General features: G+C 40.1%; 4 protein-coding genes, 1 long non-coding RNA gene and 1 pseudogene across 6 annotated transcripts in view; 1 reads left to right on the top strand and 5 right to left on the bottom strand.

The window, feature by feature from the left end:
- LOC120245230 overlaps positions 1–9575 on the bottom strand; it is a 17251-nt gene extending 7676 nt beyond the window's left edge. For both annotated transcript variants that reach the window (XR_005531735.1, XR_005531736.1), the window contains exons 1-3: positions 9498–9575; positions 8243–8447; positions 5417–5489 (exon numbers count right to left, since the gene is read on the bottom strand). This is a non-coding gene — a long non-coding RNA (uncharacterized LOC120245230). The remainder of the gene's footprint in view (positions 1–5416; positions 5490–8242; positions 8448–9497) is intronic.
- A 1840-nt stretch (positions 9576–11415) lies between these two features.
- Positions 11416–13592, top strand: ARL11 (ADP ribosylation factor like GTPase 11). The gene is made up of 2 exons (XM_039252195.1): positions 11416–11576; positions 12367–13592. The coding sequence occupies exon 2, from the start codon at positions 12385–12387 to the stop codon at positions 12931–12933; it is 549 nt and encodes a 182-aa protein (XP_039108126.1). The 5' UTR covers positions 11416–11576; positions 12367–12384; the 3' UTR covers positions 12934–13592.
- Positions 13593–38888: 25296 nt separating this feature from the next.
- EBPL (EBP like) lies at positions 38889–67937 on the bottom strand. The gene is made up of 4 exons (XM_039252185.1): positions 67723–67937; positions 46988–47057; positions 40980–41118; positions 38889–39419 (listed from the first exon to the last, which is right to left on the bottom strand). The coding sequence occupies exons 1-4, from the start codon at positions 67891–67893 to the stop codon at positions 39179–39181; spliced, it is 621 nt and encodes a 206-aa protein (XP_039108116.1). The 5' UTR covers positions 67894–67937; the 3' UTR covers positions 38889–39178.
- Positions 67938–77916: 9979 nt separating this feature from the next.
- On the bottom strand, positions 77917–174194 carry KPNA3 (karyopherin subunit alpha 3). Its single transcript, XM_039252194.1, has 17 exons — positions 174077–174194; positions 127711–127755; positions 110866–110955; positions 110652–110681; positions 110513–110565; positions 110291–110386; positions 107353–107438; positions 103748–103834; positions 103215–103384; positions 101567–101611; positions 88419–88550; positions 87105–87233; positions 84567–84671; positions 84401–84472; positions 84087–84249; positions 82171–82265; positions 77917–80489 (listed from the first exon to the last, which is right to left on the bottom strand). Exons 1-17 carry the CDS (start codon positions 174143–174145, stop codon positions 80391–80393), a joined length of 1566 nt encoding a protein of 521 aa, XP_039108125.1. The 5' UTR covers positions 174146–174194; the 3' UTR covers positions 77917–80390.
- A 76807-nt stretch (positions 174195–251001) lies between these two features.
- SPRYD7 (SPRY domain containing 7) lies at positions 251002–265136 on the bottom strand. The gene is made up of 5 exons (XM_039252178.1): positions 264820–265136; positions 264099–264215; positions 261645–261811; positions 255450–255552; positions 251002–251186 (listed from the first exon to the last, which is right to left on the bottom strand). Exons 1-5 carry the CDS (start codon positions 264923–264925, stop codon positions 251089–251091), a joined length of 591 nt encoding a protein of 196 aa, XP_039108109.1. The 5' UTR covers positions 264926–265136; the 3' UTR covers positions 251002–251088.
- LOC120245231 lies at positions 258121–258231 on the bottom strand (annotated as a pseudogene).
- Positions 265137–282422: the final 17286 nt, after the last annotated feature.

Here is a 282422-nt window from a genome sequence, read left to right as displayed (position 1 = left end):
CCCTCTTCCTGCATTTGGCAAAACAGGAATAACCTCAAAAGTGGTTTAAAAGGCAATAGATCCAGCAGGTGGCTAAATGGAAATCTTCTAACACTTGTTACAAATGATTGCGGACAGGTCATATGCTGATGCAGTTTTGAAATGCCACTCCTTGGGGCGCCTGGGTGGCTCAGTTGGCTAAGCGTCCGACTTCGGCTCAGGTCATGATCACACGGTTCGTGGGTTCGAGCCCCGCATCAGGCTCTGTGTTGACAACTAGCTCAGAGCCTGGAGCCTGCTTCTGATTCTGTGTCTCCCTCTCTCTCTACCCTCCCCTACTCATGCTGCCTCTCTCTCTCTCTCTCTCTCTCTCTCTCTCTCAGAAATAAATACAACATTTTAAAAAAATAAAATAAAATGCCGCTCCTTTTCTTTGGTCCTATTATTATTTCTCTTCCTACCGCAGCAAACTCTGAAATATTCATTTCACATATAAGTGGGTAGAGCAATTAAAAGGAAGAGAAGCTTTTTAACATTTGAGAATACATTAAAAAACCCTTAGCACCCTTTTCTCTCTCTTTTTGAGGGGGGGGGAATGGAAGGTTCATGAAGATAAGCTCACACATTGGTGTGTAAATGTATTATTCCCACCTAATGGGTTAACTGAGATGGGAACATTAACCCTGTGACTCTGCCAGTATCTCTTTTGGGAAAAAAAGGGGGTTCCAGTGGAAATCCAAGCTCCTTTACACTCCAGATTTCTCCTCACCTGTTCACTTCCCCCAACCTCCACATCTTTCCCAAGCATGGGTACATATATACCAAGCTCAGGAATACCATTTGGGCTATATATTTTTTTAGAGGACATAAGTATATAAATAATCCTATATTGTGTAAATATCCATTCCTTGAAGGAGTTCTCTGCCTTCCCTCTAGAGCAGCCATTAATCCCCTTCCTATCACTACCTGTGCAGCTAGGTAAAATTGGCCCAGGGAAGGCAGTTACCACTCCCTATTCCAGAAAGTTCTCCTTCAAATGGTCTAAATCAGCTTAGAGATTGGGGCATATATTCTGGTTCTTGTCCATTTTCCTCTTTGGTCTAAATGCTCCTAATCAGTACTTTCTTATAACTGAAGTGGTAAGTGGAGGAACAAGGCCACTTAATTTTGCTTAAAGAGCTCACCATGTGGTCTAATTTAATCTAGCTCAGCAGGATTCTATAGTGGGATTTGAAGCTTTAGAGAAATTAAATGTGTTACTTAGTTCACCATTGTCTACATTCCCTATTCATGCTCCTTTGTGTGAAAAATGAATGTATAGTTTCTATAAGAAAATTTTCACATTTTAGAAAATCATTCTTTTTCTGTGAATCTCTTTGAGGTATGTGCTGGATATTGCCAAATACTATCAGTCAAATTACAATTTAGGAAGAAAACTGTCCCACTTACATTGTAAAATATTCCAAAGATTTAATTCCCAAAGTTTAGAATCTAAATAATATTTGGTATTGTGTAGTAAATTTCATCTGTGTAAGCCAGATTTCACAAATCTGGCAATATAAATTTACCCTTAAAAACTATTCTCCATATTACTCAGTCAAAAGAAAATGAGACCTTGCCGTTTTAAGACAGCATGGATGGATCTAGAGAATATTTGGCTAAGTGAAATAAGTCAGACAGAGAAAAAGAAATACCATATGATTTCACTCATATGTAGAATCTAAATTAAACCGAAACAATGAACAATTAAAAAACAAACAGACTCTTAAATACAGTGAACAAACTGGTAGGTAGTTGCCAGAGTGGAGATGGGTGAAGGGACGGGTAAAATAAAGAGGACTCAGAGGTACAAACTTCCAGTTGTAAAATAAATAAGCCATGGAGATGAAAAGTACAACATATGATCAATAATATCATAATAATGTTGGGGTGCCTGGGTGGCTCAGTTGGTTAAGCATCCGACTTCAGCTCAGGTCATGATCTCACAGTTCGTGGGTTCGAGCCCCATGTCGGGCTCTGTGCTGACAGCTCAGCCTGGAGCCTGTTTTGGATTCTGTGTCTCCCTCTCTCTCTGGCCCTCCCCTGCTCACACTGTCTCTCTCTCTCTCTCTCAGAACAAAAACATTACAAATTTTTTAATAATGTTGTATGGTGACAGATAGTGACTATACTAATAATGGTGAACGATGAGTAATGTACAGTACTGTCAAATCACTAAGTTGTATACCTGAAACCAATATAACATTGTATATCAATTATACTTAAAAAAAAAACACCAAACCTATTTTCCATGAATTATACTACTTGTCTATGAGAAAAACAAATGATAACTGCTGTTTCTATCTCTACATAACCTAATCTGAAAGGTCCTCAAATTTAGAAAAGATATTTGTCCAAAATCTGGAGAAATATTACACTACAAAAACATTAGCAGCATTACCACTTAAGACAGCATGGATTTTTCTTTTTTAATAGCCACACATTCTTTGGTACTCCTCCAACTGAGAGACAGAGTCTATGTATCCTCCCCTGGATTCCAAGTGGGCTGATCATTTGCTTGTGACTAATCAAATGCAGCAGAAATAGCCCTTTGTGACTTCTGAGGCTGTTCAGAAAAGGTGATACAACTTCCCACTGGTTGACTGTGGCACTTTTAGAGCCAATACAGTAATAGAATGTGATATAGACAGTAAAAGCATCCAAACCCACACCTACATCTCAATATATAAATTAGTGTACAATAAAGGTATTTCAAGTTAGCCCAGAAAAAAGATGGCTTTTTCAATAATTAGTATGTATTCAGTTCATCTGTTATTGGTTCTTTTGGCATAAGACTCAGAGCCTGGAGCTTGTTTCTGATTCTGTGTCTCTCTCTGCCCCTTCCCTGCTTATGCTCTGTCTCTCTCTCAAGAATAAACAAACATTAAAAAAAAAAAAAAAGACTATCCATAATATTTTCCTTGTCAGTTTTATTTGTCTAAAATTGATAGTGAAGTACCTTTTTTATCCTTCATGATTTTCTTTTCTTCTTAATCAACCTTAACAGTTTATTGATCTTATTAATCTTTTCAAAGAACCAACTTTTTTTAATAAATTTTTTTTAATATTTTATTTATTTCTAGGAGAGAGAGAGAGAGAGACAGCGTGAGCAGGGGAGGGTCAGAGAGAGAGGGAGTGACAGACTCTGAAACAGGCTCCAGGCTCTGAGCTGGCAGTCAGCACAGAGCCTGACGCGGGGCTTGAACCCACGAACTGCGAGATCATGACCTAAGCAAAAAGTCAGACGCTTAACCGGCTAAGCCACCCAGGTGCCCCTCAAAGAACCAAATTTGACTGTGTTCATTTTCTCTTTTTTTCTATTTAGTGGATTTTCATTCTTGTTTTGATTATTTTTTATTTCTTCTGCTTATTTTGTATTTAGTTTGCTTTTTTTCTGTCACTTAATTGATTTTACATCTTTCTTCTTTTATAATATAAGCATTTAAGTGTATAAATTCTCCCAGGCTATAACTCACAAATTTTAACATGTTGTATTTTCCTTTTTATTCAGTTCAAAATATTTTCTTTTTTTAAAAATTTTTAATGGTTATTTATTTTTTAGGGAGATAGACAGAGTGTGAGCTGTGGAGGGACAGAGAGAAAGGGAGACACAGAATCACAGAATCTGAAGCAGGCTCAAGGCTCTGAGCTGTCAGCACAGAGCCTGATGCAGGGCTCGAACTCATGAGTGGTAAGATCATGACCTGAGCTGAAGTCGGACGCTCAACCAACTGAGCAATCCAGATACCCCTCAAAATATTTTCTTATTTCCATTGCAATTTCTTCTTTGACTTTTGGGCTATTTAGAAATAGGTTAATTTCCCCCAAATTGGGGCGTTTTACAGATATTTTTCCAGTATTTATTGCTACCTTAATTCCACTGTGGTGACACACAGGAATATATTCAGTGTGATTTCAATTCTTTTATAATTATTGAGACTTGTAGCCCACCATATGATCTATGTTGGTGAATGTTCTATGCTCCTTCATCTGTCCACAGTGTAATCATTGCACACATTAACGATCTAGCATTCTATCCCAAGGTGGCAAATAGGAGCCAGGAGAAGCAGGCTGGTGAGCTCCATGCTGGGAAACAGACTACGTAATACCCTGAAAAAGGCAGACTTCACTAACTCAGAAAATAGAACATGAACCCTCTGGCTGTTACAACACATCCTCCACTTGAGGGTCCCCTATCATTATTCTACTTGGTTCCATGGAACCTCAGAAACATGCTTTAAACTAAGCATCCTGTTTTTAAAAATTCAGAGAACAAAAAAGAATCCTTGGGGGGGGGTGGGAAGAGATATAATAGATGAAATGAAAATATAATGGAATGGTTGAAAGATAATGTTGAAGAAATGTCCCAGAAAATGGAAAGGTATAAGAAGGGAAAGACAAAATATTAAAGATTAAAAAAAAATTTTTTTTAATGTTTATTTATTTATTTCGAGAGAGAGAGAGTTGGGGAGGGAAGAGAGAGAGGGAGAGAGAGAATCCCAAGCAGGCTCTGTGCTGTCAGCACAGAGTCCAATGCAGAGCTCAAACTCACAAACTGTGAGATCCTGACCCGAGCCGACAGACATCAAGAGTCAGGCACTTAACCGACTGAGCCCTCCAGGTGCCCCAAAGATTTTAAGTAATCTCTACACCCAGTGTGGTGCTCAAACTTACAACCCCGAGATCAGGAGTCGCATGCTCCACTGACTGAGCCAGCCAGGCGCCCCAGAAAAAAGATATGTTTTAAATTAGAGAATAAGTAAAAATTCAGCAACCAAATAATAGGAATTCCAAAAAGAAGGAACATACAAAATGGAGGAGAAAATTCAAGATGTCCCAAACTTGAAAGTAATTTACTTCTGGCAGTAAGAGATAGAGGAAAGGGCCCACTAAGTTTCCAGCATCACGGACAAAAATAGATTCATTCTAAGATACATGATATGAAATTTCAGAATTCCTGGAATGAAGTGAAGATTTTATAAGCTTCCAAGGAGAAAGAAAGTTACAAATGATGGATCAAGAGTCAGTCTGGTTTTAGGTTCTCAACACCAGGAGTGGAAGCAACAGGACACTGAAGCAATGCCTTCAACGTTCTAAAAGGAAATGATTTCCATCCTAGAATCTCATATCAGACAAACTATTAATAAATTGTTAGAGTTTAAAAAAGGCATTTTCAGGGGCCCCTGGGTGGCTCAGTCAGTTAAGTGTGAGACTTTGGCTCAGGTCATGATCTCACAGTTCCTGTGTCGACAGCTCATCCTGAGCCTGCTTCAGATTCTTGTCTCCCTCTCTCTCAGCCCCACCCTGCTGGTGCTCAGTCTCTCTCTCTCTTCCAAAAATAAATAAACATTTTCTTTAAAAAAAGACATTTTCAGAGCTTCAAGGTGTAAAAACTTACCTCCCACGGATCCAAGAAGTTACTGAATATGTGCTTCACTAAGACAACCAAGTGAACCAAGAAAGGGGAAAATCTGCAACATAAAAGGAGGATCAGGGCTCCTGGTGACTCAGTTGTTTAAGCATCTGATTTCAGCTCATGTCGTGATCTCATTGTGAGTTGGAGTCCTACATCAGGCTGGGATACTCTCTCTTCCGATCTCTCTGCCCCTCCCTTTGCATGTGAGCACGTGCTCTCTCTCTCTCTCTCTCTCTCCCAGAATAAATAAATAAACTTAAAAAGAAAAAAAGGAGGGGTGCCTGGGCAGCTCAGTCGGTTAAGCGTCCGACTTCAGCTCAGGTCATGATCTCGTGGTTCATGAGTTCAAGCCCAGCATGGGGCTCTGTGCTGACAGATCAGAGCCTGGAGCCTGCTTCAGATTCTGTGTCTCCCTCTCTTTCTCCCCCTCCCCTGCTCACACTCTGTCTCTATCTCCCTCAAAATAAATAAACATTAAAAAAAATTTTTTTAAGAAAAAAAGCAGAGACTCCAACACAGGACAGAGGTCAAGTGAATATCAAAGAAGATGTACATATGATTTAGAGAACAACTAATTCTTAAGAGACAGACACAATAAAGACTTATCACCAAACTATCTGCTGTCATTATAGTCTCTTTCCCTGGAAAAAAAAAATTCCCAGGCAAACCTAGTTTGGATTCTTATCTGTATTTGACAGGCCTAGATCTTGCGTTAATGAGTAATCAAGAGTCCCCTCCTCTCCATGCCCTACAGCCCGGACCAGCTGATAGTCCCTTTGCCTCAGGAAGTGTTCTGATTTGCTCATTGCTGACAGCTGGAAGTGGGCTTTGCCGTCGAATATACAGCAGAGTCCATTCCTACTGACTGCATTCCCACTCTCCCACCAGGAAGGCCTGCCTGTGGCCTCAACTGTGGTTAAGTCCTATGCTTCCTAAGACTCTGTCATGACCTTGCACACGAACACACTAACTGCCGAGAGGGGGTTCTTACAGAACTCCCAAGGAAGCAAAATGCATACTATGACTCAGAGACTATCTTCACTTTATCTTCTGTCTAATAATGGCAATGTTCCTCTTCAGTAAGATTTGTGCTTGCTTCTCAGCGACTGTACTGATCCTTTTTTACATATATTTATATGAAAATAGTTCACAAAATGATATAAAATTAAATGAGAATAAAAAAGAAAAAACTAGGCAAGTTACTTAATCATTTTTACCTCAGTTTCCATATCCATAAAAGGCGACAAAAATAGTCTTACCTGTTAGCTGTTGGGGGGAGTAACTAAACAAACATAGACAATGTGTATGATACAGATTAGGGGCTCAATCGGTGATAACTATCTTTTAAACTCTCAACTTAATAAGATCATTCCTTTAATGTGGGAGTATGTGTGTGAGTGTGACTGTGTGGTGTGTGTTTGTATATATACAGAGTGTGATAAAGGTAAAGCAGGAGTGATCTACACTGCGGGAGGTAATAGCAGATTCTGGTGAAGGGAAAAAATATGAAACATGACAAGTGCCAGGAGCCTTGTAGGCCTGTGAGCTGAGGCAGAATCAAAGATGTGGCAAACTGGAATAGTTTATGCCTCTTATATATGCTTCTTAGATTTGACTATGGAAAATTTCAAAGGCATGCAAGATAAGGAGACTAATATAATATACCCCTGTCTACCTGGCTTCAACAAGTATCAATTCATGGCCAATCTCATTATATTATATCCCAAGCTACTTTTTCTCCATTACCAGATGATTTATAAACAAATCTCAGAATCATGTAATTTCATCTGTGAATATTTTAGTATTATGCTTCTTGTATTTTTTGTGGCCTTTTCATTATTTAATAAATCCTTTAAAAAAATAATAACAAAAAGATAAGTGAATGTGAGTTAGTATATATATGACCATGGAAAGATCTCATAAATGTATTATTGTTCAATAATAATAAGTTATATTAATTATATAGTAATAAAATTATAATAATTAATTAATAATAAAAATAATAAATAAGTTACATATATCACAATTATATTTAAAAAGACTTAAGCAAAAAAAAACAAAAAAAGGGGAAGGGAATAAGATAAAATAAGATAAAAACAGAGAGTGAAGCAAACCATAAGAGACTCTCAAATACAGAGAACAAACTGAGGGTTGCTGGTGGGGTGTTGGGTGGGGGGATGGGCTAGATGGGTGATGGGCATTCAGGAGGACACTTGTTGGGATGAGCACTGGGCGTTGTCTATAAGTGGTAAATTGCTGAATTCTACTCCTGAAATCATTATTTCACTATATGTTAACTAACTTGGCTTTAAATAAAATTTAAAAATTAAAAATAAATAAAAATAAAAAAATAAACAGTAAAATACATGCATGTGCTCCAAAATATGTACGTATATATATAGAAAGATAGTTGCAAAACCGTGCATCAAACTACTAATCCTGATTACCTCATAGGAGGGGAGTAGTGATTTAAAGAATGAACTTAAGAATTTTGTCCTGTAGGCATTTATATTGTTTGACACTCAAAGGAAAAACAATATATTCATCATTACTTATGTGATTTTTTTTTTTTTTTTCCAAAAGAAGTAAACACTTTGCTCCTAGTTGCCCAGAGAGACAGTAACTCATATGGGAAATGTTAAGAAGTCTCAAGTCCTGATTTGAGTTTCTAGCTACTAAGTGACCTTCCAACCTCCTTCCTAATCAAGTTTTGTTTTTTTGGTTTTTTTTTTTTCCTGCCAACTAAAAATACACTATCCAGTTCAGGAAATGTGGGTGATTAAATAGCAGCTGCTACTGAAAACCTACTTTGCATATTGAAACAACCTTGGAAGAGAAATAGCAACAGCTCACTGTCATCATCAGCTCCTGTTCTGAGGCACGGCTGGAGAGCATCACACTTTTGTCTTGGCCTCCACATTATCCTGCCTGCACATTTTCAGGAGACAGTCTCTGGCCACTGTTGTTATTGTTGTTTTCCTCCTCTTAGCGTCAGGAAACTTCCTGCAAATACCTAGATACAGAAGTCGAAACTGCTTCAGTGCAAGTCTAACATCCTTTAGACTTTTATTTTTTTTCAAGTTTATTTATTTTTAGAGAGAAACCATGGGGGGAGGGGGAGACAGAGAGAGAGGGAGAGAGAATCCCAAGCAGGCTCCACACTGTCAGTGCAGAGCCTGATGCAGGGCTCGAACCACAAACCACGAGATCATGACCTGAGCCAAAGTCAGATGCTTAACCGACTGAACCACCCAGACGCCCCACATCCTTTAGATCTTTCTTGCACTATTTCAGAAAGCAGATCACTCACTCCTATTTCCTTTTCCCACTTTTTGTTTTTGTTTTGGTTTTAGAGAGAAAGAGAAAGAGATTGACTGTCAAGATACTATTTCTGTTGGGAGGGAGACAGACAGGAGAGACAGGCACAGAAATTCGCTCCAACTTTGCCACGTTCCTCATTTGGTTATAAAGAGATAGCATCACCAGTAAAATGGAAACTAGGAATAGCAGAAAGGGGATATGAGTTGTTCTATAAATGTAAAACACTCACAAGCCCCTAAATGTGATAATAATTCTAAGTACAACTCAAAATGCAAAATAAATGCAGTTTAAGAGTCTGCAATATATCCTATATCTAATTGTAATATATGGTGTCATAGTCTTCATAGTCTTCATAGACAAGAATGACGCTGACTTCTCTCACTCATAAGGCATGCAGATGCGTTTTGAACAGTTTTGTTTTTTTTTTAAACTCATGTGATAGACTACACAGAGCTTTGCTTATAGCTGCTCAATAAAAATTCTATTGTACCTGGGTGCCTGGGTGGCTCAGTCAGTTAAGTGACTGGCTTCGGCTCAGGTCATGATCTCACAGTTAGTGAGTTCAAGCCCCATATCGGGCTCTCTACTGTCAGCATGGACCTGCTTCAGATGCTCTGTCCAACCCCCCCCCCCAACTCCCGCCCCTCCCCAGCTCGTTCTCTCTCTCAAAACAAATAAATAAACTTAAAAAAAATTCTATTGTGCCTATAAGATATATGAGTTGAGGGAAACTTAACAGTACCTAGTCTAATCTTTCTTCACAAGTCAATGGCTTCTTCAGCTTCTCTCTACCTCTCCTCGATCCTCAGGGCCACACAGAAGGAACTGGGGTCAGAGTGACGGCAGTGTTACTCCCTTGGCTCCCAGGCTCCAGGCACATCTTATTCTTAGCCCCTGTGTCCTTATTTTCTGCCCATCCCAGTCCTGCAAATCAAATCTTGGCAGGATTCATCAGCTGGACAGGACTAAGTTTCAGCTTGATCTGATCACCCTTTACCACAATAAGACAAACAAGCCTTCCTCCACAGAGGTCTTTAATGCTTTGACCCTGCTCTGGCATAATGACACAGATTCTTTGCTTGACCAAACTTTAGTCAGGCTCCTGAAACTTCTTCTCAGCCCATCGGTGCACTTCCTTGTAAAATCCAGTTTTATCAAGAACCCTACTAAGTGTTAACCAGAATGCCCCGCCCTTAATATCTAATTACCTCAATATCTGATCGGGTTCCTCATCTCCCACCATCCCCCAAGGTGAAGTCTGGTCACTTGACCTGACTTCAGCAAGAATCCTGTTAGGTCAGCTTAGCCAGAATCCCCCCAGAACCTCTTAGTAGTTTTCTATCTGCTGACCCCCGCCTTGATCCTTGGCTATAAATTCCCACTTGCCCAGGCTGGCTGCAAAGTAACAATAGCTTATAGCCACAGGCACCCGAAAGAACTAAACAACAGTAATGTCAATAACAACACAGTGGCATACATACCACACTCCGTGTTTCTGACTTTTCTCAACCACTTCCTCCTGTTAAAATACCCTATAATTACAACAGGATGTTTGCTCTTTGCAAAGCACTTTCTTAGTGTGTAGCAGACATGGTGAAAGAGGAAGAGATAAATAAATCCCAGCAAGATCTCAAGCAAATCATTTACCCTGAGCCTTTTTCTTTATTTGTAAAATGGGAGAGGCATAACCCTCAACTTGCTTCTTGACTTTTTAATGCAATGTATGGGAAAGTATTAAGCACCACACAAATGCTACTGGTTATGAGAGCCGAATCACTGCAACTGCAGATGCAAATTAGAGGGCTACGGAAAGAATTCATGGCTTCTGGTTGGCCAATTTTTTTTAATGTTTTATTTATTTGTGAGGGAGAGAGACAGCATGAGCAGGAGAGCGTCTCTGAGCTAGCTGTCAGCACAGAGCCCAACGCGGGGCTCGAATCCACGAACCGTGAGATCATGACCTGAGCCGAAGTCGGACGCTCAACCGACTGAGCCATCCAGGCGCCCCTGATTGGCTAATTTTTTAAAAATTATGTTTTCCAGGGGCGTCTAGGTGGTTCAGTCGGTTAAGCGTCCGACTTGGGCTCAGGTCATGACCTTGCAGTTCATGGATTCGAGCCCTATGTCCAGCTCTGTGCTAACAGCTCAGAGCCTGGAGCCTGCTTCAGATTCTATGTCTCCCTCTGTGGCTCGTGTTCTGTCTCTGTCTTTCAAAAGTAAATAAACATTTAAAAAATTAAAAATTATGTTTTCTGGAGGTATCATTGTTTGAGGGGGAAAACATGATGACTGTTGAAGAAAAAATTAAGCAGTAAGTATCACTGCCCACAGTTCCACCACATTGACGTAATTACTTAGTTTTTTTTTTTAATAGTTTACCTTCAACATATTGACCTATATTTTTACAGAGTGTTTTAGTCACACATAAGTCGTCTGGGCAGTTTTTAAAAGCATGCAGGATCCAAGCAAACAAAAGAATCTCCAGGCTCCAGAAAAAACATCAAGGCAGGTGTTCTGAGCTGCTAAGAAACAGGGCTGGTGTTAGGCTTCGCCCTTTCGAGAGCTAAGGAACCGGGGACATCTCTGTGGCACGTCCCCAGCAGAAGGACTGCCAGAGGAGTCAAGGGCTGAGGGAGGGGCTGATGAGCCTGCCCCGCCCCCAACCACCTGGGAAGGAAGTAGAAAAGGAGAACCAGCAACAGTCACAACATTTCCTTCACATCTCACTGTTGGGACACAAGGGACTGAGCTGAGAGCAGCTGCATGCAGGGAGACGGCCACCGAGGAGGAGCTTTTTCAGCCACAGTCTAATAACACAGAGGTAACTTTCATTTCCCTTGTACAGTCCCCGCATAAGGAAGAACAGAGCCTGCCTTATTTTCCTGCAGGAACAGCCGGAATATACAGATGTCCCTTCTCTCGTCCCAGCCAGGTTTCCCCTAAGTGGGGAACAGGTCTTGGTTTTAGAAACTGGGATTCTTGAGGAACGTGAGTTTTGCTCTAGAGGTAGTTTACCTTGATGAGGCAATAGAGGAAACCATTTTGCTCTGATAAATCTGTCCCCAGGCGACAGTATTTATAAATAGCCACTGTTTACTGGACACGGTGCTGGTTCTGAGGAAAGTTCCAGAGACAGCAGAAGCTTCTATGAGCCGAATGGTCTCTTCACTGGATGCACTGAACTCAAGCTAGCTTCCATTTCAGGCTTTAGGCTTCCAGAAGGGAAGTAGAGCCTGGAAGCCACAGACAAGCAATAACTGAAGCCATCCTTAAGTCATTTCTACTGAACTAGGTTATGTCTAACTAGACTCTCCTTTTTCCTCTTTGCTTTAACTCGCAAGGAAAGTGAGTCCACATCTGGAGTCTTCCAGGGCACCCTGCCCTCTTCTCTGACTCAGCTCCCTCCTCTCCTTCCCGAGATAGGTCAGCTCATGGTGACTCATACACCCTTACTTCCTGGCCCTTTCAGAGCCCAGGCCTGTGTTTGAAACCCAACCTTGTATAAACACTTCCTACGATGGGAGTCGAGCCTCTTCTTCCGTTTGCCTGCTTGCATTTGCGTTCCTTCAGGCAAGAATGGCTGACGTGCGCACTTGGCCTTTCTCCCCTAGGGGTTAGCAGTGGCCACCATGGGTTCTGTGAGTTCCCGAGATCACAAGGCAGAGGCCCAGGTGGTGATGATCGGCCTCGACTCAGCCGGCAAGACCACGCTCCTGTACAAACTGAAGGGCCACCAGACGGTGGAGACCCTGCCCACGGTTGGTTTCAACGTGGAGCCTCTCGAAGCGCCGGGGCAGGTGTCCCTGACTCTGTGGGATGTGGGGGGGCAGACCCAGCTCCGGCCCAGCTGGAAGGACCACCTGGAAGGCACAGATGTCCTCGTGTTTGTGCTGGATAGCACCGATGCAGCCCGCCTGCCCGAGGCAGTGGCCGAGCTCACGGAAGTCCTGGACGACCCACACATGGCCAGCGTCCCTTTCCTGGTACTGGCCAACAAGCAGGAGGCGCCGGCTGCCCTGCCGCTGCTTGAGATCCGAGAGAGGCTGGGCCTAGAGAGGTTCCGGGACCGCAGCTGGGAGCTCCGGGCCTGCAGCGCCCTCACCGGCGCGGGGCTGCCGGAGGCCCTGCAGAGCCTGAGGAGCCTCTTGAAATCCCGCGGCCGCTGTGTGTCCACGTGAGCGCAGGCGCGGGGCGGGGTTGGGGGCGGGGAAGGGGGGAGGAGCAAGAAGACTGGATCCCCGCAGAGCAGAGCAGGTGTCTGTGGTTCCTTGAGAATCTGAAGCTCAGTTTATCAAACGAGAAGTCCTTCTGTGCTTGGACAGGATATTTTCCTCTTGGGGCTTGTTGTCACTAGTGTTAATGTTGAAAATCAACTCTTCTTTGAATAATAATACTCGAAGGGGAAAAAAATGCCTCCACACACTTCATTTAGTAACTCATGACCAAGGGTGAACTGAGCAATTGTACTAATACAATAATGAATAATAGTTGCATGGCAATTAAGACCTAAATTCATACAGGGAAAGAGGTTTCAAAATCAGATTAGAATATCATCTGGACATGGTCACAATCTTATGAGTGATTTTTCCCAGGGAGCCCCTGGGTACATGCTGAGATCACTCCGAGTGCAAGCAGCCAGGGCCAGCAGAATTGAGTAGGTGACTCTGCCCCACAGAATCTTGGGTTTGGAAGTTCACAGCGGGCATTGAGCCCTGGGCACGAGGGTGGTGTTAAGACCTTCCAAAATTTATCCTTTTCTCTGATCCTGGTTAATTCCTCTCTACTTTTTTTTTTTTTAAGTTTATTTACTTTGAGAGAGAGAGACAGAGAGAGAGAATCCCAAGCAGGCTACACACTGACAGTGTGGAGCGTGACACAGGGTTCAAACCCATGAACCATGAGATCATGACCTGAGCCAAAATCAGGAGTCAGTCACTTAACTGACTGACTACGCAGGAGCCCCCTCTTCTCTACCTTTTATCATCTGATATTGGTCTTTTTCTAAACTGTTTCATTTTTATCTTTTTTTCTTCTCTTTTCTTATAGAACATATTTTTCCTTAAAGATCAGATTAATCAAAGATTTCATTCATTTATTCATTCATTTAATAAAAAAAAGTATTGAATTTGGGCAAAAGGCACCAAGTTTTTAGTTATGAGATATCAGGTGTGAATTTTGAAAATACATATAACAAATGCTTCCTTCTCATTATTAATAGTAAAAAAGAAAGTTGAACATAGCATCCTACCAGGGTTTTCAGGTGATCTTTACCTGGGAACCATGAAGCTCCTGAAATTATCTGCAAAATATTATGCTTTGAACCTTTTTTAGGGGTGGGATGGGGAAGAAGAGCCAGAACTTTTATCAGACTTCCAAAGCCTTTTGTGTCTCGTAAAAGCTAAGATCACTGATCCGGTCTTATCCATCATCCAACCCAGGATTACTTTTTATAATCTGAGGTTTTTAAAAAACATGTTTTATTATTTTTTTGAGAGAGAGAAAGAGAGAATGAGGAGGGGAGGGGCAGAGAATCCAAAACAGGCTCCAGACTCTAAGCTGTCAGCACAGAGCCCGATGCGGGGCTCAAACTCACAAACCATGAGATCACGACCTGAGCTGAAGTCAGATGCTTAACCACCTGAGCCACCCAGATGTCCCTATAATCTGAGTTTTTAATGGCCAGCCGCTTATATTTGACACCTGCTCTCATGTTAAACAGCTCTACATGTTGGATAGTCCTACCCTGGGCTACAACTGTGCTCCGTATAGCCCCTTATCTGGAGTGACACACTATAAATGGGCCCTCAATACCCCTCCAACATCTGAGATCCACCGAGTCCTCCTACCCAAATTCTTTCCTTCTAACATCAGGTTAGGCATGCTGAGTTCTTTCTGCTACTAGTCAGTGTATGGATTTTCCTGTGCCAGACACAGGAAAGTGCAAAGATGCAAAGACAGATTGGACAAGGCCCTGGGCCTCATGGAGCTCCGGTTGGGGAAGCCAAAATTCCCATAAAAATGCAGATGGAGGCTCAATTCAGCAATTGTTGATTGAGCACTCGCTGGGGCTAAGTTCTGTGCTCGGTGCTTTCCATAGATTATCTCTCATCCTCTCAACTCCACAAAGTAGGTATCATTCTCATTTTGCATAATTAGAAACTGAGGCTGGGAGAGGTTGTGACTTGCTTGAGGCACAGAGCTACTAAGTGACAGATCTGGAATTTGAAACTAGCTAAGTCTAGCCCACATGATACTTGTGTTCTTCCATAACATCATGTTTCTAGAAGGTTTAAGCCACGGTTGACCTCCTGCAGATGTTATGAGAGGAGCAGCCTAGTCAAAAGGAAGAGACTGCTTGGAAGCATGAGGGAGAGTGAAGGAAGAACAAATAAGCTGGAGTGGCCAAAGCAGGAGGCTGGGGTGAGGGGTGGGTGGAGGATGTATTATATTAGGAAACATAACTGGGAAGAACATCAAATCCAAGTTGGGGAAGGTCTGGACTTTCGTAATCTGGCTCAGGGAAGTGAAAGTGCTGGACTTCCCATTTAGGAAGATAACTTAGTGGCAGCACAGTGGTGGGAAAAAAAAGGAGGGAGACACTGGAGGCAGGCAGGCAGGAAGACCAGCGAGGTGGCCTTCACAGTAACAGAGAGGAGGGGAAGAGAGATGGGAAATTGAAAGCCAGTTGTTGTTGTTTAATTTTTAAAAATTTTTTTAAATTTATTTTTGAGAGAGAGATAGAGACAGCATGAGCAGGGGAGGGTCAGAGAGAGAGGGAGACACAGAATCGGAAGCAGGCTCTGGGCTCTGAGCTAGCTGTCAGCACAGAGCCCAGTGCAGGGCTCAAACTCACGAACCACGAGATCATGACCTGAGCTGAAGTCGGACGCCCAACCGACTGAGCCACCCAGGCGCCCCTGTTGTTGTTTAATTTTTAACGTTTACTCAGTTTTGAGAGACAGAGAGACAGAGTGTGAGCGGGGGAGGGGCAGGGACAGAGGGAGACACAACCTGAAGCAGGCTCCAGGCTCTGAGCTGTCAGCACAGAGCCTGACGTGGGGCTCAAACTCATGAACCATGAGATTATGACCAGAGCTGAAGTCGGATGCTTAACCAACTGAGCCACCCAGGTGCCCATGAAAGCCAGTTTTAAGGGTAAAAGCTGAGAGAAGAATTTGAAAGTGCCTCAAGATTTTGAGTGTATATGATAAGAGGGATTGGAATGATCTGAGAAGATGGACCCGAGAGTAACAAGTTGGGATGGGGCCAGTGCTTCTGCTCTTGAAGTGCTGGGTATAGATGTGTTTACAGCTTCTTCCAGATCCTTCTATGACCCGCAGTCCTTGAGATAGGAAATACCCTGCTGGATGCATATGCCGGTACCCACAAGCAGAAGCTCCTTCCTCACGTGATTTGTCACTTTTTATTGTGAGCTCGTCTTCGGGGAGGATTTGTTTTTTCCTGTGTGACTCCCATGTGCCCTGGCCTGTGACAGTGTTTCTACATAGAGTGGTTTCACATTAGTGTCTACTAGGCTTCTGGAGGTTTCACCTGTTTTAGTCAAACATTATGTTAGTTTCTCTGCTTGGGACTCATGGGCCTCACAGGTGGCATCAATCTGGATTCTCTGCCCATTCATGGCACAGGCCATAGGGATTCAATTTCTGACAGGTGACTTTTTTTTTCTGCACCCCTGTCCCAAGATACACCATTTGCTTCCTCATACTTCCCTTAGTAGGTGGACAGCATTTCTCAGTCTTCTTTTAAGGAAGGGGGTGTCTCTTTGATACTCTTGCTTTTCTACTGAGCTCAGATCAAAATGTTCTCTTTTCCAAGCAAGCCTAAGGCCATACCTCCTGTTCCCATGTAGGTGTCATAACCTTAGCCCAGTTCCTAGAGCCTAAACTTGGCTTCCCTGATATCTCCATGGACTCCAGGCTCCCAGCTTACTTAACTGCTTTGGCTGTGATTTCTGTCTGCCTTTCTGCCATTTGGGGATATGCCTTCTTTTGTCCAAGGACAGCATGTGTTAAGGCATAATGGTTTTGGTAATAGTTTACCCAACATTTCTGTATCTCTGTAATGGGCAAGGGTCCATCAGCCATGAACTGTCTCCTGAACTGTTTTGATATGTGGCAGGGAGATAGCTTGGGTAGCCGACTTTGGGTGGAGAGAGGATCATGAAGCAGGGAGGCAAGCTGTAGAGGGAGACCGGGGTTCTTTTGACTGACATGCATACGCTTGGGCCCGCTGGTGCAAACAGGCATCCTGTCACCACAGCAGCCATCATGCCATGGGCATTTGTTTCTCTTCTCTTGACGATCGTCATCAGTCCCCTTTCTGACACCGGGATGCACCATGCTCTTGTCCAGCTCCAAGTGTATGCTCCTTGCTGAGATCAAACAGAGCAGACAAAGGGGTCAGCAGGTAGTGCGTGCCGACAGCTCCAAATCCTTGAAGGCAGATGTGCTCTTAACAAGCCCCAGGAGATCTCCTCTCATCTCCCCCCCCCCCCGATAAGATTTGGGAAGAAGGATAACAAAGCAAAATATCACTAAGAACCAAGCCCAGTTAGCGTTGACCATAACTGCCTGCTGGTCCCTGCTTGGAGGGAATGAATGTCACCTAGAATTACCCAGCAGGTGAGTTCTGGGATATTTACTATACAATTCTCTGGCTGGAAGGTGAGGTGGGGAACCTCAGAGTCCAAGGGCAGTTCTGCCAGCCTTCTACCCCACCAGCTTCTGCGACACTCACCTCACGTGAGCATGGGAGTCCCACAGGACACCAGACCCTGCAGCACTCTCCTGGGCTTTCCAATGCCCCTCTGTGCATGTTCTCCAGCCCTTCAAGTTTCCATGCCAACGGGCAGTCCTTAGACGTACATGACGGATGCTAGCGTGGCAGGGTCCTCCAGGGTCACACAACCATAGGGAAACCTCCTGAGCCCCTGCTGTTTCATAGGCATAGTATGTTTTGCTGTTTGAACCCTGCCCATGATTTTGAGGACCCTCAGATCCCACCTCCTCAGGAAGCTCTGCCCGGAAACCTCATCCCATGTTCACCCCCCTTCCTGAACTCTCATGGTGGTGATTCCCTTCTCAGTGCCTGAACTGAGGCTGTTCCATGTGTGGGTATGTGACCTCTGCAAGTATGGTCTAAGTTCCTAGAGATCACGGGTTGCCTTACATCCTTGGATCCTCTTTGAAGCTTGTAACGATATAAGGTACTGAGGGCTGCTCGTTAAATATCTGGGTGAGAAATGAATAGCTGACTGAAGCTATTGACCTGGGTGACCTGGGAGGGAGTCCTCAGGTCCTATGAACTGTCCAGAATGAAATCCCCAAAATGAGAGCTCCAAAAGGTTCATTAGCTGTAGAGTCAAAATGGCAGGACAAACCTGCACATCAGGCATCCTCTGTAGTAAAGACAACAGCAAAAAGTCATACATGATGCTCTTTCTAGAACACAACATGCACAGAACCCCCTGGGTTTTAGTCCTAATAGGAGAGGGAATGCTAAGTGAGGATGCAGCAGGGTATGCTAGGGGGTCTTGGGAGAGGCCAAGCCCCTGAAGGGAGCCGGTGAGAGCAGCCACAGGCCCAGAGCCAGTGCCTGAAAGGAGTGTGCCGAGATGGGGGGAGATGGGGGTCCCATCCTTCCTTCCGCTACCACGTAACACTGGTGGTGCTAGAGGGAGGGTGGAACTCCATCTTTTCTCAGAGCCTTCCCTGAGGGAGATAGTCTTGACTTCCCAGAAGCAAAAGTGACACTAGGTCCAGAAGAGCCCTTACAGGTGGGAATCACATTCCCTTTGCGGCCAGCAACTGAAAAGTAGGGCAGTCAATAGTCAGGAGGGAAACCTGGGCCCTTGCTTCCCCGCCAGAGGCAGGCCAGCCCCCTCCAGGGCCACAGAAGCGGGAGGCAGGGGGCAGATGGAAGGGATTTCTTCCTGATCTTCTGCTCAGAGATAAAATACATATTCATTTTGTCTTCTCCTTCCTCCCTTGGTCAGAATCAATCCTTTGGTCAGAGTGACTGCTGGGTTGTGGTTTTCAGTGGTCTGTCCTCCCTGGTCTACGCACGCGCTGCCTACTGCTGAGCTGGGCTAGTTGTGTCCCCCAGTGTGGACCAGGCACCCGTGCCCCACATGTGAGTGAGCCAGGACCTTGCCTTTCCTTCTTGTCCTCAAGGATTTAAAACACACATCAACACTTCAAACGTCCCTGCCCCAACCTCAGGTGGGGAGGTGAGGTCCCCTCACACAAGACTTGCACTTTCCTCCGAACCAAAATGTCACAACTCACCAGAGTGAGTAAAGAATGGGGGTGGGGCACTCCCTTCCAGAAGCCCCAGGCCCAGCCTTCAGATAGATGGAAGTCAAATAGGAATGATGAGCTATTTAGCGTGTGCCTCTTTCTGCAGAGCCCGGCACAAGATGGGAGAGTCCCTGAATGAACAGGAGGTAGAAAGGCCAACCTTTGCTGCCTGTGAGGGCAGATACGAATTCAAAATAGGGGGCTCAACTGTCCCTGTTGAAAATAAGAGATGTGTCCCTGCATCCTTTTTCTTAGAGCATTTATTTTAGACAGTTTGTAAGTTCTTTCCTCCATCTCTTTGAAATATACGTAAATCCTTTTTTAAAAAATTTGTTAATGTTTACTTATTTTTGAGAATGAGAAAGAATGTGAGCAGGGCAGGAGCAGAGAGAGAGGGAGACAGAATCTGAAGCAGGCTCCAGGCTCTGAGCTGTCAGCAAAAAACCCAACGCAGGGCTCAAACCCATGAACCATGAGACCATGACCTAAGCCAAAGTCAGACACTTAACCAACTGAGCCACCCAGACGCCCCATGAAGTGTACGTAAATCCTTTAAAAAGCTAAGGCTGTTTACAGCTTTAGGACTCAGGAATGTCTTTCTCAGGTGCCTCACTCCCAGTTGCAAAACGATCTTTTGTCATTAAGATATGGGAAGTTTGTCTCTCTTTAGATTAAAGCCAATTAGCTAACAGATGGTGACCCCAATTACCAGGTAAATCTAGGATGAACCTTGAATGACAAACGGTGCTGTCAAGTCCTCTAACCGGTGGACTGGTTATTATGTAGGTAATGGGTTGTGCGTCTGCCTGTCTGTCTCCAAGAGTGAGATCCCTTTTTTGTCTTTGCAATCTCTAGCCGATCGCCTGTGACGCACATCACATTCTGGCTGAATGCTTATTCAATAGGGAAACTGTTTCTTTCTCTACTACCTTTGCGGAGAGGTTTTCTGGGCTGGCAGGAGATTTGGTTGTAACTATATTTCCCCAACAGCTCCCCTTGGTTTGGCTCTGTGAGCTTCTGGTTGCACCCATGATGAGTAAAATAACATCAGTAAGGGATAATCAAACGGAATGTATCCTAAAAGGTTTCTGGAGGACACTTAATTAGGAATGATCAACATGCATGGAGGAGGGCACTTGTGGGGATGAGCACTGGGTGTTATTTGGAACCCAACTTGACAATAAACTATATGTAAAAAAAAAAAAAAGGAATGATCAACATGAGTTCAGTCTGACCCATGGCATTCTCCTCTCACAAGATCAAGGAAACCTGTGATTGCCTCCAACTTACTGAGAGAAGTATTTCTTGGTGTGGTGAAGCATGACCCCTGCATCCCTTTCCCACACGGCCCGTAAAACAAAACATTTTTAGAAAGGAAAAGAAAAAGGAGTCTTTTATTTTTACCTCATCGTCTTGATTTCCACTCCTCTGACACATTCACCCCCAAGGAAATTTGGCTATGTAGCTACAGAGCGTAAGTATTTAAAATTTTTCCATGAAGAAATGGTATTGTTCTGCCTCAGATTTCAAGCTAAGACCTCATAATGAATTCTTCCCCCTCCCCTGGCCCCCACCTCCCCCCAACCCCCAACTACTTGGAACATGGAAATATCCATGTGGATATTTTCACAACCGACTTCAAGAATGAAATCACAAATCTAAAAAAATTAAATCTCATAAGAGCATTTCCAATTCTTCAAATAATAAATTATCTCAATGATGAACATGACACTATATCACTTTGCCATTTTTACCTACCTTTTTGAATTCCACAAACTTCATTACATGTTACCTTAGCCTGGAGGGAAAATATAAAGAATATAAAGAAATGTACATAAAGATTTTCAGGGTTATGAAGATTCTTCCATGAGAGAATCACTACCAAGATGGAGCCACAGCCCCACCCTTTGCTCAAATTGGTGCTGCCAAGTGCCCTGGCCTGGAATCTAGCCATAAAGTCAGTCAGAAGTGACTACTACACCAGCTCTGTGCCTCACCAACTGGGTAACCTGGGCAGATTATTTAACCCAACGAAGCTCTAGCTGCCTCAGCTACAGATTGGGAATGATCACAGGGGGTACCCCACAAAGTTCTTGTGAGAATTCAGTGAGGAAATGTGTCCATCTAGTCAACCCGTATCTTTTGAGCACCCACTACGTGCAAAACACTGAACTATGTACAAGAGCTACAAGAGACACATACTCCCTGCTCTCTAACATACAGTCTAGCCTTTGATGTGAGACAACTTCTTAGTCATGCTAAAATGCCTATGAAACATGGATTTCTGGGAGCCCAAACGTTTCTTGCAGATCCCTTCTGCCACCTTTAGAATTTTCCAGACCTAGACTTGTTCTGGAGTAAAGAGGGTGTCACTGCTGGTGAGACAGTAGCCGGTGGTGGGGGAGAGGGAAATCACAAGGCAGCTTTTCTGAAATTCTGAAACTCTGGACACTTAGCCTCCATCTGCCTTCTTACCACATCTACTAACATCTCTATTTCAGTGCTTCTCCTCTGCCCCTTCCTGGCCCAAAGTACTTTCACTATAAGTACTGTAAGCCTAGAATTAGCACTTCCTCCATGTACTTTATTTTTTTATTACTTGAGTATAGTTGACCCACAATGCTACATTAGTTTCAGGTGTACAACATAGTGATTGACAAGCTGTTATACGTTATGTTCTGTTCACCACATTAAATGCACCCTCCTCTTAGAAAAGCTAGTAGGTTGAATGCACAGGAATGATTTCAGAAGACTGGAAATTGAATACCACACTCAATTCCACTTCTCTTTGAAATTCTATGTTCAAAGATTCATCCCTTGGACTTAGTTTTTAAAAGAAAATCTCACAGAAGAAGGGCAGTCAGGATAGTTATTTGCACTTTAATGGGGATGAATTCACAAGATCTTTGTAGGAGGGGTTTGGTTAAGAAAGCAAAGCTAAAAGTTGAGAACAGCAGAAAAATGTAAAAAGTGCTACCAGAGAGGAAAAAGCTGGAACTTCACAGCTTTGCTCAAGATGGTGTAAATGTGGGGCCACATGCCTCTCATTGTTCACACAGCTGGGACCTACTGTGTGCAGAACGAAGGCCCAGGAGGGAAGGTCTTCCCCCCTTCCCTCCTTCTCTGTGGGACTGTCACCTTCTCAGGCACTTAGAAAAGACAGCCCCGAGGAGTGGAGAGCTGACTGGCTGGCCCGGGGACACCCTTCTGGAATGGGGAGTGAACAGAGGATTAGCAATCTGCGTTCTCCTTCCTCCCACCTTCCCACGCTCTGGATCAGCGGCTGGCCTCCTCCCAGGGCACAGAGCAGAGTAGACAAGGGTGGGGAGTAGCAAATGGAAAATAAGTAGCCCAACCTCTTTTATTTCTGTCAGTAGACTGTGCTAAAATAAAAGAGACAAGTAGCCAGAAGGTAGCGTCATTCTTTAATAGGGAAAGCCACTTTTTCCTCAGTTGTATCCTACACTTTGAGTGAGGCTTTGCCAAGCGCAGGCCAACACCATGACCCAGGCAGAAGTAGTGAAGATTACAGAATTCCATGGGCCTGACCCTACCTGGAGAAGGAGTTCATTCTTTTAACCCAGCATTCCAAACTCCTCAAGTGAGGCATTTGCAAAGGTGCTCCCTTCTACCACTCTGTGGATAAGAGTAAGTTCTCCAGGGATCAGATGATTCCTAGGAGTCAAGAGCTCTGGGCTGCGGGGGTGAGAAGCCTACTGGTTGTTTTGTTCTAACACGGCCGTGGGTCACAAGGTTCTTACACATTTTGACGTGGCCCGCCGTGCCACGAGCCCTTCCTTCCTTCCACCAGTAGTGATGACTCAGATTTCAGAACGAAGTTCAACCAGTAGAATCATCTTTGGGCATTCTCAGCCATCCTCTAGATTAACATTAAGAGCTAGTTCCAGTCTTGACTGAGAAGCCTGGACACTCATTCCCCAGGCTCTGCTTGAAATACTCCAGTGAGTTCAGCCTAGAATATGATGAATATACTACCTTAAGGGGATCATTAGGAAAGACAAAAAAAGAAAGCTGTGGAGACTTGTCATTTAAGGTTTTGAAATACAACATGCATGTGACTCTACTGTCTGCCCACACCTCACTAGTAGGAGGGCAAAGGGATTTAAAAAAAAAAAAAAAGTCAAACCCTACAAGGACAAAGAAAACAGAAGAGAGGGCAGCAGGCTTGAGATAGCAATACTAATATGGAAGATGGAAAGTGATCTCATAGGCCAGACAAAGTGGAAACCTAAATTGGCTGGGCTTTGTGGGGGTGGTTGTATGTGTAGCTCAAAGGACTTCCTCTGTGCTAAGCTCTAGTCTAAGTGTTGAAGGAACATTCAGTCATATAACCCCCCAACAATGCTAGAATTTGTACCCTGACTTTGGAGTTGAAGCACAGACAGGTTAAATAACTTGCTCCAGGTCACACAGCAGAAGCTGTAAAGGTGTGGCCCAGACACCATGCTCTATAGCCTCACAGTGATTAGCAAGCCCTTTTGCACCAAACCCCAGGAGATCTACAGTCTTGAACTATCAGGGAGCTTCAAAATGGGGGGGGGGGGGGGGGAAACAGAATTGCTGGGAAGCCTCTATGAAGAGACAGACCCTCAGACTCCTTCACTGTTTTACTCAGGCCAGGCAATGTGCCTGTGCACCCTGGTAGGATGCCGTTGGTTTATTCTCTGGAGGCATCACCCAGTTGAGGATGGTGTGAGACATCTATGAAAACAGGAGAATTCAGTGAAAGCTTGTGAATTGACTGGTGAGGCTGTGTGGATCCCTTCCCCATTCAGCTCCCATGTGCCGGCAGTGAGGTTTACACATCCCAGGCAGGGACTGGGGTCTCCTCTGTAAGAGTTCTGACCAGCTAGAGAGAAGGGATTTGACATTGACATTTGAAGGTCCTCTGATGAAACAGTTGGTTCACCAACTGATGCACCCTGACCATAGACCCAGGGCTCACAGAAGCTTCTAGCTGCTTTTTCGTATCTTCCTCTTTTTTTTCCACCTACATTTTTATTTTTATTTTTTTAAAATATTTTTTATTTATTTCTAGGAGAGACAGAGAGACCGCGTGAGCAGGGGAGGGTCAGAGAGAGAGGGAGTCACAGACTCTGAAACAGGCTCCAGGCTCTGAGCTGGCAGTCAGCACAGAGCCCGACGCGGGGCTCGAACCCACGAACTGCGAGATCATGACCTAAGTGAAAGTCGGACGCTTAACCGACTAAGCCACCCAGGCGCCCCTCCACCTACATTTTTATTATGGAAAAGGGTCAACATATAGAAAAATTCAAAATATAATGAATACCCATATACCTACCTCTTAAGTTCTACAATAGTTAGAAACTTAATATATTTGCTCTATCATTACTTATTTATTTTATAATTGTTTACTCATGTTTGAGAGAGAAAGCATGAGCAAGGGAGGGGCAGAGAGAGAGAGAGAGAGGGAGAGAAAGAACTCCAAGCAAGCTCTGTGATACCAGTGCAGAGCCTGATGCAGGGCTTTAACTCATCAACCATGAGATCATGACCTGAGCTGAAGTTATACACTTAACTGACTGAGCCGCCAAGGTGCCCCTTTGCTTTATCTTTACATATAAGTGTGTACACATATTGTTCCTCTGAACCGTTTGTAAATGAGCTGCAGACACTGTGATATTTCACCCCTGCATGTTTCAGTATAATGACATTATCATACATAATTCAAATCCATACATAATCCATGGTCACACTTAATAAAATTTAACATAATTCCCTAATATATTCTAATATTCAATCCATATTAAAATTTCCCCCACTGTCCCTAGAATGTCACTGCATTTGGTTACTATGTCTCTTTACTGTCCTTCCTAGAAGGGTCCTCTTCCTTTTGTTTGCCTCACAGTGTAACCTTTTTTGAAGGGACCAGGTCACTTACCTGAAGGAGGGTCCCACAACTGATTTGCCTGATTGTTTCCTTGTGGTATCATTTAATTTGTCCCTGTGTCTCCTGTAAATCCTGGCAATCAGAAGTTAGATCTAAAGGCATGAATACATTCAGATAAGGTGTTTTTGGCAAGTCATATAGGTGGACAATGCTGGCACAATGTGGATGTCCTGTGCAATGCATTACTCAAATGAAAACAGACAATAAAGGATGACAGAACATGTGAGAAAGAGCCTCCAACATGAAAGAGAGAGAGAAAAGCAAACAAAAAGTAACTCAGAAAAAAGAGATCTTTGCAGGAAACAAAAGAAAACTTCCCACAAACAATAAATATCCTTAGAAATAAGGGGCACCTGGATGACTCAGTTGGTTAAGTGACTCACTTGATTTCAGCTCAGGTCATGATCTCATGGTTCATGAGATCGAGCCCTGTGTCAGTCTCCTCGCTGACAGTGCGAAACCTGCTTGGGATTCTCTCCCTCTCCCCATCCCCCCTATCACACTCTCTCTTAAAAATAAGATAAACTTAATATATAGATATATATATATCTCCTTGGAAATAAGAGAAGATACCACATCCATGAAGCAAGATTGCTATAAAAAATATTAGAAAACAAGAAAGAGCTCTTGGAAATCTACACCGAAATATCTAATACAAAGTTGGGAGATGAAGTAGAAACAAAAATCCCCTAAAAACTAAACAAAAGATAAAGGGTATAGAATAGGAAATTAAAATGTAAAAACACTAGAGAATTAGTCCGAAAGTTTGACATCAGAATAACATGTATGCCAGAAATACAAGCAAGTGAAGGGAGATGAATTATCAGATAAGTAAAACATGAACATTTTTCAGAACATATGAATTTCTACCTTGAAAGGGTCTATGGAGGGCCCAATACAAATACATTTTATAAAGATAAATAAAAAACTTAATACTGGGACATTTCAAAACAACCTAAAAGAGAAAAACAGGTCACATACAAAAGATCAAATTCAGAATAGCATTAAACTTCTTTTTTTTTTTAATTTGTTTAATGCTTATGTATTTTTGAGAGAGACAGAGTGAGAGTGGGGGAAGGGGTAGAGAGAGAGGGAGACACAGAATCCGAATCAGGCTCTAGGCTCTGAGCTGTCAGCACATAGCCCGACGCAGGGCTTGAACCCATAAACCTCTATGAGATCATGGCCTGAGCCGAAGTCAGACGCTTAAACTGACTGAGCTGCCCAGAAGCTCCAGAATAGCATTAAACTTCTTAATAACTATACTGAAATCTAAAGGATAATGGAGCAAGACCTTCAAAGTTCTGAGAATAATTAAATTAATTAACTTAAATGTGCATTTATTTGTTTTGAGAGAGAGAGCATGAGCGGGGGGGGGGGGGGGGGGGGGGGGTGGCGGGAGAGAGGAGAGAGATGTTTAACCAACAAAGCCACTGAGGTGCCTCTGAGACAATTTTAGCAATGAAACTGGACTATAACCCCTAGAATACAATAAATATCTATGAATCCATGCTGATGTGAATAAATAAATGGATGACTAAATATATGGAAGAGAAGGGACAGCTCTCTTACAAAATAATCCCATTAACAAATGTAAAGGAAAGGAGGAAAACGGAAAATTATCATTAAGAACATTACAGCAATAACTGTTGTAGGCAAGATTCACCAATTGAGGCTAAAATTAGTGGGTGAAAGTTTAAGGATAAAGAGTATATTTGCATAGTCTTAAAGTATATCCACGAGAGGTTCCTCAAAAATTAAAAATAGAACCACCATATGATCCAGTAATCACATTACCAGGTATTTACTCAAAGAATATGAAAACACTAATTTGAAAGGATATATGCACCCCATGTTTATTGCATCATTGTTTACAATAGCCAAGTTAATGGAAGCAGTCCAAGTATCCATCAATAGATGAATGGATAAAGAAGAGGTGGTATCTACAATGGAATATCAGAGAAATGAATGAAATCTTGCCATCTGCAACAACATGGAAGGAGGTAGAGGGTATAATGCTAAGTGAAATAAGTCAGCCAGAGGAAGACAAATACCATATGATTTCACTCATATGTGGAATCTGAGAAACAAAACAAATGAACAAAATGAAAAAAAAAAGAAACAAACCAAAAAAACAGACTCTTAACTATAAAGAACAAACAGATGGTTACAAGGTTGGGGGGAGAGGGTCAGTGAAAGGGGTGATGCAGATTAAGAAGTGCACTTATTGTGATGAGCACCAAGTGATGTATGGAAATGCTGAATCACTATATTGTACACCTGAAACTAACACAGACTGTATGTTAACTATAATGCAATTAAAGTAAAATTTAAAAAACTATGTCCACCACTGTATTTATTAATTATGAAAAGAAAAATGATAACTTACAGTGGAGAAAACTGGCACAAACCACATAGCCAAGTGGTCAAGATTAACATCGTCAGTAAGAAGTTATACCACCTTCACACAACCCTGATCAGATGCACTAAGAAGGGCATTGCTGCAAAAAATTTTCTTGCCAAAATTCAGTAACCTCAGTCTAATTATGAGAAATCAGAAAAATACAAATTGTGGGATGGTCTACCAAATAACTGACCACGATTCTTCAAAACTGTTAAGATCATGAAAGACAAAGTAAAACTAAGGAACTGTTCCAGATTGGAAGACTAAATGTAATGTGGGATCCTGGAATGGACCCTGGAAAAATAAAATGACATTATTGGGAAAACTGATGAAATCCATAGTCTGTAATTCACTTAATACTAGCGTATCTAAATTAATGTCTTCGTTTTTATCATTGTGCTATGGATAATATTAGATGTTAGCATGAGGGGAAGCTCAGTAAAGGCATTACATAGAACGCTAATATTTTTGCAACATTTCTGAAGGTCTAACATTAAATTCAAAATGAAAAGTAAAAAGGAGAAACTCTGAGGGAATATTATTCCCAACCTAGAATTTTATACCTCATCAAACTATCAATCAATTGTGCAGACAGAATAATGACATTTTCAGACAAGTAAAGACTCATGAACCTTTTGTCAGGAGGCTATGGATAGTCATGCTCCCTCAAGAGGATAGACCAAAATGAAGACGCAGGATATAGGTAGCATGGAGTTCAACACGAGAGGGTAGCAAAGGAGTTTCCAGAACAATAGCTATGCTGATGCATCCATAGCAACCTATACAAGCCGAGAGGAGGAGAGTGAATGGTTCCCAGCAGGATGTCTCAAGCCAGCAGACAAAAGAAACTAACAGTTGACCTTATGCTTGATTGTATCAGTGAAGTTTTCAGTTTTGACAGTTTAGGTTGTCTTATTGATGAGTATGTGGAAACCCAAGCAAACAAATATGCAAAGAAGGGCAATTATCAAAAGGTTGCATTGAAAGGAGATGTAACCCTAGTATATTAAATGGCCCAGTTGTGAACAATTTTTTTTATATTCGTAACAGTGTACATACTAAATATTCGTTTAACCAAAATATCTATATTGGGAATACAGGGGAAGGGATATATGTGTGGGGGTGGAAATGGAGGAGAGTGCAAGAGTTAAATTCTTATCTTCCAAGGTAAGAAAAAAATAAGTTGTGTCTAAAGTTGAAAAATCAAGAAACAGCAACAGAAACATGGCGGGGAAGAAAGTAGGGAAAATATCAGAAGACACGGCTAAAATAGTTGTTGTCTTGGGTAAGGCAGATCCTCACCTGGCTGGCTGCAGGGGCTCTCACTCCCTCAGTGCTTTACTTGGCGCTCATTTGTCAGAACATAAAGGTTCACCACCCTTAGCCTTGGAAGACTTATTTGGTCGCCATGTTGCCCTTCCGCTGCCTGCTCCCTACACTCCTCGGGAACATTCTGGGCGGCATCCCAGTTCTCTGGCTCAGAGTGCCTGTGAGCATCTTGAAGAGCGTCCCAGGAGAGAACCACTCTGGAAAACAACCACTAGAGAACAAGTCACTTTTCTTTTCCTTCTTTTTTTTTTTTTTTGGTCTTTCCGACTTACCTTCAAGAGTTTCCCAGGACTTCTGGATTCCCTGGAGCATCCTATGTACCACAGGTAAGCATGGTGGTACTGTAGGCTCCAGTTCTTCACTCCTTTCTCCATCCACCCCTTACTATGGCCTCATCATGGATGGAATGTCCTTTCTGGATGACTTTGAGCTTGGTCATGTGACTTTCTTTGACTAATGGGATGGTAGTAGATGTGACACAAGTAGGGGATGAAAGTGCGTTGCACACTGGGACTTAGTTTCTTCTGCCAGCACCATCAGAAGAATAAGCTTTGCTTAGTCTGCTGTCTAAGGAGGACAGGGTGAGAGACACATAGAGCAAAGCCACCACGGTAGTCCAGAGACCTAATGTGAGAAGCAGAGACACTCAGCCACTGCAGCCAGAGCAGAGTTGAGCAGCTGATCCCAATTCAGATAAGCCAAATCCCAGACAACACACAGGGCTCTGAAGACAACTGCTCCTTGTTGTGTTGAACTGAGAAGACATTTGTGGGGTTTTTTAGCCCCTTGGCACTAGCTGACTAACAAGCACTGAACTGTTTTATATCAAGATTTCACAGGCTTATAAAATAGGCTCAGGGACGGTATTCCAAGTATGAGTCAGGAAAATAGCTTGAGTCTTTAATCATTTATGAGCCAAGGAAAGGAGTTATAACTTCAGAAAGGTGTGGCGGATGGCAAAAGATATCTTATCTTACTTAAGTGTGTGCTTTACCCTTTAAACCCAAGAGAGTCCAACACAAGTGCAGTCATGTCAAGGGGATATGCCCCCCTGGATGTTGAGGGGGAGAGTGCAGGGACATTGGCTACTTCTTAGTTTTAAGTTGTATGAAATTGCATGTTAAAATTCTTATATTCCTTGGTCTTCCAATTTCATGTGTTCTTGGGGTGTCCCTGGCCAGAAAACTCTCCTATCTTGGTGATGTTTTGTTGATCCAAAGTGAACACACTGATTGTTTGGTGTGCTGAGAGCAGGCTTTAGAAAGAAGCAAAGAGCAGGCAATGGGATTTAGAAGACAGAGATCCTGGGATGGACTCAAAGCAGACTCCTGTATGAGCACAAAGCAGAGAGGAAGAAACCATCATGAAGCAGGGGGGGAAATGTCCCTTGGTGGGACAGGACCCACTGGGACCTAATCACACATGGGCGTGTAACAAACATCCCCATCCCAGCAACAGTGTCAGCTCTTCTTGGACCAGGGCTGATAGATGGGAGAGACTGGGTGATGAGAGTCCTGTGTGGGACTGTGGACAGGAGGAAAGCCTGGTACAAGACGAGGGACAGGTACATTTGAGTGCTGTGGTTTATGACTGGTTTGGATTTAAGAAAAAAACAAAACAAAACAAAAATGGAGGAATACATTTTCAGAACTCCAGCCAGGACAGCCAGGGCTAAATTCTTCCAACTCAGGAATGAGGCTGTGTGGGACCTGTTCCCCTAATAAAAGGCTCCTCACAGGCCCAGCGCATCCCAAGCAGATGTCAAGAGAGCACAGGATGAGGGACCAGAAGGGAGGGAAGAAGGGAAAACAAGGAGATCACTGTCCAAAGGGATTCCAGCCTCAAGGTGAACTGCGCCCTCTGGGTGTCAATCTGCATGGACAATGAAGATGTAAAGACACAGGAGAATCCTCTCTCCTCTCCTGTTGCCCTAGGATGGCTCAGCTACTAGGCAAACAGGTATGTGGCAGAAAGCCAGGACTGAGTGAGATTAGAATGGGGGAGATGGGCCAACTGGGGCTGGCTCATGATGGGATGAGCTCAGGTCCACTTTGGGGAGGGATCGGTATCCTAGGAGATGCCATCTGGGGTGGAATGTGGCCATGAGTCAGGCAGCTGACAGCTCTCAGGAGGTGGCTGTGCTTCCTAAAGTGGGTCCTGTGAAGCTCTAATATGAAGGATAGGAAGTGCTGTTGACTTGAAAAGAGGGCTCCATGGGGCGCCTGGGTGGCTTAGTTGGTTAAGCGTCCGACTTTCGCTTAGGTCATGATCTCGCGGTTCGTGGGTTTGAGCCCCATGCCGGGCTCTGTGCTGACTGCCAGCTCAGAGCCTGGAGCCTGTTTCAGAGTCTGCGACTCCCTCTCTCTCTGACCCTCCCCTGCTCATGCTGTCTCTCTCTCTCTCTCTCTCTCCTAGAAATAAATAAAACATTAAAAAAAAAAAAAAAAAAAAGAAGAAAGAAAAGAGGGCTCCATGGTCCAACAAGCTTGGGAAATGCTGGGTTCGATGAAATTAAGCATGTTTTTCCACTAGAGGACATCTCAGAGCTCTTAATATGATGATCACAACCTTTCTACACAGAATATGACATTGAACTAGTGAGCTATGGACAACAGCCACTTTCCGGCATGGGGGCTGGGGAGCAACCGGGGTCTGGTACTCACAGGGAAAGGACCTGGTTCTTTGTATGTTGGCACCAACACGACCACCACCAAGGTCCTCTTCACCGGCTAGGTCTACTTAGGCTTCCAGGCTGAACAGGCAAATGTGCTGAGGCTTGAGACAGATTCTGCCCACCCCCTGGGGAAACTGCTCACTAAACAAAGAAAAGCAGGGAACGGTCCAGTGAAAAGGTATCTAGGCATCCAGCTGGGAGGCTGGAACCCAGTGGACCCACAGATCCATGGTGTGTTGACAGTCTCTTGAAAAACCAGGATCACACTGACAGCAGTCCCTCCCTATCAGCTGGAGACCTCGTGGCTCACGGTCGCATGCCTTGGCTCCGGAGATGCCGGGGCAGCCGTGGAGAGGACAGGCCCAGGGGGTCCATATCAGCTGCTCCAGGAAAAACGCAGGAGTGCACCGCCTGAGATCCTCAGCCACGCCCTCTCTGCAGAAAGCTTGGTCACTTCATTGTTCCCTTCCCTCCAGGTCTCTCCCAGTGCTGATACTGTTCTATCCAGATGCTGATGAAAAAACCCTCTTCTCTGAAGTGCAAGTAGAATGTTTCTTTCGAAAGGAAACAGACGGATGCCAAGAACAAGGCATCACAAAAGCATTTCCACCAACAAGTAATTATACCAGGGAACTCAACTCCAGGCTCAGAAGGTCCGACTGACAAAACATCTGGGCACACAGTCTTTTTCATTTTTACCTTATTTTCTCTCTCTGATGTGCCTGCTCAGAAGCCCCAGGTCTGAACACCCTAGTGTTATAACTGGTTTGGAAATTGTCTCTCATGTTAGGGCAGCAGCAATGTCACATATTGAAGGCCTGGCCTCTAGACATGTGCAAAGCCAAATAAATGTGAGGGTTGTTTTGTTTTTTTTTTTTGAGAGAGGGCACAACTGAGTGAGGGATTGGGAGGGGAGAGGGAGAGAGAAGGAGCGAGAGAGGGAGAGGGAGAGAGAGAGAGAGAGAGAGAGAGAGAAGCCAGGGCTCACCCAAAGCAAGGCTCGAGCTCACCTGAAGCGGGACTAGAACTCACGAACCATGAGATCATGACCTGAACTGAAGTCAGATGCTTAACGGACTGAGCCACCCAGGTGCCCCACTGTATGAGCTTTTATTTGGATGACAAGAGCTTATTGCATATTTTATTAGACATCCTCACAACTGTATGTGCCAAGTACCACGATTCTCAGTTTGGGAATAAGGAGAGAAGTTAAACATCTTTCCCCAAGATCCCAACACTGGTGAGCAGCAGAAGCGGGTTCTAACTCAGCACGGCTGGTGGCAAAGCTGGGACAACCCAGCTTCAGGTTCCGCCTTGTGCACGCCCTGTGGCACGGGGTGATTGCTCGTCTTTCTCTACCAGGTTCTTCTCTATGAGGAAGATAGATGATAATTGCTGTCCACAGAGTTCACGGGATCATTGTGAGGATCCAGTAACACAGTGCACGGAAAAGTGCTTTGAAATGGAATGAGTATGCACTCAGGGCGTTAATAACGTCCAGTCGTTTTCCTGGATACCAAACAACCCAGGCATCCCAAAGGTCTCATGGTCTCTAGCGTGCGCTTCCTGACTGGCTAGGAAAAGGAAAAAGCCAAAGAGATACAAGAAGACATACGTGGTTTCTAAAGCAAAGACCCCTGTACCAGGAGCCTGAAAGCCCACAGGGAGTTAGGGAAGAGATTCCACAAGTGGGAGGCTTTGAACTTAAACCTAGGAAGACCTCACCTTTGCTTCCTACCCCTACCCAAACCTGCTAAAGGCCCCAGACACTAAAAATACCCTGGCCACCTGCTGCCCAGTGAGGCGGTAAATCACTGGCCCTCGAGCACCAGAATCCAGGTCAGGCCCAGCCTAACACGGCCAATGGCAACTGACCAGGACCCACAGGTAAGTTCACATCTTCCCACCCAGGCAGATATCATTAGCTTGTCTACTGCTCAGGAGATGGGAGGAGAGTGCCCTGAGGAACGGGGGATGAGGTTGAAGGGTTCTTGGGCCAGAGATGCTAACTGGATGTGCAGTGATCACGGAGAAGTGTGTCATGGGGGAGGGGCTCCCAGGGAAAGGGTAGCAGCCCCTGTGGTGACTCGCAACTGCCTTATGACGTTGAATAAACTCATCTCCATATCCACAGATCAGGCTCTCCACTGCTGTCCTATTACTCTGGGGCCACCAGATGTCACTGTTACAGGGAGCATGAGTATTTGTGTCCCATCCTGGGACAGGCACTGAATTTACAGAGGCCGTTTAAATCATGGGCACTCGGGGCACACCAGTGAGATCTGTGTCTTGCTTCCAGCTCTTAAGTTCTTACTAAACGAAATCCTATCCCCAGGTACCAAAATCAGTCCAATCCCCAAAATGTAATAAAAAAATACCAAAAATTTGTTCACCTTTTACTGAAAATACGGTACCATGAATCAAAATTTCGAAGCCAAAACATATGTTTAATTTACTTTTTACTGAAATGCATCATCCACAAACACATTTGTAGGGAACAAGTAGTGTGTTATTCTGTAGTGTTGCTCAAATTTGGAAAAGTAGGGACTGCTGAGAGTGTGTCCTCTACTTTGTCAACCCTCCCCCTAAATAAAACACTGCATTATACAAGTTAACTGCTGTCACCTGACCACTTGGTCCAACCAGTGAGAAACACCAACAGGACAATAAAAAATACAAAGTCAAACAGTGAAACTGAGAGACAATTCGAGTTTAATGAATAGACTAGGATGATCGGAAAGGCATTTTAGGCTAAATATTTTTAGATCATAAAAAAAAAACTGAATAACTTCATGACTTGTAAGCTCCTGGGAATATGTCTAACACTGCTGGAATAGAAAGAACACGGGGTCCTACCTCAATTAAAAGTTGTGCGGCCTTGGGCAGTTATCTACGCCCTCTGAGCCTCCTTGGGCTGGGCAGACCTCTCCAAGGACCCCTTAAGCAATATAAGAGTCTAGGATTCTAAGTGTGGCCTAGAGGCCCCTGTGTAGTTGTGAAGGTGGATGTCAAAAATAATAATACAAGGCCACCCAGGGCCATTTAAGGGACACAGACAAGGGCTGCAAGAATTCAGAGTCTTTCCTTCTGACTCTCAAGGGACTGAGAAGACTTCTGGAAGGGAAGGGATTAAACACGTAGGACGTAATACTGCAGCAGGCTCAGCACACTTGATCCCTCCCTTGAAGAGCTGGGATGTGGCCAATCAAATATTTTAAGATGTCAACTTGATATGTGTCAACATAAGCATCTACGGAAACTAGTTTCCAAAAATAAATGATAACTGCTACCTATCAACCTCTGTAAGTGCATGGATTTCTCGAGAAGGGGGCCATGTTCTGTAATACTATCCACAGCTGGTTCTGTAGGACTGCTACTCTTGAGGGCAAAGGAGAGGGAGGAAGAAAGGGGCGTTAAAGTCCTACTTCAAATGTTAAAGTCTCCCCAAAATGTTAATACATGCACAGACAGGAGCTTGAGAAACAGAAACTAAATTTGTAATAGTGGTTCTTCCCGATGATACTAGGCATAATTATTTTTTTTTCTTTTTGCTTATCTGAATTTTCCATTTCTCAGCAATGAAAATTTATCAATTGTGTAATACATTTTTTATGCAAATACATTCAGGAAGGGTAATACATCACATCATGATCAGTTTTTGATACCTTAAGATTAATTAACGGATGTGATTTGTTTCCCACAATGAGGTGGTGATGGGAAATGGATTTTGTTACATCTGGGGTCTGTGAGTGTTAAGCAGTGGAAAGAGGGAAGGGAAGGTGTAAGATCTAAAATGGCAGGGCGCCAGGGTGGCTCAGTTAAGCGTCCGACTTCGGCTCAGGTCATGCTCTCACAGTTCGTAGGTTTGAGCCCTGAATTAGGCTCTGTGCTGACAGCTAGCTCAGAGTCTGGAGCCTGTTTCAGATTATGCGTCTCCCTCTCTCTCTGACCCTCCTCTGCTGGCGCTGTCTCTCTCTCTCTCTCAGAAATAAATAAAACATTAAAAAAAATTTTTTTTAAAGATCTAAAATGGCAGAGGATGGAGAAGCCACACACTTAGCTCACATTATGCTTAGGCCTGCCAGGCCCTCCCTATTATCCCATGGGCATTTAGCTAAAATGAAAGTAGCAACAGTTAACCTTGTTCATGCAAGGCCGTGACCAATTATTCTCTTTATAAACAATTTATCTGTAGATTCAAACTCTAGCTTTCATAACAAACAAGAAAAGGTTCACGGATTTTAATAATAATTTTAACATAAAGAAAAACAAAGGATTCTTCCCCAAATGTTTTGCACGTTGTCTTCCCTCTAACCTGTCTCTGACAAAGTAGTATTTTACGATTTCATACTACAATCTGTGGGCTTCTCCTAGAGGCCTGGTGCTAGTACTCTAGGACTTGTAGAGCTGACATAATTAAATGCAAGGAAACTATCATTTACACTGTGAATTTAGATTGGTTATGCTGATTATTTGCCTCAACATTGTCTGGAAAGGAAGAATCTGCAAAGGAAATTTACAGTGTAAACAACAGTGGGGAGGGGACAGACTGCAGGAATCTGCTCACCTACAATATATGCAATTAATAACCCACTGCAAATCATTTTATATAAGCATTCAAGCCTGTCTTGTATGGTTGGCTCCCAGGGAACAAATGAGAAAGGATGGAGGGAGGTGTGAAGGGGAGTATGAAAGTAAGTGATCCCTAAGGCCTCAAGCAAAATTTAGACATTTGTTGTTTGTTTGTTTGTTTGTTTAGGGTGGGAGAGGAGGAGAGAGAAAATCTTAAGTAGACCTAGGGCTCGATCCCATGACCCTGGGATCATGACCTGAGCTGAAACCAAGAGTTGGTCATTCAACCAACTGAGCCACCCAAGGGGCCTCCAAAATTTAGACTTTTAAAATAAATTTGAACTGTCACCTCCAAGTAGTTGGAGATACTGAGGCCTGAAGGAACAACATTGAAGATGGTGACTTATTTCATTGAATCTGAGATACTATTAATTATAAGATGTCTCATACTTTAAAGGAAAAAACCTACCGCCAACAAACTATGGTATAGCAGCTGTAAAATGCATTCTAATTTTTAAAATATTAAAATATGGAGGGAAATAATCTATCTTAGTATCAATGAAATATAGTATTGCCTTGGCACCTTGCCCCCACCTCTCTCTGATGGGGAGAAGGGCTTCTATTCATCAGGATATGTTAGACTTTCACACTGGGACACCATCTCTCGCCAACTCACTTAATTGTTAAAACATTTAGATCTGTCCTTCTTTGGCACCAGCGTGTATCTGTACTCCAAGTTCCTGTCAAAGTCTGTAATCCCCATTTCTCTCCCATTCAGCACTCAGCAAAAGCTGTTGAGAGACATCATGTTTTCAGGACTGCCTGCAGGATTGCAGCCCATCCATTTTTCTCTACTCTGTTCACCCTTGGATTGAGCCAGATCAGCAGAGAGCAAAGTTCCGGAAACAACTAGGTAATCCCTCATGGAAAGGCTTTTATAGACTCTCCCTCTGGCATCCTGCCTTCCGCCCACATCGGGGACATGGTTGGAAACAGCCTGTTACACTGAATCTGTTGTCAAGGACACAGTGTCCTCTTCATGAGGATCCACTGGAGACATTTTCCAGGTCTTCATACCAGAGATTTTTAAAAATAAGCTTTTAAGAGGTGCCTGGGTGGCTCAGTCAGTTGAGTGTCTGACTCCTGATTTTAGTTCAGGTCATGATCCCAAGGAGGTGGGATTGAGCCCCACATTGGGCTCTGCCCTGAGCATGGAGCCTGTTTAGGATTCTCTCTCTCCCCCTCTGTCCCTCTCCCCCACTCATGGTCTCTTTCTCTCTCTAAAATTAAAAAAAAAGTTTCTAAAAATAAACTTTTAAATCAAAGTAGAACATATATAGAGAGAAGGGTTCCATTCATAAGTGTATAGCTGAATAATCAGATTATAACCACCACATAAATGAAAAAAAAAAATAGATTACCAGCATCTCAGAAACTCGCCATTGCTACATCCAACTGTCTTCCCCAAAGTCAACCTTTATCCTGTTTTCTTTTCTTTTCTTTTCTTTTTTTTTTTTTTTGCATTTATTTACTAGAGGGACACAGAGAATACCAAGCAGGTTCCTCGCAATGTCCACGCAGAAGTGCAAGATAGTGACCTGAGCGGAAATCAAGAGTCTGATGCTTAACTGACTGAGCCATCCAGGCACCCCTAACCCGTTCCCTAACACCACAGTTTTACCTCATTTGGGACCTTATATAAACAAAATCATACAATACATATTCTTTTAGTCTGGCTTCTTTCACTTATCATTCTAAAATTTATCTGTGTTTTTGTCAGTAATGCTAGTTTAACTGTATACTAGTCCACTGTATGTCTCTATCACAATATATTCATTTAAGATGTTTCCAGTTTGGGGTTATTAAATAAATAATGCTGCCATTCTGGTGCATACAGTAAGCGCTTCTGGGAGGATATTACCTAACAGTCAGACTACTGGTTTCTAAGGCATGTACATGTTCACTTTTAATAGTTATTTCTCAAGTTCTCCACTTTCCATTCCCATTGGTGCTGTATGAGAGTTCTTGTTCCACCTCGTCACCAACACTTCTCACTGTCAGTCTTTTTACTTAGTATTTTGTTTATTCATTTTTGAGAGAGAGAGTGAGTGAGAGCGCAAGTGGGGGAAGGACAGAGAGAGAGATGGAGACACAGAAACTGAAACAGGCTCCAGGCTCTCAGCTGTCAGCACAGAGCCTGACGTGGGCACAAACCCTGGAACCATGAGATCATGACCTAAGCCAAAGTCAAACGCTCAATTGACTGAGCCGTCCAGGTGCCCCACTTTTAGCATTTTGATAGGTGTGTAGTAACACCTTATTGTGGTTTCCAAAATTCTCCCTCGTATATTCTCTCTTGTGAAGTAGTTATGCAAATATTTTACTAATTTTTGATTTGATTTTCTAATTGACTTACAGAAGTTCTTTAACTATTTAGGATGGGTCTTTTGTCAGTAATATGTACTGCAAATACCTTCTATCTTGTGGGTTCCTTTTTCACTCCCTTAGTGGCAGCTTTTGATGAACAGACTACTTTAGTGTAGTCAAACTTGTCATAGCTTTTTGCATCCTTTTCGTATTGCCTGTCTGTGTGAAACTTGGTGAGGAGTTAGCCTACTCACAGGGTTCTGCTACTATCATGTCTGTTGGCTTCACAAATTTGATAGAGTATAAATGTAAAACAGAAGCATTCATTTCATGTTTGGTCTCACTTTGGTAACCAAAAGATGAGTGAGATGATTAAAAGCTGAGGCAAGTGATGAGTCACTGAATTCTATTTCTGAAATTATTATTACACTATATGTTAACTAACTTGGATTTAAATTTTTTTAAAAAGCTGAGGCAACAATATGTTCTGGAATAAAAAATTAATATAATATGCTCTACAGCATTTTATGATAATTGGCTTTATTAATGTGGAACAATTAATGCAAGCCATAAACATATAATTAAACGTGTTATTATCACAAGTTAAAATTTACTCTGTTCCCATATTGTCATGTAATTGAAAAAAATAAAACATAACAAAGACTTGCCACCTTGTAAGCAATGTGAAATAGGCTATTGAGGAACAATACCATAAAAGGAAAGTATTACATTACATTGCTGGAATGCATTACATTTTGGCCAAACAGAAAGGTTTGATCCATTCTGACTTATAAAGCAAAATACCAGTGTTTGTGATTTTAAAAATTCACTGAAACTTCTTCCCCGAACTGGTTCCTTTGCAATACATTTTCTTGAGTTCTACCCATGACTGACACAGTAACAGTCCTGGGATCAGAACCCACACACTATTGAAAAATACCAGATAAACCCCAAAGTAGAGCCAACTGTCGGTGTTGAGGTTGGGGCTTCCCATAAGCCAGTCCGGGAAGAAGGTCATCCACCCGCCATACAACTCACACACGCACAGGGTGATCTGTATGAAATGCCTGTTAGAGAGAAAGAAACAAGGGATGAAGCTCAGCTCAGAGAAAGAAACAAGGGATAAGCTGGCTGAGGGCCAGCTCAGCCCAGCTTGTCACCCTGAATTCTGACATCTTTTCTTAAATGGCAGCATTAACGCCATCTTCCACAGCAGAAGAGCTCTCTGAAGGTGGACCTCAGGTTTCCCACAGTGCTCCTTCGATGGGGCAAGTCCATCTAATTAATGGGAGACCCATGCTTGCTCTGGAGAAGCAATACTGCCCTTCCTAGAAGATTATTCTCAGAGCGAAATAAAGTCTCTCAGGTATCCTGTTCTACTCTTAGCTCTTAGGAAGATTTACAGAGGTTACAGCTCACCCAGCAAAGAGAGACCTAGAAGCCACAATTTTACCTGCTATAAAAGGGGATACTAACAGCAGTCTCTTCCTCAAAGAATACAGTGGAGAGTAAATGAGATACATGGGTATGTTAAGTACTCAACAATGCAGATATTATACATGGTTGAAGTAACAAACAAATGGGTACATGTAGTAAATCTATAACCAAGATCATAGAATCAGATATATAGCAAGATACTAGGAAGAAATTTAATTTTTCCTCCCAACTATCTAAGTAAAAGTGGATTAAAGACTAGAGGTTTTGTTCAAACCTGAACTTTTCTAATGAAGCTTTAAAAAATACTTCTTCAGGGTGCCTGGGTGGCTCAGTCAGTTAAGCATCCAACTTCAGCTTAGGTCATGATCTCACAGTTTGTGGGTTCAAGCCCCGTGTCGGGCTCTGTGCTGACAACTAGCTCAGAGCCTGGAGCCTGCTTCAGATTCTGTATCTCCCTCTCTCTCTCACCCTCCCCTGCTCACACTCTCTCTCAGAAATAAATAAAACATTAAAAAAATTTTTTTAAATAAATAAATAAAAAATACTTCTTTGATTCCAGATGCTAGAAAATTTAATCATCCCTACTTGACATTGTTTTGGGAATCGTTCCCAGGATAGCATTCTATTTGCCCCAGGTCACTCTGTCTGAAAGAAGAAAAGGAAGGGAAGAGGTAGGAGAGAGGGAAGAGAGTTCAAAGTCTCAGAGTCTTACAGGTAGTTAATCTTCCACCTTTCTTCTTCCTCTCTTCTGCCTTCCTCACGAACCCTCCACAATCTGTTTCTGAAAAGATTTATCTTGCATGTCTAACTCCAAATTAAGAGGATTTACTTGGTGTAAAGTGGAACGGGAGTTTTCAAGAGTGATTGGGTGGGGAAAGGGAAAGGGATGGAAATATTACCCTTTTATTTTCCAAAATATTGGTGAAAAATCATCCAATGCTGTTCACACTTTCTTCCTCATAGAATGACTAGGTGGTCCCTACAATCCTATTTCCCATAGTTTTTATTTTGAACGATCTGAAATTACCCTGGTGGCACCAGGCTTCTTATCTAATATTGAACAATTTTCATTTCTAATCTACTTTTCCTCTAACAAATGAATGTGGTCATAGTCTACTCCAAATGCCATGTAGGCATCGAGACAGCTAATGTTTCTCCCCTCTTCAGCAGGCCAGGAGACGAGCACTTACCGATAGTATTTCTCTTTGACTATGGCATAAATGAGGACCAATGCCAGAGACCCATCCAAGACAACAGTCAGAATTTCCAAAGACACAATAGTTGGGTCAAAATAAAGCCATCTTGCATCAGCTTTGCCATATTCTTTCCCTAAAAGTGAAATACATTTTGTTACTCATCTGGCAACTATTTTTATGATGGTCAATGGAAATGACCTTTTTTCCCCTAAGGACGGGATAAAAAGAACAACTGTCACTCCCTCTGCTGCTCATAATGCCTTAGCAAAAGGTGAGAGAACTGAGGCTGAACCGCATTTGCCGCACAACACAGGTACTGATGACAATAGCTTGGTATAATTGTAAAAGGATTTCATTCCCAAAGTGCTTTCACACAGTTCCCCTCTTTGTCCCCCTCCCCGCTTGTCATTATAAGCAACAGATTTCTAAATTAATTCAACACAGCCAGATTTTGCAAAGACAATCTTTAATAATAATCTTGTTAACTATGTTACAGTTCCTTACTTCAAAATTCCTATATAAAGTCTGTAGGTATAATCTAGATTTGGGAAAATTATTATTAAGGAAACGTTTATTAAAAAAAAACATGTGCTTATTAATAATTGAAGAGAAACTGAGCCCTAAACAGGTGGTGGGCAGGTGGGGGGGAATGGTAATGACACAGGCTGGATTACAGAATGAATCCCACATGGACAAAGGGGATGTTTCAGTCCAGACAGGAGTCACTAACAACAGCCACCACAAAGGCCTCAGATGTGTTCACAAGGGAGTGGGACTAAGATCTTTCCAGACCCCATTATCAGGATTGTTTCTTCTAGAAAGAATGAGGTGAGAAAGTGTTTTTAGAGCAGAACTGAGAGCCATGCATTGGGAGAGCCAACCCACCCTTCTTTCCTTCATTTCTTCCTTCCTCCTTCCCTCCCTTCCTCCTTCTTTCTCTCCCTCTTCCCTTTTTTAACTTATCAAGGTAATACATGCCAGTCCTAAGATCTCAAATGATCAGAGTGAAAAAAAAAAAAAAAAAAAAAAGGAAAGAAAGTCTTTGGGCACGTGGGTGGCTCAGTCGGTTAAGTGTCCAACTTCATTCAGCTCAGGTCATGATCCCATGGTTGGTGGGTTCAAGTCCCACATCAGTCTCTGTGCAATCAGTTCAGAGCCTGGAACCTGCTTTGGATTCTGTGTCTCCCCCTCTCTCTGCCCCTTCCCCTGCTTGCACTCTCACTCTTTCTCTCTCTCAAAAATAAACATTAAAAAAATTTTTTTTAGATGAAAGTCTCACCTCTTCTCTCCTTTCAATATTGTTCTCACATGATTTAGACAAGGAATGAATGATCAAGCATTAGCTATGCTATCTGACTCATGGAGCAGCAGGACAAAGCTCTAGTCTCTAGTAAGGGCCCAAGGAAGGATCCCTCAGGGCCACGGACAAAGGGTTCTAATGAAAGAAAGGCTGTCTTGGCAGAAAGAAAGGCCAATAAACAGGATTAGTCATTTAATGAGATAACACAGAGACACATGCTGAGCAGAGACTCTGAAAGGCCAGACAGGACCGGCAGCCCAGGCAGAGCTGCCCTGCTGGTCCTTAGCTGACTGCCAGCCCAGGGACTAACTGGGAAACAATTTGCCAGTGAAAGGAATACCTGAAATGCTGCCTCTAGTGCACCCAAATCTAAGGAAGTGTCACTTAAATAAAATGTCAGTGCTTTAGGCATTAAGAGACCAGTAGGTGTTTAGACATTCAAAAATAACAACACTCCTTCATTCTTTTTAAAAAAAAATTTTTAACATTTATTTATTATTGAGAACAGAGAGAGAGAGCATGAGCATGAGAGGGGCAGAGAGAGAGGGAGACACAGAATCTGAAACAGGCTCCAGGCTCCGGGCTGTCAGCACAGAGCCCGACACGGGGCTTGAACCCACAAACTGCGAGATCATGACCTGAGCTGAGGTCAGACACTTAACCGACTGAGCCACCCACGTGCCCCCATTCACTCTTTAATTCAACAAATCTCCTGGAGCACATGGAAGGTTCTGTGCTGGACCTGGGGAATGCAGCATCAGCCTGGGCCTAGCGCACAGGCGGCCCGCAAGGAGCTCCCGTTCCATGAGGTCAAACCGGGTAATAAGTGATCGCAACTGAGCATGGGACACAGAGGAAGTGATGCTTTAAGCCAGATGAGAGAGGTGAGGTGTTTTATCACTTCCTCCTTCCCCTGTTGGTGAGGAAGGGAGTCCAGCCCTAGGATTATGGGGAAGGCCACACACAACAGGTGGCACTGGACAGATGAGGTTGATGGTAATTTACTAGTGACACACACTCACAGCCTGGGGAGAGAGGTCACTGCGCCACACAGGGCTCCACGGTAGCGGGGGTGCGGGGGTTACCCTTAGAGACAGTGAACTAGGAGGGGCGACAGGACCCAGGCCCTGCAGCAACAATGACGGGGTGGCCCCTGGTTCCTGAGGCAGGATGGGATTGGCTACTTCCAAGAATCTGGAGCGCTGGCAGGACACTGAAGCCCACTTGCTCCTCAGGGATCCACAGGCACCAGGCCTCATCCCTGTGACAAGGAGGGCCACGTGGCTAGGGCACCTCACATGAGGAAGCAGAGCGAGGTCTTATGGTTAGGCCACGTGAGGCCCTCTGGATTTTATCAGATGTCAAGGCACACATAATATTGGATTTTAATCTCGGGCCTTACACCGCAAGAGGTGACCCCTGAACTGGCTGAAGGAGAGAGTATTTCAGGGAGGAGCATGGGCAATGCAAACGCCTGTATCGAAGGGAACACGGTATGTCTGAAATCACATTTAGTTCAACAGAGCTGAAGGAGACTGTGTGTGTGTGTGTGTGTGTGTGTGTGTGTGTGTGTGTGTGTGTGTCTACACGCGCGCACACGCACGCGCAAGTGGATGGGGCCCCGAGGTGACTGCTGGAGAGGAAGGAGGTCCCAGTGCATCAAGCCTCTGGCATCTCCTCCTCTGCCACCTATCTCTGGTCATTTTTCTGCTGGTTAAACACCGAGATAGGAAAAGGGCAGACAAGTGGTAGTAAGCCCGATGGCGTGATCGGTATCATTTATTCTATGACTGACTGCCAGGCTCAGGCAGAGGTTTCGAGGGAAAGGCGCACTGGGGCTGGAGTAGGATCCCAGTGCCTGTGCCACAGCTGGGCCCTTCACCCCAGAGTGGTTAGGAGAGGGTGAGGGGTGACAAAGACTGTCTTCTTGACCAAGTCTGAGTCGGGCTCCTCTGAGCCCTCTCCTCAACAAGGCCCCCTATCTAGGGGTCTGTCTTTGGCTTGCGTAGTCCAGTTTTAGCCAAGAATCCTACTGGGTCGCTGTAACAAAAATCCCCCATTCTTGGTATCTGCTCACTCCCCCCACCCAGTTTTATTGAGATGTAACTGACACACAGCACTGTATAGGTGTAAGGGATATGCAGCACAGGGACTTGGTTTACATATATTGTGAAATGATTGCAAGGAGTTTAGTACACATCCATTATTTTATAGAGATACACAAAATAAGAAAAAGGTGCTTTCTTCTTGATAATGTAAACTCTTTGGATCCACTCTCTTGATAACATACAGCAGTGGTAACTACAGTCATCATGTGGTATATTACATCCTCTGTACTTCTCCATCTTGTAACTAGAGGTTTGCACTTCTTAATTGACTTTATCCAGTTCCTTCAATCTCCACTTCCCCCCACAAATCTGATCTCTTTTTCTGGTAATCACAAATTTGATCCCTTTTTCTATGAGTTTCAGTTTTGTTTTCTGTTTTTTTTTTAAATTAGGATTCTATGTATAAGTGAGATCATACAGTATTTGTCTTTCTCTGCTTGGCTTGTTTCACTTAGCATAATGCCCTCAAGGTACAACCATGTTGTCACAATGGCAGAATTTCTTAATTTTTTATGGCTAAACAGTATTCCATTGCATGCACATACATGTGTACAGACACACACACACACACACACACACACACAAACTTCTTTCTCCATTCATCCATCAATGGACACTTAGGTTGTTTCCATACCTTCGCTACTGTGAATAATGCTACTGTGAACATGAGGGTGCAGATACTTGATCACTCTTGATAAGTGATCATATTCCTCATCCATGCCCTCCATGTCATATCACCCTGGCCTGCCTGCAGCAAGAATCCTGTTGAGTTCGTCTCTTAAGAACCCCACAGACCTCGATGTTTCTTCTTAGTAATTTTCCATACACTGACCCTGCCTGCTTCTTGGCTATAAAGCTCCACCTGCCCTTGCTGTATTTGGAGTTGAATCCCATATCTCTCCCCTACTATAAGACCCCACTGTAGCGGTACCTCCTGAATGAATTCTTCTTTATCATCTTTAACTAGGGGCATGAATAATTCTTCTTTACCGGGGTCCACATAGTGTTTATAGGCCAGCTCTAGATCCTGGTGAATCTAAGGATAGTCCACTGATCAACATCTGGGAGGCCTTACCCTAGACCCTCGGAATCAGAATCTGTATTTTAACAAGAGCCCAACACAATCTGGTGCACTTTAAAGTCTGAGAAGTACTACTTTACTTCTATCTATCGGATTTTCCATTTCTCAAAATAAAGGGCACCATCATTAAATGAGTTTTTACTTTTTTAAAGGCAAAAAATATAAACTGAAGATGACAAACATCGTGTTAGACATTTGCACTTCATGGAACTAAGTCAAATCTGGCATGTTCACTTTCTCTGATGCCAGGCCAGGCAGCCAGGGTGGAGGACGATGACCCAGGCTGGGGTCCTGCAGCTCCTGGGCCTCCCCAGCAATTCTCAAGCACGGGTGAATCTGGCCCACTCGTCACATTGCACACGCAACGGTGCACGGCAGCATTTCGCTCCTGAGGCGGGAGCTCAGGCTCCCTGAGATACCGCTGGCTCGGACCTGGCAGGCATCAAAGATGACACATGTTTTGCTTTGAGAAGCACGAACTATAGCTCCCTCAATTCTCCAGAAGTTTCCTAACACTAATGATGAACACATTGAGTTCCAACACAGATCCTGGCTGGAGGATCTGATTTCAGAATCATGGAAGAAATGAGATAAACGAGGCAGAATTTCAGAAGCAAAATCTGAAACAAGTTCCCTTGCGCAAGGCAGTTCTATAATACTGGCAATGGACTCTGCTGTCACGCAGCTCATTTGTCAAAATTGACAACAGTACATGAGAGGAAGTCGATATTAACTGATGGAATGTTAACTGATTTATGGTAAGCAGACCAGGAGGAGTTTTGGAAATTATCTCCAAGACTACACATTTATATATAATAAATTGAAAGTTGATTTTTAAAGTATGGAAAACACCCAGTTTAAATACTGCAAACTCTTCAATCTGCACTCACTAAGAATATTTTTTAATATACAGCTTGAGATATAATTCCCGTGTCATACAAAACACCCATTTAAAGTGTCCACTTCGTGGGGCGCCTGGGTGGCTTAGTCGGTTAAGTGTCCGACTTCTGCTCAGGTCATGATCTCACAGTTCATGGGTTCGAGCCCCGCGTCGGGCTCTGTGCTGACTGCCAGCTCAGACCCTGGAGCCTGTTTCAGATTCTGTGTTTTCCTCTCTCCTGACCCTCCCCTGCTCACGCTGTCCCTCTCTCTCTCTCCATCTCTCAGAAATAAATAAAACATTAAAAAATTAAAAAATAAAGTGTCCACTTCAATGGGTTTTAGTATATTCACAGAGTTGAATCATCACAATGAAATTGTTAGGACACTTCATTAACCGCCCTTCCCAAAGAAATCCATTCCCATTATCATTCATTCTCCATCCCCCTCCCCCCTCCCCCCATGGTTCTAGGCAACCACCAATCTATAATCTGTGCCTATAGATTCACCTATTCTGAACATTTCACATAAATGAAATCATACAATTTGTGCTACAGATACTCATTTAATGGACAGCCACCCTTGCAATTAATCTCCTCAAACATTTCAAATGCAAACATTTTAAATTACTTACACAATGAAGCAATCAAGCCTTCCGAATCTGCAATGTTTCCTACAAAAGACAAGTAGACAAAAGGGCCTTCCTGGAGAGAAAATGAAAACATGCTCTAATTCAGCATCACAACCACAGGATGGCACCGCAGATACATGGCTTCACATAGCGCATCCCCAGAAGCCCACATCCTGGTCTGCTCCCTCCGAGCATCATACCTACAAGCACCTACACAAGCCTGGGGAGTGTGATCCTAGAGCCTGACTCCCAGGCCTTGTAAACAGATACATTGAGGGGGAATGTTTATATAATAAAAGCTGTTTTCAATGTCTGGCATTATAGAATCAGAGGTATGTTCTTATGGGGAAAAATAAATTGAAAATTTTGCACAAGAGCTTAAATGTTATATTAAATAGGCTAAACTCTCAATGATTCAAAAGATTTACACCTTTGGGAAGTACTTCACAGCAGTTCATTTTGACTCCTCTCAAAAAAAAAAAAAAAATCCAAGATCTCTCTTAACAAAAGTGGTATTCACATGTCTGATCAGAGCTGAACTAAATCTTTTTCCTGCACAAAAAGCAAATTTAGGAAAATTAAAACACAGGCTACATTTTAAATTTTAGGTAATAAAATATCTGTAATCACACTTAGTATTTTCCTATCATCAAAGTGTTTCTTTGCTTAAAATTTCAAAACTAATTAAAATTCACTGGGGAATCTGACTGGCATGCTGCTCCTTTAAACAAATTTAAAAAATTTTTTTAAGTTTATTTATTTTTAAGAGAGAGAGCAAGAGGAAGCGCATGAGCAGAGGAGGGGCAGAGCGAGGGAGGCAGAGGATCTGAAGCTGTCAGTGCAGATCCTGACATGGGGCTAGAACTCACAAACCATGATATCATGACCTAGGCTGAAGTCCAACACTTACCCAACTGAGCCATCCAGGTACCCTTCCTTTGAACAAATTTTATTGCTGGGCAATACAACTCTTTTTTCCCCATTTCCTTTTACCAATGCAATTGTTTATATGACATTAAAATTGTATCTCTCCCTAATCCCTGCTCACTTACAGTGCCACTTCCCAGAGTTTACCATTTAGAGCCACTTCTGTATTTAGTTCTGAGGATTATTGTCCTAATTCATAATATACTTGACATTGCTATTTCTTAGACATTCTCAACTAACTGCCAATCCTGAAAAACTATGATTTAATATATGTCTACCCTCCACTTCCCCACACTCTACAGTTTTTTTGGATAGCGTTGGGGAAGAAAACCTTCCTTCTGCACTCTGAGTCCCAGTAGCTGGCCTAAGAATTAACTGACATGATGGACTAACAGGAGGAAAGCAGACAAATTTATTTAATATTTTTATATGTACATGGAAGGCCTGAAAAGGAAAACAAAGACCCAAAGAAGCTATTAGGCCCAAAATTTATGTACCTTTTTACACAAAGCACAATAAATTATGGAGATGTGACAAGACAAAGGGGCTTGGACTAGGGACAGTAAATTGTGGGAAAGTGGCTAAGAAATATATGAGGGAAACTAATGGAAGATAAGAGTTATTTTAGTAGATTTGTTTGTATAGGCCCATTTCAGCACTGACTCCTAGTCTCTGGTGATAAGAACATTCTTCTCTTCCTGTTACACGGAGGGCACCTTCCTCATGGGAAATTTAATGATCTGATATCAGGTAGAAAGGAGGAGGTCAGAGGAGCCTTCCTGCATCTGCTGCTTTCCAACTGCCTTCAGCTCAAAACAATCAATATGCTAAAGTGGCATAGCTTAGAGTGGCAAGTTCTAAACCTTTCAAATAGCTGTATTATTCTCTTTAATTCTTCCATTAGTTATCCAAATTTGTAACTTAAGTATAAACTTAAAACTTCATCTTACTCACTCATCAGTGTCGCACAGCATTTGGACTTCCCAACATATAAGATAAGAATGCTAGCCTCTACCATGCTTTCTTCTCTTCCGCATTTCCAGTGCTCAACTCCTGTCTACTTTGTACACTGCTGAGATTGATTACATTTTCATTCTTGTTATGTAGACATATTTGTCTTCCTATTTTATCTATACGTAGATTCTAAAAGCTGAAAATCAACAGCATTTACAACATGGTGATTATATAAACATCATTCACTGCAAAGGGCTGCAACTACTTTCTCTGTACAGATTAAGTATTTTGACTCCTGTCATTTAAGAAGAATGTGGCAGCTAGAATATCCCTTATTACACTCACAAATTTCTCAAAATAATGTTATATTTTCGTCTGCTACATATTTGGGCCCTGAGTTTCTTATAAGATATTTTCTGTTTATGTTACAATTTGTAATTGCCTTTCTTTTCTCTGAGAGAGAAAACTTGACTTTCTCCCCATCTCATTAATATCTTCCAGCTTCTTACCCATGCTGACCTCCGCCAAACAGAAGCTTTAAAGTTGGTTTGTTTTGTTAAGTTACTTAATTGGTAAGTGGGGTTTACCTCAGAGTATATGTAAAAATTATATTCTTTAAATGATATTTTAAAAAATTACATAGGAGATAAACAGCAATATTTAAAAACAAGAAGTACTCCCCATCCACTTTGAAACATTTTATCTTCACCAATCAGTTTTTTTATTTTTAGCAGAAACATAGCAGAAAATCCACATCACTTCCCTGGGTTGGCCTGGCAACTTTCTAGATAAAATACAGCCACTGGCCTGGCCAGTAGGAGCAATAAGGCTGGGCTGAATCTGATCCTTTGTAGGGCTCAGTCCATCTATCTGTAAGATGAAGGCCCTCCTAAAATTAGATTATGGATCTCATCCTAAAGCTAGACATGACTTCCAGTAGCAATTTCTTTAACTGGAGCATTAGTAAAACACAGACTCTGGCATTAGGTCCAGGACCTTTCCTCAGAAGCAACTCTGTGGATAAGAACAAGATGGGGATCTGGCAATCTAGAACAAGAGGGATTTATGAGTGTATAACAAACTTTCTCCTTTTTATATCTACCTGTTGAAGTTCTATTGCTTTTTCAAATGCCAGCTCAAACCCTCCCTCCAAGAAATCTTCCCAAGCCTCCTAGTGACAAATTTCTCAATCTCCTGTGTTACTAAGTTTGTGCTTCTGTAATCAACTGTCTGCTGGTTATGGGTCTCCAGTCCTCATTAGATCATACATCTTTAGGGTCTGGGAAGTTGTCTTATCTTAGAATCTTTAAGAACCCAGGATGATATTTTGTGTTCAATGTTTGCTAACCTTGAATTAATTACAAGTTCATATAATGAATTACTTAGAAAGATACCCTGAGGGGCTTTTAGAAGGCACTCTATACTTCTTACTACATTCATGTCTCAAATGTAATGGCAGTATGCAGTTGATGCTTGAACAACACAGGTTAGGGGCACCAATCCCTGTGCAGTCAAAAATCCACATACAATTTTTACCTCTCCAAAAACTTAACTACCAACAGCCTACTGATGACTGGAAGCCCTACTGATAACATAAATAATCCATTAACACACATTTTGCACATCATATGTATTACATACTATATTCTTACAATAAAGTGAGCTAGAGAACATTAATTATTGAGACAACCATAGGGAAAAAAACACAGTACTGGACCATATTTATCAAGACAATCCACATGTAAGTGGACTTGTGCAGTACAACTCATGATTTCAAGGGTCAGCTATAACATATGTAAAGTATAATAATATATTCATGCCTCTACATGCTGATTGGATGCTGAGTATCCAATGCTGCCTCTTCTAAGATGCTAACAAAATCAACAAAAGCTAAAATGTATCATGGCAAATAAAAGTAACAACAGCCAGTGTCAATTTTCATTTAAGGTGTTTCAGATGTGTGATTTTAACACAGTATTTTGTACGCTTTAAGACAACTGCAAGTCAAAGCTCAGGTAAAAACAAAAAAAAGTTTGGGCTCTGCAAGCTATTGCTCTCTGTAATTCAATGACCGCTTTAGAGAAAATGTTCAATTTACTTATTTCAGTCTTTAAAGGAAAATTTAGTGGGGAAAAATATTTTAGAAATATTATAGAAATAAATAAAAAATTCAGAATATTTAGAATATTATAGAAATAAATAAAAAACAGAGGGGTACCAGGTGGCTGAGTTAGTTGCACCACTGACTTGGACTCAGGTCACGATCTCACAGTTCGTGAGTTTGAGTCTCACATCAGGCTCACTGTTGTCAACACAGAGCCTGCTTCATGTCCTCTGTCCCCCCCCCACCCCTCTCCCACTAACGCCCCCCCAAAATAAACATTAAAAAAAAGAAAGAAAAAAAGAAAAACTAAAAAAATTTTTAGTAATTTGTATTGGTATTTGTAAAGGCCAAATTAATATTCAAATGTATTTGCAAGCTTTTTGTTTTTAGCTTGTTTGAATGAAGAACCAGAGAAAACAGAACAACATTCATTATTAAGAGCGGGAGACTAAAGTGGAATAGAATAGAATCACTATGTAAATCCTGTCAAAATTTATTAGCATTTCCTATTCAGATTCACAAAATCTGAGTCTAATCAGACTTGATTTTTCCATGTCATGGCAACAGCACCCATCATTGTTTCTGGAAGGATCAGCTGCTTCAGCCTCCTACGGCACCTGGATGACAAGGCTTCGGTGACTTCATAAATCTATGCTGCCCAGCTGCCGTCCCCCTAACGACATGATGACTTCTGTTTGAAGGAACCTGCCAGTGCAGATGGACCGTCGCCTGGTATTAACCGAGGACAGTGCCGGCCTTTTCAGAATCTGCACAAGTTCTATTGTTTCCACATCGTGACAGCTTAGTGTTTTGTTTAGAACTTGAAAACATCTTTTAAGAATATGCCCTTCCCTGCCAACACAGCTATTTCTCAGATTAAGGATTTGAAAGGAAACTTTCCAAGGCTCATCTCAATTGGACAAGTGCATTGTCACTTTATTATGCAGGCACAGGATGAAAATTAAAAGTTAATCCTAGTACAGAGCATGGGGAAAGGGGTCACGAAAGGGACAGAGGAAGACGGAATCAACATTTGCTGAACTCTGCTAAGTGTCAGGCACCATGCCAAGTGTCCTACATCCTTGCAATTCAAATGTGGCCACGAACCCCAACTTGAGCATCTCCCAGGAGCTTGTTAGAAATGCAGAAGTTCAGACCTAGATTTATGGAATCAGAACCTGCATTGTGAAAAGATCCCTGAGGAGATTCCTGTGCACATTCAAATTTGAGAAACACTGTCCTAAATTACAAAACTCTACTTAATCCTCATGACAATGCTTTGAAGAAAACATTATTTCCATACTTTATAGGGAAGTGTGTCCCACCCAAATGCATGTGTGTAAATTCTAATTCCCAAAGATGATGATATTAGAAGGTGGGGCCTTTGGGACACATTCAGGTCATGAGGGTGGAGCCTTCATGAATGGGATTAATGACCCTATACGAGAGGCTCCAGTGAGATCCCTAGCCTCTTCACCAAGAGGACACACCATCCCACAGTTCCGGAGGCCGGATGTCGGGATCGACATGTCAGCAGGCTGGTCCCTTCCGAGGGCTGTGAGGGAGAACCTATTCCAGAGCTTCCCTAAGCTGCTGGGAGCTTGCCTGCAATCCTTGGTGCTCCGTGGCCTGTAGAAGCATCTCCCTGATCCCTTCCTTCATCTTTACATGAAACGTGTGTGTGTTTCTGGGTTCTGATTTTCCCTTTATTTTCTTTTTAAAGCTTATTTATTTTGAGAGAGAGAGAGTGCAAGTGCATGCATGCAAGGGAGGGGGAAGGGGCAGAGAGAATCCCAAGCAGGCCCCAAGCTGTCAGAGCAGAACTCAATGTGGGGCTTGAACCTACAAATTGTGAGATCATGACCTGAGCCAAAACTCAAGAGGCTGACACTCAACTGACTGAGTCACCCAGGTGCCCTCAATTTTCCCTTTTTATTTTCTTAAAAAAAATTTTAATGTTTATTTTTGAGAGAGAGACAGAGAGACAGAGTGCAAGCAGGGCAGGGGCAGAGAGAAAGGGAGACACAATCCGAAGCAGGCTCCAGGCTCTGAGCTGTCAGCACAGAGCCCAACAAGGGGCTCAAACCCACAAACCACGAGATCACAACCTGAGCCGAAATCAAGAGTCTGACACTCAACTGACTGAGTTACCCAGGTGCCCCTCAATTTCCCCTTTTTAAAAGGACACCAGTCATATTGAATGAAGGCCCACCCTTAACGGCCTTATTTAACTACCTGTATAAAGACCTTATCTCTAAGTAGGGCTACATTCTGATGTACAGAGGGTTAGGACTCCCAACATGTTCTGTTGAGGGGACGACACAATTCAAATACACAGAGAGAATACACAAAAAGGGGATACACAAAAAGAATAAAGGGTGAGAAGCCAGCAAGTAACAGAAAGAGAAGCAAACCTAGAGAGAAACTATGAGGTGGGTGACGGTTACCTTAACACAGAGCTGCCTGTGAATCAGAACCACAGTTGGCCCAGTTACATCTCAGCTTCTGCTGTTTCCATGAGTTGCTTTGTGCGCCCATCCATCACTTTAACTAGCTTGAGTAAATAAATGCAGAGGTTCTTGCCTCCAAAGAGCTTCACTAACGGGTATACCATGCACGTAAAATCTCAAAAAATATGAAAGCTTCTTTGAATCTCTTCCACAAAGTGGTTGTGATTTGGGGCGACCATTTTGGATGAACAGAAACAAATTCTCCAGTGGGAAGCACCGTTCTAGCCAACTTGCTTTTCATTCGGCTAATGGAGCTGAAGGTCATATAACATCTTGAGGTCTTTGGGATGAAATCAGTTTTGCAAATGAACTATGCAGCCAGGCAGGTGCAAAGATGGGAAAGTAATAGTCTCCATCCTCAAGGGACTCACAGCTTCTGCAAGAGAAGCAGTAACTTCCCGATGCCTCAAAACGGCCTGTGGTCCATTGTGATAGAGAGCTCACAAAGAGCTGGGCGAATACCGAATGTAATGATAACCAGAAAGTAAGCGATAAAAACTGCCTCAGGCCACCAGACAGGGTTTCTGTGTGTCTCTGTGTGTTTGCTCACACATACCCAGAATAAGTAAAAAGCCCTTTTCCCACAAGGAACTAATCATTCTAAGACTTGGGATAAACCAGCTTTCTTCTTGGGGTGCCTGGATGGCTCAGTCGGTTAAATGACCGACTTGGCTCAGGTCATGATCTCGCAGCCTGTGAGTTCAAGCCCTGTGTTGTGTTCTGTGCTGACAGCTCAGAGCCTGGAGCCTGCTTCAGATTCTGTGTCTCCCTCTCTCTTTGTCTCTCCCCGGCTCATACTCTGTGTGTCTCTCTCACAAAAATTAAATAAACATTAAAACTTTTTTTAAAAACCCAGATTCCTTCGTTTGCCTAATTCCCTTCTTTTTGTATTATTAAAAAAAAAACAAAAACAAAAACAAAAACCCTGGCTGTTCTGCCTGAGTTTAAATACAAACATGATGCTGTTAGATGTCTTCAAATTGCTATTCTTTATCCTTGGCAGTTTTGGGTAGATGAGAGAAGACTTCCTGGGGCCAGATTTTCTGGAAGGAGAAGGCAGGACAGAGAAGAGTGAGAACAGGAAGACAAGGAGACACAGGAAAGGTTAGGAAGCAGAAGGTGAAAGGGGCAGGTCAGGTGACCCCCCCCCCCCGCCCCCGCCTGAATCTCAGGAATGCCTTCAGTCCCTGAGAAACAGGGACTGGTGGTCACCCCAGCATGGGGACCAAAAGGTGGCAGGGTGAGGGGGTGGCCCAGTGAGAAGATGGAGAGGTGCCCCCGCCCACTCAGCGATGCTGCACAAAGCATTTAAATGACCACAGCTCTTCCAGCATGCGAGTGTGGGGGGCTATCCAACCTTCAATGCCACTGCCTTGTTGGGGCCCTTGGCTGGCATCACTAAACTTCCTCAAGATGGACTGTGAGGGGCAAGGCAATTCTCCAGGGTCTTGGCCATTGCCAGCAGGTTGGGGTTGGGGCATGGAGTTTCCTCAGCCCGTCGGATCAGGGCTGCAGTGATGGCAGCAGCCTCTCCAACACAGGCTACGAGTGAAGGGAGCCACTGGTTGCTGCCCAGTCAGAGCAGAACCTGCAGGGCTGAGCCTGCGGGTTGTTGACATATTTTTTTTTTTAATTTTTTTTTAATGTTTTTTTAAATTTATTTCTAGGAGAGAGAGAGAGACAGCGTGAGCAGGGGAGGGTCAGAGAGAGAGGGAGTCAGAGACTGAAACAGGCTCCAGGCTCTGAGCTTGCAGTCAGCACAGAGCCCGACGCGGGGCTCAAACCCACGAACCGCGAGATCATGACCTAAGGGAAAGTCGGACGCTTAACCGACTAAGCCACACAGGCGCCCCGACATATTTTTAATTTCATAAATGTTTGAGCCTATGCTCCTTGTTCTACCTTCTGATTGCGTCCGTGTCAATATCCTCATTGTGATACTGTAATTCTGTAAGGTGTTATCACTAGAGAAACTGGGTAAAGTGCACATGGGATCTCTCTGGATTATTAACAATACCAAGTGTTATGTACCAAATGTACTGAATGTATATTCAACAAATATATCTGTTGAAGCCCTAGCCCCCAACGTGATGGTATTTAGGGGTGGGGCCTGTAGAGGTGATTAAGTTTAAATGAGGTCATGAGGGTAGAGCCCCCATGCTGGGATTAGCGTCCTTGTAAGAAGGGGAAGAGTGACCAAGGCTCTCTCTGAGCCATGTGAGGACTCAGCAAGCAGGCAGCCATGCCATCTACAAGCCAAGAAGAAGTGTCTCACCAGAACCATGGTGGCAGCCTGATCTCGAACTTTCAAGCCTCTAAAACATGAGAAATAGGGGCGCCTGGGTGGCTTAGTCGGTTAAGCGTCCGACTTTCACTTAGGTCATGATCTCGCGGTTCGTGGGTTCGAGCCCCGCGTCGGGCTCTGTGCTGACTGCCAGTTCAGAGCCTGGAGCCTGTTTCAATCTGTGACTCCCTCTCTCTCTGACCCTCCCCTGCTCACGCTGTCTCTCTCTCTCTCTCCTAGAAATAAATAAAACATTAAAAAATTTAAAAAATATATAAAATAAAATAAAACATGAGAAATAAATGTCTGTTCTGTAAGCCACCTGTCTATGATATTTTTGTTGTAATGGCTGCAGCAGACTAAGACACCAAGTGCAGGTGAGGATGTGGAGCAGTTAGAACAGTCAAGCATTGCTGGTGGGAATGGACATGGTGGAGCCCTTTGGAAAATGTCTGGCAGGTGCTACTCTAGTTACAGAATCCCACTCCTAGGCATTTACCCAGGAGAAATGAAAACACATGCCCACACAAAGACTTGTACACAGATACAGTAGCATCATTTATAAAAGTCTAAAACAGGAAACAGTGCCTAGGGGCGCCTGAGTGGCTCAGTCGGTTAAGTGTCTGACTCTTGGTTTCAGCTCAGGTCATGATCTCATGGTTCGTGGGTTTGAGCTCCACGTTGGGCTCTGCGTTAATGGTGCAGAGCCTACTTGAGATTCTCGCTCTCCTCCTCTGTCTCTGCCCTTCCCCTGTTCACGCACGCTCTCTCTCTCTCAAAATAAATAAATAAACTTAAAAAAATTTAAAACTAGAAACAGCCCCATTGTTCATTAACTGGTAAATGGATAAACAAATTGGGATATATCCATGTAATGGGACACTATTCAGTAACTTAAGCTAAATAAAAGACTATTATGTGATTTCATTTATAGGAAATTCTAAAAGAATAAAACGTTAATGACAAGAAAGCGGATCAGTGTTCCTTGGTGCCAGAGGTCAGGGCAGGAAACATCTGCAAAGAAATTTGTACATCTGTACATCTGTAAAAAAGTGATGGAAATGTTCTGTATGGTGACTGTAATGGTGCTCACACAACTCTGCACACTCACCAAACTCACTGAACTGTACTCTTCATGGGTGGGTTTTATTGGGTGTAAATTATAACCCAATAAAGCTGGAAAGGGGAGAAAGAGAATTTAGAAAAGTGGCTGGTTACTATATAGATATATCCCAACAGTTTTCACTTATAACAATGATCAGTTAAAATACAAAGGAAAAATATATCATGGTAGCAATAAAAATATAAAAATATTTACAAGTAATTTTTTTGGGTTTATTTGAGAGAGAGAGAGAGAGAGAGAGAGAGCGTGCAAATGGGGAAGGGACAGAGAGTGAGGGAGAGGAAGAGAATCCCAAGCAGGCCCTGCACTGTTAGTGGAGAGCCCAGTGCGGGACTCAATCTTAGGAACCTGGGATCATGACCTGAGCTAAAGTCAGATGCTTAACTAACTGAGGCACCTAGGGATCCTAGAAGTAAATTTTAAGATGGGGTGTCTCAGTTAGTTGACCGTATGACTCTTTTTTTTTTTTAATTTTTTTAATGTTTTATTTATTTCTAGGAGAGAGAGAGAGAGAGACAGTGTGAGCAGGGGAGGGTCAGAGAGAGAGGGAGTCACAGACTCTGAAACAGGCTCTAGGCTCTGAGCTGGCAGTCAGCACAGAGCCCGACGCGGGGCTCGAACCCACGAACCGAGAGATCATGACCTAAAAGTCGGACGCTTAACCGACTAAGCCACCCAGGCGCCCCATTGACCGTATGACTCTTGATGTCGGCTCAGGTCATAATCCCAGGGTCATGAGATCAAGACCCATGTGGGGCTCATCACAGAGCATGGAGGCTGTTTGGGATTCTCTCTCCTTTTCTCTCTCTGCCCCCTCCCCTAATCATGTTCTCTCTAAAATAAAATAAAAAAAAAAAAGAATTTTAAGAGACTGTAACAAAAGATTGAAATCAATTGAGATTCACTTAGTTCTTAGACTCAGTATTGTAAAGATATCACTTATTTTCAAATTAATGTATGGGTTTAAGAAAATCCCAAACCAAAATACTAAGTTTCAGAACCTTGTGACAAAGTTAATCTGAAGTTCATGTGGAAGGATTCATTTTAAAGTGTTTGAAAATGAGTGGTAAGAAGTTTACTTTTTCAAATAGACATTGAAGTTCACTGTTAGGATGGTACCTGGCTGGCTCACTCGGTAGAGTGTGTGCCTCTTGATCTTGGGGCCATGAGTTTGAGCCCCACATTGGGCATGGAGCCTACTTAAAAAAATAAGAAGTGATGCCTGGGTGGCTCAGTCAGTTAAGTGTCTGACTTTGACTCAGGTCATGCTGATGGCTCGGAATCTGGAGCCTGTTTCAGATTCTGTGTCTCCCTCTCTCTCTCTGTCCCTCCCCTGCTCATGTTCTGTCTCTCTTTCTCAAAAATAAATAAAAACATTTAAAAATTTTTTGTAATAAGAAACAAGGAGAAAAAAAATTATCCCTTGGAGTGCCTGACTGGCACAGTCAGTAGAGCATGTGACTCTTGATTTCAGGATTGTGAAGTCAAGCCTCACATTGGGTGCAGAGATTATAAATAAATAAACTTAAAAAAAAAATAAAATGCAGTATAAAGCAAAAGTAATAGAAAACTGTATGGACAGAACTGAAACCAAAAGATTCATAAACCAACCAAATTTTTTTTTTTTATTTTTCATATTATTTTTTTATCTGACCGGGGCGGGGGGGGGGGGGTCGGAGAGAGAATCTTAAGCAGGCTGCAGCAGACTAAGATCAAGGAGGGTCTTGATCACATGACTCTAAGGATCATGATCTAAGCAGAAATCAAGAGTCAGATGTTTAACCAACTGGGCCCAGTTGCCTCTGTAACCAAATTTTTTAAATCTCCCAATTTACGCATAATATGTGGGAAAATGATGGATTAGTCAACAAATGCAGCTGATACACTTCCATGGCCAAAAAGAAGAGGATGCTTAACGAAATGCGAGTGAAATCACTTGTACTATCATAGGACACCCCTTTCAGATCAATAAGGGAAGATGAAGAGCCTTACACAAAAACAGATTACTAGAAAGTGAACCCTAGAGGGGCGCCTGGGTAGCTCAGTTGGTTAAGCTCTTAGAAAGTGAATCCTAGGTTCTAAGCCTCAAATTCTTGTTGTAAGCCTGGCACAGAACAGCAGTCTTGCTGGCCTTTTAGAAAGTATGAGGCTCTGTTGGTGAGGGCATCAGCTGTGATCAGGATGGAGTAAAGGTTAGACACTCTTTTTTTTCCTTGGGAATCATCTAAGTCTCCTGGGATCTCCTGGGATGAAACCCTACAGAAGAAGGAAAACCCCTAATAACTGAGGCTGAATTTCCAACTCCTGGAAAAGATCCCATCTTGTCCATCAGTTCACTATAAGGAACTGCACCCAATGTGGGGCTCAAACTCATGACCTTGAGATCAAGAGTCACATGCTCTACCGACTGAGGCAGCCAGGCATCCCAAAAGATAATTTCTTTTTTCTTAATGAACTGATTCCCATCAGCTTGCCAATTCAATTTATTTTTATTGTTTTCAGTTCTATTAAACTTATCCTGCAGAAGTAAAGATACTTGCTCTAGGACATTTATTATAGATTTTTGGCTGGTTTTAGTGGCAAAGAAATTAGACACAACCTGAGGCTGCACAGGTGGTTCAATTATACATGCTAAGGAATAAATAGTATATAACTATTAAGAAAAAGGAGATCAGAGCACCTGGCTGGCTTAGTTGGTAGAGTTGGTAGACTCTTGATCATGGGGTCGTGAGTTCACGCCCCACATAGGGTGAAGAGATTACTTAAAAAAGAGAAGGGATATCTTGGCTTTGGTTCCCTAGAAAGCATTATACTGTGTTCTAATACTTTTATGGGGGTTGTTCTCCCAGGAAGACTGGAAGGTGGAAGCAGGTGGGGGTTGGGGAATGAGACAGAGAAGGACGAACCAGGTCTGAGGCTGCATTACTGAGCTTAGTAACTTAGTAACAGCACTCAGTAACAGGCTGGCTGTCTCAGTCTTGAATTTTTCCAGAGCCTGTATGAACTACTGCTTCTCTGGGGAGTCCATCTCCAGGGAAAGGAGGAAGAAGAATTGATCCTGGTGCTCCCAAATATCACTGCCAAAGGTTCATCCTGTGGCAGGTGTGTGGAAGCTGAGTGGGTCCCAAGAAACTCACACCTCAGCTGCGTCCAAGAGACCAGGGGCCAGAGGCGAGAGCAGGTGTGTCTGCTCGGGGAAGAGAATGAAGTCAAAGTCAGAGTTGGCGGCTGTGGTGGTGGCTGGACAGAACATTTTGTCAAGGGTCAGATGAGACCAAGAAGACCTGAACCAGTGCCAAAGAGATAATCTGATTCAATAATGACACCTAGCACCGGCACAGGTGTGAGAAAGTAGCTGATGGGAATATAAATGGTTACCATCTTTCTAGAGTCTTTAAAAACTCCTTTCCTTAAGACCCAGCAATCCTGCTTTCAGGATTTATCCTGAGTAAATAACACAAGTTCAGAAAAATGTACGGAGAACCTTGCATATAACTGCCAGCAACTGAAAAGAGCCTTAAGTCCCACCATTATGGATTGGTTAAATAAATTATAATAAAGTATAATGGAGTCCTCTGCAGTTATTTAAAATTATGAAGCAATTCAAGAGATACTAATATTAGATGGTCACTGAAAACAGTTAAGTGAAAAAAGCAACAAAGAATGGTTAGTATGACCCCATTTTTGTAAATAGAACTCTGAAAAGCATTTATCTGTATATATATTTTCATATAAGCTCTGGAAGACTATTCTTAAGAGTACTAACCATAATTATCTCTAGCTAGTTTTATCTTCTTCCTTTTAGTTATGTAAATGCAATGATCATGGGCATATACAATTTAAACCAATTTTCACTCTCACACACTCTCTCTCTAAAAATAAAATACAATAATAAATTTTGAAAAAATGAGCGCCTGGGTGGTTTAGTCAGTTAAGTATCTGATTCTTGACTTCGGCTCAGGTCATGATTTCACAGTTTGTGGGACTGAACTCCGAGTCAGGCTCCCTACTGGACATGGAGCCTGCTTGGGATTCTCTCTCTCTCTCTCTCTCTCTCTCACTCTTGTGTGCGCTCTTTCTACAGAAATAAAATAATTAAAAAAACAATTTAAACCAATTTTGTCTTAAAAAGACTGACGCAGAAAAAGCATTCTGACCTTTTAGATATTTGAGCTGTTTGTGGCTTAACATGTGACTGATAACTACTATAAAGTAAAATCACAGAATCATTCTGCCATTCATTGAATATTAACAAATTCTCCAGAATGGCTGGTACAAACCAGGCACCATGCCAGATACTGGGCATAGAGGAAGACAAAATAGTTACAAACTGTGTTTAGTGTTACAAAGGGGAAAAAATCAACATGATACTTCCCTAGAGTATCTCTTCCATTTCAAAGGAAATAACTTTAGCTGCATTAAAATTTTTTGATTTATATACTTCATCTTATATTTTAGGTTACTTACAACAAAGACATTCAATTAAATGGTAAAATGTACTTAAAATTTTTTAAATATTCATTATAAAAAATATTTAAAAAATTAAGAATCCAGATCAGGAGGGCAGTGGGAACATATATATATATGCAGACCTTCTTTTGTTACTATAGTTTAATGTGGTTTTGAGCTTCCAGGCAGCCAAGTGAAAAAGGAGAAACATTTACATTGCTCTTGCTGTGAGAAAGCAATAAGACAGACTAATTTTTTAAGGAGAAACTAAGCTTCTCCCAGCACTAAACTGTAAAAGAAATTTCTCACATGAGTCACGCACAGAGTGACATTAATAACTGTTATTCTCCATAGGAAACACCTAGGGGAAAACTCTCCACTGCTCTCGAAGTTCTGAGAGGACACGGGCCATCTGTTCTGTCTGTATCCAGCACAGCACCGGGCACCCAGGTAGACTCAAGTTTGGCGGACATGAGGAGCACCAGAATAGGATTTCATTCTTTAAAAAAAATTTTTTTAATGTTTTATTTATTTCTGAGAGAGAGAGAGAGAGAGAGAGAGAGATGGGCAACGTGAGCAGGGGAGGGTCAGAGAGAGAGGGAGACAGGGAATCCGAAGCAGGATCCAGGCTCTGAGCTGTCAGCACACAGCCCGACGCAGGGCTCAAACCCACGAACCATAAGATCATGACCTGAGCCGAAGTCAGACGCTCAACCGACTGAGCCACCCAGGCGCCCCTAGAATAGGATTTCATTCTAAGGGATGGCTACACAGACATCCATCCCCACTGCTAGGTGGCATGTCTTGTTCATGATGTTAGAAGAGAAACTGAGTCCTGGTCTGCAGAGCTGCAAGGGCCATGCACCCACACCCTGAGAGAGGCCAAGGGTCACTATGGGTGCCGTTCCTTGGACCTGCAATTTGGCATCGTTTCAGAGCTTGCGCTAGAGTTCTCCCCAGGCTCAGAACCGGCGGGATGGGGACACACACAGACACACACATGCAGAGAGACTCAGCCTAAGGAAGTGGTTTATAGGATTATGAAGGCTGACAAGGGCCGTGACCCACACGGTGAGTGCAAGCCGGAGACCCAGGAAAGCTGATGATGTAGTTTTAGTCTGAGGCTTGAGGCCTGGGACCCAGCAGAACTGATGGGGTAGTTTTAGTCCAAAGGCTGCAGGATGAGAGCCAGGAAAAGCCACTGTTTCACTTTGACTGAAGGAGGAAAAGGCCAATGTGCCAGTGTGAAGGCAGTGGGCCAGGAGGCATTCCAGCTCACTCTACAGAAGGTCGCCTTTTGTTCTATTCAGACCTTCAACTGAGTGGATGGGGTCTCCTCACATTTAGGGAGGACCATCTGCCTTGCTCAGTCTACCAACTTAAATGCCATTTAATTTCATTATTAGTGTATTTATTTTAAAGTAGGCTCCACACCCAACATGGGGCTTCAACTCGCAACCCTGAAATCAAAAGTTGCATGCTTTACCGACTGAGCCAGTCAGGCGCCCCCTAAATGTTAATCGTAGCCAAAACACCCTCACGGAACACTCAGAATAACTGGACATGCCACAGCTCGGCCAAGTTGACACAGAAAATTAACCACCACAAAGCTTTAACCACCAATATATAGCAAAACCAACTGTGATTCACCAGGTCTGCCAAATGGTACGAAGGCTATAAATGCATTCACCAGAGAGGATATCTATCTTAGAGCAAAACCAAGGAAGAGGATAATGCCAAAAGAGGAAAGGGAAAACAGAGACAGTAACAGACTGTGAGCTAAAAGGCAACTTGAGACCTAATGATAAAGCACGTAGGAGGAGGAAGAAATTTTTAGAATCCTAAGAGTCGGAGGCTGAAGTGATTGTGGTGGAAGGTGGGAACAGATGGTGATGCTAAATGGAAAAGGGTAATGTCCCAAATACACAAATTAATAGGGAGTTGAGCAGCCACTGGGACTCAGGACTTTGTAAAGAAAGACCCATGGGGGTTAAGGTGAGAATAAATGGAAACAACTGAAGCCCATGTTTTCCATGACAATGACCCTTCACCCTGATGGACAAGCCTAAGTCATGCCCTCAGCGAGAGAAGTGTGGGAGAAATTAGTCAGATGGGCTTGATGTGAGAACAAGCTGTGGTAGATTCAGGCAGGTTCTGCTCTGCTGTAGGTTAATTCACGCAGCCAGGCACTGCACCAGACAGTGTGTGCTGCACAGCCCACCTCCCTGCCCCTTCACTCTTCCTTGGACCATGCCCTTGCTCACAGATGCCCCCAGACCTTCCAGTCTCAGACAGAACCCAAAATCCTTGCCTGGTCCCTTGATGTCTCTTCAGCTCCCTTCCTACAACCCCCTTTCTCCTACCACCAAATCTTCTGGAGGTCTTCACAGGCCGCCTCCATTTCTTTTCTATCCCATCTGCTTAGCCCTTGTCTTTAGCTTCTCAAACAATACCACTTTAGCAATGACTTCCTTTTTTTTTTTTTCTTTTTAAGTAAACTTTACACCCAATGCAGGGTTTGAACTCATGACCCCGAAGACAAAAGTCACAGGCTCCCCCAACTGAGCCAGCTAGGAGCCCCTACGAATGGCTTCTTCTTCTTCTCTTAAGTTTATTTATTTTGAGAGACAGAGACAGAGAGAGTGAGAGCGAGCTGGGAAAGGGCAGAGAGAGAGAAAGGGAAAGAGAGAATCCCAAGTGGAGCACAGAGCCCAACGCGGGGCCTAAACTCAAGAACCATGAGATCATGACAAAACCAAGAGTCAGTCCCTTAATTGACTGAGCCATCCAGGCACCCCCTACCAATGGCTTCTTAATTGCTGGACCCAGAGGCTCTGGCTCAGCCCTCACCACTTTTTTTTTCTTTTCTTTTTTTTTAAATGGTGCCCAACAATTAACAATGATCTTGAAATTCCTTCCCTTGGGTCCCAGGGCCCAGCACTATCCTGGTTCTTGGTCTGGTCCACTGTCTCCCCTTCCTGGCTCCTCTCCTTCCTGCTTGTTCAATATATACACATTTTTACACATGTTAAAGATTCTGGTCTCAGTCCTCAGCATTTGTACCTTTCTATTCTCTCCTGTTCAGAAATCACTCACTCCCAGAGGTTCCTGCTGTCTCCTCCTACGCAGCAAAAATGTCCAACTCTTTCCATCCTGCCCTGGATCTGTTTCACCAGCTTGTCTTGCATTTTCAGCTGCCTTGTGACCATCCTTCCTCTACTATACACCAGAACCCCAGATTCATAGTTCTAATATCTGATCTTCCTGTCTTCGTTAACATTGTCAACACTGTCCGTGTCTGCCAGATTCTAAACTCCAACAGCATCTCCACCTCCGATGTATAAGTGGTCACCGTGACCTATAACATTCTCCCCTGGAAGGTCTCTCGTATTTAACTTTCCTCCCCATTTTAACTTCCAGTGACACCTTAGCTCAGTCCTCTTTCATCTCCTAAAATACTGCAAATTCTTTCAGCTGATCTTCTTGCCCCTTCTAGCCCCTTCTTGCCCTCTATCCTTTCCAATCCGGCATGCACTACACTGGGAGAGAATTCTCCAGGTAGATCTGATATTCCTGCACTGTCTGAAGTCCCTGAGCACAGGCATTTACACCAATTTAAGAATATTTATACAAGGAGACACTGCAAGGTAGTAAAGCTTGCAGAGACCTCTCCCTCCCAAGATGTTCCAGAGTGGCAAAGATAAAGACCTTGCCTTTCCTTCCCCAGAGATTTGTTTACATCCTGAGTAAAGATAAAGACTATCCCCAGAGAAGTCTGAGCAGGTAACCAGCAACTCCATATAAGACAGGAGCCTAATTCTGCAGCTCCTTGCCTATTGCACCCATTGCATGTGCAGGTACCATCGGACCCTCACTGTGCTGCCCTGTGGCACGTGGGGGAATCAACCAGGATATTTACTTCTTTCCTAGGTAGACCCTGTGCTCTAGTCAATCAGGATATGTTTCCCAAAAACACAGGATTACATATCTTCCCTCCATGCTCTGTCCATGCCTAGAATGCTTAGTTAGATGGCAGATGAGGGGGAAAACCAGGAAGCGCCAGTGCACAGCATGCCCAAGGCCAACTCTAAGAAACGATGAGCCACACCACTGATTTCTCTATGCACGTTGCCATGGCTCCTTCAAGGCACACTGGTGGGAAATCAGCCTGGCCGTTACCAACTAAACCGAAGACGGGCACGGCAGCCCCGTGCAACCACAGTCTGGTTGGATAGCAGGGAGCTGATATGGCCTCTGGAATGTTTGGTTTGAAACACTGTTGAACCAGGAGCTCTGCATTTGATGGTGGCCAATAAATCCAAACATCTCCTCCCCTCTGAGAAGTTTCAAGGGGTAAGAAGAGGCACCTCAGGTTCTAGTTGTCATTTCAGTTCGCCGTGAAGCTCTGTTTTCCAATCCCAGCCTATGCCACACTTCTGGGTATTCATGCAGTAAACTCCCAACCAAAGAGAATATGGGCATGCGTTTTTCTTGCAGGCCCTGACCTTGATCCAAGCACCCCCCTCACCGATCTCTAAGGTAAGGATAAACAGATGCTAGTCGAAGCACTGTGTGCAAACAGCAAAATACAAACATCCATTAATATGAGCTGATTAAATTATCGTATTTCATCATTAATGATAAGATACATCCCAATTTCACAGACATAAAATATCAATAAAATAGCCCACAGTGGTTTCATGTCATTGATTGTTCTAGTATGTGGGGAAAAATATGCACTTTTTAAAAAGCTCAGGTACGGCGCATTCATTCAGTGGACTCTTCTGCAGCTGGGACAGGTAAAATAAGAGTTGTGGGAGGGACATTTCCTTCAGGACAGAGAAGGGCAGGAGCCAGAGCAGTGACTCCAGGCATCAGGTTATATACCCCAAGGTGCCACAAATGGAGATGTAGGTGGTGTTACTTATAAACGGCTGTGCTTGAAAAGCAGACTTGGGGCGCCTGGGAGGCTCAGTCGGTTAAGCGTCTGACTTCTGCTCAGGTCATGATCTCACGGTTCGTGGGTTTGAGCCCCGTGTTGGGCTCTGTGCTGACTGCCAGCTCAGAGCCTGGAGCCTGTTTCAGATTCTGTGTCTCCTCTCTCTCTGACCCTCCCCTGCTCGTGCTGCCTCTCTCTCTCTCTCTCTCTCAGAAATAAATAAAACATTAAAAAAAAACAACAACAGAAAAGCAGGCTTGATTTTATTAAATGAGGTGATGGACATATGGGTTTATGTTTTAGTATTATTATACATTTTTGTACAACTAAAGTATGTCATAATACATTTTCTTTAAGCAGGCCTAGCCACCTGTTTTACTGCTCCTGCTCTTTGGGAGACCTTGTGTCCAACGATAGCTGAAAAAGTCAATTCCATAAATAAAGGAGTTGAAGGAACTATTCACTGTCTCTTATTTCCACGTGTAAACTATTAGGAAAGAAAGTATTTCCATTCTAGCAACACCTGGTATGTGCACACATCCAACTAAACATGAATGATTATGAAAGACTTTGCTTTCTCCTTTCTCAATACCATAGACTTTGGTGACACATCAACCACAGGGGAGCCTAGATTAAGCAAGGTCAAATTTGTAAAAAAGCTATTTTGGCATGGCTTTTTAAAAAAAAGTGTGTGCATAGTGGAAGGGGGCATTTCAATAGAATTGCCTTACATATTAACCTCCTGGCTATTTATAAAGTGGGACACGATTCTCAAAGCCTGATTCGATACAAGGAGTGCAAGCTTTGGAGCCAGACTAAACTCAGACCCATGCCAGCTGGGTGGCACTGTAAAGTCACATAAGTTCGCAGCGCCTGCTTTCTCCTCTGTAAAACAGGGTCAATAAATACGTTACAGGGTATTGTAAAGATCGGAAATGTTAAACAGAGCGCTGGCATACATTCAGTCATTATCCAAAACAGGGTCATTACTCTTAAGGCACTACGGGTTTTTTTCGTTTGTTTTGGTACAGGCTCTTTGACTTTGCGCAGTGCTCTCCTCATCTCTCTTGCTCTCTCTGGAGCATTCAAAACTCTCCCGCTCTCCATTAGCTTCAGTTCAACATTTATGTGCAGGTTACAAAGTCAAGCAAGCCAAGGCCTTTGGGCTGCTTACAATCAAACATAACACAGTGCAGAAATAATTTTCAGAGATTTTTTTTTTGTTCGCTTGTTTTTAATTTGGTAGAGGAACTGGCACCCCTGGGAAGACGCGCTTTCTACAGACCAGGGAACCGAGAGGCGCAGCACCGCGGCCTCCGGGCACCTCCGGGGTCTCCTCAGACTTCCCGCTCCAGGGCTGGGGGCGGCCAGCGGGTCCCGGTCCTCCGCAGGAAACTCCCCGCCACTGGGGAGGGAAGGGTCCCGAGAGCGGCGGCGGCCGCACTTACCAGGGCGAAGTGCACCAGGGCGTCGTAGCAGAGCCAGGCGAGCACGCCGCGGTCGGCCGCCGCCCGCCCGCGGCCCAGGCGCAGGCCCAGGGCGCAGCCCGCCACCAGCAGCGCGGCGCACAGCAGCAGCGAGCGGCCCGCCGCGGCCCCCAGCGCGGGGACCGCGTCCATGCTTCCGGCGGCGGTGGGGCGCGCGGGGAGACCCGGAGCCGGGAAGGGGCGGGGCCGGGCCGCCGGGGAGGGGCGGGGCCGCTGGGTCTGGGCGGGCGGCTGAGCGGCCTCGCTTCCCGCCTCGCCTCCGGCCACCCAGCCGCGCCTAGAGCTTTTCAGAGTCGGGATCTTGCTGAAGTCGCCTAACTGCCTGGACCAAATCTGTTCCCAGCCCAAACCCAAAGGACTGGTAGTAGAGCCACACCTTCTGATGCGGTTTGATCTTTGACAAGGTTCAATACCTTGTCAATACCTTAAGCAACAAAGTGAAGTCCAAAATGTTAGAAATTTTGCCAATAGACTGGGGAAAATTTTAGGGACGAAAGATTCGAATTAGGCCCATGCAAATCCTTCAGGAGAGAGGAGGGCCAAGGCATTTTCAGCCACCAGCAGACTTTTTAAAGCTGTTTTGGCTTACTCTGACCCTACTTCTTTTTTTTGCCTCTTCCAAGGGAATTTTAAATTTTTTCCTATAATTTATTTTTTTATAATTTACATCCAAGTTAGTTAGCACATGGTGCAATAATGATTTCAGGAGTAGGTTCCTTAAGCCCCTTACCTGTTTAACCCATCCCCCCACCCACAACCCCTCCAGCAACCCTCTGTTCTCTGTATTTAAGAGACTCTTATGTTTTGTCCCCCTCCCTGTTTTTATATTATTTTTGCTTCCCTTCCCTTATGTTCATCTGCTTTGTATCTTAAAGTCCTCATTTGAGTGAAGTCATGTGATATTTATCTTTCTCTGAGTGGCTAATTTCGCTTAGCATAATACTCTAGTTCCATCCACGAAGTTGCAAATGGCAAGATTTCGTTCTTTTTTATTGCTGAGTCGTATTCCTGTGTGTGTGTGTGTGTGTGTGTGTGTGTGTACCACATCTTTTTTATTCATTCATCCATGGATGGACATTTGGGCTCTTTCCATACTTCAGCTATTGTTGATAGCACTGCTATAAACATTGGGGTGCATATGGCCCTTTGAAACATCATCCCTGTATCCCTTGGATAAATACCTAGTAATGCAATTGCTGGGTCGTAGAGTAGTTGTATTTTTAATTTCTTGAGGAACCTCCATACTGTTTTCCAGAGTGGCTGCACCAGTTTGCATTCCCACCAGCAGTGCAAAAGAAACCCTGCATCCTCACCAACATCTGTTGTTGCCTGAATTAATGTTAGCCATTCTGACAGGTGTGAGGTGGTATCTCAGTGTGGTTTTGTTTTGTATCTGCCTAATGATGAGTGATGTAGAACATTTTTTCATGTGTCGGTTGGCCATCTGGATGTCTTCTTTGGCGAAGTGTCTGTTCATGTCTTTTGCCCATTTCTTCACTGGATTATTTGTGTTTTGGGTGTTGAGTTTGATAAGTTCTCTATAGATTTTGGATATTAACCCTTTATCTGATACGTCATTTGCAAATATCTTCTCCCATTCTGTTGGTTGCCTTTTAGTTTTGCTGATTGTTTCCTTCGCTGTACAGAAGCTTTAGCAGCAAAAGTATGGGGCAGAAGAGCAATAGGTCATATTGGCTTGACACTAGATTCTTTTAACGTTATCTAACGTCACATCCACCCTAGGAGGTCAATGTTTTCTTAGTTAACAAATAGGAAAACAGCCTCAGACAAAGTAATTTGCCACTGATGGCTGAAGCCTGAACCCTCTTTGTTTTCTGACCCTGCACGCTGACTTCTTAGATGGTAATTATAGCCCTCTTCTAATGAAGTGCCACTTTGTCCTGATCACATTAACCTTTCCTCTCTGCTTTTGCTAACATCTTGCTTGCTTTTAACCTTCTCCCCTCTCCCTTCCTTAAGCCTCTGTTACTTAGAGACTTAGCACTGGAGAAAGGAGTCAGAGTTTAAAAAGATTGTAACTTCTGTTGACCAAGCCTGTCTTTTAACTTTTGGATAGCCAGATAAAATACAGGATGACCAGGTAAACTTGAGTTTCAGGTTTAAAAAAAAAAAAAAGTTTAAATACTTAAAGTATCACTATGGTACTTATGCTAAAAAATTATTCTTGTTTTATTTTTTATTTTTTTTAAATGTTTTATTTATTTCTAGGAGAGAGAGAGAGACAGCGTGAGCAGGGGAGGGTCAGAGAGAGAGAGGGAGTCACAGACTCTGAAACAGGCTCCAGCCTCTCAGCTGACAGTCAGCACAGAGCCCGATGTGGGGCTCGAACCCATGAACCGCGAGATCATGACCTAAGCGAAAGTCGGACGCTTAACCGACTAAGCCACCCAGGGGCCCCTATTCTTGTTTTAAAAGTGGTACATACATACAATGGAATATTATTCATCCATAGAAAGGAAAGAGATCCTGTCACATTCTACAACATGGATGAAACTTGAGGACATTATGCTCAGTGAGATAAGCCAGCCACAAAAAGAGGAATAGTGTTATGATTTCATTTATATGTGGTATCTAAAGTAGTCATATTCCTAGAGACAGAAAATAGAAGTTGCCAGAGGCTTGGGGGAGGATGTAAAGGGGAGTTGTTTAATGGCTAGAGTTCAATTTTGCAAGATGAAAAAGTTATGGAGTACGGTTGCACAATGATGTGAATATACTACCGAACTGTACACTTAAAAATGGTTAATGGTAGGGGTGCCCTGAGAGCTCAACCAGCTAAGCGTCCTACATGGGGTCAGGTCATGATCCAGTGGTTTGTGGGTTTGAGCCCTGCATGGGGCTCTGCACTGACAGCTCAGAGCCTGGAGGCTGCTTCAGATTCTGTCTCCCTCTCTCTCTGCCCCTTCCCTACTCAGTCTCTCTCTCTCAAAAGTAGACATTAAAAAAAATGGTTAAGATGGTAAATTTTATGTTAGGTGTATTTTACCACAGTTTAAAAATATGATTTCTGGCACTGAGCACAAGTTCAAAACTTCCTCCCTTAGTTATTCCTTATATATTTTATATGGCAGCTAACACCAGATAAATTATTTATTTACACACTTATTGCTAGTCTCTTGCCACCAAAGTATAAGCTCCATATGGCCAGGAATTGTGTCGGGCTTGTTTAATGAGAGTATCCCTGGCACCTGTTAGAGTCTGGCATATACTAGTTGCTCAATTACGTAAGTGCTGACTGAAGAAGTGAGCATCCTGCCACCTATGCTTTGGATTGTCTCCTGTAACTTAGAAAATTGATGATCATAGGGGCGCCTGGGTGGCTTAGTCGGTTAAGCGTCCGACTTTCGCTTAGGTCATGATCTCCCAGTTCGTGGGTTCGGGCCCCGCGTCGGGCTCTGTGCTGACTGCCAGCTCGGAGCCTGGAGCCTGTTTCAGTCTGTGACTCCCTCTCTCTCTGACCCTCCCCTGCTCACGCTGTCTCTCCCTATCTCTCCTAGAAATAAATAAAAAAAAAACATTAAAAAAAAAAAAAAGAAAATTGATGATCATTCTTCTCATGTATATTCAGCATCTTTCTCAATTGGATTTCCCCTACCAATTTCCCCACATCACCCTACAGTGACCCTGCCCTCCCCTTCAGAGCAAACTAAAAACTTGATCAGATTCAATGTCTCCATACTGTGTCCCCACTCCTCAGTCCTTCCTACCCTAGTTTCCACCCTCATTGTCTCAAGTGATCAAGCTCTCACTAAGGTGACTGGTGACCTCCACTATCACTACCCCAAAGGACACTTCCTGTCCTTACTTTACCTGACTTCTCAACAGCATCACTGGGCACCAGAATCTCTTTTCCCTCCATTTTGAGGAAACACATAGCGTTTTCTTTTTACCCCTCTATCCATACCCTCTGTTCCTTTCGCAAGCTCATCCTCCACTACATGCCTAGTGGATGTTGGAACTCCACAGCACTGCCCTGAGCCCTGCTCTCCCTTCAAATGCTGGACCCAGGCAGTCTCATCCTCACCCCCTGCACTACTAACCACCAAAACAGGCAGAGGGTTCCAATCTCTAGCTTAGCAGCTCTCTCCTCTAAGCTCTAGACCAGTTTTTTTTTTTTTTTTTTTTACAAATAGTTTATTGTCAAATTAGTTTCCACATAACACTCAGTGCTCATCCCCAAAGTGCCCTCCTCCATGCCCATCCCCCCCTCCCCCCCACATCCATCAGTCCTCAGTTTTTGTCAGCATTCAAGAGTCTCTCATGGTTTGCCTCTCTCCCTTTCCCCCACCATTTCCGCCCTTCTTCTCCCCCTTGTTCCTCCGTCAAGTTCCTCCTAATCCTCCTATATGTGCAAACATATGATATTTGTCCTTCTCTGCCTGACTTATTTCGCTCAGCATAACACCCTCAAGGTCCATCCATGTTGCTACACATGGCCAGATTTCATGGTTTCTCATTGCCATGGAGTATTCCATGGTATAGATACACCACATCTTCTTGATCCATTCATCTGTTGATGGACACTTAGGCTCTTTCCATGTTTTAGCTATTGTGGAGAGTGCTGCTATGAACATTGGGGTACATGTGCTCCTGTGCCTCAGCATTTCTGTATCCCTTGGGTAAATTCCTAGCAGTGCTATTGCTGGGTCATAGGGGAGTTCTAGTGTTAGTTTCCTGAGGAACCTCCACACTGTTTTCCAAAGGGGCTGTACCAGTTTACATTCCCACCAACAGTGTAGGAGGGTGCCCGTTTCTCCACATCCTCGCCAGCATCTAGAGTTCTCTGATTTGCTCATTTTAGCCACTCTGACTGGCATGAGGTGGTATCTCAGTGTGGTTTTGATTTGTATTTCCCTGATGAGGAGAGATGCTGAGCATCGTTTCATGTGTCTATTGGCCATCTGGATGTCCTCTTTGGAGAAGTGTCTGTTCATGTCTTCTGCCCATTTCTTCACTGGGTTGTTTGTTTTTCGGGTGTGTAGTTTGGTGAGTTCCTTATAGATTCTGGATATTAACCCTTTATCTGATATGTCATTTGCAACTATCTTTTCCCATTCCGTTGGTTGCCTATTAATTTTCTGGGTTGTTTCCTTGGCTGTGCAGAAGCTTTTAATCTTGATGAGGTCCCAACAGTTTATTTTTGCTCTTGATTCCCTTGCTTTTGGGGATGTGTCAAGTAAGAAGTTGCTGCGGTGGAGGTCAAGGAGGCTGTTTCCTGCTTTCTCCTCTAGGGTGTTGATAGTTTCCTGTCTCACGTTCAGGTCCTTTATCCATTTTGAATTGATTTTTGTGCATGGTGTGAGAAAATGATCTAGTTTCATTAGACCAGTATTTCTAACTGCCCTACTTGACAGTCATTTAGATGTCTCAACACAACCCAAACTGAACTCATCACCCTCTATTTGCTATGTCTGGGTCTCTTCCAGTGTTCCTGTCTTATGTTACTTCCACTCATCAGTTATTGCAACCTAGAAATCATCCTTGATACTTGCTTCTCCCCAAACTCCAGATCTAAGGCATCACCAACTCCTATTTTAGCTGCTGAGTATCTCTTGCTCCCATCCACTTCATGGACCAAGTTGTTGAGCCTCTCTTGCCTTAGTGCTTCACACTCACGAATATGACCTCTAGACATCACTAACCCCAAGAACATTTCCTGTCCTTACCTTACTGGCCAATGATTGTTATTTCACAAGATTCTTCTATCATCACTCTTAAGTAATGATAAAGTGTAATAATAATGATGAGTAGTGATTTCCCATTGCTCTTAGAATGACTTAACAGCTGTGGGGACTGGCCCCTACCAATCTCTTTAGCCCCTCCTCCCATGCCCCTAGTAATCCTGCTCCCCATCATTATTTTTGTTCTAGTTCTACTTGCTTTCTTGCATTCCCTTTAACTCACTATGGTGCTTCCTACATGCCTGAAGACATGGAAAGGACACATATAAATACAATCTGATCTTATGAGGAAAAAGTGGGCTGAAATCAGAAATATGGCACTTATAATTTCTTTTTTAAAAGTTTAATTTAAGGGAGGGGGAGAGAACAAGCAGGTGGGGGTAGGGAGAGAGAGATTCCTAAGCAGGCTGCACGCTGTCAGTGCAGAGCCTGATGTGGGGCTCGATCTCATGATCTCAGGTCATCGTGAGATGATGACCTGAGTTGAAATCAAGAGTTGGACACTTAACCAAATGAGCCATCCAGGTGCCCCAGCACTTATAAATTCCTGTATTTAGGTTTGAAAGTATAAATGCCAACCTGAGTCAAAGAGAGCTGATGACAAGAGGAGCTGAGGCTGTTACTTGATCACAAGCCTAATTATGACGAAGGGTAAAATGATTGAAAAAATCTTCTCCACTTTGAAGTGTACAGGGTCGCCTGGGTGATTCAGTCAGTTGAGTGTTGCACTCTTGAGTTCAGCTCAGGTCATGATCTTGTGATTTGTGAGTTCGAGCCCCGCCTCGGGCTCTGTGCTAATGTACAGAGCCTTCTTGGGATTCTGTCTCTCCTCTCTGCCCCTCCCCTGCTTGTGCTCTCTCTCAAAATAAATAAACTCAAAAAAATTTAGAAAAAATAGAATTAAGTGTCCAGATAATAGGATGTTCCTATGCCATCGTACCCAGAACCTAGTCACATCACACTCTATTCTCGGGGTCTTGGGATGCACCATGTGACAGGAACCAGTTCCAGGAACGACTTTGTAAGCTGGTGGCTGAAATGCATGGGGTGTTCAGGGTGAGGCAGGCAACTGATGAAAGCAGATCAGCTTCTTCTGCTAACTAGGAATAACAAAAAGTTTATTTATAAAGATGGTCATTTAAGAGTGGTGCCTTTGGGGCGCCTGGGTGGCTTAGTCAGTTAAGCGTCCGACTTTCTCTTAGGTCATGATCTCACGGCTCGTGGGTTCGAGCGCCGCGTCGGGCTCTGTGCTGACTGCCAGCTCAGAGCCTGGAGCCTGTTTCAGTCTGTGACTCCCTCTCTCTCTGACCCTCCCCTGCTCACGCTGTCTCTCTCTCTCCTAGAAATAAATAAAAATATTAAAAAAAAAAAAAAAAGTGGTGCCTTTGGTTCAGTATTAAGAGTTGGTAACAACTAATGCTACTCAACAAAGTAGAACAGAATCATTTAGTGTTTCATCATTGCTTCTCCAAATCTCCATTTCCTACTCCTGACGGAATGTTTCCATAAAATGGCCTGCCTCAAAAATCTGATTTTATCTTTAAAATGTTATGCAAAATGTGGCCTTTATTCTGTTCATGCTTAGGCTTGTATTACCATAAAACTGCTTTACTTATGATCGAGTAGAACTGCTGTCCTGTAAAGATATGCCGTGTTTATCCTGTGGAGTTACACATGGTATACCTGGCAGAAGGCTGCATTTATTTGGGTACCACAGTTTGAAAAAATAGACTTAAGAAGGTGGAGGGCAGTTTTGTTAGGGTATGGAAGAGGAATGTTGTAGAAGTTCCCTGCAGGGAATACATCCTTTTTAGCATGACTCAACCATAGTTCCACTGCTTTTGATCATTTTTAATAAACTTGTAAGCTTCCCGATGCAGCCAGTCTCTCACAATGCTTCAAAGAAATGTTTTTCAGAACTATGCATGCTGTGATTTTCTGGTCCAACCTCAGCTTTCCTAGAGGACTTAAGTATCTCACCTAAAAATGTCTGAAAAACACTGCTGCAGGATAGTGTCAAGAAAATTGTGGGCAACCACCACATTTGCTTATTTCACACACCTTGCTTTTTTAGCCACAAGATAAATTCAAGGCTAGTAGTTCCTCCATCTCCCCATGTCTCTCCTAAGTCTTTTGCAATAGATGGGACTTAGTGTTACCAGGAGTTCCTCCGGATGGGTGATAATGCTGGCTCTGATTGCTCCTAAAATGGAGAATGAAAAAAAGGCATCTGTTTTTCTCCCCTATCTGATGCATCTGAGCAAAGTCTGGGACTGTTTACACAGCAAAAAGGGAGGCTTTAGGCTGTCTCACTTGAGTAGAGAAGTTTCCTACAGAAATTAATTTAGACTAGTGATTTCTACCTGGGCAAATTTGGCCCCCAGGGAACATGTGCCCATTCCTGGAGGCAATTTTGGTTGTTGTGACTGGGGAGTACAGAGGTACTTAGTGGGTTGAGCCTAAAGATGCTGGTAAACATCCAATAATGCACAGGACAGCCCCCTACAACAAAGAATTAGCCAACCTAAAATGTCAGTATTACAGAGTTTGAGAAACCCCCTCATTTAGGTCAAAGTTAGTGCCTGAGGGATTTCATGGGCAAATAAGGAGGCTAAGGAGGTGCATAGGCGACACTCTCGCGTCCCTTTTCCCAAACACTTTCTCTCAATATAGTACTGAGCACCATCGATACATATAGGTAAACACATAACACTCTTATCTCTATATAGAGAATCTATATTTGAGAATCATTCTACCCCTAATTTTTAGCTATGTAATAAAGTACAACACTTATATGAAGAGTTCCTTTAAACTTTATAGACATATGAGGGGTGGATTATACAGAGCACTCCCTGGGTTATAGGCTTTAAAACCTATAGCCTAATGAACAGAAATTATATTCTCTTTCTCCAAATAGATTAAGATCCTCCGGTTCAACTAGAGTTAACAAAAACTCATAACCATCACTGTAAGACAACTGACATTCATAAATTTTCATTTGCAATAATTAAATAATTAATCCCAGAGAAAGGACAATCCTTCTGAAGGAAGTCTTGGCACAATTACGTAGAAGTACTATCACATTTATTTACTTGTACACTGACTTCTTTCAAAAATAATTTGAAGTGGCATTATACTAAAGTAAAAATATTTGTATACTCAAAAGTTCAGTTGCTCTTTTGTTCTTTTAATTAATCCAAGATTTCATTTATAGCCACCACCTCGATCTCACAGGTTAAAATTTTCCAGTTTACTGCAATTACTATCTTCCATAGTTACTTGTTTTCAAAGATAAGACAGGCCGTAAAGTGTGACTATGTCATTGTTGTGTCATGAAAGTCACAAGCACACCATTTTCTCACCAGTCCTTTCTAAGTCATGGTATTTGAACCTGAGGTATGCAGAGAGAACGCCACATGACGATGGTGAAAGCAGAGCCTCAAGAGACACCAAGCTCTGCCGGGATACTGGAAGCCAGTAAGAGACAAGGGTCCTCCCCAGAGCCCACAGAGACAGCGTGCCATACCCAGTGCTTGATTTCCGACTTCTGGGCTCCGAAACCGTGCAATGATAGGTTTCTATTGTTTTAAGCCACCTATTTTGCGGTACGGTCTAGCAGCTCTGGAAATTCATAAAGATGTGGGTGCTTCTTCTGCTAGGAATTTACCCAAGGGATACAGAAATGCTGAGGCATAGGAGCACATGTACCCCAATGTTCATAGCAGCACTCTCCACAATAGCTAAAACATGGAAAGAGCCTAAGTGTCCATCAACAGATGAATGGATCAAGAAGATGTGGTTTATCTATACCATGGAATACTACATGGCAATGAGAAACAATGAAATCTGGCCATGTGTAGCAACATGGATGGACCTTGAGGGTGTTATGCTGAGCGAAATAAGTCAGGCAGAGAAGGACAAATATCATATGTTTGCACATATAGGAGGATTAGGAGGAACTTGACGGAGGAACAAGGGGGAGAAGGGCGGAAATGGTGGGGGAAAGGGAGAGAGGCAAACCATGAGAGACTCTTGAATGCTGACAAAAACTGAGGACTGATGGATGTGGGGGGGAGGGGGGGATGGGCATGGAGGAGGGCACTTTGGGGATGAGCACTGAGTGTTATGTTGAAACTAATTTGACAATAAACTATTTGTAAAAAAAAAAAAATTGTTCTAAGGAAACAGTAAAGACTATGTGATAAAGCAGAATTAAATGATAAAAAAAAAAAAAGATGTGGGTGCTTATTTGTCACAAAATACTCTTAAGTATAGCACTGCTATTGCCCTAGTTTGTGATAGTGGAAAAGACATACTAAAATACAATGAAAGAGTAATTCATGATTTGCCTCTACTGTGGTTGATGTTTAAAAAATAATTTCAAATTTAAATTTAACCATGCAGAAAACAAAACTAGGAAATTAAGAAACTTTTAGAAATAAGTTCTTCGATGTTTTATCGGATTTGATAGCAGCTTTTTTTTATTGGTTACAAAACCTAAGCCCATATACAAAATTAGGAACACATTTAGATGCCTCTTTTGAAAGAACGTTTTAGTCTTTTTTAACTGAGTTTAAAAAAAATAAAAACAATGCAATTTTTCAACACTGTTCTGAAAACTTAAAAGTGCAGCAATATACTTAGTTTCCTTTGTCTAAGAAATGGTGCAATTCCAATTCCAAACTGATAAGGTCACAACAAATTGAATCAAGCAAATGCATACATATGTCTGCACTACTTGATGCTAATGTTCACTTATGTTAGTTTGCACTTGAAACACAAGAGGAAATAGGAATCGGCATAGTAGAGGCCTGATTTAATCTCAACGTGTGCAAAATTTAAAAGGTAACTGTCAGTAAGTAGGATGGAGAGTCCAGAAGAAACTAAACCAGAAGGGGTACAATTCACAATATCAAGAAGATTTGGACTTCAAGGGTTTCACTGAAGTTTGTGACCTTAAATTAGCTTTGACTTTGTTATTCCTACTTTTAGTGAACACCACACAGTTTCAAAAATTTAGACTACAGTGTCTGAACAGGATGCAGTTACCATATGAAGCTTTAACTCAAAATTTGGATAAAGAAAAAAAGGCACAATGAACTTCAACTCAATTTTATGTGCACAAGAGTTGAAAAATCTGAGCCACCTTAAAGAGAAATTGATTCTAAAATTTATAAAACCTATAAATAATCAGAGGCCAAACCACTATATTAAAACAGATTCTCTAGCAAGTAAAAATCTTGCAGTTTAAACATACGCTTGTATCCATTTTAGATACAAGACAAAACTCACTCTTTAAAGTGGCTCCACCTTGGCAGATACATGTATTTGTAATGAATGCACACCTGCTATGTGTTGTTTATCAGTGAAAACACCCCAGCTGATTCACAAAGCTCTGATGGCATCAGTCTCATCTTCATCACAGTAAATACACCCCCATTGGATAACTACATTAGTTTAGATTTTCTATCCCTTCACATCAATGCATTGGGAAATAATACCCCGTAAACAATAGCAACAAAACCATTTCTGTGACAGCACAAATCATTCAGTTTAAAATTTTTCAAATCCATATTCTTTCATTAATAACTGGGTCAGATGACAATTTACCAAAAGCAATGACTTTACATAGTAATGCCAGATTTTGCAGAACTGCTTCAAGATCACTGCGAACCAGGTTTGTGTCAAATAACTGCAGATTATTCCTCTACACAGATCCTTGTCTGAATCTTTTAATATGTGAATATGCTTTGAGAGTAGGATCTGAATTAACTTTCCCAATACTCAAAGAATGAAGTTGTATAACACTTCTAAATAGTTGCTGGTTTGTTGCCAACCACATTATCAAAAGCACTGGTTACTAAGTAAAAAATATTTTAAGACTAGATTACAGTAAACATGAAGGCTCCACAGTTTAAACCCAATATAAATCAACCATATCCAATTATCAATTTAAAACAAAAAATATTAACTCCTGAAAGCTGAAAGCAAGATTTTTTTTAAAACATCACCAATTGGTACTTAGACCTTTGTTTTTTTGTTGTTGTTTTTTATTTTGTTTTTTCTTTGTAGTCAGGGACTCTTGCTTTCAACTTAAACAGAAGTTCAAGTCCGTAACAGGTTGCAGCTCAGGTAAAATACCATGCACAGCATTTGATTACTTCAAAACAGCAGGAACACACAGGCTGAAGTGAGTGGTCAAATAGGGCTTGCTGTTCTCAAAAATTAGGTATAATGGCGAAAGCATTACCATCCATAGCTAAGGTTCTTCCTCCAACCCTGGCTTCTGAGGCAGATAATAAACACATCAATTACTGGTAGATGAAGCACAGTTTTTTTTAAACTTAACTGTTTAATCAATAACCGAGTTTCTTTTTTTTAAGTTACTTTTTTTGTGTGTCAGTTCCACCAATGAAAATCATTTGGCTTGTACTTTAAAATCTATTCTTCCACATAAAGAATATGAAAATATGTTTGTGGAGGACAATGATGGAGGCTCAGATCAGACTGCACCTCTTTAAAGTCTTCCAACGTGTATATGCATCACACCGAAGTGTCTTGATCCACAGCGCACCATTTTCCAAAGGAGTATCAAGTGGGCAGCTGACATGCCACCACTATGGAATATTCTAAACTGGAGACTGCAGTTGTCAGCGTGTGGCACCAGGGAACAGGGAAAATAGGGTAGTTGAGATTGTTAAGGAGAATTCTAAAACAGTTTAGGAAATCATGCATATGCATTTACAGTCCATGTGATAGTAACTTTTGGCAACTGCAAAGTGACTGAGACATGGCTTGCTTTTAGAAGCATCAAAACGAAGAGGCATGTGTGTTTTGGAGCCTTTTGTTGTTGTTCTTCTTGTCATTTGGTAGCCATCTGGTGGTGCTTCGTATTGAATTGGGAAAAGATGCTGCACTCAACTGAACTTAAAAATTAAATTCTTTTGTTTGAAGGTTGGCTGTTGGGTCAAAATTGTAAGTACCTCCTTGTGTTGCTTCAGGAATGAGGCTAGGATCTTCATCAATCTATAAAAAGCAAACCAAAAAAAAGGCCTCTGTTAAGATATTACATGTTATGGTATAAGCATAACTTACTTATGAGAGAATTCTATACGAATGTTGTAGTCATTCTATATGATGTTTCAATCAATAAATTAAAATATTTAAGTAAATCAATAACATTATTAAGAAACTTAACTTAATTAACAATTTAATTAAACTAAACACACGTTTAAAATCTGTTTTAAATTCTTTTTTTTACCCCCTCCCCCGCCCCTGCCCCATTCTTAAGCTTCTGTATCTGTAGATTTATTTTACCTATTTAAAGACATATAATTTCTTTTGTTTTGTAATGTTTATTTTGAGGATCGATCATGTGTGTGGATGAACTGGGGAGGGGCAGAGAGGGAAGAGAAAGAATCCCAAACAGGCTCTGCACTGTCAGCACAAAGCCTGATGTGGGGCTTGAGCTCACAAAGCATCAGATCATGACCTGAGCCAAAATCAAGAGTTGGCCACCCAACCGAGCCACTGGGCGCCACGAGCACACATCATTTCTATAACTGCAGGTGACCCTTGAACAACATGAGCTAGGGGCACCAACCCCCCATCCCCTGCAGAGTCAAAAATCTGAGTATAACTTCTGATTCCGAAAACTTTACTAATAACTTACCATTGACTGGAAGCCTCACCGATAACATAAACAGTTGATTAGCACATATTTTGTATGTCATATGTATTATATACTGTATTATTATAATGAAGTAAGCTAGAGAAATGAAAATGTTACTAAGAAAAATCATAAGGAAGAGAAACTACATTTACAGTACTGTATTGAAAAAAATCTGCATATAAGCGGACGCTCATGGTTCAAACCCTGTTCAAGAGTCAACTGTACTCTTCCCATTTAACAGATTACAAGTGTAACAAAAACTGTTTTTTTTAAAGTAATCTCTATGTCCAACGTGGGGCTCCAACTCATAAGCCCAAGAGCAAGAGTCACATGCTTTACCGACTAAGCCAGCCAGGTGCCCCTCAAAGAACTGTTTTTACATTTTTTATCTTATAATGAAGTTTCAGACACAGTACTTAAAAAAACGGACTGAAGGGTGCCTGGGTGGCTCAGGAGGCTCAGCATCCGACTCTAGATTTTGGCTCAGTTCATGGTCTCACAGTTTACGAGACTGAGGCCCATGTCAGACTCCACACTGACAGCATGGAGTGTGCTTGGGATTCTTTCTCTCTACCTCTCCCCTGCGCTCTCTTTCAAAATAAACAAACTTAAAAAAAATAAACTGATTGATGGAAGATAATTACTTTTTTTTAAATTTAGATAATTAAAAATAAGTGGAAAATGCCACCTCAAGAGTATCTGATAGAAATACAGTATAGGGGCACCTGGGTGGCTCAGTCGGTTGAGGGACCAACTCTCGATCTCATGGTCCATGAGTTCAAGCCCTGCACTGGGTTCTGTGCGATGGTGCAGAGCCTACTTGGGACTCTCTGTCTCCCACTCTCTCTGTCCCGCCCCAGCTCATGCATGTGCTCACTCTTTCTCTCTCTCTCTCAAAAATAAACTTAAAAAGAAAAAAATAAATATGGTATAAACTTGTAATATTAATGATAAAAGGAAAATTCTTAGTAAACTTAACAGTATGTGTAAGTCTTAATGTACATGCAGGCATACCATACTTTAATGTATACTTACATCATCACCAGAGAAATACTGATCTATGATTTCAAATGCTAATTTATATATGTCTTCATTTTCATGTTGCTGTAAAACTTCGATTTTCTCCAAACCTTATAAAAACAAAAAAATCAAATAATCAAGCAGACACAAATAAAAACTGCGCTCATTCCAGTCACAGAAAATCCTACAGAACTCATAACACTGTCCCACCACACCCCAAAAATGACAAGTTTGTCTGAAACAGAGATAAAACTCTGAGTTCTGATTGGAGACCCAGCATCCCACTAATTTCTTCCTCTCTGGAAACCCTTAACCTTAAGGGTTATCTGGTATTTGAGGCAGTCAGTTTAAAAAATACCTAAACACTCCATTTGACAGACGAGGAAGCTATCATACAGAGATGTAAAGGGGTTTATTTTATGTTGAGTGGCAAGTCAGCGACAGAATTTGAACTGAGATCTCCCCAGACTGCTTTAGTGGAATCCTACTACCTCATATAGTAATTTTTATCTTTCCTTTTGTTTTCAAAATGTTACTACTTTTATATAACACCAAAAACGTGTTTTCAGAAACTTCATGATTAACTGATATAAACAGAAGACTAAGCTTTATATTTTGAAATAATTTCTTTAAAGAAAAAAACAGAGGGTGCTTATATCCTATAGCCACAATGAAATTGGAAAATAATTTTTCAGAACTGTAGAATGCCTTCAGTTACATTCCCAAAATATTTACTCCATGCATCAAATGCACAAGTCTATAAATTTAAATCCTTAACAATACTCTTTGTTGGAATGTTTTTTTAACTAGGTTATTTTGAAATGGTTGCATTTTTTTCTAACAGTAATATAAAAACCAGAAAAATGGGAATATAAGTGTCAAAGATAATTAATGTAAAGTTCTTTATAAAATTATAAAATACTAAGTAAACATGTATCCTAATTGTGAGTACACCTCCCACAGACCAAAGCAACTATGTTGATAAAAAGCTGAAAATTAACAATTCTGCAGCTCAAACTTTCTGGGGTAAGTTCTGATTTAGACTACAATGCTAATTTCAAATAATCTCAAAATACCTTAAAACGAGAATGAGCAGTGAATTAAGAGTATGCAGACCTACTTCCATGACCCTATATAAAACTCCTTAACATCTCTAGGATAATTTCTTGTTATTAAGAAAATACTTCCAGTCTGAGTACTTTATGATGTGATTGTATTTGCTTTCTCTTAAGAAAAAATAAAAGGGGTAATATACATAATACATAATAGTCAATAAAATATACAAAATAAACATGACAGTAGAATAAATTAAGGTTTGGGCAATGTAATACATATTGAACAGGTATCCTCAAAAATATACCTCATATATCATAGCCAGAGAAATATTTAATATTTCAAATCACAGTTTTTTCATTAAAATTTCAAAGTCATTTCTGTGGTAGTAATTGCAACATACGGCTCTAGCAATCACAAGATCAAAATAAAATACCTAGATGACTCCAAAATCATTAACCTTTCCCAACAACATGGAGTAGTATCACATACCAGATGTAACATGAAACAAGTGTTTCACTATCAAGGATTCTATGAAATTCTGGATTAAACAAAGCGTCTAAGTTTCTCTATCATAGCAGCTCTCGAGCTTTAATTTGCTCTCACACACTGTAAGAGGTGTGTTCATGTTACCTAAAAAGCAACATAACCCTCTAAGAAGGTCACGGAATGACCTTCACAACCAATTTTCCCAAAGTATGGACTAATCCTTGCTGGAAAATCCTCCTTAATGCTAACTAGTGAATAAAAAACAGCAACATACTTTGATGGTGGAGCTGCAACGTTTTCTGACAGTTTTCTTTCTAATTAGTTGCCTTTAAAGGAATTGATCTTTCAGCATTCCAATGCTCAACTATTTTTCTTCAATGCACTCTTACCTCCACATTCTTCTATTATTTCAGCTATTGTGCTTGCTTCATCACCAGCCATGATCAGAATGTTTTTTAGACCATCTAGAACCACCTGAACAACTTGAGAATCTTTTACAGACAGTAAATTACAGAATGGTGGTATTACATTCTGCTGTACAAGGTACTCAACCTAGGCAACAAGAGAAAAATGTTTATTTATACAATTATCTTTTCCCCAGAAAGAACACAGTACAGGGCTTATGAACAATGAGCATCTCCTAAACATAAAAGAGTAGTGTACTTTCCAGTATTAACAATCCTAAGAGTTTTTCCAAACTTACTTGATCTTTTCTGCCACTTATCGTTAAGTTGCTAATTGCCCAAGCAGCTTCTTTTTGTGTTCCAAAGTCTCCCTGAAGGTTAAAAAAGAAATGACTATGAATTTTTCATTAAAAAATCTTGGTTATAATATGTTAATGTACACAATAAACTCATAATATGACTGACCTTAGCAAGCTGATGAATGATCATAGGAATTAACCCAGCATCTATTACAGCTTGGACCTGTTGCTGGTTGCCTGCTGTTATGTTGGAAAGGAACCACACTGCTTCCTATGATTGAACAAAATAGAAGGTACCTTTGTTTGAAAAATTATTTTTAATGCATTTGTATTTTTATTTTTATGCAGTTTACATAAACTATAACAAAATCACTTGAGTTGCATTAGGGGAAATGGATCTAAAAAGTAATCAGATGACAGAGAATGTCTCATTTTAAATACGTTATAAGGAAACATCCATAACACTTGGGCCCCACTAACCTTGCATTTATCCAATAAAATATATGCCTACATAATCCAGGCACTATCTTATTTATTTTTTAATGTTTATTTATTTATTCTGAGAGAGAGAGAGAGAGAGAGAGAGAGAGAGAGAGAGAGAGAGAGAGAGAATATCCCAAGCAGGCTCTGTGCTGTCAACAGCCTGACATGGGGCTCGATCACATGAACTGTGAGATCATAACCTGAGCCAAAATCAAGAGTCAGGTACTTAACCAAGCCACCCAGGTGCCCCTAGGCACTATCTGAGACAATGGTAATATGGCAGTGAACAAAACAGACAAAAAATCTTTACTCATGCAGCTTGCTCCTTCTAAAAGATAATGATAGAAATAAATAAAAGACTCAATTTCCTAATAGATTGTTAAAACTATTTTTAAGATGGAGCATTGCTTTACTGTAAAAATATTTACTTGCAAGATATATTTAGAACTTAGGTGTCCAATTAGTCTGGGATGAGTCTGTATAACACATTTTACTATAACCTTAAAGGATTTATAAATCACAAACATGCAGGTCTATTGTAATTTTAGTGTCAAATGTTGTGTCTTCTTCCTGTTCTACAATTAAAAAAGCTAACTGTAAATTTACACTGTCATACAATTGTGGGAAGATGTTAACAACTGGTATATCAGTGTTTAGAGTATATATGGGTATTCACTGTACCATTTTTACAAATTTCTTATAGCTTTGCAAACTTTTAAACTAATAAGCAGAGGGAATAAACCTAAGTTTTATTCTACCCGAGGGTCCCATGATGATCCCAAGTCCAAAAAACAAAAATGCTCAAGATAAAAAACTTCTAAGGAAATTAAGTGGCTCCTGAGGCTGAGCAAGTACGTATGTGAATCCTTTCCCCCCATGATACCTCACTTAGAGCATGCTGATCACATGCCAGAATTTCTCTGCACTCACTTCTGTCCAGCGGCCTCACTTCTCAGCTCTGTTTCCAATTATGGACTACATTTTGCTGTAAAAATCACCTATATTATTGAAACTTCTACAGTAAAAATAACTGGCCCAGAGTCTAAAAGACTCTGGCTTCTTTCCCTTCATTGGAGCAAATGCATTTATAAAATGCATTTTTGACAACATACTTTTCTGTTAAGAATCCAACTGTCAAGTTATAGTTGAGCAACTATATAAATATAGCTGAGACACACAAGAAATGATCAATTCTGCTGGTTTGGGGGATGGTGGCATTTCAGGCAGAAAAAACATTAAACGAAATGCAAATCAAATCCCTGAGACATCAATTCACACCTACTAGAGTGGCTATAATAACTTAAAAAAAGGAACTGGAACCCTCATACAGTACTTGTAGGAATGTAAAGTGGCACAGCCACTATGGAAAACAATTTGGCAGTTCCTCAAAAAGCTAAACATAGAATTACCATATGACTGGGCAGTTCTACTCCTAGATATATACCCAAAGGAACTGAAAGCAGGGACTCAAATAGACACTTGCATACCCATGTTCACCGCAACATTATTCACAACAGCAAACAAACAGAAAAACTCCAGTGTCCACCAACAAATGACTGGATAAACAAAATGTGGTATATATATATATACGATGGAATATTTATTCAGCTATAAAAAGAAATGAAATCCTGACACATGCTTTGACATGGATGAACCTTAAAAAATTGTATGCAATGTGAAATAAGACAGATACAAAAAGACTGAGGTACTTAAGTATATATTTAACAATTCACAGTAAGTTTGTATCTAAAGTTTGAAATTTTAAAAAAGACTTTTTTGATTTTTTAATTTAGGCATTTCATCTTTTGGTCCAATCTGATTTCATAGGGAAATTAAGTTATGATCTGTTTATAAAGGATACCAGCCATCCACTGAGAGATTTTGTATGGATTCTCACTTCGTGGGTACTAACTTACTGATCCTTGCTACTGCCCAATCTATTTAAATAAAAGCACTGGTTGGGATGAGCACTGGGTGTTCTATGGAAACCAACTTGACAATAAACTACTTGATAGCTAGCTAGCTAGCTAGATAAATGCACACACTGGTTACTTTATCAGGGCAGTACTTATAACAAAGTAACTGCAGAGGTGATCTGAAATAATTCTCATCTTAACTGCAGTGCTTGAGAAGAAAATTATGATCAGACAGCAACAGAAAACAAGGGGACAGTTTATACAGAGAGAAAGAAATGCTCCAGTGAGGCTACTATGTGCCTTACCTTGTTTATCTTCTCTTTTGGGTGTGATAAGAGATTTGGGAAGTGTGACAGGACATCACAGTTGAGAACAACCTGGGTCTGCTCGTCGGTGCCAGTCACTATGTTGCCAACTGCTCTGAGTGCTGCTGTCTGGGGTGGGAATAAAATGCTTTCTATACATTTATCTGTTTATGAGGAAACGGATTCTATATTTTTCATAATCCTGAGAAAATGTAAAAATGCAAGGGGTGAATGATTAATACTTACTGTATTCTTAGAGAAAGTAGTATGTAGAACTGAGAGGCAATTTTGAATTTTAAACAATAGTCTTATAAAAAAAAATGCAACTACACAGAAAAACTGTGTGAAAAACTACTGAAAATTTTTTTAAAAAATTAAAAAAAATAAAAATTTAAAAAGTAAAGGTTCATTTTAACAGGAGCTATTTTTAATCAATTACTAGACGAGTCCCACAGAAATACTTTAATAAAGGTCTGGAATGGGCACACATTTCCATCTAGAAAGTCCCTTTGGTAGAAGTGGAATGAACATCTATCAGCCACCTACCCCTAATTAGAGTGAGAAGAATAAGGAGAAAATGAAGTTAGGGTGCTGTTGTCATTATCTGGACAGAAAAAAATGGGTCTTCAACTAAATCAGTGGCTCTAGATACTTAAGAAATAGACAGATTCATAAGCTATATAATAAGAATTAACAGAACTTTGTAATGGAGGGGAAAGGAAAGGAGGAATCAAGGTTTCAAGCTTGGACTATGTGGTCTACTGAAAGGAGATACATAAGGAGGAGCAGATTTGTGGGAGATGATGATATATTTTTTGTCTGGTTTAAATGGCAATGGAATGCTTGAAGAAGTTCTTAGAGGAGATGTCTAAGGGCTCAAGGACAACTGGGTATTGGAAGTCTGAAACTGCAAAATATCTGGGTGAGATAAATATTTGTAAACCAACAAAATGAGGTTCAATAAAACAATGGAGAAATATAGAAGATATGTACATATAGACCAAACTGAACTCTGGTTGTTCAAGTCAACAGGTTATAGCAAACAAAATTTTATACAGGTAAGAAAAATTTTAAACTTTTTTTTAAAATTTTTATTTATTTCTAGGAGAGAGAGAGAGAGACAGTGTGAGCAGGGGAGGGTCAGAGAGAGAGGGAGTCACAGACTGAAACAGGCTCCAGGCTCTGAGCTGGCTGTCAGCACAGAGCCTGACGCGGGGCTCGAACCCACGAACCGCGAGATCATGACCTAAGCGAAAGTCGGACGCTTAACCGACTAAGCCACCCAGGCGCCCCGAAAAATTTTAAAATACTTACTTGAACTTTCACTTCCTGGTGGCTCAGAAGGGGCACAAGAAATGGCACAACCCCTGAATCAATAACCATCTGTATCTGCTCATTACCTCCATCTGTCAGGTATGACAGAGCCCAAACAGTATCTACAAGAATCTATAGGAAGTAAAAAAGAATTACCAGTTATTGTTTTGAATGCTTAAAATACAGAACTCAGAGGTGGTAACATAAAAAGTAATTAAACTATGTTTTAGCTTGGTGGCAAAAACGTCTGCTTACTTGATAAGTCTACTAAGCAGCAGAGAACTCTCAATGCCTACCTCAGATCAATCACTCTACAAAATGAGACGAAGTGTGAGACAACTTCTACCCCATTTATGCATTTCTATACCAAATAGATGAAATTTAAAAACAGGCAGAAAAGTTGTTCTCTCTGCCCCACAAACTGAGTATCTAATAATCACAAGGAAACACTTGATATATAGAACAAGATACACCATGCTGCTTTACGTCTAGAAGAGACCAGAAAGGTCACCTGTCTATACCAGTGGTTTTCAAACATGCTTAGCAATATAGTTACTTCTTTAGACTATTAAAGTAAACAGATAAAAGGAGGAAGATGGCATTTTAACGTTGGAAAATTATTTGCAAAGCCCTTGAAAAAGGTGCCCAAATGAAGAGCACAGAGTATAAACCATGCCCAATGTGTAAGATTTCAAAGAAGAGGAGAGGTTAAGGAGAGTTAAGTGTTTAAAACTACCTCATGTTAGTGGGACAGAGACCATGTGGCCCAAAAAGCCTACAATATCTGTCTTTTTCAGAAAAATCTGCTGACACCTTCTTCACTAGAGGATGGGCTTCATTCAACTAAGAGATGCTTGAGGAAACAGTTCATTACAGATCACAGACTAACAAAAGTGGAAATAAGAGGGGAGGAAAAATTTATAAAGGTAAATATTCTGAAAAACAGAAATACTGCAACTTGAAAGCTGGGACAGAAGAAAGCTGTGCGTGAGAGCTGAGCCCACCTCCCCCCCGGCCCCACACACACATCATTAAGGCCTCCCCACTGAAGGGGACCTGCGGGTGTGGTGTGTGTCAACAAAGCCTGTCGACTACCTCGTGCGGCAGTAACAGGTAACAAGATTTAAATAGAAATTGTAGTCCCGTAACAGAACACCCAAAATGTGCAGGCTTACAAATGAAAACAACTTGTCATACCAGGAACATCTCAACTCAAAAGAGAAAAAAGAGAGTCAATAGATTCAATGCAGAGATGACAGAGACTGACATTCTCTGACAAAGGTTTAAAGTAACTATCATAAAAATACTTCAGTGAACATTGTGAACATATTTAAAACAACTAAATATAGGAAATCACAGCAAAGAACAGGAGACATAAAGGAGAACCAAACAAATTTTTAAAAAAGTTTTTGTTTATTTATTTTGAGAGAAAAGAGAAAAAGTATGAGGAGGAGAGGGACAGAAAAAAAGGGAGTGAGAATTCCAAGGATGCGCTGCTCCTCCAGTGCAGAGCCCAACATGAAGCTCAAACTCCCAAACTGTGAGATCACAACTTAAGTCAGATACTTAACCAACTGAGCCACCCAAGTGCTCCCCAAACATGATCATTTTAAACTAAAAAATTCAGTAATCCAAATTTAAAACTCACTGTTAAAATGGAGAAAGAGAAAAAAACAATCAACAAACTCAAAAGATAGATCAATACAAATCATTCAATCTGAATAACAGGAAAACAAACATCAAAAAAGACTGCAAAGAGGGCCCTCAGGGTGGCTCAGTTGGCTAAGGCTTAGCATCTGAGTCTTTGTTTCAGCTCAGGTCATGATCCCACGGTTGGTCGGTCAGGTGGTCATCATGAAATCGAGCCCAGCATCAACCTCTCTCTCTGCCCTTCCCCCATTAGCGCTCTCTCTCAAAATAAATATTTTTAAAAAGATTGCACAAAACCACACCGAGACACCACCTCACACCAGCCGAAGTGGCTAATATTTACAGTTCAGGAAACAACAGATGCTGGTGAGGATGTGGAGAAATGGGAATCCTCTTGCACTGTTGGTGGGAACGCAAACTGGTACAACCGTTCTGGAAAACAGTGTGGCAGTTCCTCAAAAAATTAAAAATAATTACCCTACAACCCAGCAATGGCAGTCCTAGGAATTTATCCAAAGGATACAGAAGTGCTGATTCATAGGGGCACATGTACCACAATGTTTACAGCAGCACTTTCAACAACAGTCAAATCATGGAAAGAGCCCAAATGTCCATTAACTGATGAATGGATAAAGAAGATGTGGTTTATATATACAATGGAACACTACTTGGCAATGAGAAAGAATGAAATCTTGCCATTTGCAACAATGTGAATGGAACTGGAGTGTATTATGCTAAGTGAAGTAAGTTAGCCAGAGAGAGACAAATGTCATATGTTTTCACTCATATGTGGAACTTGAGAAACTTAACAGAAGACCACGGGGGAAGGGAAGGGGAAAAAATAGTTTCAAACAGAAGGAGGCAAACCCATAAGAGACTTTTAAATACAGAGAACAAACTAAAGGTTGATGGGGGCTGGGGGAGAGAGGAAAATGGATGATGGGCATTGAAGAGGGCATTTGTTGGGACGAACACTAGGTGTTGTATATAAGTGATAAATCACAGGAATCTATTTCTGAAACCAAGAGCACAATGTATATACTGTATGTTAGCTAACTTGACAATAAATTATATTTTTAAAAAAATCACAAAGAAATACAGAGAGTTTCAGAGATTTGTGAAACAATAACAGAAGATCTAACGCTTGTGTCATCAGAGTCCCAGTAGAAGTGCAGCTGAATAAATATTTAAAGAAATAATGGCAGAAAATACCCTAAATTTGGCAAAAGACATAAGCCTAACGATTCCAAAATGAGAGATGAGGCAAGACAAAAGAGAAAAAAGAATAAAGTTCATCAATTATTGTATTAGATAATAGTCAAAAAACACTATCTGTCAAACCAGAGTAAAAGAAAAGAGCATTATAAAGGTATAAATAAAAAGGTAACATTAGAACAAAATGAACCTTCCTAAATAACAAAATGAAAAAAAAGCACACCAAATAAAAAATAAAACACACCCAAAATATCATACAAAATAATGTGACAGAGCTAAAACCAAACATATCAAACAATGTGAACAGTCTTAACTCACCTATAAACAAGAAAAAGATTCTTAAATTGGTTCCCAAAACAGAACCCAACTCTCTGCTGTGTACAAGAGACACATCTAAAATTAAGTAATTCAAAAAGGCTAAAAATAAAAGAATGAACTAAGGTAAACCAAGTAAACAATCAGAAAACAGAGACTACAATCCTGTTAGTAGACCAGAACTTTGGCTAAAAAGCATTACAAAGAACAAATAAGGCTACTTTATAAAGCTAAATCCTACAATTTACAGTAAAGAAATAACAGTTATAAAATCTATCCACCAAATAACCCTGCAAACACAATTACATAGCATAAACTAAAAGGATGTAAGACAAAAATGTAAAAATATGAGTAATCGATTTTCACACACAGATTTTCAGTATGAGAGAAGTAGACAAAAAATGAAGATACAGATCTTATGAATATATATTGAAATTTATACCTTGATAATAGATAATATAATTTGCATATGGAATATAAAAATCATGTTAGGTCCAAAGAAAACATCAATAAATTACATAAGTCAGAAATACTATAAAATTATTACAACACAAAAAGCTAGACATTAATAAAATAAAAACCTAAAAGGCTTTTCTGTGTGGAAATTTAAGAGCCATATTACAACTCTTGGATGAAAGAGAAAATACCCAAAAAACTAAATTTTGAAAAAATTACAATAAAAACACTACATCCTAGTAAACAATGGATTTATTAAAGCAGTGATCAATGGAAAGTTCATATCCCTAAAAATTTATACAACTAAAAGGATGCAAATAAATAAATCCCATATCAAAAGCTAGAAAATGAATAGTAAATAGTAAATGGAAGTAGAGCTGAAAATCTAGATGAAATGAGTAGTTTCCTAGGGCAATGGTTTAGAAAAACTGATCTCTGAACACATAGCTTAAGCAAGTCAATTCCCATAGCAAAGATAAAGGAAATTATCAAGGAACTAACCCCACACAAAGTATCAAGACCTGAACATTTCAAAGGCAAAACTACCAAGTTTCAAAGATCGGATAGCCCCAATGCTACATAAATTGTTTCAGAGCATAAAAAATAAAGGAAGCATAATGTTAATACCTAAACTTCAAAAAAGCAATAAAAATATAATATTAATACCTAGTAAAGATAGCATAAAGACCACAGACCAAGTATCACTTAGGTGAATACTGGTGCAAAAAATTCTAAATAAAACATCAGTGAATACGATCCAATACTACACTAAGAAAACAATATATGATGATCCAATGGAATTATTTAAGAAATGCAAAGAAAGGTCAATTTTAGAAATATCATTTATATGTCATATTAATAGATTTAAGGAGAAAAATCCTGATCTCCACAGCCACTGAAAAATTAAACACCCATTCTTAAATATTTTTAATGTTTATTTTTGAGAGAGAGAGAGAGAGAGAGAGAGAGACAGAGACAGAGACTCTGCAAGTGTATGTGAGTGGGGGAGGGGTAGAGAGAGCTGGAGACACAGAATCTGAAGCAGGCTCCAGGCTCTGAACTGTCAGTAAAGAGCCCAAAGTGGGGCCCGAACTCACGAACTGTGAGATTGTGACCTAAGCAAAAGTCAGTTGCCCAACTGACTGAGCCACCCAGGTGCCCTTAAACACTCTTTTTGATGTCAAAACTCAAAATTGGATTTTATGGAAATTTCCTTAACATAGTTAAAAATTTATTACCTCAGGAAAAGAATTTAGATTCAACAAAAGATTGATAAATTTGATCACATAAAAAAGCAAGAAGTCTGCATGGCAAAATATAAAAAGACAAAAGACAAATTAAGAGAGTATCTGAAATACATATCACAGAGAGCTAATATCTTTAATATGTAAAGAGCTCTTAAAAACTAAGAGAAAAAGACCAAAAATCTGATAGAAAAGCAGGCAATAAATACAACAAACAGGCTACTTGGAAAGATATAAAAATGGCCCTAAATATACAACATCATGTCCAACTTCACTCATTTAAAACAATGAAAATTAGGGGCGCCTGGGCGGCTCAGTTGGTCATGGATCCAACTTCAGCTCAGGTCATGGTCTCACAGTTCATGAGTTCGAGACCCGCATCGGGCTCTGTGCTGACAGCTCAGAGCCTGGAGACTGCTTCAGATTCTGTGTCTCCCTCTCTGCCCCTCCTCTGCTCCCATTCTGTCTGTCTCACTCTCTCTCAAAAATAAACATTAAAAAAAAATTTAAAAAAAAAAGAACTGCAAATTAAAACTGGTATACAGTTTTTTACCCATTAGATGGGCAAAATTTTTAAATGTGACACATGCTATTTGTAAGGCTATGGAGAAAGTCACTTTTGTATGGTGCTGCTGGAAATACAAAATGGCACAGCCTCTAAAACAAGGAATTTGGGCAGTATATAACAAAATTACAGTGCATTCATTCTTTGACCTAGCAATCCTGCTTGTAGGGATTTACTCTTAAGTGTATCCCCAATAATACGAAAATACACAAGATTATTTACTGCTACATTATTTATATTTACAAAATTCAGGAAACAGCCCAAGTACCTATCCATAATAGTGTGTCTGAATAAACCATGTTCACAAAACAATACTAGTCGACTTGGCCTGTGTTTTAGGAGGCTGCTCACCTTTTTCCCCCCCTCATGTGGCACCCGCTACTAGCAGAAAATCACTTTTTTCTATTATACGGAGGATTAGAAAAATGAAATATTTAAGGTTTCTAAGCTGAGGTCAGTGAATAATTTTCACTGGGATCTCCGGGACAGTATCTCAAAAACTGATGGGGGAAGGTAGGCTACAGCAAAGTCTTAGGCCTCCTGAAACTGCAGACTCCTCTAGTCTCTCTTTAATTTTGTTTAGTAATATACTGGGTCTTCAATGAAAATTTCATGTGGAAAAAAGCTCTCAAAACTTTTAAATTCACAGCATAAAATTATCAGGCCACTCTAGCTTCTTCTGTTTTCATCAAAATTTTCTTTCCTCATCTCCATTATCAGGCTAACAACTGTTCTATGTCTCTGATGTTTATAATTTTACCTCTTGTTGCCTCTTCCCATTTGAGGTGCTTCTGCTCTTTTACACCTTCTCCCTCTACTATTCTTTTTTCTTGGATTTCCCCTTTTCTTGATTTGTATGCTAAACTACCTGGCTCTTACAGCCGCTAACAGTCAAGGAGTGTACTCTTTTCCTTCTAGCCAGTAATCTGATTAATGATGTTCCAACAAAGTCTTCAGCATCCTGGTCTACTTTAATTATTTACCACATTCATGTCTGTTTTTTTCTGCTGGAAAGCTTTAAAAGTTTTTACTTCAGACAATATTTCATATATTTAAAGACTGCCAGGAAAGCTGATCTCCAGACACACAAGAGAAAGCACATATGCACTCATACAAAAGACTGACAACTCTACATGGTTAATGTTTTGAAGTAACAATCTTCTTGAAAACTAGTGTATGAACCAAAGGACAATCTCTAGCAACGCCAAGTCTTCCAACAAGCATATGCTCAGCTCAAAGACCTTCACTGGTCTCCACTCCAAATAAATGTGCTAACAAATAATGTCCTGTTAGGTACTATTACTGAAAATGCTATTAACATGTACAGCATTTTCTAGAAGATTAGATGTCTGTGGAATGTCTATGAAATGTCAACTTCACACATGCTTCAGAGACAACTAGAGCTGAATCAAGTTACAAGTATATACTTACATTTCATCCATATATGCAATAAAGGGTAACTAAGGAGACCTGAGGTACTCACATTCTACACATTCCAAAGAAAGAACTGGCCCTTGATCAGCTCCTTTGAGATAACCTCTGAACTCTTGGGTTATACTGCCTAATGATGTTGTATACCTCAGATCTTGGGCAAACAGCTATGTAACAGTGTGATTTTATGGTGAGTACCTCTTTTAGTTTGCTTGAGGTTGTGGGACACACTTGTATCAGTTTGACCTCCAGAAGAGGATGAAGCCTGAGTAGGTAAGGGCCATCATATGGGCTGGGCTGTCCATGCTTATGTGACTGACTGCCAGTACACAACTGCACACCAAAGCTCAGAAGGTTCCTGGTTAGCAGTATTTCACGTGTTCATATGTGTCACCCATGACTGTCGGGAAAATAAAGCACTGTCCTTACAAGTCTACCGGGAGAGGAGAACTGGAAGCTTGCATCTGGTTTCTCCTAAACTCTGCCTTCTGTGCTTTTCGCCTTTGTTGATTTTAATCTTGTGACATAATAGGAAATACATATATTTATATATGTGAGTAGTATATTTATATATAGGTGTCTGCCTCTGATTCCTGGCACAGAGGTGCTAAAACCTGGTAGTTTTTAAAGTTATAAGAGTACTAGGAGCTTCTCTTGTTCTAGTATTTGCCTTTAACCCTGTCCCTGACAGGGCTCCTAAACTCTTATAAACTCCTAAGTGGTAAGAGCAGTAGTAGGAGCAATCTTCTACTGAGGCGACTTTGGGTGAGCTCCTGGATGGGTACTGGTTGCCAGAAAGACCAAGCCTTAATCAGAAGTTCTGGAGTTTTCAACCCTATACCTCATCCTCCAGAGAGGGGAGAAGGGCTGGAAATAGAGTTAATGATCGATCATGCCTACATGAGGAAACCTCCATAAAAATTCCAATAGGACAGAGTTCAGTAAGTTTCCAGGTAGGTAAACAGGTCCCTGACAGAAGGGTGGTGCACCCTACCTCCACGAGGACAGAGCTCCTGCCTCAGGGCCCTCCTAGACCTTGCCCTACGGATCTCTTGACTCTTTGTTCATCTGTATCATTTATCATCTCCTTTAGTAAACTGGCAAATATAAGTATTACCCTGGGTTCTGTGAGCCACTTTGATAAATTAACCTAATCAAACCCAAGGAGGGGGTTGTTGGAACTTCCAATCTATAGCCAGTCTGTCATAAGCACAGGTGATAACCTGGGCTTGCGACTGGCATCTTTAGTGTGCATGTCTTGGGGTGGGTTGGGAAAATCTGGAAGAGCTGAGCATTTAACCTGTGGGCCCCGACACTCTCTCCAGGCAGACCATGTCACAATCAAATTAAATTGTAGGATACCCACTTGCTGTCAGAGACTTGGCTTCTGTTGTGGGGAAAACTCCCACACATGTGGTGACCACAAGTGTCAGAAGTGCAGTGTTCTGTGTGAGTAATAAAGGAGACACACTAAAGATAAACACACAGCCAGGAAGAACTAGGTTTTTTTCTACATAGAAAAGAAAAAACGGAGTTTCTCCTAAATGAATCTGTATCCTTTTGTGGTAATGAACTATAAGCATGAGTATAACAGCTTTTCAGTAATTGTTTCTAGCAGTTCACTGGACCTGAGGGTGGTCTCCAGGATCCCTGACATGCTTATCATCCAGTGTCACTAACAATCAAGTCTTTACACATAACCAATCTGCTACAACTGTTTAATTTCATTTGTACTAGCAGTAAAATAAGCTAGATTTGTATCAAATGTTAGGTAACACTAAAAACTGTCTAGGCATGTCAAGCCATGGGTGAACAACTTCAAAAAGGGCTGGAATGCTACAGAATCACTGCAACTGCAAATTAGCTTTGAGAAACACAATAACCAGAAAGCAATAAACACAGACTAACCTGAATCAGTCCAGATGTCTTCTCTAGTCCTAAGGGTCAATATTTAGTTTTTCTCCTAATGTCACACAGGCATATTATAGTCCAGAAACCAACAGATTATCTCCACACCCCAACCCAGCTTCTCCAGTGTTCTCACTAGTCACTATCCCATAAATTAAGTCATTCCTGCTGTTTCATTCCTTTGCCTGCTGCTATTCTTATTTTCGTTGTGTTCTACACCCTAAAACCCAAATTAGAAAGCTGGAAAATATCCCTCCCTGACTTCCTCTTTTCTTAACACCCACATCAAACCCAGCAAATTTATCATCGAAAAATTTTGCAAGTTTTCTCTTGTCTTCCTAACGTCTGAGCTCTAACACTGATGCTAATTTTCTCTCATCCATACTACAAAGTCACCACTGATTTGTCTTCCCAACTTTACTTTCGCCTAAAATCTACACTCCATTTATTAAGTGAATCATCAATCCAGAACACAAATTAGACCATTATTCTTTGGTTCACTATCAGCTACATAAAAAGGATATATGGCTCTTAAGGTAGTATACAAGATGTTGTGTGATTCAGAAACTGCTAAATTTCTGCCATATTTCCCCTCAATCTTTGTTTTATACCTTATTCTTCCATCTCTCTAGTTTTAACAACTCCTTTGCTGGCTCTTCTTCTCTTGCTGCCACTGCTCAAATGCAGAGAATTTCTCAGAATTCAATTTTTAGCCCCTTTTCCATATTCTCATGAATCCCCTAAATACTGACAGATCTCAAATCTGTATTGCCTTTTCCTTCTTGAAATACTGCTATGGAGGAACAACAAGTAAACCAGAATCAATGTGTCTGCCCTACAATAAATTCATCACCTTCCTCTACCAGTCTCACCCTTTTGCTTTACTCCTGATGGTTATGGCATGATTATCTATGAGGACTGCTAAATTAGAAACCAAAGTAATTTTTACTTTTTCTTCACTTTGATCCTTTCCTCTTAAAGTCCTACTTATTTTATCTCTTAACATTCAAACTTTTCCTCTCTTAGCCATTACGGTCTCTAGTTCAGGCCTTCATCAACTTCTTTAAACCTACTATGACAGCAAAATAGGCCTACTTACATTCATACTTTCCCCAGTCCAAACCCTGTGTATCTCTTCTAAGCTATTTGACCTTAACAGATATGAGCACATCATTCCTGTATTTAAAATTTTTCAATGACTCTGCATTGATTACAAGATAAAGCCAAAACTCCTTAACACAGGATTCAAAACCCTGCAACTTAACTCCCCAGTAAATGTGTTGGGGTTATTAATTACCTGTATTCTCCAAACCTCCTAAGTATTCTCTTGAGTCTTTAATATTTTTCTCCTCATATACATGACTTTTCAACTTAACAGAATACTACTCATTCCAGCTGTGTAACATCAGACAGATTAGTTACTTATTAGCTACGTGCCTCTTTTACCATATTTGTAAGAGGGAGATAATGATGGTACCAATCTCATTTTTGTAAGGAATAAATGAGTTAACATATGAAAAGTGCTTAAACTAGTGCCTGGCACATTTTCAACCCTTAATAAATGCTAGCTATTAAAATAATCATCTTTGTTACCACCACCTCTACCACCATCCTTCTCCATATGATGCTTATTTGAAATGTTACTTTCTCAGTGAAGCTTTCGGGTTGCCAGAGAGAACATGTGCTCTCATAATAGCATTTCAATCATTCCTCTATTTCACCTGTGTTTTGTTTGGTTTGTTTCATATCATGTGTGTTTATGTGATCATGGTATGAAAAAGGACAGGCCTTGGACTTAGCTTCAAGCCTTGGCTATGGCCCTTATTCATCATATGGGCCTCAGGTTATTTTACTGAGTTTCAAACTCCTTATTTGTAAAATAGGAGAATAAAAATTATCACACAACAGTGCTGGAAAGGTAAAAGGAAATTACAGAAAGAGATTCAGCACAGCAAGTCATTGACAAAAGTTCACTCCTTTCAAGTCTTTTTGCCCACTACTAATGTTAAGGTCTTAGAAGGCAGGGTCTATAGGTCTTATCTTTGAGCCTACAATCCACAGCACAATTCTGGCTTAAGTGGAACAATCCATGAGTATCTGTTAAACTTGACAAATATACCTATATCTACAGCGCTTTGCCATTTTAATACCCCTGGCTTTCAATTTTTTTTTAAATGTTTATTTTTGAGAGAGAGACAGAGCATGAGCAGGGGAGAAGCAGAGACAGAGAGGGAGACACAGAATTTGAAGCAGGTTCCAGGCTCTGAGCTGTCAGCACAGAGCCCAACACAGTACTCGAACTCAAGAACCGCGAGAGATCACAATGTAAGCCGAAGTTGGACACTTAACTGACTAAGCCACCCAGGTGATCCCTGGCTTTCAAATAAACATGATCAGTAGATGGTGGAAGCTTTATTTGGCTGTAGTCAATTCCATAATGTCCTTGGACAAAAGTCTTGATGGCAATATCAAACATTTTGTTTATTTTCTCTTTAATGTCAGAATGCTTAAAATTAAATTTATCATTCAACAGTAAATTTAGCAACAAACTAGTTTTTTATATAATTTTACTCCTTATTTTTCTTAAAATTTTTAAATGTTTTTATTTATTTCTGAGAGAGACAGAGAGAGACAGAGTAAGCAGGGGAGGGTCAGAGAGAGGGGGAGATACAGAATCTGAAGCAGGCTCCAGGCTCTGAGCTAGCACAGAGCCCGACACAGGGCTCGAACCCATGAACTATGAGATCATTACCTGAGCCAAAGTTGGACGCTTAACCAACTGAGCCATGAAGGTGCCCCTCCTTCTTTCTCTTAAGATACTTTTTTTTTTTTTGCCTTTTGCTAAGTCACTTTAATATTTTTTGAAAATAGGATAGTATATAGCTAAAGAGGTTTCACTTAATTTTTATGGTATTTTGGGCTAATATGTCACAAATGGACAGTTACTTTAGTTGCAAAAGTATTCCTTCCTAAGAGCTTAAAGTTCTAAAATAAACTAAAGAAATGTGGTACAATGTTAGCGTAGATGTATTTTCTTCATTGCAATAACAAATCATACTCATAATTGTGGCATAGGCACATTCATATTATGTATGTATGTAAACACAGGATTATAAAAACACAAACACAGAACAAATCAGAAAGAGATCTTAGCTGAAACAAGAGATGCCAAATCTGAACACTAGAATTAATACCAGATTCCCTGAAATTTATTCATTATTTTACCCCATGGAAGAGTAACATTTTGCATTGCTACACTAAGGAGAGTTTTCAGATTATCTAATTAAAAAAATTTGCCAGAATATACATAGGAAATTCTTAAGTAAATCTCATGTAATGACCAACTCATCTAAAAATGCCTTTGCATTTAAAACTATACTGGATATTCTTCAATACTGTACCTCCAAGTGTTGTCTTGTGGGACAGTATGGTTTCAGAGAAACCACACAAGATCTGTCATCAGAAGATCTCAGTTTTGAATATCAACTATGACTCTTATAAGCTCTGCAACTTTGGATAAGTCACTTACTCTTTCCCTGAGGCTCAGTTTTTTACTCAGTAAAATGGTGACAATATCTATCCTATTATAAGATCAAATGAAGAGCACCTGGGTATTTCAGTAGGTTAAGTGTCTGACTCTTAATTGCAGCTCAGGGCATGATCTCATGGTTTGTGGGATCGAGCCCCATGTAGAGCTCTGTGCTGACAGTGAGAAGCATGTTTGGGATTCTCTCTCTCCCTTAGTCTCTGCCTCTCCCTGGTTCAGACTCTCTAAATAAACAAACAAACAAACAAACATACATACATACATTAAAAAAAAGAATCAAAGAAGATTTAAAGAAATATGGAGGTGCTTTCTAAATTTTGTTTAATGTTTATTTATTTTTGAGAGAGAGAAAGAGCATGAGTGGAAGAGGGGCAGAGAGAGAGGAAGACACAAAATCTGACACAGGTTTCAGGCTCTGAGTTGTCAGCACAGAGCTTAATGCAGGGTTCAAACTCATAAACTGCAAGACCATAACCTGAGCCGAAGTCAGAAGCCCAAAAGACTAAGCCACCTGGGCACCTCATGAAGGTGCTTTGTAAATATTTTACCTCTTTATAAATACCAATACTTTAAAATACATCAATGATACAGATATATTATACATGTGAATCTTCTCCAAAATTAGCATTATTGCTGTCTGGATGACTTAAGATATAAATTTAATATAACCTTAATCCTGTTACTGAAAAACAGTTACACGCTGTGGAAGCTTCACAAGTTAAAATATATGCTGACACTTACAAACGTCTAAACAATAAATAAACTTTCCAGTCCCATCAAGAGCAAAATCCCAAATCTAAGCTTCTCCATTACTTACGTTTATGTCTGTATGGTATATGAGGACACATAATGCTGGCAAAATCTGAGGAAAGAAGATAAACAATAAATAACACAGAGTTGATGAATACGTCTTTGTAAAAATGAACGAGTGTGATACAAAAAGCACTAAATACTATTTGCAGAGCAAGAAAAGAAAACATTAAATTTGTTTGAATCTCTATTAGGAAAATGGAAATCTGGTAAATTCAATCTGAAAAACCAAAAACATACTTCAGATATCCAATTAAAACATCCAAATAAGTGTGGCAGAGATTAATGTACCTTAAAAGAAAAACAGTTTTCAGTAACTTTCTTTATGACATATAATGTCAAGTGGAAAGAATGGAGATGAAACTATACAAAATAGCTATCTAAAAAAAGCTATTTTTTTAAGGATTTTATTTTTAAGTAATCTCTAACACCCAACGTGGGGCTCAAACGTACAACCGTAATATCAAGAGTCACATGCTCCACCAACTGAGCCAGCCAGGCACACCTAAAAAAAGCTATTCTTTTTTAATTAATTTATTTTTAATTTATTATTTTATTTTATTTTTTTAATTTACAGGAGAGAGAGAGAGAGAGATAGCATGAACAGGGGAGGGTCAGAGAGAGGGAGACACAGAATCTGAAACAGACTCCAGGCTCTGAGCTGGCTGTCAGCAGAAAGCCCAATGCGGGGCTTGAACCCATGAACCGCGAGATCATGACCTGAGCCGAAGTCTGATGCTCAACTGACTGAGCCAACCAGGTGTCCCTAAAAAAAAGCTATTCTTAAAACTGTCATCTCACTTACCTGTCTAAAGTAAAATAAGATTTTATTTAATAAGCTACTTGAGTCAAATTAAAGTTTCTGGCTCCATATTTAGTCAAGAAAATCACAATCAGTACAAAGTATACAGTTTGCTGAATTCAGGGCTTAAAGGCTTTTTTCTTTTTTTTTTTTTTTTTTAAATCTGGGAGGAAGGAGGTGGAATCACACTAAGTATCCTTTCCATAATAGCACAATGCAGCAGAAGCTGGCGTAAGATGTCAATTATAAAGATTCACAGTTAACATTTTTTGACACAGTTAAGTGATTAAAGGAAGAATTTTTAAAAACTTAAAATATTCAGATCCATTTACAAATTAAGTGTAAATAGAAAATTTTCTACTTTGTTTTAATAGTTTAATGCAAAGCATGTCACACATTTAAGAACACTAATTTTGTCAGAAATCTAAGGAAATTTCAATTGGATTTAATGTAAATTCATTCAAGAACATTTGAATTTAAATACACTAGGTTTTATCTGCAGCAATCCTTTATTTTTTTTCTTTTTAGCAGTAAACCAACAATGCAATGTAGTAATACAATTTCTGAGATTTGACTCTCTCCCTTTTGTATTTTTCTTTTTGAAAGTTTGTTTTCTTTTTATGAAAAGAGTCATTAAAAAGTAAGCATTAAGGTGGACTAACATTCTTTCAGGTGCCACAATATACTCAACTTCTATTTCACAGGAGTCAAAAATTAAATATGATACGTTACTTAAAAAAATCTCATACCTGCAATGAAATCAGTATATGCATTATTTCATTCCCTGTGCATGAAACTCTAGAGCATAACATAGGGAAAATATACCATCTGGGCTTTGCAATTCTTCATTTACCTCCTGAACTGTCTCCATAGGCGGTGGGGGATCCTTATTCCTGCAGAGATTGACAATGACCCATGTGACGTTCCGAAGGAAGGTGATGGGAATGGAGGGATTGATGAAGGACAGAAGAGGTTTGACAACTCCCAGTGATATGACATAATCTCTACATTGAGGACCATCACCTACAGAAATGAAAATTGTATTTAAAAAAAAATTACATTCAGGATGAGAAAGTCTGAAATGTATGCAATGGCTCATGTTGGAACACTGATGTTCTATGTTTCCTCACCATTAGACAAGGGCATCAAGTGTTTCTGTTTCTCCAGATTTTGATTTGGAGAACACAAATTTAACCTAAAAATCCTGATAGCAAACTGCATATCTGTTTCAAGAAGTACCATCTTAAGTTAGTATTTATGAGGCAAGAAGATAGTCAACTCACATTAAAATTAGAGGAAACATAGGATGTAATGGCTATGCCAATGTAGGAAAAAAGTTAATTAAGATTCTTAATTGGAGTCTTTTTAACCCTAAATCCAACTTACCTATAATATTTCCCAAAGCCCATACTGCTTGTTCACAAACATTCTGATGTGGTGAATGGAGAAGTCTCAAAAAAAGAGGTACGGCATCTATAATAAAGAAAAACAAATATTGACACTATAAAATGTTGAGGAGTTTATAGATTTCAGACTAAGTTGATAAAACATACAGAGTCTGGGTGCGTCTGTATGGCTCTGTTGGTTAGGCAACCAACTCGATTTTGGCTCAGGTCATGATCTCATGGTTTGTTGAGTTTGATCCTCGCACTGGGCTCTGTGCTGGCACAGCGGAGCCTGCTGGGATTCTCTCTCTCCTGCTCTCTCTCAAAATAAATAAATAAGTAAATAAATAAACTTAAATATATACGCACACAGACACACAGAGACACACACACACACACACACACACACACACACACACAGAGCCTGACACACTATAGTTACCCCATTATAGTTCACTGAATGAATAACCTTTACCCTAAAAAAATTAATTTTTGTATTTCCCCTAATAATATTCAAGTAACACATGTACTGACAAAATTTAAAAGTTGCTGTATCATTAACTAAAAAAAATAGCAATGTGAAATTTTTCCTATAATGCATTAAAAAAAAAAGAGACATCCACTCCCTAAACATATAAACTTAGAATATAATACTTTAGAGGGCACCTGGGTGGTTCAGTCAGTTGAACATACAACCTCAGCTCAGGTCATGATCTCACCACTCGAGGATTCAAGCACCACGCTGGGCTCTTTGCTGACAGCTCAGAGCCTGGAGCCTGCTTCAGATTCTGTTCTCCCTCTCTCTGCCCCTCCCCCATTGGCGCTCGCTCTCTCTCTCAAAATAAATAAACAGTAAAAAAATTTTTAAATAAAGAATATAATACTTTCATCAATATGATCCCAATTGCTGATATGGTATTAAAGAACTGATTATTCTCATATCTGGCTTGCCTTGTATAATAAAAGAATTTATCACTATAATCCTTACTCTTACATAATTTATATGTTAACTTAAGTTCTAAAACAATGGTATCATACCCATTCCAGGTGGGCAGCTAAACATAAGCTAGATCATTTTTTCTTAAATTTCAGTCAAGTGTGTACTACTTCCAGGCCTCTTTGCTGTATCTCTCTGCACCACGTGTATTATTTATATAACACTTAAATTAAAATCAACTCACACTTTTAACAGCTTTATTAAGATAAAGGTTTTACCTGTTAAAGTATACATGCAATGGTTTTTAGTATTTATACAGAATTGTGTAGTTACCACCACAATTTAATTTTACATTTCCATCACCCCCAAAAGAGTGTCACACCCATATAGCACTCCTACTGCCCACTCCTCCAGCTTTAGGTAACCATTTAATTTGCTTTCTGTCTCTATAGATTTTTATATCCTGGACACTTCATACACATGATATTGTCTAAGTGGTTTTTGTGTATGTGTTTGGTTTCTTTCAATTGGCATAATGTTTTTGAGGTTCCTCCATATATAGCATGGATCAGTAGTTCATCCTTTTTAAAAAATTTATGTAAATCCAAGTTAGTTAACATATAGTGTAATAATGTTTTCAAGAACAAAACTTAGTGATTCATCACTTACACATAACACCCAGTGCTCATCCCAAAAACGCCCTCCTTAATGTCCATCACACATTTAGCCCATTCTCCACCCACCTCCCCTCCAGCAACCCTCAGTTTGTTCTCTGTATTTAAGAGTCTCTTAAAGTTTGTCTCCTTCTCTGTTTTTATCTTACCTTTCCTTCCCTTCCCCTATGTTCACCTGTTGTGTTTCTTATATTCCACCTATTAGTGAAATCATATGGTATTTGTCTTTCTCTGACTTATTTAGTTTAGCAATTATGCTAGCTCCATTCACATTGTTGCTAGCAATTATCCTAGTTCCATTCTAGTTTCACCCATGTTGTTGTAAATAGCAAAATTTCATTCTTTTTGATCACTGAATAATATTCCACTACACACACACACACACACACACACACACACACACACACACACACCACATCTTCTTTATCCATTCGTCACTCAATGGCATTTGGACTCTTTCCATAATTTGGCTATTGTTGATAGTGAGTAGTTCATTCTTTTTTATTGCTGAATAGTATTCCATCATATAACAAATTTTGTTTATCTACTTATATCAGTTAATGGATATTGAGATTATTTCCATATTTGGGCCATTATGAGTAAATGTACAACATCTGTGTACAAGTCTTTGTGTGAACATGCTTTCGTATCTCTTGCTTCCATCTAGTAGTAGAAGTGCTGGGTCATATGATAACTCTATTATTAACCTTTTGATAAACTGTTTTCCAAAGGGGCTGTACCATTTTACTTTGCCACCAGCAATGTATGAGGGTTTCAACCGACTCACATTTGTAATTTAATGTTATTTATCACTTCTGTAAATAGAAGACAAGCAGCACTTACCAGCATCACAAATAGAAAGCAACCAAAAGATTAAAAATGCAAACAAAACACTGTTTTTAACTTATACCTACTAGTCTCTACTGAAAGCCCTAGTCTAAAACCTGCTACCTTTTCGGTACCACTAACATCTAACTAGGAGCTTTCTCCTTTGATATTACCAAAATATCTGAGAGAGAGTAGTATTCTCCCTAACTGACACAATGTAACTTACTGCTATATCATATACTACTTAAAATCATTTTCAGTGCCACCTAAAGCCAGTTAAGTGTTACACATGTTAAGAGTACTTGGTGACATCTAATTGTTTTCAAAGTGCTTTTTTGTCAGTTTGGGTCAATATACACTAATAACAGCCCATCCTGAGGCGGGCAAAATTTTAAAAATATAGATGTTCCAAGTTAAAAGGCATAAGCTACTCAATACACTGGAGGTACTAGAAACGGAAAATTTTTTTTAATTTTTTTTTTTTTTTTTTTTAATTTCTGGGAGAGAGAGAGAGAGAGAGAGACAGCATGAGCAGGGGAGGATCAGAGAGAGGGGGAGACACAGAATCTGAAACAGGCTCCAGGCTCTGAGCTAGCTGTCAGCACAGAGCCCGATGCGGGGCTTGAACCCACGAACCGTGAGATCATGACTTGAGCTGAAGCCGGATGCTCAACCACTGAGCCACCCAGGCGCCCCAGAAACAGAAATTTTAAAACCTGTCGTTAGCAGACAGTCCCTACCCAAAAAGAAAAAACTATTCACTTTCAGTAACCACAATTAAAATTATTTAATGATAGACTGATGATAGCTATGGGAAAAATATCAACCATCAAAAGTAACTCCTAAAATTCACTACTTTAAAAATACTAGACGATAAAATTCAGTCTTTACAATAAACTCCACTTCCTTGCTTTTATTTTTGAGAGAGAGAGAGAGAGCACACGAGAGACAGCAGGGGAGGGGCAGAGATAGAGGGAGACACAGAATCCGAAGCAGGTTCCCAGCTCTGAGCTGTCAGCACAGAGCCTAACATGGGGTTCAACTCGAACCGTGAGATCATGACCTGAGCCGAAGTCCAATGTTTAGCCAACTGAGTCACCCAGGTGCCCCACCTTGCCTTAATTTTTTTTTTTAAATCCCAGCAAATATGGATGTTAATTTACTTACTAGACTGTACAACAGCTTGAGTCTGTGCAGAAGTTCCTGATGCTATATTAGTTAACGCCCAAGCAGCTTCAAACTGTAATGAAGGACTGTAAAACACAATAAAAAAATCTTTAGACACATTAAGTACCACTTAAATTTATGACCCACAGATCTATATGGTTATCCTTTACCCTGTCCTTTAATTTCACTTTGTTATAATCCAAATGCCTATTGGATATCTCCAACAGACTATCTCACTGGCTCCCAAAGTCAGGCAATATAAACCTACTTGTTTATGTCTAGTGACTGATAGCTGCAACATTTGGGTAGTCATTATTGTCCTTGACTCCTTTCTCTCCCATAAACATCTAATCTAAAAGTCATGTCAGTTTTACCTTCTAACTATACCTTATATTTATAGTACCACTCTTACCATCACTGTACTGGTTGAGGCCTTCACCCATTTACCTTGAATCATTGCCACAGCCTCTGTCTTAAAGCCAGGACCCCATCTGACTCCACTACATCAATCTGCTTTACACACTGGAGATAGTATTACAAGGCTGCATAATTTTACTAAAAAGATGAGATCATTACAATTTGGAATTGCAACAGAACACCTCACAAAGAAAGTGAAAACTGACCTAGCTTTCCAAAGACAGATAAAGAAAGAAAGGCACTGACAGCTGGAAATACAAATAAAAGTATCATGGGTGGAATGACCACAATGTGTATGGATGACAAGGAACAGATCAAGAGAGCAGAAGCCAAGAAAGTATGCAGAAAATGTACCGGGATGAAACTGGAAGGGTAGGTTATCCAAGTGTGTGTCAGTGGAGGGGAGGGGGAGTAGAACTCAAATCTCAAGCTTCAGAAATTGGAATTTATTCTATAGACATACTGAGTATAGAGGGCTACTATAGAGTATAGAAAATAATAATGTGAGTCCATGGTATGTAGAATTAGGATAAAAAAGGTTAAAGACTGATGGAAAGACCTACTGAAAGGAAATTATGTACATCAAGTTAGGACAGATTGGCTGTAAGAATATAAATTCCTTTAAATAGAATACCAAGGTGGGAGGGGGTGTAGTGAGCAAAAACTGAGGAGAACCAAAGGTTAGGGACTTAGAAGAAAGCTCTATAAATATCAAAGAAAGAGAGTAAGGTTGTAATATCAAAGGTTAGAGAAAGCCAAGAAGGAAAAAGGTTTTAAGGAGAATAAGTGGGAGACAGAACAAGCAGTGAGGTAAAAAAGATGGGCCAGATAGGAAAATGGAGTAGCAGATAAGAATTAGGACGAATTTTGGCAAAAGGCAGGGAATAAAGAGGATATTAGAGGTAGAGAAGAAGCTAATGAACAATAAGATCAAAGATGATGAGTTTATGCCATTCCAGGCTAGAAGGGATCATTATATTAAGCTAGCCCTCGTAGCTTGGCAAAATATTGGAAATGAAGGCCTTAAACGAGAAAACAGTGAGATATACAAAATAAAATTACAAAGCAGGGAATATTCTATCATTTGAAAAAAAAGAAAATGAAGATATAGAAAAAGAATGAGTGCAATAAGTAAACAATAAATGAGCATTTATTGTAAATTTGATACTGTATAGTGTTTTGTGTATATTATTTCCATTCCTCACAACCACCTCACTTTTGTAGATGAGGTATCTGAGCTCAAAAGCCTCAAAAGGTTTTTGTCAATAGCAAACTCCGGATTTAAATCAATGTCTATTTGGTTCCAAGGTCTATGGGCTTTTATATGATAACACTATTTCCCATGACAAATTCATAAATACAGATCCAAAATACTGATAATTTTCTGTTTTGGCTTTGGGTAATAGTTACACAGGTCTGTATATATTTTAGCATAATTTTTTGTATATATCCACAGACACATCCACACAAATGAGGCTATGCCAAAGGCTGGAATATAAAGCTTTAAAAAAAAAAAAAAAAAAAAGGATGCAAGAAAGAGAAGGGGATCAAGGAGAAAAAGAGGGTCCCTAAAAGACAGTTTTTTAAATAGCTGAAATAAAACTTATTTTCACTTAAATAAATCTTGCTACAGAAAATATATATGATTGTGTAAAGTAAGTGTTAAGCATTTTTGAGGGACGGTCACAGCATATAATAAAAGCAGAAAGAAGTATTTCTAAATAAAAATCCTTAGTGGCAACATTTATCTAGTCAACTGAAAATTCCTTAAGATAAAATTTAGCAAAATACACCAAATTTTAGTCTAAATACTCTCAAATGCAAAACGCATTTGTTTTAAAATACTTTGTGGAGTGAAAACTCACATTTTCCCAGTTAATTCAAACTGATGAGGTTTAAGATACCGCACACCAAGATATCTCTGAACACTAATAGAAATGTGGCCACACCTTAAAAGATACAATGTAGTATTTTTTCCTTTCCATTCTGGAAAAGTATAACCTGATTTTTAATTTACTGCAAATAAAAAGCATGATATTAGACAATTAATCATGGTTGGAGTTCTGTTAAAGACTTCACAGAAGATCAGTGGATCAGCTGGAATATTCCCAGGGTAAGAGCCACTTGGTTCTGGAAATCATTCATGTTGACTCAGTCATGAGGTTAATCTATATATAGATTCATAAGCAAAGAGTGACTCAAAACACTATTTGGGTTGTTTTAAAATATTACTAAAAACAAAAACAAAATAAATAAAGACTATAAATATTTGAGGTAAGTTAGAATAGGCAATAAACAGAAGCTAAAATTTTACTAGAAGATATACATACACTTCAAATACTAAAAAAAGAAGTACTTTAGGTCTACGGAATATGATCATAGAATTAGAAAACTACATAAAAATACATGACAAATGAAATAAATAATAAATGCAAAACCTAAATGAATCCATTGGTTAAATAATAACCCTAAGTTTTCAGTTAAGTGAAAAAAGTGAAAAAGGATTCAAATCCATACTTACTTATCATCTCTTTCTAGACATTTGACTAGAATTGGTAAAATCCCAGATTTTATTAGGTCATCAATTGGTGGGTTTCTGTCACTGGATAATAACTTTCTAGAAAAAGAAATATAAGAAATTAATTGCTGTAATTTTCAAACCATGAACAGAGAGAGCAATGTATTACTTCTAGACTACTAAGATACCTATAATAATACTTCCTCTGAACAAATTAGTATTTACCTTGCAGCCTGGACAGCACTTAACTGGACCACTGGGTTATCACTTGTGGCATTCTGTAACACCAAATGTAAATTTTAGAAATTTAAAAAAAATCAATTTCAAAATACTTCAAAATGTGAATATTAAGTTAATAACATACCTGCAATATCGCTTCTAGTGTTACATTTTGCTTAAAAGGAAAAAAGACAGTTCAGGGAATAGTTTATTAGCTAAATTACATTTATTAAATAATATTCTAATAGTTATGAGTTAATATACATTATTATCATTGTAAAATTGGTCTTAGATTAAAAATGAAGTTCTCTGATTATAAAATTATTGTAAAAACACCTTACAATACCAAAGTAACTTACTGCTTTAAAATCAGCATCAACATCTGAATCTTCTAAACTTTCTTCTTGGGGAACATTTCTTTTTTTCAGTAAGTGTTCATCTCTTTTGTTCTGGATAAGGATAACATGAATTAAATGTGTATACTACAAACCAACGACAGGCTACATTCTGGACTTGGTCAGAAAATTACAGTAACAGTACAGCCTTCACACACACACACACAATTTATTAAACACCAATAGTTTTGACCAATATCGTGCCTCCCAATCTTTAGTAAAGATTCAAATTTGGGAATGAATTATTACTATAAAAGTCTAGCAAATACATTTCAACTATTATGCTAGCTTTCATCTACTTACTTAAAGAAAGAAGTCACCTAGATGGGATAGAGTTTAATGCTCAAATGTTAAGGTTTGTATACTTGTTGGGAATGTGGGGAATGGGAATTCATTAGGATAAATGCTGCCTACTTGCCATCATCTCAGATTTAAATTCTTGCTATCTGGCTTTTGCAAACAAAAATTCTCCACTAGCAAATATATTTCTGTATTTTATGGGATTTCAATTGTTTGTAATGGCAGCAACATGTGCCATTTCACATAACATATCAATCACTGGGTAAATCTATCTTTTTAAAAAAAAAAAGTTTTAATGTTTTATTTATTTCTGAGAGAGAGAGAGACAGCATGAGCAAGGGAGGGTCAGAGAGAGAAGGAGACACAGAATCTGAAACAGGCTCCATGCTCTGAGCTAGCTGTAAGCACAGAGCCCAACGCGGGGCTTGAACCCACAAACCATGAGATCATGACCTGAGCAGAAGTCAGACGCTCAAACAACTGAGCCACCCAGGCGTCCCATAAATCAATCTTCTTTTAAGTTTCTAGTTTGTTTATAGAATTAGGTCTAAATAAATTAGATAAAAGTCTGAATGACTTCAAAAATCCTTTTCAATCTACAATTTCAAAGGCTATACACACACTACCTAGTCTTCAAAACATTATTTACAGAGTGTCTGGTTATAACAGAAAGTTACTGAAGAGGTATTAATACTGATGTTAAAATTCAGATCAAGTAGAAAGTTAAAGCTGGAAATATATGTATATCTAAAGCTTTCTGTATTATCTGTGTAACATCTACTTTTGTCCAGTGTAAAAGCAAGCATTTCAAACAAGCTGAGGCTTATATATGCTAATCATTAGATTACCTACCAACTTCTACTTATATCACAGCATACTTCTTTAGCAACTTCTCAATCAATTCTACATTATTTTTAAATTACTGTATCTCACAGATATTAAAATCCATGCACTGATATTTTATAGTCTCAAGTGGCTCCCCACAAAGTACTTATCCACAATGTGTGCTTCTGGTCTGATGCACTGAGAAAATATCACTTCTATGGTATTCCTGACCAAAATCACCACCACCACCACCACCACCACTTGAGGAAAATGAGACAAACCTAAACCTGCCATTCTATAAAAACTAGTCTGTACTCTTCAAAATGTGTCATGAAAGATAAAGACCGAAGAACTGCAGGATTGGATGAGATTAAAGAAACGTGACAAGTGCAATGTCTAATCCTGGATTGGATCTTAGATTTATAAAGGACATTATTATTAGGAACTAGCAAAATACGAGTTAGATCTATGAACCAGTAAATACTTATCTGTGTTAATGTGACAAATGCAATGTGGTTACATAGGAAAGCGTATGTTTTTATGAAATATGAACTGACATAAGGGTAATGGGGCATTATGCTGCAACTTACCTGTTTTAAGAAAAAGTATGTGTATGTGTGTGCAAATTAGAGAGAGAGAATAAAGCAAATAAAGAAAAAAGCTAACAAACAAGGAAGCTGGGTATTGAGTGAAGAGTGCACAGTATTTTTTGTACTACTGCAAATTTGAATTTCAAACTGTAAGTTTGAAATTGTTTCAAAACTTAAAAGAATCTATGCATTGCACTTTGTGATTTGTAACATGGTTAATTTTAAAATCTTTTATATGGCAATTTTAACATCTCTTGGAATTTATCTGAAGTTTCACTAAAGTTCATCCCATTCTATTTTTATTCTGTTTTCCTCTAATTATTTTCCAGTCTGAATAATGAAGCTTCCAAAGGGCTTTCAGGAATGGTACTCTTTCCATTCCTCCAACTCCCGCAGGTATTTCAGACATAAAAGCAATACAAAACATAAATACAACTAAAGCCTCTTAAATACAACAATGCCTAAATTCAGGGGATAGCATTTTATCATGACATATGATGTTTGCAGTCTTTTTTCTTGGAAGGGGAGGTAAGGCAGCTCATTTGTATTCCTAATTTCCTAAGATTTTTTTCTTTTACCTTTTCAACCACAAATAGGTGTTTCATGTTATTAAATTGTGCTTCTTTTGCACCCATTGATATGGACATATAATTTTCCCCTTTCATCTATAAATGCGGTAAATTAACTGACTTTCTAATGTTAAACTTAGAGCCCTGCAATGTAAAATTTGCAAGTTTGCAAGACCTGGGACAAACCTTTCTTGAAAAATTTTTAATTAAAAAATTAATGTTTATTTTTGAGAGAGAGAGAGAGAGAGAGAATATGAGTGGGGGAGGGGCAGAGAGAGAGAGGGAGACACCAAATCTGAAGCAGGTTCCAGGCTCTGAGCTATCAGCACAGAACCCAACGCGGGGCTCAAACTCATAAAACGTAAGATCATGACCTGAGCTGAAGTCAGATGCTTAACTGACTGATCCACCCAGGTACCCCCCCTGAAATTTTTACAGGTATTCTTTACTGGATTTAATTTACTAATGTTTTATTTATAATTTTTAAACCTATGTTCATAAGTGAAACTGGCTTATAAGCACCTTTTCTCATGCTGTCTTGGTCACATTCTCAGTGTCATGGTTTTGCTAGCCTCACAGAATGAGTTGGGTAGTATTCCCTCCTTACCTTCTCTACATCATTTAATAAGGAATTATCTGTTCTTTGAATGTTTGCTGGAGTTCCATCTGCAAGATTACCTTTTTTCAAGGGGTTGGAAGAGGTTAAACATTTTTAGCTACTGATATAATTTCTTTATTTTTAGAACTCTTCAGGTTTTCATTTCTTCTTGAGTTAGCTGGGTACATTTTTTTTCCACTAGGAAGTTGTTCATTTCAGCTAAGTTTTCAAATCTATTAGCAAAAAATTACTCATGGTCAAACTGTAGTATATCGTTGGCAAAAATGGCTATAATTCCCTTTCCAATGCCTCTGCATAGTCTGGTCCTGCACCAATTCCAGGTGTAGCTGTGTGTCTTGTTTTGGTAATGGAACATTAATCAAATGCACTTGAAAACTGCTTATACATCTGAGAATGTCCTCTCTTGCTGCTCTTATTCTAAAACCACCATGTGAACAGCACTGTGCTAGCCTGCTACAAGATGAGGTTATGTAGAAGACAACCAAGGACACAGCCAATACCCAGTAACTTGTGTGAGACCATCCTTAGATCATCTAATCACCAGCCAACCCACCAGTGATGAATGAGGGAGCCCAGCAGATATCAGCTGAACTGGCCTAGACTAGAAGAACCACTCTGCCAACCCAAAGAATTATTAGCTGTATAATATGGCTATTGTTTTAAGCTACCTGATTTTCGAATTAGTTTATTATGCAGCAAAAACTAAGTGATATACAAATATTTTAAAACCTATGTCACATATACATTAATATGCCTTTTAAATTCCTATTTTTATTTGTTCTATATCTCTATTTACTATAAATTTCTCTTGAGAAGTATCTTTTTAACTGTGTTCCACAGGATCTGACACGTAATTATTTTTTCTATTGTTCATTTCTGGGTAATCCTAATAGCCACTGGGATTTCTATGATGGTCAAGGTTAGAAGTGCTTTCTTTCTTTCTTTTCCTCCACAATATGAGGTTTTTGTAACTATCTTATACACAGATTTCTAATTTAATTGTATTGTGATCAGAGAACATAGTCTGTACAACACTCTGAAAATAACTGATATTTGTTTTATACTAGATTTTCCTGAAGTTTCTCAGTCCATAGAGTAGGCCAAAGGAAATAGCTAAATTTTCTTTTTTTTTTTTAATGTTTCTTTTTGAGATAGAGAGACAGCAGGGAAGGGGCAGAGAGAGGAGACAGAGAATCCCAAGCAGGCTCTGTAGCTGTCTGTGCAGAGCCCGACACAGGGCTCGAACTCACAAACCCGGAGATTATGAACTGAGTCGAAACCAAGAGTTGAACACTTAACCGACTGAGCCACCCAGGTGCCCCTAAATTTCCTTTTCAAGTAGTTAGGTCCAAACAGCTTAATAGTCATTGACAGCGGGTTGTGGGGTGGAGATTGGGGGGTGCGGGGGGGAGGTGAGAGGGTTATAAATTGAAAGAAAAAATTTTATTTCACTTTAAAAAATTTTTTTTAATGTTTTATTTATTTCTGAGAGAGAGAGAGAGAGAGAGAGACAGCATAAATAGGGGAGGGTCAGAGAGTGAGGAAGACACAGAATCTGAAACAGGCTCCAGACTGAGCTAGCTGTCAGCACAGAGCCCGACACAGGGCTCAAACCCACAAACCATGAGATCATGACCTGAGCCAAAGTCAGACACTTAACCAACTGAGCCACCCAGGTGCCCCTTTATTTTGCTCTTAAAACAAAATATGTGATTAAACGAATTGAGTGAGATCTAATGTCTAAACTGTAAACTACCTCAATCCCTAGTAGTTCTATGATACCTAAAAGATGTTAAATGTTGCTGTGTTTCTCTTAAAAATTCAAAATATTCCAAATGTCCCTCTGGAGCTCCATGTTACCTCAGTGCACAGTTTGGAAATTACAGCTTTATACTATCACAAAGCCATTTTTGAGGGGTCTTATACATGTTTTTTAGAAAACACTTGCAAATTAAGTTATTTAACTTTTCATTCCCCTCTTAATTGGTGTGTTTATTACTGAAAAGAAAATCTACCACAATGATTTTGCCTTTGACAAATTCTGCCTTATAATTTTGTCAAGTTTTGGTTTATATGTATTTGTACAACACTGGATTGCAAGTAACTTGTTCTGCTAGTGTTCTGCAAGAGAAACAAACATTGCTAATAAATTTTACTTTGATAAACAAGTAGTAAGTGATGTCAAATGTCATGTGATCATAATTGAGCCAATAGCTCCTCGCGCTCTCTCTCAGCGCGGGATTGTGGGGAAACCATCTCCCATGCTCAGATGCTTGGTCTAAAGGCACAGTGTTTGGCAGAAATCAGTAATTTTTCAGAATGTTGGAAGGTGCCCACAACTGGCACTAGTGTATTTTTTGTCACTTCAAAGCACCTGTGGACAGTCCTTTCCTTTCCATAGAAGAGTAAGCTTAGGAATGCTTTGCTTCATTCTAGGTCAGGCTGTCTGCAGATACAGACCCTTCCTTCTGCTGCCTTATTGCCAATTACATTAAATACAGTATATGACAAGAGTTTATTAATACTGTACTGTAGTCAACACTGATGTGAGCATATACAATGGCTCCCATGCAGAAAAAGGTTGAAAAGAAAGGCGGTAAGAAGATGATTACAGTGGAAGTTACAAAAGAAATCATCAAGAAGTACAAACGAGGTATCCGAGTAGCCAAAACGGCAAGATTTTCTAAGAAGTCTATGTCTGCATCTTGCCTGCAGAGGAGGAGGAGAAAAAGGCGAAGGAAACTCTCACTTCAAATGAGATGAGATAGATGTGTAAAATGTGGGAAACAGTGCAAAATTTTCTAGAAAAGCACCACCCAAATAAGGCTATATAAAGCAGTGCAAGCAATGAATCTGTTTAACGACAATGCAATGTCACATTTCCACAAAATCCTCAAAAGGAGGCAAAAGCAAGTGTCATTGGATAGGTTCTTTGTTACAGTTGCACAAAAAGAAAAAGATTCCATTGAGCCAATAGATAGTAGTGATTCTGTTAGTGATGGTGAAAGTCGTCCTACACAAACCCTCCTGTCTCCCTCACACCAGCCACGAAGGTTTTCAAAGGCAAGTTCAAGTTAATTTGTTTTTAAAGTTATTGTAGCTACTTAGTAAATTGTTTCTTTTATCAAAATTAAGTAATGAATCCCACATTTGAATTGAAAGCATCCTAAATAAGCCAAAATATCCTAGGGCATGAAAATCATGTTACTCTTAATAAAAACTATGTATAACCCATGAAAAGATAATCTCTGGGTAGGTTTCTGATGATTTAATTAGGCATTAAAGGGAGCTTCATCAAACCAGGTAAACTGTACTTTTATTTGACAGTCTAGAGATTTTTATCCTCCTAGACATTGTACCACAATAAATTCAGCATCCATAAAAGGCATCTCTTTCATCAAGTGGGAGGGGAGCTCAGAAGATACTGGAACTAGTTTCAACACCTACTTTATGTCCAATCTCTCTTTCTCTCTCTCTCTCTCTCTCTCTCTCTCTCTCTCTCACACACACACACACACACAGAAAAACAGGATCAATTTCTAACGGTCCTTTAAAAATCTATTATTATTAACCCAACTATTTAGACTTTCTATTTTCTGACTATTAGGGTCGAACCACATGGAATGTCCACTTTGTATGTTAAAAAGGTTAATTATGATGGGCAATTTCTTTTTTTATATATATTTTTATTTATTTCTAGGAGAGAGAGAGACAGAGCGAGCAGGGGAGGGTCAGAGAGAGAGGGAGTCACAGACTGAAACAGGCTCCAGGCTCTGAGCTGGCAGTCAGCACAGAGCCCGACGCGGGGCTCGAACCCACGAACCGCGAGATCATGACCTAAGCGAAAGTCGTACGCTTAACCGACCAAGCCACCCAGGTGCCCCTATCATGGGCAATTTCTTAAGACTCAACCTAATATTTTTTGAGTGAACAAATTCTGTGTATTGATTTCTATATAAAGTTCTCTTTCATTCCCCAGATTTCTCTCCTTATCTTGAAAAAGTAGCTCAACACTGTATACCTGAACTTGTGGAATAAGTCACCAATCACTTCTTTTTTGTTTGTTTAAGTTTATTTATTTACTGTCACAGAAAGAGAGAATCCCAAGCAAGCTCCACACTGTCAATACAGAGCCCAAAGCAGGATTCAAACTTACAAACCGCAACATCATGACCTGAGCCAAAGTCAGACACTTAGCCGACTGAGACACCCAGGTAGCCCCAGCACTCACTTCTTAAACATGTTACGAAAAAAATATTTATCAGCCCCATTTTGAACGTGACATAATTAAATTTGTTTTTATCCAGCAATACATTCATTGTGTTAAATTTTTATGTGGCTTTAGTTCCTGTAAAATTAAAAATAAAATTACTTTTATTTCACAGAGCACTAAAATGGAGATACAGAGAACCTGGATAAATTAAATTATATACCTAGGAAGTATCAGTTAAGATGTGAATCCAGTTTGTGGCTACAGAGCTACTTCTTAGATACATTCTACTACTTGCTATTTTTTTCTTTTAGAAGTAGCTCAACTCTGGTTGCTTCTAACTGCTTCTAAATAATGCACACAAGATAAGACGTTCTCCTCAATATTAACATTTATGAAATTACACTACTGCTGTATAGACATATGGATATTCACCCACAAGTTTTATATGTTATACTTACATTTTGGCCACTCTCCTCAGTGTATTATACTTTGGTTAATTTTTTTATAACCAAAACACTACTGGTTCATCCATCATGTAAAAATCTGACAACACAACAGAAATTATTTTTCCTGAAGGATCACTTATCTTATCAATCTTATCAAACAACTGCTGCTTTCTTTTGGATTCTCCTTTACTAATTCAAGGTTTTACAAATGATCATTTCAACAGACGCAGGAAAAGCATTTGACAAAGTACAAGATCCATTATGAAAAAAAATCCTCAAAATAGCAGGTTTAGAGGTAACATAATAAAGTCCATCTATGAAAAACCTACAGCTAACATCATCCTTAATAGGAAAAAACTGAGAGCTTTTCCCCTAAGGTCAGTAACAAGACAGGGATGTGTCCACTCCCCCCACTTTTATTCAACATAGTATTGCAAGTCCTAGGCACAGCAATCTGACAACAAAAAGAAATACAAGACATCCAAATCAGTGAGGAAGAAGTAAAACTCTCACTCTTTGCTGATGAATGATACTCTGTATGGAAAATCCGACAGATTCTAGCAAAAAACTGCTAGAACTGATAAATGACTCAGTAAAGTGGCAGGATACATAATTAATACACAGAAATCTGTTGTACTTCTATACACAATGAATCAGCAGAAAGAGAAATAAAGGAAACACTCTCATTTACAATTGCACCTAAAATAATAAGATACCCAGGAATACACTTAACTAAAGAGGTGAAACACTTGTACTCTGAAAACTAGAAAACACTGATGAAAAAAACTGAAGGCAACACAAAGAAATGGAAAGACATTCCATGCTCATGGATTGGAAGAACAAACATGGTTAAAATGTCTATACTACCCAAAGTAATCCACATATATAATGCAATCTGTATCAAAATACCAACAGTAAACAACAACAAAAACAACAACCCTAAAAGGGGCACTTGAGTGGCTCAGTCAGTTAAGTGTCCGACTTCGGCTCACGTCATGATCTCACGGTTCGTGGGTTCAAGTCCCATGTTGTGCTCCATGCTGACAGTTCAGAGCCTGGAGCCTGCTTCCGATTCTGTGTGTGTCTCCCTCTCTCTCTCTGCCCCTCCCTTGTTAGCGCTCAGTCTCTCTCTCTCTCTCTCAAACATAAATAAACATAAAAAAAACCCAAAATACCAATAGCATTTTTCACACAACTAGAACAAATGATTCTAAAATTTGTATGGAACTACAAAAGACCCCAAATAGTCAAAGCAATCTTGAATAAGAAAAGCAAAGCTAGAGGCATCACAATTCCAGACTTCAAATTATACTACAATGCTGCAGTCATCAAGATATTATGGTACTAGCACAAGAATAGATATATAGGTCAATAGAAAAGAATAGAAAACACAGTAACAAACCCACAACTATATGGTCAATTAATCTTTGACAAGGCAGGAAAGACTATCCAATGGGAACAGGAGTCTCTTCAACAAATGGTGCTGGGAAACTTGGACAGCAACATGCAAAAGAAACTGGATCACTTTCTTACACCATACACAAAAATAAATTCAAAATGGGTTAAAGACCTAAATGTGAGACCTGAAACCATAAAAATCCTAAGAGAGAACAGAGGCAATAACCTCTTTGACATCAGCTATAACAACTTTTTTTCTAGATATGTCTCTTGAGGCAAGGGAAACAAAAGCAAAAATAAACCTATTTGGCCTACATCAAAATAAAAGCTTTTATACAGTGAAGAAAATAATCATCAAGACTGAAAGGCAACCTACATACAGAATGAGAGAAGATATTTGCAAATGACATATCCAAATAATATGAAGAATTTATAAAACTCAACATCCCCAAGATAAATAACCCAATTAAAAAATGGGTAGAAGACATGAACAGACATTTCTCCAAAAACATACACATGGTCAACAGACACGTGAAAAGGAGTTCATCATCACTTATCATCAGGGAAATGCAAATCAAAACTACAATAAGATTATCACCTCACCCTGTTGGAATGGTTAAAATCAAAAACACGAGAAAGAACAAGTGTTGGTAAGGATGTGGAAAAAAAGGAATCCTTGTGCACTGTTAATGGGAAAGATAACTGGGGCGGCCACTCTGGAAAACAGTATGGAGTTTCCTCAAGAAACTAAAAATAGATCTACCCTATAATCCAGCAATCACACTACTGGGTATTTACTCAAAGAATACAAAAACCCTAATTCAAAGGGATACATGGAACTCTACATTTATCACAGCATTATTTCTTATAGCCAAGATATGTAAGCAGCCCAAGTTTCCATTAATTGATGAATGGATAAAGAAGATACAGTACAGGGGCCCCGGGTGGCTCAGTCGGTTAAGCGTCCGACTTCAGCTCAGACATGATCTCATGGTTCGTGGGTTCGAGCCCCACATCGGATTCTGTGCTGACAGCTCAGAGCCCGGAGCCTGTTTTGGATTCTGTGCCTCCCTCTCTCTCTACCCTTTCCCAGCTCATGCTCTGTCTCTGTCTCAAAAATAAATCAACTATTAAAAAAAGATACAGTATATGTATATATTATTCAGCCCTAAAAAAGAATGAAGTCTTCCCATTTACAATGACATGGATAGAGCCTGGGAGTATTTTGCTAAGCGGAATAACTCAGAGAAAAAATAACAGCATATGGTTTCACTCATATGTGATTTAAGATATAAAAGAAATGAGCAAAGAGAAAAAGAGAGAGAGAGAAACCAAAAAACAGACTCTTAATTTTATTTTATTTTATTTTTTTTTTTAATTTTTAATGTTTTTTATTTTTATTTCTAGGAGAGAGAGAGAGAGAGAGACAGCGTGAGCAGGGGAGGGTCAGAGAGAGAGAGAGTCACAGACTGAAACAGGCTCCAGGCTCCGAGCTGGCAGTCAGCCCAGAGCCCGACGCGGGGCTCGAACCCACGAACCGCGAGATCATGACCTAAGCGAAAGTCGGACGCTTAACCGACTAAGCCACCCAGGCGCCCCAACAGACTCTTAATTTTAGAGAACAAATTGATGGGTACCAGAGGGGAGGTTGGTGGGTTGGAGGGGTTAAATAGGTGATGGGGATTAAGTAGTGCACTTGTAATGAGCACTCAGTTGTACGAAAGTGTTGAATCACTATACTGTACACCTGAAAGTTGTACAGTTGTACAACAGAAAGATGTACCTACACCTGAAAGTTAACTCTATGTAACTAACTGGAATTAAAATAAAAACTTAAAGAAAAAAACTAATTCAGAGTTAAAACTAATTTAGCATTTTATTAATTGAAGTTTTGATGGAGATAACTGTAAATTTGAATGCAGTTGTAAGAAATAGTGCAGAAATCCCTAGCTCAGGTTCTTTTAATTAATATTCTGCAGAACTACAGTATAATATCACAACCAAGACACTGACACTGACATAATCGCCTGATCTTATCCAGATTTCCTGTCTTACTTATCCAGATTAATGTTTTGTGCATTAATTCGATACAATTTTATCACCTGTACAGGTTCATGTATCCACCATTTTAGTGAAAATACTGAACAGTTCTAAAAACAGAAGATGCCCTCCTGTTGCCCTTTTATAAGCAAACAATCTCCCTCTCCCTGTATCTAACCCTTGGCAACCACTAATCTGTCCTTCATTTCTAAAATTTTATCATTTCAAAAATGTTATATAAATGGAATCGCACAGTATGTAACCTTTTTGTGATGGGCTTTCTTTTGCCCAGCAGAATTTCCTAAATATTTGCATAAGTTGTTGCTTCTATTAATAGTCTGTTCCTTTTAATTGCTGTGTGGCATTTCATGGCAAAGACATACTAAAGTTTAACTAGGGGCGCCTGGGTGGCTTAGTCGGTTAAGCGTTCGACTTTCGCTCAGGTCATGATCTCGCGGTTCGTGGGTTCGAGCCCCGCGTCGGGCTCTGTGCTGACTGCCGGCTCGGAGCCTGCAGCCTATTTCAGAGTCTGTGACTCCCTCTCTCTCTGACTCTCCCCTGCTCACGCTGTCTCTCTCTCTCTCTCCTAGAAATAAAAATATTAAAAAAAAAAAAAAAGTTTAACTAATTACCCTTTAAAGACATCTGGGTTGTTCCCAGGTTTTGGCTATTGCAAAATAAAGCTGTTACAAACATTCATGTACAGGTTTTGTATGAATACCAGTTTTCATAGCTCTGGAATAAATGAGTAGGAGTGTAATTGGTAGTTATATAGTAGCTACATGTTTTCCAGAATGATTATACCATTCCATATTCTAATCAGCAACCTTTGACTTAATCAATTTCTCTGCATCCTCACTAGCATTCCATGTTGTCATTATTTTTTATTTTAGTCATTCTGATAGATGCTTAGTTGGTTTTAGTCCATAGTTCTCTGATGGCTAATGATGTATAAATAATCATCATCATAAGTACCATCTGTATATATCCTTCAGTGAAATGTCTCTTCTCATCTTTGCCCATTTTCTAATTAGATCGTTTTTGTTTTTTTTTTTTTTGTCTTTTACTACTAACCTTTAAGAGTTCATTAAATATGCTAGACACTGGCCCTGTATTGGATGTGTGGTTTTCTTTTTGTCTCTAGCTTGTATTTTCACTCTCTTCTTCACATGGGTTTTCACAGAAATAAAGGTTTTTAATTTGTTAAGCTCCAACTTCCTTTTTATGGTTTATGCTTTTGTGGTCAACTCTAAGAACTCTTTGCCTGGCTCTGGATCCTGAAAATTTCCCTCCATTTACAGTTTATGTTTTACATTTAAATCTAGGGTCCATTTTGTGTTTTGTATAGGTGTGACAATTAGATTGAGGTTATTTATTTATTTTTGCCCGTGAATTTCCAATTGTTCTAATACCCTTTGCTAAAAAAAGATATTCTTCCTCCATTAACTAGTTTTGCACCTGTCAAAAGTAACTTGAGTGTATTTGTGTAGATTTATTTCTGGTTTTATCTTCTGTTCCATTGATAAGCCTTAATATTAGGTAGAGTAATTGCTCCTATTTTATTCTTTGTCAGGATTGTTTTAGGTCTTCTAGAGCCTGTGGCTTTCCATATACATTTTAGAATAAGATGGTCTGTGTTTACAAAAAAACTTTGGTGGTATTTTGATAAAAAATGCATTAAACCAATAGATCAATCTGAGAACAGGCATCTTTACTATGATGAATCTTCCAATTCATTACCACAGTATACATCTCTCCATTTACTTAAATCTTATTTTATTTCTTTCATCAGCATCTTATAATATTCAGTGTACGTATCCTGTACATGTTTTGTTAACATACAACAAAGTATTTTATTTTCTTCAGAGTGGCTCTAAATGGCATTGTGCTTTTAACATTGGTTTCTGCATATTCATTGTTAGCATATATAAGCAATAGACTTTTATGTGTTAATCTTGTTTCTGTGACCTTGCTGAATTCAATTTTTAATTCTAGGAGCTTTTTTGCAGAGTCTATATTAAATAAGAACAGTAAGAATAGACATCCTGCTTTGTTCTCAGATCTTAGAATCTCAGATCCATTCAGTCTTTTCACCATTAAGTATGATGTTAGCTGTAGATTTTTGCAGATGCTCTTTTATCAAATTGAGCAGATCTAGGGGCGCCTGTGTGGCTCAGTCAGTTAAGCATCTGACTTTGTCTCAGGTCATGATCTCGTGGTTTACGAGTTTGAACTGTGCATCAGGCTCTTTGCTGACAGCTCAGAGCCCAGAGCCTGCTTCAGATTCTGTGTCTCCCTCTCTCTCTGCCTCTCTGCAGCTTGTGCTCTCTCAAAAGAAAATTTTTAAAAAAGTTGAACAAGTTCTAACTGCAATTTATCAAGAGTTTTATCAGGAACAAGTGTTAGGTTTTGTCAAATGCTTTTTCCATATCAACTGATATGATAATATAAATTTTCTTTATTATCTTGTTAATATAGGAATTTATGGTATTTTTTAAAAAAGACATCTTACTGAAAGGTCAGACAATTAAAACAACTGTACTATATCTGAGTAGTCAAAGTATGGTATTTTGGTGGTGGTTTTCATTATGTAAGAACTTAACGTGCCCCACCCCAGATCTAATGACAATAAAATCCTATGGGATATCTAACTGTTAAATCATCAAGATAAGATTATATAAAGTTTAATATATTCACTGAACAAACATTTATATTGAGGGCCATTATAGCATAACGGTTAAGAGCTCAGCGCTCCCATTTATCAGCTATGTGATTTTAGGCAAGTTATTTAATTCCTATGTAACTGTTTACAAAATGATATAAAACAGAAGTAAAGACCTCTGTGTAAGTGTTGAGGCATAAGTACCTAATTAAATAGGAGAAAGTAAAATATCAAAGAGGTAAAGACAAAAAAGTTCAGACAAAAAGAATTTGAGGCCAGTAAAAACAGTACATATTAATAACTAGATTTCATCCTTAATCTGACAGAGCAGTATCAGTGCTATCCAAAGTACAGTCCTTGGACTGGCTAAGATTTCTCGAGCTCTAAGTTATAGGCCTGCTACAAAATATGGAGCTTGTGCCAGAAATCAACTGTGAAACTACACACATTGTTTAGTTACGTTATTTATTTGTTTAGGTAGAAAGATTTTTTAGTAAAGGAAACAGTCTGGTTTAGGATTTTGACTCAACCTCCCTAACTTGTTATAGATTAGGACTTTTGAGTAGCACTGCTCGTATCTATACTATTGCTTCTTAAAAATTCAATAAATGATTTAAATATACAGAAAATTTTAAGATATTATAATCAGTTTAATTCTTGAAAATGAGCACTTAATGAGGATGAACCATTGGTCCAGAATTTTGGTAGGCCTTTAGAGATGGGCTGGGAAAGAGATTTAGGAGTATGATTGGGGTAGTGTGGTTACAATTTAATACAAATAGAGCTCATCTATGAAACTCTGGAAACTAGCTTTCTTCTATTAACAAGAATCTCAATGTCATTAATGACAATGCTGTGATTTTCTCCTTAAGGGAGCTATAGAGATAGCAAGGCTAGAAGTAGAGACAGACACTCTGGCCATAAAGAATAAAGGAATCTTCTCTTGAAGGGCTCTCCACACCTCTACAGAATCATATCAAAATCAATTAAGTTCTGTCTGAAGTTTAGGCTTTGTTTTAGGAACTGTTCACACTCTGCTGCTTATTCAGGGAATTCTGAAATGTGAAGTAAGGAAATTTCTTGAGATTTCTTTAGTTAATTTAATTTTTGGTCCTTCTATAAGGATTTCTAGGAACTAATTCTAGTAACTAGAAAGGAATAATGTTATTTAGGAATAAAAAGAAGAAATAAGAGGACTCTAAGGTAAACAAAGTGGTTATTTATAAAGATGTACTGACAAGCAAGAAATTTTAATTCTATAAATTAAATACAGAAGACAGTACAACTACAGAAGAAGAAACAAGTAACCAAATATTAAGACAAGTGAATAGCTTAAATTAAGCATATCTGAAGGGCTAAAAAGCTTAAAACAAGAAGAGGATTCTGAATAATACCAGAACCAAAACAAAAGTTTTAGAGTTGTATTCCAAGCATGAAAATTTATGGGAAAGTAAAGGCCCACATCTGGGGATAGGTGGTATTACTGATGTTTTATTCCTACCATTGCTACCATCTCTATCAAGAAGAATGATCTTCACATAATGAATGAAAAGCCAGACACAAAAGGACACTGTTTTATTTACATAAAGTTCAAACTATGCAAAATAATCTATAATATTAAAAATCAGGATAATGGTTACCCTTGGGGGAAAGGCATAACCGGGAAGGAGCCTTGGAATATAAGTAATGTTCTCTTTCTTGATCCAGGAGCTTGTTATACAGATGTGTTCACTTTGTGAAAACTCAGCAAGCTTAAGGTGTGTTGACTTTTTTCTGTATATATGTGCTAATAAAAAGTTTAAAAGAAAAAAAATATGAGCTAGATACAAACTGTTAAGACTGGCAAGGAGCCCACCTCACTCTTTCTTAAGCTAAGTTCACTTTTCTGGTCCAAATGAACCAAGGATATGAAAAAGCTTGAAAATATGATTACCAAATCACTGCTGTTAATCTGTATCTTTGAAGAGGTTAAGGAGTTGAAAGAACACTGGATTTAGAAGCATTTTTCAACTGTAATAAAGTCTTGGGGGTTAGGGGTTGCAGGAGAATGAATTTCAGGAACTATATACTAAGTATTTATGAGCATAAAACATCGATGCTGGGTAAAAATTCAAGACACAAAATGGGTATTAAATAAATACTTATTAAGTAAATAAATGCACAGATCTAATTAGTTCTAGTGACTGGGAGAGTGTTACTCTCAGAATCAAGACGTTCCTTCTCTCTAAAACTGAAAAATTTCAAGATGATAATTTTAATTTAGAAATTTTAGGAGTGAATTAAGATCGGAGAAAGATCTAACCAAAGACAAACACAAAGATTTGGAAATAAGTTTCAAAATCTGTTTTTTTAACTCACACATAATATAGAGAACTAGTTATGTGTATTTTCTTTTTTAAAAAATTTTTTATTTAATTCATTTATTTTGAGACACAGAGACAGCGCTAGTGGGGGAGAGAAGAGAGAAGGAGACAGAGAGAATTCCAAGCAGACTCTAAGCTGTCAGCACAGAGCCCAATGTGGGGCTCAAACTCATGAACCACGAGATCATGACTTGAGCCAAAACCAAAAGTCGGACGCTTAACCGACCAAACTACCCAGGCGCCCAATTATGTGTATTTTCTTGACTGGCAACTGAAATATTTGCTTCAAATAAAATGTGCTTGCATGAAAAAACAATCTCATAAAGGTAATTCTAAAGTCCTCCAAAAATGTAGATGAAAATACAATACAGTTTAACAGCAGTTGCATTTAATTGGTAAGATATAAGGTTATTCTACTTTTGTTTTTCTAAAGAATCTTTAACAAGTATGTATAACTTTTACATGAAGAAGGTGGAGGAAATCTGTCTGGCACATAGCTCAAAGAAAGAGGATACTAAGAAAAAACCCAGAAGAGTATCTAAATTTCATCAGATGTGCGAATTTCAATGCTGGCCTTAAAGTACTTCACACAGTGCATAGTACACCTCAATAAATGAAAGCTATTATAAATACATACCATTATAAACTATTTAATGATGTATTTTTATGCTGTGTGGTTTAGGGCTGACCACCAATTTGCCACAGTATTTTCATTATTCAAGTCATAGAGAATTTTAAAATCAGAAAAATCTAATTACTTTCTGTTAAATGCAATCACCCTTACCTTTCGCAGTTCAACTGTCACTTCATTTCGGTGTCTTCGCATTGTCTAAAAAGAAAAATAAAGAATATGTAAGTGTCTAAGTATTGATATTGTTAATAGATAAGTTTGTAGGCATTTAATATTTAAAAAGCTTTTTAGAAGTAATTCATTGTTAAGGATTAAGAATTGGTCAGTTTTATTTATTTATTTTTTTAATTTTTTTTTTTTTTTCTAGGAGAGAGAGAGAGACAGCATGAGCAGGGAAGGGTCAGAGAGAGAGGGAGTCACAGACTGAAACAGGCTCCAGGCTCTGAGCTGGCAGTCAGCACAGAGCCCGACACGGGGCTCGAACCCACGAACCGCGAGATCATGACCTAAGCGAAAGTCGGATGCTTAGCCGACTAAGCCACCCAGGCGCCCCAGAATTGGTCAGTTTTAGACTTCAAATGAACTATGGGAGGTTAAAAAGCCAAAACTCTTAGGGCACCTGGGTGGCTCAGTTGGTTAAGGGTCTGACTTCGGCTCAGCCTCTGTGCTGAACTTAGGGCCTTGATCCTGCTTCAGATTCTGTGTGTTTCTCTCTCTCTACCCCTCCCCCGTTCAAAAGTAAATAAACATCGTCCCTTTACCTCAAAAGTAAATAAACACGGGGGGGGGGGGGGAAGCCCAAATTCCTCTATTTTACCGGTTGGCTAATCTGTTGGTGGGGCTTGGCTGCCTAGAATCCATTCCCCTTTCCTAACTGCATCCAGGTTTCTTTGGGGGAATTATATATCCTTTGTGGTGGATTGCCCTGATGGAACTGCCTATTAAACTATCTCACTCTGTCCTAGTTTTGAATAGGGCATGTCATGATCTCACGGATTGGGAGTTTGAGCCCCACATCAAGCTCTGTGCTGACAGTTCAGAGCCTGGAGCCTGCATCAGATTGTGTCCCTTATTGTGCTCTATCTCTCTCTCAAAAATAAACAAACATTAAAAAAAAAAAAAAAAAAAACCTTGGGATCAACAGGAGTAGTGAGTCAACTTCTGAAGTTCCCTAAATTAGGAAGCCACACTTCAGAGTGGGTTAGTTAGCATTTGAAGCATCCAAAGCAGAAGTTAGCTCCCAGTTTATAAGTGCTTCGAATATCAACATCTGAATTTAGACAATGGTTTGCTAATTAGTATAAAGAGATATTGGAAATAACTTCTTACTGCTGAAATGGAATTGTTCAAGATATATAGATTGACTAGGAATATTGTGTAGGTGTCTTGATTTTTATCTGTCTGCAGTTTAAGAATCTGGTAAGCCCTGCAGTCTGTCTTCAGAGAGGTTTTTGAGTCTAGGCCTCCCTTTGATACTATATCCCACCCATTTTAGGAGAATTTTGTCACCTAACTCTGATTAGTTCTTTGTGGTATATGCTTACAGTTGAAGTTTTACTGTAAGGTGGTAAATGCTTGCTAATACATGTTTGGGTAAGTGGCAGAATTCCATAGCTTGTTTTATTATAACCTAACACACTGGTAGTAAAATTTCTAAGAAAAAAACCTACTATCTCACCTATCTCTAATAGTTAAAGTCCTCCTACTCATCCAAAGAACGCTATGTATGTAAAATAGCCAAACAGCTTAAGTCAGTTAGCAACAGGTACTGACTACTATGTACACGATGGAAGTACCACTGAGTTAGTGATGACTTGTTCTGTTCTCTGAATTACAGAAAAAGGCTCCATCTTGGGTCCTCTCTTTCATTCTTCTGAAGTGATCACATCTACTCTCATGTCTTCAAATACTGTGTGATGACCACTCTCAAATATCTATCTTTAGTTCAACCCTCTTGCCTGAGCTCCAATCTGTAAGAATAATATTCACTCATTCAACGAAAATTTACTGAGTTCATCTAAAAGGCCGGTGCCTACAACTAGAAGACAAGTATAAGAATTTACAGTCTAGTACAGTGGTCAGCAAACTGCAGCCTACAGCCCAAATCTGACGGCTGTCTGTTTTTTGTAGGGCCCAGCAGGAATGGCTTTTCACTTTTAAGTGGTTATATCATAAATGATAAAGAATCCATATAATATCCTTATTTTTTTATTAAAAAATTTTTTAATGTTTATTTACTTTTAAGAGAGAGAGAGAGAGACAGTGTGAGCGGGCGAGGGGCAGAGAGAGGGAGAAACAGAATCCAAAGCAGACTTCAGGCTCTGAGCTGTCAGCACAGATCCTGACACAGGGCTCGAACTCACAGACTACCAGATCATGACCCGAGCCGAAGTTAGATGCTTAACCAACTGAGCCACTCATGGACCCCATAATATCCTTATTTTTGTTTCTTGGCTCCCAAAACCTAAAATATTTACCATCTGTCCTTTTAAGAAAAAGTTTGACAACAGCTGGTCTAGAGAAAAACACAGTTTAATAAGCAGTAATACAAATGTGTTAAATGTTAGGATAGGAAAGTAAATAAAGTTCTATATCAAGAGACATGACCAGAGAAGTCAGGAAAAGCTCCCTGAAGAAATGAATTATGTCTGTATGTGTGTCTGGGGGTAGAGGATGGATTGTTGCAAGGCCTCACATTCAGGATGCTTGCAAATATCATAATAGCTGTACCCGCTTGACCCTTTACTACTCACCTCCCCCCAAAAATACTTTCCCCTAAAAAATTACTCTTCCGTGAACATTCCCAATATTAGGAAAAAGCACCATCATCCAAACAGTTATAAGAACACCTATCTTGGGAGATCATCCATGTCTATGTAGTCTCTCACTCTTTGTCATCCAACAAGTCACCAAAATAGGATTCAAACCTTCTAGCTCCACTGTCATTTTCCTAGACTAAGCTACCATCATCTCACCTGGATCACCACAATAGCTAGTGTACTTGTGTTGTCCTTCTCTTGAATAAAACTTCTCAATGAAGTGTTTAATCTCCTGCAATCTCTCACCTCATACAAAAAAGGGGGGAAAAAGTAACCAGAAAAAATCTGCCAAACCAAAATCCCAAGGACAAAATCTACAAGATTGGGTGACAGGGTATCCCCATGAATTCTCAAATACAAGCAGGATTTGGTTAAATCGCCAATTATAGGCAATTTATATATCACATGGTATCAGCCTATATATATAGAAGGAAACACAAGGGCAGAAATAATATAATAGGGTAAATAAAGGACGTGAGGCCAGAAAAACCCCAAATCATAAATCACTAGAGTTTAGAATGGCAATTTAAGAATAGCTACAAATGGAAAAGATCTTTTATATATACCGACACTATAAATCAGGATAAGGCTCTAAACTCAAAACTAAGGACTGAAAATCTCCGTTCCTGGGCAAAGCCCTACACTGAAAAGAATTTCTGGAAGAAGAATCCCAAGTGAGCAAGACAGGCACAATGAAGCAAAGAAAAGGAGGGTCCAGATATACGTGGGTTAATGAAACAGAGTCAGATCTCCAAACACAGGAAGCCAAATACTTCTTATCATTTCATAAAAATCAATAGGGTAAAGATAGAGGGGTAAAAGAGAAAAATTACCCTGACTAACCTCTTGCTCCAAAAAGTTCAGGAAACCTATTATAATATGAATAACATAAAAGGGTTGGTATCAAATCCCATGCCATAAGAAACAGGAAAATAAGCAGCAGAATGTTGGCACTAAAAAGCTTGCCACCAAAAAGCCATACCTATAAAACAGATAAAAATTATATTCAAGATAATGTGAAATAACATTCATATCAGAATCAGAAAAACTCAGAAGTTAGGTGCTAGAAATCAGGGAAGAATTTGAAGTAAAAGAAATAAATTATTTCAGAAAGGAAACCTAACCAAGAACAATCATGAGATTCAATACACAACAGATAATGCTTAAGAGATAAAGAATGTGCAAATAAATTTTTAATCAAAAAGAAATAGAAGGTAAGGGGTGCATGGCTGGCTCAGCTGGTAGAGCATGAGAGTCTTCATCTCAGGGTTGTAAATTCGAGCCCCATGTTGGGTGTAGAGATTACTTAAAAATAAAATCTTAAAAAAAAAAGAAGGAAATGAAGGTGAAAATTATTAGAATGAAAGTGACAACAGAGTTAAGAAAAGATCCTAAATACACATAAGGAGTCCTCAAAGAAGAAAACCAAAGCAATGAAATACAGCAAATATTAAAAACCATAATTAATGGGGTGTCTGGGTGGCTCAGTCAGTTCTCATCAGACTTCAGCTCAGGTCACAATCTCAGGGTCCATGGGTTTGAGCCCTGCATCGGGCTCTGTGTTGACAGCTCAAAGTCCGGAACCTGTTTTGGATTCTGTGTCTCCCTCTCTCTCTGCCCCTCTCCCAACTCACACTCTGTCTCTCTCTCTCTCTCAAAAATAAACATTAAAAAATTTTTTAAAAAACTATAGAGAAAAAAAAGTCCTGCAACTAAAAGTCTTGAAATATTGAAAGAGTACACCAATGCCTGAGAAATCAATTGAGAGAAACCAATACTAAGATGTGTTAGAAATAGAGAAGGAAGGAAGAAAAGAAGGGGAGAAGGGAGGGAGGAAGCCTCTGGGTACTAGACCAAAAAAAATATAGTGATTTATAAGGTAGATCTAATAAATCAGTTCAACAAGATCACAGGATACAACATAAAAATACAAAAATCAATTGTATGTCTATATACTAGCAATGAACACATGGGCACCAAAATTAAAAATACACCCAGTATCATTTATAATCTCTCAAAAAATACTTAAGTATAAACTTAATGATACATGTATAGGACATACATGTGGAAAGCTATAGAACACTGATGAAGGAATTCAAAGATCTAAAACAACGGAGAGACATACTGCATTCATGGATTAGTAGACTCAAATGGGTAAAGAAGTCATTTCTCCCCACAGTAACATACAGACTTATAACCCAATTCCTCTCAAAATCCCAGCAATATTCATTCTTTGTAGATAGAGAAAACAGTATTCAAAGACTTACATAGAAAGGCAAAGTAATATGAAGAAGAAGAAAGTGGGAGGGACCAGTCTATCCAATTTCAAGATTACATAGCTATAGTAATAAACACTGTGTGATACGCTCAGGTCATGATCTCATGGTTTTTTGAGTTTGAGCCCCATGTTGGGCTCCACACTGACATTGTGGAGCCTGCTTGGGAGTCTGTCTGCCCCTCCCCCACTCACACTGTCTCTAGTTCTCTCAAAATAAATAAATAAACTTAAAAAACAAATATGTCACTTCTGGAAGACCTCATCCTTTGAGAGGTCATCTGTTTCATTAAACTGGACCCCAGCTATAACAGGAAAAATACTTTTTAATGCACTGCTAAACTCATGTAAGTTATAAAAAGGGGTAGAGGAGCCAGTAAAGTTAAACCCATGGGGGAAGTCAAGTCATCAAAGATAAACGTGTAAAACGCAAAGTATGAGGCTAATAATCTATTTCACGCTGGGAACAGAAATTGAGTCCAAACTGATGCAGCGTTAGAAAACTAAACTTCTTACTTAGCCAGAATGCTCAAGATGGCCAAATGGACTGTTTAGCAACAAACGCAAACCATCTCTGCTGAAAAGCAGTTCCATCAGGTTCTCAGTATTAAGTAAAAGTCACCAAATATATAAGAAAATAAATCACTTTAAAGAGAGTCATAACCAGAATCAATGACAACAATTAAAAATAAAGGCCCAACCTGCTTGGAATTAGAATACTAGAATTAAAGTATGAAATAAAAAATGACAGCAAATATTCAAGGAACAGAAGAATGAAATTTAAAATTATCAGCAAGCCAGAAGAAATGATCAAAAATTACCAGATTTGAAAAAAAAACAAGCAGAATTTTGAGATATGAAAAATAACTGCTGAAATATAGTAGGATAACCAAAATTAAGATCTCAACAAATGGGTTTTACAGTAGATTTGATAGAGTCTAACAAAGATTCAGTGAACTGTAAAGCAGGTCAGAAAATATGATCAATTATGAAATATAAGAAGCACAAATTTTATAATTATAGAACAAAAGGGTAAGAAACATAGAGGATATAGTAAGAAGATACAAAACAATGCTTACTCGGGTTCCACAAAGATAAGAGGCATTGTGCAGAAGCAATTATCTGAAGATATACTGGCTTAGAACTTTCCAGAATTGATGAAAAACTGAACCATGCATTTAAGAAGCCAAACAAACCCTAAGCAGGAAATTAAAGAGAGAGAGAGAGCATGAGCAGGGGAGGAGAGGGGCAGAAAGTGAGGGAGACAGAATCCAAAGAAGGCCCCAGTCTCTGAGCTGTCAGCACAGAGCCAGACACGGGGCTCAAACTCATAAGTACCATGAGATCATGACCTGAGCTGAAGTCAGATGCTTAACGGACTGAGCCACCCAAGCTCCCTAAAGCAGGAAAATAAAAAGAAATCACAATAAAACCACAGGACACAAAAGGAAAAAATAAAAAGCAAAGAAATCCTGAAAACAGAGGAAAACAGACTATCTTTAAAACACAATGGACTGAAAACTGACTTAAAATTTTTTCTATTGATTTTATTTGCTCAGGTGGGCCTTTATATAAATGGTTATATTTTATAGGTATGTAACTTTATTATGAAATTATAAAGTACACAGTTTTTAATTTTTACTTTTTAAACAGCACATCCCCAAATTTTTCCTTCCTAAAGCTTTTCAGTCATAGGAACAATTTCAGAATCACTTTAATAAAATAACACTCAATGGTTTTGGTTTTGACTGTATTTGAATAATTGTCACTTTCCTAAAATTTTGCTTTGTCAAAACACAGGCCCTGCAGAGAACATATTGGTGACATGCAATTTCAGGTGGTTCTAGAGCTATGAAAACCTGCTTGGCACACCTGCTGGCTCAGTCAGGAGTGTGTAGCTCTTGATCTTGGGGTTCTGAGTTCAAGCCCCACACTGAGTATGGAGATTACTTAAAAATACAATCTTAAATAAAAAAAGAAGTCTCTGTCAACCCCAGGTTAAGAATCTATAATAATAAATAAATAATTGATGGGGAAACAAAGGCAAAAGAAAATATCAAATTTCCTTGCTACTTACAGCCCACTGACAAGTCCTTGAAACAGGCAGAGTGACATTCCTCTAGGAACTCAGCTGCCTCAATGACACTCTGCTAGGGGCAAAGGGAATCTTAGCTTAACATTATCCCCAGCTCCAGGACCCTGTAAGTCTACTTTAACATGTAAAAATTCCTTTGGAAACTTCATCTCTGAATATTATGACACTTAACTGACTGAGACATCCAGGTGGCCCTGACAAAGGATTTTTATCTAGGATATATAATAGACTTCTGATTCAATAAGATGACAATAAAATTTTTTTTAATGGGCAAAGCATCTGAATACAGTTCTCCAAAGACGATAAACAAATGGTTAATAATAAGCACATGAAAAGTTGCTCAACATAATTAGCCATCAAGAAAATGCAAATCAAAACTACAATGAAGGGGTGCTTGGGTGGATCAATTGGTTGAGTGTCCACTCTGGATTCTGGCTCAGGTCCTAATTCTAGGATTGTGGGATCAAGGCCTGCTTCAGGTTCCATGCTGAGCATGGAACCTGCTTAAGGTTCTCTCTCCCTCCCTCTCTCTCTCTCCCTCCCTCTTTCTCTCTCTCTCTCTCCCTCTTCCCCCACTCCCCTGCTCACGTGCTTGCTCACTCGTTCTCTCTCTCTCTCTCAAAACAAAACTACAAGGAAACACTCACTAGGATGAATATAATTTTAAAAAGACAGATAAGTACTGGTAAGGATGTGAAGAAATTGGAACTCTCACAGACTGCTGGTGAGACTGTAAAATGGCATAGCCACTCTGGAAAACAGTTGGCAGGTCCTCAGAAGGTTAAACATATTACCATATGATCCAGCAATTCTACTCCTAGGTAAATACCCAAGAGGTATGAAAACATATGTCAGCACAAAAACCTGCATATGAATGTTCAATGCAATGCTACCCACGATAGCCAAAAAGTGTAAACAACCTAAACCTTCATCAACTGATGAATGGATAAATACAATGTGATATATCCACAAAATGGAATACCGCTCAGTAATAAAAAGCAAGGAAACACTAACAAATACTAATAACATGCAAGAACCTTGAAAACATTATGCTAAGTGAAAGAAGCCAGTCACAAAAGACCACAGACCATGTATTACATGGCTCTATTTATATGGATGTCCTTAACGGGCACATCTATGGAGACAGAAAGTAGATTCACTGTTGCTTACATCTGGGGAAGGGGGTTGTTTGGGGAGGAAAGGGAAATGGGAAGTGACTACTAAGGGACGTAACACTTATTTTTGTGGTGATGAAAATATTCTTTTCTTAAAAAATGTTTATTTTTGAGAGAAAGAGAGTGGGGAGGGGCAGAAAGAAAAAGAGAAAAGGGGACAGAGGATCCAAAGGGTGCTCTGTGCTGACCATAGAGAGCCCAATGCAGGGCTCAAACTCATGAACTGTGAGATTACGACGTGAGCTGAAGTCAGATGCAAAACCAACTGAGCCACCCAGACATCCTGAAAATATTCTAAAATTGAGTGTCAATGGCATGCCTGGCTGGTTCAGTCAGTGGAGCATGTGATTCTAGATCTTAAGAGTTGTGAGTTTGATCCCTACACTGGGTGTAGAGAGTACTTAAAAATAAAAATTAAAAAACTTTTAAATAAATAGATACAACTGACTGTGGTTATAGCTGTGCAACTCAATGAATACACTGAAAACCACTAAGTACACTTTAAATGAGTGAACTGTACACCATATGAAAATGTATGTGAATTATATGTCCATAATTTTTTTTAATATATGATACTATTTATGAATCAGTCTTAGCAAGTGAACAAAAACCACATCATACCTTTGTATCAAATAACCAATTTACAAGAGATACAGAGAACAGAAAGACATACTACACATACTACACACCAATGGGATGCAACCAGCCAAATACAGAATAACCCCATTTCCCTAGCAACAGGCAACAAGGCCAAAAGGGGGGAGGACTGATTTGGGAACTAGAGTAGGAGCCTACAGATTAAAAGATTTAAGAGACATATCAACCAATCACAATAAGTGGACCTTATTTAGATAAGGTCCAAATAAACTCTCATGTGTTTTATACACACATGCATATGCATATGTTGCACATAAAAGACAACTGGGGAAATTTTAACACTGACTGGATCTTTAATGGTAAATTACTAGTATTAATCATGTTTAGCTGTAATTTTAAAAACAGACAACTTTTAAAGGTATATAACAAAGTATATACACATTAAAGAGGAAAATTAAATTCACCAATAGAAAAGAGCCCTGGGGAGTGCCTGGGCGGCTCATGTCAGTTAAGCATCTGACTCTTGGTTTTGGCTCAGGTCATGATCTCATGGTTTGTGGGTTCAAGTCCTGCATTGGGCTCCGTGCTCCTCCCCTTTCTGTCCCTCCCCTGCTCGTGTTCTCTCTCTCCCAAAATGAATAAACTTAAAAAAAAGAAAGAGCCCCCAATAAACCCAAACATATATAGGAACTTGATATGATAGAGATGGCACTGCAGACCACTGGGAAAAACAGACTATTCAGTAAATGGTGCTGAGCCAAATAATTATCCTTTTGGGGGGGAAAATGACACTGGATACCAACTATATCACCATATAGAAAATCAATTCCAGATGGTTTCAATTCTTATAAAAGCAACACTTTAAATTTTTAAAGAAATCAGAGTAGAGAAAAATTTCTTCAGGAGAATATAAAAAATGCTAAAACCAAAAGAACAACTCCATTAAAACTCTGAATTTCATTTTTTTTTTAAAGAAGCCACATAGAATGTGAAGGGACAAGCCAAACTAGAAGGATACCTGAAGCATGAACAGTGAAAAGTAAATACCCAGAATATATATTCACACATCAGTAAGATAACAGAAAAAAATGAGAAAGACAAGAAAAAGCATTTCATAAAAGATAAAATAATAGCCAATATGAAAAGATAGTCAACCTTAAGGGCACCTGGGTGGCTCAGTCAGTCAAGTGTCTGACTCTTGATTTCAACTCAGGTCATGATGTCATGGTTCGTCACTTTGAGACCCCGTCAGTCTCTGCACTGACAGCAAGGACCCTACTTGGGATTCTCTGTCTTCTTCTCTACCTGCAACCCCTCTGCTCATGTGCTCTATTTCTCTCAAAAATAAACATTAAAAAAAAAAAACAATCTTTAAAAAAAAAAAAAGATAGTCAACCTTATTAGCCAAAACGTAAACTTAGATCACAATGAGATACCATCTTGCTCTTAAGACTGCCAAACATTAGAGGCGCCTGGGTGGCTCAGTCGATTAAGCGTCCAATTTCAGCTTAAGTCATGATCTCGTGGTTTATAAGTTCAAGCCCCGCATCAGGCTCTGTGATGACAGCTAGGAGCCTGGACCCTGCTTCAGATTCTGTGTCTCCCCCACCACTCTCTCTGCCCCACCCCCTCTCAAACATACAAGCTCTCTCTCAAAAATGAATGTTAAAAAAAGTTTTTAATAAAATTTTTTTTTAAAAAGACTGCCAAACATCACAGGGATGTAGAGTAACTGGTAAAAGATACATTGCTACAACAATTCGGGGGAAACAATTTGGCAAAATCTCGTAAAGCTGACCCAAGGAGACAGTAATTCTACCCAAAGGTATAAATCCTACAGAAACTCACGCATATATGTACCATGAGACATATACAAGTGGTTTCTGGCATCATTAGTTTGTAACAGCAAAAAAACAAACTAAAACAAAAGAAAACCAAAATAAAAATATTAAAGTAACTCATATGTTTACTAAAAGGAGAATAAATTGTGAGATACAGTTCACCAACAAGGAATGAACTACAGCTACATGAACTCAGAAATGTAACGTTACATGAAAAAAGTACCCCCAAAAATCCTTATTTTTTAAATTGAGTATTTCATATTATTTTATAAAACAAGCAAGCAAAACTAAATACTATATGTTATTTCAAGATACAGACATGTATGGTAATGAAAAGCAAAGTACGCTTTTGTTTCCTATAGTATAGAAAAGCAAAGCAATGACTTACACACATTTGATTTTAAATATTTGTCCTAGTTCTTAAACTGATTAGATTCATGAATATCTGTTTTATTACTGCTTCAAAATTTGACTTTTTTAGTTGTTTTTTTTTTAATGTTTATTTTTGAGAGAGAGACAAAGACAGAGCATGAACAGGGGAGAGGCAGAGAGAGAGGGAGACACAGAATGTGAAGCAGGCTCCAGGCTCTGAGCTGTTGGCACAGAGCCTGATGCGAGGCTCGAACTCACAAACCACGAGATCATGACCTGAGCTGAACTCAGTCGCTCAAACAACTAAGTGAACCACCCAGGTATCCCTACTGCATCAAAATTGCATATCAAATATTACATAATTTTCAAATGTTTAAAGGAAAGAAAATAATACTACTGATGTACACCATTTTGAGTTGTCAATAGTAGTGATCCACTAACATTTTGCTTCCCATCTCTCTGTGTCTAATAGCATCAATACACTAAACTGTAGCTGTGCAAAGTATAAACTAATGCTAATAATTCCCCATCAGATTTTGATTCAAAGAACATGATCTGAAAAACATGGACAATCTCAATACCACTCTAGTGTCTACTTCAAACTCTCATTTATCTTCTCATACTACACTTTGCTATAGGTTAGTAGTCATCAAACTTTAGCCTGTGTCAGAATTAACCTAGCTTGTTAAAACAGACTGTTGGACTCCATTCCCAGAATTTCTAGAGGAGCAGGTCTAGGGCAAGGGCTAAGCATTTGTTTCAAGCAAGATCCCAGGTTGATGCTACTGATCCAAGAATCACACTACTAAGAACCACAATTCTAGGGTACAACTCTAGGGTAATACTTATATAAAACATACAGCAACTCAACTGTCACCAATTAGAAAGCTTCAAAAAATTCTACTGAACAATATTTCTCTAAGGTACTTATAAGTAATGTGAATGCATCAGTGTACACTGAATACATGTATACTGGGCAAATTACATTAGTGCACTGCTGATGGTACCACATGGCAGTTAGAAACTTCTGCTCAGGAGTCAGCGGTCTACATTTCAATCCTGGCTCCCCCACATGCAAACTTTGATATTTTAGGAATGTCACTGGCCTATCTCAGCTTCTTTATCCATAAAATGAAGACAACAATGCCTCAAAAGGTTACTGAGACAAATAAATTCAATTCATGCTGACTGTGACAGGGGCAGTGCCTGCCCTCAATACATGTTAGTTATCTTCATCTTTATTAATAATGATATCATATTCCACATGTGTCAGGGTCAATGTCTGTATGACTTCAAGACTAGTTCAACGCAACTGTGGAAAACGCGTATACCATCTAGCCACATATCCCCCATGTCCATTCTCATTTCTGTCACTATCTCCTTTATACTCACTTAAGACTCCAGCAGCTGGCTCAATTTTCCTCCCCCAACCAAGTCTTGACAGCACCGCTGGTGCCTTCAACACCCTTCAAACAACCTAGTTCAAGAAGCTGGTCAGGACAGACTGAAGCTCTTCCTTTTTCCTAAATTTCAATTTCACCATGCCTCAAGACTCTGCAGCAATCCTTTCATGAGAAGCCAACACAGATCTGCCAGTCCAATTAGGATAAATTTTGGATGTTTAACATTTCATTCAAAAACCATGAAATGTTCAACATTTTAACATGAAATGGAAAGCATGAATTTTAAACACTATGTGCAGTGTTCTCTAATTTGAGGAATCTCTGATTCTAGTAGCAACACTCTCCCTAGATCCAATTAAGGCATTAAACAATTTCCCATTAATTAGCCATTCAACAGATTGACCTAGATCCACAAAGATTACTTTAATCCCTTAACTCCTTGAATTTCTCCCAACGTATCAACTCCCTCTTGTTTTTGCTTCCTTCTTACATACTTTATACTTTATTGCCCTGGCAAAAAGCTAACCTTGGGTCACTTCAATTCTCACTCTAAAAGCTGGACTGCTAGGTGCTGTAAGAGAAGGGAAAAAAAGTCAGCCTCCCTCCGTTATGGGTATTACCAATTCTAGGTCTCTAATCTCAACTAAGATCTCTATGCTTCCTGTTTGGAAATCTTTCCAGGGTGCTCTAGTTAGATTTTGTACCAAAGGTCATTACTTTCAAACCCCCTTCTCTGTATCCTTTCTTTTAACAGAAGACCAGACCTCCTATTTAAGAAAACAGAAATCAACAGATAGTAGTAATTCCCTCAAACCTCCTCTCCAATGCCATCCCCGATAACCTGCATCCTCCACATCCTCTTCCTTCCTCCTGAAACAAATGACAAAGCAAGAGGGGTCTGTCTTTGCTCTTATCTTAGGGATCTTGCTTCATCAATTATCTCTCTCCCCCATGTTTCAACCTATATTTCCTATCATCTCGAGTAACCTCACGTTTCTTTCATCTTATCTTTTTTTAAGCCTTTCCTGACCCTACATCATCTTCTACTTCTTAGAGCCAAAGAGTGGTCTATACTGTCTTCACTTCTGTTCACTTAGCCTACTCTCAACCAAAGTTCCATAGGCACTGCTACTACCAAGATGATGCATGGGACACAATTCTTATGTGGCATCTCTGCAGGAAAACTGTTACCATTCATTCTCACCCCCTTAGCTTGTATACCATCCTCTATGGTCTTCCTCCTCCATCTCTCCATGTTGTTCTTCTCTATGTTCTGTCTACAGCCCTGTAGGCCTATTCATGTACTCACTCTACCCAGGATATCACATATATTTCTGTGGCTTCAATTACCAACTACATATTAATAACTGGATCATCTGGATTTGTTTCCTGATGAATTCTGAAATATGCAATAATGTGTGACTTTTCAGTAAGGCTACAGGAAACATTTAATCTTTAAATACAGGTAAATGTTTATGTCTAGTATTTAAAATAATACAGTATATTGTTTTGTCTACCTGTATATAGTTTAGGTTGCAATTAGTCAATGTAATATATCACAGTGGAACAATTACTCTTTTTTTGGTGGTATCATAACAGCTTTGAGATATAATTTACACACCATATATGTCACCCATTTGAAGTACACAATAGTTTTTAGTACATTCAGGGCTGTGTAACCATCTCCAAAATCAATCTGAGTTATTTTCATTACAACAAAAAGAAACCTTGTGTCCTTTAGTAGTCACCCTCCAGCCCCAAGTTCTGCCCACCCACCCACCCCAACGCTACACAATGATTAATCTACTCTGACTCAATGGATTTGCCTCTTCTGAACCATCATGTAAATGGAATCAGATAGTATGTGTTTTCTTTGACTGATTTCTCCTATTTATCCATGTTGTTCATCCATGTTGTTAGCTTTTTTAACAGCACCACATTCCTTTTTATTGCTGAATAATATTCCATTATAAAGATATGCCACATATTATTTATATATTCATCAGCTGACAGCTGACAGACATTTGAATTGCTTCTACTTTTTGACTACTATGAAGAATGCTATTATGAGTTAAATTTTTATGAGGACATAAGCTTTTACTTCTTCTGGGTACATAACTTGGAATGGAATTAATGGCTCATATGGTAACTAAATGTTTAACTTTCTGAGAATGCCAAACTGTTTTCCCCAAGTGGCTATACCTTTTTAAAACCTACCTACAATGATGAGGTTTCAATTTCACTATATCCTCACTGACACTTATTATCTGTTTTGATTATTTAGCCATCCTAGAAGGTTTTGCAAAATGGCATCTCCTTGTGGTTTTGATTTATGTTTTCCTATGACCAATGACATTTGGCATTTTCCCATATGCTTATCAGCCATTTGTAGATCTTCTTTGGAATATCTACTCAAGTCCACTGTCCACTTTTGAATTACGTTATCTTTTTATTATTGAGTTTTAAGAGTCCTTCATATATTCTATACCTATCTGATGTGATTTGCAAATACGTTCCTCCATCCTGTGGATTTCTTTTTACCTTGATGGTGTCTTGTGAAACACAAAGATTTCTAATTTTAATGAAGTGCAACTTATCCATCTTTATGTGATCACTTGTGCTTTTCTGATGTTGTTGCTAAGATACCACTAACCAAGATCACAAAGACTTGCACCTAGGTTTTTTTTCCTCCAGTTTTTAAAGAATTAACTCTTACATTTGAGTTAATCTCATAGTGTAAGGTAGAAGTCCAACTTCATTCCTTTTGCATGAGGATATCAGTTCAGTTATCCCAATACCATTTGTTGAAAAGACTTTTTTCCTGTTGAATTCCTGTTTTATGGTTTCCTGTTTGGGCACCCTTGAAAATCAATTTACTATAAATGTAAAAGTTTATTTCTGGACTCTCAGTTCTATTCCATTGATCTACATGCATATCCTTATACCAGTACCACACAATCTTGATTAATGAACCATTACTTTTGATTAATAAACTGTTAAAACAGTCCTAATATCTGAAGGCTTCATTCAAGAATAAGCCAAGAAAATAGAAAATTAGTTAAAGATAAAATTAAAGACATTATCCATACCAGCTGATAAACTAAAAAGACATTATCCACACCAGCTGATAAACTAAAAAAATCTGTGAACTAAAAAAAATTTAAGATGCTACTGTGCACAACTAAAAAAAAATGTTTAAGATGCTACTCTTTAAAAAAAAAAAAAACAGTAAAATGTGTGATGGGGGCAGGAAAAGAGTATGTAAAGAAGTTTAGTTTCTGAGAAGGAAAGGTAGCCAATATAAATTTCACATGCCAGACTTGAATCATCCCCTCAACTGCAGCTCCCTTTAGCCAGCATACTTTAAATAAACTGCTGGATTTGCAAATAAGCAGGTTTTGGGCACATTCTGCAAGAACAACACCCTTGGGAATTTAAGCAGCTTAAAACTCTCTCCTGAGCTGAGTGTCTCTAGATCACTCTCGAGAAAACCCAAGTCTCTTAATATATCCAAAACTGAGCTCATCATTTTTCTCATTGATCTTGCTTCATCTATTGTTTTTACCCTATATGTAGACAATAGAACCTTTCAAAAGTAGGATAATAAATTACCTCAAAAAGTGTTTCTGAGAATTGAATGAAATAAACATTAACAAAAGCACAGTTTGAATCACAGAGTGGGTAGTCATCAATGTGTATATCCCTTTTCTGCAGGTTGTGATATGTATTTTCAATTTTAAATCCTACTATTACTGAACACTGAGTTTTTATGGTAGAAAGTCATTAATAACCCCTTTCCTGCATACTGAGAAAAGAATACCTTCCAGGAGAATGGCAGACTGAAAAGGGCTCCTTAACTTTGCACAAGAACATGAATTCTAGTTATATATTCTATTCCACTAAAAGATACTCCACTTTAAAGCAATGTTGGCTACAATTTGTTTTTCAATCTTTTCTTAGCCTTTAAGTATGGGTTACATTGTGTGTGATCATTAGAAGCACCAACTAGTTCTGCCTCAGAGTATAAGAGGAATTCCTCAGAAGAGCGTTTCCTAAGTGAATTTTTTCTCAAAGATTCATTTTATGAACTAACACTGCCCTTTCAAAAAACAAAAAAACAAAAAAACAAAAAAAACCCAGCCTGATGACTTAAAGTCTAAATACCAGAACTCCACATTACCCTTATTACATATAATTTTCCATTCTGAAAATGTTTTCATTATATAATTTGTGCTAATATTAGGTGTACTTTACCTTTTTTCTTTTAATAACCACTTTATTCAGATATAATTCACATACAATAAAATTCACTCCTTTAAAGTATAAATTCAGTGGGTTTTAATACATTCAAAGTTGTGCAACCATCACCATTACCTAATTTTAGAATATTTTCATCACCATAAAAAGAAACCACACACCCTTTATCATTCATTCTCCATACTTCTCCACAACCCCTGGCAACCACTAATTCTACTTTCTATATCTATGGATTTGACTGCATTGATATTTCATATAAATGGAATCATGTACGTGGCCTTTGTCTGGATTCCTAGCATAATGCTTTTGATATTCATCTAGGTTGTAGCATGTATTAGTACTTCATTTCTTTTTACTGCTGAATAATACTCCACTGTATGAATATAACACGTTTTATTTATTCATTCATCAATTGATGGGGACACTGTAGAAACACTACATCTGCCTATTACAAATAATGCTATTAAGAACATCTGTGTACATGTTTTCATATCTCCTGGGTATCCTACCAGAAGTGTATCAGTTTTCCCATTGCTACATACCCTCCTCAACACTTATTATTATCTATTTGTTTTAGCCATTCTAATGGGTATGAAGTGATATCTCATTGTCTCATTAGTCATTCCCAGATGACTAATAATGTTGAGAATCTTTTCATGGGCTTATTGGCCATTTTCTATTCAAGGCCTTTGCCCACTTAAACACTGGACTGTCTTTTTACTGCTGAGTTCTTTATAGTCTCGGTAAAAACTCCTTATCAGATATATAATTTTCCCCCAACTGTGGGCTACCTTTTCACTTTCTTGGTGTATTTTGTTTTCAGTGTCATACTAAGAAAATACTGATTAATCAGGTTATGAAGATCTAGACCTATGTTTTCTCCAGAGACTTTCATCATTTTAATTCTTACATTTAGATCTTTGGCCAATCTTGAATTAATTTTGTATATGCTGTGAGGTAGAGGTCCAATTCTTATGCCAGTACTGCACAATCTTGGCTACTGTAAGTTTATAGTAAGTTTTGATATTGCTAAGTTTGAGTTCTCCAACTCTGCTCAAGATTGTTCTGACCATTTGGAGTCACTTGTATCCACCTATATTTTGGAATCAACTTGTCAAAATCTGCTAAAAAAAAAAGCAAGCCAGCTTGAACTCTGATAGGAATTGCACTGAATCTGGAAATCATGTAAGGAGCATTTCAGTTTACCAGCAGTAACTCTTCTAATTCATACACATACAATGTCTTTCCATTTATTTAGATCTTTGATTTCTTTCAATGAAGTAGTTTTCAGGGTAGAAGTCTTTTACTTTTTTTTTCTTTAATGTTTATTTATTTTTGAGAGAGAGAGGAGACATAGAGTCCAAAGCCAACTCCAGGCTCTGAGCTGTCAGCACAGAGTCAGACACAGGGCTCCAACTCAGGAAGAGTGAGATCATGACCTTAGCAGAAGTCTAACACTCAACCAAATGACCCACCCAGGTGCCTCCAGAGTAAATGTCTTAAACTTTTGTTAAATTTATTCCTCAGTATTTATTCTTTGAGAATGGAACTGTTTTCTTCATTTCATTTTCAGATTGTTCATTGACAATGTGCTGAAATACAACTGTTATGTATACAGTGATCTTATACCCTGAATCTAGCTGAACTCACATATTAGAGAAACAATAGTTTTTCAGTGAATTCCTTAGGACTGTCCATATACAAGATTAGGTCATCTTCATATAGAGGACAGTTTTACTTACTTCCAATCTGGATGTCTTTCCTTCCTTCCTTTCTTCCTTCTTTCCTTCCTTCCTTCCTCCCTCCCTTCCTCTCTTTCTTTCCCATCTGTCTTCCTTCCCTTCCCTTCTCAGCCCTTCCCTTTCTTATCCCTAATCATGCTGGTTAGAACCTCTAGTACAATGTTGATTAGGAAGAACAAGAATGCATATCTTTGTCTTGCTCCTCATCTCAGGGGTAAAGCTTTCTTTCCGTCTTTTACTATTAATATGAGGTCAGCTGTAGATATTTTGTAGATGTTCTTTATCAGCTTGAGAAGGCTCCCTTCATTTCCTAGTTTGAATATTTTTATCATGAGAGGGTGTTACACTTTATCAAATGCTATATCTGCATCTATTATGATGATCATGTGATTTTGTCTTAATATATACTATGTTGACTGATTTTCATATGTTGAACCAACTTTGCATTCCAGGAATAAATCTACTTGGTCATGATATATAGTCATTTTTTTTTAGCATTGCTGAATTCAATTTGATCCCAGTTTGTTGGGGGTATGTGTGTCTATATGCATAAGAGACCCTGGTTTGTGTTATTCCTTTGTTGTGATACATAGGAGTTGGAAAATGGTCCCTCCTCCTTCTACTCTAGAGCTTTTCTTTGTGGGAAGTTTTGTGATTATGGATTTAATCTCTTTACCTATTACAAATCTATTCAAGATTTTCTATTTCCTCTTGAGTTAGTTTTGGTAGTTTGTGTCTTTTTAGGAATTTTTCCATTTCATCTAGGTTATGTAATTTGTTGGCATATAATTGTTCACAGTATTCCCTTATTATCTGTTTTATTTCTGTAAGATAATTTGAGTCTTCTCTTTTTTCCATCAGTCTAACCAAAGGTTTGTCAATTTTGTTGACATTTTCAAAGAACCAACTTTTGATTTCACTGATTTTCTTTTTTGTTTTTCTATTTTGACATCACTTTTGTCTTTATTATTTTTTACCTTCTGTTTGCTTGAAGTTTAATTTATACTTTGTTTCTGATGTAGGGATTTATAGCTATACATTTTCCTGGGCACAGTTTTAACTTTATCCAGTAAGTTTTGACATGTTGTATTTTCATTTTTATCCATCTTCAATTTTTTTGAATCTTCCCTAACTTCTTCATCTTTGACCCACTGGTCATTTAGAAGTATGCTGTTTAATTTCCACATAATTTGTGCATTTCCCAATTTTTTTCTGTTACTGACTTCTAATTTTATTCCACTGTGGTCGAGGAACATATTTAGTGTAATTTTAGTATCTTTTAATTTACTGAGACTTCTTTTATGGCCTAACATAGATCTACCCTACAGAATGCCCCATGTAAACATGAAAAGAATATGTATGTATAGTTTAACATTGTTGGGTAAAGTGTTCTACAGATGTTTGTCAGGTAGCCAAAACAATCCCAAAAAGTAGGGACAAAGTTGGAAGATTCCATAAGCTAACTCCAAGACTTAATTATGCCAATATTTTCTGTTAAAAATGTCTTCTCAGAACAATGTGCTTATAACAAACTCACTGCCTCTTCTTTAAAAAAAAAAAAAAAAAAGACTTACTATAAAGCTAGAGCAAGAGACAGTGAGGTAATGGCATAAAGACAGACACACAGATCAACCAAACTGAACACGGTTCAGAAAGAGACCCATACATACATGATCAATTGATTTTCAACAAAATGCTACAGTAATTAGAAGTGCTGAAAGAATAACAACCCCTACCTCACAGTATACACAAATATTAATTCAAAATGAACATAAGCCTAAATGTAAAAAACAAAACTAACAAATTCCAGAAGGAAACAGGGAAACAAATCTTTGCCTAAGAAACTTTGGGATAGATAAATGTTTCACAAAGTATGAGCCAACCATAAAAGACAACTGATGAACTGGGCTTCAAAACATTAAAACTTTTGCTCTCCATAAGACACTGCTAAGAAAATGAAAAGGTAAACAAAAGACTAAGAGAAAATATTCACAACACATGTATCTGACAAAAACTTATATCTAGATTAAAAATTCAATTTAGTAATAAAAAAAAAATCAACCCAACTTTTAAAATGAGCAAAAGAGGGGCGCCTGGGTGGCTTAGTCGGTTAAGCGTCCGACTTTCGCTTAGGTCATGATCTCGCGGTTCGTGGGTTCAAGCCCCACGTCGGGCTCTCTGCTGACTGCCAGCTCAGAGCCTGGAGCCTATTTCGGAGTCTGTGTCTCCCTCTCTCTCTGACCCTCCCCTGCTCACGCTCTCTCTCTCTCTCTCTCTCCTAGAAATAAATAAAAATATAAAAAATTAAAAAATAAATAAATAAATAAATAAAATGAGCAAAAGAGTCAGACACCACACAAAGATACATGACTAGCCTGTAAGTGTGTAAACAAAATGAACAAAAAAATGCTAGACATCACTAGTTATCAGAAAAATGCAAATTAAAGCCATAATGAGATATTCCCATATACTCACTAAAATGCTAAAAATTAAAAAGACTGCCAATACAAAACATTGGTGAGGATGTATAATAATTGGAACTCTTATGGTGGGAATGTAAAATATTACAACCATTTTGGAAGAGACTTTCAAAGTTTTTATAAAGCTAAATATACACTTATTATAACCCATTTTACTCCTAGGTATTCATCTGAGAGAAAAAACACCACACATAGACCTATAACAAATATCATAGCAGTTTTACTCATAACTGCCCAAAAGTGAAAAGAACCCATATATCCAATAACAGATGAAGAGATAAGCCAATTGTGATATATTTATACAATGGAATATGTGTCAACAATTAAAAATACTAAACTCCCAAGTAAAGAAAAACATTCATATTATATTACAAAAACAGACACAAAAGAGTACGTATTATGATTACCTTTATATGAAATTGTGGAAAAAGCACACTCATCTATAATGACAAAAAGCAGATTAGTATTTGCCTGGGCTGGAGGAAAAGACTGTAAAGGTATATGAGGGAACTTCTGAGGGAGACAAATCTTCTATATCCTGACTGTGATGGTGCTTACATGGAAATAACCATTTGTTAAAACTCATCAAGCTAAATACTTAAAATGGATAAATATGCCCCAATAAAGTTTATTAAAAGCAGCTGCTACTTGCATAAAGAGAGGTGACAAGTGAGGGTGACAGGTTTCATTTCTCCTTTGAATTTATATTACCAATTATGTGTATTACCTCTGTAATTTAAAACAAGTTCATTATCCTACTGAGTAATGCTCAAATTATTTAAAACTCTTCCTAAATTAATTTGCTTCAAAGATTAATTTTTCCATAATATACAATTACCAATAACATTCTATTTTTTTTCCTCCTATTAAAACTGTATTATGCACTGGGTCTGTGTTGCTTATCACCACTTTGGCAGTTGATAAATATTCTCTAGAATTCAAGAAATTTGTAGGCAGTCAGTAACTAACCCTTAACAATGTTATAATAAAACTTACAACTATGTTTACATGACAGTTATTTAATGTTATATTTAATCATTTGATGTGAGAGTTCTTTTATTTACAGTACTGTTATGTAGCCAAACTAACATTACTAAAATCTATTAGGCAGAAGTAAACAAAAAGGGCAAGAGGGTGCCCTATCTTTTCTGAAGACCCCTAAAACACCCCCAGGCACCAGGTATCTTTTATCTCATATCACACACACACAGACACACACAGTAACCATATTCTGAAAATCTGTAACACACCAAAACTATCTTTCCTAGAGTCATTTTAGTGCCCCATTCAGTGACAGAAGAAAGGTGGAATTCCAATTTCTCCAATACAACTTGGATGTAATACACTAGGCCCAGATTCTACAGCTATATAGCCTGAATTCAACCCTTGGCAACAGTCACAACTAGGGTGCTCCTATAAACACCTAGGCCTAGGTGTCCGGCTGCCTGATTTCTTCAGGGCTGTATATTCAGAACTTTAAGTTTCTCTTCTGCTTCCTTCTTCATTTTCTTTTCTTAAGAGGGTACAAGCTCTAGATTTCTTCTCAAGGCTGTCCATACCCTACACAGATTTTCCCAACCTCCCTTCCTCCCCAGTACCTGTTCTGCTGTGAAGAGTATACATATTTCTCTCAGAAACAGGTCGAGTACTTACTATGTTTACCAAGAGAAAAAACACGAGGTCACGTTAAAAAAAAGTTTTTTTTTAACATTTATTCAGTTTTAAGAGCAGAGAGAGACAGAACATGAGTTGGGGGGGTGGGTGCGAGGCAGAGAGAGACACACAGAATCGGAAGGCAGCTCCAGGCTCTGAGCTGTCAGCACAGAGTCTGATGTGGGGCTCGAACTCATGAACCGCGAGATCATGACCTGAGCTGAAGTCGGATGCTTAACCGACTCAGCCAGCCAGGCGCCCCAGTCACATTATTTTTGAAGTTTAGTCATGACTCTAAAAGTATCACATTCTCACTTAAGGCCATCAGGTTCACAAATATAAAATCTTTGAATGAAAGTGAAAAACCTGGCCGGGACCCCTATTAACTGCATGGAGTTAATGTCTTAATATACTGGAAGACTGTACTGGTAACTAATACAACTTACTCAGATTGTATTATTATTATGAAAATTATCTAGATATTGTTTACAAAAGCTAAACAAAATATTAAAGAACTTATTACCAGGAGAGAAGTGGTAAGTAATCTAAAATTGTGTTTCCCGTTGCTGATGCATAGGGGCACATGTACCCCAATGTTCACAGCAGCACTCTCAACAATAGCCAAAACATGGAAAGAACTTAAGTGTCCATCAACTGATGAATGGGTCAAGAGGATGTGGTTCAACTATACAATGGAATACTACATGGCAATGAGAAAGAATGAAATCTGGCCATGTGTAGCAACATGGATGGAACTTGAGGGTGTTATGCTGAGTGAAATAAGTCAGGCAGAGAAGGACAAATACCAAATGTTTGCACGTATAGGAGGATAAGGAGGAACTTAACAGAGGACCATGGGGGAGAAGAAGGGGAAAAATAGTGGGGGAGAGGGAGGGAGACAAACCATGAGAGACTCTTGAATGCTGAGAACAAACTGAGGGCTGAGGGGGGTGGGGAAGAGGGGATGGGAGGTGATGGGCATGGAGGAGGGCACTTGTTGGGATGAGCACTGGGTGTTATATGTAAACCAACTTGACAATAAACTATTTAAAAAAAAAAAAAAAAAGGTGACAAGTATGCCAACCTTCAACCACCACCAACATGGAGGCAAAACCCTCCACCAGCAAAAAAATAAATAAAATAAAATAAAATAAAATAAAATAAAATAAAATAGTGTTTCCCGGGGCAATTGGGTGGCTCACTTGGTTAAGCGCCAACTTCAGCTCAAGTCATCATCTCAAGGTTGGTGAGTTTGAGCCCTGCATAGGGCTCTGTGCTGACAGCTCAGAGCCTGGAGCCTGCTTCAGTTTCTGTGCCTCCCCCCCCTCCCCCCCGCCCCTCCCCTGATCACACTCTGTCTGTCTCTCTCAAAAATAACATTAAAAGGGCGTCTGGGTGGCTCAGTCGGTTAAGCGTCTGACTTCGGCTCAGGTCATGATCTCACGGTTCATGGGTTCAAGCCCTGTGTCAGGCTCTATGCTGACAGTCAGCTCAGAGCCTAGAGCCTGTTTCAGATTCTGTGTCTTCCTCTCTCTCTGACCCTCCCATGCTCATGCTGTCTCTCTCTCAGAAATAAATAAAACATTTTTTTAAAAATTTAAAAAAATTTTTAATAAAAAATAAAATTGTGTTTCCCAATCTCCTTCACAACATGGCATACAAAGAAAATGTTTATATATTATATAGCACACTGAGCTTAAAGAACAAGACTGCAAGGGCTCCACTACCTAGATCTTTATTTGGCTATGCCTAGGACAGCACAACAAATAAGCAACACAGACTCTTATGTTGCATGCACTGCAACAAACCAAAGGGAAATTCATTCATACACAGTCATAATAAATTAAGAAAAAAAATTAGTTTTTTCCTGCTATTCTAATTCACATATCTTGTTCACACCATGAAATATTCAAGGCCCAGTTCACATCGTCTCTGCTATAAACCTGTGCCAAATCTATAAGGCTGGAATTCACCTGTCCTTCTTCTATGTTCCCCAACTATCTATAACTTCTTTAAAAAAATTTTATGTTTATTTATTTTTTGAGAGAGAGAGAGCAAGCTGGGGAGGGGCAGAGAGAGAGGGAGAGAGAAATCCCAAGCAGGCTTCACGGTGTTTGCACAGAGCCCAATGTGGAGTTCAACTCCCGAACTGTGAGATCATGACCTGAGCCAAAACCAAAAGGAGACACTTAACCCATAAAGCCACACAGGTGCCCCTATCTTTCTTTACTTTCATTAAATAACTGAATTCTACTTTACAGTTACCTTTAGCTACCTTTACCTTTAGTCTACTAGATTAAATGCCCCTTGAAGGCAGGGATGTTATTTCGTTCACTTTTATTTCCCTCTGATCCACAACGTCAAAAAAGGGTCATCTGCACAATCAATTTGAAATCTGAACTTAGAGTGAGTCATATTCATTGACAATGCTGTTTGTACTTTATCATAATCACAGTATATAGTCTACATATTTTCTCCCTCTATATTCCAAATCAAGATTAATGTAGCTCCAACTCTATCAAATATCCCACTTTCTCAAAGTTTCAAAAGCTCAAAAGAATGGATAAAAGTGTTTGTTTGCATTAGCCCTACATTCACAAAATTTAGAAAACAAAAGCAAGCATCCAGCCCTTATAGAACTTTAACATCAAGTATGAATTCCTTTATTTTTAGCAAAAACATTTCCAAAACTCAATGCATAATTGAAAACCAACTGCTGCATGACGGTAACTGCAACTGTCCAAAGGAAGTAAGGAAGGATTTATTTTTTTAAAATATAATTTATTGTCACATTGGCTAACACATAGGGAGCATTTTAAATTATTGTCACTCTTATTGGATTTCAGCCAATGAGAATATATTTTCATAAGGGAGTAAATTTGCATCTTATCATTAAGTAGTGTGATAACCCTAATAGGAACTAATTTATAAACTTTTGCCCTAAATTGTGAATATATCTAAATGCTAAACTTTTGTCATTAGAACTATGATTTATTTTTTCATAATTTCTTGCCCCTTAAAATATATTTAATTTTTAAATAAAAGCAGAATAGAAGTATAAATAAGTGAATAATTAACTACTAATACAAATTAGTAGACAAATTAGCGGTATATAGCACTAATCCCAAAATATTCATCCACTTCCTGTGTTTTTGTTTAAAACACCAGATGCTAAAGTTATTAAAATTGTGTTTTTACAAAGTATTTTAAAAAGCCTCAATAAAAGTTCCTAATTATACTTTATTCTAAAATCAAGATACATAGGTTGCCTGGGTGGCTCAGTCAGTTAAGTGTCCAACTTTGGCTTAGGTCATGATTTCATGGCTCATGAGTTCAAGCCCGCAAAGAGCTCTGTGCTGACAGTTCAGTGCCTGGACCCTGCTACACCCTCTGTGTCCTCCTCTCTCTCTGTCCCTCCCCTGCTTGTGTTGTCTCTCTGTCTCAAATAAGTGAATATTTAAAAAAATAATAAACCAAGATAATATATATATGATAGTCATAGAACTAGATTCAAGTTAGCAAAATTAGGTTCAAATTTACAAAAAGATACTAACTGTATAGTCTATGGCTCTCTGCTAGCTGATTTTAACACTGTATAACACTTAGTTTGTTAAGTTGTTTCTCTATCACATGTTTGTACCTAGCTAAGGTGATCATCCTTCTCAGGTTACCTAACTCCTTTTCACTTGCACATTTGTGTTTTTTTCCTTAAATAGTTTATTGTTAAGTTGGTTTCCATATAACACCCAGTGCTCATCCCAACAAGTGCCCTCCTCCATGCCCATCTCCCTCCCTCCCCCCGACACCCATCAGTCCTCAGTTTGTTCTCAGCATCCAAGAGTCTCTCATGGTTTGCCTCCCTCCCTCTCCCCCACTATTTTTCCCCTTCTTCTCCCCCACAGTCCTCCGTTAAGTTCCTCCTAACCCTCCTATACATGCAACATATGGTATCTGTCCTTTTCTGCCTGACTTATTTCGCTCAGCATAACACCCTCTAGTTCCATCCATGTTGCTACACATGGCCAGGTTTCATTCTTTCTCATTGCCATGTAGTATTCCATTGTATAGATGAACCACATTTTCTTAATCCATTCGTCCACTGATGGATACTTAGGCTCTTTCCATGTTTTGGCTATTGTTGACAGTGCTGCTATGAACATTGGGGTACATGTGCCCCTATGCCATCAGCTCTCCTGTATCCTTGGGTAAATTCCTAGCAGTGCTATTGCTGGGTCATAGGGGAATTCTATTGTTAATTTTTTGAAGAACCTCCACACCATTTTCCAGAGGGGCTGCACCAGTTTACATTCCCACCAACAGTGAAGGAGGGTGCCTGTTTCTCCACATCCTCGCCAGCATCTAGAGTCCTCTGATTTGCTCATTTTTGCCACTCTGACTGGCTTAAGGTGGTATCTCAGTGTGGTTTTGATTTGTATTTCCCTGATGATGAGTGACGCTGAGCATCATTTCATGTATCTGTTGGTCATCTGGATGTCCTCTTTGGAGAAGTGTCTGTTCATGTCTTCTTCCCATTTCTTCACTGGGTTGTTTGTTTTTCAGGTGTGGAGTTGGGTGAGTTCCTTATAGATTTTGGACACTAGCCCTTTATCTGATATCATTTGCAACTATCTTTTCCCATTCCATCAGTTGCCTATTAGTTTTATGGACTGTTTCCTTAGCCATGCAGAAGCTTTTTATCTTGATGAGGTTCCAATAGTTCATTTTTGCTCTTGATTCCCTTGTCTTTGGGGATGTGTCAAGTAAGAAATTGCTGTGGCTGAGGTCAAGGAGGCTATTTCCTGCTTTCTCCTTGGGTTTTGAAAGTTTCCTGTCTCACATTTAGGTCCTTTAACCATTTTGAGTTTATTTGTATGTATGGTGTGAGAAAATTATCTAGTTTCATTCTTGTGCATGTTGCTGTCCAGTTCTCCCAGCACCATCTGTTAGAAGAGGCTGTCTTTTTTTTCCACTGGATACTCTTTCCCGCTTTGTCAAAGATTAGTTGGCTGTACCCTTTTGGGTCCAATTCTGAGTTCTCAATTCTATTCCATTGGTCTATGTGTCTGTTTTTGTGCCAATACCATACTGTCTTGATGATTACAGCTTTGCAGTAGAGGCTAAAGTCTGGGATGGTGATGCTTCCCATTTTGGTTTTCTTCTTCAATATTACTTTGGCTATTCAAGGTCTTTTGTGGTTCCATAGAAATTTTAGGATAATTTGTTCTAGTTTTGAGAAGAATGCTGGTGCAAGAGAAATCAAGAAACTGATCCCATTCACAATTGCATAAAAAACCATAAAATACCTAGGAATAAACCTAACCAAAGATATAGGAGATCTATATGATGAAAACTATAGAAAACTTATGAAGGAAATTGAAGAAGACACAAAGAAATGTAAAAACATTCCATGCTCATGGACTGGAAGAATAAATATGGTTAAAATGTCATTACTACCCAAAGCAATCTATACATTCAATGCAATCACTTGCACATTTGAATTCTGAAAAGAAGATGCAGATACTATTAAATCTCTAATTATTTAAATGTCTGTCCAGCTATCTTCCTCCATACTCTGTTCAGCTTTCTACTGTTCTATTGTTATCTTAAAATACAGAAAAATGACAATAGTGTCTACCTTAACACCTTCTGTATACATCATAAAGACATCCAGAACAGCTGAATCTTTCCCGGCTTTGCTATTCTGAGATAGGGAATGCAAAGAAAGAATATAGTGTTTCAATATAGGGAGGACTATCGCAAAAATTCACTGCTGTCCCACTTGATCTCTCTATACTTCTAATGCTTCTACACTTGATAAGAAAATTTTTTCTTGTGTGTTTTCTTAACAGTCAAGGCATAAAAAACTGGAATGCATAAAACTGTTTCAAAGACACATATACTGTTTTAATACCTTTCTAATAATGTATCACATTCATTAGTCATTTTCATTTTAAAAAGTAAAAGAGGGGCGTCTGGGTGGCTCAGTGTGTTGGGCATCTGACTTCTTTGGTCATAATCTCACGGCTCCTGAGCTGGAGCCCCACATCAGGCTCTGTGCTGACAGCTCGGAGGCTGGAGCCTGCTTCAGATTCTGCGTCTCCCTTTCTCTCTGCCCCTCCCAAGCTCACGCTCTGTCTCTGTCTCTCTCTCTTTCTCTTTCAAAAATAAACAAAACAGGGGCGCCTGGGTGGCTTAGTCGGTTAAGCGTCTGACTTTCGCTTAGGTCATGATCTTGCGGTTTGTGGGTTCAAGCCCCGCGTCGGGCTCTGTGTTGTCAGCTCAGAGCCTGGAGCCTGTTTCAGAGTCTGTGTCTCCCTCTCTCTCTGACCCTCCCCTGCTCACGCTGTCTCTCTCTCTCTCTCTCCTAGAAATAAATAAAAAATTTTGGAAAAAAAATAAATAAATAAAACATTAGGGATGCCTGGGTGGCTCAGTCGGTTAGGCCTCTGACTGTGGCTCGGGTCATGATCTTGTGGTCCATGGGTTCGAGCCCCGGATCGGGCTCTCTGCTGACAACTCAGAGCCTGGAGCCTGTTTCAGATTCTGTGTTTCCCTCTCTCTCTGCCCTCCCCAGCTCGTGCTCTTTCTCTCTCTGTCTCAAAAAAAAAAAAAAAAAATGTTAAAAATTAAAAAAAAATAAACATTAGAAATAATAATAATAAAATAAAAAGTGAAAGAAAAATCACTATCAAAATATTGCAAATATGGAGTCACCTTTATTTCTACTCATTTTGTAACAATTTCTACATTATTTTTATAAAAATTAACTATACATTACCATCAACCTACTTTGAGTGACATAAGATTATTTCCTTATTTCTCTTTTTAGTTGGAGAGTCGTGAAGGCAAAGTTATTTAAAATATTATTTATTAATTTACTATGTCACACCCAACCCAAAACAACTGATCAAGAAAGTTCCTTTTGGACTGTAAATGTGTGGCATAATAACAGGTATTTTTACTTTGAAATCTCATATCAAAAGTACATTTTTAGCTTCACAATCAAACAACACAAAGGAATAAAAGGCATCCAAACTGACAAGGAGGAAGTCAAATTTTCACTCTTCACAGATGACATGATACTCTATATGGAAAATCCAAAAGATGCCACCAAAAAAACCTCTATAACTGATCCATGAATTCAACAAAGTCACAGGATATAAAAATCAATGCACAAAAATCAGTTGCATTTTGATACACCAATAATGAAGCAACAGCAAGAGAAATCAAGGAATCAATCCCATTTACAGGTGCACCAAAACCCATAAAATACCTAGGAATAAACCTAACCAAAGAGGTGAAAAATCTATACACTGAAAACTATAGAAAGGTTGTGAAAGAAAACTGAAGACACAAAAAGTGGAAAAATATTCCATGCTCATAAATTGGAACAAATATTGTTAAAATTTCGTACTACCCAAAGCAATCTATATATTCAATGCAATGCCTATCAAAATAATACCAGCATCCTAGAACAAAGAGTCCTAAAATTTGTATGGAACCAGAAAAGGCCCCGAATAGCCAAAGCAATCCTGAAAAAGAAAACCAAAGCTTAAGCCATCACAATCTCAGATTTCAAGATGTACTACAAAGCTGTAATCATCAACACAATATGGTACTGGCACAAAAACAGACACCTTAGCTCAATGGAATGGAATAGAGAGCCCAGAAATGGACCCACAAACATATGGCCGACTCATCTTTGACAAAGGAGGAAAGAATATCCAATGGAATAAAGACAGTCTCTTCTTCAAATGGTGTTGGGAAAACTGGACAATGACATGCAGAAAAATGAACCTGGACCACTTTCTCACACCATACACAAAAATAAACTCAAAATGGGTGAAAGACCTAAACATAAGACAAGAAGCCATCAAAATCCTAGAGAAGAAAGCAGGCAAAAACCACTTTGACCTCGGCCGCAGCAACTTCTTACTCAACACATCTCCAGAGGCAAAGAAAACGAAAGCAAAGATGAACTTTTGGGACATCATCAAGATAAATCTTCTGCACGGCAAAGGAAACAATCAGCAAAACTAAAAAGCAACCAACAGAAAGGGAAAAGATATCTGCAAATGACATACCAGATAAAGGGTATGTCAACACCCAAAATACAAATTATCTAGTGATAAAATGGGCAAAAGACATGAATAGGCACTTTTCCAAAGAAGACATCTTGATGGCTAACAGATACATGAAAAAACGCTGAACATCACTCATCATCACGAAAATACAGATCAAAACCACAAGGAGATACCACTTCACACCAGTCAGAATGGCTAAAATTAACAACTCAGGCAACAACAGATGTTGGCGAGGATGCTGAGAAAGGGGATCTCTTTTGCACTGCAGGTGGGAATGCAAACTGCTGCAGCCTCTCTGGAAAACAGTAATGAGGTTCCTCAAGAAGTTAAAAATAGAGCTACCCTATGACCCAGCAATTACACTACTAGATATTTATCCAAGGGATACAGGTGTGCTGTTTCGAAGGGCACATGCACCCCAATATTTACAGCAGCACTATCGACAAGAGCCAAAATATGTAAAGAGCCCAAATGTCCATCGACGAATGAATGGATAAATACAATGGAGTATTACTATATCTATATACAATGGAGTTTTACTCCACAATCAAAAAGAATGAAATCTTGCCATTTGCAACTACATGGATGGAACTAGAGGGTATTATGCTAAGCAAAATTCATCAGAGAAAGACAAATATCGTATGACTTCACTCATTTGTAGAATTTAAAATACAAAACATATGAACATAAGGGAAGGGAAACAGAAATAATATAAAAACAGGGAGGGGGACAAAACAGAAGAGACTCTTAAATACAGAGAAGAAACTGAGGGTTGTAGATGGAGGGATGGGCTAAATGAGTAAAGAACATTAAGGACATTAAAGAACATAAAGAACAAGACACTTGTTAGGATGAGCACTGGGTGTTACATGCAGGGGATGAATTACTGGAATCTACTCCTGAAATCTTTATTACACTGTATATGCTAACTTGGATGTAAATTTTTTAAAAATTAAAAAAACAAAACCAAAACAAACTGAGATGTATGATAAGTATCATGGCTCTAGAAGACTTAGTATAAAAAAAGAATGTGAAATAGTTCATTAATAATCATTTTATATGTATTAGATATTGAATTGATAAAAGTTTGGATACCTTGAATTAAATTAAAATAAGCTATTAAAGATTTTAAAAAGTACATTTTTAATGGGTAATGATATGACAAGTATCATTTGAGGGTTTTTAAGTAGTATAATACTATGTCTTACTGTGATATTGTGATTTATAATAAAAAATAAATATTTGGTCTTCATCTAGTGTTCCTGGCACACAGCTTCGAAGATCCTTAGACTTTACTAAGTGTTGACAAATATAAAGGTGTCTTTCGTTATGTTATTGAAGTGACTTTTGTAAAGCCCCCCGCCCCAGATCACCTAAGGATGGGAACTGGTTGCCAGGTGAAACAACCATGTGATTAACGGCCTGGAACTTTTGGTCCCGTCCCCAGCCCCAACCTTCAAAGAGGGGAGAGGGGCTAGAGACTGACATCAGTAACCAAAGGCCAATGCTTTAATCAAGCGTGCCTCATAAAAACCCAAAATGCCCAGGTGCAGAGAACTTCCTGGTTGGTGAAAACGTGGAGGTAACAGGTAGAGTGGCACTCTTCAAGAGAGAGTGTATCTTCCATCTGGCTGATCCTGAAATATCCTTTTAAAATAATCCGGTAATCTAGTAAGTAAAATGTTTCTCTGGGCCTTGCAAGTCACTCCAGCAAATTAAACAGGAAGAGAGATTATAGGAACCTCTAATCTATAGCTGGGAGATCAGAAGCAGGGTGAGAGGTAAGGGGTGAAGTGTTGTCAAACTAAGCCCTTAACCTATGGAATCCAATGCTACATTCAGGTATGTAACATCAAACTGAATTGAACTGTAGGACAGCAGGCTCATGTGGGACAACTGCTTGGTTTGGAGAAACAGGTTAGAATTGGTATCAGAACTGACTTAACTTTTAGACACATATGTTAAAATACTGATATATACAAGATGATGTCTGGAATTTGCTTCAAAAAAATCCAGGGAAAGATGGACATGGGTAGAGATATAAATGAACAAGACTAGCCATAAATGATAACTACCTTTAAATGGTACATGGTAGTTCTATGCATCATTCTCTGCACTTTTGTGAATGTTTGAAAGTTTTCTTAAATACAGGTTTGTCATCTTAAATGTGCTGTGTTAAATAACACAAGTACTGGAATAAAGAAAAAAAACTGGTTACCAACTAGGTGAGTGACCAACATTCATTATTTCTCTATGTCCTCAGTTTCCACATCTGTGGAAAAAAAGAGTCTGGACTCATTAAATCCTGACATTTCCTGCTAGTTCAATTTTTTTTTTATGATTCAATTGAATATGACCGCTATACTCTGAATTTCATTTAACAATTCTAACTATAATCTAAAATGCATTTACAGCTAAATCTGATATAATCAACTGAAAATTGTCTACAACTATTACCAAAATAATACTACAGTCTTACCTCATCTGGGTCCGTGTTCCTAGCTATTATGTCCCCCAAATATTCTGCATTTCCCAAAACATCTTTTCTTCATGCACTACCTCTCTTAGACCCCTTTAATCCCTAGACTAATGATGCCAAATAAAATAGGGGCCATTAAGCATACTCTGTTCCAGTTTCCCTACCCTACTTCAGCCCATCCTCACCCCTGTCTGTTCTTCTCCAAAGTCCTTTCTACCTTAGGCCCTTCAAAATCTAACCACAACTTCTATCTCTTCCTTCACCTCTCTAACAGCCCTCCACTTACTCTTGGCTGAATCATTTATTCCTTTTCTAGCCAGTTCCTTAACTCTTTTGCTCTGGCTTCTTCAATTTAGCCCACAAACAACAGTCAATTCCATTCTTATAAACAAATAAAGAACAACAAAAAGCCTTCTTTTAACCCTACTTCCTCCTCCTGCTAACCTGTGGCCCTTCCTTCCCATGGCTACCAAATTTTTAAATTGAGTTTCTACTGACTGGTTCTACTACCTTAACTCCAATTCACTTCTCACTCCATCATAATCTAGCTCCCAGCCTCCTCCACTCTGGGTTTTCCACTTCTCCCTGGTGCCCAATTGCCAAATACAATGAAAGGCTTTTATCAGGTCCTCATACCTCTCCTCTCTGCAGCACTGATGTTGCACTACTGGCCTTTCTTCAGGAAACCTCCCTCCTCCTCTAAGTTCTTATACACTACTTTGTTGTAAGCTTCCTACAGACTCATTATTCACTGGCATTTTCACTAGTGTCCTAAAATGATGTACTTCCTTGGATTTTTAATTCCCCTAGTCCTTTTTTCTTCTTCTTTTTTAATTTTAGAAAGAGAAAGAGAGAAAGAGACAGCAAGGGAAAGGGATAGAGGGAAGGAGGGAGAGAAGTCCAAGTAGGCTCCACGCTGAACATGAAGGGGCTTTATCCCATGACTCTGGGATCATGACCTGAGCCAAAAGCAAGAATCAGAAGCTCAAATGACTGAGCCACCTAGGTGTCCCCCCTTTTCCTCTTATATCTAGGAACTCTTGTTTATATTATCAGCTTAATCTCTTTAATCATTGCTTGAGCTATCTTCCAAATCTTCACTACTGGCCATATCATCCTAGAATAAGGTTAGGCAACCTACACCCTGTGAGCCAAATCCAGCCTCCCACCTGATTTTATAAATAAAGATTTATTGGAAGAGTGGCACCCATCTGTTTGCCTATTGTCTATAGTTGCTTTCATGCTCACAGCAGAGATGAACAGGTGTGACATAAATAGCATGGCCCACAAAGCATAAAATAATTAACGTTTTAAAAAAATTATGACCCTTTACCAAAAAAGTTTGCTATGTTGTAGAAGATAACTAATTTTTCCTGATGTTGGACCCCAATGCCAGTGCTATTAGTCAAACCATCCATCTCTGAGTCCCCTGAGTTTTCTAACTGCTCCTTTCAAGCTCCCTTCTCACCCTCATCAATCTACCTCCTATGGTGCAACCAAAGCAACAGTTTTAAATTCACAAAACCTACTTTACTACTTAAAAATTTCTCCATAGGAGCGAGCTTTCACAGTCTGGCCCCTGTCTATCTCATCTGACTTTCCAATCACTCCACCTATAAGAAATATTAATTTATATTATTTCCCAGAACAGGCCACGCTGTCTCTTACCTCCAGATCCACCTGAAATATACAATAAAGAAATACCTGTACATTTCTCCAGTTTCAGCTAAGGCACAATCATCTCCATAAAGCCTTCTGCAGCTCACCCATGTGGAGTCTTTCGCTATGTGCCCACTATTCTCTCAACATACTTCCACTGTCAGTATTTATTTGCTTTAAATCATTTCCATAGTAATCTGCACACTTCTTGAGAAGGGACCCTGAGGCAGAGTAGAAGAATGGTTATTAAGGGCAGAGAGCTTTAAAGTAGGAAATCTAGGACTGAATTCCAGTTCTGCCTCCTCCTAGTTGTATGTTCTTAAGCAAATTACTTAACTCATCTTCACCTGCATAATAGCAATTGTGAGAATTACTTAATATTCTTCTTATAAGCCCACAGTAAGTGCTCAGCAATTATTGGTTATCATTACTTTCACTGTTTTATCTTTCATACTTAGTTCAGAATTCAGATAACTGCTGAGTGAAATAACTAAAGCAAGCTAGTTCTGCACACATTATTTTCAGCTGCATACTGGATATTTCCATCTGAAAAACATTTGGTTCCCAAAACTCATTATCTTATTCCCAACTGTTTCAATTAGCGTAAAGTGGCCAGCTTATGAAAGTCCACCTAGGATTTAACTGGCTTGAACACTGAAAGTCCTGTGTCCTGAGAACTCCCTCAGTTCTGGGCAAACCAGGATAGTTGATCACCTTAGTTATGTTGCACACCATAAAAACAGACTTAAGTTAGTTTAAGAAACAAAGGAAGGGGAGGGGTGAAGGACTGGAAGAATATAGAACAATTCACAGAAATAAAGGCAAAGCTATAGAATCTGATGAAAAACTCAGGATAAAAGCAACACCGCAGATCTAGGTGGTAGGAATTAATGAAAGATTTCTTCACAGTATTTCTTCCAAAATGAATCCCTTAGGTCCCAGTATCAGCTCATTTAAGATTTAAATGCCAGGGACAACATTTGATTGGCCTTCTTTGTATTAACCAGAAAGATTAAGGCACTTTAATTAACCAAAGTAGGCAGAAGCACTTAGATCAAAAATCTCACCAAAAGATATCCAATGGCAGAAGAGTAGCTTCCAAAGAAAGGTCAAATCAGAATGAGGTTTCCAAAAGAAGGGCATGTATGTAAGGTCACCATATCAACGACTGCTTGAACATACCACACCTTTAATACTCTATGACATAGTCACTGTCATTCATGTTATTTTCTTTTTCTCTTGGCAAACTCTTATTTATTCTTCAAGACTCAGCTCAAGTATGATCTTCTGTGTAACTTCATTCAATTTATAGTCACTCCCTTTCTTCATGCTCTCATAGTACTTTGCAAATTATGTACCTGTTTCATAGAATTTATGTTCTACACTGAGTACAGATTACCCCTGAACAACATGGGTTTGAACATTCAGGTCTACTTACACACAAATTTTTTACAGTACAGTACTGTAAATGCATTTTCTATTTTTTGTGATTTTATCAATAACATTCTCTTTTCTCTAGCTTACTTTATGGTAAGAACACAGTATATAATACGTATACAAAACACATGTTAGTTGACTTTATGTTATCCGTCAGGCTTCCAGTTAACAGTACAGTATCTGTAGTTATGTGTTTGGGGAATCAAGTTATATGTGGATTTTCAAAAGCATGGAGGTGGGTACTTCTAACCCCCGTGTTAAGAGTCCATTCTATACGCTTAGGTATATCAATCTGTCCCACTAAACTAGCAAGGATAATATTATTTATATTTACTATTTTTGGCATTAACAGTGCCTGTTTGGCCCATAGCAATGGCTAAATAAGTGATTAATAAATCTATTATCCACGTCACTAGGATATACGAAACATTAAATTAAAAGGTTAGAGTAGAGCCACTACAGGTAAACATGCCGACAATAAGAGAAAGCTGACAAACTGTGCAAGGGAGGGACAGACAAAAGAACTATGAAGAGCAAAAACTCCATAAGCACAGAAATTAAGGATAAAATTCTGACAAATCTAACAACCTGAAGGCATTACTTATATAAAACCAACAACTGATATCCATATGCATAATGGTGATTCTCAAGAAACAAGAAAATAACTAAATTACATTCTATTTAAGAAGGCAGAGAAATGTATAGGACATTTTCAGAAATGCTGACATTTTTTTAAAATGGGTTCCATGCCCAAACTGGCACTCGAACTCACAGGAGTCACATGCTCCACCCACAGAGTCAGACAGGCACCCCGCAACACTGACACTTCAAAATAAAATAAAGTCTGGTATGTAAACAAACAAACTTAAAGCCCAGAAAACTCAACCATTTAGAAAGATGAATTCCAAATATAGTCATGATTTATTTTCCCATACTTTAACTCTTAATGGTGGTATCCCAGGATGTGACAGAATTTTTAATAGCAAAACTGCCACAAAGTATAGCTATATCCTCCTTACATTTTTACTATTGCTTTATCTTCAAAGTAAAGGAACAGAGACTTGGAAATGAGAATATAGCCAAACCTTATGTTAAGAAATCAAAGTCAAGTTAGGAACAGAGTCTGTTATGGAAAGAGAAAAATGCCACTGACTTTGAAGTTAGATTTTCCAGATATATCTTCTAACTCCTTGCTGGATACCAAGAAGTCAGGTTATTCTTTTTCACTTCAAATATTACCTAGTCTATATCACACTTCACCCAAACAACTAAAATTCATTTCACCAAATATAGTGACTTTGACACTATAACATTAAAATATTTTTTATCTGAACTACCTTTATTCTTTATCATCTGAACACTCTGATCAATCTTAGCATCACTATTGGGATATATTCTAAAGTACACTGCATCACCAATGGAAGTATTTTTTTTAAATCAAAAATGCTTAAACTGAAGATAATCATGCTTCTTTTTTTTTATTTTTTTTTATTTATTTCTAGGAGAGAGAGAGAGAGAGATAGCGTGAGCAGGGGAGGGTCAGAGAGAGAGGGAGTCACAGACTGAAACAGGCTCCAGGCTCTGAGCTGGCAGTCAGCACAGAGCCCGACGCGGGGCTCGAACCCACGAACAGCGAGATCATGACCTAAGCGAAAGTCGGACGCTTAACCGACTAAGCCACCCAGGCGCCCCTAGATAATCATGCTTCTAAAACTGACCTCCAATTTACAGAAAATCAGGAGGGTGGTTAAGAAATAGGAGGAACAAGTTAAGCAACACCACAAAGCCACAGACAAATCCAGTAATTAGGACATTTTATTAGGCTGAACCGTATGTAATTGCTGATAACTTGGCTCATACTTTGAACTTCAAAAATGAAAATTTCAGGTGGTTCAACTTAATACAGGAAAACTGACCTGATTTCTTCAACAAATTAACAGCATTTATAAAATGGTGGGGGACAACAGCCAAAAGGTGGTAGCAACCATTCACCAATGGATGAATGGACAAAATATGATACCTGCATACAATGGAGTATTATTCAGCCATAAAAAGAAACGAAATTCTGACACATGCTACGACACTGATGAACCTCGAAGACATTACGCTGAGAGAAATAAGCCAGTCACAAAAGGACAAATATTGTATGATTCTACTTATACGAGGTTCCTGGAGTAGTCAAATTCATGAAGAGAGACAATTAGAAGGAAGGTTGTCGGGGGTTGGAGAAAGAGGGAATGCAGAGTTACTATTTAATAGATAGTTTCAACTATGAAAGATGAAAAAGTTCTGGATATGGGATAGTGATGACTATTACACAGCAGTGTGAATGTACTTAATGTCACAGAACTATACACGTAAAATAGTTAAAATAATAAATTTTACATTATGTATATTTACTATAATAAAAAAAATGGTGGGAGAAGCCTATTCTAGATTGAAGGAGATTTAAGAAACATAACCAAATATAATCTGATCTTGTTTAATCCTGGTTCTAATGACCAAATGGCTAAAAAAAATAAGTCCGGGACAACTCAGGAAATTTTTAAATGCAGACTAGATTAGATATTATTAGGAAATTATTATGTCAGGGTGATACAGTATTTATGTAAGAATACATTATTTTTTAGAGAAGTAGCCTTAAGTCTTTAGAAGTAAAATGTCATGGCGTCTGTTATACATATAGAGGGAAAAAAGATGAAACGAAGAGAGCAAACTGCTACTTATTATATCTATGTAATGTGCATATGGGATTAATTATACGATTCTCTCTACTTTCCTAAATATTAGAACATTTCCACAATTAAAATAAGAAAAATTCAAAAATTATTTAACTATGCATATCTCTTAATCTCCCAACATCTTACCTATCATAATAAAAAGTTTGAACTTGATTTGGAAAGCAAAAGGAAAAGGTACTAAAAGATTAAAAGTTTTAGTTCAAAGATGCATTGTAAGAAAATTCTTGTGCTCGTGGTACCTCGTATGGATATATTTATTCAAGAAATGTTTCAGTGCTTATTCCTCTGTTCCAGTCACTGTACTAAGATGTAGGCAAAGGAGATATACAGTCTACGTGCTCAGAAAGCTCACGATCTAGTTAGAGAAAGAGATAAAACATAATGGAAATATATTAATCATAACTGCAATGAGAAAGATATGTTAAGGAGCAAAGAATGATACCTAACTCAACCTGGGAAGATAGGGGAGATTCAGAAACTTTCTGATAAGAGCTAAACCCAGAGTTGAGCATTTAAAGGGGGGTAGGAATTAGCCAGGCAACAGGAGGCAGGGAAGGATATTCCAGTCAGCAGGATAGCCCTGAGAATAGAAATAGCACTGGCAAGTAGGGCGGGATTCCAGATTATGTATAAGCATATAAGACATTCAGTGTTGCTAGAGCTTAAAGGGAGGGAGAGAGGAAGGAAAGCTGAACCTGGAAAAAATAATCAGGCATGAGACTCACTGAAAGATCTCATAAACTGGAGAAAGAACATCATTTTGGGGGCAATTTTTAACTTGCCCAAAAAGTATTAAGGCTGAAAGCGGGTTGGAGGCAGTGAACACAGAGGCAGGGCCAAAATCCAGAAACAGCACAGAGATTCGAGCTACATGACTGGCATCTGACTGAATGTGGAAGATGAGGAAGGAGTCCAAGAAGCCTCTCAAGTTTCAAGTTCAGGTCACAGTGAGGGTGATGATGCCATAAACAGAAAAAAGAAAAAAAGGCAGAACATGGCTTTAAACACTTTGAGCTTAAGAAGCTGATGTGATGCTCATGTGACTAATTTCCAGCAGATGCTTAAAAGAGATTTAAGTCCCCCACACTGAAGTGATAGTTAAAACTCAGGGAGCTGCTTGGTGTGGGCAACAAAAGCAGTCCACAGAGAAGAGGGTCACAGATAGAACCCCAAGACATGCCTACAGTCAATAGATAGGAAGAAGAGTTGGCAAAATCAACCAAAAAGGAGTATCATTGGGACAGAAGAACAAGGAGAGATTGTATGCCCTGTTAGTGAATTCAAGAAAAGTATAACCTATCTGCTATATGATACATAGATTCCTGAAAAACTTCACGTTCTACAGAATTAAGAAAAAAGAGGGAACTACATCAACATGGCTAAGGCAATAAGCACCTTTAAGACAGAACATAGGGTTAAATGGAGCCTAGAGGCAGAATATGGGTGAAGGGGCAATGTGCATACTTTCTGACTTGCTGTGTTCAACTGTGTCTATACTTCACGTGTTTATGCTCAATCTCTGTTCCTAGGGAGTGTGAAAGTTAACATGCTAGTAAAAAATCAACTCAGAAATCAAATATGAACCAACATGAATTCTGCATTAACTAACATCATTCCTCTTTAGCATTCAAGTATGAATTAGTTCATGTTACAGAAATACACTATAGCAGAAAAGACTGTCAACGGAGGGCTAGGCAATAATATCAATGCCACAGCGCCAACACCAAAAGGAATTATTGGCATCTTAGAATAATACTGTAGCTTTCACTCCCAAATATAGAGTATTTTCAAGCATATTATCCAGTCTCTCCTCAGAATATTAAATTTTATATACTGGTCACTAAATGACCACTCATAGCCCAAGGTCTTCACCTTCAGTGGGCTTAGAGAGCTCACATACAGAGAATTTGTTGTAGCCACAGCAATTTAACCCAAAGAGGTAAACGAAAGTTCACTTAAGAAAGCATTAGAGAGAAGAAAAACCCTAGGGACTGATAGTATTTAGCATGTTATTGGTGAGTCGGGAAAGACCCTACGGAGAACTTCTGAAGGGTTTTTTTCAAGTAGGATGACATGGCGTGACAAAATTACAATCTTGGTGTTCCAGAAATATAGAAAGGAGTTTGACTGAAGAAAGAGTTTGCCAGAGTGAGCCCCACTAAACAGCAAAAGAAGGTATAGAAGAGAATAACACGTGCAAAGGCACAGAGAAGAAATCGTACTGATTGCTACACCATCTCTGCTGTGTGGTTACAGCTGGCACAAAGGAGACCTAAGGAACTATGTGCGGCATCTTAAGGACTTTTAATTTTATCCTGAAGGCAAAGGCAATGATCTTACCAAGAAAGTAACATAAAAAGATTTCAGTAAGACCAACTCTCAAGATACAATGGGAAGGGAAGATACTGGCAACAGGGTAACCAGATGCACGATCACACTTACACAGGTGAGAATGACAGCGGCCCAAACTAGGGCAGCTGTGGTAAGGTTGGTATCAAAGGTAAAAACACAAGGGCTCTTCAGATAACTGACTAATACAGAAAAGGGAAGAGAAAGGAGTCAAGGATAAGACTTTAAGCTTGAGCAATTAGGTAGTACCACATACCAATAGAGGATCCGGAGAGAGAGAAGTGAGTTTGGTAATGCTAGTCAAATTTACGGATGAGAAAATATATATTATTAGTATTAATATTAGAAACTTGAGTATAAAGTTTAAGTGTTAAGTCCAAGGATATAGTTCCTTACTTATAAGGAAACTTTGCAAGAATAAAAAGAAAAGAAAAATAAATTAAATGACAAATAAGATATCAAAAAATTTTATTAGCAAGGTTTTACAATACCGATTCAGGAATTTCTATGATACAGCCAAGTTTTCTTAAATATTTTCCTCATTAATTAACTTTCAGAGGCATTTCCTGCAAGTCAGGTCTGAGGCTCCATGCAGTGGAGAGACAGTACAGTGAGCAAAAGTTCTGGCTTTCGTGTCATACTGCTTCACTTAAGTGTAGGTCCTGCCACCCTCGATGACCTAGTTACTTAAGAATCATAGGCCTCAAGTTTCCTCAGCAGTAAATGTGGATATTAATAGTATATACTTCACTGGATCATTGTGAAGACTAAATAATCCATATAAAATACTTGGTACAGATACACCGCAAACGGTTAACAAGTGTTAAGATTTTTAAAATAATCGTTATTATTGTTACTAATAAAAAATGTTACATTCTTGAGGTATGCAAGAAAAAGCAAAGTTGACCTGAGTGGCAATTACCAGAGTGTTTGATTTATAACTATTCATTAAATGGAACATTTCCATTTTGTGCACTTTTCTGTAAATATATTTGAAAAGTTTTAAATACTTGTTTAAAAGGGGGGAAAAAACCCTAAGAACAATGCCTTACATGAAAAGGTCTGGTATTAAAATACCCATTCAAGGGATGACTGGGTGGCTCACTCAGTCCGCTGGGCATCCAATTTCAGCTCAAGTCATTACCTTGCAGTTCATGAGTTCGAGCCCCGCATCAAGCTCTGTGCTGACAGCTCAGAGCCTGGAGCCTGCTTCAGACTGTCTTCCCCTCTCTCCGCCCCTCCCCTGTTCATGCTCTGTCTCTCTCTCTCTCTCTCTCTCTCTCTCTCTCTCTCTCAAAAGTAAACGTTAAAAATTAAAAAACAAAAAAAACAAAAACACCCATTCTAGACCAAATGAAGATAATTAAGTTTCCTTTTCACAATGTACTCCCTAGTTTTTGCTATAAAATCCATTCCTCTTACCCAAGCTCCCACTGCTATCTCGTAGAATTACTCCTCCCCCTATCTGTATCTACAGACTTCAGGATAACTTTCATCCCCTTTCTCCACTGTGAGCTTTCCTCAGAAGAGGAAGAGAAAGGAAGAGGAGGAGGAGGAGGAAGTTCAAATCCTCATTCCATGTTATGACTATCCCCAATCTTGATTTTTTTTTTAATTCCTCTCTACATATGGGATAAGAGCGTTATTCCTCCAGAACTAATTCTAGATATTACTGACAGTCACCTTTTTCCATTGCTCTAATCATGTTGTACCTTCTAACTCTGCTCTGGAATAAATTCCTTCTGATCTCCCTACCAGGAACTGTCCAAGCAACTCTTTGCCACAAACATATTAGACCCCCACAGGCCATCTGGAAGTCTCATCTCTTCATTCTCTAATCTAATTGCTCTTCTTTTTCACTTGGGTCTTTAGTCACTAATTTCTTCTGTGCGCTGTTCAAGTTCAGCACATACTTCCTATAATATTCACCAACCTCTTTTCTGTGAAGCCATTACTGACTGAATGACTATGAAATTAAATGACTCTCTTCCTTAGCCATCTCCCCAGTCACAATTTCCTGTTAATGGAACAGGTATAACTTACTCCTTTAGAAAAATATATATTTTATACTTGCACCTAGCATCTTATTTGTGTATCAGCTGGTTGTATACATTATAATGTTTTCTTTTTCATCTATCTTATATATGAAAAGGTAGGAATATCTCATCAGAGTATATGTCACCATTTTTTAAATAGTCTGATAATCACGGCTACTTAGTCACAAAGCTAAGTTATAGCTTAAGTTTCTGATTTAACACAGTTTCTTTTTTTTAAAATTTTTTTTAATGTTTTATTTATTTCTAGGAGGGAGAGAGAGAGAGAGAGAGAGAGACAGCGTGAGCAGGGGAGGGTCAGAGAGAGAGGGAGTCACATACTGAAAGAGGCTCCAGGCTCTGAGCTGGCAGTCAGCACAGAGCCCAACGCGGGGCTCAAACCCACGAACCGCGAGATCATGACCTAAGCGAAAGTCGGACGCTTAACCGACTAAGCCACCCAGGCGCCCCGATTTAACACAGTTTCTAATGAAAAAAACTAAATTAGACACAGTGTCTACTCTTGGTTGTACCTAAATCTACAACAAAGGCACTTAGCAGGTTTGATCCCTGATCAGTTCACCCTTTAGTGACACCCCCTTCTTTCCCAGAAGTCCTACTGCACTCTCTCAGGACTGTTCCACTACTCTTCCCACAAGCCTGCAAAGCCCCTTCGTTTTGCCCTCCCTTTTCCTGCATTTTGCCAGGCCAACCTTCCATCATCTTTCAGGATTAGTTTACTTCAATTCATTCACTATGAATCAACCAAAACATCTCCCTTGACTGCTCAGCCTCAAGTTAGAATTTTCTCAGAATACACTTATTGATGTACCACATTGTAATTATCAGTTTACTTTTCCATTATTCCCACTGAACTGTAAACTCCTTGAGGTACAGACTGAATTTTATTCTTTGGTATTCCCAAGACCTAACATTGTCAGACATCCAACAGACAATTAGTGAAGGAATGCTCATACTCGCTTGGTGTCCTTGTACATGCGACATACACATTCTCATATTTCCTCGTCTAAAGTACGTTCCTCCTGTGAGTTGGGGGTAATTCTATAACTAGTTCATATGTTGTTATAAGGAATTACTGAAGTCTCATGAAGCTCCTAGTATAGTGTCTGCCACATAGAACTATCATTTGAATGTCTGCTATTTTATGCCTTAGTTACTCTAACATATCCTGGGAAATGTAATGTTGTGACTAATACTTTCAGGCTGAAGGCTTAGTAACCATGCGTCTTTTTCATGCATCTAGAAGTCATTAATTACATTCTGATGATCAACAAATATTTAGCATGTACCTATTATGTGCAGGAGTCCTTACTAGGTGGCATTGAGTTTCCAGATAATAATGTAGGCAAATAATAAAACAAAAACCTGCACCAATATCCAAGAGAAGAAACAATGTTGCTGGTTCTTCTGTACAAACAATATGGGCATTTTTCAAACTACATAAGTTTTGCTTTATAATAGTGGTAAGCTTCAAGAAAGATGGAAAAAGTTCAAAATTAACTCCTATCATCAAGTGGACCAATTAAGGAGGCAGTTCCAAAATTTCTTGTTGCTATTCCTAGGTTTCGCTTTTGCTTAGAGGTATTTCCCACAGTAGAAATTTAACCATGACCAGGATAGAGATAGATGACCTTTATTTGTCTTATTCAAATGGGAATTTCACAGAATTTCCTCAGGTTTTTTCCAATTAGCTTTAATTTTGTAGCTCTGAAAAATGGCCTGAGTTTTGTGTTTCTCTACAAAACAGAACGCTGAAGGTTGCCCCACCACCTTCTCTAAGACAAGATAAAATGCACACTTCTTAGTCATGCTGGCCCTTTATGAAGAATTACAAAACTGCGAATCGTGTCATTTAGTATTAGAAAAGGAGGCTGTGGACTTAAAACCACGTTCTCCCTAACAAATCGAGAGGTCAGAGTCCCAGGGAAGTTTGTGCAGTATACTACACTGCTTTCAGTAGCTGCAGAGAGACCTCTAGCGCTGCCTCAATAAGCCGAGTTTGCAAATAGTACCTGCTAATGTCACCTTAATGAGACAATGGCAACATGCTGAGTAGCAACGAACTCAGTGACCACGATGTTTACAGTTTTGCAACCACTTGGAAATTCTACCAGCTTGAAGCAAAAGGTACATACAAGACTGTAAGAACCTATGTATCCAATTTATTTTGGTAAAACGTGTCAAAGAAATTATCATCCTATGCACAATTCCACTACAAGAAAGGCTAAGAAAACAGGTCCTGTGAGCGGAGGTCGGAACAACGTCTCTTCCAAAGCCTCAACACAATAGATGGTAAACTATTGTCCACCTTCAGCTTGCTCCAAATGCCAGCAGTAACAGAGTACGAGCTGTAGAACAGCTCAGTACGACCGGTCCAAAGGACAACACTGGAATATGAGAAAATGGTCCTGGCGCATCCTACCCTCCCCCATCCACCACCCTCAAACAAGTCAGTTACCCGGCTGGTCCCCACCCCCCTCTGCGGGCCGCCACCGCCCGCCTGGGCCCCGCTCGCGGAAGATATGCGCGGGGACCGGCACAGCGCCGGCTCCATGTGCGGCAGCGCGGGAGGTACCGAGGGGGCCGTGCCGGGAGGGAGGCTGCACCGGCAGCGGGCGCGAGTCGCGGCCGCCTCCTCCGCGGTGCGGTCGACGGACCCGGGTGGCAGCATCCCCGGCCCGCGAGGCGCCGACCCGCGGACCCCGCCTCAGCTCCACATCCCTTCCTCGCCGACAGCAGGCCGCGCCCGCGTGACGGGGCCGAAAACCCCGGCATTTCCCGGTCCTCGCGCCGGCAGCTTCGGAGGGCGGGTGCAGCCCGGCCCGCGGTCCCGTCGCCCGCTCCGCCCAGCCCGGGGCCGCGGTGACTGAGGTGGCGGCCAACTCCGACCCACCGCGAGCCGGCGAGAACCAGCCCGGCGCCGGCCCCCCGCCCCTCCCCGCCGCCGAGGGGCCGGCGCGGCCAGGCGGGCGAGCCGGGCGGGCCCAGCCCGAGGAAGCACACTCACTTCCACATCGCGGCCCTTGTTCTTAAAGCTCTTGATGCGGTGGTTTTCCAAGCCCGGGTTCTCGGCCATGGCTGCGCGCGGCTCCGGCGGCGGCTACTCCTGCGGCTGCGGCGGCGGCGGCGAGTCTCGGCGCGGGAGGGGGAGGTGGGGGAGGGCGGGAGGGGATGGGAGGGGGAGGGGGAAAGGAGAGCACGTTCCGTGACGCCTCCGAGCGCGAGGTGGCAGCAGCGCCGGGGGAGGCGCAGGCTGACTGCCGGGCGGGGCGGGGCAGGAATGGCGCTGAGGAGTCGCGCGCGCCCGGCGAGTTGGGGTCACGTGATCGGGGGGGCCACCCGCCTGGAGGCTTGCCGGACCTTTCTGGGATGACCCCCGCCCCCACCCCAGCAAGGCCTCCCCACAACCCCTCGAGGATGCAAGTCGGCCACCAATGGAGCCTATTGAACGGCTTTTACTACCCCTGAAACGCGGGGCTGCAAGCGGAAACTACAGTTCCCAGCATGCCAGGTACCAGCGGGAGTAATTCTCCTGGCCTTGACAGAACGGAAGAATGCCGGGAACCCTATCCGCGCGGCTTTCGGTGCAGCGCGCTCGGTGCGCCTGGGCGTGAGGCCCCGCCCCCAAGGCCGCCTCTGGGCGGGCAAGTGGGAGGAGCTCGCCAGGAGATGGCACCTTGCGCCCTATGGGAGGGAGGGGGCGGGACTTCCTGGGAGGTGCACCTCGCACCCAGCTGGCTAGAAAATTAGAAACCCATCGACGGTTTGTGCTCCGTTTATTTGCTTCTTCAGGGTCTCTTGGAATAGCAGCCACCCTCATTCGCTGTTCCCTTGCTCTGTTTTGGTTTTATAAATAACAATTATTTCTATCTGAAACGTTTATATGCGATGTATGTGTTTATGTGTGTGCTACCTAGCTTACCGCACTGGAATTAGCTCAGTGAGAGCAGGGACTTTTGTTGGTTTACTGGTGAATTCTTCGCTTCAAAACAGGGCTTGGCACGTCGTGAATACTCAATAAATACTTGAACAAATTAGCGCTTTAGCGTCGTCTTTCGGTTTCTTCATCATCCTCCCAGGCCCAGTTCTGCAATCTTCACTCTGGCAGTTGTGCATTTCCGTGTCCCCACCACCTCTTCTTCCACCACCACGCATAATCTTCCCAGCCTTCAGGAAGCAGTCAAATTCTGAGCTGCAGACTCTCCTTCAATCTAGCATCTCCCCTTAGGGTCATCGGAGGAATGATTAAAGGAAATTTGATCCGATAACCCAAAAGAAAGTTGCTTTCTGGAGCAGTTGGCTTTCTTTGATTATGTGTGAAATAATCCGTTTCAGTATCTATGGCAGATATAAGCATGTATACAATATTATAGTACAATTCAAATGACACTAAGGTCATTCAAAGATTGGTAAAATACAGCCCTAAAGACTCTGTGCTGACTGCCAACTCAGAGCCTGGAGCCTGTTTCAGTCTGTGACTCCGTCTCTCTCTGACCCTCCCCTGCTCACGCTGTCTCTCTCTCTCTCTCTCTCTCTCTCTCCTAGAAATAAATAAAACATTTAAAATAAATAAATAAATAAAACATTTAAAATTAAAAAAAATATATAGCCCTAAATAATTAAAGACTTTTTTTAAAAGTAAAAAGCCCTTAAAAATCCCATGGCCCATGGGTCATGAATTCAGAGGCCTTACAATGACCGTGGCATTTGTTTTTTGAGTGGTGGGATGTGGCCTGTTGGTAAGCACAGGCCCATATAAAGGCTTGAGACCATTGTTGCCATATTGGACTGTGGGCTAATCTTGCCAAATGTCCAATTTTTCAAGGAAAACCAAAAGGCTGTGTTTTTTCTCCATTCTTAAATGTCAAATTGTATTTTTATTTTATTTTTTTAATGTTTATTTATTTTTTAAAGAGAGTGTGAAGAGGGAAGAAGCAGAGAGAGAGGGAGACACAGAATCTGAAGCAGGCTCCAGGCTCTGAGCTGTCAGCCTGATGCTGGGCTGGAACTCATAAACCAAGAGACCATGACCTGAGTTGTAGTCTGACACTTAACCTAGTGAGCCACCCAGGCACCCCTTAATTTGCATTTTTAAATGCACTTCACTGAATCAATCGCTTGAGAATTCTAGGCCCTAACTTTATAGTATCTGATCCTAATCCAACTACTTATTGAAGTGAAACAACAACAAACACCTAAAATTTAGAATGAAAAGATTACTTCAACTCTAGTTCTTAAGGCAATAGAAGTGTATGTTTGCCAGACTCCCTCACCAACTGTCAGAGAAACATCTAAACTGCTGCTCTATTTCCACTATGATTTAGCAAGGCATTTTCTTTAAAGGTAACTTTACCCCCTTCCATCATTTCTCTTCACCCTTCTTGCTGTCATTAAGTGTGTAAGTCTTTCATCATCTTATTTATTTTTTTAAATGTTTCTTTATTTTTGAGAGAGAGAGAGAGAAGCAGAGTGTGAGCAGAGGAGGGGCAGACAGAGAGGGAGACACAGAATCGGAAGCAGGCTCCAGGCTCTGAGCTGTCAGCACAGAGCCTGACGCAGGGCTTGAACTCACAAACTGTGAGATTGTGACCTGAGCTGAAGTCAGATGCTTAACTGACTGAGCCACACAGGTGCCCCAATATTTCATCAGTTTAGAATTTTAAACATACTTTGTGAGTGCATGCCATGTGTCAATCATTGTATTAACACTAGGATATATTTGTAAACAAGACAGCCTGGTTCCTGCCTCCATGCAGCTACTAGAGGAGACAGACAATAAAACAAGTTCTCACCCCAAAAATGTGGTGGTTGTGAAGAAAGGGGAAGGAAGCTCAAAGCTCACACCAGAGAGGTCTTTATAACCTGCTGATTCTGAAGACTCCTAACATATGAGGGTAGGATCACAAATGGACGTCTGTATATCACATATCTAAATATTTAGAAGTTATAAGTCAAGCTTACAAATTTAAAATATATTCTAATGTTTGACATTGACATGTATACTTTCTTTATAACCTAGAAGTCTGAATTTAAAGTTTAAATTTAAATTTCCTAATTTCTTGGACTTCTGCTTCAGAATGTGGTGATGCAAAGCAGGCTGGAAGCCAGCCCTGCCACCCAATTTTTGTTTCCCTTCTTTTCCATGTCCTGGCCCCGTCCCACACTGGAGTACCACTAAGAACATATGTGCATGCCCCTACCCACAAAGTTCAAGTTCTGCCACTCACCCCCAAAGCTCCCTGCTACCTAGAGAGATGCCCCTTGGCGATTGCTCAGGTCTGGAGTGTACAAAGCAGTGGCATATTGTACCCACATTAAGGCAGACCCAGGATAGAGACCTGGGAAGCCCCTAGAAGCAGGCTTGGCCATTTGAGCAGTGAATCCCAGGGCCCTGGTACCGATGGCTGGATCTAGAAGCACTGGTTCCTGTGAGCATGAGCCCTTCGCCCCATGGACAAGGTAGTCCAGGGAGGGGTGCAGAAGAGAGCCAGAGTGAGGTCCTCTAAAAGGCAGAGTCCAGAGCAGGGGCCTCTCTTGCCTGGGTCTAACTCAGTCATTTTTACTCCTTGCCATTATTCATAGCAACTTAAACATTCATACTCTGGCCCCAGAGTCTCTCCATATTCTTGATTCCACCAGGTTCCTACCACTTATAGTTCCCACTAGGCCTTGGAGCACTTAATCTCTGGGAAATTACTATATCCAGTGACTCAAATTTGGTGCTTCCCATCGTTAGCAACCATCTCCTCTTTTCCCTCACTCTAGTCTTCTCCTTTGCCCTAAAACTTTTCCTGATGAGTTTTATTTTAAATGGTTTTCTTTTCCAAAGGTATTTTGAGTGTTTACCACATAGCAGGCATTGTTGTCATCAGACACAATAAGGGACAGCGGGGTGAGGAGCAGAGCAGAGACAGAAAGAAAGAGCCCTCTGCCTGGGTGGTCAGTCAAGCTCTTCTTCTTCTGACTTACCACCCACCTTCTCAGTGGACCGTCAGGTAACGATACACAGACTGCAACGCAGGCACAGCCAATCCAAAAGGGAACTCATGGTTTTCCCTTGTAAGTCAGCTCCTTCTGCAAATACACCAAGTTGGATAATAGCATTGCCTTCTTCCAGGGTCTCCACTCAAAGCTAAGAGCCATCTTTCCTCCCTGTGTCTCTCTCAACTCCCACGCCTAGTCATCATGTTAATACACTAGTCAGTGCTTCCTAGATCGGCACTTCTTGCCATGCCTCCCATAAGCCTACCTTAATGCCTCCTAATTAGTCCCCCTACCTCCTCCAACCTCTCCACAAAAATCTGACTCACCTCCCCAGATCTTCCTAATTCTTCCTTTATTCAGCACACTCCTCCCCTCCATCACTTCTGTCAAATCATTTCTAAACTCATCAGTCTGCTCATTCAGATTATGTGTCATCCAGCCACAGTGCAGGGCACTTTTTGTTTCGTAAATCTCTGACTCCCCTACAAATAGCTAATGGTTCAGCTAACATGTTCTACTTACCCTTTCCAAAGTACATCTCCACCTTTCTAGCCTTCATATCTGTGCTGTTTGATTTACTTAGAAAGCCCTCACCTTGTCTCTACCTGTCAAAATTGGTGCCCCTTTAAATACTCAGTCCACAAAGTCGTCTTCTCCATGAAGCTTTCCAGGATGATACAGTGGAGGGATCTTCAGAATCTGAACAGTCAGACCCTAGGGCTGATTTCCTACCAGAGCTAGCACAGGTAAGTCACTCTATTTTCCCTGAACTGTCTTCTCATCTACAAATGAGGGTTCTGAATCACAGGGTTTTTGTGAGAATCAAGTTCTAAAATGCATATGGAAGTGCTTTGAAATTGCTACATTAATATTAGTTGTTATTATCTTTCCAGCCAGGAGCGATATCTTCCTCTCTGAAGATATTTACATGCCGTTTTGCATTGCTGTGATTTGTGTAGAGTCTTCTCTCTCTCAATCACCTGTAAACCTTTGCAAAGGCTTGTACATATCTGTGTCCCCCAACCTAGAATAATTGAATCTCATGCACGTTTTCTGAATGAGTAAATGAATGAGTGAATGAATGATCTCCTTCCTTCCCTCATAATCACATTTGACTGTTTCACTGCTTGAAGAACACCTAAAGCAAAGAGAAAATACAGAAAAATTGATGAAAATGACATTGAAATTCATCAACCCAACCATCTAGCAGTGTTCTTTAAAACTCTGGTGGTAAAGAAATCTAAAATAATAATAAGAGTTTACATTTACTGAATACCTACTACATGCCAGGCATGTTGATAAATCATCTCTAATTCCCCTGCGAACACTGCATGTTTGAAATGATCATCTCCATCTCTTTCTGGGGCAGGTGGAGCCTGAGGCTCTGGTTCAAGTTAGTAGCAGCAGACACAGCATTATGGCAGTAAGTTGAGAAGTCAGAGAGGAAAAACTTGAGAAACCTCAGAAACAATTGGGGACACCTAAAGGGGGCTAGTGTCTGGCCAGTGAGTATTCAGACATGAAAATGTGGATAACAAATGAAGTGGCTTCATTTTGTAATAATGGGCCCATGGGCCTAAGACAGACACACTATACTTCCATTATCATTCTCAAATCATCAGAATATAATAAAATAAACATAATGTTAAAATCGTAGTGAGCATATGATAATTATAAAAAACATAACAATTCAGAATAACTCAACAATTCAGAATATACTTAAGTACCTCTCCATGTCTCAAGGTCATGATCCTTGCTCTTAGTTATAAGTTTACAGTATCTTAGATATTGAACCAAATGATACCCTAGAGATGAGCACTGTCTCAGAAGTTTAGTGACTTGCTGATTTTTTAAATAACAAGCTGTGTGTCCTGGAGCAGGTAATTTCACATCTCTTAAGTCACAAGTTCCTTACCTGTAAGAGAAGCAGATTGGGGGCACCTGGGTGGCTCAGTCAGTTAAGCATCCTACTCTTGATTTTGGTTCAGATCATGATCTCAAGGTTCATGAGTCTGAGCCCCACATCAGGCACTGCACTGATAGCACTGATAGTGCAGAGCCTGTCTGGGATTCTCCCTTCCCCTTCTCACAATATATATGCTCGCTCGCGTGCTCTCTCTCTCTCCCTCTCCCTCTCCCTTGCTCCCTCTTCCCCATTTGCACACTGTTTCTCAAAATAAACAACTAAACTTTAAAAATTTTTGAAAAAGAAGCAGGTTAGACTGGATGATCTCTAGGGTCTTTGTATAGGCATAGTTCTGAGTCTGTGAGATCATCTATCCAGCCTAGCCACATCACATCTATTTCTCATTATTTCACAAATGAGAAATCCAAAGGTGGCAAATAATCATAATTGGCAGAGGGATTAGGAGTTGAGTGCTCTTTTTCCATGGGTGCCCAGTCCTTCATAGGTGTTCTGATTTTCCAGCAGCTCCCACTGTGCTCAGCACACCAGGTCTGCTCTCTCTCAAATGCTTTAGGCCACCAAATCACCCTCCCCCACCAGAAAACAAAGAAGTGCCTAGGCGTCCAATTGCAGACAATCCCTGCTGGAAGTTGTTTTGATAAAACAATACTTACTGGAAAGTGACTTCTTTGAATGAATACCAGATTTGGGATCCGCTTCTGTGTTATCTTCTCCAGTAAACAGGAGCACCTGGAGGAAATGTGTCTCACTCAACATTCTGTCCCCATCTCTAAGATGTTACCTGACACATGATAGGGCTTCAAGAAAGGTTGGATGGATGAATAAATACATAAATTCAAGTAGAGAAAAACCGTGAAACTGACCAACTAGAGGGGAATCCGTAAAACCTTTTGTGTAGTAAAACTGAAAAGCGCATTTCTTCACAGCATAAAAAAGTCACATTGGGGTAGGGAGGGGGATTATGGTCATTAAAGAATAATGATAACCAATAATTATAACAATTGATAATTATTGAGTGGACACATGTTCCAGAACCATGCTAAGTCCTTACTTGGATTATTTTCATTTATTTCTCACAACAGTATTATTAGATAGAAACTATTTTTATCCTGTTTTGTAGATGAAGAGTTTGAGGCCGAAAAATGTGAAGTAACTTTTGCAGGGGCCATCTGATTCTGGTGCCCACATTTGTAATCTGTTCTTCTGAGGGTAGGCACACAGAGAGATGGGGGCAGGAATAGTTTCACAACTCCAGTTAGGGCATCTGCAGGGTCTGCCCAGTTTACCTGTCTGCTACAGGACCCAGTGCCACTGAGAGCCACGTTCCCAGTTCTGCCCCACATGGATCTGGTGTAAACAAAAAACGTTTCCACAGGACAGTGCGGTTGTAGTCAATTAGAGAAAGAAGAAAAGTCTAGGTAGACTGGCTACTAAGAAAGAAAGAATTAAACTGGTGTAAGAAAACTAGTCTTTACTGAAAAGAGACTTTACAGTCAAATCAGCAGAGCTGGGAGATAGCCTAGTCCAATGAACCATAAATCCAGAGGTCAGACACAGAAGGACTATTATCTAGAGTTCTATTAAATAGGCATCTATGTTTTGTTTTCATATCACTATTTGTTGGAGGTGTAGTCTGTTTATGAATATTGAGCATTAAAGTCTCCAGTTTGTAAATATTCAGCTCTAAAGGCATTTATTAAAAAAACCAGATAACTGGAGACAGGAGACACCTGAAAGTAGAAATCAAAACAGTCTGGTTAATTAGTTTGATTATAAACATACTCCTGTGCCCCTGCTACTTGGGGGATTTGTGATTCCCCAGATTGGAAAATGCCTAGAGAACTGAATCTTGCAGTAAGAGTACACAGTTCCAGAAACAAATTTTCCCCCTTTTTTTTTTCTCAAATTGCTCTGCCCTTATAAGCAACATTGCCAATATATTAATAGTCACCAAGTAAAACATACAACAGAAATTTCCCAATTTTAGTATATGTGCTGCTGAAGTGAACACAATAGAAATTTTCCAAAAGAAGTTTTTCCTACCTAAATTTTATGAGTCATTTAACTTTGAGGTCCGTCTCCCTTTGAATTCTGCAACTTAATTGACTTTGTTTTGGTCAACTATACTCAATAAATATTTAAAAAATAATAATAAATGACTTTCATTTTCATGAATTTTTTTTCTCCAACTACTTCTTTACATTTGCTGTCTTTGCTATCTAAATGGACTACATATAAGATTACAGTAGCTGGAGTGTTTATAGACCAGACAATGCCATGTCCTGTGCAATCACTACATGTGGCTATTAAAGTTTAATTTTAGGCATGCCTGAGTAGCTGAGTAGATCAAGTGATCAGCTCTTGATATCAGCTCAGGTGGTGATCTTGCAGTCATGGGATCAAGCTCTGCTCAGGCTCCATGCCGAGGAGAGCCTGCTTGGGATTCTCTTTCCCTCACTCTCTCTGCCTCTCCTTGGCTAGCGCGCGCAGGCATTCACACACACACACTCTCTCTCCTTCTCTCTCTCTTTCTCTCAAAACAAATAAATAAACTTTAAAAGTAAAAAAAGTTTAATTTTAATTAAAATTAAATAAAACAAAAAATTGGGGCACCTGCGTGGCTCAGTCGGTTGAGTGTCCAACATCGGCTCAGGTCATGATCTCACAGTTCATGAGTTTGAGCTTCGCATCAGGCTCTGTGCTAACAGCTCACAGCTGCTTTGGATTCTGTATCTCATTCTCTCTCTGCCCCTCCCCAGCTTGGGCTCTATCTCTCTCTGTCTCTCAAAAATAAATAAATGTAAAAAAATAAAATAAAATAAAATAAAATAAAATAAAATAAAAATTGATTTCCTCACTTCAAATGCTCAATAGCCACCATAATGTGGCTGCCATGTTGGACCACAGAGATATAGAACATCATCACAGAAAGTTCTATGGGACAGCACTGCCTTAGAAAGAACACAGATTTAGGGGCACCTAGGTGGTTCAGTTGGTTGAGCATCTGACTCTTAATTTTGGCTCAAGTCTTGATCCCAGGGTTGTGGCTCTGTGCTGCCCATGGAACCTGCTTGGGATTCTCTCTGTTTCTGTCTCTCCATCTCTCTCTCTGCCCTGCTCCACTGCTTACTCTCTCCCCCCCACTAAAAAAAAAGAACAACAGACAGATTCTCATATTTCACTAGACTTGTGGCCACAGGAAAGTTTCTTAAACTTTCAAAGTTTCAGTTACAGTTAATTAAAGTAGAAAGTAGAGATTCAAATACCTACACCATTAAAGTAGGCAGTACAATGGCCAGCACATTTTAATTGCTTAATAAAACTATTATAATTAATTAACTATTATAACTAATTTATGGATCAAAATGCAAGCTTATGAGACTCAAATTAGACACCAATATTTTCTTCATACTATGAGTACTCAATAAGTCTTGCTGGCTACCCAAAAAATATTAAATTGAATTAAAATTAAGAGCATCATAGGACACTTAACATTATTTTATTTCTTAATTTAGGACATCAAACTTCTATAGGCAAAAAAACAACTTGAATTTCCCTAGAGAAACATTAGACTCAGGTAGCTGTTTAAATCTATAAAGTATGATCCAGGAGATTTCTGATTCCCAAGCCATCCTTGCAATTTGATTCAAGAACATGTCCAGCAAATGTTTATATTTGTACAATAAATCAATTGGCTAACTAAAGCTGACTTGTGGAACCATGAGGTAAAATTCACATATCCCTCCCCACCACTCTTTAGCCTGGAGATAAAACCCATGGAAGTTACACATCCCAACACTTTCGAAAGTACTTCAAGATATTGGGGGTGTCTGGGTGGCTCAGTCTATTGAGCATCTGACTCTGATTTCAGCTCAGGTCATGATCCCGCAGTTCATGGGTTGGAGCTCTGCATCAGACTCTGTGCTGATGGTGCAGAGCGTGCTTGGAATTCTCTCTCCCTCTCTCTCTGCCCCTACCCCACTTGTGTTCACTATCTTTCTCAGTCTCAAAATAAATAAATGTAAATATATATATATATGAAAGTACTTCAAGTTATCTAAGTGTCTCCCCAGCCCCATCCACTCTCCCCTCTCCCCCTTTCAGATCAATATGCCTTATGTAACAACATCCAAAACACAGAGAGAAAGCTGTGGATAATGTGCCCACAGAGTTTAATCCCTGCTACTCTCACAGAGGGACACATTGCAGTTAGGAATGCGGACAGACAGAGCCAAGATAATTCCAGACTCAAGAACAATTGTTCTATCAACTGCAACTATACAAAACAACCCAAATAACAATAACCAAGAGAGGCTGAGTAACCTATGAATTGCTAACGTCACATTTACTTTGAAATTTCCATTTTTTCTAAGCTTCTCAAAAAAAAATTATGTAATGAGATGGTAAAAAGATAGAGGACAATACTCTGCCCTTACTATTCAAAGCTGGATTGCAAAAATGTATACTAGTTTTAAAAAACCTTTATTTTATCCCCTTTTAGAACCTTTAATTGAACTTTACTTAGGCTTTCTTTCATACCAAAGAAGTACAAATAAAGGGGAGGTATGTCTTGGAAAGTGTCTACAGCCTACTAATTGATGGGACCATGGCGGGGGCTAGTGTAAATACATAGCAAAATATGTCAGGATGTTTTCTGACCCATAATATGAGCAGGTACAGTTCTAGTCACTCATTGCTAAGAGATAAACTTAAACTAAGTCAACACCTGCCATCTAAAATGGTCGTAATTCTGAAAAAAAGTCTACATTATTAATCATTTGTTTACAGTAGAAATGAGAATAATGAACATTTATTGATCACTTAGCATGCTCTAAACACTGTTCTAAATAATTTGCACATATTCTTAACAACAACCTTTTAAGGAATGTAGATAATGTCATTTCCCATTTTACAGATGAGTGAACTGAGACACTAAGTAGTTAAATGACTTGTCCAAGGCCACACAGCTGATCAGTGTGAGAGTCAGGATCCAAGCTCAAGTTATCTGAATTCATATTACACTCTTGTCTCTGCAGACAGTTGGAACAATGATTAACATAAATACACAACTCTTCACTACATGCAAACCTACGACCACACACCAAAACCAATATCATAGCTGTGTTGGTTTGCAGAAAGTGATTAAAAGAATCCCACATATTTGATTGGAGCCTGTTATCATCAAACCCTCTTTTCCTTGGTTTTCAAAATCTCCACTGGCAGTCATTTTGAAAAGGCAAGAGGTGAATTCTGGTGATGTTCTTTTAGCTCTAAATCAAACTGCACCTAAGGTTGAAACAGTCCATGAATTTTTCTATCACTCTTTTTAGTTATATGAATGAATTCTCCGATTAAAAAACTGTTTGAAGGGCACCTGGGTGACTCTGTCAGTTGGGTGTCTGACTCTTGATTTCGGCTCAGGTCATGATCTCAGGGTCATGGATCAAGACCCACATCTGGCTCTGTGCTGAGTGTGGAGTCTGCTTAAGATTCTCTATCTCTCTCCTTTGGCCCCTCTCCCCCACTCATTCATTCTCTCTCTCTCTCTCTCTCAAGATAAAAAATAAAAATAAAAATAAACTGTTTCAGTTTTAACAGAAGGACCCATAACCAATGTACTCTCTTCTCTACTCACCGCCATCTCCACTCATCCAAAGGGATTTTCTCAGGGGTGGACCTATGACTTCAGCCAGTCTATGCAGAGTGGATCTCAAAACTTTGGTAGTGTGAGGGCGCCTGGGTGGCTTAGTCGGTTAAGCGTCCGACTTTCGCTTGGGTCATGATCTCGCGGTTCGTGGGTTCGAGCCCTGCGTTGGGCTCTGTGCTGACTGCCAGCTCAGAGCCTGNAGGTCATGATCTTGCGGTTCGTGGGTTCGGGCCCCGCGTCAGGCTCTATGCTGACTGCCAGCTCAGAGCCTGGAGGCTGTTTCAGAGTCTGTGATTCCCTCTCTCTCTGACCCTCCCCTGCTCACGCTGTCTCTCTCTCTCTCTCTCTCCTAGAAATAAATAAAAACATAAAAAAAAAAAAAAACTTTTGTAGTGTGACCAGGAAAGAAGCTCTTTCTATTGGACTTGAAATCTCCTTGGACCGAGAGGTACTATACCCAAGTCATTGGAATCCACTGTGCACAGTCCAGGGAATCACTCAACTAATGGAAAGTAGAGCCAAGAGATACAGAGAAACTGAACCCTGTGTCATCATTTTAGTTCTGAATCCTTTTCAGTACCTTAACCCATTAAATTCCACTTTTTGGTTAAGTTCTATCATTAGTAATTGAAAGAGTTCCAAACTACCCCTTTAGTACTTGTCAATTCACCTGCTCCTCTTATCTGACCTTGCCATGGTTCAGGTTGACATCCTTTCCTTACAAGGTGTCCCAGTTATCTATTATTGTCTACAAAGACCCTAAAATGTAGTAGCTTAAAATAACAATGACTTATGATTTCCCCCTATTCTGTGCATTGGCAATAGGCGATTGCCCAGAGTTATTAGTCAGTTTTACCACAGTAACGCATGACTCCTTGAGTTTGCTTGTTACAAACAATGTCCTTCACTCTGCTATTACAGAGTCAACACCACATCAGTGAAGGCTCTGCTTCTCCCCCCACATGTGTTTTTATCGCATTCTGGGACCAAGGCTACAGAGGTAGCTCCTATTTGAAACATTCCATTCCTAGAGCAGAATGGAAAAGAGCAAGGAAGCAGGCAGAAACATACACAGTAGCCCATCCTGTCACACCTCACTGATCAAAGCTAGACCCTGGTTTCAAGGGCTCCCCATAACTGTCAGGGTAAGTTGGGACTCAAGTTAGGTTGGGACTCAAGGCCCTTTATGAGAGGTTAAGTAAGATAAGGAGATACACAAACACACATAAACAGAAAGAGGAGATTTTATGTGTAGATGTGTACACACACACACAGTATGTATACACTCACACAGTATATATACTACTCTCAAGAACCACACACACACACACACACACACACACACACATACACAGATAGTATGTATAAAACTCTTGACTTATACATGGAAGATTGAGAGCCAGTCTCAATCTGAGATCTGGGACCTATCCTTTTCTCATCAGGGAAAATTCAGGAAGGCCCACCCAAACAAGTCAGGCTTCTGTTCAGCCTGTTATGATTGCAGGCCTTAGTTCTAGTAGCTAATTGTAAGCAAATAACATAAAATTACCATCTTAGCCATTTTTAAGTCTATAGCACAGTAGGGTTATATGCACATTGCTGTACAACAGATCTCTGGAATGTCTTCATCTTGCATAACTGAAACTCTGTGCCCATGGAACAACTCCCCATTTCCCTCTTTCTCCAGCCTGGGTCCAGCCTTATGCTCCCTCTGCAGGATCATAGTAGCCTTGCTAGATGCCCCTGGCATCCAGGGCTGCGGCCAATTGGCCACATGCTGTCTTCATATAGCCTTCATCACAGAGCTTTTTTTTTTTATATAGTTTATTGTCAAGTTGGTTTCCATATAACACCCAGTGCTCATCCCCACAAGTGCCTTCCTCCATGCCCATCACCCCCCTTCTCCTCTCCCCCACCCCCATCAGCCCTCAGTTTGTCCTCAGCATTCAAGAGTCTCTCGTGGTTTGTCTCCCTCCCTCTCCCCCACTATTTTCCCCCTTCTTCTCCCCCACGGTCCTCCGTTAAGTTCCTCCTAATCCTCCTATATGTGCAAACATGTGGTATCTGTCCTTCTCTGCCCATCACAGAGCTTCTTGTCAAAGCCTGCTCCTGGTCTGCTCCTGAGTATAGCCCTAACCATGAGCATCTAATTTCTACCTCTTTGCTGGCTACCAATCAGGAGCTGAGATAATACCACTGATAATATAAAATAATAATAGCATTTATCATTTATTGCATATGTCCTATATTCTAAGCGTCATTGTAGATGCCTAACAGATATGATCTCTAATCCTTTTCTAACGTAGAAGTACTGCTATTCTCAGGTTTGTCTCTGTTCTCATCAGGCATCATTCTTGATGTAGATCTCAACCTTTATTCAAATCCCCCAAACAGGGGTGCCTGGACAGCTCAGTCGGTTAAGCGTCCGACTTTGGCTCGTGTCATGATCTCATGGTTCGTGGGTTCAAGCCCCGCGTCGGGCTCTGTGTTGACAGCTAGCTCAGAGCCTGGAAACAAATCCCCAAAACAATCCATTAGCACCAAAATTATTTGTAAGTACTGTGAAATTTACTGCAGCTTCCAGGGTGGAACAGAGATTTACACAGCACATCCAATAAAAGTTAAATTCCTAACAGAAGTGGCTTTTCTCTATCATCTGTGCTATCATCAAGCCTCTTATTCCTCCCACCTCCAAGTTTTATTAGCCTTCCTAATTTTATGCTGAATATACAATAAGGAAGCAGGTAACAGAATATGTAATTAAATATGGCATAAACAATAGGGTTTATTATCTCTGGAGGTATCATTTTCAGGCTTGGTTAATTCAGAGGCACAACAATGTCATCAAACACCCATCTCAGGCACTTTCTGCCTTTCCTCTTTGCCATCCACAGCCTGTAGGATTTTCCTCCTCAGAGTTGTCCCTCATGGTAACAAGACAGCTGCCATGGCTCCAGGAATTATATCTGCAGACAACTATAATTAAAGATAAAAAGAGGAGCATTTCTCCTCATTCCCTGCCCACCCATCCGCCCCTCACACACGTCAGAAATGAAAACATTTCCCAGAAATATTTCAGAAGATTTAGCTTTAAATTTATCTACCTGGATTGAATCACAGACTTATACCTTAACTAATAAAAGCTAATATTGGTGTCTTTATTCTCTAGATTTGGAAAGTGGGTTCTGGCAGCAAGGATAAAGTGTGGGGGGAGAGAATTGTTGTTGAGAAGTAACCACCAGTCTTACCCATACAGAGCAGCTTGGTATCTGCTCACCTCTGTGCTCTGCAAAGAAAGCTGCCTGACTGTTAATAGGTCATGCTCTCTGCCAAGTCAGGCTCACAGCCATCTAACACTGCTCAGAGAAGCATCTTAGGGTCCCACCCCTGCCCCAACTCCAGTGGGATTATCAAAGAACAGGTTATCAAAACTCTTCGCTGGGGCGCCTGGGTGGCTCAGTCGGTTAAACGTCCAACTTTCGCTTAGGTCATGATCTCGCGGTTCGTGGGTTCGGGCCCCGCATCGGGCTCTGTGCTGACAGCCAGCTCAGAGCCTGGAGCCTGTTTCAGTCTGTGACTCCCTCTCTCTCTGACCCTCCCCTGCTCACGCTGTCTCTCTCTCTCTCCTAGAAATAAATAAAACATTAAAAAAAAAAAAAACTCTTCCCTAAGAGGACATCTCAAAATACCTTTGCTGCCATCTCCATATACATTAGCAAATCTACATACTGAGTGTTATTACCCCATTTTACAGATTTGGAAACTGAGCAGAGAATTTAAGTGCCTCACCCAGAGTAAAACAGCTATCAAATTGTATATCAGAGTTTGAACCCAGGCCTGTCTGGCTCCAATGTCCTTGTTGACAATGAAAGCAGAACAGAGCACCAAAGAAGACAGAATGCGCTACAATTGACCAGAAGGGTAAATAACCTCTTGCCCTAGTAGTAATTGAAAACCATTACATGGTTCTAAGGAGGAAAGTAATTTCTGTCCTTGGCTATCTCTAAGAGATAAAATAGAGCAGAGCTTTTTTTTTAGCCCTTGGCTGAGGATACAGAGGCATTTTAAAGTGTCTGAATGAAGGAACACAAGCCTTGCTTCTGAGTTCCTGACACCCAACCCTTTAAGTGGGGCTTGGGGAGATTTTCATTCAACAGCAAACACTTACTCAGGACCTGGCCCCTGCCCTGGGAAAAGAGGTAAACAGATATTTTTGCCTCTGTGTGGTAAGTGCTATTATGGAAGTGTGCACAGAGGCTATGGGAGTGCTCAGGGGAGGGGCGGGGGGATGGATATTAGAAACCCCAGAGATCATCATCCCCCTGACTGAGGTCATCCTGTGTTCCAGGACAGGGCAGTCACTCATGTTCAAAACAAGGACCCTGAGTCATGAGGAAAGACCTAATCTGGATTAGCTACACACCATTACACAAGGTGGGGGTGGTGGGGAGGGGGGGGAGGGGGGAGGAGAAATGTTTTGGAAAGACTTCCTTTCGAAATGGTGTACTGGAAAACACTTTAGCAATTATGAGTGTAGATTTCAGGGTTTTATTTGTTTTGAAGCTTGCTTTATGGGGCACTTCACATGGCTTATGTACATTACTTTATGAATGTAGTAAGTAATTTGCATACATTATCTTGTTTAAAACTTACAGTAATCCTGTAAGGTACATAGTCCTATTTTCCCACTTAAAAATTAAAAAAAAAATCTTTTTGGCCTCCTCCACCCCACTCTTTTAGGTGCAGAAAGTAAGGATGAGAGAGGTTAAGTAATTTGTCCAAGGCCTTTCAGTTCCTCATTGGCAGAGTCCAATTCAGACCCGCCTTGTCACAGGGCCAGGGTGCCTTCTAGAAACTTCACTCCCAGAGAACACATTTCATAGGAGAGGGAGTTAGAGATTAGTACACTGGATCCAAATAGAGAGTAGGTGTCCTGTAGAAAATCAGCAAAAGTAGTGATCAAGGTTGAACCGTGTGTCAGCAGGAAGGAGAAGAGAATCATTTTTTAAAAAATGAATATTGTACAATGCTCTATTCTCACATATATTTCTGTAACAAAGTATTTATTAAGGAAAACAGTTTTAAGGAGAACAATTTTGCCACTTTGATCATCTGTTCAGACTGTATTTTCTATACAACTTGGGCAAATTTGCAAATATGCTCCGAAATGGAAATGGTTGAACAACATTGAATCTAGACACTTGCTGCTCAGAGAGTGGTCTGTCCCCTCATTGCTTTTCCAAAATGCAGATTCTTGGGCCCTTCCCCAGACTCCTCCCCTCCACCAGAATAACCCACGTGATTTGTGTGCACTTAACATTTGAGGAGGGTGCTGCTCCAGATACCTTTCCCTGGCATTCTCCCACCCATCGCAGACAATGTTCTATGAGTCTATGAAAATCAAACACAGAAGTAGGTCATTCTGTGGGCTCTAAAAGGCAAATTTTATATCAAGGCAACATTTGCTATCTTTTAACTGGATTTGTTTTTACTGTAATTTAATCCAATAGCTCCTTTCGAATAGATTTTTAGAGAGATCTATGGTTGTACAAGAGGAGGGGGAACATTATGAGGAAAAGGAAGGAACTGGGAAGGAAAACGAGGGTGTCGTGGTTTCCCAATGGCACAGACTGATCCTGCAAACCCCTTGATGTGTTATTGAATTTCTACCTGGGCCAGGTGCAAAGCCCATTACCTGAAGTGCCCACTGGGTGGTCTGGATTGTGAGCCATGGCCCCTCCCATCCAGAAGCCTTTGCTATTTTGCAAATGTTTCAACGTCTCTGCTGAAAGCAGTGAAACAACAGCTGGTGAGTAATCTCATTCTATATTAATAGAGCAGTGTTGACCCATCCAGGCCCCTCAGTACTTTACAGAACAGAGCATCCTTTCTTTCCCGGGGCAAGGAAGGAAAGTCTCAGCCATTGTGCACTTGAGCACAAGTAGGGGCACCGGAGAATACACCAATATACCAGGCACAATGCACCCTTTCGTCACCGACAGAGCTCATTGCACTCTTTCAGATGAAAATGAAGCTAGGATAAGGAAGATGGGAGGGAATACCTGCGTTAAATCACCAGACTTTACCTATGCAAAGAAATAGCCACAAAGTAAGATGTTTCTTGCCCCAACCCTACCTCAGTTTTCTTTATGTGAAGTTCTGTCTGGGAAAGTAAGGTAGAGATGTCGAAGTTACGTGACAACCTTGAAAGATAAATCTGGGCTATTTTTAATACCAGGGCTAGCTGGTGGCTTAATGTTAGTGGAGTCAAATAAAACCGAATGTGACAATGCCACCAGTTAATCAGCGTTCCTGCCTGCACCAGCAGTGTTTTCAACACTGTAGAGAATGGAAGAGGGATAAAGCATAATCTGCCATTTCAAGGACTTCATTTGGCTGGAGGATTTATTCAAGACAAATAAGTAGAGGCAGAGATGTAAGATAGAAACATTAAAGAGATATACCTTAGCCAATTACACACCATCGTTGACATACACAGGGTGGGTAAGCCAAAATATTTTGATAAAGCAACATTTATGGAGATTTTATTAAAACTTTCTTTTTTTTCCGGGAGAAAAGTATTGCTTTCTTTAACATTATTTAACATTTACTAAAACTGAACTGGGAATTTCTGTCCCAATTCTTTCAGAGTGGAATAGATGGAAGTTGCTAGAAGGGAGTTGTTAGGCAGATTTTCTACATGTCACCAAAATAAGTAAGCTATTCTAGGGCCAGGCACAGAAATCAGTGAGCATGCAAGCTTGACTATAGAGAAGGAAGGAGGATGGTGGAAATTTCTTAGAATATAGTTACTAATCTCTATGTTTTGGCGGGGGGTGGGGGGTGGTAGCCAAGTTTCCTATGATGGTTAATTTTATTCATCAAACTGGCTAGGTCATGGTGCCCAGGTATGTGCTCAAATATTATTCTGGATGTTTCTGTGAGGGTGCTTTTGAATGAGGTTAACATTTAAATAGGTGGACTTTGAGTAAAACAGATTGCCCTCCATAATGTGGGTGAGCCTTGTCCAATCAGTTGAAGGCCTGAATAGAACAAAAGACTGACCTCCCCTAAGCAAAGGGAATTTTCCAGCCAAACAGCTTTTGTCCCCAGACAGTCAGCTCACCCTGCAGATTCTGGACCCGTGTAAGCCAATTCCATAATCGCTCGCTCTCTCTCTCTCTCTCTCTCTCTCTCTCGCTGCCTCTGTGTGTGTGTGTGTGTACGTGTGTGTTTGTGTGTGTGTGTGTGTGTGTATGGGTGTGTTTGCGATACTCATATATATCCTATTCGTTCTCTGGAGAACACTAAGTAATGCAAACCTCTTTGTGAGTTTTAATTTTTTATATATATATTTTAAAAAAATTTTCCTTTGTGAGTTTTAGAAAGAATATTCATTGAATGTATTCTATGTGCCAAACCATGGGTTCTCTTCTCAGAAAATTGTGCCTTAACACAAATTTTACGTATGGTTTCAGGGAATCACTAATTGGTTGAAGCTTATCACGGACCTCTTTCCTCAAAGTAAAAACCTCTGATAAAAGGTTAATAAAAGGAATATAAAGGAATACCTCTGTGCCCAAGTTCTCCTGTTCTGAAAGAGCAATTACCACTGGCAAGTGGAGTAAGAAGCATAGGTTCAGAGTTATAAAAGCACCAGAAGGGTGTCCCACCAGAAATCTCCCTCTCCCTCACCTATCCGGAGGGCCAGAAACCTCTCCTGTCAGTGTGAGCATCCTGCAGTGGAGGCTGGCAAATTTAACTGGAATAAGGCATTGCTACCTCCCATGATATAGCTGAGACTAGCTGGTTATTCGGACGCATCAGCACTGCCTTCCTTCGCACTCTGTTCCTCAGCATGTTCTTGCTGATGGAATTTGAGTCAAAGGGATGTGTGTCATCCCTGGTCAGAGGTCACTTGGATGGAGAGGCCTTGTCACACTTTCTTCCCTTGCAGGCAGTAGACTTAGGGAAGGAGGTGATGGCTGACAATGGAGCCTGAAAAAGCAAGAGGCAGAGCTCTTTCTCCCCTGCCCTCATGCTGGACTATGATTGAAGCAAAAAACAAAACCCATTTTGTTCAGCTACTGAGATCTGGGAGCTGTCAGCCTATCTTGATTAATACATATGGGAATTTTATCAGTGGCAGAAAGATATCAGTATAAATACCAGAAATACTAGAAAAATACCAATTTAAAAAGCTAATATGAGTGGCTCAGTCAGTTAAGCATCAGACTCCTGACCTCAGCTCAGGGCTTGTTCTCACAATCATGAGTTTCAAGCCCCACATTGGGCTTCATGCTGGGAATGAAGCCTACATTTTAAAAAAATCTAATACGGTTTACACCATTATTACCATTGACCTTAGCAGAAACTAAAAGTAGGGTTCTGAGGAAATAGCCCTGGTTAAGGCTAAGGAGTCCAAACTCAGAGATGGCACGAAGTGACTAGGCTCCTACCAAGGGTTTCCGTGCTGCCTAAGTCCATTCACATAGGCTCTGTATTTCCCTAGAGTTGTGCAGCGTACAGCCTGCTCATCTGGACAAAGTAGCCTTGCTCCTGGGAGTGGCACAGCAGTATAAAAGAGGAAGACCTGAGAGAGGCAGTAGGAAGGTGGTAAAGAAGCATTCTATACCTCTCTCATGGTTTCATCCTACAGCCAAGCACCTGCCCTGGTCATTGCTGAGGTACCTGAAAAAAGTCAATCCACACAGCTAGTCACGTTTGCGCTAAGCCCTTTTGTTCATGAAAAGCAGCATATCTTTCCTGAAATAGTTCTTTAGGGTCTACAGTAAGTTATTGGTTACTAAAGAAGAAACTGCAAAGGGTGACTTACTTGTTGGCCCTGTACTTAGAAAATAGTGATTATTATTCCCATTTGTCATAGAAAATCTTTCTTAATGACTCCTATGTACAAGAGTATCCCCCAACCACACTCTATCTTTAAACTTTATATTATGGAACATTTCAAGCATACACAAAATGGAGAAAACAGTGCAAGAGACCATCACCAAACTTCAACAATCATCAATTAATGTTGTCAAATATTCAATCAGTGTTCAAATTTCCTCAAATTCCCACAGTTTCTTCTTTCTTTTCTTCCTTCCTTCCTCCCTTCCTCTCTTTCTTTCTTTCTTTCTTTCTTTCTTTCTTTCTTTCTTTCTTTCTTTCTTTCTTTCTTTCTTTCTTTCTTTTCTTTCTGTTAGTATCCAAACATGATCCACACATTTTAGTTGGTTACTGTATCTTTTAGGTCTCTCTCTCTTTTTTTAATTTTTAAACATTTATTAATTTTTGAGACACAGACAGAGTGTGAGCGGGGGAGGAGCAGAGAGAGAGGTAGACACAGAATCTGAAGCAGGCTCCAGGCTCTAAGCTGTCAGCTCAGAGCCCGATGGAGGCTTGAACTCATGAGCTGTGAGATCATGACCTGAGTGGAAGTTGGATGTTCAACCAATTGAGCCACCCAAGGACCGACCCCTTCTAGGTTTCTTTTAATTTAAGGACTCCCCTGCCCTTTCTCTTATGATGTATTTGTTGGAGAAACTGGGTCATTTGCCCTGTAGAGTTTCTGACATTCTGCACTTTGCTGATTGCCTCCCTGTGGTATCATCCAACATATTTCCCTAAGACCTGTATTTCCTGAAAAGTATCAGTTAGATCTTGCCTAATTCAGGTTGCATTTTTTGACAAGGCTACTTCACAGATGGCCTGTGAACTTCCTCTTGCATCACATCATGAATGCATGATGTCTGGTTGTCTCCTCTTTTGTGGGTTGAGATTTGACTAGTGGATTTAAACATTGACAGCCTGATCCACTCATTTAAAAGTTCCCCATAAGCTAAAATTAAAAAAAAATTAAACATCAAAATGTAAAAAAATAAAATTTAAAAAATAATTTAAAATAATTTAAAAATTTTTAAAAAAACGATAAGATTTTTTTAAAAGTTCCCCCCCAATAATTTTTAATAGCCATTGAGGATCACCACAGACCTATTATTTCATTTAGGATTATAAAATTATGGTACCCTAATTCTCCCATTCCTCCTTCATCTGTTAGCTGGAATGCTTCTAAAAGAGGAACTTTTCCTCAACAACAACTTAGCTATCCTGAGATACAGTTCATATAGAAAAGACAAGACAAATGCTCGCTTATTTCCCTTTTTAAATCCGTTTTCAGAGTAAGGAGTTCGTTCCCTAGCAACCTGTAAAGGTGACCTATGAGGGTTTTTTTTTCTTGGTATAATTATAAACTCATGGTTTTTAACATATTTGATGTATTTCAATCCACTGCGGAGACTCAAACTATTCTGTCCTTGAACTTTGGGAGTCTCTTTACATAGGCTCCTAACTTAATCTTTTGGACACGGCCCATGGTCTTTTGCTTTCTAGTATGACGACATGTCCATTTCTTGCCTCAGCTCTGGAATCAGTGATTATCTAAAGAAGCCCTGCTTCCCTTTAGTGACAAATTGAATTTAGAGACCAGTAGGAGTATGTATTGCTCCAGTTTGTAAGCCTTTTCAGTGGCCAGAGCCAGGCTGGCTCCCCTTCTGATCCCATTTCCTCCTATTGCCATCCTTCATTCCACTCCGGGCACACCCTCCCCCTTGCTTACTGTGCCTCTGTTATGAGCACAGCAGACAGCTCTTGCAGGGCTGGATGGTGGGGGTTGTATCATTACCCCATGTCTGGCACACACGTCCCCGGACACTGCTGGCCCACTCCTCCTGTCGTCTCCATTCAAATGTCACTTGCTCAATGAGACCACCCCTGGACATCCTAGCCAACACTGAACGCAGAACCCCCTTCCCTCCCAAGTATTCTCTATCCCTCTTCCCTGCCTTAGTTTTCTCAGCAGCACCTTAAAACCTCTAATACTATGTAACTTACTGGATGATATTTTGTTTGCCATCTGGAATGTAAGTTCCAAGAGAGCAGAGGTTTTTGTCTATTTTGTCGGATCTGAGTCCTAGACTCCGAGAACAGGGTCTGGCACAGAATAACTCCTCAGTAAATAGCTGTTGAAAGAATGAATTACAAGGGAATAAGCCACAATTATGTGGCTGACTTAAGCCCATCTGGTCCTTCCACGATTAGACTCTATTGGCAAAAAATTTGTAGCCTCCAAAATGAGAAGTTTGCAGGGGGATATAAGCCCCTAACTCCCCATTGCTTTACCACCAAGGATGGATCGGGACTAAACTCATTTGCACACCCATCTGCTAGCCTCCTAGGTCATTGTGATGACTGGTTTTCAGACTGAGAGACGGGAAGTGTGGCAGATGAGAGGGAAGATGGCTCTCTTCCATGTTGTTGTTTTTTTTTTTTTTTTTTGTCAAAGCCACACCTTTTTGGAAAGGAGTTGTCATTTACTGAAATGGAGAAGAAAATGGGAGAAACAGGTTTTGAGGGGCAAATGGTGTTGGTTTAGAGAGGCCGGTGAGATACTGGAGCCATCAGGTGGGCAAGTGGAAGGGTTTCAAGTTCAGAGAAGAGGTCCTACCTGGACAGATAAATCTGGGAGTCATCAGGGTGGAGAGGGTATTTATGAGAAGAGACAGAAGGGAGATGAGGTTTGAGGAATGGTCCTTGGGTCTCTTAGATATCTAACGGTCAGGGAGATGAGCAGGAGCAGCAAAGGAGGCTGAGAAAGAGTAGTATGAAGGCAGCAGGAGCCCCTGGGGAGCCTGAGGTCCTGAAAGTGTTCCAAGGACGAGGGGTGAGCAACTTCCTTAGATGATGCAAACGTGGCAAAGAAGACAGATGACCACTGGATTCTAGATAGTAGCTAACCATCCGTAGGATACAGACCCAAACCAGCAAACATATACATCTCGCTCCCTAGGCTACTTTATCTTAAAGTGATTCACAGACAGTGTGATAAGTCATTTCCTGTGGGTTTTACATGCAACAGCATGGCCCCCTCTGACTTGGCCCAGAGCAAGGAGCATATAGCCTGGTCTCTCCATTCTTCACAGTCATCTTCAGGCCATCCCAGACATTGGAAAACCAGAGTGTTCCCTTAGATAGGAGGTAGAGGAATGCCCTTCAGTCCTGGGAACTGGCAGACGTGGGGACAAAGAGGAGGTAGGGCAGCTTCAGAGGGGACAGGTGAGGTAGAAAGGCTGCCTCAGGGTGGGGGTGTGGCCGTACCTTTCTGGGCCCCGTGCTACACCATCTGGAATCCGCCTACACTTAATATCTGTTCCACCTCATTTTCCCATCCCCCTTCACCTTAGCGCAGGCAACCTTCCTACCTGGGAGTCTTCCTCCTCACGTATTCATTTGATCCCACTTTTTCCCTAACCCTTGACTACCTCTGCCTCTCCACAAGGGAACAAAAGGTCAACAGCTTAATGGAAATTCATCATAAATGAAAACAATTAGTATCTTGATACAGGTAAAAATTGAGACAAATCTCTCCTTTAGTGGAACACATTTAGTTACCCACTTGGACCGCTTGCCTCTTTTCCCTGGGCGTAAGTGCCTATAGGCTCCAAAACCAAGGAGGTGGGGGCCCTGACCCTTAGCCTAATGAAGGTGCATATAAAATGCTAGGAAAGGGGCACTTGGGAGGCTCAGTCAGTTGAGTGTCTCACTCTTGATTTCGGCCCAGGTCATGATCTCAGTTTCTGAGATTGAGCCTCAAGTTGGGCTCCACGCTGATTGTGGAGCCTGCTTAGGATTCTCTCTCTCCCTCTGCCTCTCCCCTGCTCACACACGTACGTGCACGTGCTCTCTCTCTTTCTAAAATAATAAAATAAAATGCTAGGAGAGAATATTCATTCACCAGAGTTGTCTTTTTGAGCCTCTCATAATCAAACAATTGTTTGATTAGATGTCTCCAGTTAAGCATTTTTGTCCTAAGGTCTTAGGCATAAATCTACCCCAAGACCCTAAGACAGTGGGATATATTATCTGAAGTCTTGGTTTGGGAAGAGGCCCAGACCTCAACCCCAAATAGCCCATCCACAAAATGCAACACTCTCCAGCCACAAAAACCTTTAGAAAGACCCGCCTGAACAGACGTGGACCCATCTCCTAGATACTTAGGTGAAAAACAGTATTTATTATGTTACTATTTGTGTAAAAGAAAAAAAAAAGAGCTTGAATATGCACAGGACATTTCTGAATCTGTAACAGATTGGTATCGAGATAAAAGGGTGACATATTTCACTATATACCTTTTAGTTGTTTTGTACTTTTTAGAAGGTACATAAATCATCTATCCAAAAAAACTAAGAAAAACTAAAGTAAGTACTTAGAGAATCAATACTATCCAATTGCTTGATCTTGGTTTTCCAAAGAGGACTTGTCTATGGGAATTGAAAAAGGGAGTGCTTCTAGAGGAATACATTTGTCTCCCAGGGAAGGCTTTTTTAAAAAAAATTTTTGGGGGGGCACCTGGGTGGCTCAGTCGGTTAAGCGTCCGACTTCGGCTCAGGTCATGATCTCACCTCACATGTGTGTCTCACACACACACAAATAAAAACATTTAAAAAAATTAAAAAAAAATTTTTTTAATTTTTTATTTATTTCTGAGAGAGACAGACAGCGTGAGCAGGGGAGGGTCAGAGAGAGAGGGAGACACAGAATCCGAAACAGTCTCCAGACTCTGAGCTAGCTGTTAGCACAGAGCCTGACGCGGGGCTCGAACCCACGAACTGTGAGATCATGATCTGAGCCGAAATTGGATGCTCAACCGATTGAGCCACTCAGGAGCCCCGAGAAGGCTTTAATTAAAGCTAGAGGGGGCTAGGGATGATGGGTGTGGAAAAGGTGTCCACAGATACCCAGAGACATTGTACTTGAAAGAACTTCTGAAGTATTTAAGTTTCCTGATACTTAGAAGATTATACCCTAGCTGTGCTACTGTTACAAGATGTGAGAATGTGATTGTTTAGAAAGCCCAGGGCAGTTTCCTTCTGGCTGTGGAAGCTGTCCAAGGAGTCTCCCTGCAGTCTTGAACAGTTGTGCCAGATGCATGTACATTTTCAACGGTGGCTGTCTGCCTTTTCCTGGTAGGGGTCGGGAGGAGACTCAAAGGGTCAGGGCCCTGGAAAAAATGAGGAGAGGTTGGGAGGTATTGGATCCTGGGACCCGTGACATCTCATCACCAACATCTGCTATCTTGGTGGAGAGTGGGACATAGAGGGGAGTTCGGTTTATTCCCCAGGAAAAGTCCCAGGGCTGACCCACAGTATCAGGTCAGCCTGAATTTAGGATTTAGTTCTAATAAAATCTTATTTGGGAAGTAATCTCCCCTCTAGTTGTTTCTTTTCTGGTTGTTTATTCTAGAATTGTTTTAACCCTATAAAAACCAGGCTTGCCATCTGCTTCAAATTAGAGATTTGAATGGAAAAAGAGGGAAAGTGAAAAGAGGGAAAGACATTCAATGGTTAAAGCTGATGATTACTTAAGGCCTGCCTTTCACTTTGCTGCTCCTTAGATTTGCTTCCCTTACCAGCAGCATTTCCAGAGAAATGCACATTTCAGTGTGGGAAAGACCCACATTAGCATCCCAGCTCCCGTATTAGTGGAACTGACTCAGGAATTCATACACTCTGAAGCAGCGTCCTCCTTCGTAAAACAGGAGACACTAACGGCTATTTCAGTGTTACAGTTAGGATCAGAGGAGAGCCTTTGTGCAATTCAATCAGCATTTTTTGAGCACCCATCCTGTGATAGGAAGAAGGATAATCCGGTCCTTATGCCAAAGGGCGTCAGTAGCAATCTGAGAGGTCAGTGCTGAGCTGTGGGAGAGCAAAGGGATGAGAAGAGCTGGTAAATTTGCAGAGAATCAAAAAAGTTTCTGTTAGAGCAGTTAAAGCAGATCCTCTCCACTCCTGTAACTCTCCACCACACGCCCTATTTCATCCTCTTCACAGCGCTTGCCAGTGTTTTGTTTTTACTCTCTCGGAGATCTCCTTCCACCAGAAGGGAATCTCTTACAGAGCCAGGCTCTGCCTCCTGCTCTTCCAGATCTCCAGACCTGGAGTTTCTCTCTTCCTTTTCTCTACTCCCCTTTCTTTTGTTCTTCTTTTTTGTTAGAACCTTGATTGGATTTTAAGCTTATGATACCCTCACAAAATGTTTTAGGATTAAAAAATTATTTTGGTCTTAATGCGCTAAAATGGTCTAAATAACATTGAAATTATCCACTTATTGAAGCAATGCTACTGAAAATGTGATCTGCAGGCATGAAAAGTAAATCAACTTTGTCATTAAATACATTGTTTATAAAGTTCAGCTGCCTTTGTTTCTGCTGCTTTTTTTTTTTTTTGCCAGACAAAATGATATTATTTATCAAGACATTGCCACAGTTCTAGCAGAGATAATGAGGGTGGCGGTATAAGAAAGGGACATATGGTTGTTCTCTATTATGATATTTACAATATTTTAAAACTGAAAATACTCTGGGGCACCTGGGTGACTCAGTCGGTTAAGTGTCAGACTCTTGGTCTCTGCTCAGGTCATGATCTCTCAGTTCGTGAGTTTGAGCCTGGAGTCAGGCTCTGCACTGACAGTGTGAAGCCTGCTTGAAATTCCCTCTCTCCCTCTCTCTGTTGCTCCCCTGCTCATGCCCATGCTCTCTCTCTTTCTCTCTCTCAAAATAAATAAAAGTAAATTGAAGATACTCTAATTCTTCATTAACATGGAACCGATTACAAAATTATAGTACATTCATCCAGTGGAATATAATTCAGTTATTATAAATAATGTAGATCAATTTTGATTAATATTGATATGGTATTGATATGGAAAGTTATTCACATTTTTTAAGTGAAAAAGAGCAGACTACAAAATGGTTTGTATAGTATTTAGTTGGGGGGATCCTAACTCTGCCCCTTAGCCGCTTTTGTATATTTACACAAGAAAAATTTCCAAAGTATATATCCTAGAGTGCTTGATTCTGGATGTCTAAATTCACCATGTTAAAAAATATATACGCTTCCCACCAACCTATAACTGTAATACACAACCAACTGCTATATGCATCTATCTCATCAGCTTAGGATAAAATAGGACCATAGGATATTTAATACCCAAATATTCATTTGAAAATATGTATCCCAGTACATGAAAAGTCCATTTTCCCCCAAAGGTTCTCTTCTCCGATATTTCATGGGACCCCCAGGTTGAATTACTAAACCCAAAGGGGTCAGTTCAGGACAGCATTAATAAAATCAGCTTTTCTTTCCTTTTTTTAAAGCAAGATTTTCTGAAGGAAGCAATATGTTGATTTACGTTCTAGTGTAAGCTCCTTATCTCTTGGCAGATTGGTAATAAACAGCTCCCTAACTGGCTATTGCGAGTCGCATTAGAGAGGAGATAGAACATAGTCACAGAGCCCCCTGAGCCTGCTGTTTTTTCAAAGGTTAGACTTAAATTACTCTTCTAATCTCTTCTATGGGTATTGATCTGTTTAGATTTTCTTCCTTTTCTTGGATCAGTTTTGGTAAATTATATTTTACTAGGAAGCCTTCAATTTCCTCTATATTTTTAAATGTATTGCTAGAGTGCTTGCACATACTTTCATACAGTTCTCCAAACCTGTTCATATCTGTTTCCTTTTAAGTTTATATATTTATTTTGACAGAGATGGGGAGAGGAGCAGAGAGAGAGAATCCCAAGTAGGCTCCGCACCATCATCACTGAGCCCAAAGTGGGGCTTGAACTCATAAACTGAACCGTGAGATCATTACCTGAGCTGAAACCAAGAGTCCGCCGCTGAACTGATTGAGCCACCCAGGCACTCCCCCTGTTCACATCTGTTTTGATACCAATGAACAGATGGAGGAAGAGGCTGTAAAAGCGATTGAGAAAAAGGGGTCAGAAAGATTAGAGCTGAGCCAAGAGAGGTGAGTATGATGCCAAGTACCACAGATGCCAAGAAATGCAAGCTCTCGGGGTTTCATATTTTCTCTTGTAATTATTCTGAATTAATTTCATTACTAGTCACTATTTGAAGAAGTAGATATGACTCTTCCACTTAGGGAGTAGTCGGAGTAGAGGCTGATCGATGGGTTTTTCACATGTTCTTATGTGTCTTGTTAAAAAAAATTTTTTTCATTTTAAAAAAAAATTTAAGAAACAACCCAAATAAGGAAATTCGCTTTGCATTCAGAGGCTGACCTTAAGATATATAGTGTACCATCGGTACTTACATTTTACTAACTAATATTCATAATTTTCAGTTTCTTTTTGGACATAGAGAAGAATTCATCAATTAGTTAATCAAGGTATTACAATTATAGTTGACCCTTGAACAATGCGGGGGTTAGGGGCACTTACCCCCCAGCTCAGTCAAAAATCTGTAAGTTTGACTTCCCAAACACTTAACTACTAATAGCCTATGGTTGACTGGAAGCCTTATCAATAACGAAACAGTCAATTAATACTTATTTTGTAGGTTATATGTATTATAGACTGTATTCTTACAATAAACTAAGCTAGAGAAAAGAACATCTTATTAAGAAAATCATAAGGAAGAGAAAACACATTTCTAGTACTGTACTGTAATCCACATATAAATGGACCTGTATAGTGAAACCGCTGGTGTTCAAGGGCTAACTCTACTCATTAGATAAATTTGGTCTAATTTATACTTGTAAACATTCTATCAATCTTTAAGAGACGTTTCACCTCCCACTGTTTCTATAAAGCATTCGTTAGCAACTGAAGTCATTTCTCTCCCTCGACTGAACTTCTAGAATAATTTTCTTCTCTACACTTCCTCAATTAACTGTATACCACACTAGGATATCTCTTCCATTATTCTTGCTTGTTTTGTTTTTCTTCTCAATAAAGTTTTTTAATTTTATTTTATTTAGAAAGAGAGAAAACACGAGCAGAGCAGAGGAAGAGGAAGAGAATCTCAAGCAGTCTCCAGGCCCAGTGCAGAGCCCCACCAGAGGCTTGATCTCACAAACCGTGAGATCATGACCTGAGTGGAAATCAAGTCAGATGCTTAACTGACTGAGCCACCCAGGTGTCCCTCTTCTCAATAAGCTTAAAAAAATAAGCCTTTATTTTTAGACAAATTTAGATTTAAAGAAAAATTGCAAAGATAGTACAGGGTTTGCATATATTCCCCATCTACTTTGCTCTCTAGCTAACATCTCACATTAGTATTGTTCATTTGTTACATGTAATGAATCAAAATTGATACATTATTAACTAAAGTCTATACTTGATTCAAATTTCCTTAGTTTTTACCTAATATCCTTTTTCTGTTGTTCCTAGATCCTGCCTAGAATACCACATTACACTTAGTAGTCGTGTCTTCTCAGGCTCCTCTTGGCTGTGACAGTTTCTTAGACTTTCCTTGTTTTTGATGCCCTTGACAGTTTTGGTCAGTAGTATTGGTCAGGTATTTTGTAGAACGGCCTTCTATTGGAATTTGGTGTTTCTCATAATTAGAATGGGGTAGTGAGTTTTGGGGAGTCAGATCACAGATATAAAATGTTATTTTCATCACATCATATCAAATGTACATACTGTCAACATCAGTTTGAAAATATTTTATTTTTGGAGCACCTGGGTGGCTCAGTAAGTTAAGCGTCCGACTTCAGCTTAGGTCATGATCTCACGGTTGGTGGGTTCAAGCCCCATGTTGGGCTCTGTGCTGACAGCCAGCTGAGAACCTGGAGCCTGTTTCAGATTCTGTGTCTTCCTCTCTTTCTGACCCTCCCCTGCTCACACTGTCTCTATCTCTCTAAAAAATAAACAAAACATTAAAAAATTTTTTTAATATTTTATTTTTAAGTAATCTCTACACCAAACATGGGGCTTGAATCCCCAACCCCAGGATCAAGAGTTGTATGCTGGGCAACTGGGTGGCTCAGTCGGTTAAGCCTCTGACTTTGGCTTAGGTCACGATCTCACGGTTCGTGGGTTCAAGTCCCACATTGGGCTCTGTGCTGACAGCTAGCTCAGAGCCTGGAGCCTGCTTCAGATTCTGTGTCTTCCTCTCTCTCTGACTCTCTGCTGTGCGCTCTCTCTCTTTCTCTCTCTCTCAGAAATACATTCAAAAAAACATTAAAAAAAAAGAGTTGTATGCTCTATTTACTGAGGACCCCTATCAGCATCATTTCTGACTACTGATGTTACCTTAGTCATCTGGCTGAGGTAATGTTGGTCAGGTTTCTCCACAGTAAAGTTACTCCCTCCCACCCCCACCCATACTTTCTCTATGTACTCTGGAACAAAGTCACTATGCACAGGCCACACTTAATTATGTTCCACATTCTTGAGGGGATATCTACTAAATCAGTTGGAATTCTACATGGGAGATTTGTCTATTCTCCCCCATTTATTTACTCAACCACATGTCTTTTTAGTCCTTACTAAATAACATGAAAATAATATCCAAATATTAGCCACACGCTTCTAGCCTTCTGTGGGAAGGTGGGCATCCTCAGTGGTGTGCATGGTCCTAATCCCCTAGCGTCAGTCCTGGGTTGGAAACCAAGGACAAAAAGGCTTTACTTGCAGCAAGTTGACTGTAAGACAAATTTCAGCTAAGGGTAGCCTTTGGAAATGGACATTTTTAAAAGTAAAGTGAGTTTCCATATTGGAAATTGGAATTCTGAACTGGAAACTAACGATGAGAAAAATTAGGATGGGGATTTGAATCCACATAACCCAATAAGGTAAGTATAATCATCATCATCATCATCCTTATCCTCATCATCACCCTTATTTTTAAGTTCATAATCAGTAGAATTAGTCCTTTACCCCAAATTTCCTGAAGCTTCTGTCTCCAAATCCTGTGTTTCTTTGCAATCTGTCCAGATTCAATCCACTACTTGTGGAAGATTTTTTACTGCTTGGTAGCAGTCAGTAGGACTGAGATAGTCACTGCTTCTGCTTTTGGTCTATTATTGTCTCCTCATGTCACTTCCTGCTCCCTTCTGTACTGGGGGGAGCTTCCTCATTCTTGGGATTCCACCTAAGAATTCTTTCTCCTTTTTCCTGGGTGTCTGCAACATCTAGAAAAGTCATATTGCAATAGAAAATGTTGCTGTAGTCAGTAGAAAAAAAAATTAAAGAGTAACATTAGATTTCAGACCCCCCAGATTACCTTGTCTTTACCTTTGTACTAATTGATGATACCTCCTACTTCTTCTTCAAACTGTTTCTCAGTATTCTGGAGCCTCTCCATCTCTCATAAGCCATCCTCTATGGGACCATTATTATATAACATAGTCACCAAGATGTAAACTGAAACTCTTACAAATTTGTTCACTCAGTAATATTTATTCCATAGGGTTTTCTGTGTACAGTTGTGTTAGATGACTGTTAAATAAAAACTTGAAAGTATTATTCTTCCTTATAGGATTTGCATAAATAGGAGTCAAAATCTTTTAGAAAAAAACACATGGAAGGTAGAATAGCAGGCAGCAAACAATAGATAACAAAAGACTCTAGAGGATATTAATAACCTTCCTAGTTTCCCTGAAATTATACTGATTTCCTACGCTGAGCTTGCCAGGAAGCATCCAGGACCCAAGATGCTATAACTTGATGCGTCGATTGTATCCTCCTGTGGGTCAGTGCCCAAGGTCAAGAATTTCTGATTAATGTAAAATCAATTCTATGTTTAGTTTATGAACATTAATATTCCGTATTATGTTCTTGAGTTCTCCCAAGTGTAAGAAGTATACTTCCTAAGTGTAAGAAGTAAGAACCTGAGGTTCTCATCCTATCTGACACTGACTAAGTAATTCTGGGTCAGTTACTCAGGCCCTCTGAGCCCTTAGCTTCTCTGGTCATTCAGTCTCAGTCTCTTTTGCTTCCTATTCTCCTGCCTGTTCCTTTGTATCAGTCCAGACCAGTTTGTCCTGTACCCTTCTTTGCCCTGTTCTTGCTCTATGCCTGCTACAGGGAGCTGATGCCTGCCAGCTGCATTTCCTAGGCTCTCATATCAGCTGGCTTTGGGCTGGGTTCTGCCAACCAGAGAGTGGAGGGCAGCACCTCCAGCAGCAGGGGCATCTCCTCTGTGGTGCCAGCTCCTGCTGGACAGGCCCATTGTGATTCTTCCATCTTCCAGGCTCTACTGGCATCACCACTGTCCTTAGTCTCTCCTGACCAGAGGTCATGGCTTCTGACTGGTCTCTCTGGCCCCTGTCGGCTTCTCAGCTTATTCTATCACATATGTCACCATTTCTCTGAATACATTCCCTCAGCGCTTTCAGGGCACCTGCGTGGCTCAGTCAGTTAAGCGTCCAACTTCAGCTCAGGCCATGATCTTACAGTTCATGAGTTTGAGCCCCGCATCAGGCTCTGTGCTGACAGCTGTTTCAGATTCTGTGTCTCCCTCTCTCTCTGCCCATCTCTCTCTCTCTCTCTCTCTCTCTCGCTCTCGCTCTCACTCTCGCTCTCGCTCTCGCTCTCTCTCTCACTCTCAAAAATAAATAAACATTAAAAATAAAATACTCAGTGTTTTCTACTTCCCTGTTTGGACTTTGAAACAGAACTTATTGGGGGGCACCTGGGTGGCTCAGTCAGTTAAGCATCTGACTTTGGCTCAGGTCGTGATCTTACAGTTTTGTGAGTTTGAGCCTCACATCAGGTTCTGTGCTGACAGCATGGAGCCTGGAGCCTGCTTCAGATTCTGTGTCTCTCTCTCTCTCTCTGCCTCTCCCACCTCATGCTCTCTCTCTCTCTCCCTCTCCCTCTCAAATATAAATAAACATTAAAAAAAAAAAAAAGAAAGAACTTATTGGTAGTTTATTTAGGAAATGACCCCAAGGAATGGGACTAGTGTCTAGGTAAACGCAAGAAGGAGGGAGAATGAATTCAAGGCTGTACTATTAAGCCAGCTCCTGCTCTGGGCACCAGAGAATTAATCTTCCTGGGGATTTTGAGTTGCTGGGGAGAATGGACCTCAGCGTTATCCAGTTGTCCCAACTCTTCAAAGCCTGCCCAAACAGGGGCAACTCACTAGGACTTCCAGGTTTTCACACACATCTGAATAGCTCAATGGGTCCTCACAGTCCTGCCATATTTTAGGCTACACATTAACTCTCAATAGATTTTAAAAGATAGATATCACAAAGTATCTCCTCTGACTATAAATGGGATGAAGTTAGAAATCAGTAACCGAAGGAAAATTGGAAAATTCACAAATTTGCAGAAATTAAACAAAACAGTTTTATTTTTTTTATGTTTTTTTTTTAAAAATTTATTTCTAGGCGAGAGAGAGAGAGAGAGAGAGAGAGAGAGACAGCGTGAGCAGGAGAGGGTCAGAGAGAGAAGGAGTCACAGACTCCGAAACAGGCTCCAGGCCCTGAGCTGGCAGTCAGCACAGAGCCCGACGCGGGGCTCGAACCCACAAATCGCGAGATCATGACCTAAGCGAAAGTCGGAAGCTTAACCGACTAAACCACCCAGGCGCCCCAAACAAAACAGTTTTAAACAACCAATAAATCAAAGAAGAGAGCACAAGAAGAATCAGGAAGTACTTAGAAATGGATGAAAATTGAAACTCAACATGCCAAAATGTATGGGATGCAATGAAAGCCGTGATAAGGGGGAAATTTATAGCTATAAATGTTTACTTAAAAACAAAAAGGATTTCAAATCAACAACATAATTTACAACTTAAGAAATTAGAAAAGTAACAAACTAAACCCAAAACTAGAAGAAAGGGGAAAATAATAAAGATTAGAGCAGAGATAAATGAAATAGAAAAGAGAAAATCAATTAAACCAAAAGTTGGTTGTTTGCAAAGATCAACTAAGTTGATATACCTTTAGCTAAATGGATGAACAAAAAAAGGCTTGAATACTAAAATCCGAAATGAAAGTGGGAACATTACTACTCATTTTATAGAAATAAAAAGGGTTATAAGAGAATACTATGAACAATTGAACACCAACAAGTTGGATAATTTATATAAGATGGATAACTTCTTAGGAAGACAAAACCTACTAAGACTAAATCATGAAAAAATAGAAAATCTGAATAGACTTGTACCTGGTAAGGAGATTAAATTGGTAATAAAAACTTCTGAAAAGAAATCCTGGGGCTTGATGGCTTCACTAGTGAATTTTACCAAATATTTAAAGAAGAACTAACCCAATCCTTCTCAAACCTTTCCAAAAAATTGAAAGGAGGGAAGGAATACTTCCTAACTCATTCTATGAGGCCAGCCTTACCCTGATACTAAAGCCAGACAACAACAGAACAAGAAAGAAACTACAGACAAATATCCCTTATGAATATTGATGCAAAAATCGTCAACAAAATATTTGCAAACCAAGTTCAGCAGCTTATTAAAAGGATTATTCATGGCCAAAGTGGGATTTATTCCTGGAATGCAAGGATGGTTCAACATTTTAAAAAATGGTCAACATAATATACCACATTAAAAGAATTAAGGGGAGGGGTGGAAACCCACATGATTATCTCAAATGATGCAGAAGAAGCATTTGACAAAATTCAACAACATTTCATGACAAAAATACTCCAAAAACTTGGAATTATCTCAGCATAATAAAAGCCACATATAAAAACTCCACAGAAAACATACACAATGGTGAAAGACTGAAAGCTTTCCCTCTAAGATCAGGAAGAAGGCAAGGATGCCTGCTTTTACAACTTCTATTCAACTAAAGTACTGAAAGTTCCAGCCAGAGCAATTAGGCAAGAAAAACTTCTAAGCTGGAAGGGAAGACATAAATTTATATCTGTTCACAGATGATATGCTCTTACATGTAGAAAACCCCAAACACTTCACCAAAAAACTTTAGAACTAATAAATGAATTCATAAAAGTAGCAGGATACAAACTCAATATGCAAAAATCATTTGCATTTGCAGAAAGTTGCATTCTATATGCTAATAATGAACAGTCTGAAATCGAAAGTAAGAGAAAAAATTATTTACAAAGCATCAGAAAGAACAAAAGACTTGGGAATTAGTCAAGAAGGTGAAAGACTTCTATAGCAAGAACTACAAAACATTGCCAAAAGAAGTTAAAGAAGACATAAATAATGGAGATAGATCCCATTTTCATAGATTGGAAGACTTAATATGGTTAGGATGTCAAACTACCCAAAATGATCTGCAGATTCAATGTACTCCCTATCAAAATTCCAGTGATTTTTTTTTTTTGCAGATATAGAAAAACCCACCCTAAAGTTCATATAGAATCTTGGGATCTTGAAGAGCCAAAACAACCATGAAAAAGAACAAATTTGGATGCCTCACACTTGCTGATTTCAAAGCTTACTACAAAACTTTGAAAACAGTGTGATACTGGCATAAATACTGATATATAGACTAATGGAATAGAATAGGTGGCCCAGAAAGAAACCCTCCCATGTATAATAAAATTATTTTTGACAAGGGTGCCAAGACTATTCAACAGGGAAAGGTTAGTCTTCAACAAATGGTGCTCAGAAAACTGGACATCTATATGTAAAAAAAATAAAATTGGCCCTTTACCCAACACCATATGCAAACATAACTCAAAATGGATTAAAAACCTAAATGTAAGACCTCAAAATGTAAAACTCTTAGGAGAAAGCATAGGTCAGAAGCTTCATGACAGGATTTGGGAATGATTTCTTGAATATGACACCAAAGGCACAGGGCAACACAAGGAAAATAGACAAATGAGATTTGATGAAAAAAATTTTTTTTAAGTTTATTTATTTATTTTGAGGTGGAGAGAGGGCCGGAGAGAAAGGGAGAGAGAATTTCAAGAGGCTCTGTGCTGATAGGCCCAACGTGGGGCTCAACTTGGGACTCAATCCCATGAACTGTGATATCATGACGGGAGCCAAAATCAAGTTGGACATTTAACTGATTGAGCCCCCCAGGTTCCCTGATTTCATGAAAAATCTTAAATGTCATGCATCAAAAGACAATATTAACAGACTAAAAAGAGTAAAAAAAACCTCACAGAATAGTAGAAAATATTTGCCAATCATACATCTGATAAGGGATTGGTATACAATATATAGAGAGAACTTCTAAAACCCAACAACAATCTGATTAAAAAATGGTCAAAAGACATCACTAGATATTTCTCCAGAGAAGATATACAAATGGCCAAGAAGTACATGAAAAGATGCTCAACATCACTAATCATTAGGGAATTACAAAGCCAAACTACCATATTCCCCCTCACATCCCCTAGGCTGGCTGTAGCCTAGAAAAACAAAATAAGTATTGGTGAGGATGTAGAACCCTATTCACTATTGGTAAGAATGTAAAATGGCACAGCCACTGTGGAAAATAGTAGAAGGTTCCTCAAAACATTAAAAAGTAGAATTACCTATGATCCAGCAATTCCACTTTTGGGTATAGATCCAACAGTACTTAAAGCAGGGTCTTTGTACACCCATGTTCATAGCAGTGTTATTCACAATAGCTGAAACATGGAAGCAACCCAAGTGTCCATCAACAAATGAATGGATAAACAAAATGTGGGATATACGTACAATGGAAGATTATTCAGCCTTAAAAAGGAAGGAAATTCTGCAATATGGTACAACACAAATGAACCCTGAGGACATTATGCTAAGTGAAATAGTCAGAAAAAGACAAATACAGCAGTGCCTGGGTGGCTCAGTCAGTTGAGTGTCAGACTCTTGATTTCTGCTCAGGTCATGATCTCACGGTTCACGGGTTTGAGCCCAGCTTGGGCTCTGTGCTTACAGCATGGAGCCTGCTTCAGATCCTCTGTCTTCCTCTTTCTCTGCCCCTTCCCAGCTTGAGCACCCATGCACACTCTCTTTCTCTCTGAAAAAATAAATAAACATTGGGGCATCTGGGTGGTTCAATTGGTTAAGCATCTGACTTGGGTTCAGGTCATCATCTCCTGGTTCATGAGTTTAAGCCCCACGTTGGGCTCTGTGCTGACAGCTCAGAGTCTGGAGCCTGCTTTGGATGTGTCTTCCTCTCTCTCTTTGCCCCTCCCCCCCCCACTCTCTCTCTCTCTCTCTCAAAAATAAACATTAAAAAAAGAAAGAATAAACATTAAAAAAAAGAAAAAGAAAATATTGTATGATTCCACTTACATGAGCTATTTAGAGTAATCAGAACCCAGAGACAGAAAATACCATGGTGGTTGCCAGGGGCTGGAGGAATACGGAAATGAGTAGTTATTGTTTAATGGGTACAGAGTTTGCAAGATGTAAATAGTCCCGGAGATGAATGGTGGTGATGTTTGTGAACACTGCGAATGTACTTAATTAACACCACTGAACTGTACACCTAAAAATTGGTAAGATGGTAAATTTTATGTTACTTGTAATTTTACCACAATTTTAAAAATTGGAAAAAAATGAAAGAAGAGAACAACGGGGCAGGGGGTGAAGTTTCAACAATAGTATTAACCCTACTGAATCAAAGTATTTGAGAAGGACTGTTTTTAGCCTTTTAAAGATTCCAGATTCAGCCTTGTCCCCAATCCTGAATTGTGACACTGAGTAAGCACCTCCACTGGAGACTGAGGAGGGGACAAGGTGGCATCTCACAGAGGCAAGTGGGGGTGTCAGCTGTCAGTGGGGCCCCAGGGGAGCAGAAGCAGTGTTTGTTTTTAATTCCAGTTAATGGCCTACATTTAAGTCAGGAGTTTCACAAACAAAATAAAACTTCTGGCTTCTTGGGAACCTGGTGCCTCTTTTAACTCTGGCCTTGCAATCTCACGTGACCATGGCCAAAACTGGTCAGGGGTAGCCTGAGCCTTAAACAGATACATGCTCTTCTCTCAGACACAGACCTTACCTTATGGACATCTCATCATTCAAGTTCCGCTGGCCGTGGCAGGCACCGGTGTTCAAGAGATTAGAGACTGTGTTCAAACATCAGGCGGTCCCAAGAACAGATCATAGGACCCAGATACTCAGTACACACACACATACACACACACCCACATACACACACACACACACACACACACACACACACACACACACACACACCCTTGTATTCGAGACCCTAGCCATGTGATGTTCCTATGGTTCCTCTCACTGGGTCTCCTCTTGGCCTTTGCTCAAGCTGTTTTCTTGCCTGAAAGGCTCTCCTTCACCCTCTCCCATTCACTTCGACAATTCCTATGCATCCTTCACCATGTCACCGCCTTTAGGGAGCCTCCTCGGCTTCCAATCACTGGACAATGGCTGTGTTAATGAAGACATACAGGTTCAAATGAATGTAAGAGAGAACCCAAATAATAACTTTTTAAAAAGGAAGGTATTGAAGCGCCTGGGTGGCTCAGTCAGTTAAGCGTCCAACTTCAGCTCAGGTCATGATCTCACAGTTCGTGGGTTTGAGCCTTGTGTCGGGCTCTGTGCTGGTAGCTCAGAGCCTGAAGCCTGCTTCAGATTCTGTGTCTTCCTCTCTCTCTGCCCCTCCCCTACTTGCGTGTGCACTTTCTCTCTCTCTCTCTTTCTCAAATAAATAAACATTAAAAATAATTTTTTTAAAGGCAGATGTTTACTCTCTTTCATGGGGTCCTGTCCTGTGTTGCACTCCCCAGCACCTTGGTTCTTCTAATAGTTCCACCATCCAGGGCCGACCATCCAGTAGGCACCACAGGCACAGTGCCTCAGGCCTGTAATATTTTTAGGAATCATGAAAATATTTTAATTTCATTAAGAACCAGAGAAAATAAATATAATAATAATGAATATATAAAAATGAATCCAGCTCGGATTATATTTGCCATTATATTAATGCAGTTATAAAATAGAAGTTTTAATACCTTTTTTTAATGCAAGAATGGGTCCATAAAGCCAAAGATATCTAGGGCTCCCCAAAGTCATAATGTGGCCCTGTCACCTCCCTGGGTGCTTACTATCATTATACGGTCCACTCTGTCTCATCAGGGTGCCGAAAGGAGAAGAAAAGGAAGGAGGGGATATGACTCTCTCTTTAAGGGCATAACCTGGAAGTTGCACATATCATTTTTACAACCCACTGTCTAAATCTTAATCCATGGCCACATCCAGCAATAAAGGAGGCTGAAATAGCAGTCTTTATTTTAGGCTTCCCGGTGCCCAGACAGAAAGTCTATTGTAATGTGAGAATTGCAATGTGAAGGAGGAGCCCCTATTGGGAGAACCAGCTCCTTCTGCTGCAGTGACCTTTCTAGATGCTTCTCTGGATCCTCATCCAGCTCTTCCTCACTAGAACACATGCTGTCCACTTTGCCAAGCTCCCCAGTTTGTGGTCATCTCACTCAAGTATGGCCCTGACCAGGCTCTTTAGGCATGTGAGGCTCCCACCCTTAGGAATGACAGTTTACAGGATTATAGATCACAGTTGTCCAAAGGCAGATAAGAAGGTTCGATGAGCTGGGGTGGGGGTGCCCTGTGTGTCTTGCTCTATCTCCTGTATTTGGCATAGGGTCTGACACACAGGAGATTAAAAAGGATTTCAACTTCTTTCCCAGCATTTAATTTTGCCTTTTGGCTCCCCAGCACATTTCATTTAGTCTCCCAGCACCCATCCAGTCTCTGATGGCTTGGGAACCGATAACCAACATCTCTTGCCCTTTCTCTGCGCCATATTCTCATAGCCCAATTTCTTTCTTTTCAGTGTTTATTTATTTATTTTGGGAGAGAGAGAATGTGCAAGGACACCATTGGGGGAAGGGGCAGAGAGTGAGGGAGAGAGAGAATCCCAAGCAGGGTCCATGCTCAGAACAGAGCCACAATTGTGAGATCATGACCTGACCCAAAATCAAGAGGGGGATGCTCAACGGAATGAGCCACCCAGGTGCCCCTGGCCTGATTACTTTGGTCTTTTTTTTTTTTAATTTTTAAAAATGTTTTATTTATTTCTAGGAGAGAGAGAGAGAGACAGCGTGAGCAGGGGAGGGTCAGAGAGAGAGGGAGTCACAGACTGAAACAGGCTCCAGGCTCTGAGCTGGCAGTCAGCACAGAGCCCGACGCGGGGCTCGAACCCACGAACCGTGAGATCATGACCCAAGCGAAAGTCGGACGCTTAACCGACTAAGCCACCCAGGCGCCCCTTGATTACTTTGGTCTTGATTCTATTTTTTTATGGGACCATTCACAAAGTCTTCCAATATTCAACATTAAAGGTTAAGTTATACCATACTAGAAAGGCAATTTTCCACTTGAAACCAAGTGACAATGTTACAATACTGACTCTTTTTCCAAAACTGTATTAGGGAAATTTCAATCATATCCCAAAAATTAAAAGTTAAAATGGGAGAGAGAGAATAATGAACCCCTAACGTGTATTGTCTATCACCAGTGATTATTAATTTATATAGCTAATCTTATTTCATCTACACCGCCACCATCTTCTTCCTACACTCAGATTATTTTTAAGCAAGTACAACATATAATATCATCCATAAATGTACCAGTTATCTGTCTGCAAGCCATCCCAAAGCACAGCGGCATACGACAACAACCATTTAAATTTGCTCACGCTTCTGCAGTTAGGCTGGGCTCACCTGCGCGTTTCTGCCGACAGCCTCCCCTGTGGTGGTTTATGCAGTCACAGACATTTGGTGCTTTGGGTGGGGTGTGCCGGTCTACGATCGTCCCACTCATGCGTCAGGGGTCTAATTCTGCTTCTTACATGCACTGGCAGCTTCTTACATGCACTGGCAGCATTTAAAGAGGGCGAAAGTGCAAACTACAAGACCCTTTAATGTCTGGGCTTTAGAACCGGCACAGCCTCACTTCCACCTCATTCCACTGGCCTCAGCAAATCACAAGGTCTGCCCAGGTGCAAGGGGTAGGAAAGGGGCTCCTTCCTTTGATAAGAGGAACCACGAAGTCCTGTGGCTAGGCGTTTCAATCTACCGCGGTCTTTACAAGACAAGGAGTTTGTTTTGAAACAGAACAATTCCACTGTCAAACCTAAAAAAAAAAGGAATGGTATTACATAATGATTTATTATTAATTTGTAACTTCAGAATTATAGAATAAAATAGTATTAGTACAAAATAGTAGTGTTTGGGGATTGTGTGTGTGTGTGGTGTTTTGATAGATATTATTAATGGAGATTTGAACTTGAATAGAAACACAGTAATCTCCAGGGTTTAAATTCTAATGTGTCTAACTGGCTCTTTCAAAAATTTTTTTCTAACTTAAAAAAAATTAAATGTTTCATGATTAAAGGAATAAGGAGCCTCTTCTGAGAAATTATGTATTTAATTCACTGCAATTTGCTTTCTAATTTGCTGAATAATAATGCAAATGGACCATTAAAATGTTTCTCACGTTGCAATTTCTGAGAGTTGAGAGATGGGGAGAAACTAACCAGGGCGGAGTCCCTGACCTCCTCAACAATGATCCTAATGTGTCTTTGTGATAAGCCACGGCAGCTGCAGCCCACAGCGGCTGCCAGTCTATAAGTGGCCCACAAATCCCAAACACGAGGGAGTTGGCCAGGTGCAGGCTCTCTCCAGCAAACAGGACTCCCTCCAACGTCATTTTTAATTGTAGAGTCACTTTATTAACAACTGAGGTCATGAGTACATAATTAGTCTTGTCAACAGCAAAAAGACTTTTAGAAAAGGGATTCCAAACTAATTTACCAAAACCCCCCCGCAAAACAGAGTTTATGAGTAAGAAAATAAAATCTAAGGTGACGACGCGCTCTTTGGAGGGTAGAAATCCTTAAGGAACCCGGGAGGCAGCACTGACTTGCAGGAGTCATAAGGGTTAAGAACCCTGGTTTTATATTAGGCAGTTTGGCCTTCCATTGCTGTGTGACCTTAGATAAGTTATTTAACCTCTCTGGATGTTAGCTTCCTCATAGTGTTGCTTTGAAAGTTAAATGAGATGATCTGTATACTCAGCGACAAGCCTGGCACAGTTAAGCATAAGATACATAATGGCCATTGTTGGGAAGCATGTATCAGTCATCCTTATATTCCCAGATTCTACCAAAATACACAGTTCTATGTAGATGATCAATTAACGCTAACAAATTGACTACAATCGTGTTAACGGTGTGCGTTATCTCCTGACCAGCCACACTCCTTTCTTGCAAAACCTGCCCCTGCTCTTCCCTTAACCCATATGGTCTCACTGCTGCTTGTTTGGACAAAACTGATTTGCCAAGAGCAGATACAGCCGCCTCAGTGGGAGCTCATCAGATGGTGCTGGGCTCTGGGGCTGTAAGGTCTTGGAGACCAGAGGTTGGCCAACCACAGCCCTCGGGCCAAATCTAGCCCCACATCGGATTTTGTGAATAAAATATTCATTAGGACATGGCTCCACCCCTTCTCTCCGGTGTTGCCCAAGGCTGCTCCAGTGCCACTAAGGCAAAGTTGGGTTGAACAGCTGCAACAGAAAGTGCAGAGCCTGCAAAGTGCCTGTAGTTACTACCTGGCCCTTTATAGAAAAGGTTGGCCAACTTCTGTGTAGACCAACCACTGACAACCAGTTTTTGCCATTTGCATATTAAAAAGTAAGCCGAGAAGGCCATCTACGGAGAGAACTGGGAGGATGGCATAGACAGCAAAGCATTTGGTCACAGAAAGAAGGGACCGGAGACAGCCTTGATGAGGGCCGGAGGCTCTGTGTTGTGGAAGAGGGCTTATCCTCCAGCTGGCAAGCAGTGCTGGTTCCGGGAGAGGCCTCAGTGAGTCCCCCCTGGATCTCAGCGATGGCTTCCCGGTGAGCAAGTGACCCAAAAGGGAGCGACGTAGAAGCCACAGTGTCTTTTATGACCTAGCTTCGGAAGCCATGCTTGGTTGATTCTGCAATCCTATTAGTTACACACAGGTCAGGCCTATTCAGTGTAGGAGGCCCCACCCCAGGGCAAGACTATGCAGAGGGGAGAGCCCCAGAGGCCATCAGGTGGCGTCCCAAAGTCTCTGAGGTCCCTCTGATCTTCTGCCATGGATTCATCAGGATTCTGCTTACTCTTATAACTGTCCTCCTCTTTCTTACTTGAGAGAACAAGACTATTTCTGTATCCTTGCAACACCTGAACCCTGACTAAGAAAGCGATGAAGACAGAAAAAGAGTGTTTTTGAGCCATCACCTCTTATGGAACGTGGGGGTCTCTGAGGTCTTGCCCTTCCAAGGGCCTCCTTGGTGGCCTCCTGTCTCTCCCTGGCAGGCGGCATTCCACACCTGCCCCCCCCATCTATGCAGCGGGAGTGACTGTCAGGCCCTGGGGACATGGCCACAGACGAAATAGGAAAAGACCCTGTTCCCTGGAGCTTACGTTCTAGTGTGGGGAGACAGACACCAAAGAAATAGACACACCAGATGGTAGGAAGTGTCATAAAGATAATTAAAGATAAAGTGTGTGTTATTTTATAAAGGGTGGTCAGAGAGGGCCTCTCTCCTGAGGCAGCATCTGAGCAAAGACCTACATGAAGACACAGAATGAGCCGTGAGAGTGTCAGACGAAAGGGGGCCCGGGAGTTTGCTGGGGAGCCCAGAAGTGGGCAGTCTGCACAGGATGTAGGATCAGAGGCGAGACTTTTAAAATGGGGACTAGGATTAGGATATGTCCGTAGCCAGGGAGCAATTCATGATTCAGGGATGCAGGAGAGAGAGGGATGAAATCCAGAGGCTAAAGAAAGGCAACTGCCTCCCACAGCCCGGACCCTTCTCCCACCGACAGGAGGCAAGACAGCAGGTGACACAGACGGTGGCATGTTGAAGACATGAAGATGACGAGGGAGTTTCTGGCAATCCAGAAAGCAAACCGCTTAGGACAATGTTTCAGAACCTTTAATGTGGAAATGAATCACCCAGTGATTTCGTTAAGATGCAGATCCTGATTCAGTAAGTCTGAGTGGGGTCTGAGCTGCTGCATTTTGTTTTTTTAATTATTTATTATTATTTCTTATATTTACACATGTTTACCTTTTTTTAGAGACAGAGAGAGAGACACAGAGAGCCAGCAGGGGAGGGCAGAGAGACAGGGAGACACAGATTCTGAAGCAGGCTCCTGGCTCTGAGCTGCCAGTACAGAGCCTGACGTGGGGCTTGAACCCATGAACCTGTGAGATCATAACCTGAGCTGAAGTCGGAGGCTTAACTGACTGAGCCACTCAGGTGTCCCTGAGCTGCTGCATTTGTGACAAACTACCTGGTGAGGCCTGCGCTGTTGGTCCAGGACCACCTTTTAAGTAGAAAGGGATGTAGGATATACGGAGGATTTGTGGGCAGTGAGTAGGGACCTTTGAGGTTTGTGGCCATCAGATGAAGGGAGAACAGTTGCCCCAGCTCGTATTCTTCTCTCAACTGCTTAGGTTCAGGGATGGAGTAAGGAGATAGCTGAGTTTCATCAAGGATGAAGACAGAGCCAAGGAGTTAGTGGTATTTATGAGGAAGTAAGTTTTTGTTTACTTATTTTTGAGACAGAGAGTGTGAGCAGGGGAGGGGCAGAAAGAGAGGGAGACAGAGAATCCCAAGCAGGCTCCATGCTGTCAGCGCAGAGCCTGATGCAGTGTTCGAACCCACAAGTCATGAAATCATGACCTGAGCCGAAACCACGAGTCAGACACTTAATCTACTGAGCCACTCAGGAACCCCATGAGAAAGCATTTTTTAATGATGTACCATTTAATCTAGGCTGGGCTAAGTAGCAAGTGAAAAACAGATATGATCAGACAATGAAAAAAATGACTGGGCTAATGAATCATGGGCCTGGATGAGGTCAAAGAATTGGTGGGATGGGGGCATTAGAAGCAATCAGGTAGGGGCACCTGAGTGGCTCAGTCGGTTAAGTGTATGACTTTGGCTCCGGGCCTGATCTCATTGTTCATGGGTTCGAGCCCTGAATTGGGCTCTGTGTTGTCAGCTCAGAGCCTGGAGCCTGCTTCAGATTCTATGGCTCCCTCTCTCTGGCCTTTTCCCACTTACACTCTTCCTCTCTCTCTCAAAAATAAATAAACATTAAAAAAATTTTTTTATTTAAAATTTAAGAAGCAATCAGCTAAATAGAGAGGAGGTGGTCAGGAAGTGAGGGGCTAGAAATTGAGATTTAGAGGGGATGACAAGGTCATGCATCTGAGCTCCAGGGTGGAAAGCTGAAGATCTTTTAAGGTGTCAAGAAACAGAGAACCCAAGGTCTAAGATGGATCATTCCCTGAATAGTGACAGAAGTGGTTGGTGAAAATGAAGATAGTGAGCTCAATACTCAAGGCATTAAGGAACAAGAAGTAATAAAGAAGCTGGAAAATGAGAACAGGTTTTTAGTCTGATGACATGAACTTCGAAGGAGCTTTGTGCCAGACTCTGCCAGGTGCTGGGGATACGGGACAGACACAGTCTCTCTCCTCAGTGCAGTGGGAGCCAGGAAGGGTTTTAGACAAGCACTCCCTCCCCTAACATATATGTTAAATTCTAACAACCCAATATGACAGTATTTGGAGATAGGATAGGTGCCCAGGAACGGTAACTTTCTTTGCAAAACATATTTAGCACATGCCACATGCCAGTGTCTCACACCCATATTTCTGTGCCCAGTAGGAATCCTGTGCACTGGACATTACTATCCTCATTGGGCAGACAACGACACTGAGCTTGGGGACCAGTGACAGGCAGAACCAGCCCTTTGCCTCTTGTCCTGCATCATCCTGAACACTGTACTCTCCCTGCTGTCCAGCTTTGATGGGCAGGGTGAGGACACTGGGCATCATGGGTGGGGACAGGTGCTTAGCCAGTAATGGGTAGAAGGAAAGAATGCCAAGGCCTGTAGGTTGGATTCCATCAGCTTGACCCAAGGCATAGGGATTGCTCAGTAGACCTTTTGCTCCTTTTTATTTTATTTTATTTTTATTTTTATTTAAAACAATTTTTTTAGTGTGTTATTTTTTTCTGAGAGAGAAACAGCGTGAGCATGGGAGGGTCAGAGAGAGAGGGAGACACAGAATCTGAAACAGGCTCTAGGCTTTGAGCTAGCTGTCAGCACAGAGCCTGACATGGGGCTCAAACCCACAAACTGTGAGATCGTGACCCGAGCCAAAGTTGGACGCCCAACTGACTGAGCCACCCAGGCGCCCCGCTCTTTTTCTTTTTTAAAATTTATTTTGAGAGAGAGAGAGAGAGGGAGTGCAAGGGAGGGAGGAGAGGAAAGAGAAGGAGAGAGAGAATCCTAAGCAAGCTCTGCACTGTCAGCACAGACCCTGATGTGGGGTTGTTCTTACGAACTGTGAGATCATGATCGGAGCTGAAATCCAGAGTCCTCTGCTTAACCACCAACCAGGCACCCTGACTTTCAGCTCTTCTACTATGACTTTCTTTCCCAAGTGTCTTCACTCTCCATGACACCCAATAATATTTACTGAGACATTTGTGATGACATGTTTGAACAAAGATGTTAGAAGAGCAAAGGGCCGGGGAGGGCCTCAGAGACAGACGGGCCTCCCTGTGTCTACTAATGCAGAGAACAAATGTGCAAGGGGCGGGGCAGGGAGGCTGTCTCAGCCCCAAGGTCTCTCTTCCAGGGGTCTCAGTACAGTTCACCCTGCACAAGGACAGCATTATGCCTGGCAAACTTTGGTGTGAGCAGGCGAGGTGTTAGAGGAGTTTCAAGACTGCTGCAGTTGATGACACTATCTGATGACAGGAGAGACCAGCGGAGCCAGAAAAGGAGCCCATGTTCCTTATTTTACAAATATGCAAGCCGGTGGCCTTGTCCACAGGCTCAGCATCGGTTAGTGAAACAGAGGACATGAATCCCAGGTACGCAGCTGGTTCTCTAACCACTCTAATCCTCTTAAAAAATATTGCTATAAAACCAACAAAAACTCCAGAAAGAACTAGCATCTTTTGGATGAGAATGGCATTCATTAGAGAGTTTTCTTGATATGCTCTTGGTGCCATTTTTCCTATGAATCACAATGTCCTGTGGGCAGAGCCCTGGCCAGGTACACCTCTCTACAGCTTTGCATTGTGGACTCTTAACTGTTGGCAGGATGGATGGATGGATGGATGGGTAGGTGGATGGATGGGTGGATGGATGGATGGATGGATGGATGGGTGGATGGATGGATGGGTGGGTGGGTGGGTGGATGGATGGATGGATGGATGGATGGATGGATGGGTGGATGGACGGATGGGTGGATGGATGGATGGTTGAATGGATGGGTGGGTAGGTGGATGGGTGGATGGGTATGTGAATGTACGGATGACAGCAGGAAGGAGTTGGAGAATATTACCTGGACAGCCTCAGAGTACAAGTTCTATGACATTAAATGCCAAATTAACATTTGTTAGTGTTTCTGTCACAGAAGACTATGCCTTGGTGGAAAAACTCTGCTATTGCCTAGCAGTGTAGACATCAACAGTCAATTAATTACATGTAGTTATAGTTACCACTGTTGTTTTTTAAATGTGTCTGACTCCCTCAATGAAGAGATAATAAACCATTAAAACACTTGTTCCTACACTGTCCTAGATATTCCTTTGGAGAGGCTGTGAAAATCAACCATCCTGAGAGACAGAGAAGGAGAGAAAAGAAAGTGCCTTCCCTTTCAAAATAAATACATCAAGCAGTAAAAATCACCAATGGATGCCAAGAGTGGTAGGGACTTCTAAGGCTGAGGTAGCAGCAGCAGGAGCCAGGGGGAAAAAGAGAAAGTATTAATAAAGGCTGTGTGGTCTCTCTTGCCCCTTGGGTCTTCGGCAGGGCCATGACTACCTCTGCGAGTCACTTGTCCCGCCTGTGGAGGGCTGGTCACAAAGGTGTTTGGCTGCTTTTTGAAGTAGGCAGACCTGGGTTCTATTCCTCTAGCACCAGTAACACTAGTTACTTAACCTCCCTGAGCCTAAGTTTACTCATTTGTGATTAAGGACAGGGTTGTCCAGAGTAGCTGATGTAGCACACTGGGTGCTAGGGAGTGCTCAGCGAAGCGCTCACAGCGTCCATCTTCCCTCTCCCGGCATTGCTGCAGGAAGCGGCCACAGGGAGGAGAGACTGCAGGAGACGAACCCTCCGCTCAGCTTCCAAACTGCTCTCTGCGGTCCCTCGGACTGAGGCCAAGTCCAGGCGCGGGTTCTGGAGACAGCGCGCCCCCTAGAGGCCAACCTCCCGTACAAGCGTTGTGTCCAAGATGGGACTGATTAAAAAGCTTTGGGGCGCCCTGGGCCAATGCACAGGGTGGAAAGGAACGAATGAAAGAGGGCACAGCTGTTGTTTTCGTTTTCTGGACGCCAGAGGGGATCGGGCCGGTCCTAGCCTGCCTCCCCAGGCCGCCAAACTGACCACAGGTCATGCTGAAAAAGCTTCTTTGTTCAAGTGGGAAAGACTCAGATTCAACTACCATTTACTGAGCACCCATGAGGTTTCAAGCTCTCTGCTGGGTGCTTTCACCATTATCCCATTTAAGTTCAGTAGCCTTTTGAGGGAGGGTTTATCTTGTTTTTCTGATATGGTAGCTGAAGCACTCTAAGAGAAAGCAGGTACACATGGTGGAAACGAGGCTACATCAAGGTTTGTTTAGTTTGCTAGGGCTGCAGCAGCAAACTACCAAAACCACAAAAGAAATTTTTTGTCTCATAATTCTAGAGGCTAAAAGTCCAAAACAAGGTGATGGTAGGGTTGGTTCCTCCTCAGGGCAGGATCTGCTTTAGACCTTTCTCTGTGGAATGTAGATGGCTGTTTTCATGTTCACACAGTGTTCAGTCTGTATACACGTACCTGCTCCAAATTTCCCCTTTATGGAGGGCACTAGTCATACTGGATTAGGGTCCGAAGGGACCCTTATTTTAATTTAATTACCCTTGTAAAGATTCTTTCTCCAAATAAAGTCACTTTCTGAGGCACTATGGGTTAACACTTCAACATAAGAATCTGGGGGGACTCAGTTCAACCATAATGGGATTAACCCAGAACTCTTGATTCTAAGGCTGGTATTTGCCCGTATAGCAGGATTCTTATACTTGGGTGTACTTTGGATTTACCTAGAGAATTTTGTTTTAATTTTTTAAGAGAGAGAGAAAGAGAGAGAGAGTGTGTGTGTGTGTTTTTTAGAGAGAGAAAGAGTGGGGGAGAGGGGCAGATAGAGAGAATATTATTTATTTAGAGAGAGAGAGAGTGCGCAAGCATGTGTGTGCAAGTGTGGGAGGGTCAGAGAGAGGGAGAGAGAGAATCCCAAGCAGAGCTCCATCTCACAAACTGTGAGATCTGAAATCAAGAGTCAGACACTTAATCGACTGAACCACTGAGGTATCCTGAGAGAGAGAGAGAGAATCTTTTATTTAAAAAAATGTTTATTTATTTATTTGCAGAGGGAGAGAGAAAGAGAGGGAGAACGTGTGTAAGAGCAGGGGGAGCTGAGAGAGAGAGGAGAGAGAGAATTCCAAGCAGGCTTCATGCTGTCAGAACAGAGGTCAACTTGGAACCATGAGATCATGACCTGAGCTGAAATCAGGAATTGGATGCTCCACCAACTGAGCCACCCAGGTGCCCCATAGATTTAGGTTACTTTTAAGATCTTAACTTTTCCTTCACATGGTGAGTTAATGGGTGCTTATCTATATCCACATCTATATTCATATCTCTATTAATATGATCATATCTAGTGGAAGAGGCTACTCCAGGACCATTGAGGAAAGTATATCCTAAACAGGATTATGATTTATCCTGATTCATTCCTGTGTACTTGAGGCTACTCAATCCTCCAAATAGTTGGGCTTGTTCAGATTGGTTCATGATTCTATGAATCTCACTTAGCTTATTCTAATCGCTTACTTAGCTTTTCACAAGGGTCTGGAAGTTAGGACCGTTTTCTCCAAGCTACCTCTTTGATCAGTGCTGTGTTTTTACCAATCTAGATCAAACATACAGGTCACAATTTAGTGTGCCAATTCAGTTAGAAAGTTCAACTGATTAAAATAGAGGAATCTAGAGACTGAAACTTCATTAAGTTCAGTGGAATCAGCTCAGTGGATAGGAAAAAGAAAGAAAAGCAATTAGTTCCTATAAAACAGAGGAATGTGATTTGCCAAGATTCTCTTAGATATGGAGAGATAAACAAGTGGCTCTGTCAGGAAGTGGTAGCTGAAACCATTAAACCACACCTTGAGAAAATGAGTATTAATTTGGGATTACAGCAGGGATAAAAAAAACAAAAACAAAAACAAAAAAAAAACAAAGACAAAACACTGGTGGAAGAGAATGAAAAAAATCTAATCTTACTGCCCGTGGATCAGAATGCAACGTTTTGTCTGTGTTCTGCTGGTTTTGAAATGATGGAGCTGCTTTTCCATTTTAAAAACAATGTATTTTAGGTACCCTAAATACCTCATATTCTGTAGGCAAAAGTGAAGACAGAGTTAAAGAGCATAAATCTGTTTCATTTGGCCACATGAGGGAGGTTCATATTCTCCTTTAAAGGCCTGGCTGATGCATTGTGCAGAAGCAGTGGAGACCCAGGGATCTGGGAGGCTTCAGGGGTCCCCAAACTCAGAGAGTGGTTCACCAAACAACGAGCACTGAGTTGTCATGGTGTGAATTTTCAAAACTTGATACCGTTAGTGATATGGCATTGGCCTTGAATTGTAGCGCACAGTACATTTTGTTTTCATTATAAGGAAAAGGAAATGAACAACAATAAGGTAGTATGTTTTTCATATTCCTTTCCTTTTGTACCTTGTAAATAAAAGGCCAAAGATATTACTGAGCAAACGTTGAGGAAAATTTGGTTTATTTTCATGCTTGGAAGTTTTGCTATAGGGATAGTCACTGCTACTGTTTACATGAGGCATTCCTACTGGGGAAACTAAACTCTGAAGTATTTACTATGCTTAGATAAAACACATATTTTTCCTTGTGAGTACAGCGTGTTCAGGTTTATACATACCATGTGTAATTCCCCAAGCACTTCTTCCAGCTCAAAAGCATGACGTCAGATGCATTTGTGGAAGTCAATGTGAAAGTTCTTTGCTCTTTAAAATCCTTGCTAACTGAGCCTGTTGAAAGTATGCCTTGTTACTGAATTTGGCTTTTTTGGTATTGGCTCCAAGAATATTGATAAAATAGGAGGGAAAAGTCAGCTTTTCCCCATAGAATTTGAATGGAGAAATCTAAGATTAAGCATGAGAAATTTGTTATAATAATAGCAGAATCTTAAAAGGAAGAGTCACAAATGAATGCAGCTAAGAACCCAGAGACTTCTCTGGTTTGTGCCATCCTGAGGCTTTGATTCATGTAGTACCCTAACACCTTTCCGTACTTTCCCATCATTCCAGAAAATATCTAAACAGTCCATAGTATTAGGGAAAAAAAAAAAAGCTAATTGTGAACCGAATCCAGAAGATGGTACAAAACATTTCTTTACTCATCACATCATTATTCAGTCTTGCCACCCAACTATGCTGCATGAGAAGACCAGAACACATCTTTCTCACTAAAGCAACTTAGAAATGCGTTAACGGGTGGAGCCCCTGCAAACTCTCTCAAAGGGACAGCTCTGTGGCTGCTCTGCTTGGAGGCCAGGTGCGAGATATCACCATTGACACAATCTCCCCAATCCCAAAGGTGATGATGGGATCTCACAGTGGCAGAGACAGAGGCAGCTCTTAATCACCAGACGCAGAGTGGGTGCATCTACGGTGGAGGGTAATCAGAAAGCCTTTGCCCGAACTTTGATGGTGGTGAATTTGCCATGCTCCTGGAGTGAAATAGATGAGCCATCTTCTAGGGTATGGCTTGATCCATATAAGAGAAAAACACTCTAAGTCTGGTAGCCAAACACCTGCCTTGAGCCACCACTGTGGACAGTCATGGTCTCTTACCAGTTTCCAGACCTAAGTCGATTTACAGACCCAAAGTTCCTTGATTCAAAAAGAGACACTTGCCCTCGATGAAGGACCCTGCTTGCTCCCACATAACCAGAACACATGGAGCCAGAATCAAGGGTTGGAAATGGGAGTGGCTCTTATTAGTTTACCTAATAAATTCACTTCCAGTTAGTTTTTGCTTTTCATCCTGATAACCTTGAGTTCTCCTGGCTTGGAGGTCTTAGTCCCCAAAGAGCAAGTCTTTCCACTGGGGAAGATAACAATGGCTCCATTAAATTGGACAGTGAGATGTCCACCTGGCCCTTTTGGGCTGTTTATGCCATTGAACCAACAGGCAGAAATAAAGTTTTTCTAATGGCTGTAGTGATTGATCTGAACTACCACGGAGAAACCGAATTGCTGCTTCACAGTAGGGACAAGCGGAACTTTGTCTGAAGCCCAGGGGATTTTCTGGGGTGTCTAGTATTTCCATGCCCAGTGTTATGATGGAAACCATAGAAACAAACAAACAACAAATCCAAGATAGTTGACTACTCAGTCCTTTTGGGAATTTGGGCTATCCTACCAGATAAAGAATCCCCACCAGCTGAGGTTCTGACTGAGGGTGGAAGAAATACAAAATGAGTAATAAAGGAAAGAAGCCATAGATATCAATGATGGTCTCATGGCCAATTAAAGAAATGAGGAGTGTTTTGTTTTGCATATTTTCTCTTTTCTTGGTATATGTAGGTTTTTATTTGCATATATCAACCATTTTCTTCATCTTTCTCTTTCTCCTTCTCATTTTTATTTTTAAATATGAGTTTTTGGAGATTTAACTTTATAACTTCGTCTTTAGGATAACAGAATAGCAAATTGAATTGTGACAAGATGTGGGGATTGATTAACATAATCCGTGATGGACATAGTGACTGTTTAAACCTTGCCTTTCTTCATATTGAGGAAAGGGTGAGAGGTTCTTCACTTGGAAGGACATCTGTATCTTATTAGTTAGAAATATAAGTTGCTTTGCTATTTTATAGAAGTTGCAATGTTTAAAGAAAGGTGTATATAGAAACTGTGCAGCCAAAGGGGTAGGCTGTGTCAGTTATTTTTATTTTTATTTTTATTTCTAGGAGAGAGAGAGACAGCGTGAGCAGGGGAGGGTCAGAGAGAGAGGGAGACACAGACTCTGAAACAGGCTCCAGGCTCTGAGCTGGCAGTCAGCACAGAGCCCGACGCGGGGCTCGAACCCACGAACCGCGAGATCAAGACCTAAGCGAAAGTCGGACGCTTAACCGACTAAGCCACCCAGGCGCCCCTAGGCCGTGTCAGTTATTAACTTATCGCCTCTCAGCTTCAAATCCATACTTCATTGCCCGCTCTATGATAATGGAGGTGGACCCTATAAACATTTCTCCTTTGCCTACTGAGATGATGCTAAGTGTTGTTGGTTAACGGTACTGCAGGAACACTGGAGGAGAGAGGGTTTTGCTTCCTGGTTCTAATGTGCTTCTCATAAAACTAGGCTTCTGCAGTGAGGGCAGCTTGTCAGGCTGGGTTCCCACAGCAAGCAGGGGCCAGCAGCCCCTGATGGTCAGTGGCATATGGCACATCCCTGTGGGCAGCTTCCCAGGGCCCACCCTGGGCGGCTTCACAGCAGAATGCTGCCAGCATGGCACTTCCCTGTGAATAGCTTCCCTTAGCAACGTAGGGACCAGATTTGGGCAAGTTGAAAGGCATGACTCCTTTCTGTGCATGGCTTTCTCTGGTACCCCAAATAGCCTGTATCCAACAAGTCCCCCAGCACAGCACCCTAGCATCCATAAGCCAAGGAATACCAAGGATTGTCAGGAACCACTACAAACTGGAAGAAACAAGGAGGGATTCTTCCGCAGAGATCTTTGTAAAGAGAATGGCCTCACTGACACCTTGATCTTGGACTTCCAGCCTCTAGAACTGAGACAATTCCCACATCCCGGGATCTTCCCAGGTGTTCTCTTCCCTAGTCAGTGCATTATGAGTCAAGGATAGTGATGGAATCCATTACAGTGTATCACTTCTAGTAGGGGATAATGTGACAAGTGTATTGGAATACATAACCTCTAGTAAGGGCTTGCATGACAAAGAGTTTTAAGTATTTGCTTAAGAGGCTCAAAGAAAACAATTAAAGCATAGCAGCTGTTAAAAATGAATGATAAATTATTTATTAAATCCTTAGTTTTTATTATGCGACGCTGCTGCATCTGCTAGTTGGCAGGAAAGCACACTCAGGTTCCAATGTGTCCGTTCACGGACTGCCCACAGACTGCTGGTATGTGTGAGGGGCTCCAAGGACCCATCAGGTTACCCACATAGGGCATTTATAAGGTATTCTTCCCACATTAGAACCGGACTGGATACAATTTACTTCTGCTAAGTATAGCTCTTATCTCATTTGTCCTGACCCTGTGTTAAAAAAGAACATACATTGCTAACTAATAACCAAGGTGCTAAAAGGTGATTACAACTGACTAATAACAAGGATTTTTTGAAAATATATGATTGTCTTTTTATGGACGGGAATGTGTAGAACGGATATGAGAATTGGAATCTCATATCAATTTGGAGCTGGGATGAAGATTGATGAGAAATTCATCTGTACCCATTTAAATGATATTGCGCAACAAATACAGGTATGAACAGAGTCCATTTTCATTTCCCCATGATTTTTATCTAAGATAATGGCCTACGTAGATTGGTTATTCCCATACTTTGTTTTCTTGTAATCTACTTAGGTCCTGTGAAATGTTATTTTGCCCAAATGACTTGAAACCTGAGTTGATCTTTTGGCCAGAAGCCCTTGACACTAAGGGGTTAGTGCTAATTTTCCTTGGGGGTGTTCTACTGGGCATTACTTAATGTTGTCACATAACTTTTAAGATATGTTTTGGAAATTTTGTTGACTGGTCTTTTACTGCATAGTGTGGAACATGCATAAAGCTTAGTTAACCTCTCTATACTATGATAGCTTATTGTTGACCAGTTATAGTATATTTAGAATTGCTTGTAATATTTAAGCTACTTATTGATGTGTGTAGTGGTAGGAACATATAATCTTATACATTACATTTACTGAGATGCTGCCTTTTTTATTTTAAAAGACTTGTACAAATAGAACTCAAGTGTGCTTTTTATTTCTGTGAGAGTTAATTTGGAAAGATTTTTAATGACATTCCACTGATTTCAGATTTCGCTTGAAACAGACTTCTGTAAATTGTATATTCCAAGAGAGAGACAGAGAGAGAAATTATGAAAGAAAATCAGGCAGAAATTGAACAAGAATAAATGAATATCAAAAATAGTGAATGAGAGATGCTTAACTGACTGAGCCATGCAGGCGCCCCTCTCACTTAATTCTTATACAGCCTCTTTGAGCAGGCATTATCACGCTCCACTTCACAGATGAGAAAATCAAGGCTTCTCCAAACATTCCCTTAATTTTTAATGGAACCTGGCAACTTCTGAGGACCTTAAAGCCCTGTTGGGTGGAGCGTGAATTCCCTCTCACACTGAAATTCCTCACGGTCAGGAAGTGGGGATCGTGCCCCGCTCTCTCTCCATTTCAGCTCCCAGACCATTACTCTTCATCTCTATGCCCAAGATCCTAAAAACAGTTTATCTGGAGTTAGTTTTTGAACATAAGTCCATCAGATGCTAAAGCACATGCTCTTTCTACACACTTTCCCTGGGAAGATGAGCCAGCCCTGGGACCACCTGTGTTCTTACCTTCCAGGCAAACCAGTGGGGCAAGTCCTAGTGTTAGCTCTTCAGGCTTCAGTTTCCCCACCTGTAAAATGGAAGTACACCAGCTCTGTGTGTATGAAAGGGAAATGAATGTGAGTGTATCAGTTGCTAGGGAGGGTCAGTGTATGTACTGGTTAAGAACCTGGGCTCAACAACTGGAAAGGTCAGAGTTCAAAGCCTGGCTGCAACAAATCTTAGCTGTGTGAACGTGGAGAAATTGCTCAAACTACCCTTACTTGACTTTCCTGAACTTTCTCTTTCTTTTGACCCAACACTTTACTGTGAGGATCTTCAAACATATAGGCAAGTTGAAATAATTGTACAGTGAGCACCCATAGATCTACCATCTAGATTCTACAACCAACGTTTTACTGTTATCTGCTTTACCCTAATCTATCTTTCTATCCCTTTATCAATATGTTACCAACTGAATGCTTATGTCTCCCCCAAGATTCATAGATTGCTCTAACTCTTCGATGTAGCTGTATTTGGAGATGGGGCCTCTAAGGAAGTAATTAAGATTAACTGAGGTCATAAGGGTGGGGCCCTCATCTGACAGGATTAGTGTCCTTATGAGGAGAGACACTAGAGAGCTTGCCCGGTGTCTTTCTAGAAGAGGTCATGTGAGTGCATGGTGAGATCACAGCTGCCTACAAGCCAAGCCTCAGAATGATACCTACCCTGTCAGCACCTTGATCTCGGACTTCCAGCCTCTAGAACTGTGAGAAATAAATTTCTGCTGTTTAAGCCTCCCCGTCTCTGGTATCTTGTTATGGTAGCCCTAGCAGACTAATAAATCGTCTATTGATCTAACTTATTATTTTGATGCATTTCAAAATAGGTTTGCAGATATCAGTACATTTCACCCATAGACATGTCAGCATGCATATCATTAACTGGAGTTCAATATTTATTTACATTTTTAATCCTCTTAAAAATGAATATATGATGATTAATATATATATATGTTGTATGGACATATATGCACACAGCATAAAGAGTTAATAATTTAGTGTATATCCTCTCCCTATATACAAATACATATAATTATATTATTACTAAAAATATCTATGTTGTATGGATATATATGTGCTGTGTACCCCTTTCTGACAATCTTAAATTAAGAATTTACAGAGAGAAGAGCTTGAATACAATAGAGATTTTTTAAAAAAAGCTTCAATTTGGGGCACCTTGGGCGGCTTAGTCGGTTGAGTGTCTGACTCTTGATTTTGGCTCAGATCATGACCTCATGGTTCATGGGATCAAACCCTGTGTCAGGCCTGTGCTGGCAGTGTAGAGCCTGCTTGGGATTCTTTCTCTCTGTCTATGCTCCTGTCCCACTCATGCTCTCTCTCTCTCAAAATAAGTTTTTAATATTTTTTAATAAACATTAAAAAACATTAAAAAATAAAAAACAAAAAAGCAAAAGACTTCAATTTGAAGGAAAAGTACTTGTAAGAACTACTCTTGTTGGTTTCAACATTTTTTGAATCATCATCAGTTGCTGAAGTATGATTCTATGGAAAGGGAATTGAACTGGGGTCGAGACTGGATGATCATGCTGGCTTGGTCAGATCTTTGCAGGTCTATCAGCTAGAAAATTCTAATACTGAGGATGTTCCTTGACCTTTTCAACTTATTCAACTCATTTATTCTTTCATTCAGTTATTTAATTCATTGAATAAGTGGTGTTAAAGTCTCTGGGCCCCTCATTTGCATAGGCCCTCCTAAATCCCGGCAAAGATTCTTGCAACATATTCACATGGTCATATGTTTTCATAAAATTTACAAAAATAAGAATTTTCACCACAACTGGTTAATGGCTATGTCTTTTCTACTCCAGCATCCCCTCTGTCATGGTTGGTGGTGTGGGACTGGCCTTCGGCACTTTGGGGATTTGGCTAAGGAGAAGCTGAGTTGGGAGATCTATTTCAGGAGGGTTTCTTGGCAGGTATCAGTGTGGTTCACAGTCATTTCATATATAGTGAACTTACTGTGAGCTGCCCAGAGGTGGGAGTGGCTCCAGGCCTTCTCCAGCCATACACTGTGCTGACTCATCTGACACTGTGACGTGAAGAGACAGGGCCAGAGGTCATACTGCTTCTACGTGTTCACATGCTTGCCACCAGAAGTATGTGCACACTACAGGAGTAGCAAGGCTTGAAATACAGCACTGGAGGCTAATCTGAATGTGGAACATTCTGATCATCAAGATGAAAATTGGGGTGGAGAATTTGGTTCTGTTGACTGGAAGGTTCTCTTCTGTGAGGAACATGCTTGATCATGTCCTGAAATCTTACAGTGTGCATATGCAAAGACTTGATAGAGTTTCTCCCAAATTACATAACAATCCTAAACATTTGTGAGACATTAGAAACCATGGGGGGGGGGGCACTTGGGTGGCTCAATTGGTTAAGCGTCCGACTTTGGCTTAGATCATGATCTCATGGCTCATGGGTTCGAGCCTCACATCAGGCTCTGTGCTGACAGCTCAGAGCCTGGAGCCTTCTTCAGATTCTGTGTCTCTTTCTCTCTCTGCCCCTCCCCCACTCATGCTCTGTTTCTGTCTCAAAAATAAATAAACATAGGGGCTCCTGGGTGGCTCAGTCGGTTAAGTATCCAACCTCAGCTCAGGTCATGATATCACAGTTCGTGGGCTCGAGCCTGCATTGGGCTCTGTGCTGACAGCTAGCTCAGAGCATGGAGGCTGTCTTCAGATTCTGTGTCTCCCTCTCTCTCTAACCCTCCCCTGTTCATGCTGTCTCTCTCTCTCTCAAACATAAATAAAAAAAACATTAAAAAAATAAACATAAAAAAAGAAAGAAATCATGAGCTAGGAAGCTGAAGGAAACTTTTCTAATTTATTGATAATAAAAAATATTTCAATCAGTTATGCTAGAGAAAAGACTGAAATCCCTTTCTCTTTTCTCTATAAAAATGATAATTCAAACATTGTCATCCTATAAACAGGTGGTTAAAGACTATATAGCCAAAAAATGTAAAGAAAAAATATTATACAGACTATTTAACCATCAACTAATAAAAATTTGTTATTTTTGCAAAATTTATAATGTAGAGGTGATTTAGCCATTAACGAATAAAAATATCATGTTATTTTTCTGTTTTTTTAAAAAATTTTTAAGTGCTTTATTTATTTTTGAGAGAGAGAGTGTGAGCAGGGAAGAGTCAGAGAGAGAGGGGGATACAGAATCAGGCTCCAGGCTCTGAGCTGTTAGCACAGAGCCTGACATGGAGCTGGAACCCACGAACCACGAGATCATGACCTGAGCCGAAGTTGGGTGCTTAACTGATGGAGCCACCCAGGCACCACCACATGTTATTTTTCTGAATTTTGAAATATTTGCAGTGTTTGGAAGCTTTTTAAAATTTTTGGTTTGTATTTTTTTTCTCATTCTTAATATTCATTTTGACAGCTAAAGTTGTGTTATTTGTAGTTCTGCATTGTTTTTCTTAATGAGGGTGCCCCAGATCGAATAAGCTTTAGGCTTCAGAGAGCTGGATCTTTCCCCTTGTCATCCCAAGGGTAAGCGCCATGCAAGACAGTGACCTGATTGGACTACAGTTGTCCAAGAAAATGCAGAAAGAATTGTGAAATTTGATAGTCCTACTGGCATCAATACTATTCATGGGTAATATTTGTTCCAAGTTGCATCCTTCTTAAAACCAAGCAGTGAAAGTATTCGTGTGCTGGCTTCCATTTGCTGAGTGGCTGGCCTGGCCCCTTCTGACCCTAACACATGTTTGTTATTGTTGCTGTTGATATGATGGAGCAATTACTGTGCGCCAAATTCTGTTAAGCAAATTACTCACAAAACCTCAACCATTCTTCACAGTAATCTAGGTAAGTATTAACTAAATTTTACAAATTAATTCATTTAAAAGCATTTATTGAGTACCCATAAAAAGCAAGGCATGATGCCAGCCACTGGGAAGAGAGTGTTGGACAAATGGACACAGTCCCAGCTTTTCTAGAGCTGAAATGTTAGTGAAGGAAAACAGACATTAAGAACTAGGTGATGATATGTGGAGGGACAAAGGGATTCATCTTGGTCTGAGGGGTTAGAGAAGGTACCCCTAAGAGGGTCAAATCCAGAGACCCTGTCCAAGTAGAAGTCAGCCAGGAAAAGAGGGACAAAAGCCATCCAGGCAAGGTTAGCAGAATGTGCAAAGGCCCAGATTTTACAGGTAAGGATGCACAGGATCGTTTATTCATTCATTTGTTCAACCAATATTTATTGAGCACCTGTGATGTGCCAGGCATTGATCTCAGTCCTGGGGAACCTGGTGAATCAAGGTTACTGCCTTCACGGCACTTATATTTATTTCAAAGGAAAAATAAAAACAATAGACATACACATCTGTGAATAACTATCATATAGTTGCAAGTGCTACTGAGGAGTAAAATAAGATGATGTGTTTTGGGGTCTGCTTTTGATCAGTGTTCAGAGAGGGCAGCTTAAAAGAAGGGCAGTTACTAGTGAGCTGGAACCTGAATGACAAAAAGGAGCTTTCATACCAATACCTGAGGGAAAAGCAACCCAGGCAGAGGAAATAGCAAGTGCAAAGGCTGTGAGGTGGGACCAGCTGGGCAAGTTGGAGGAATAGGAAGAAGGCTGGTATGACTGGAATAGAGTCGGAGAGCAGAACAGGGGCCAGCTCCTGAAGAGCGGAGTCCCCTACAGGGGCTTCCGGTGTGGTGGACTTGCTGTTCCACCTGATTCCTGGGGCAGCTAGATATAAGCACAGCCTTATCTCCTCCCTCAGTGTTAGGAGCTAGAAGTGATTCTGGGTATTGCAGGAGGCCTCTGGAATGCTGTATGCAGGGAGTAACGGGCTCTGGCTTTTGAAGGCCACTCTGGCTGCACTGTGGAGAAGAGATATGGGGTAAATGGTAGTGGTCCAGAGACCATTCAGGAACCAGCTGCTGAAGAAGAAGCTGGAGAGACTGCTACAGGTGGAGATAAAGAGACAGGAACAATTTGGGACATTTTGGAGGTAACGTGCATGAGTAATCTGTCCAAGCCCACGCTGCCAGCAAGGAGTAGAGCCAGGATTTGTGACATTTGAGTTGCATGCAGATGGATTCTCTGAGATGATTACTTAGCAGAGACAGTGTTCACCACACTTAAGGGCCAAGGAATGAACCTGACTCTGATGCTGGCCAGGTATGAACTGAAGGAGGTGCTTAACTATATTGTGTCTCTGTTTCTTCATCTGTAAACTGGGACGATAATAACAGCTACCTCAGAGGATTATAGTGAGAGCATACAGCATCCAGAAGAGTTCCTGGCACATATAGACAGTCAGTAAATGTTAGTTATTTTTTAGAAAAAAAATGTACCAGGGCACCTGGGGGGCTCAGTCAGTTAAGTGTGTGACTCTTGGTTTCGGCTCAGGTCATGACCTCAGTTTATGAATTTAAGCCCTGCATTGGGCTCTGCACTTACAGTGTCGAGCCTGCTTGGGATTCTCTCTCTCTCTGTCCCTCCTCTGCTTATGCATGCTCTGTCTCTCAAAATAAATAAACTTTAAAAATTAAAAAAAAATAATGTACTTAACATAAAATTTACCATTTTAAGTACATAGTTCAGTGGCATTAATATATCCACAATATGTACAAACATCACACTATCCATTTCCAGGACTATTTCATCTTTCCAACTTGACACTTTGTACCCATTAAACAATGATTCCTCATTGCCTCCTCCTGGTCTCCAGTGTTCTGTTTCCTGCTCTCTGTCCCTAGGAATTTGCCTATTCTGAGTATGTCAGAGAAGTGGAATCATACAATTTTTGTCCTTTTGAGTCTGGTTTATTTCATTTACCATACTATCTTCAAGGTTCATTCATGTGTCATAATTTCACTACATTTGAAGGCTGAATGATATTCCATTGGATGTACATTTTGGTTAGCCATTCATCTGCTGATGGGCACTCAAGTTATGTCCACCTTTTGGCTGTTGTGAATAATGCTGCTATACATAGTGAAGATGTAAGTATATGAGCTTCTCCTTTTAATTCTTTTGAGGATATATCTAGAAGTAAAATCTCTGGATCATACAGTATTTCCATGCAATTTAACTTTCTGTGGAACTGCCAAACTGTTTTCCAAGTGGCTGTACCATTTTACATTCCCACAAACAACGCACAAGGGTTCCTATTTCTCTACATCCTGGCCGACACTGACTCTTTTCCAATTTTTTGGTGATAGCCATCCTAATGAATGTGAAGTAGAAAAAAGACTTTTTAAAGGAAAAAATTGAAAATTTCCCAACAGATGCTTGCAACCTGGCTGTTGGCAGATGCTTTTGTCTGCCATGGGCTACTTTACAGATAAGAGCCAACATGTTGAAGTTAGGAGATTTCTCTGTCTATCTGTCTCTCTGTCTCTGTCTCTGTCTCTCTCTCTCTCTCACACACACACACACACACACAGCTTCTCCCCAGGCACCCCACAGATCCAGGTCAGGACATATGTGGGCATAGTTGTTACATTTCTGCATGTATGGCTGTGACCTTTTTACTGAACTAACCCACTTGCTTGAGGCATACCTTTTCTTTCCCTGTTGGGTTTTTCTTCTCTTCTGTGGTGGCCATGTGCAAACTCTCCTTCCTGTCATCATCCCTTCTTCTGTCTCGTCACATCCTCCTGTTCCTCAAGGCTCCTGTTCTCTCCTTTCCCGACATCTCTCCTTTCTCTTCAGCTCAGTCTGGTTCAAGGAAAGAGGAAGTTGGCAGTGCTGTTTGTTAGGGGGAGCACCCCGAGGGGGCCCTGAGGGTAGCTGGAATGTGGTAGAGCTGAGTAATTAGAGACCCTGAGTCGGTCTCTGATGACTACCCCAAATGGCTAGGCAGTAGCATTGTGAATAGTCTCTAAGCCCCCACTCCAGGACCACGCTTATTGAGATCCATTCATGAATCTCTCCAGGTATTTTTCCCTTTATTTTCTCTTCATTTATCCTTTCATTGAGTGCACATTTACTGAGAACCTGCCAAATGCCAGGCATAGGCTTATGGGGATACAGAGATGGTTCCTGCTCTTCCCCAGGGGTGATGGGTCAGCTTCTGAGACATGGAGACTAATTGGATCACTATTATCCCAAGAGAGAAACTGACTGCTAGTACTGCTTGGGTTTATTATAGGACAGTGACAGTAGACACTCAGACTTGAGTGTGCATCAGAATGACCTAGAGGACTTGTTAGGACGCAGGTTACTGGAACCCATCCTAGAGTTTCTAATTCGGTAGGTTTGGTGTGAGACCTGAGAATCTGAATTTCCAACAAGTCCTTAGGGGATACTGAAGCTGCTGGTTCAGGACACAGCTTGAGACACACAGTTCTTTTGTTGTTGCTGTTCTTTTTTTTTTTTTTTTTTAATATTTATTATTTAGAGAGAGAGAGAGAGAGAGGGCATGAGTGGGCGAGGGGCAGGGAGAGAGGGAGACACAGAATCCAAAGCAGGCTCCAGGCTCTGGGCTGTCAACACAGAGCCTGACACAGGGCTTGAACTCACAGACTGTGAGATCATGACTTGAGCCAAAGTCAAATCCTTAACCAACTGAGCCACCCAGGCACCCAGAGAAACACTGTTCTATGAAAACTAAGCCAGAGTTGTAAGAAAACTCCCTCTCCTTCAGTTTTATCTCCTTAGCTAACCGTCCCAATTCCTATGACAACCATCGCTGTTAAATGTTACTGGAAGGTTGCTGAAATGCCTGGCTGTCTTGATAGCAATCCCAAATTATTGCTGGGGCCCTTTGGCTGGGCCCACAAGTGGGGAGAGGAATTTTACCTCAGAATAATGAACCAGTAACTTTCTGAGTTGTTAGTTCTGCATGCCAGGGATCCTTGGGAAAGGCTTTTAAGTCTCACCTAGTTGAAATCAGCTTTGAGTCTTTCCCTGAAGGTGAAGCTACTGAGGCTGCTGTTGCCAAGACCACTTCCTGGAAATGGTGGCTCTCCCAGGACAGCCACTCCGCTCTGTGGAGACACATCTGGAGTTCTAATCACTGGGGTTACCAGGACGTCACTGTCTTATCTTCTCTTTTTCGGGGCAACTAGGCAGCTCTGAGCTTGCCGATTCAAGAACTGAATTCTACTGTCTCCACTTATTTACACTTTGCCCGAAACAAGTATGATTTTATGTACCCTCACAGTCTACAGTAAAAAATGGAGTGGAGCAGGAGAAACCCCTAACTAACTGCCCTTTCAAGGTGTAGATTAGTATTTGCAGGTGCATAGGACTCCATCTGTGGGTTCTTTTTCACTTTCACCTTGGATCTGTCCTGATTGGAGGGAAATCAACGCTTTCTTTCCTGGTGGTAAAATTCTAAACACTGATTTACTTCTAAAGCAGTGGTTCTCAGCCTTGGTTGTACATTGGAATCATCTATGGAACTTTATAAAATACTGGTCCCAATGGCCAAATCTGGAACAATTTGGGCAACAAAATCAAGTAGTATTGGACTATAACTCAAAATATAAATAAATATCCATGGGCCCATACTGACATACATAAAGTCTTGAATAAAGAAATAGGGGCGCCTGGGTGACTCAGCCAATTGAGCATCCTACTCTTGATTTCGGCTCAGGTCATGATCTCACAGTTTGTGACACTGAGCCCCCAATAGGCTCTGAGTGGACAGTGTAGAGCCTGCTTGGGATTCTCTCTCTCTCTCTGTCCCTCCCCTGCTCACACATGCCTTCTCTCTCTCAAAATAAAAAATAAACATTAAAAAAATCAGGAAAATAGTCAGATCTCCTGGGCAGAAGAATTCCAAATAAATTATGTAGATACTCTGTTCTCTAGGAGGTGGGGCATCACTCCTTAAATGGCATCTGTCCCCTCCTACAACCAAAACAGAGGCACAGCACTTTGGGGGCCTCTTTGGAGTTTGGAAACAACATAGTTTTCACTTGAGTGTGTTATTCCATCCCATTCACCAAGTGACCTAAAAAGCTGCTCACTTTGAGTGGGGCCCAAAACAGCAGAAGGCTCTGCGACAAGTCTAGGCTGCGCCCTACTAGCATTTTGGCTGCTCAGCCCGCGTGATCCAGGAGCTCTGCTGGTGCTCACAATGTCAGTGGCAGATAAGGACACTTTGGGAGCCTTTGGCAGGTCCCTATAGGTGAACTGCAGCACACTTCCTTAGGATTTTGGGGCAAAACTCTGCCATCCTCTGCAAATACCTACTGTCCTTTTGGGAAACAGCTCTCAGCCACAACGGTACCTTAGGAGAGACTTAATGCTTAACTGTGGGCCACCAAGTTTACATGAGGCCTGAGCTTCCCATTATAACTAGGTGTTATATGACCCACGGAGCCATAACATCAGGCATGCACAGCAGCACTCCATCATCAAATGGAAGTGGTATATATGTAATTGTGCACAGGTAAGTTACATGAGAAAGAGGACCAAATGCAGGAGGTCTTCACTTCTGCTGCACTATCTTCTCTTCCGCAGCCTTTCCCACAGTCAGTAACAGAGGAAAAGAAGACTTGAGCCTGGTTTACAAATGGTTCTGCACAAATATGAAGGCACCACAGCCCCTGAAAGTGGACAGCTGTAGAATTACAGCCCCTTCCTGGGATATCCCTGGAGGCAGAATGAAGGGAACTCCTCCCAGTGGGCAGAACTTCAGGCAGTGCACCTGGTTGCCAGTCTGTTTGGAAGAAGAAACGACCAGATGTGTGATTATATACTGCTTCATGGACTATGGCCAATGGTTTAGCTAGATGGTCAGGGACTTGGAAGAAACATGATTGAAAACTTGGTGACAAGGACACTTGAGGAAGTGGATAGATCTCTCTGAATAGGAAAAAAAATGTGGATATACGAAAAAAAAAATGTCCCATATGAATATTAACCAAAGGGTGAGCTTAGCAGAGGAGGATTTTGATAATCAAGTGGATAAGATGACTCATTCTGTCTTTCTCCAATGAGGGGCTCTGTCATATCAGCCAGAGGGCTCATGAACAAAGTGGCTATGGTGGTAGGGATGGAAGTTATGCATGGGCTCAGCAACATGCACTTCCACTTACCAAGGTTGACCTAGCTTTGGTCACCACCAACAGCCCCATCTGTCAGCAGCACAAACCAATACCGACCCTCCAATATGGCATGATTTTACAGGGTGATTAGCCAGCTACCTGGCGGCAGCCTGATTGTTTTGGACTGCCTTCATCATGGAAGAAGGTGTGTTTTGTTTTTACTGGAATTGGTACTTACTCTGGATATGAGTTTGCTTTCTTTGCATGCAATGTTTCTGCCGAAATTAATATCCATGGACTTAGAGAAGGCCTCCTCCACCATCACGGTATTCCACGCAGCACTGCTTCTCATCACGGAACTCACTTAACAGCAAATTAAGCAATGGGTCCATGCTCAGGGATTCACTGGTCTTACCATGTTCTCCTCCTCACCCCTCACCCCAGTCATGAAGCAGCTGGCTTGAGAGAATGGTGGAATGGCCTTTTGAAGACTCAGTTACAGCACCAACTAGTTGGAAATACTTGCAGGGCTAGGACAAGACTCTCCAGAAAGCTGTACGTGCTGTGAATCAGCATCCAGTATAAGGTGCTGTTTGTACCCTAGCCAGCATTCATGAGGCCAGGAATCAAGGGGTGGAAATATGAGTGGCACCACTTACTATTACCCCTAGTGACTCACTAGCAAAGATTTTTGCTTCCTATTCCCACAACCTATGCTTTGCTGGTCTAGAGGCTTTAGTTCTAAAGGGAAGAATGCTTCCACCAGAAGACACGACAATGAGTCCACTGAACTAAAAGTTAAGTTGGCTGTTCAGCCACTTTGGGCTCCTCATGCCTCTGAATCAACAAGCAAAGGAAGGAGCTATAGTGCTGGCTGGGGTGATGGATCTTGACTACTGAAGGGAACCTGGACTGCTACTCCATATGGAGTGTAAGGAAGAGTATGTCTGAAGTACAGGAGATCCCTTTCGGTGTCTCTTAGTATTACCATGTCTTATGGTTAAGGTAAAGGGAAATCTACAACCCAATCCAGGCTGGATGATTAATGACCCACATTCTTCAGGAATGAAGGGTTGGTTGGATGGATCAGTCCATGAGGTAAAGAACCATGGCCAGCTGAGGGGCATGCTGAGGGTAAAGGGGATATAGAATGGGTAATGGAAGAAGGTAGTTATAAATACCAGCTATGACCAGCTAGAGAAACAAAGAGTATAGTTTTCATGACTATTTAAGTTATAGGATACTAAGGAGAAGATTAAACATTACTCAAGGACTTTCTCTCCTCTTCTGGGGAAGGGGTTAGTGTGTTTTCAGCTGTATGCAAGATAGTTGTATCATGTCTGGTGGAATTATGACTTTGCTATTGTCCTTATTTGGAGATTAAGTATGGTTTAAGGAGATGCACATGAGTGCCACATCTACAAAGTGTGGATTTGTGATGGTTAATTTTATGTGTCATTTTGCTGGGCCATGGGGTGCCCAGATGCTTGGTTAAAATTTATTCTGGATGTCTCTATGAAGGAGTTTTTGGATAAGATTAACATTTAAATTGTAGACTGAGTAAAGCATATTGCCCTCTTTAAGTTGGAGGGATTCATCCAATCAGTTGTAGGTTGACCTTCCTCCAAGTGAGAGAGAACTCTTCATATCTGACAACCTTTGAACTGGGATATAGGCTTTTTTCTTGCCTTCAGACTCAAACTGATACATTGTTTCAGGCTCAGACTGATATGTTGTTTCAGACTCAGGCCTTCAGATTCAGACTAGAACCATATCATCTTGATCTCGGGGTAATGAGTTGGAGCCCCATGCTGGGTATAGAGATTACTAAAAATAAATAAATAAACTTAAAAAAAAACTGATGAAAGAAATGGAAATGGAAAGATATTTCATGCTCATAGATTGAAAGAATGTTGTTAAAATATCCATACTACCCAAAGTAATCTGCACACGTAATGCAATCCCTATCAAAATACCAATAGCACTTCTTATAGAACTAGAACAAACAATTCTAAAACTTGTATGGAACCACAAAAGACCCCAAATAGCCATCCAAGAGCAATTTTGATAAAAGAGAAACAAACCAAAACTATCACAATTCTAGACTTCAAGTTACATTGCAAAGTTGTAGTAGTCAAAATAGTATGGTAATGGCACAAAAACAGACACATAGATCAATAGAAGAGAATAGAAAGGCCAGAAATAAACCCATAATTGTAAGTCAATTAATTTTTGACAAGGCAGGGAAGATTATCTAGTGGGAAAAAGACAGACTCATCAACAAATGGTGTTGGGAAGATTGGACAGCTGCAAACAAAAGATGAAATTGGACCACTTTCTTACAATATTCACAAAAATAAACTCAAAATGTATTAAGGTCTTTAATGTGAGACCTGAACCATAGAAATCCTGGAAGAGAACACAGGTAGACATGATATCAGCCATAACAACATCTTTCTAGATATGTCTCCTGAGGCAAGGGAAACAAAAAGCAAAAATAAACATTGGGATTACCTCAAAATAAAATGCTTCTGTACAGTGAAGGAAATCATCAAAAAAACTAAAAGACAACCTACGAAATGGGAAAAGATATTTATAAATGACACATCCAATAAAGGGTTAGTATCCAAAATCTATAAGGAACTTCTATAGCTCAAAACCCCCAAACCAAATAATGCGATTAAAAAATGAACAAAAGACATGAACAGTCTTCCTCCAAAGAAAACGTACAGATGGCCAACAGACATATGAAAAGATGTGCAACATCAGTCATTATCAGGAAAATGCAAATCAAAACCACAGTGAGAATACATCTCACACCTGTCAGAATAGCTAAAATAAAAAATTCCAGAAACAAGTGTTGGTGAAGATGTGCAGCAAAAGGAACCCTTGTGCACTGTTGGTGGGAATGCAAACTGATATGGTGGAAGACAATATGGAGGTTCTTCAAAAATTAAAAATAGAAGTACCCTGTGACCCAATAATTGCACTACTAAGTATTTACCCAAAGAATATAAAAACAATAATTGAAAGGGATATATTCCCCCTGTTGTTTATTGCAGCATTATGTATAATAGCTAAATTATGGAAGCAGCCCAAGTGTCCAGGAGTAGATGAATAAATAAAGATGTGGTATATATATGTGTGTGTGTACACACACACACAGACACACACACACACAGGAATATTATTCAGCCATAAAAAAGAATGAAATCTTGCCATTTGCAACAACATGGATGAATCCAGAGAGTATAATGCTAAGCTAAATAAAGCAGTCAGAGAAAGACAAATACCACTCATATGTGCAATTTAAGAAAAAAGCCAAATGTACAAAGAAAAAAAAGAGAGGCAAATAAAAAAGCAAACTCTTAACTATCGAGTGCAAACAGAGGGTTACAAGAGGGGAGGTGGGTGCGGGGGATGGGTGAAATAGAGGTAGGGGATTAAGAGCATACTTATCTTGACGGGCATATATATATTGGTTCACAACCCAAATTTCCCAAAGAAAGATGTGTAAAATAAATCCCAAGGATTCTACTCTATTGTTACCATGAAATATTTCATGTATTGCTGGAAAAGTCATGCCTTTGTCAATTTCCTTCTGTTATCATTCCTGGTGGAGTAAAACCACTGCAGAGCTGTGAGCATAGTCATGCGTGTCTTTGAAGGTGAAGACTGTCTTACTCGTCTTTGCATCTCCAGCTTGGCGCTGTGCCTGGCACACTGTAGATGCTGAAAAATATTTGTCGAATGAATGTCAGTCCTACAAAAACAATCAAAAAGAAAATTTACCATATAATCCGATTTCAAGGGCTTATTCAGATTCCACCATCATTTCTGAGAAGAGCTGTGGAATACTTACACTCTCTTGTTTTTCAAGATCCCTATCCAATAGGTAGGAACAGTTTTATAAGTAGCATGACAATTGCTTATAGGAAGATATATGCTTCTAAAATGTTGGAAAACTGTTTTTGTGATGAGTATAAACCTTTTTCCTATAATTTAATTTATATTGTTATATTTGCCTTAACATGTTCTTCAAAAGTAAAAATTAAAAAGGAGCTTCAGGGTTGAATCTTCATAAAATCTGAATCTGTAAAATCCAGCAAAAAAATGAGGCTAAAGATAATTTTAATGGGAGGAATAGGGTCTAGGAAAAAATTCAGGAATGACAAGTACAGAAGATATATCAAACTTCATGAAAGTACTGTGGATTTCCCAAACTTCAGTATACATAGTCCAATCTAATTACAAGGATATAACACAGGAGAAAAATCAAATGTTTTCTTTTACCAGTCTTTGAGGCCACACCTCTCTGTCTGCACATAACCCAGGGATGACAGTGGGTGAATCATTAACTGCTGTTTATTTGTGCTAATGGAGAGCTGTTGCATAGATAATCCAGAAAGGTAGACATTTATTTCATCATTTCTGGCAGCTTTACAAGTACCAATCATTAAATAAGGGTAATCAAATATGAATCTACCTAAAGATCTATCCTGGTCTTTGTCTCAGACAGTTGTATGAGGACATGTTTTGTAGGACTGCTCAACTGTCTTTCAGGCTGTCAATGTTAAAAACGACATATTCCTAAATTTCTAGCTCCTATCAAAAACCCTTTAGAAACCTCTAGAAATCACTAATGGATGTATCTTATCACGTGGCAGGGTAGAGTGAACTTTGTACAGTGCCTGACAGAGTGCTTATGTTTATTTAATGAAAGTTGAATTACCCGGATTTTGCCATCTGTGTCATCTAGGCCAAGACACCTAATCTCTTTTGGGACACTTTGCCCATGTGTGAAGTGAGAATTTATACAATGACTTCCAGTACTTCTTGTTGCTTAACAACTCCATTTCAAGGGGTGCCTGGCTGGCTCAACCGGTTACACATCTGACTCTTGATTTCTGCTCAGGTCAACATCTCATGCTTTGTGAGTTCAAGCCCCCTCATCAGGCTCTGTGCTACTTGGGATTCTCTCTCTCTCTCTCTCTCTCTCTTTCTGCCCCTCCCTGTGTGTGCTTGTGCACGTACTCTCTCTCTCAAAATAAATAAATAAATAAACTTAAAAATACCCCCAAAACTCAGTTTCAAAACTATGTCTCCCTATGTCTCCCTGTTTCTTACACAGCATAAACAAAACTTTTGGCCTCTAAGTATTTCTTTTTCTATTTATTTAATTTTTTAACATTTTTATTTATTATTAAGACAAAGAGAGACAGAGCATGAGCATGGGAGGGGCAGAGACAGAGAGGAAGACACAGCATCTGAAGGAGGCTCCAGGCTCTGAGCTGTCAGCAGTGAGCCCAACGTGGGGCTCAAACACACAAACTGTGAGATCGTGGCCTGAGCCGAAGTCAGACACAACTGACTGAGCCACCCAGAAGCCCCTCCAAGTATTTATTTCTTAAGTTTTAAGGGTTGCTGCCTTAATTATTAGCACTCAGGAATTTGGTCAGTAAACCCAAGTTTAACCTACCTTAACCATCCATACTCACCCTGATTTTATGGATTTGGATAATATTTGTTCTTGGCCTTGATTCCCAGACTGACAGGCCTATACGGCTAGTGGCTGGCCTTCTCTTGGTCACTTGTACTATATTTTTCCTTGGGCATTTTTTTAAATTCACCCTTTCACCTGAAATGCAGTAAGTAAACATACAAAGTTAAGGAAAAGCACATTCGGTGTCTTGTTTCTTATAATGGTTGGTAAAATCTTCTGCTTAATTTTTAAACTCCTTCTAATGATTGCATTTTATAGATACTTTTGTGACCACACCCTGGAATGGTAGCTATAGAGATATCTTTCTGAGCTTAAATAATACATAGGAGACCATGGTACTTATAGTTTTGTCTATTTATCCCCAAATCTCACACTTTTTTGTTTATCACTTTTAAGTCACTGCTGTCTACTCACAAAACTGTGTGAGAACTCTGGCTTACCCTGTTGAGCTAGCACTATGTTCCTAAATGAACTATAACATCATCTCCCCTTTCCAGAATTAACACAAAGTTAATATGACAAGTCCCAGTATAGATCCCTGGAATGCTTACATCTCCCATTTCTTTATTTTCAATTTAACTTATTTGGAGACTTGGTAACAGTCTGAATGAATTCAAGTCACAGTTTTAGAAAACATCTAGTTCAGCTTCAAACCAAGCAGGAACCATATTTATGATTTATTTAAAGCAGACTATGTATTAATTACATGCTCTTATTTCCTGTATTCTTGATGCTTTGGCATCTGGGGCCTTACTGACAGGGGAGGTACTGCCCCATTCCCAGTTAGCGGATTCCTAGAGACACCAGGATCCTGCCTTTCACTTACAAACCAACCAATCCAGAGCCCCACTTCCTGTCTGGTTCATACACTGCCCTGTCAATACTACTCTGTCCTAATCACAGTAGGGCCAGGTAGCAGACAACTTGAAATAGCCTCTGTACCCCAGAGCCTGAAGAAACTATTTAAACTAGCCAATTCTAAGTGTGCTTACCCTGCTTTGACCATGGAAAAAACAATAAAGGCTCAGGCCTTGCTTTCCCTTTGTTCCTTCTGCCTCACAACCTACCCTGATGCTTACCTGTGTGTGCCTGTGTGGCATGGCATGTCCTTTCCTCTTGGGAACTGTTAACAAATTAGTTTTTTCAAGGGCAGTCGTCCCCGGATGTGTTGGTCCACCGTATCTCAGTAAAAATAACCTACATTTTAAAACACGGTTAGAACAATTCCAGGGACCAGACGTCCATTTCTTTGCAAGGCAGCAATTTCAGTGGTGAACTAATAGAGTTCTTTCCCATCTTAAACTGAAATCTGCTTCCCGGTACCTTCCAAATAATTCGGTCTCCAGGGTAATAGAGAATAAATCTACCCATTTTTTTCAAGTGATGAATGATGAGGTATCAGAAACACACCTATGATTGCCATTCCTGAAATACATTTGTGAGAATCACACAAATGAATCTACAGAATTTTTCGGCTTTATTTCTAGTCTCCTTCTTATAATGATTAGCATTTCACAAGTCACTGTGGCTTCAATAGCCCAGTGAATTGAATATTTTCTTCTAATAGTCCCATAATCATTCATTCATTCATTCATGGATTAACAGCTTGGTAGCCTTCACTGGTTTATTACTGTCGTTTTAAAAATGTAGTGTCTACTAGAACTGGTCTATTCCACATGTGGCTTCATTACCACTGTTACTTTCCTGGGTCTGGGGATCAGGCTTATGCTGGTGCCTATCATGGCATCAACTAACAATTTACCAGATAAATTTATCAATAAAAGAGTTTCCTGTAATCCTATTTCCAAGATATAATATTTTGGTGTATACTATTTCATACTTTTTCCTAAACCCCAGTTTTTTATTGGCTCATATTATACATAGAAATAATTAACGACTTTTCCCCCCACTTACCAATATATCTTCGGTATTCCAGAGCACCAAACTTATGAATTGCAATTAGTAGAGCTCCATGAAGGCAGGGACTATCTTGTTTAAGTTTTTATGAAACACACATAGATGATAACAATTGTTGGAAGACTATGTTGTCATGATTGCTATGTAACTACAGATGACACGTTTCAGCCAATACTAGGACTTTTCCTTTAAATTTCTAGAGAACTCTTGGATTGATTGTGTGTGATTTCATTTATCTTGCTAATTATATTTAACATTATTTTGTGTTTCTACCGTTTCAATAATTTTGCCCGTTATTTTAAAAGAGCAAATTGAAAGGGAATCCCAAATATTGTTCAGTAGATGGAAGAACAATAGTTCATTGATTTCTACTATTGTGTTCCCACTCATTCACATGAACAGCCCAATTAGCTCCCAACGGTATTTCCCTGCCAGGTTGCATAATTAGTGCAAATTAATAGAAGTGGTAGTTGATTATATTCCATTTATGAGTTCTATGTTTGGTTATATCTGTGTACAGCAAAATTCTAGAGTTTTGATTGCAGATTTCTTCTCACAGTCATATCTAGTGTTTTTACATTATCTAAAAGAAGTTATCGATTTAATGTATTTTATCAAAACTTGTCCAAGATCTCACTTACATTTCCAGCTATGCTTTTGCTGGCCTGTATCTAGACTTATGTTAGAAAATAAAGTTAAAGGTCTGACCAACAACATTATGCATATGTCTGTTTTTGTTAATGATTTAGAAAAGCCCTAGTCAAATTATATTTTCTACCATTCTGAAATTAATTTATAACAGTCTGTAATCGAAGTTGAAAATATGTTCAAATTATCTTAACAAATGAGCCAAAGGCAATTAAAAGCCAAACTTGCTTTTTCTAGATTATAGTATGTAAACTGATCAAAAGATTTTGTTTCATACAGCTAACATTACAAATCCTTTGTAATACTGAAATTACTGAGGTAACATGGAAAATAAATCATGGATTTTCAATCTATGGAAAACTACACTAGTACAAATGGATTTCTGCAGTATACAGAAAGACACTGGGCATTGTCTCTTTAGCCAGGAACAAATGCAGGTATTTGTGTTTTATGTTCCATCTATGTCTATATTTAGCTATCATTAAATATGTAAGCTATGGGTTTATAGTGCACTAATATTCTTCATGATGCCTTCATGAAAGGCTTTAGTTTTGAATTTCTCTTAGCTCAATGTAATTTTTTAAGACTATTTTTTAGGTTAGTTTAGATTTACAGGAAAATTGAGAAGGTAGTACAGTTTCCATATATCCCGTCTCTCCTGTTATATACATCTTACAGGATACATTTGTTACAATTAATAAGTGAATATTGATACTTTATTATTAAAGTCCATGGGTTACTCATATTTCCTTAGAGCTTTTATCTAACCTCTTTTTCCTGTTCTTGGATCCCACACTACATTTACTTGTTACATTCCCTTGGGCTTGGCTCCTCTAGGGTCTGACAGTTTCTCTGACTTTGTCTTTGATGACCTTGGCAGTATGGAGGAGTACCGCTCCAGTATTCTGTAGGCTGCCTCTCTAGTGGAATTTGATGTTTTTCTCAAGCGTAGACTGAGGTTATAGGTTTAGGGAGGTACTTTTCCTAAGAGATTTAGATACCTGCAGATTAAAAACACACATCTAGACTTCATCAAACTGCTGCCAAAGATGTAACTCATGTATCATTTTTAGTACTGTGCCTAGTTTGTATGACTAGAGGCAGAAAAGATAGTCTTGAGAAAAGAATATTATGATTAAAAAAAGGTTGGTTTTTAAAAAAAAATAAGAGGTAGATAACATTAATAAAGACAGCAAACAATAGTCATTTTAATTCACTTTCCAAAGTAAGCATGTTTTTTACAAATTAAGATAATTAAGATAGAACATCAGACAAAAATGCATAAATAATATAGTTAGTTCAGTTCTGTATCTTCAAAGGTAAATTTGGGTTATATATAAATAAGTTTGCTTAAGTATATTTGTTTTCAAAGCGTACTGTCACATTTTTATCTAACAAATAAACAATAAACACTGTGTAGGATTCTCTTGCCTATGGGTCAAAAATAGCCTTAAATCTTTAGAAACTTTAAAGCAGGCAATCATTCTCTCCTGAGCAGTGGCTCTCAAACTTTAGCATGTATTAGAATCGCCTGAAAGGCTTGTTCAAACACAGATTCCTGGGTGCTATGCCTGGCAGTTTCTGATTCAGTAGGTCTGGGGCAGGGCCTGAGGATGTGCATTTCTAACAAGTTCCCAGGTAGTGATGATGTCTGAGAACACTATGAAAACCACTTCTTAAGAGTCAACGAGGAAGGTACATTTATTAAGTGCCTATGATGATTCAGGTGTTTTACATATATTATCTTATTTAGTATGAGTATCCCTTTTATAAATGGGGAACCTGAACTCAGGGAAGCTAAGGAACTCAGCTGAGGAGATAATTACAGTTCAGATCTCTGATTCTAAGTTTTTCTAGTACAACATACTGCTCCTTGTTGACCAAGGAAGGAAATGTACACATCCTTGACAGGCTCTTTAGAAAAGGAAACTGTACCAAAGTGTGTACAGTGATTAATTCAGGCTAGTAGGGCATTAAAGGAATCTTAACTGAAGATTTGGCAAAGGCTCAGGGTCACAGAGAGGATTCGCTTATCTCTGAACTTCTGAAATAATCAAGGATTAAGTGAATTTAATGTATACTCAACAAAACAGGAAGAACATGTATTTAATATAGTACTAAATATTCCTTAATTACTATTATTTTATTATTCCTTACAGAAAAACACATTTAAATAAAAATCCTTAAAAGAATAATCTTATTTACATTTAAGTTTAAAGCATCATACTATTCTAAATGTCTGCCAGTGTTTACTACATCACCAATCAACCACTACTTACTCTGGTACTGAAGTAACACAGCATGATGGTCTTCAGCAAAAAGCTCTGACAGTTACTAAAACATTTATCTCCTTTCACAAAACAAATCAAAAGCAATGACATACAAACAAAATAAGCAATTTAAAGTTTAAGAAAAGTGGTACATTTTACAGTAAATAAATCACCAAAAAAGAAGTTCCCAATAATACATTTTCTGTCACTTTGTTATGCTCTATATAGAGTGCAGACTTAAAATAGTTAATGAGGTCTAAACTTCAGAATGCGAAAAATCCACCCAAATCTACATCTCTATTATAAAAACAAATACCTTATGTAAGAAAGATTCCCTTTTAAATATCTATATACATATTTCCACTTAATACTGTTAATCAAACCCACAGATATATTTATTTAAATAAGAATTAAATAAACTGTCCAAAACGCACATTCATCTCACAAAACAGAAATATTTTAAATCACAACTTCTAGATGGTATCTGGAATACACTGGTTCCTTAAGCAACATTAACAAGCATATTTTTAAGAATATATTTTCATTTATAGGTCAGGTAAAGCTTTATTAAATGGTAAACACTTTTAAAAGTGCAGAAACACAAGTTTCAAAAATGAACACATTCAGAAGATCTGCTGTTCAAATAATATTTTTTCAAAACCAGGCGGAGGAGTATGATAAAATTCACTGAACTGGCAATCCAAAATTGCACTGTCATCAACTAGAGACAGAAAAAGAAAGAAAGAAATTAGAAGCTAACACCTTAATTAGAAATAATACACAATTATAAAACAAGCTGTCTTATAATATCACAGTATTAACAGGCAAAAAGAATAAATACATCTGCTGTCCATGTTACAAAACATAATCCTATTGGATGAAAATAACTACAATGAAAATCCAAATTTATCAAAAACACTTAAAGTATATATATCAAAATATTACTAATAATTAGATAGCGTGAATTAGAGTACCTTTAATTTTTTCCTTATTTGCCTACCTGTATTTTCTGAATTTTATATGTTAAGACATATTACTTTTTAAAAATTGTTTTATTTTGAAATAATTATAGATTCAAAAACGTTGCAAAAATAATGGAGCTCTATGTACCCTTCAACCAGCTTCCTGTAATGGTAATAGGCTACATAACTACAGTATGATATCAAAACCAGAAAACTGACATCAATACAGTACTGTTAACTAGACTGAAGTCCTTACTCAACTTTTACTTTTTTTTTTTTAATGTTTACTTACTTATTTTGAGAGAGAAATACAGTGTAAGTCGGAGAGAGGCAGAGAGAGAAGGAGAGAATTCCAAGTAGGCTCTGTGCTGTCAGTGCAGAGCCTAACATGAGACTTCATCTCACAAACCATGAGATCATAACCTGAGCTGAAATCAGGAGTTGGACGCTTAACTGACTGAACCACCCAGGAGCCCTTCTACATGTTTTTATCAGCATTTACCAAAGAGAAATTAATGTACATGTCCACACAAAGACTTGTATATGGATGTTGACTATAGTAGCTTTATTTGTAATGGCTCCAAACTGGAAACAACCTAACTATCCATTATAGGAGAAGAGAAAAACAAACAGTGATATAAGCACACAATAAACTAAATATACTACTTGGCAATAAAAATAATGAATTATTGATACACACTACCACATGTATCAATCTCAAAATAATTATGCTGAGTGAGATAAGCCAGAGGAAAAAATAATACAAACTTATGATTCAGATAATCTGTGGTGACAGAAAGCAGATAAGGGCGTTGCTTTGGTTGGGGCTGGGTGGGGAGAGATGAGCAGAAAGGATTATAAAGGAACAGAGGTAACTTTTAGGGGTGATGAATATGTTCATGACGTTGACTGTGGTAATGATATGTGTTCACTTCATAGCTACTTGTTAAACTACATAAATATGAATAATGCACATTACTAAATAAATTGCATTTCATAATAAATGCAGGAAAAAGTTAAGTAGTGGATTTGACATTCATGAAGCCACTAGAGATTTTAACAAGGTTGGTTTCGGTGAAGTGGAGGTAAAGGCGGTTAGGGCTGAAGAAAAACTGAATGGCACAGTAAGTGGTGTAGGCTATTAGACATGAAGCCATATGAAGAAGGATAAATACAGGGCTAATGAGGGATATGAATTTAGGAAGGGTTTTTTGGGATAAGGATGACTCAGAATTTTTACAGGTATTGAAGAGAGAGGTTCCTGAAAGGAGATATAAGTGAATAACTGACAAAGTGAAGTCCCAGAATTGGGGAGTTTGAAATCTAGACTATACACTGTTGTTGTTTTTTTTTTGGTTTTGTTTTCTTTTTAACATGAAGGATACCACTTCATCTAAGATGGGACAGAAAGAAGGCAAGATTGGATCTGATCCAGAAGAGCTTCGGGAGGGCAAGGGTGGGAAGGAAGAGCTCACCATTAATAGATTGATTCTTTATAAAGTAGAAGGTAAGGTCATCTGTGGAGAATGATGAGGGAATTCAAGAAGCATGCTGAATGTGCAGAATGTAAAAGACCTGTCAAAAAGCATTGAGGGCTTAGACTGGAAGTTATAACTTTATTTATTTTTTATTTTTGAGAGACAGAGAGAACACAAGCAGGAGAGGGGCAAACACAGAATCCAAAGCAGGCTCCAGGCTCCGAGCTGTCAGTGGGGCTCGAACTCATGAACTGCAAGATCATGAACCGAACTAAAGTCAGATACCTAACCAAACGAGCCACCCAGGCACCCCTGGAAGTCATAACTTTGTAATGACACTCTTTTTCAGGGTTACGTGGTTTTTTCTTTCCATAGGCTGAGTGTTAAGAGCTGACAAAATGGATGGATGTATCTAGGATCAGAGATGGGATGGAGGAACAAAGGGTAAAGGAATTTAAGTTTTATTTTCATTTATTTTTAAGTAATCTCTACACCCAACATGGGGTTCAAACTCACGACCCTGAGATCAAGAGTTGGATGCTCTATGAACTGAGCCAGCCAGGTGCCCCTTAAGTTTTATATTTATCTATGATAGTACCAGACTATTAAAATATTTGGCTTAATTTGACTGATTTACTACTGTCAATTTATGAAATATATATCATTTACTATCTCTAACTTTACTACATTAAAAATTATGCTGAATCAAAGAAATGATTTAGAATAAAAATTTTATTTGCTAAAATCATTGGTGTAACTCATTCTGCTGATATTTATTTCATTTTTCAGACTCAAGTTTTAGAATATTAAGCTACATTTCCATTTATTTAAGTAAATAAAGGAATTGCTTTTAGGCTTACATAATATGGCAAAGAAACTAACTGAAATCAAATTTAAAAATACACTTTTACATGCAAAGACAAGGAAGGTAAAATCACTGGAAAGTGATTTTTAGGAGAAAAGAAAACTAATGAAAACCTTAACTACAAAGTAAAGCATGTGGGGTGCCTGGGTGGTTCAGTCGGTTGAGCTACCAACTTCAGCTCAGGTCATGGTCTCATAGTTGGTCCATGGGTTCAAGCCCTGTGTCAGGCTCTGTGCTGACAGCTCAGACCCTAGAGCCTGCTTTGGATTCTGTGTCTCCCTCTTCCTCTGCCCCTCTTGCATTCGTGTTCTCTCTCTCTCTCTCAAAAATAAATAAACATTAAAAAAATTATCCTTTGGTTGTTATTATCCTTTTATTAAATATTTATATTTGTTATTTGAATACTTTTATGACAGCCCAGTCTGTCATCACTGAGACTACCTTTCTAGCAAGTTACTATAAAAATTAATAATAAGCTTTTATTATGGCTCAAATCTAAAAATTTAAAGTAATTAAATGAGAAAATACTTTTAGGTCTACTAAAACCATATGCAGAAAAAACATACCATATTGATTTAAAGTTGGGAACATAAAAAATAAAGCATAATAGTGTTAAAGGCACTGTACCTATGTTTGTTATTTTTTTTATAAAGAGAGACACCTTACTTTTAGAGATACGTATGAAATATTTATGAATAAAATGATATAATATCTGACATTTACTTCACAATAATCCAAGGAGGGAAGGTGAAAAACAGGAGGAGTATCAGCATTAGGGGGTAGATGAAACCTTACTGGCTCCAAGTTGATAATTATTTGAAGCGGGGTGATAGGTACATGAGGGTTCATTATACTATTCTCTTTACTTCTATACATGTTTGAGATTTTCTGTAATAAAAATTAAAGTAATTAAATGGTACAGAGTCATCTCCTAAGTAACCCAATTCTTAGAAGGCTACATTTGTACAAAAATTATAGTATATACATAGCAATATGAGACTATTCAAAGTCACAATTTTGTCTCAAAAGAGTTTTAACATTTAGGTAATTTTACAAAGGTCAACCTACATAAAATTCCCATCTATAATTCCAAAATATTCTTTACAATTACATTTTATGGTAACCTAAATCTTCCTAATAACTGGCAGAAAGAGCTTTGTAAATTCAGTAAAGCTTTTTGGAACTTTCTAGAATTTATGAATACAAGATTTAAAAAGGGAATATAGTTATTGTATATTTAATTATAATCAATGCTTTTGGCAGTTTTTAAATACATACGGAATAAAACTTCCTTAGTCCTGCAAAGTGGGATTGTAATATCCTACTCACTACATTTCATAAAAAAGGTCCTTATTAACTTGTCCAGATGTTTTATTTAATTTATTTTACGAGAGAGAGACAGAGCGAGAGAGAGAAAGCACGCACAGGAGAAGGGCAGAGAAAGCAGTAGAAAGAATCACAAGCAGGCTCTGCACTGTCAGCACAGAGCTCAACGTGAGGCTCGAACTCACAAACAGTAAGATCATGATCTGAGCTGAAATCAAAGGTTGGACACTCAACCGAAAGAGCCACACAGAAACGCCAACTTGTCCAGATTTTTGAATGACAGTTATTAAGTTAATGAAAATGTCAAGTAAACGTTAAGATATACAATAATATTTAGAAATATTTTAGCTTACCATAAACAACTGGATATACTGTCCCTCGTATACCTGATGCTGGACAATGCATATTTTTTCCATTCAAATATACATTTAATTCTACATGGTCATATGTGATACCCTAGAAAGGAAAGAAAATATTAAAAAGTGAAAATATAAATGTTCCCATAAAAAGCCTAAATAGTCAAAAAGCACTACTAGGAAGCATGGAAAAAACTAGAGTAAGGTGTCACAGTAGCTTTCATTAAGGGTTTACAATTTGGTAGAGTTCTACTTGAACCGAGCTAAAAAAAAATTAGTGGTGATTATGTGGGGGCAAAGTCAAGTAAAATTCCTAGAATTCACATTACAAGGAAAACAAATGAGAACAGTCTGAGTCCTAGTTATTATATTCAGATAATCTGAATTTTATATTCTGAATATTAAGATGATATAAATACTGCCTACCATGTACAGAGAGACCTTTAAAACTCCGAGAAACACTGCTCTCTCTCTATAGAATCTGATCTTAAAGGGGAAAAACAATGAGGTTTTTAGCATTAGGATTTACTACCTGTCACTGTTGTAAATAAGCGTCTTCACGTAACTTATTTCTAAAAACAAATACATTTCCGTATCTGTTTACCTTGTTTCATATATGCCAATGTATTACCAAGTTGTAAAGCTAGTGTTTACAATGGAATATAATTGGTAGTTAGTATCAAGTTGAAAAACAGAAAAACAACTCAAAAGAGTAGGGAAAAAAAGTAGAATGAAAATAGATCACTCTGTACATCTATACATTACTGATGGTGCAAAAGTCACAACGAATACTAACAATTAATATTAATTAATACATTAAAATGCTGGAAAACACGTAGAAAGCCTGTATAATGTACCAAGCACTATTCTGAGTACTTCATATTTAATTATTTGATCCTCACAACAAAAGGGGTATTATTATTATCATCATCATCATCATCCTCATTTTACAAATGAAGTAGCTAAAGCACAAAAAGGATAAATAATTTACATTAAGTTTACAGAGCTAGGAGGTGGCAGAGCTGAGATTTAAACCCATGCAGTATGGCTTCAGAACACTCTCCTTGCCATGCCATACTACCTCTCTTTAAAACTTTGTAATAGTTACTACCTGATGACAGAAAGAGAGCTTTTCTTTGAAGAATTAAGTAGACAATTCTTCAGTAGAGAAATCATCATTAGATCATCAAGCAACCACTAAGTAATTCTGACTGTGAATATATATCAACTTAAAAACTTTTTAGAGGTAGAAAAAGATCTGACTGATGGTCTAGTCTTAACTTCCCTCATTTTCCAGTTAAAATAACAAAGGTTGAGATGACTCAGTGTTTTAAGTGCTATAAAAGATTCTCCTCAAGTCTTAGCAAAGCCAGGGTTAAATAATAATTTGCTAATCATTAGAAAATATTGAGAGAGACAGATTTTTTTTGTTTCATTTCAGTTTATGTATTTAAATATAATAATTAAGCTAAATGATAGCTGGGATTAGTTTTGGTAACGAAGAAGCCTTTTTTCATTCAAAAAACAAAAACAAAATTACATAAAAACAATGTGTCCTCTATTTTCGAGAACTAGCTTACAGGGACGCCTGGCAGTTCAGGCAGGGGTCTGTAATCCAGGCCCCTTCACCACCTGGTGGCAGCATCTACTGCCAGCAAGCAAGTTTGAAACCCAAACCTGCATCCTTTTTTTTTTTTTTCCTTAGAAAGTTTATTGTCAAGCTGGTTTACATATAACACCCAGTGCTCATCCCAGCAAGTGCCCTCCTCCATGCTCATCACCCCACTTCCCGTCTCTCCCACCCCCATCAGCCCTCAGTTTGTTCTCAGCATTCAAGAGTCTCTCATGGTTTGCCTCCCTCCCTCTCTCCAACTATTTTTCCCCTTCTTCTCCCTCATGGTCCTCCGTTAGCTTCCTCCTAATCCACTTATATGTGCAAATGTATGGTATCTGTCCTTCTCTGCCTGACTTATTTTGCTCAGCATAATGCCCTCTAGTTCCATCCATGTTGCATCCTAATGGCAAGATCTCATTACCAAAGAGAAGTGAGAAAGGACAGGAGAACCCCCAACTCTTATTAGCAGGGTTTAGTTCCAAGTATTTCTAACTTAGTCTGTCCTGTTATATGATCTAGAAACTAGGTTTGATTCCACCATAACAATAGCAAAAAATCCGACATGTTCTATGCATTTATCAGTAACTGTTTGCATGTTCAGTGAAGACTCTGATATTAAGCTACCTGTATAACAATCCTGGGATCCTTCTATATAAGAGAGTACTTAACTTCCCCTTATCTGTAAACTGGTGATAATAATACTATCTATTTTATAGAGTCATTATAAGGATTAAACAATTTAATTCCTGCCAGGCATTTAAAAGAGTGCCCGGCCTGTAATAAATTTTAGAGAAAAAGTGTTTGCTATTATTAATATTGTTATTATTATTACATAGAATGGCTATAAAATTTCTCTGAAATTAAACTGAAAAATACAATTTAAGAATATGATTTGCACTTTTTAAAAGTATATATAGAAGGAAAAAAAATAAGCTTAAGCCAGGTAGGTTTTCTAGTGCTGAAGGAGGCCCTAGGGGTACTATAAGATTATTGTACGAATATAATCACTTGGTCAGATGTTGAAAGCTTATTTTTCTTGATTTCTCCTCAGAGAATGGTTAAATGACGAAAATTCTACACATACGAGAATGTTTTTCCTGTCTTATACTAAACTGGTAAGAACAGATACTACACTTGATCTTGGCCACAAAACCAAGAAGCAATTATTTTTCCTGTCTCATAATCATTTCTACTTTTCCTATGCCACTGTCAGCAATTTGGTGAAATTTGTTCTCAAATGTTTGAATTAGGAAGATAAAGGTAATATGGAAGGGTGATGTTTTACTTTTCTTGATTCTCCATATATTTCACATGTTTTTTAGTCCTCCTTTAATCAGAATCGGTATAAACACTCAAAAGTCTAATTTAATAGTGCTGATAAACTAAATATGACATCCTTAAATCTGTCAGTTTGTAGTATAAGTCATCTCAATGAATGAGATAGGAAGGCAAGAATAGCACACAGTAGTTCAATACATCAACAAAGAAAAACATTTGTTACTGATTATCCTTGCTTATGCTTGAATTTCATCTAGTGTAAACAGGTTGATAGCATCGACTTGACTTCAAGATTCTCTTTCAAGAAATATCTGAGTCAGAGTGTTTCGTATTACGGACATCTGGCAATGATCTACAAATACAAAACCAACTATTCAAAAAGATGAACAGGGAAAAACAGATTTCAAAAATGGTTTATGCCTTTTGACTCCTAAAACACTTTCAATAATTTACCTATTTAAAAACTAAGTGTTCTTGGGGTGCCTGGGTGGCTCAGTTGGTTAAGTGTCCAACTTCGGCTCAGGTCAGATCTCACGGTGCATGGGTTCGAGCCCTGCGTCAGGCTCTGTGCCGACAGCTCAAAGCCTGGAGCATGCTTCAGATTCTGTGTCTCCCTCTCTCTCTGACCCTCCCCTGCTCACGCTATCTCTCTCTCTGATATAAATAAAACATTAAAAAATAAAAAAACAAAATAAAACTAAATGTTCTTTATTCTTTTTAAACTGCAGAAGAGATGAAAGATCAGACCCCGGTTAAAAATTGGGGTTAAAATTTAATTAATTTCCACATCTGTTTTCATTCTCAGCAAAATACTGTATATTTCATTAATTCAATAACCTGGATTTACCCAGTGTCATATTATTAGAAACTTTCCTTCATTATGTATAGATTCCTTTCAATTTGGTACCAGAGCCATGAACCCCAGGTTGTATGTAGAAAAGCACCTTTACTGTAGGAGATCCTAGGACTCTGTCTCTAATCAATAATAAAAGCCTAAACTCTGGGTATAAGGTTCTTCGACACTAGCATATAAAAAGAAGTAACTGGGAAAGATAGAAAGGGATCTTTGGATTACATTTTCAAGAGGGTGGCTTTGGTAATAACTTAAATATATCTGGTTGGGAATAAAAATAGAGAAGTCTTAACAATATGTAACTCTTTCTATCTCCTGCTTTCCAAAAAAACTTTTCTACAATCAAACCTTAGGATTTTGAGTCCAGTTCTTTGAAGAGTTCTCAAAGTGAAAACGTTTAATAAAATTAAGTTTAATGAGGATGAATACTCCTAATAAAATGCTCTTAATTCTTTAAGAGAAATCCATAACAAATTAAACACAGACATATCTTATTTTATTGCACTTTGCAGATACCAATTTTTTTTTTTTAAACAAATTGAAGGTTTGTGTCAACCATGTCGGGCAAGTCTATCAGTGCTCTTTTTCTAATAGTGTTTGCTCACTTCAAGTCTGTGTCACGTTTTGGTAATTCTTGTAATATTTCAAACCTTTTCGTTATTGTATTTGTTATGGTGATCTTCGTTCATTGATCTTTGATGTTGTTATTGCAATGGTTTTGGGGTGTCACGAAACACGCCCATATAAGACCATAAACTCGACTGATAATGTGTGGGTTTTAACTGCTCCACTGACTGGCTGTTCCCGTCTCTCTCCTTCTCCTCTGGGCTCCTTATTTCCTGAGACACAATACTGAAATTGGGCCAATTAATAACCCTACAGTGGCCTCTAAGTATTCAAGTGAAAGCAAGTCACACGTCTCTCACTTTAAATCAAAACTCAGATACGATTATGCTCATGTAGAGAACCAGGATAGGCCAGAAGCTAGGTCTTTTGCACCAATCTGCCATGTTGTGGATACAAAGGAAAAGTTCCTGAAGAAAATTAAAAGTGCTACTCCAGTGAATACACAAGTGATAAGAAAGTAAAACACCTTATTGCTGATATGGAGAAATTTTGGTCCTGCTTAGAAGATCAAGACAGCCACAATATTCCCACAATATTCCCTTAACTCAAAGTCTAATACAGAGCAAGGCACTAACTCCCTTCAATTCTATGACGGCAGGAAGAGAGGTGGGGAAATGACATAAGAAAAGTGTGAAGCTAGCAGAAGCTGGTTCATGAAGTTTAAGGAAAAAGGCCATTTCTATCACGTAAAAGTGCAAGGTGAGACAGCAAGTGTTGATGCAGAAGCTGCAGCAAGTTGTTCAGAAGATGTAGCTAACGTGAGTGAGGTGACTATACCAAACAACAGATTCAGTGTAGATGAAACAGCCTTCTACTGCAAGAAGATCCCATTTAGGACTTTCATAGCTAGAGAGAAGTTGATACCTGGCTTCAAAGCTTCAAAGGACAGGCTGACTCTCTTGTAAGGGGCTAATGCAGCTGGTGACTTAAGTTGAAGCCACTGCTCTCTGACCATTCCAAAAATCCTAGGGCCCTCAAGAGTTGTGCTAAATCTACTCTGTGTGCTCTACAGCTGGAAAAACAAAGCCTAGATAAGAAGACATCTGTTTACAACATGGTTTCCTCAATATTTTAAGTCCACGGTTGAGACCTACTGCCCAGAACAAAAGACTCCTTTCAGAATATCACTGCTCACTGACAATGTACATGAGATTAATGTGGTTTTCACGTCTGCTAACACAGCATCCATTCTGTAGTCCATGGATGGAGGAGTAATTTCAAGCCCTATTACTTAAGAAATATATTTCGTAAGGCTACAGTTACCACAGATAGTGATTTCTCTGAAAGATTTGGGAAAGTAAACTGAAAACCTTCTGAAAAGGATTCGCCATTCTAAATGCCTTTAAGAACATTCACAATTCATGGGAAGAAGCCAAAAGATCAACATTAACAAGAGTTTGGAAGAAGTTGATTTCAACCAAGAGTTGGATGATTAATCTACTGAGCCACCCAGGTGCCCCCCCTCCCCCGATATTTTCTAATATGAAGGTAAGCAAACTTTTAATATTGTGGGCTAAGATTTCTCTGCTGTGAGAGAAGCAGGAGATGTTGATTAAGGCCAACCTGTCATTAATTCTCCTGAACCGAAATAAGGGTTCACACTAATTTTTTTCGCTAGGGACAGCTCTAGAAAGGAGAGCAGTTAGGTTCTCCAGCAGCAGCTTTATCAAGTGCTCTCTCTGGAACATGTACCACCTCATTAGATCCAATCCCAGTGCTTCAGAATTCAAACTAGAAACTCCCAAACAAAACTATATACACTAAAAGCAGTTCAAGTTTAATAATTTACAGTGGAAAACAACTCCACAAGAAAACTCACCACCACGTCTCCCTCCTGCGGAAGGCTGTTTGCCGGCAGCCTATTTTTCTCCTCGTTGTTGTGGTATAGGGCTCCATCATTCCTCATTACCAGACTGTGTACATCTCGGCCAAGAGGAATCTGATTCAAGTTAACTTTCTGAGTTGCAACGCCAATACCCCATATTCCTAAAAAATAATAGTTTAAATGCCCCCAAAATCTGAAGAATACAAATATGAAAGAAGGGGTTGTTTATAAGAGAGTGTAAGTTGTTTTTAAAAGAAGTGGCATGCTATCACTAAACTTTTATTAATTTTTTTTAAAAGTAGTTTGCAAACTGCCCTATATTCTCTACAGATGGAGTACAGCCGAGGAGAGAAGAGTGGGTCCTGAAGCCGTAAGGCCTAGGTTAAACCTTGGCTTAGCTATACCATCTGGGGCAAGTTACTTAACCTCACTCTCCTTCCTCACCTGTGAACTTGGGATTCTAACAGTACTAACTTTAAAAAGTTATTAAAAGATATAGCAAGGTAATCAAGTAAAGCACTTTTAACAGTTTATTTCCCCCACAATCAGTTAAGTGTATTTTAGATGTTAGCTATTATCATCATCACTACTCTCTAAAAGACTTTTTTAAAAGCTACAGGTTGAATTGAAATGGCCTAGGGTTCCAATCAAGCACTACCTTAGAGAAGTGGGAAATTAGTCTTTAGTTTTTGCATCTATTATATGTGACAAATAATATAGGACCTGGTCAATATCATGGAGAGGAGAAAATTAAGGATGAAGTGTAAAATCATTTTCTTACCCATACCTTAAGTCAGTGGGCTTAAAATCTTTTGGTCTAAGCTGATTTTAAAGCAAGCAGCTCTCCTCTTAACCAGCCAAACAGAATACCTAGAGCTCTGGATTTGGTCTCAAACTGTTTGCTTCTCAGTTTTTTATCAAAATCAGTTAGGAGAAAATCTATAAATGGAAGAAGGTTTCAAGGTCATGTTGCCAACCAATTAATTTTTCTGAATTGAGCAAGACTATCAAAAAGTTGCATGTCTGGATATCACTGCCTCTGCTTCCTAAATAATCTGACTATATACAATTTATTCTCTAGAGTGAAACAATTTTAAAAGCGACAGAAGGTAATAATACTAATTTCATGGGACAACAGTTCTACACAGGGTTATAGATTCTCCTTACCCCTAAAGACCTGTGCATGCTGTGATACATTCTGGCATAACTGCTCAGGCTTTCATTGAGAGATCAATTTACAAACCCCAACAATGTATTTATTCTAGGGATGTCACTGAAGATGTCACCCTTTACAGAAAATCCACGTAAAAATTTGTACTGGATTCAAGGATCTAGAAAATATTTGCTTTTCTTGAGAAAAGGTATGTTTTACTTGAGAAGATTTTAGTAACCTGAGATATTTTACAGAGACAATAAAAAGAATAAAGTGGAGGACAGATTCATATTTATTTCACATACAGAGGAAAATCAGTATTTTGAACAAATTTAGAAAACAAGCTCCAGAAGGATGTTTTACATCATTCAAGCTTGTCAAGAAAAATATCATTTACTTCCCTTTACTCTTCCTATTCTACATCTATACTTATATTATTCATGCTATATTTCACTAGAAATTTTTTTGTAATAAAGCTTTAAAAAATATATTTCCCCCTATTCAGTATGGCTGCAAGTTATCTACTCACTCTTATAGTACTCAAGCAGAACTGTTGTATGACTCAAGAAACTCTGTAAGTTTTTAATGAGAAGGATAGACATTAGCCTTCTTTCAAAATTCTAAATTTGCTGACTGTTTCAGAAGACCATGAACTTGGGCATCTTAACAAGAATTAAGAGGGAAAGAAAAATGGATCGTAAGATTGATTTTATGCTAAGATAAAATAGCAAGAGTCTACACCTTATATGCTTGACCAAAGGAAATGGTGCATTTAGTACCCGTTAATAATGTTAGTGCTGAGGCGCCTGGGTGGCTCAGTCAGTTAAGCATCCGACTTGGGCTCAGGTCATGATCTCACAGTTTGTGGGTTCAAGCCCCGCGTCGGGCTCTGTGCTGACAGCTCAGAGCCTGGAGCCTGTTTCAGATCCTGTATCTCCCCCTCTCTCTGCCCCTCCCCTGCTCTCGCTGTCTCTCTCTGACTCTCAAAAATAAATTAAAAAAAAAAAAAAATGGTAGTGCCTAACATTGATCTGGTGTGTTCTGTCTTTAAAATACTCTCATTGGTATAACTTAGGTGAAGCAGGAAGGGCGGTTCCTGTAATTCCATTTTGTAGATAAGAAAATTGAACCTAAAGTATACTTTAACCAAAATCACCCAAGAGGTGGGGAAAAAAGGCCTTCCAAATAAGTTTCGTGCTTTTTTATTGCCTCATTAATCTTTTCCACATATGGAGAACCCCTCTTAGTATTTACAACAATTAGGACTTTTAACAGTAAAGGACCATTATACCAACCTGTGGACTGGATTTTGAATTCAAAATAGCTTTTGTTTTGATGTAAAGGGGCACTGGCTAAACAACCTCCTGTTCCACATATTCTTCTTCCATTTTTTACAATGACAACATCGGTTCCTAAATAAAAAAAGCAGACACAGTGTGAAGTTTTCTATTTTCCTATCCAACAATCAAGGTTAATTTCTTTCGCTTTTAATTCTAAGTAAAAAAAAATTTGATGCTGTATTTACTTTGAAATTTAGAAACGCTGATAAATTCAAAAATTCAAAACAATTTTTACTTCCCCCTTCCTCCCCCTCCCCCTCCCCCCCCGACAATGTTTTTATTTAATATTCATTTGCGGCTACAAACCCTGTTTGGGCAATGTAGTAGAAACTCTGTAGGAGCACCAGAGGCGCTCCCCTCGCCTGGGGACATATGACGAGTCTCGGGAGGTGGCACCTCAGAGATTCCTGTGAAAATGGGTAGGTGCACACAAGCACCTCCCGATGACAGGGGCAGACAGGGCTGCGTAGCCTTGAACACAGAGCAGGGCCAAGGTGGAGTCCGCCGCGAGACGAAACAGGGCCGAGGGCAGCAACTGAGAGCGAGGAGCGGAGGGCGGCGCCCGGAGGGGCAGGGCCGCGTGTGGGCGTGTGGTCCCCGCGACCCCGCACTGCCCACGACCCGCCGCGCCTGACCCGGCGTGGGCCGTTGGGTCTGAAGAAGGGAGGGCCCTTACCCATGTGTTGCGTGTCCAGCTGCACTGCCGGCATCTCCTTCAGAGGGATGTGTCCCGTCCCGCCGTCTCTGCAGCACCGCAGGCAGCAGAACACCGAAGCGGCCATCACGATAGGACCACCGACTCCGCCGCTTCAAGCCCGCGGTGACACCGCCCCCACGCCTCCGCTCCGCCTCCCGCCACTGCCCGAGCGCCAGAGGTATCTGTGTGGAGCGCGCAGACCGATACAGCGACACCCCACGCCGGGAGGGCGCAGTGCAGGCAGAGTTGAAGCCCGACTGCGCCGAAGATGCGGAGGATCGGCGCGTGGGGAGGGGCGGGGTCAAGAAGGGGGCGGGGCTGGAGGCGGGGCTGTGACAGAGGGCGTGACGTGAGGGCACGCGGAGGACGGCGTGCGCATGCGCACTGGGTTGTCCCCCCCCCTTGGCCGGTCTTTAAGTTTGGGTTCTTAGGTTGGGCAATGCCCTAAGGCGTCGGCTTCTTCCCAAAGAATGCAACCATCCGGTGCTGCGTTTTAAAAACTGTTCCCCCACCTTTGACGTTACCTTTAGGGATGAACTGACAGAATCAAGTAAGCATGGGGAGTGGGAGCCCCGAGGTTTTCCACACACACCGATTCCCAACCGCGTGCCCAGGGCTGAGAGAACTTTACCTCCACCGAGAGCCTCCGCCTCCTACCTTGGCAGATTTCTGAAGACTTTATTCAAATTCTGAATAGACATACAGGCCTCAGAAGTCATGGCTGTTGGTGACTTCACCGTGGATGTGCACTTGGGGCTCCAAGTTGGCCCTGATGCATTTTAGGTGCAGAGATAAGCATCCCGTGGCTCCTCATGCCACGCGGTTGGGGCGCCCAGGAGGCCGTCCGGGGAGATACCTCCGGGAGGTACTGCTTGACCGTCCTCGGCCAAGCTCATCCTTTTCGTAGACTGGGGGTTTCAAGGAGCATGTAGAGGACTCCCGAGGCAGTGAGGATGTCTCGGCCCCCAAGGGAAGCCCTTGGTTCCTACCGCCTGCCCCTTTCTGCTTCCAAGCAGGAGGCCCACAGGGTGGTCAGCTGTCATCTCCTTGCCTGCTTAGATCATCTGTGCCTGGGTAGCTCAGTGGGTTAAGCATCCTACTCTTGATTTTGGCTCAGTTCATGATCTTATGGTTTGTGGGTTCAAGCCCCTTTATGGGGCTCCATGCTGACAGTGCAGAGCCTGCTCTGGATTCTCTCTCCTCCTCTCTCTTTGCCCCTCTCCCGCTCATGCATGTGTGTGCTCGCTCGCTCTCTCTCAAAATAAATATGAAAATAAGCTTTATTTAAAAAATGTTAAATACAGCTTGGTGCCTGGAGATGGTCTTCAGTGACTTCTAGCATTAACTTGGCTCAAACCTTTATTCCCAAAATGGTTTCCAACCTGGAGGCTTCACCCAAGTTCAGGCCCTGGGAAACAGATGCAAGATGCCTACTTCATATGTAATGGTTTCCTATAGGTAACTTTTTAGTCACTTGAGTGCAAATATCCTTAATAGAGGGTTTTTTTGGTTTGTTTTCCCCCCCCAAAGAATAAGAGAATTTTTTCTGGGTCTTGGGTCTCTTCGCAGTCTATACAAATGATGTTCTCATTACCATAGGGAAAACCTCCAAGTTCTATACTTTGGGATTTAGTTAACCATAGAATTAATAAGTAAGTTAATTATTTAAGTGATTGAGGATAGACTCTCTCACTGCCTATAGAGTACTTTCTTGGTAATCAGTTTACACATGAAATTTTTCTTTTTACTGAAAACCTTGATCATTATTTTGAGAGTTTAACTGGGGTTTGGTTTTCTTTCCATGGGGGGGGGCAGTTGAATGTTGGAGAGAGAAAACTTTTCTGTCATTTCCTGAGGTAGGCACTCTTTCATATATGTATCTAGTTGAATTCTTGAAAGTTTTTTGGGTGGATATTGTCCCCACTGTATAGATGAAGAAATCAGGTTAGAGGGATTAAAAAACTGGTGCAGCCTCAGATGATTAGGAAATAAACAAGGTAGGATTCAAAGCCCATCAGTCCAACTCCTAAGCCTGTATTTGCTCCACCAGGTCATACTGCCTCTCAAGTCCTGAAGATCTAACTCTTGTAATAAATGCTGAAATTATTTTAAATGTGCTTCAAATGTGAAAATTCAGGTTTGCACTTTATTTTTGTATGCTTCATTAAACCCATATTGGCTATAAGCTGCCATAGCTCATGTGTAGATAATAACATAAAATAGCTGTTGTTATTAGGTAAAATATTTATTCAGAAATCTTATTAATATTATTAATTATATTTAATAATATTAATATTAATTTTTTGATTATTTATTTTTTGAGAGAGAGAGAGACACAGAATCCAAAGCAGGCTCCAGGCTCTGAGCTGTCAGCACAGAGTCTGACATGGGGCTCGAACTCCGGGAGATCATGACCTGAGCCAAAGTCAGATGCTTAACTGACTGAGCCACCCAGGCACCCCTTATTAATATTATTAAAAGTAGTACTTATATTAAATATTTAACAAGTATTTCGGCCATTCAAGTTACTCACATCTTCAGTGAAAAACCAGACTATTAGATGGCATGAATTGGCCATGACTGTAGAAATAGAATTGCCACAGTCTTTCCTGGCTAGAAGAGTAATCTGCTGGGCCACTGCCCAGTGCACTTTGCCCCCAGTACAGCAACTCAAGTATACTCAGCAGTATGAAGCAAGCAAAACCAGTTAGCTCCTAAAACAGACTTCCCTGCCTTGACAGATGAATGCCATCCATGAGCTCACAGACCTTATCCTTCTTATATCTGGGATTTGATTATCCTTTCATTATTATTTTCAAAGGAATTATCCTTTCTTTTTGAAAAGCACAATGCTAAAGATATTGTGACAGTCTTTCACATCTATCACTTTAAATAACAATCACAAATAAAGCCTACAAAAAGTTTCCCAATAGTTAGTTAGAAGGTCGTTTATCTAAGTCAAAAGCAATAAGAGAGAATGACTACTTGAAAAAAAAAAAAAAAGGCTGCTTCAGCGACATATGCCAGGAACTTGAGAACTGATAGGACAATAATGTAAAGCATGTGTTTCTGAGTTGAGTTTAACATCATGCTCAGGATTTTCTTTAATGGTTTTTATGCCAACCAGACATCTCCTGTTAGTGAACTTTACACTCTGTACTAGGTCAACACAAAATGGTTTCTTTTTTAAAAACTCATTAATCAGTTATTAAGCCAAACTTTTTTCTTGGGGTAATCCAGACCACATTTGTGATCTTTCAAAAATCAGAAACCTTACAAAAAACTCATACTTCTAAAAACTAAAAAGATTTCTGGGGCCTTGATCTCTTATTCATTACTGTAATTTTGAGTCATAGTAACAAATATTTATGTTGTGCTTACTATTACCAGGCAATAATAAATGCTTTTTATAAACTAATTTAATCCTTGTAACTTTTACCTTGAGGTAAAAGTATCCTCCACTTTACACATAAGGAAGCTGAGGCAAAGAAAAGATAAGAAAGGGGCCCAAAGTCACACAGTCAATAAGGGATAAAACTCAAACCCAGGCAGTCTGGCTCTAGGGTCTTAGTTCTTAACCACTATGCAAACTGCCTCCGTAGGGAGGCTTCATTTAAGAATAAATTCCTAATTTTTGTTTACAACTCTTCCCTTACCTCAGAAGCTGACATTTAAATTCAGCTGACATTAATTGCATGCATTTAATCTGGATTTGCTGAAGTATAAAGTATCTTACCTATATTCAACAACCAAAAATAAATGAGAAAGATAAACATTGAGAACCTTCTCCTGCAACAGCTCCACTTTGTTAGCAATGCATTCAAACATTTAGGAAGGGAGTCCTTCATAGGATATCTCTAAATGAGCCAAAGAAAGGGATATTTAGTACTTTTAATTGCTAAAACAGTTAAAACATGTTGGATACTTGGAAAATGCCAGAGTTCTGGCATTAGGAAGGAAAGAGAAGATGGGGTAACATAAAGGAATTGGATAGAGGTATAGAAAAAGAAGAATAACAGGAGATAAAGCAGAGCAATTTTTAGTATTTAAAAGGAAGAAAAAGAAACCAAGTGCTGTAAATAAGATCTCAGGGAATAAAAAATGTGATTTGCTGGAGCACATGGGTGGCTCAGTTGGTTAAGCGTCCAACTCTTGATTTTGGCTCAGGTCATGATTGAGTGGTTTGTGGGATCAAGCCCCACGTTGGGCTCTGTGCTGATGGTGAGGAACCTGCTTGGAATTTTCTCATTCCCTCTCTCTCTCAGCCTCTCCCCCACTCTCTCTCTCAAAATAAATAAATAAAAATTTATTTTTAAAAAACATGATTTGCCAGGAACTTTTAACCTGGAAGAACTGTGCCTTTATCTTCTCCCCGTCTGGAGAAGATAGAGCAGGCTATCATAAACTGAGGGAGGTTTTGTGATTTCTCCCCAACCTTAGCTTCTCTTACTCAAAGTGCAAGTATCCTTGTGGACTTATACAAACCTTTCCTTACCAATTTAGATTCTAGGTACAATTGCTGCAATAATTAGGAGGAAGAGATATTGAGGATAAAGGGGAAAAAAAGGAAGAAAAGCAAAGGGTACTACTAAGGTAGGTTTTTCATTCCCAGAAGAAATTAAGGAAGGATGAGGATAAGTAAAGTTAGTTCTGGGCTCTACACTTCTTGTCTAACAGTACAGACGGTGCCTAAACCTGTCACTTGTCTTCAAGGAGCTGATGACAAGTGTTTTGTGCCAGTTTCTAAGGCCAAAGATAAGGCTACATAACCTGATATTATGGAAAGGAGGTTGAAAAAACACTTAGTTGGCTGGATCAAATACTTCAAATAAATGTTTCTCAAAGCATCTCAAACGTTCAAGTGATTCTGTGTCTTGGGACTAAACTAGGGCTGGGGAACAAGAAGTCACCATCTCCAGATTATGCAACCAAAAGGCCTGGACATTTGGAGGAGGATCAGATAGAGAAAAAAATACTTTTCGTTGTAATATCTGCGAAAGAACAAAATTATAAGTGTCTCATTATTGCAAGAAAGGTCCTGAAATGTTTCCTGTAACAAGGAAGGGGAGTGAATTATTGGTTAAAATGTACCTAGCATTACTAGTTTAAGATATGTATGATGTCACATAGTGTCCATGGTTTTATTTTTGTGAGTGTAGAAAAATTTGTTAAGTTTTTCATAAGGTTTTACCTATAGTTAAAATCCCTCAAATCTATTTTCTCAATAGCGGTCCTTCACATGAATATTCCAAACGCAGGTGTTGTCAGAACCCTGATATTTATATTGAGAAGGATGTGTTTTACTTCTGTCCATTAAGACCTGTGTGTCTTAAGAAGAATTTGGAGGGGCCATGTGACCTAGAGTTTGGAGGTTCTCGAGACTCACGGGGATGTGGAGTGGGCCGGATGAACTGGACCCAGGACTTGGGACTCTGGGACACGGAGCTCTCGGGGGCCCCGAGTGAAGCCAGGGAGCACACAGTAGGAGAGGTCAGCCAGTGCCCAGAGCTAGGGCTGAGGAACAATGGTGTCTTGTCCCTGGGCCTGGAGCCCAGAGAGCTGGGGCTTGGCGGGACCAGTGGGCCAGGGACCCAGGCTGAAGACTGCTTCCCACCTTCGCTGGAGAGCTGCCCTGAAGAACCCAGGATGGAGACGGGAGAAGCCTCTGACTTTGGAACCAGTCCTGGCGGGTGCCCCGCCTGCTCCCCGCTCTCTGGCTCCCAGGGCTGCTGGAGGAGATGCTGGGAGTCGGTGGCCTCAGGCCGCAGGGGCCTGGAGGAGGAGGAAGGAGCCACAGCAGGTGCTGACCAAGCGGGGCCCCTGGAGCCTGGCGGGGACCCTCTGCCCTCCTGGAGGCCGCAGCCTGATGGTGAAGCCAGCCATACAGAAGAGGTTGACGGCACCTGGAGCCCTTCGGGGTTGGGCAGGCCGAGCAGGGCCCGACGCAGCCCCCTCGGCGACCCCCCCAAGACCTTCCCCCTTTCCCCCTTGTTCTCCCAGTCAAGACTTCTCCTTCATTGAGGACAGCGAGCTCCTTGACAGCGCCATGTACCAGAGCCGTGCCAACCTGGGGCGCAAGCGTGGGCACAGGGCCCCGGCCATCCGGCCTGGGGGCACCCTGGGCCTGTCAGAGGCAGCGGACTTGGATGCACGCCTGTTCCAGGACACCACAGAGCCACGAGCGTCTCGGGTGCCATCTTCAGATGAGGAGGTGGTGGAAGAGCCTCAGAACCGCCGGACACGGATGTCCTTGGGCACCAAGGGGCTCAAGGTCAACCTCTTTCCTGGCCTGAGTCCGTCAGCCCTGAAGGCCAAGCTGCGCCCCCGGAACCGCTCAGCAGAGGAGGGGGAGCCTGCGGAGAGCAGACCCAGCCAGAAGGCTTCCGCGGTGCAGCTTTCCAAGTCCTACAAGGTCCCAGGGCTGGGGAAGCCCCTTACCTTACCTCCCAGGCCAGAGAAATCCTCAGGGTCAGAAGGATCATCGCCCAACTGGTTACAAGCCCTGAAGCTGAAGAAGAAGAAGGTCTGAGAAGTTCTCCAGGTCCTTCCCATCTGGCAGTCTCAGGCCGTGCCCATTCCCGTGGGGTCCTCTACGAGGAGATGACTGGAGCCCCATCATGCTCCAGGATGCAGCCTCTGTCCCCTCCACCTCCGAGGAGCGTCTGGGGAGGCACATTTATGCACTTTGTATCCCCTTCGCAACTCCCCTTCCCCGCCATCTCGCCCCCTTCCCTCCTGACCAGATTCAGGCGTTAGTGGTTGAAGGTTTTGGTCCCCCTGCCCCCCCTCGCTCTCTTCACGCCTCCCTCTCTGCTTCCTCCTCCAGCCTCCCTTGGGTTTTCTTTTGATACCAATTTATAATATTTTTTATAAAAGCCTTTGATTTTTGTAATGGGCAGAGCCCTGCCCCAGGTCTCCCTCTGTCCTGCAGGTGCCCCACAGAGACCAATAACATTTTGCCACTTGAAACAATAAAGTTTTTTTTGGGGAAAAAAAAAAGACCTGTGTGTCTATGAAGGTAGATGCGATCCTGGGTAGGCCTTGTTTCAATTTGGGGCATAACTCCTAGGCCACTAACCTTTTCAGACCTTGCAAGCTGAGTCACAGGGAATGTGAGACTACTTAAAATTGTTGGTAAAGTTTACAGAACTCTGGAATCTTTGAAAACTACTTAAAAAAAAATCACTTTGAAAGAAAAGAGTTTGAAATACCAACAGTGTGAGTTAGCTCCAAGGTTATATTTGCCCAGAGGACTTCAGTGCAGGAAAATGGAACTACTAAGAATTGAGCATAATTAAAATACTTTTTTCCCCCTCTTACTTCAGCTATTCCAAACTTTTAACCAAATGCTTTATAAATTATTATATATTCCTTCTTTCAAGCTTCCTGTTTGTATGTATCATGTCTACCATCTAATGCAGGTCTCAATTCATGCCAAATACTTAAGTTACTCTCTAAAAAGAGATGTCAAGCTTTGGAAAGGAGGCAAAAGAAAAAGTTAGGAAGATACTTGAATTTTCCTGAAATTTCAGGAAAAAGAGTAAAAGCCCATTTTATATTCTTAATTCATCAGCACCCTATAAATGTTTCAAAGAACAGCAAATGAAGAAAGCCCCTAAAATAAATACATATTATAATCACACTTCATCTAAAACCCAGAAAGCAGTATGTAAACTGAATTTCTTAGAAATAGATTTCTACATTAAATGCACTAAGACAGGTTGCTGTAGAAAAGAAATCTATACACAGAATCTAAAAGAATAAAAGCTTTATTGAAATATAATTTACATATGATAAATTTCAACCTTTTAAAATGTATAAGTCAATGGTTTTTAGTATATCCACAGAATTGTGTGACCATTGCTATCACTTCAAAAAGAAACCATATACCCCTTAGCAGTCACTCCCCATTCTGCTGCCACCTGGCTCTTGGCCATCACTAATCTACTTTCTGACTCTAGGAAATAGCCTATTCTGGACATTTCATATAAATAGAATCATACAATTGTGGCCTTTTTGTCTGGCTTCTTTCACTTAGCATAATGGTTTTTCAAAGTTCACTCATGTTGTAGCCTGTGTCAGTCCTTCATTCCTTTTTTGTGGTCAAATAATATGTATTCCACTGTAATAAATACACCATATTTTGTTTATCCATGCATCAGTGAACATTTGGGTTGTTTCCATTTTTTACTATTATGAATAATAATGTTAGGAACATTTGTGTACAGGTTTTTTAGTGAACGTGTGTTTAAATGTTCTTGGTCATATACCTAGGTATGGAATTTCTGGATCATACAGTAACTCTACGTTTAAAGGTTTGAATAACTGCCAAACTTTTTGCAAAGCGGCTACATCAATTTACAAGCCCAGCAATGTACAATTTCTCCACATCCTCACCAGTACTCATTATTGTCTGTATTTTTAATTTTAGCTATCCTGTTAGGTCTGAAATAGTAACTCAGTGTAGTAGGTTTTTAAAATTCTTTTCCCAATGTTTATTTATTTTTCAGAGACAGAGACAGAGTGTGAACGAGGGAGGGGCAGGGGGAGAGGGAGATACAGAATCTGAAGCAGGCTCCAAGCTCAGAGCTGTCAGCACAGAGCCCAACTCCGGGCTCAAACTCATGAACGGTGAGATCAGACCTGAGCCAAAGTCAGACGCTTAACCTACTGAGCCACCCAGGCGCCCCTTGCTGTAGTTTTGATTTGCATTTCTTTAATGACCAGTAATGTTGAACTTCTTTTCATGTGTTTATTGATGATTTGTGTATCTTCTTTGAAGGAATTCTACTCAGATCCTTTGTCCATTTTTAAATTGGGTTTTTTAATCTTTTGCTCTTGTGTTGTATAAACTCTTATATAACCTGGGTACAATTCCTTTACCACATTATACAAATTGCAAATAGTTTCTCCCACTCTGTAGGTTGTCTTTTCACATTCTTCACGGTGTCTGTTGAAGCACAGAAATTAATTTTGATGAAGCCAAATTAATCCAGTTTTTGTTTTGTCACTGTGCTTTGGTGTTATATCTATGAAACCATTGTCTAATCCCAGGTCAGAAAGATTTACTCCTAGGTTTTTTCTAAGAGTTGTATAATTTCAGCTCCTACTTTAGGTCTTTGAGACATTCTAAGTTAATTTTTCTGTATGATGTGAAGTAGGTATTCACCTTTTGTGTGTGTGCAGACATCCAGCTGTCTCTGCATCTCCTGTTAAAAGGGCCCTACTTGGGGCACCTGTGTAGCTCAGTCCACTGAGTGTCCAACTTCAGCGCAGGTTATGATCTCCCAATTTGTGGGTTTAAACACCACATCGGGCTCTCTGCTGTCAGCCCAGAGCCTGCTTTGAATCCTTTGTCTCCCTTTCTCTCTCTGCCCCTCCCCTGCTCACGCTCTCTCAAACATAAACAAACGTTCAAAAAAATTTTTAGGGGCACCTGGGTGGCTTAGTCTGTTAAGCGTCCGACTTTCGCTTAGGTCATGATCTCGCGGTTCGTGGGTTCGAGCCCCGCATCAGGCTCTGTGCTGTCAGCTCAGAGCCTGGAGCCTGTTTCAGAGTCTGTGACTCCCTCTCTCTCTGACCCTCCCCTGCTCACGCTGTCTCTCTCTCTCTCTCCTAGAAATAAATAAAACATTAAAAAAATTTTTTTTTAAAAAGGGCCATTCTTTTCCCTATGGAATTCTCTTGGCATCCTTACTGAAAACTACATAAGACTTTGTTTGTTTGGCTACAAAGAATATTCGTGGTTGGTTTAATCTTAATTAATATGAGTAGTCAGAAGGCAGATACCAAGATCTTTTAAATACCTGTGTACATATTTTAAACATAGTGATAAAGATTATTGGGAGTTTTTGTACTGACTAGACTAGGAGCAAAGCCACATTCCCTCATGGATCGATCAGGTGGACCTCCATTTCGTTAGTCTTCACCTTTCCTACCCTATCTCTCCTTATCAGTTCCCTGGTTGCGGCATCTTGGTTTTGATTTTACCTCACCAGAAACTCTTCCTTCAACCATTGGTTCTCATCCTCCCCAGACTCCATGCTTCCTTTTTACACAACTAATACTTTGTTGTCTTTACTCTCCTGAAATGTAACTCCTAGATAATATAATGTATCTATATAGATAATTTCAGAAAATCAATATAATGCCCTTACTATTAAATAAAGAGGCATACGTTGAGTTGTTTGTGATTAACAATACCTTGGAGAGCAAAACCTTTGATAGTATCAGAGAATAGTGTCTGGATGGAGAACAGAAACTAGTATAAAAGGCTAAACAGAAGTTGCATGGTACTTTTCTCAGGACAGTGTTGGATTAGGAGTGAAAAACAGTCCAGGAATAACTCCTAAAATAAATAAGTAATTTCAATAAGTAATGTTCTTATCATGATGCTAAAAATTAAATATATATTAAGTTAATATATATAATGGCAGTAGAAGATATTTTTCAAACAATCTTGTTAATGAAGTTTAATAAAATCCATGCACTTAGTATTTCAACTAATTGTATAATATTAGCTTTGGGTCTATTAATATGATTTTATAATCTCCTGTCAAGTGTTTGCAGTTGATTTTGTTGCTTTTGCAGTAACTACACTACTGCACTGAGCCCCATTTCAACTAAATAACTAAGTAATGCTATAAGTAAGAAGCTCTTTCCAAGAAAGTAGGTAAAAACATGTTAGGTGGATCTAAACGTTTATGTAATTAGACTGATTAAATTGCTCTTTGGCCTCAAAATCTATATGTTTTCTCTCTCTCTCTCTTTCTCTCCCTAACTCTTTTAAAAGTGGGCTTCTCACTGGGCATGAAGCCCAGTACAAGGCTTGAACTCATAACCCTGAACTGAGATCAAGAATTGGATGCTTAACCAACCGAGCCACCAGGTGCCCCTTTCTGTTTTCTCTTGTTCATTTTTTTATTATGTTTTAATAATTTCTGCTAAATTGGCTAACATGGTCTACATTTCATTTCAAATTTATAAAGTATCCAATTTGGTATTTTAAATTTAAAAAAATCTTTAAATCCATTTATCATGCCTTTTAAAATAATAGTCAAGTGAGAGCAATACATTTCCAATTCAGCATAATTAAGCATATTCCTATCTATTAATTGCAAGGATGGAAACTGAAAAACCTTAAACAAAACATTTTTGTAAATTGTGTAAGTTTGTTAATAAATTCCATGTTACTATATTTCACTTTAATGAAGTTGTTCTTGTTTTCTTTCAGCTTAAAAAAGAGCTTTCGTTTGGGGCACCTGGGTAGCTTAGTTGGTTAAGCATCTGACTCTTGATTTCAGCTCAAGTCATGATCTCGAAGTTTGTGAGATTGAGCACTGTGTCTGGCGCTGCTCTGACAGCACAGAGACTGCTTGGGATTCTCTCTCTCCCTCTCTCTCTGCCCCTCCCCTGCTTGCATGTGCTGTCTCTCTCAAAATAAATAAACTTAAAAAATATTCTAAAAAAAGAGACTTTGCAAATATGATGAAGGATTTTGAGATGAGGAGATTATTCTGGATTATCCAGGGAGGCCAACTAATCAGAAGGCTTCTTATAAGAGGGAAGTGGGAGGGTCTGACAGGGAAGGACATGGAAGCAGAGGTTGGAGTGATATAGGTCAAGGAATGAGAGTGGCCTCTAGAAGCTGGAAAAAGCCTTGGGATAAATTCTCCCCTAGAACGACCTGAAGGAACGCAGCCCTGCAGACCCATTTTAGACTAATCTCTACAATTGTTTTTTTTTTTTTTTAACGTTTATTTTTTGAGAGACAGAGAGAGACAGAATGTGAGTGGGGGAGGGGCAGAGAGAGAGGGAGACACAAAATCTGAAGCAGGCTCCAGGCTCTCAGCTGTCAGCACAGAGCCCAACATGGGGCTTGAACCCATGAACCATGAGATCATGACCTGAGCCGAAGTCGGATGCTCAACCAACTGAGCCACCCAGGTGCCCCTAGACTAATCTCTACAATTGTAACATAGCAAATTTGTGTTGTTTTCAGCCAATAAATTTGTGGTTTCTTGTACAGCAACAATAGGAAACTAATTAATGAAGTAAAATACATAAAGTGTATTGATATGAAGTACATAACTTGATGAGTTTTTATAAACATATAGACCTATGTAACCATCCTCCACATTAACACCCAGAACAGTTCCAGCATCTCAAAGTTTCCTTTTGCCCTTTTCCCCGAAACTCCTCATACACCAAAGACACCTACTATTCTGATTTCTTTTACCATTAATCAGTTTTCCACGTTGTTGGAGTTTTTGTAAACAGAATCTTACCATATGTATTCTTTTGTGTTTGGACTTTTTACACAACTTAGTGTCTGTGAGAATTATCCACTCTATTGGTGTATCAGAAATTTGTTTTTTTTTAATGGTATCTATTTTTTAGTATTGTATATCAATTATCCATTTCCCATAGACTTTTATCTTTTAGAAGCTTAAAAAACACATTCCAGGGGCGCCTGGGTGGCTTAGTCGGTTAAGCGTCCGACTTTCGCTTAGGTCATGATCTCGCGGTTCGTGGGTTCGAGCCCCGCGTCGGGCTCTGTGCTGACTGCCAGCTCAGAGCCTGGAGCCTGTTTCAGTCTGTGACTCCCTCTCTCTCTGATCCTCCCCGGCTCACGCTGTCTCTCTCTCCTAGAAATAAATAAAAAACATTAAAAAAAAAAAAACACATTCCAATCATAGTATGATTATTTTCTAACATTTCCCTTAAATACCAGAAATATGACATTTTTTGCCAACCTTATCAGGATTTCTCTGTAGAATGTACACTTAGTCTTGATGGTTTCATTGCTTTTCTAGAAAACCAAATTGGTAAAATGGCTACTTTATTTGTGAGCAAAGTTATGAAACACAACTTCAAATAAACACATAAATATTACCACCCTTTTTATGTTGGGCATTTTGAAATAAGAGCTAAATAAAAACATTCATATATGTACACTATATGTATGTTTTCCATGAAAGTAAGGGCACAAATGTAGCTGATGCTGGTATAGGAGTCCTCTCTTATCCATGGTTTCTGCTTGAAGACGACCTCAAGGTGTAGGATCCCCTGAAACAAGGGACCTGGAGAAGAGGTGACCTAGGTTAAAGGGCTGAACTGATTTTAGGACAACCAATTATTTCATGAAAGAAAGTTCCCCTTCACCAAAGACTTACAGAGGATAAATGTAGGATGAATGATACCATTTAAATGTTACCCTTTAAAATCCACTAATGAAATAAGAGATCCAGACAATGATCATCAATGAATGCTCAAACTATCAGCTGAAATGTTGATGGGGAATTTTATAATGTACTAAAGCCACCTAACTCCACAGAGTAAGTTTAGTTTCACTAAAAGTAGAAAACCTAACCCTATGTCTCTGAATGTTGGGCAATAGGAAGAACACAGCACAAATGCACAGTATTTCTTCCTTGAAAGCTGAAGCTGAATCTGATGAAATGTTTAGATTTGGCTTCCAGCTTATAAGAAATATGGACATAGAGAACAAGTTAAATGACTCTGTTATAACACTATCAGCCAAATCCAAGTTTAGGGTTATCAAGAACTATGCAAGGCTTGGGATTTTACCCTGCGTATAAGCTAACATGTTAGCCTGTTTCTGTTTTGTGGATGCTGGCAGAAGACAAATTCCTGAGTCAGAGACAAAGGACTTTATTGCTCACTGCAAAAGTAGTGTATTCAGAGCTTCGTGTTTCTTTGTGTTGTTCCCCATGCCCCACACATCCCACAGAAGTGACGCAAAGGGCCTGTGGTGGATGCCTGGGCATTCAGTAAGTTGCATTAGAGGAAACACTGAGTTTAGGAGATTCATTGTTTGTATAGTAAGCGAACGCCAGAGGAGACATTACCCCAGTCCAAGACGCAACCTGCAGAAATGTGCCCTGTAAAGAATGGTCAAGGCTTTGCATTCATGGCATATCCAGCAAAGAACATGCACGGACGCTCAGGGCCCATGGCAGACTGCCTCTCTCAACAATCCACCCCTCAGCCCACAATAACACATTCTTGGCCAACTTGAATTTTTACATGAGTATGCCACTCCGTCAGCCACTCTGATTAATCTGACCACAGAGGCTGAGAGCAAATTCATTTAATTTGTCTCCTTCAGCATTTAATCAAAGCTTCTATCAACAGGACTCCAAGCAGCAGGATGAGGCCACCTTGCAGTCTTCACCTCAATCATACCCCTCTCTGCCAAGGGCACAGATTCAGCTGACTATGAATAAGTCCCAAAGGGGATCAGTGAGTCTTATTTCAGACAGCCAGAATGAGGTCCAAGGCAAAGCTATAATCCATTATGATCCACACAAGGGAGTTTAAACTGACCTGCTGATCTACAGTGTCATTGCCAATAATTACAGAGTGCAATAGTTGGGCCAGAAAGCAACTCCATTTCCAACAGTGGGTTATTCTGTAGCCTACACTTTCCCACATACAAAAATATAACCTGAAGAGCACAGGACACTCCACTTTGGGATTTGTTGTTCAACTTGGTTTGAATCACCATTACTTTGGTTAAGCCACAAGGGCATTGTCACCCAGTAGTTAGTCTAGATCACCATAGATGGCATAACTAAGGCCACTTGGGCATCAGGAGAAGCATATGATTTTTTTTGTTTGTTAGCTGGCAGGTTTTTTTTTTTTTTTGTAACTATATTCATTGTCAAATTAGCTAACCTACAATGTGTACAGTGTGCCTTGGTTTTGGGGGTAGATTCCCACGGTGTTAGCTAGCAGTTTAATCAATGCATTCCTCAACTACAATTGAGTAAAAATAGTTACCAAAGGACCATTTGATCTACACTTTTATTGATTTGGTGTCATTTGTCTTCTGGTTATTTTCTTTTAAGTTTATTTATTTATTTTGAGAGAATGAGAGAGAGAGAGAAAGAGAGAGAGCATGATACAGGGAGGGGCAGAGAGAGAGAGAGAGACAGAATCCCAAGTAAGCTCCATGCTGTCAGTGCAGGGCCCAGTGCGGGGCTCAAACTCAGGAACCCTGAGATCATGACCTGAGCTGAAATTAAGAGTTGGATGCTCAACTGACTGAGCTACCCAGGCACCCCTGTCTTCTGATTATTTTAATGATCCCTTCTTTTAAAAAATTTTTTTTGTTTATTTATTATTGAGGCAGAGAAAAACAGAGTATGAGCAGGGGAGGGGCAGATAGAGTGGGGGACACAGAATCTGAAGTAGGCTTCAGGCCCCCCGATGCGGGGCTCAACCCATGAACCATGAGATCATGACCTGAGCCACCCAGGTGCCCCTTTAATGATCCCTTCTTATCAGAAAATGGAGAAACTCCCTGAAGTAAAAAAAAAGTGGAGTCACCTTGCTCCACTTTATTCATCACTTTATTTTAGTGCAGAAAATAATATATTCCAATTGCATTTGAAAATGGAGGTTCCTGATGCCTAATTAATGTAGTTCTGAAATTCAGAAAGAAAAACTCTTATCCCAGACAAGTTATTTTGTGGATATCAACAAACTGATGGAGAGGCAAAAGACCCAGAACAGCCAACTCAGTACTGAGGTGGAACAAAGTCAGAGGACTGACACTATTCAACTTCAAGACTTGTTATTTTTTAAATTTATTTTCAGAGAGAGAGAGAGAGAGAGAGAGAGAGAGAAAGCACACAAGCTGGGGAGGAGCAGAGAGACAGGGAGACAGAGAATTCCAGGCAGGCTCTGACCTGTCAGTGCAGCCAAGATGGCTCAATGTGGGACTGGATCTCACAAACTGTGAGATCATGACTTGAGCTGAAACCAAGAGTCGTATGCACACCCAACTGAACCACCCAGGTGCCCTACTTCAAGACTTAGAATAAAGAGATAGTATCTTACTGGTGAAAGAATAGACAGATCAATGGAAGAGAAAATATACTTAAAAAGTATAAAACTCCTAAGAGATAACATAGAAGAAAACCTAGATGACTTTAATATGGTTTTCATTTTTTAGATACAATACCAAAATCACAATGCATAAAAGAATGAATTGATAAGCTGAAATGAAAAACTTCTGCTCTGTGAAAGACAATGTCAAGAGAGTGAAAAGACCAGCCACAACTGAGAGAAAATATTTGAAAAGGCACAGCTCATAAAGAACTGTTATCTAAAATGTATAAATTCTTGGGATGCCTGGGTGACTTAGTCAGTTAAACATCTGACTCTTGGTTTTGGCTCAGGTCATGATCTCATGGTTTTGTGAATTTGAGCCTGCATTGGGCTCTGAGCTGAAAGTGCAGAGCCTACTTGGGATTCTCTCTTTCTCTGCCCCTTACCCATTCATGGTGCCTCTATAAATAAATAAATAAACTTTATTTTTTTTTAAATTTTTTTTAATGTTTTATTTATTTCTAGGAGAGGGAGAGAGACAGCGTGAGCAGGGGAGGGTCATAGAGAGAGGGAGTCACAGAATCCGAAACAGGCTCCAGGCTCTGAGCTGGCAGTCAGCACAGAGCCCGACGCGGGGCTCGAACCCACGAACCGCGAGATCATGACCTAAGCGAAAGTCAGACGCTCAACCGACTAAGCCACCCAGGCTCCCCAATAAATAAACTTTAAAAAATAAAAAAATAAAATGCACAAAGAACTCTTAAAACTCAACAATTAGAGGGATGCCTGGGAGGCTCAGCTGGCTGAGCATCTGATTTCAGCTCAGATATGATCTCTCAAAAAGAAATAAACATTAAAAAAATTTTAAAAACAAAAAACAAAACTCAACAATTAGAAAACAAACAACCTGATTTAAAAATAAGCCAATGACCTTAACAGACATCCTTCCAAAGAAGATATTCAGATGGCAAGTAAAGCATATGGAAAGATGCTTCACATTGTATGTCATCAGGGAAATGCAAATTAAAGCAATAATGAGATAACACTATATGCCTATTAGAATGGCCAAAAGCTAAAAATGACAACATCAAATTCGATTGAGTGTGTGGAGTAACATGAGATCTCATTCATTGCTGGTGAGAATGCACATGGAAAAATCACTTTGGAACAGAGTTTGGAAGTTTCTTACAAAACTAAACATATTGTGAGGGACGCTTGGGTGTCTCATTGGGTTGAGCCTCTGGCTCTTGGTTTTGGCTCAGGTCATGATCTGAGTTCATGAGTTTAAGCCTACTTTGGGCTCTGTGCTGACAGTATGGAGCCTGCTTGGAATTCTTGCTCTTCCTCTCTGCTCCTCCTCTGTTCATACTTGTTATCTCTCTCAAAAATAAATAAATAAGCATTAAAAAAAACCCTACACATATTCTTAGTATATGACCTAGCAATTGTGCTTCTTGGTGTTTACCCAAATGAATTGAAAACTTATTTCCACACAACAAAACTGCTCACAGATGTTTACAACAGTAATGAAAAACTGAAATTTGAAATTTAAAATTTAAAATAGCACCTCCTATAATAAACGGCTTATTTATAAATCTACGATATATGGGCAGGATCTGTTTGCTGAAAACTACAAAACACTGATGAAACAAAGGAAGAATGCCTGAACAAATGAAGCACATGCTGTATTCGTGGGTTGGAAGACTCATATTGTTAAGATGCCA

The sequence above is a fragment of the Hyaena hyaena genome, unplaced genomic scaffold (assembly GCF_003009895.1).
Source record: "Hyaena hyaena isolate Hyena2069 unplaced genomic scaffold, ASM300989v1 scaffold_410, whole genome shotgun sequence".
Taxonomy (NCBI): Eukaryota; Metazoa; Chordata; class Mammalia; order Carnivora; family Hyaenidae; genus Hyaena; species Hyaena hyaena.
This window is presented reverse-complemented; position numbering and strand designations above follow the sequence as displayed.

What these genes read in the sequence shown, in the direction of transcription:
- ARL11 (XM_039252195.1), top strand. Translation starts at nt 12,385, where the DNA reads ATGGGTTCTGTGAGTTCCCGAGATCACAAGGCAGAGGCCCAGGTGGTG.
- SPRYD7 (XM_039252178.1), bottom strand. Translation starts at nt 264,925, where the DNA reads ATGGCCGCTTCGGTGTTCTGCTGCCTGCGGTGCTGCAGAGACGGCGGG. An exon ending in ATTCAAAATCCAGTCCACAG is followed by an intron (nt 261,812 to 264,098) that starts GTTGGTATAATG and finishes ATTATTTTTTAG; the next exon opens with GAATATGGGGTATTGGCGTT. An exon ending in AGTATATCCAGTTGTTTATG is followed by an intron (nt 251,187 to 255,449) that starts GTAAGCTAAAAT and finishes TTCTGTCTCTAG; the next exon opens with TTGATGACAGTGCAATTTTG.
- EBPL (XM_039252185.1), bottom strand. Translation starts at nt 67,893, where the DNA reads ATGGACGCGGTCCCCGCGCTGGGGGCCGCGGCGGGCCGCTCGCTGCTG. An exon ending in AGGCTTGATTGCTTCATTGT is followed by an intron (nt 41,119 to 46,987) that starts GTAAGTAATTTA and finishes TTTCACTTTTAG; the next exon opens with GGAAAGAATATGGCAAAGCT. An exon ending in GTCAAAGAGAAATACTATCG is followed by an intron (nt 39,420 to 40,979) that starts GTAAGTGCTCGT and finishes TCTCTCTAACAG; the next exon opens with GCATTTCATACAGATCACCC.
- KPNA3 (XM_039252194.1), bottom strand. Translation starts at nt 174,145, where the DNA reads ATGGCCGAGAACCCGGGCTTGGAAAACCACCGCATCAAGAGCTTTAAG. An exon ending in AGTGCTGTCCAGGCTGCAAG is followed by an intron (nt 110,387 to 110,512) that starts GTAAATACTAAT and finishes TTCTTTTTCTAG; the next exon opens with AAAGTTATTATCCAGTGACA. An exon ending in TCAAGCTGTTGTACAGTCTA is followed by an intron (nt 103,835 to 107,352) that starts GTAAGTAAATTA and finishes TCTTTATTATAG; the next exon opens with ATGCCGTACCTCTTTTTTTG.